General features: G+C 39.2%; 1 protein-coding gene across 1 annotated transcript; it reads left to right on the top strand.

Annotated features, from left to right (window-relative positions):
* Window positions 1–362: 362 nt before the first annotated feature.
* LOC122840476 (plexin-A1-like) lies at window positions 363–124,442 on the top strand. The gene is made up of 30 exons (XM_044136879.1): window positions 363–608; window positions 1,215–1,289; window positions 3,370–3,510; window positions 5,758–5,960; window positions 7,995–8,109; window positions 31,090–31,290; window positions 43,091–43,187; window positions 47,524–47,747; window positions 51,035–51,200; window positions 52,489–52,604; window positions 53,661–53,812; window positions 56,139–56,259; window positions 57,151–57,287; window positions 61,575–61,742; window positions 68,763–68,856; window positions 78,930–79,073; window positions 86,888–87,122; window positions 92,822–92,964; window positions 98,908–99,005; window positions 99,436–99,594; window positions 100,047–100,113; window positions 107,597–107,743; window positions 108,300–108,459; window positions 109,234–109,337; window positions 109,433–109,529; window positions 111,644–111,834; window positions 114,416–114,585; window positions 115,195–115,407; window positions 116,564–116,714; window positions 118,855–124,442. Exons 1-30 carry the CDS (start codon window positions 363–365, stop codon window positions 118,948–118,950), a joined length of 4,431 nt encoding a protein of 1,476 aa, XP_043992814.1. The 3' UTR covers window positions 118,951–124,442.
* The last annotated feature ends 119,351 nt before the right edge of the window (window positions 124,443–243,793 follow it).

The following is a 243,793-nucleotide window of genomic DNA, read 5'->3' as shown; positions in this document are numbered from 1 at the left end:
TCCGGAACGGAGCTCCACGCCGCTCCAGCCAATCGTCATCCAAGGACACCTTCAAGAGTTCAAGCTACCCTGGGGACTTCCTGCTTGTCAGCCGTGCTTCGACTCTACGTATGCGCTTTGCAACCTCTCCCACATTCAGTCAGCTAGTCAGCTGCCTCCCTTCCGCCTGCAAGCCCGGTCCTTCAGTCCCCAATTCGGCTCGCAAGCGCACCTTCCGATCATCTTAGCCCTCTTTCAGAACCAAATACAGGGAATGTCCCTCACCTGCCGGCTGCGCTCCTGTCGACTCCCGGTCATTTTTCACCGATCTATCCACCCCATCAAGCCTGCATTCGGCCTCCATTGATGTCTTTCCCTCATTGATGACGCAGGCGTCCTCTGCCATCCGCCTGGCTCCCCGCTCCGGCTCACCGTTGTCAGCTGCTACGGCTCACTGGTGCTGTCAACCTGCAGCCAAGCGCTGGTTGTCTCCACGATCCGCCGTGGCTCCATTGACGCACGTCGGCTCTTCCTCCTCGTCCCATCATGGACTCGATCCGTTGCCCGATCTTCTCTACCAGTCCACCTCCAGGAGAAAACCGAAATCAGATCACTACGCTCACCTCCGCGTAGCTCAGCTCGCAGCTGGCTCTTCAGCCTCATCAACCGGGAACTTCGTTACGCCCATCGGGCGTCGTCTATAAGACGTACCCACTCCTGATTCGTTCATTTTCATACACATCATGTCACCGTCAGCGCACCAGTACCTTTAATTCAAGTTTATCTCGCCTCCTATTGCTGGTCAGTTGGCATCTTCAGGGTCTAGAGTAGTTCAGTTAGAAGAGCCGGGGTTCTCACGGCCCGCCATTTAATGACGGACGCTCTTTGTCAACCTCATTCCGTTATTTCCCCGCTTAGGCCGCTGTAGCCCTCTCTTTACTCTGTTGCTTAGCTCGCTCCAAATTCTGTCAGAAGTCCAGTTCGTATCTCAGCACATTCTGCCCTCCAGCCCAGCTGCGCTGGTCTCCTAATCACAGCACCATGTTTCTTTAAGCTCTTTTCACTAATAGAGGGGATTCTTTTAAAGCTACACATGAAACGCACCTGAAAACAAACGAGTTTGGTGCAATCTTTTATTTACAAATTCCTCTATTATCGGGGGAGAAAAAAAAACAAACAAAAAAAAAACACGTTGGACCTGCCGCTCTCGTCTAGTTTCACACTCCTTTTATCAGGGTCATAGGAGACGTGCTTGCCCGTCCTTCATCCACGTAGTTCCAGTTGCCTGCGGCAACCTCAACCCTCTTACAGTCAGTTTTCACCTGCACAGCGATCCGAACTTCACGAGCGTCCACTCTCAAGTCATTCACACGTGGCAATACCACCCGCACCGACGGCTTCCTTTCCTCCTCATTCATCGGTTCCGACTCCTTCAAGGAGGCACTCACGCAGCGAATAAGCAGACATGCGCTCTAAAGAGGTCCGTGCCATCTGCACAGTTGCCAGTCCAACACACGCGTCAGCATACAACTAGCCAGCGCTTTGATAAATGCATGATCTCATGTTTGTCACAATTGGCATACCTAATCATTGCTGGAGCTATTCGTAATTAACCACAAAGCGCACTCGCATAAACAAGCGTCGTCCTCGATAGCCTGATGGCTTATCACTAAGTTTAAACGTCGTGTGGAGGCCAAGTTAATGTAGTAAATATTCAGTTACTGAAAAAACTTAATCGTTTAATTAGTAATTTAGTAAGATAATTTGTTGAGGCTTAGGAAGTATTATTATATTGCATGTATCTAAATGCATAATGTTTTAAGTGTTTTATTTTAGTTTGTATGCCTTATAACTTCAGTGGCCACTTAGTAATTTATGCAAAAGAGGCGAGGAGCCTGGTGTTAACGGAAGGGAAGAGAAAGGGGAAAAGGCGAGGTCGCTGCAAGCGAGAATCGACAGAGCCACGGTTTTTCAACCGTAGTTTGTTTTGTGGAGGTTATTTAAGATTTGACTGCTTATGAAAGGATAACACAAGATACAGTGGAATAAATCTTTTTGTTTTACATCTTTACATCGGAGCGCTGTGGAAGTTGTGTTTTTCCTCCTCAAACACACGAGGGAAATCAGCGATATTAACCTTGTGGCAACACACGTCGCCCGCGATAAAGCTTACAAGATCTAACTTCCCTGGCATGTGGCCGTTTACCTAAAACTGTTATCGTTTGTCCCTCCCTGTCGGTTGCAAACGTAACCCAGGCTTTCCCTCTTCAAACCTGCAGCTGGTGGAGACACCCTACGGGCTCTGCGTTGTCATGTTGTATGTGTGAAGGTAGGATGTGTTCCTTGCAGAAGAGTAATCAGGCGCAGGGCTGTTCGTCGTGGGGAGACAACAAAGCTTACGGCCATCAAGTCTCACAGACCGCACACCCCACCACGCGACATTCTCTCGACCGACTCACTTCAGTCTTCACGGACGCCGCCCCGCCCTCTAGTTTTGGGGGCTTTAAAAGCTTCCTGCCTCTGGGGCCGTCTTTGGAGCAGAATGCGTCTATTAGCGCGCTGCGATAATATTGCCATCATCCAAGCATTAATAAAGGCCGCCCATCCGTTAGCTACATTATGCCTTTCAATCGCCGCTGCACATGGCAAGCTGTCAACAACATTCATCATCTCAGCTCAGCACGTGTCCGGTCATACAATGCTATCGCCGACTCTCCGTCCCGTTCTAAATTTCAGGTTTCGCTGTTCATGCCGTGCTACCGACGCTCAACCCGAGCTAACGCCAGCCTTCGAAGTTCTGATGCTTAATAAATGGCATGAAGCTACAGAAACCCAGTTAATCACCTAGCCTCTTCTCGAACTCTGCTGCGAAGCTTCTTTCCAAAGGGATTGCTAGCCATAGCTCCTCTATTCCCGATAAGCGAGACCGATCACTCCCATTACCTAGGCGTCTCATCACTGCGCTCCGTTCGGAGTTTTCTCCTCCTACACCTAAAGCGCTCCTACTTGCGCTTGCACCCTTGCCTTCCATGGATTTCTTGGGCTGAGTGAGTTCACGTCTGCATTGAAAGTATTCAGTTCGTCATGAGATCTATCTATATCTGATCTAAAAATTCTTTGCGGACCACTACAATCCTTTACATCAAACACAACAAAACAAAAGGTTTGCGTACTATTGCTATTGCACGCATGGACGGTCCGTTCTGCTCTTTTCACACCATGCTCAGATTCACATGCAAAGACATCAACTCTGCCACGAATCCAAATCTCTGTTTCTCACACCTGAATGCTTCACCTGGACTGCTAACTGGTTCACTCACCACCTCAGACTCACGTTAACAGCTTGCGGTCTTCCACCTAGTCACTTTTCGGGCCATTCTTTTAGAATAGGCGCCGCAACATCTGCCGCCGTTCAAGGCGTCCCCACAGCTTCCCTCCTTCAGCTCGGTCGCTGGTCCTCCTCAGCCTTCTAGTCTTACATCAGACCTGATCTCTCAACCATACTCGAAGCTCAAAGTTCCATTTCTGCAGGTGAGCATCTCGTCATATATGGTGGTGGAGCGTTTCGCCATTTCTAACATCTCATTCTGCCTAGGAGATCCGGCCGGACCATCGGTCCTCAGCCCTCGGCTCGACAGCAGCCATTCCATCCTCCACAGGTCACCAAGCGGTCGTGCCTAACAAGTCTATCAGACTGCAGGCCCCCGCCAACGCAGTTCGCGCCTAACAAGTCTCGCCAGACTGCAGGCCACGACTGACGCCTATCAGTTCGGCAGACTGCAGGCCCTAACCGACGCCTATCAGTCTTGTCCGACTGCAGGCCCTGACCGACGCCTATCAGTCTTGTCCGGCTGCAGGCCCTGACCGACGCCTATCAGTCTGGCAGATTGCAGGCCCCGACCGACGCCTATCGGTCTCGCCGTGCTGCAGGCCTGACCTACGCCTATCAGTCATTTGATTGCAGGCCCCGACCGACGCCTATCAGTCTCGTCAGACTGCAGGCCCCGACCGACGCCTATCAGTTCGGCAGACTGCAGGCCTGACCGACGCCTATCAATCCTGTCAGACTGCAGGCCTGACCGACGCCTATCAATCCTGTCAGACTGCAGGCCAGACCGACGCCAATCAGTCTCGTCCGACTGCAGGCCCTGACCGACGCCTATCAGTCTGGCAGATTGCAGGCCCCGACCGACGCCTATCAGTCTCGCCGTGCTGCAGGCCTGACCTACGCCTATCAGTCTGGCAGATTGCAGGCCCCGACCGACGCCTATCAGTCTCGCCGTGCTGCAGGCCCCGACCTACGCCTATCAGTCGTCGACTGCAGGCCCCGACCTACGCCTATCAGTCTCGTCAGACTGCAGGCCCCGACCTCGCCTATCAGTCTGCGTCAGACTGCAGGCCCGACCTCGCCTATCAGTCTCGTCAGACTGCAGGCCCGACCTCGCCTATCAGTCTTGTCAGACTGCAGGCCCCGACCTACGCCTATCAGTCTTGTCAGACTGCAGGCCCCGACCTACGCCTATCAGTCTTGTCAGACTGCAGGCCCCGACCTACGCCTATCAGTCTCGCCGTGCTGCAGGCCTGACCTACGCCTATCAGTCTGGCAGATTGCAGGCCCCGACCGACGCCTATCAGTCTCGCCGTGCTGCAGGCCCCGACCTACGCCTATCAGTCTCGTCAGACTGCAGGCCCCGGCCTACGCCTATCAGTCTCGCCGTGCTGCAGGCCCCGACCTACGCCTATCAGTCTCGTCAGACTGCAGGCCCCGACCGACGCCTATCAGTCTCGCCGTGCTGCAGGCCCCGACCTACGCCTATCAGTCGTCGACTGCAGGCCCCGACCTACGCCTATCAGTCTCGTCAGACTGCAGGCCCCGGCCTACGCCTATCAGTCTCGCCGTGCTGCAGGCCCCGACCTACGCCTATCAGTCTCGTCAGATTGCAGGCCCCGACCGACGCCTATCAGTCTCGCCGTGCTGCAGGCCCCGACCTACGCCTATCAGTCGTCGACTGCAGGCCCCGACCTACGCCTATCAGTCTCGTCAGACTGCAGGCCCCGACCTACGCCTATCAGTCTCGTCAGACTGCAGGCCCCGACCTACGCCTATCAGTCTCGTCAGACTGCAGGCCCCGACCTACGCCTATCAGTCTCGTCAGACTGCAGGCCCCGACCTACGCCTATCAGTCTTGTCAGACTGCAGGCCCCGACCTACGCCTATCAGTCTTGTCAGACTGCAGGCCCCGACCTACGCCTATCAGTCTCGCCGTGCTGCAGGCCTGACCTACGCCTATCAGTCTGGCAGATTGCAGGCCCCGACCGACGCCTATCAGTCTCGCCGTGCTGCAGGCCCCGACCTACGCCTATCAGTCTCGTCAGACTGCAGGCCCCGGCCTACGCCTATCAGTCCAGTCAGACTGCAGGTCATCCGGGCCTCGGCCCGGCTCCCTCTTTTGGGGGGAAGACTATCCCGAGTTCGCCGAGCAGACTGCCTGCTCACGGCGATCCTCGGCTCACGGTCTTCTGCCGGGGCCGAGCGCCAAAGAATTGTATCATTAAATCTTTTTAACTGCTATTTTCTTCTCTTTGTGAGTCTCTCCAGATTGAAATGGAGCCTAGGCGAAAATTCAAACTGGGAGACTCGACCAGCTTCACCACATCATCTAATCACCACGCCTGGCCTCAGCCAATCCGGAACGGAGCTCCACGCCGCTCCAGCCAATCGTCATCCAAGGACACCTTCAAGAGTTCAAGCTACCCTGGGGACTTCCTGCTTGTCAGCCGTGCTTCGACCCACCTCCTCCCCATTGCCACCTCCACCATGAGGGAAGTCCTCCAGGATCCCCTGTCGTCTCCCTCTCCAGGCTGCTCCACCACCAGTTTCGGTCCCGGGGGGAAGACTATCCCGAGTTCGCCGAGCAGACTGCCTGCTCACGGCGATCCTCGGCTCACGGTCTTCTGCCGGGGCCGAGCGCCAAAGAATTGTATCATTAAATCTTTTTAACTGCTATTTTCTTCTCTTTGTGAGTCTCTCCAGATTGAAATCTTAATGCAAGAGACCGTAGTTACATTTGTTTTTCCAATGTGATTTATGGAGATTTCACCATAAACATTTGATGCTGTAGAAGTTAGTTCTTTTTTTTTGTGTTGTTTTGTTTTTCTCAGGCTGTCAGAGTTTGATTTAAACCCTAAGACTTCTTGGGTTTTGTTTGTTTCTGCTCCGTTTCTGGATTTCATTGATATGTTTGTTGATTATCGATAATAATTTGGGGCAACAGGGTTTCAGGGCTGAGATGTCTGTTCATTTAGGGAATGTTTCAGAAGTGCCAAGCATTTTCTAGTGTCCTGGCAGCTTGAGCTCTGCTGTAATAGAAATGCTACTCATTTTTATTGGTCCACAACTAATTCAACTTAGTTTTGATTGGTAGTTTAAGTTGCTAAGGCATATAAAAGCCCTTGAGGCAGGTTGGAAAGTCACACCACACCCTAACATGATGTGTCCTTCCTGGGTGTACCTGTACTCACAGGCCCCACATGGTAGATACTGCAGTTATGCTCCAACCAGCATTTGAGAAAGTGTCATAACTTTTCTAAAGAAGTTTTGTAAAGGCATCTCCTGGAAGTTTTAGGGACTTCTTTTAGCATTTTGCAGTCGTTAGCCAGACCTGAACGTGTTTTCAGTCATTTTGATTGTCCTCCATTTGTCAAATAGTTCCACAAATGGTGTTATAAACAAGGTTATTACATTTAACTAAAGCAAACAAAATAACAACTGAAATTAAGAAAACACGTTTGTTAACTAAAATAAATAAAAACCATAATTAATGGGAAAAAATTACACCTTACTGGAACTATATTATCTGTTTATAAACCTAATTAACACAGACTGAAATTATAGATACAATATATTTTGGTTTTGTTTTCATGAATATATTTATTAGCCTTTGAAACTGATGTAAAATTGATTTGTCCCCAACCCTCACAAGCAGTTTATGTCAGCTGTCGGCAAATTATGGCACTCCGTACTCTTCCACTTATGCTAGCCTGCAAAATTCTGATAGCAAAAATTGGGAGAAGTTGTTTGTTCTTTAACATTTTTTTTTTTTAAATGGGGTCTTCTGTTGAGTATTCATTACCTCATTTGTGTACACATGAACAAAATACATTAATCTTTTTGAATTCTTCACCTAAAAATGTGTGAAAGAACTGAAACTACTGCTATAAATAAAAAAAAACCTAAACTGTAACTAATCAATATTTAACCAATAACTTATAAAAAAACTAGCAAACGCAGTATAAACTAATTAAAACTACCTGAATTAGACAAAATGTCAAAACAAAATAAAACTAAACTATAATGAAAAATCCAAAACTATTATATAACCCTTATGACTGGTTTCAAGTTTAAACCCTCTGTAAACCCTTTATAAGCTGCTACACTCTTCTTTGTGAAGGTCTAAGAGAGCTCTTTATATTCAACCATGGTGTTCTGTTTCACTTCAACAGTCAGGAGCACAAAACAAAAGTAAATGGCAGAAGGATGAACCTCCTTCAGAAAAATTATTATCAATATTTAAAAATAACATCATGTGCTCCTGATGTGATATGGCTTGTAGTGATTTCAACCAGTTTAAGTTGGAGTAAATATGGAGGTCCACATGAAAAGTGATTGGTTCCGGCACAAAGCCGGCACACCCAGAAGCTGGCAGGTTAAAGGTAAGGTGAGGATGTCTGACAGTTGCTTAGTAGTTCTACTTAAATGAATAAAGTCCTCGTGGTCCTTCTGCAGCCTCATGAAACCTCATCAGTTTATTTTCCCCTCCTCACACTGTCGGGTTTTTCATTTGTTCTTCCGTTTTCTAAGTAAAAACAGTGATGTACATAATTACCAAAAAAACAAGAAAGTGGTTAAAAACCTGGGGGTTTACCTCTTAATTGCGTTGTTGCTTTAAAAAAAGGTAGCCTCCTCTAACCTCTCCCCCCCCTCCTGTTTGTCTCAAATTCTCTATTGCTTCCAGGTGCCTGTCCTGCGTCAACGCCAACTTCCCCTGCCACTGGTGCAAATACCGCCACATGTGCACACAGAACGCCAGCGACTGCTCCTTCCAGGAGGGCCGGGTCAACACGTCCAAGGTGAGCGTCAGCGTTAGCATACACAGTCAGCCACGTTAAGCAGCACGTGAACACATTTCCAAGAATGAATAGCGTGCGTGCATATCTGCACACATTCATATGCGGGTGTGCATAGCAACCCTAGTGGTGCAGCTGGGAGCTGCGCTGCGCCTGAGTGTGTGGGCGTGTGCGTGCGTGTGTGTGATGGGGTGAATTAGTGCTGCTGTGAGTGGCCCAGCAGCAGCTGTTGCACTCTAAGCAGCGCTAGATTTATTCACTTATAAACAAGTCGGGGTGAATGGGTATGCAAATGGAAGCATGCGCTTGTCGTCCCAAATGTTATATTTGCATGAAAGCCCCTCATCCACTCATGGGGCCCGGGTCTTTGTCAAGTTCTCTGACTCTCCCTGGCTTGTGCGCAAACATGGTAGACGAAGAAAATATCTCAAATATTCTCTGTAAACCTGTCTTTTTTTTTTTTAAATAATGGACCGTCTCATTACTGGATGCTGCATATTTTTTCCCAAAACTTTCTATGGCATTCCCTTCATTTTCTTGTGACTTGTCAGATTTTTTTCCCCCTTCTTCTTCTTTTGTGCTGCATGGATGCCAACACACTCGGCTATTCAATCGCTGCTGCCTCTTTTCTCTTGGTTTTTCACTCACTTCCATCTTTGTTTTTGGAAGAAAACTGAGATGTTGAAAGGGTATAATCAGGAAAAACATGCCGCTCGGTGCACTCAGCGTGGGTGGGTGTGAAGTAGGTGTGTGTGGGTCTGTGTTGTATGTGGCTCTCGGGTTGGAGGCTCTAGGAATTTCCTGTTGTTTTTGTAGTTGGTGTATGGTTTCCTGTGTGCATCACCACTGAGTCTAACTTAAAGCATCTCTAGAAAATATTCCAGTGGCCTTCAGATATACAGACACAGATAAGTGTTGTCACCTCTGGTAATAGATTTATAAAAGCCTGAAAATAACTCCTAACTTTCAAAACAGCAGTAATCTCACTCTGAAACACAGAAACAAACTACAGGTTTTCTAGGAGTTAGGCAACGGGTCTTTCACATTGGCTCTTAAAATGGTTCAGTTTAACCATTTTTAACTTTGGTTAAAAATGAAAAAAAAAAAAAAAAGAATAAAAGAGCAAATATTTATAAGCTCTGGTATAATGGCAAATGCAAGTTTTTAACAGTTTTTCAGTTTGTTCCTTCAGTATTCGCTTTGAATTTCCACAGAGAATGTCTCAAAACGCACCATTGATGTTTTTAGTAGAGATGCAACGATTCAATTTTTTTTTTTTTTTTTTTACTACCAATATCTGAGGTTTAGTATCAGCCAATACTGATCTGTTACAGAAAAACAGCTGAAATGTGTTTCAAACACAGACAGAAACCCACTGAATTACTAATTGATTTGAAAACTCTGCACCAGCAGAGGTGATATGGATGCTGTGCCATGCACTCACACCCTCCCAGAAACCTGAAAAATAACTAATATCGGTTTATTTTAATCCCAATCTTGTATCGTTATCACAATAGTTCCACAAAGTATTGCAATAAAATTCTATGTCCCTATCACCCACTCTTATTTTGTGGGCTACTGTGGGAAGAGTTGCAATCAGAAGGTTGTTGGTGTGATTCCAGCTTCTGTATGTCACTTAACCCCTATTTGCAACTTATTTTAATATGGAATTTTTTTCTCCTCCACTGAATAAATTACTTCAGATTAAAAGGTGGGCACCTTTAAAATGTTCTGTGTAATAAAACAAAAAAATTCCAATAAATTTCTTGCCCATGTATAAGAGCAAAAGTATCTGCAGTTTAAAGTGTTTAGGAGAGTTTAGTCTGAGAGCGGAGGAAGAAACGGTAAACAGGAAGTCGTACTCGTCCCACAGCCACAGACAGATCACTGTTATTGACGCGGCAGACAGCGAGGAGACAGCTCCGGGCTTCCGATGCATTCTCCTGCTCTCTGTCATTGAATAGGTAGTATTTTGAAGCCATGCATGTGCTCACTTTGGCCAACAGCGCTAGTTTTGTCACACATTTATCTCCTCCAGTCTCGATTTTGTTCCAATTTGCCAGTTCGTAGCCTCCGCTGAAGGCAATATTGCCCATCACCGCTGCCTGGAAAAGTTTCCCCCTGTGTCATTAGCAGTCAGTTGCCGGAGTGATTGAATTCACAGTACACTGGTTATATTCCCAAAGGCATTTGTCATATTTCTTGAGGCTGACTTCACTTCATATCTGATAAAACTCATAGCATCTGTGAAAATGCGGCATGGGTAAACTAGCCAAAGATTCCCTTTTCTTCTCCGCATGCATGTAAAAAGATAACTAGTTGTTTGTTTTTTTTTATTGGGGGGAAGGGGGAGGGTGTTTTACCCTTTTTGAGGTAAATATAATTCTCCACTGTCACTTCCTGTATTTGTAAATGTATATAAATCAGCTCTTTTGTGACAGCAGATAAACAGAGAAGCACATTAGAGGCGACCAGGCAGAAAATTGCCAGAGTCGGAGAAACACTTGAGAAGGCCATCAACGGGAAAAGGCGCATAAACACAAACAATGAGAGAAACAAACACCGGCGCAAACAAACAACAGAGGGAAACAGATTTGCCGTGCTCCAGTGAATCCCAGCATTGGGAGCCGGTGGAGCCGATTGGGCTGCGGCCGTAGCTCCTCCTGGGGGCTGGGGGTGGATTCAGATGACTTTATTTAGATTCAAGAAAATAGGAAAAAAAAGGCAATATACATATATATATATATATAAGAAAAACAGCAGAAAACCTAATAGAGAAACTGGTTTGTTTGCATGTTTTATTTTGAGGTTGCAGCCTGCCTGCCTTATTCTGCTGCTGCTGATTGCATTTTGCTCGCCTGTTAATTAAGGCATTCATTCATTTTGTATGTTGTTTTGTCACTCAGGATGTTTGATGTCCCACAAATAAATTAATGCAGAATGTGATTGACAACAGAGATGGAAACTGACTCCCAAATAATCTCCTCTGATTTGAGCTTTACTTTTTTTTCCTGTTTTTTCTTTGTTAGTGTAGCTTCTCACTCATCCAGGACATGATAACCTTGAGATTTTAATGGAAGGCATCTGGGTTTCTCTTGTTATCTTGAAGAACTTTCTCCTCTGTTCCAAGAAGCTACTTAATTTCTGGAACTTCAGGTTGGAAATATCAGACAAATAATGAGGTGAACTCAACAAGCTCATATAAACTCCTGTCCTTAACCCTTATTCAATTCCCAGTTAGTGTCTTGAACACCAACAGTCCTAACAGGACTCCAACGATGCCAACATGTGCATTGTTTCAGTCTCAAGTGATGAGTTTCTGTGTAGCTGACTGGGAGACAAGCCACGGCTGCACTGTAGGTGTTAGAAAGATGAAACCAGAGGCCAACCTCCTCTGTTCCAGGTTGGTTCTTATGCTCAACATAGAGGCTTTCACTGTCTAAAATGTGAACCTTATTGTCTTCAAACTAGTGTCATTTTATCACTTTCCATTAAATCCCACACAAAAAATTAATTTGTCAAGATCAGCACAAAAAGTGGGTATGTGTTGTATGTGATGCCCATGGGCGCCATGCTCGAAGGGGCGCCACATGGAACAATTCTAACTGTTTCAGCATGTGCAAATGATATAATCAGTAACTGATTAGGCGCTTCATATACATATAAAGGTAAAACTCTGTAATGTCAACATTTAGTTTAAGTATCTTCTCTGCTGTTTTAGTGAGAATATCACTACTCTCAGTTAATTTGAAAATATGATTAAATGCAGTTACTATGATAAGTTTAGTGACATAAATCAAACATTTTTTATATGACTGGTGTCTTACAGAAATGGGAATGTTTTTCTACAGCATTATTCGTGTTTGTGGTGCTATGATTGTTGTCATGTAGTCACAGCCACACAGTTCCACAGCAAATAAGTAATTAACACTTTCATTGCTTTCAGAATATCTCTAAATATTTTGAAAAAAATTACAGTCCACGTCGCCCATCCCTACCCCTCTGTCTTGTTGCAAAAGGTGGCTGTTGATTTTGAAGGCACATCACAGCTTACAGAGTCCAGTCTCTCTTTTTTCAGTCCAGCAACAGCAGTGACATTAAATATACAGATTTTTAAACAACGTTTTAGTGAAATTAAATTGTTTTCTGTTCGTTTCTCCTAATCGTGTTTGCAGAAATTCCAGCTCAGAGATGGATGTTTCTCTCGGTGTGATGTATTCATTAAGACAACGCCTGAGTGAAGTCATCCGAATCTGTCAAAGGAAGTGCTCATTACGAGCCAGAGCCGGTTCTGCATCAGCCGCTCCGAAACAGTTTAGTTAACCGTCGAGGCGCTGACCTTTTCAGAATGCGAAAGCGCATCGCGCCCGCTAAGACTCAGCCCACAGTGTGAACCGACTTCCTTGCCGTTTTTCTTCTCCTTTTGTCTTGCTCCATTCCCTTCTTTCTATGCTGATCAGACTTTGCCTTTCTCCTTCTTTTCCTCCCGTTTTTAAATATATTTGCTCTATTTTCTCCAGCCTGGCCTCCTTACACTTAAACGAATACGGTTGACATACTTGCTGCTGCACAGAGGTGTGCACCAGCAGCTTTGTAGTCCTGCCTCATTAATTACCATTAGCATGCTGCTTTAAACTCCAGATGTACACAGAATGAATAAAGATACGCAGATCAGCGATAGCTTTCGCGCCACTAATTAGAGAATGCATCAACTTGACGACTGCGCCGATCAGACGGTCGTACGTTGCTGTCAAGTCAAGTCGCATGGCTGCGGAGGACAGCAGCGCACCAACACACACGAAATGATCAGCTCACGTCATTAAAACCTCTGACAGGTGAAGTTAATAGCACTGATTAATGTTCTACTGGAAGCGGCATGTTACTTCAACACGTCTCTGCTAACTTAATAGGCCGGTCACACACTCCCTAACGGCAGCCGGCAAGTGATACGCCCAGTTACACAGCATGAACGGCTCCGGAACATTTCTCTATGGAACACGCAGAGGAACCCAAGGCACTGAAAAAAAAAATAAAATGCAACAAACCCCCGTTTCATGTGAGCATTCAGAGGGTGTGAGAACAAATCGGACCCCCAAACCAAAGGATTTCCTGCTGATATGACGTGACGTTTATAGAGGTTTATAACCATATCACACCTACCTACAGTGGTTTGCATATTTTTTTTATTTATTTTTTTTTCCTGGATTGCTCTGTGTTTAACTCCAGTTATCTCTGATCAGCACACGTTTCATAGTGGTGAAAATGTGTGTTCAAGATGACTCAAAGTGTTAATTCACATCATTTTGCATCTGGGTCAAAAAGTTTAATTTTGGTCCCACTTTCTTGTGTTTGCTACACAACTTATGAACTACAAACATGATGTCTTATAGCTGTCTTTCAATCATTTTCTTCTTGCCACTCCTCTGTAAAGGTCAGATTTGCAGAGTAGAATTAATTCAATTCAAAAGTATTTTATTTCTTCTTTTCCTTTCGGTTTCTCCCCTTTTCGAGTCTCCACAGCGAGTCATCCGTCTCCATGTAACCCTATCTTCCGCATCTTCTTCTCTCACACCAACTACCTTCATGTCCTCTTCCACTCCATCCATAAAACTCCTCTTTGGTCTCTCCATCCTTCTTTCGATGTATTCTCTGTCTCTCCTCTGTACATGTCCAAACCATCTCAGTCTGGCTTTTCAGACTTTATCTCCTACACATCTGAGAGGAGCTGTTCCGCTGACATATCCATCAAAAATTCTTCATTTACCCCAGCAAAATTAAATGATCTTATAACTCATCATCCAAATATCTTTAAAGAGGCGTTGTGGGTAGTGAAGATCTCTGGTAGCTTTCAGACTTGCAATGACTCTGAAGAGACTGTTGTCTAATGACTGTCAGGAGATGACATTCCACTTTAACGTGTCCTGCATGAAACCATCTGTTCTTAGAAGGAACTGCTGATCCAGCTCCTTTGCTGTTGCTTCTTCATTTTAAATCTCTTTCTGCATATTTTGTTAGAAATCCAGCAGCACATTGGAACTGGGTTTGGTTGGACTGGATTCAATTGGGGGTATCAGAGTAAATAGGGCTGACTTTTACTTAATTATTTACTACTTTGTGTTGGTCTACCAGGCAATGGGAATCCTTCTACACCTGTATGTCAGGTAGGTAAGCGTGATGTTCCAGCAGATCAGTGTTTACAGATAAGCAAATGCTCATACGTAATGCCAGAAGAAAAGCCTTGGATCTCTCCAGCTCATCTTATTTTCCCGTTTGATCCGAAGCCCACTGAGCCCTCTCCTCTTGTTAAACGGCTCCCTCACTCCCTCAACAAGTCAATTAACTGGAGCCAGACACTCTCTCCCTTTGTCTCTCAGCTATGGGTGTCAGAGTTACAGCTGTCTCTTCATTGTTTCAGATTGCCGGGACTCGGGCTGTTGATGCGCAGCTCGGAGCAGCCCCGGCTTTGGAAGCTCTGAAGCTGGAACTGGCACAGATCAGGCTTCCCCTTCTCCCTCTGGGTCTTTCTGGCTGGGGGAAGCTGCTTGCCACTGATAGGCTCAACAGTGTGTCCTTTATTGTGTGTGTGCGTGCATGTGCGTGTGTAAGCATGCTTATACACAATTTAATTATTCATAGTGTATTAAAGCTTAAAGATGCCTCTCTGATCATTGCCCTGTTTAATGGGGAGCGACGGCGGAGATGAGAAGCAAAGGGTTGAGTATCCACATCATGGGAGGACTGTGGTGTTACTCTAGTTGTTAAAGGAGGAGCATTTTAGCTTAAACCACAATATTATATTGTTCACACAGTTTATACTACAACATCCCTGTTCCTATGCGCTATTTAAAATACCTTGTTAGAGAGTATTGATGAACCACTACCCCAGTCTCAAGTCTTTGGAGTTGTTTACAGGTTTCCTGTTTAGTCTGGCAAAAACCAGGCCGTTCTTCTATGCGTTGCTTCATCTGGAGGGTCTGGACCCTCAGCTCTTGAGAAATCATTGCTTCCTGGAAGTTTGAAGCCATTGGATATGATTTTACGTTACTGAATTGTTAATGTTTGGCCGTGTTGTATGTAATGCACAAGCAGAAATGCGTAGGAAGGCAAAAGTTAGTGTGTTTTCACACCTTAATAGTCTGGTAGTTCAATTGGGGCCCAACATTTGTTTGATTTTCAACTGGTGCAGTTCTCTTTCCCACTGTACTTTATCAAACAAACTAAACTCTTTGAGCAACCCATGGCTGCAGTGGCACTGTACCAACAAACACTGAAGTAAACAACATGAAAACCTCTGAAGAAACAGAGTGCAACTTCTTTTTTTTATGAAATGTAAAAAAAAAAAAAAAAACATCAAGTGGTTTTAGATTTTAGCAGTTAGATTTTAGCATCCTACTGATTGTAGGATTTCTCTTTTGTCTTTGGCAAAAGACTGAGACATTTCTTGTGCTATCCTTAGACTTGCTCCTTTGTTTATTTTGTATTTACCCAAAATACCCTGTGCTGCAATCTACTTCCTGCTTTTGGAGAAATCTCCCTTTCACTTGGCATTCACATGTTCACTTGAACCACATCAAAGTTCACTTCAACTGAACTGAGACCTACGTTTGTAGGCAAACACAGTTTGTTGTTTTGTTCCGCAACAGAGTTCCAGTCACATCTCCCCAATTGAGCCAGACCGTCTAAGTAAATAAACTGCATTTCAATTAAAGCGGACTAAACGGGTGATGTGAATGCACCACTAAATCCACTACCACCTTTATTATTGAGAATGGTGAGTATTGTGATGTCCACACCTATATCTTGCCACAAGTTATTGTGTATGCAGACCCAGTTCTGTTTTGGTCTCCTCGGACCCAGGCACCTTCTTGCACATGTCCTCGGTGTCCCTTAACCTCACCCTGAATGAAAGCAAAGTAACTTCTCTGTTCCTTGGCCTTCATGCTGCTGTTTGTTTGTACGAACCTGACTTGATGCCTGATTCATCTGTGTTCTCTGTCCATAAAGATCTACAAAAGACCCAGTTTTATTTGATCCTGTATTAGCTGTATTACCAGCTGTATCATGACAAGAACTCAGACTTGGCAGTACATAAGTTCAAAACATTTTGAGAGTATTTGTCATTGAAACTTAGCTCTAGGTCCGCTGATTTTAGGAAAAACATGCAGGATGAGAGCAGGAGATGAAGGGATAGAAAGGTTTAAAAAGTAATTTGTGAAGGAGGGAAAAGTAGGGGGGGAAGGATGGCCAGTTGGATGAAGATTAATTGAGGACAGCTGTGATGGAAGGGGGGAAATCATTAACACGAAGCGAGAGAAAAGGCGGCACTTGTCGATGAAAGGAGGACTGTAGGAGGATGCGAGAGATGTTTAACCATTCACAAGATGAAAGGATACTTGAGTTTCCTGACTCTAACCGCGCCTTGTGTCTCCATAATATCTACTCGATAATTCCATATCATTATCTAATGTTATCTGCCCAGGCTTTAATCTTGTCTTTAAGCCCGGCTTCTGAAAAGCATTTGATTATGGTATAGATTTACATTGTGGTTTTCAGAACTTGCTTTTGTCTGCAGAACATGAAACACAATCAATGCTAGTAATGAAGTTGCCCTGGATTTTAGGTGTCTTTTCCTTGTTTTTTATTGGTATTCATAGTATTTGTTTTTGCCTTTCCATGGTACCATACCCTATAAAACTTCCCTTATGTTGTTATAAAGTTCTATGTATTTCATTGAGATTTCTCTGCATAAACCAGCACAACCTAGAAAAATAATTTAGTATTATACAACAAAGTAAATCTGGTGCCCTGGTTTGCTCCGTTGTTAGACTAGACACACACCATGTGCAGAAGCTATAGATTGTCCAAGGTTTGATTCCTGTTCTCGGAAAAAGGTTAGTTACATGAGTCTTTCTATTTCTTAAAATCCCAGTAAAATGCTTTAAAATTTGTTGTTGCAACCTTTCTTTAACCAGGAGAAAGCTCCTTGAGATCAGAGATCTATTTTACATGAGTGTCTTGACAACAATACAGTTGAAGTATAGAAAAATGTGAAAAGGTTTTCTTTGCAAGCTACCATATAAGACACATACGGGAATAAATTGTGAACTCAGTCGTATAAACCTTTGCCAATATTTATTGAGTTGACTGACCTTAACTCCTTCCCCCATTGCACTGGCTTAATAATTCTCACCCCAGCACTTTTGTTGTTCCTAATGCACACAAGTAATCACATGTGGAAAATTGGTTTTAAGACGTTTGTTGTTGCTCACCGTCTCATTGGGTAAATTAAATGACCATTAAACAGTTGAGCATTGTGAAGGGGAACATTTAGCTAAAATGTCTTCCCTTCTGTCTAATTTCTTTCCTGTGGTTGTGTTGAGGTCTTTAAATCATAAGTGGAATAAAGCTAAATATAACTGGAAGGGTTTTAGCTCCTTACTATCCAGCCAAATCCACCCAACCAAGATCTTGACTTACTTCTGTTGCTACTTATAAACAATAAGGTTGTATATTCTGCTTGATGGTTTATCAGTTGAAAAATCCTGCCATGTTGCACATAGCCTGCTGCATTAAGGCTACATTTAAGGATTGTGTCCATTTGTACCTTTGTGGCTGAACGGCTGTTGTGGTGAGTTCATAAAATGTGTCTTAAAGAAATTATTGCAATATTTTTTGTGTTCTCTGTGCTGAATGGTCATTACTTAAAGTGAGCATAGGTGACATCACACCTGTGAGAGGGAACAAAATATGGTTTTACTACGATATTAAAATAATAACAAATGGGTCTTATACTAGCAGTCAGCATAATTAGCATGACTAGCTTCTGAAAAGCAGCAGTCTTCCTTTAATCTTAAAGAAATGTGATTCTCAGTTTAACACTTGAGATTTCAAACAGCATGGAAAATGCCAAAATAAAATACAAACTGACATCAACAAAATGACTCTCACAATCCTCATTCAACAGTGTGGTCCTCTAAGAGAACTGTCTTCAGGAACTGCGGTTGACTTTTTTTTTTTTTCAGTCACTTATATTGTCTTCAGGCATGTTCAGATTCCTGACATACATAATGAAGGGATTCCAGATGAACTCAAACAAATCCTGTTTGCCCTTTAATACACATAATTTATTTATTTTTTTTCCAGAGGGAGGGTCCAGAACAGTGATATACATCTTTTCGCATTGAGCAAATTTAAGTTTATAAATGTTTGATCGTTTTTAGTATAATTATGTTTTTCTGGGTACAGTCCAAACACAAACAGCTTTGGATCCAATATTATTTGTTTGGAAATTATTACATCTTTGCCTCTTTCCAAACCAGCATAATGTTCCTACAATACGACAGACACTGAACCAGAGTCCCTCTGTTTTCTGTACATTTTGGACATGCATCAAGTATCTCCCTATTTTACATATTGAGGTCCACTGGTGTTATGTTAACTCACATTAACCATTTGAATTGGATCATTTTAAGAGCTGTGTTTATAGAGCTGGTGTTGGCCAGCTTGCATGCTGTTTGCCAATCTTCCTCAGATAATTCTAGCAGTAAATCTTCCTTTCAAGCCTGAAGTCTGTCATGAGATCCTTCAGATATATGTAACATCTTTGAGTGATAAAACTCTGATATAATACCTTTCTTCAAACTGTCCTTTGTTAAAATTCTTTCTAAAGTTGACTTGGCATGTTTTGTCAGCTCATTATTTTGACTCATATTTTTGTAGTTTCTGTGTTGAAAGAAGTGTTTCTTATCTAGGTGGAATTTATGTCGTAGATCCTGAAAGCTCAGTAGTATGCCTGTGTCTAGTACATAAAGATTTGGAGTCCTTTGTCTTTCCATGCTTTAAACTTTGCATCAGCTCTACCAGGTACAAAAAATAGGTTATCCCACATTGGACTGAACAGAGACAGTTTGGCTCATTTAAAATTTATTTTACGTCTCTCCATGTTCTAATCATAGTTTTAAGAAATTGATTCTTAGTCTGTTTCAGAAGCTTTATTATTGAATTTGAATACAAATACGAAGGGAGAGTCAATTATAAATCCTGAGTCTCCATGTCAGTCCAATGTGGAGAATGATTACTGTAATAAAACATCATAGACCTCACAGCACAGTAATACAAATGGAAATTTGGGCACTTCAAGCCTCCACGGTCATAATGGAGGTACAGTAATGACTGAGGATATGTATCTTTACTCTCAGAATTTGAAGACTCTTGTCTTTTAAAAGCAAATTTATTTCCAGGTTAACTGACATTCCTAATTGTGTGACATTTCGACATGAAGAATGGCAAGATTTTAACTCCAAATTTCCAGCTTTAATACCTTGTTATGCATCAGCAGATGTAAGCCACACTCAAAATTCAGTAGGCATCAAATAATCTGCTATCTCTTTATATTTATTGCCCATTTCTAGACACAATTTCCTTTGCAGTTTCACTTGTTTTTCAAACATGAGGCAGAGGTAATATGTTTCCCCAGTTAAATTATATGAAAATTATGTATTCAGCTTTGCAGTGTTTTTAAAAGTGAATTTTAAAAATTCTTCAGATTAAGCTGTAACGAAGTCAGTCTGTTGTTTTTATTCATGCATCTCCAGTATATAATAGCATAACGCCTTTATCTTTACCACTTCAACTATCTCCATATTCCCCACAGGAAAGGGCTGTAAGTGGGTGGACACTCCAAAAGGCTTCCAGCGCAGTTCAAAGTGCCTTTTATTGAACAGAAGAGTCCCCATTCTGCTGCGATGGGGTTCCTGCCCTCCTTCCACCTGAGACTACGACTAGGAACTCAGTTGAAAAGTTTTCTCATTGAACTGAAGCACAGGGGAAAACAAAAAACAAAGATGAAACGAGCTTTGTAAAGGAGTGCGTTTTTTGGGCCCTATTAAATTTTCTTGCAAGTTAGTGTAGTATGTATAAGTTTTCTTTGTCTGGGGATTTTTAAGCTTTACCAAACCAGATTCAGAACTGATTAAGAAGGTGAAAGTCACAACCTCATGCCCTTTACTGTGAAAGTTTGAGCGTTCATCACTGGCTTTTACACTGACCTTGAAAAGGTTGCCTGACTCCAAGCTGGGTCACAGAAGTCTCTCGTTATTCCCTGGGTCGTGATTTAAAATAGATTGTAGGACTCCTTATGGAGAGTTCCCATGTGGCAATGAGCACTTTGTCATTCTCCAATGCTATAAAACAAAATTCATCAAATTTTGAACCTGCAGGCCAAAAGAAAAAGAGCACAAAACGTCACCTAGACAGGCAGTTCTGGATAACTTCTGATCTGACATGTACTAATACACACACACACACACACACGCACACACGCACACACACACCAACAGGTATTTTAGGAGCAGCTATTGATCGGGTAGCTGATGCTTATCATCTACATCCTCCTTTTTGACCATTCAGACCTGATAGCATCCCAACTGATAGCTCCACAATCACACTTATCCATCAGAGATAACACTCAGGACACAACTATTCTAATGGACTCTTTTGATAAAGGGCTACGTTGTCAATCTAGTAGATATCTCACTAAAAGCAGTGTCTTTTTGCAGTTTTCATAAACTAGGAAACACCAGCCACTGGATCTGGACTCAGTTCACAAACACAAAGAATTAAACTTCTGAGAGCTGACATAGACTCAAGGTGTTGGATTTGACTCAAGCTAAGCCCCTTCTCCATTATCAAGTCTATCTAGCTAATGCTTCGGTTCTAGCCAAGTTGTGTCGTAGTGACATTGTTCTTAAATTAGATTTTTTTTTTGTTTTGCTTGATCAGGTTAAAGAAAAGTTTAAAAAGAGAAAATAATCTGTGGGTAAGAACCGTTGTGTGTAACGTTACATGAATTGTCTCCCCATAGATTGAGTTGTGTGACCTGCTGGGATTTAGTGCATGATCCGCTGTACATCTGGTATGTGAGAGTGTGTTACCTCCTGTTAAATTTATTCTCTAAGGGTATAACTATATTAGTGTGTCCAACTGAGATATTGCTGAACGGATTACTCTCCCTCTTCTACTGGGACGTTTGGTCATCATATCAGCGTCTCTTCTGTGTGAGTGGAGAAGAAAACCTGTCAATGGGGTCTCGCCCCCTTCTTTCTGAAACGCTCCATTGGTCTGTGACTTTAATCCGTTGGGACCATCCACACCGTGTTGACCCCCCTCTCTCACCTCCTGTAATACACACACAGACAAACACACATGGACCTCCTCATCCATCATACTCTGAGGTTGTCTGTGCCTCGGTGAGGTGGCCTGGTCGGTGACAGCCAGCAGCCAATCGGGGAACTCGCCTCATGTGTGACATCGATGTCAGTGTAGCGATGTCATCCTGATGAAAATCAAGAAGAAGAAGAAAAAAACAGGCAAACAAAAGTCAAACAATTGTCATTGTTTTCCACTTCTTTCTTTTTCTGTCTTTGACATGAATTAAGTCGCTTTATTGTTTTCTTTTACAAATAAATTCTCTGCTGCAGCTCCACAAACGTGTTCCTAGTTCTGGGAGAGTAAATGCATGCCTCCCATTATTTTTTTCTTTGGTTCGCACAGCCACAGGAAAAGGATAAGAGAATGTGGCAATAATGGGAAAAAAGAAGTGATTTAGGGCATGAAGACTGAGGAGAAGAGGAAAAGTCAATATGAAAATGCAGCAGGGTGTCCTAGTCAGCTGGAGTTCTTGACTTCAGGCATTGCAGTGGTTAAATAAACCACAGGGCAGGTAGAGACCAGAGGGGGACGAGAGGAGATCAGATGTTAGGAAGATGTGTACACATATCTTTCCAGTTAGATTGGAAAACTGTGTTGTTTTAAAGTAGTGCCTGTGAAACCCTCAGGTGTTCTGTTACATAACCACCCACTGTATCCTGAACTTCCTGTCCAAAATGTACTGAAGAAACTTTGGCTCCTTTAGGTGACACAAGATCTGCAGTGGATCTCAAAAGTCTATACACCTTGATTAAAAAGCCTGTGTTTTCTCATATATACAAAATGAGACTGATTAGTAATTTTGTCATTTCTACCTTGAATTCACCAAAAATCATGTCCAGTTTTAACTGCTGAACTGGTAAATTTGTTGGAGTTAATGCAGTCTTTATTTGGTAGGTGGTCTATCAGAATCCCAAACCTTGACTTTACCTTGCAACAGTTCACCTCTCCTGGAGACCCCAAAGGATTTTTCCTCAGAGTTATTTTGACATTATTTGAAAATGTAAGAGTTCTTATAGTAAAGCATATGTCATTTCTAAAAAAATCTTCATCTCCAGCTTTCTATGCACCTGAAGGTTTTGGGTCAAACTGGATGGTATTTGGGATCACTCACAAATTTCAACCACTTTAAACCAAAACACAGTTCTATGTAAGGAAAAGTGACCACAGAACAGGATGCCAGCATGTTTCACTGTCCACATGGTCTTCTTTTAGTGATGTGTAGATGTATACAGCTTTAAAAATTTTGTCAAAAAGTTCAAGTTAACTTTCAGCATCTAATAAGTGGTTGTAGGAGATTAACTGAAGCAAAGATGTTTTCTTTAGAGAAGGATTTTATCCTGCAACCCTACTCATTATCCTGGAAACATGGAGAATACAGGAAGTCATCACCTTCAGAGCACATTCAGGGCTTGTTGGACATTTATGTAACTCTCACAGTGTTATTAACTTCTAAGCATTCAAGATGCCAATCGGAGATCTTATTGAACATTTATTTACCTTTGTGCAAACTCTAGTTTGAACTAAAGAATGAGAAAATGAAAATAAAACTATAGATGTATGTATGTAAAAGCTCTTCGGTGTAAACTCAAGAAAAGTGAATGTTAAACTGTAATTAAAGAGGTTCTTCCAAAACGTTTTCAGTCAAATTTTACAGAAAATATGTCACACTAAAGGTAGTATTTTACACTTTAATTTACCGTTTTCACATGGATGTGTTTAATTTAAGATCTCAAACCACCTAAATCCCTTGTTCAACCTAACCAGTGAAGTTGTTTGTCTTTTTTTTTTTTTTACTCAAACGTTGCTGGAAACTCTGAATGCCAACCCACACAATGCAGCGTCTACCGCATTGATGTCTGCTTTGCACCGTGGATTGCAGCAAAGCCATCACAGCAACAAATAACACGACAATTGTGATTGATCCACTTGCTATGCGTTTAAAAGGCACTCAGTTTTCCTTTGTGGAACACAAGCGCACACATGTATCGGGCTGTCATCGAATCAGGTTTGCTGACAAGGCTAACACAATAAAACGTGTTGTTTTTCTAGCAACCACTTTCTCAATTTAAAAGCTAAGCCAATCCTCACAATGCAATATGATGCCTGTTTGTATCATCTCTGCTAAATTTTTCCGTCTTTTCTGTGACAGAAGATTTAATAATTGTTGAGTGTTTTTTTGGCTTTCCATAAACTTTTAAGTTATTTTTTTATTGCACCTTTGCAACTTGGAATGCAACGGTCCAAATTTCAAACTGATGCAGAAGCACATTTTTTGACTGACACAAGTCAACAATAAAATGCTCATTCATTCAAAAACTTACACAGCCCTGTCGCAATAAGCAGTGTATAAATTAATCGCAGAATAAATTAAAACGAGCTTGATCATTTACATTTGCATGATTGTTTTTTCTCTTTTCTCTCTCACTTTCCACCGAAGACTGGATGACAAAAGTCTTCGGACTGGTGCATATTTTAAACTAGATACTTTTTTGAAGGACAATTTTGTTTCCAAATACTTCTGTGTCCATTTTATTGGTTGTTTCAAGTGTTTTGTTCATTTATTTTGGATGTTTAAAATGTCTTAAAGTTCCAGTGTTAAATGTTTGTTAGCATTTAAAGTATTTTGATCTTTGAGGGTGTAGTTCCATCATTATCCCATTAGCATTATGTGACTTGAAGATGGTGTCAAAGCAACACTATTATTCATTGCAATAACTTCTGGAACAATTTATCATCCAGGAAAATTTATTGTGACAGACCTACCCTGCCAACATATTCACTGACTGTTGTTTCATGCTCACAAAACCATTTCTACTAGAAGCCATACAGTTGTATATAACTCAAAACCTTAACCTTATGTTTGATATTATAGTTGTTTCTCCGATTTGGAACAAGGAAACTCAGATTTCTGAGCACTTTTACGCTGACAGCTGTCACTATTAAAACAACGTCAAAATTTACCTTTAATAGTTTTGAGACACACACACATATATATATATATATATATATATATATATATATATATACCAGTATATATATACTGGTATATATATATATATATACCAGTATCTGTGTGTTTTTCTGAACAAAAATTGTGGTAAAATAAAAATTAAGTTAATTTCTTTACATCTACATTTAAAAATGTTAGATTATTATTAATATAAGTTTTCTTTTCTGGTTTGTCAGCAAAAACAAATTGATGTTTGTGATAAAAGTGAACATCAATTTGTTAATAATAATAATAGTTCAAATCCGTCCCAACAATTGCTGACATAAGTTCTGGATTCCACTCGTTTTTGTCTGCTGTAGTTTTCCGACTCAATTGCTTCAATATCAATAGATTTTAGGGAATCAAATCTTTTCTGAACCTATAATAACGTAGCATAGTGCAGTGACTATCCAGGCAGACAGTGGTAGAAACTGCTAGAAACCCTAATAGAGATTTAACAGCAGCAGTTCGGAAGAGAGGCTCAGACTAATTTCTTTCTGAAGGCTTACCTTCCTCTCCTTTGATCACAGCATCTGTGTGTTTGGCCCCAAGGCTACTGTAAAACACTCCACAGGCCCCAGCACTAGTTTACAGCTCAACGCCAGAGGGCAAGATTTAGCTCCGGATTGGTGTCAGAATGTGTTTGTGTGTCTGTGTGTGTATCTTTTAGTGTGAGATGTTCAGTTTGTGCGTGTATTACGTGTATTTTTGTTTATTTGTTGCAGGCCAGTTGCAGCATATTTTGTCCATAAAACAGGTTTTTGTAGATAAAGGCAATCATCACGTTAATAATCAAGGATTTCAAGAACTTTCTCGAGATGTTTCTAGAGTGCCTTACAAATGTATTTATATGTCTTTTGAACAGACACTTTTAACAGTGTTGCTGATTTTAACAGATTTCATGAAGTTGACTTATCCTGACTATTTCCTTTCTTTTACAATTCCTCTTGATTCTCATCTTCCTTCAGTGCTTCGTCTGGGATTCCTCTCATAGAGCTCAATTTCTCTGGTAGAATTTCCACTGTGGTAGAATTTTGAATCAGCGATCAGATGAAGCTGTGAACACTGTTTTTTAATGGGAGACTATCTAAGAGTGTAGTTTGCCAATGGCAGCAGAGGAAATGAACAAAGCCGTTAAGTCTGTGTTGGCCACGCTTCCACATTTTGAGCAATTGAAGTCAGAGACAGAGGAATGTTTCTATTGCTGGCAAAGATTTCTTTCTGATCGCTTCCTGTAAACTGCAAAGTTTACAGGATTCCTGCTAAACTTTGTAGCAGAAGTTCAGCTTCCTTCACTATACAACTTATTAATTTATAGTGGAGCAACATTATGTTCAAGTAGTGCCACTCTTATACTACCAACGTCTATCGCTAGATGGCGATAATGTGCTTCCAGCATAACCTACGTTGTTTATTGTATCCGCAGGTAAAACGTATGTTGTTTATTTATATTCAGCTTCCTGATTATGTCTTTTTTAGATAACTGTGTGACTATTCGTGAAGGATAAATCAAAATTCGTTTAAGAATTTTTTTTTTCTTTTTTTGCGATAAACAATGCAATAAATTCCAGGTTTGTAGCGTGCATGACTTTCAAAATCTCCTCTCCATTAATCTCTAAATCCCAATAATATGATTTCAGATTTTAACAAGGCATTTCCTCTAGCTGATCTGCAGTTGTACAGATCGGTATCCAGGCGCAACGAGTGGCAGAATTCTAGGCATGGATCTAAAAAAACGTCCTGGGGAGAAGGAAAAAGAAAGGGAATGCATCTTCCGTTATCCCAGTAGAAAGGATCAAACGGAAGGTGAAAGTAGAGGTAAAAACAGGGATGCTACACAGAATGTAGAAAAGATCAATTGTGAACTGCAGGAAGAGAGAAAAGAGTGGAGAGAGAAAAGAGGCATTAGAGGATTCCCCCAGGTAAAGGAGATTGTTGTGTCTCATTGTGTTGAGCCGCTCCGCTATCTGATGCAGACTCAGCTCTGACACCTGTCACCACTCCTAATGAAACAGCTCCCACAATCCTCTGCTGCTGAATCTTTTGTTCGCTCCCTGCCTCCTTTGTGTGCTGCCCTCTCTTTCTCTTTCAGGGGTTTGTGCAGTGGCGTCTTTTGTGCAATACATGTAAGCCCAATGTGAGGGATGTGTTTGAGTGCAATCACGTTCTTCAAAGCAATGCCACCGTGATTCAGATGCATCTATATTTTATGTGCAGATTCCATAAATTGATCTGGTGGTCAGTTCTTACTGTCTGTTTCAAAGTTGGATCTTTCGTTTGGCAAAGACTCAGACTATTAGAGATACCTCAAACTCTGAAAACTAGTAACAAGCTCTTTTCTTTTGCATTAGCCCATCTTATTGACTTTTTTAAGACACTGATGGAGTAACTAATGTGATTTAAGAAAAACGCATGGATGACTTTTTCTAGATCTTGGATCAAGTTGTTATCGTTTAAATGTTTTTCATGTGATAAAAGGCTGACTTTGTAACTGTATCTCTGAAGGTTCAGGTCACTTTAGTGGTAAACTATGTGACTCATGGTGATTCCAATTCAATTAAAAATGATTTATGTTTGCAAAAGAGATATTAAAAGTTGTAAGTGGTATCTTTCCAGTATCTTTAAAAATACTTTGTGGATGTTGATGTGTGAAGGAAGGGTAGCAGTCAGTTTTGCCATTGAGCTGAAGAAGCCTCTGATTAAAGCTAGCAGCTCGATTTTTGGGAAGCATAGATAATATTGCATAGAAACATGTCCTGACCATCAGTAATTGGCAACCACTGCTGATCCCCATCATTTGCTTTTGCTTCTCCTCATTAAATCTGTTTTTGCCTGTTTGGTCGGAAAGCCGGGCAGAGACATGTTCTTTATGATCGATGGAAGATATGGTTTGAACTTTAGCTTTTGAGATGCTAATCAGCTGCTCCCTGTTGTGAAGACACCTTGTTGCCACGGTTACGCGTCATAACAACCATCAAAAAATCCGTCGAAGCACACAGCATCCAAAAACAGAGGGAGCCATCATCCAAACAATACCTCCAATATTCTGCCTCCATGTTCATTTATTTTGTAAAAACATGCAACGGTTCTCCATCATTATGGGATTCATCCGTGCTTCTCTCTGTACATTTCTTTTTCTTCCATCCCGACTGACGCCTTCAGATAGTCTGTTGTGTTTTTTTTTTTTTTTGTTTTTTTTTTTACCTTCTCTTTATTCCTTATATTTCCTTCAGCTCATCTTTTTTTGTTATTTTTCTAAGATTAGAATCGGCTTGTGAGCCTTCTGACAGCATCTGTGACTGCTTAAAATTTTGACTGTCAGCCTCACTGACTAACAGTCTGCTTCACTGAGCTTCCTGGCATTGATTCGATCTCTTATCAGTTTTCTTTCCTCTTACTTTGTGAGGAAAAAAATATCAGCATTTATGTAGAGGAGTTCACAGGAAGTTATTTTACCTCACATGTTTTTAGTTGTGATAATGACAGCACCTGATCACACAGATAAAAAGCTAACCTGTTTTAATGGTTTTTAAGCTAACAGTTGTCGTTTTAGTATTACTGCTGGGATGTTTTGAGGTAATTTACTATGTAGATTCAGTCACGGAACATTCACAATATTTACAGAAAATAATTGTTCAGAGGAAAAATTCAACCTTGTCTGTGGCTTCTGGAAGGGGAAAGGAATATTCTGGAGAGAGTGGTTGAAAATCATCCAAAATGCTATGAAATGCACAGTTGGAAGAGTGGCTTACTGGTTTTAAGATATGGCGGAGTTGAAAGTATTTGACTTATCCTGGTGTTGAGTACGACGGAAGTGTCTTAAGAGGAGTGTGTTCCAAAGATGGTGGGCCAAGTAGGTGAATCCTAGATCCAGGAGAAGGATGAACTAATTAAACTGTTGCTAAGGTAACTGAACATAAATATCTAAAGCAAGGGTATAGGAAAAACTCTGTAAAAAAAAAAAAAAACACAAGAAGGTTCGAGTGGCTAAATGGTACTGGTGACATTAACTGTTTGGTGAAGAGTCGTCATTGTGCAGAGTCTTCCACAATCTTAACCTCCCATCACTCAAATGATGGTCAGATAACGAGGAGGTGCAGAGGGGTCAGGGATAGTGCTGTCAGATTGTCAGTTCCTGAAACTACACACACACACAAAATCTTGCATAGTCTGAGTAAAAATTTGTGGAGTCCCAATGACTCCATCACTTAAATCCCCAGTGATGTTGATGACGGGATTACTGACAAGTGTGCCATCTAACAGCAGGTCAGAAAAAGGCTATGCACCAGAGATCATCTATACAAGAACAATCCATACTCACCTGAAGAACACACACTGGATCATGATAATTACTGTCTAGATTTTTATAGAATTACCATTTTAAAATGAGAACTATTAAAAGCTCTTACCTTTGGGGTATAAACCCTTACTGGATTCATCCATCCTTCCATCCACCCACCATGGATCTCTCAAATTAAGTATCTGTGATTTTAAACAGAGATTTTTTTATTATTATTATTATTTATTTTATTTTATTTTTTTACATTATTATCCCTATAATAATAACAATATATATCAACAGGTCATTGAAATATTGTTGCAGTTTCTCAATTAGTTGTTACACAGTATGAAGACTTTTGGAAAAGAGTGAAAGAGTTTTTTGGTTGGTGTTATGTCATCCTCTCAGCATTTTCTTTTTCTTTTAGACTCACGTGTTTTTCTGTCACTGTATTAATAAAACTGTTGGTATGGCTCAGCTCTGCTTCCCTGTTGCTTACATAGCATTCTGCTGTCTGAGATTTCTCTTTGATACAAATGTTTGCTATCACAATAGGACAAGTACAGTGTGCTTGATGGTGTTTGAACTGGGATTAGTTGTTGCATTTGCTTTTCAATATTCATACATGATTTACAATATTCAATGATTTACAACATCCTTGTATCACTGTTGAGGTTAATCTGAAGGCTAGAAACTACTTGCTTCTGATTTGTTTATTTATTTATTTATTTACATGTTTAGATTTCAGAGAAAGTAAAACAGTTTAAATCTTGTACCCTGGTATGGTATCTGAAGATTTAAGAGTTCACCTGCGACCCAAAGAAGCTTCTCTAATCTTGACTGGGTTAAATCTTATTTGGTGAAGCATTATAAAAAAAACACCTGTTTTTTTTTCCCTTTATGGTCTTTTATTTTAGCTAAGGCAAAAAAGCGAAATTTCCTTGCCTCTATTAACATAATAAAATATGCTGTCTTGGCCAATTTGCTCTTGGTTGAAAAGCATCAAGTAGGTGGCTGTTTAAAGTGCTGAACTCTCAGTTATCTCACTTTAATCCATTAAACAGTGTTACAGTACAGTATGGTGGGAGATGCTGCCTCAGGCTGCTGGTTTGGTGTGTACAGAAGGAATAAGAATATGCTGTTATGGGTTTCTTTAAGCCAAAACATGCCTAATATCCGTAAAAGCCTCATTAATATGGCAACGGGGCTCTCTTTCCAAATTGGCTTGTACTCTTTTTTTTTTTTTTTTTTAAACCAGTCACTGCTACATTCAATATTCAGTGTTTAATGAAAAAAACAAAAAAAACAAGCTGATCCTCCTGAGAGATAATCATTTGTAAGAAAGGGTTTTAGGCTGGTTGATGTCGGCCGGAGAAGAAAGGAAGCTGGAATGGCGCTGGATTAGCGTCCAGTGTGGTAGAACGCTGTTGGGAAGGGAAAATAAAACGGATTCATCATAATGGACGTGAGGGAATTTATCCAAATTGTGCTGCCAAAGGCAATTTTAGTCACTTTTAAATCTGCATGTTTTTTCTATGGATTGAAGCAATGATGATATATTGTTTTCTTCTTGCTTCGCTTCATGCTAGCATTCAGGTTAAGTAATGATTCACAGACATGAGCCGCATGTTTTTCTTTTTCTAATGACTTTGTATTGCATCTTTAATCTTCTGCTGCCTTCCCAGCAGAGCTCCATTATCTTCTGAGTAGAGCCACCTACTGGTAGGGAAGAGAAATTACATTGTCATTTCAACAATTTAATTTAGCGTGATTGTCTTGATACAATGTAATTTCTTTTATTTTATTTATTTTTTCCATTTTTTTTTTCTCCGAAGAGTTTTTGCGGCGCTAGTGGCTCGTATTTTTGTGACAGTAGGCAGACAGGAAAGCGGGTGAGGAGAGGGGGGAAGACATGCGGCAAAGGTCGTCAGGACCGGGAGTCGAACCCGCGACGTCCACGTCGAGGACTAAGGCCTCCAAACGTGGGGCGTGCTAACCCCCTGCACCACCACAGCACACCCCAATACAATGTCATTTCTGAACTGACATCCTAAGTATGACATGTTGGTCAAACCCAGAGCTGCGTACAGTTTTGTAGTATTTTGATTTGACACGATGTTCTGCCCAGTTTTGTATTTTGGGACTTTTGCACTTTTCTTTTCTGTCCTCCTTGCTTTTTTAAGCAATTTTACTGCCTTAGTCACTATTTAGAAACATTTTATTTTTCACAGCAGGCTATGTGGGTTATTGAAGATGAAGGGAAAAATAATGTGTAATGTGTACTTTGCTCTAGTATACTTCCAGCAAAAAAACTCTAAAGTTTCTAGATAAATTCCACATTTATCTAAGAAAGGGAAACTCGTCCAGGAATAATAAAGTCATGCATTTAAAATACTAAGATGTTCTCTGTAATTGCAAAGTGAGAACTTTGTGAAAAACTGTAAATTTATGAGGTTTTAACGTTTGTCGTTTATTTACGTTTCCTCACTTTGTATTCTTCCTCCAGGACTGCCCTCAGATCCTGCCCTCCACTCAGATCTACATTCCAGCCGGGGTAATGAGGCCGATCACCCTCCTGGCTCAAAACCTGCCCCAGCCTCAGTCTGGACAGCAGAACTACGAGTGCATCTTTCACATCCAGGGCAGCACGCACAGCGTCCCGGCGCTGAGGTTCAACAGCTCCAGCATCCAGTGTCAGAAGACCACGGTAAGATCAGCGTGAAAACTCACACACCTTCCAGGAAGTCATGAGTTTTTGTGTAGGCTATTTTGTGTTGCTGTCACCATTGTAGAAGTCGTCATTTCCTGAGCTCCAGTCAGGACGTGAGGCGTTTTACCAATTCCAGTTTTGAGCTAACGTAGCACACGACCGGTCCAACATGGAACCAAGCAACACAAAAGGGTGGGGTGGGGTGGGGGTGGGGGGCGATGTGTGGCTTTGGCAGCACCGCCAACCTCCTTTCCATCAGCTTGTCCCACACCTGTCAGCTGCTGCGCCTCATTTAGCTGACTTTTGCATTACCACAGGTTCGCGTTGCTGATTTGCGACCTCCTGGCGCTTCCGAACTCTACAAAAGGAAAGATCGAGCATGGGCGCTGTGATCCTTGAATTCTTTCTGCCTCTGATGTTGGACGGTGACTCAAAAATAGTTCATGGGCATATCATTGAAGTTGATTTCCAGATCATAATGATAGCTCCTGCAGTTCTTTTGTGCTTCAGAGAGGTAAATCATGCATATTTAGTCGCTCGCCTTCCTGTAATTGCTTCACGGAAGTGATTGTGCTTTTAGGTTTGACTTTTAGGGTTATTATTACCAGTTTTTTTGGCAGATTTGTCCTTTAATGACATGCCTGCTCTGAAGCCTTTTGAATATTGAATGAGCTGTAAAAACAGTAAGTGCTGTTCATCAAGCTGAATATTTAAATAGCATGGTTCTAAAGGAATTCTGGCCTTTACTCTCATTACTTTGAATGACATTTCTATTCCTTAGGCAAAGTAAGAGACAGACTTTTTGTTAGTTCTGGTGTCCTTCTCAGGCATTAATCAAACACCTTCTAAGAAAAAAAGTGTACAGCGCTGTGAAAAAGTTTCCATTGTGATTACATGTAATAGACAAACACAAAGTAGAGCACGACTCTAAAATTATAATGACACATCGGTTCCAAAGTTTTCAGAAATTAAAATCTAAAACTTTTTGCATGGTTGGGTATTCATTCTCCTTTACTACGACAGTAAAAGTGTAACCAATAGGCTTTGGACAGTGGTGGGCACCACTAACTGAAACATAAAAATTAGTCCCACTAACTCTAAAGTGCTGTAACAATATGGTATATAGCAAAAGCTAATGCTAGTGTGCTAAAGTCAACCATGTTGAAACTTGTTGTTTTGCCTTACACAGTGTCAAATTTGTAACTATACACCTTACTGAATGTTTACGCTTCAGAAAGCGATTCTTTAAAAGACCTTAACCTACGGTTTCAGTTCAGTAGCTGTTGAGGATCGCTAAGTTTACACGTTTATAGAATAAACGTCAACCAAACTTCACACAGTCAATAACCACAATGTCAACACAGATGTAAAACTGTGTTTAACTGATAGTTTACCAAACAGCTAATTTAGCCCTTTAAAATTCACTGTTCAATTGTTAAAAATTTAGTAAATTACACTGCTACCAGCTGCTGCTAAAAGATATGGACCGGTAAAGCTTAGCATGTTTGCGTTTTTGCTAACTCAACAAAAAACCAGCCACACTATTAGCTGGTGAAGATTTTTTGCAGCCCACATTGTGTCTGCTTGGACACAGTGTGAGATTTGTTTCATTTCTCATCCTATCTTACGTAATCTTGTCATTTTCATTGTGCTTCTATACAAAGACAATAAAGGCATTCTGATCCTGACTGTTAGCATCATAATGGGCTAGCAGAAGTGTTCCCACCATTCCCTACAAAGTTAATTATTAGAACCTTCTGCTTTTTAATCTAATCTCAATATAAATGGTTTTCTTCTGTAAAGACCTCAAAGGTTTGTTTGAGAAACTTGGTGACCATAAAGATGCAGTAAACATGTAGAAGAAGTCACTCTGGACAAATGAGGCAAAAATGTAATTTATTTGCAAAAAGTTATAAAATTAGATCATCCTGAATGTAGTTTGATATGGTCTCTCCTCAGCAGGGTCAAGGCAGCTGATCAGAGTTCATTTGAAAATAATTGGAGGTAAATACAAGATAATCATTCAATGGCATGTTAGGGTCGTTAGAGACAGAAAAAGAGAGTCAATTTCTGCCAAAAAAACTGTGAATTTCTGAGTTGAACCTCAGAAATTTTCTAGGAAGTAGCTTGGCAATGTCAGAGTTACAAAAGTCAAAATTAGATATTCCAAACTTTGGACTTTTGAAACTCAGAAATGTAATGGTTTTTTCTCAAATATTTCTGAGCTTAATTTTAGAGATTCTTTTTGCCTGAAATTAACTTTTTCTATCTACAGTAGAATTGTGGATAGAAAAAGTAAATTTCAGGAAAAAAAAAAAAAAAAAAAAACTGACAGAAACGTTTGACTTTGAAAAGTTGTAGATTTGCTAGAAAAAAACTCAAAAAGCTTAAAATATACAATCACAAGAGTATAAGATGGACCAGTCAAAGTAGACATTGACAGTCTTTCACAAGAATTGCTATTAAAATTGGCTCCCCTTTCAAATTGTCTCAAAAACATTTTGCCTCTCTATGCCTTCAACAGTGCAGATTGAAGAAGCTCCTCCCACATCACCACAACCAACGCTGCAGTTAGTTTTGGATCGCGGTGCAGGTTTTCATTCCCAGTCTTATGATGGACTCTGATACATTCATTACTAAACCTCTGCTACTGCTGATGCTGTAGGAAAGAGCCAGAGACCTGCCTCTGCAGAACTCAAGACAAAACCAGATGAATTCATACACAGAAAACACACACACACCAAAACACACTCCTGCATTCAATTCTTCACTCCTCAGTGCACATCAATCTTTTTTAAAATCCCAGCGTTATCTCTGCAAGAGTCAAGGAAAATAGGAAACGCACGGGTCTCAACACAACTTTGCAGCTGTTGATTGAGGTAGATACCAGAGGCTGAGCTAGGTGGAGTGAGTAAGCCCCCGTTGCCCCCCCATCCCCATCCTCGCCTGTCTGCTCGTCAGGTGGGACTGTGATAGGATCCAATTAGAGGGAGCTGTAGATAAAATGATGATGAATTGCGGTGGCGTGGTAGACTGACGGACACAGATACACGTGCACACGAAGGTGAAAAAAGAGGCAAAAGGAAGCAAAATAGACAGAGTCGAGGAGGAGGTGGGGGGATTAGGTGGAAACGACAACAGTGCTGTATAGAAATGGATGGATGCAAAGGAAAGAGTATAAGAAAAATAGACCCAAGTTCAACAAGCAAACAGGGGAAAACAAACAAATGAGGGAGAAACAGATGGAGATGGGAAGTTTTTCCTGGAATAAAATGGATGGGGAAAGAAAAAGTAGGGGGGGGGGGATAGCGTGGTTGGGTAGGAAGTTGTTCAACCGTGCAACACTGCTTTGATAAAACACTCATTTCTTTTGGACTCTCAACAGGCGTGAAATTTATAAGTCACGATGGTGAAAATGTGAAAAAAACCCAAACTAAAATACATTCCCAGTTCAGTGCTGTATCATCTCACACTGTAAGGCATGGTAAAATCAAACATTTAATTTGAGTTCATTTCTTCAGCTGAGGAGAAAGAAAATCCAATTTAAGACATAATAAGATAATTCAGTAGCTGAAAAGTCTTTGGTAAATTTCTCTAAAATAAGTGTAACATTTTTTATGTGTAGTATACTGCGTTAAGTTGATCTGAGTGCCAGATCATTGTTTTTTTATTCTTGGGGTATAAAAAAGACGTTGCACACTGGTGTGTTTCTTCACCACCAGGCAGAAGGAGACTCCATACTTATCTTACCACCAGCCACAGCTTGTTGTGTTCTCCAAGTCTCTACAACCTTAAAACTGAATCTCAAAAATGCCAATAGGTTTTTTTGAGAGTACTGTGAGAAAAAGTGATTTTCTAAACATAAACTGTTTTCAGTTTATGCCATGAAAACATAAACTTCTCCAAAGCTTGGCTGGTACTTTGATTTCAGATGAGACTAACATCAATCAGGCGACTAACATCAATCATGTGAGCTTTAAATAAAACAAAATGGGATGTGGTCAATACAGAGCGTTACACTTTGGTTAATTGTGTTTTTGCTATTAAGCCATAAATGAAGTAGACTTTATTACAGTAGCTGACATTAACTAAGGGATGGTAAAAATTAGCAACATGTAGCATAATTAGGCATAACAACAAGTAAGTATTTTGTTGTATTCTGTGACTCCACCCAGTTAGCAGCAACTAACTGCTTATATACTCTTTCTACCTAGCTAGTAACTTTGCATCTATCATGAATAGATTATGCTAATTTTTGTCATTGGCTCACTTGCTACATCCAATATTTGACTTGATGAAACCCTGTAGTTCCACAAAGGAGAGGTAACAATTCTGAACCAAAACAATATTAATTAAAAGAAAAAAAATCTAAAGTAAAAATAGAGACTTTTCTTTGCAGGTTTGTCTCCATTAAAGCCTCCAACAACATCTGTAATCGTCTAGCAAACTATAATTCTGAAATGATCAGTGCTCCTAGTAAATAGTTTTTTTGTTGTTGTTTTTTTCATCATGCCAGGAGAAAATTTGTTTATGCTCTTTCTTTATTCACTACATTACCCAGATAAAAGACAAAATGTGGTTATAGTCCAAACAGAAGCTGCAGAGGATCAATAGATGGAAATCCATCTGCGATTGTGAAGCGGCACTCCGGCCACCATTGTGTTCGGTATTCTCAGCAGGGCGGAGTGAGTTTATGTTTCACGGCTCGCCTGCGACTCTTGGGTAGCCGGGGGTAATAAATCACAGGGAAAATTAGCCAGCAGTGAATGTACACTCATCCGTTCAATCTTACTGTCTCTTTGTGCATTATTTAGCCCCTCACCAAACAGTGAAACATTGAACTTGCTAAGTCAGATACACCAGGGAGCTGCGGAACGCATCGATGCAGAGACAAGAGAGAGTGTGTTCACGAGACGCACACAAGACGCAGGCGGGCTGCGGGGGATACCTCTGGGTTTTTTTTTTTCCACAAACACACACACACACAATTCCTCCCCAGGGGTTTGGAAGCCCAAAATGAAACAGACATATGGAGATTCTCCACATGATCTTCTTCCTAATCATGTGGAGCAGACAGAGACTGTAGCATCAGCAACGACCAAGAATTTGCTTTACATGATTTATTGCACTGACGCACATAGATAGGCCTTGTGTGTGTGAAAGTATGCGTGTGTGTGTTTGTGTTAACTTCCTGCTGCAAGTCCATGCATCTGGCACACTCTGGCACAGCCAATTTGGGAAGATGAATGCCTCTGTGCGTGTGTGTGTGTTTGTGTGTGAGTGTCTGAAAACGTATCTTTATCTGACTGGTGTCAGGCAAGAATCTGGGATTCACTTTGGGATTCATAATGATTTATTTGAAGGGTCTAATGATGACACATCTTCAATTGTTAAAAAAAAATAAAACAACAAAAAAAGATTATTTTGGATTTTTTTTCTAATCCACAGGTTCAGGCTTGAATTCCTCCCACTGCGGATTCCAAATCAGATTTGGACAAACATCTTTTAGCAAGATGCTTTCTTGGAAAGTCTTTGGTAGTCAGCAGCCAAGTTCAGGCTGAATATTTTACCATTTCCTTCCATGTCAGCCATCTTGTTTTTTTTTTTTTTTTTTCTTTTTTATTGCAGTTAAAAGATTTGGAGGAAGTCCTCTGCCTCCGTTTTTATAGCTAAAACCATTCAAATCCACAGCATGATGCTACCTTCAGCATACTTGAGAGTTCATGTTGTGTTGAAAGTCTCACCTTGACTGGTCCAATAATACTTCACCATTGAGGTCATAAATCTTAATCTGTGTTTGATCTAAACATGAAACATCTGCCATTGGCATTTGGCTTCTTCCTGAGGAAAAATACACTAATTTAGCTTGTAGCAAGTTTGTCTTTTCGTTGGTGTCCAAACAAAAATAATGTTCCAAGACACACAATAAAATTGGAGCTTTTAGAAAGCCTTAGCCTCAAATCTACCAAAAAATATATGTTTAAAAGTTTGGTCTGTGCCATTAAACCAAGCAATTTTACTTTTAAATTAGTAATATCATTACTTTTAAATAATAATATATAGTAATAATATTAAAGTAGATTGCAAATGAGAATAATCCCCAGATTGTGGGGAAAATACAGCTTAAATTAGAGCTCTGAACTCTGCAAAAGTTTTTTATCCTGCCATGAATTTGCAATATTTGTTCATATGTGACAAAAACTAACAATGAGGCAGTTTTACATTGTTTGTTTAGCCAGCCTCTGTTGAACTAAGTAGAGACAGGATGAAATGAGGGACTTGCATGCTGTATATGTGTGCTAGCAGTGTATTTTAACACACAGACACACAAACACACACACACTGTGGTATCCTTCAACATGACTAATTACTCCAGGATGACCCGCACATGGACGCGCAGCTCGACGCGCACAGCTGCTGGTTTTTCTGCCTCCTCTGGCCTCGCCTGCCAGCTGCTCTGTTTTGTTAACATCGGCACTTTTTTAGTCGCTTAGGCATATATGCGTGTACACACACACACACACGCACGCACACACCCCACAACCATATCTATTCATACAGTCCATAGAGACACGCAGTCCGTGGAGACGATTCATGTAGCGGGAGAATAAACGAGTGCAGGAGCAGATAACGAATGAACCTGAGCCAGGCTGCTGTGTTACTGTAATGAGGCCAGGGACGGCTTTGTGCTCACCTTGTACTTTCTGCACCTCCTCCCTTCCCTCTCTTTTTTTACCCTCCTGTCACCTCGCCTCCCTCTCTTGTCCCCTCCCCATCCTCGCTCCATCCCCCATGGTTACACTCCGTCTCCTCCCGCTGTCATTGTGCTTTCTTTTCTTTTTTACTAGTTTTCCTCGTTCTTTTGGCGCCCATCTTTCCCTTTCTGCTAATCCTGACTCTGTTCCTAACACCACTCCTCTCACTTCCTTCTCATCTGCACTGGAGCTATCCTCCATGTTCATCCACACAACTTTCTTGAGGCGTCCTCCTTCCCTTTTTTCTCCTCCTCTCCTCTCGCCTCCCTAGGGGGCCCACACTATGAGTTGTCTCAGGTAGATTAATTACATGCAGTGACATAAAGGAGCTGGCCAGAGGCTTCAGTAATGAGTCTGATTACTCATTTCCAGCAGCTCTGGGGGCTCTGGGGAGGGAAGTCAGGACAGTAGGCCAGTAGAGGGGTGTTTCAGTACGACTTTAACCTACAGGGCTTCAGCAGTACTGGGTTTGACACCACTTTAAGAGCAAAGGTACATTAGAAGTCACTGACTTGCCAAAAACTTTGGAACTTAGTAAGAGAATGAGTCACAATTAGAATCTGCAATTCTTTTGTTATGCATGTAAAGGAGCTACTGTCATTTTACAGCACAATCAAGTACATATATTAACATATGTACTTGATTGTGCTGTAAAAGGCGTTAAATCAGAATTTTACTTCCTGATTTAATGCCTTGAAATTGGGCATCTGTTTCTTAAAAACAAAACTCCTTCTTTGTCCTTCTCTTTCTGAAACTCCGTCTTCAGGAAGTCATCACAGCATGGCTCCTCTATTAACCCTTTCACTGAGAAGTAGCTCCTATAATGAGTTCAGCAGATGTGCAGTTCCACAAGGTTTTTGCTAATTTCTGCTGGCTAGTCTGAAGGAGCTGAGTGGGGGAGGAGCTTCTCTGTGATGCGAAGCTTGGAAACTGCAGCTGTGAGGAGGAGCTGCCCCTCGAAGGTGGAGCTGGGTCCAACCAGGCATTTTATACCGCTGAATGGTTGCCATGGAGATTAAAGTATTTCTCAGAGATGCGTGAAAGAATCAAACAACACTCCAGGTGTGTTTTTGATGAGGGAATAACATTAAAACATGATGTAAAGATCAAAAATGTCAACTTTACATAATACTGCCCCTTAAAGAGAAGCAGCAAAAGCAAATGCAGTGGATTAGCAGTGATGCCCAACAACTGATGATGTCATCCAGAACATGCTGATAAAAATTAAGCTTTCAGGGTGTTATGCAACTGTCACAGCAACAGTCTTCAATCAGAGGCATCTTTTGATTGTTTCAAGACTGACTGCTACTGCAGATCCTTCCTGCCCACATCATGGACCCCTGATTAGTCTAATGTGGTGAGTGTCCGAATTTATTCATCACCACAACTTAAATCTTAACATATTTCTTTTGCACATTTCTTCAGTTGTTGATTGTGATTACTTGAAATTTTAAGTTTGGATTAAATAAAGCATAGTAAAAATGTCAGAAATACAAATACATTTGTAAGGTGTCCTAATCTTCTGACATGTTGCGATCATTGTTTCATAAAAACGAGACATGTTGCTGTTGGATTTTCAACATGACACTGTTAGGGAAGACAATGTCTCAAATTCAAGAAACCTTTATTAGACAAACAAAACAAATAAAAATACCTTTTTCTGGTTTCTCTTTTACTTTGTTCTTCCTTACTTTGCTTCCAATCGTATTTTTGTCCTGTAATAGTCTGGAGTGAGACAAAAAAATAAAATGAAAAACATTATATCAAAACAACGGAACATTTGTTGTCATTTGTCTTTAAATGAGAATTGTATTATCCAGACTTTTTTTTAGAAAAAGTTATCTTTTGATTATGACTCTCAAAACATCAATGACGTGAAGCTCAAATGAATTTATTCCCATACATACATGCTAGTTAGCTTGATTGCACATCATTTATTAATTGGATGTAATTAGTTGAGCTCGTCTCATCATTACGTGAGCCTGAATGAAATCACTGAAGCATTTTTTAATCTTCTTCCAGAAGATAACATGAGATATTCGGTGAACTCCTAAACAGCAGAAGAAAGACTGTTGGACTTTTGGTGTGTAAGCAAATGCGTTGGTGCTGTAAACTGAGCACCCTGCCCAAGCTTTGGAATCCAATTAGAGTCAAATTTTACATTTCAAAAAAATATTAGTAGTTCAGAAAAAAATCAGTTTATTAATGAAAGACTTAAATGAATTCTCCACTGATTGCTTTCCTCAAGTTGATTCATTCATTTATCAGACAAAATCTGACATGAACAGGAAGTGTTTCATTAGGAATATTATCAGTCAGTGGATCCACCACTCTGGCTCACATTGAATTATCTTTGCAAACATGATGGAATTTTTTCAAAATCCAGTGCAGATGGTGATGATCCCTAGAGAGTGAAAAAACCCCTCAAATTTGGTGTTTGATTTGTTATATTAAATATTATGTAAGTTTTAGCTAATTCTCTATAGTCTTTTATGGGAAAACAAAATGACATCAACTTAGAAATGTAAAGTAGCTGTCACATGCAAAACCATCATCAAACTGATATAGAAATTTTAATTTAAATATATATGCATGATCTTTCACCAGCTCAGAACACTTAAAACTAACATTTTTTTTTTTAAAAGTTTAAGTATGACTTGTCATTTTGTACTTTGGTTTTTAGAAATTTATAAAGTCTAAAAGTGTATATATTAATTTGCAACAAATTGCAAATTTTATTTGTGCTTATTTTTTATGCAAATTTTTATATAGCATCCTACATAAAAATAATAATAAAAAGAAAAAAAAAAAAAAAAGGATGAGGGAAGATTTTCTGAGTCAAACCATTCAGCTAGAAAACCAGTGGCTAATAGTTTTATCATGTTTTAGTATTCACCAAAAGAATTGTGATTAGCAAGAAACGCTAATGCTAACAACACCAAAGCTGCTGCTCAGTAAGGGAGTTTATCACGTGGTTTCAACCTTCTAGGCTGCTCTCCACCTTTTCTTATTTCCCCAATTGTGTCTTCCTTTCTCTTCTTGTGTTCCATCATTAACATCAGTGTCCAACTTTTCCTGTGTCTCCCCACGGAAAGTGAGTGAGACAGCGGGTGACGCTCTGTGTCACAGTGCGGTTTGTCCTGGCATTTTAAACCATGTGACAGCATGAATAAAGCATGATGCGGTGGCCAGCATGGTGGGCAGGGACCGACAGGGGGAACAAGCTCAACCAGTGTTTTGGTGATGGCAGACAAGTTGAAACCCTTAAAGTTTAATGGGGGCCGTGCCACAAAGATGGAGGAGTAGAGAAGAAGAAGTAGTGTGAGGGAGGGGGAGTCTTGTGGTTTTGCTAGGCTGCTGTACACACAGCACTTGCCAGTGGGATGCAAAAGTGATGCTAATAATGTCAACAGCCTACCTCGTGTGTGATGGATCACGGTCACAATGTACTAGTGGGAAGGGGACGAGTTTAATCAGCTGCTCCTTTGTGTCTTTGTTAAATCCTTGTCTTAAGAAGCTGTTGACCTCCCAGAATCCTGTGGTTTAATTGGTCTGTGGTCATCTCATCTTCTTCATGTCTCAACAGAGGGCCACACTCCCACAGTGACTCCTCACAATGTCTCTCTTCTCTTTGCCACTTCTCTCTCTTCATCGTGACAGCTTCACCCTAATTTTTCTCTTTACCGCCTATCCTTTTCAGGAATACCAGACTTTAGTTGTTGGACGCACTGGCCTAGAGAAACCAAGATTTTAAAAAATGTAGTGAAGTACACATATTGGTTTGAGATCTGGGGTCTCATCAAGGGATTCATACTAAAAGTGTATGTATGCCCAATTGGCAAAAATAGCTTTCAGCAAAAAAGAAAAAGAAGAAAAAATTCAGACTTAGAGACACCTAATGACAGTTACAAAATTAGTAATCCTCTGAATAGAGGATTACTGTTTCAGCAAGATCTGAGCTAAAGATAAACACATGGAGAAAATTCTCCATGTGTTTATCGCATTGATTACTGCAGCAGTGTCTTCACAGATCTGTCTAACAAATCAATGGTCCAGCAGCAGATGATCCAGAATGCTGCTGCTGGCATTCTGACTAAAACCAGGAAGATGGAGCACATCACCCAGTTCTAAGGTCTACTGAGAGAATAGACTTTAAAATACTGTTAGTAGTTTAGAAATCACTGATTGACTTAGACCACAGTACTTTTTGATCTGCTATTCATTGTATCAACCTTCCAGACTTCTCAGGTGTTCTGGTTCTGCTCTGTATCAGGACCAGAACAAAACACCCTTTGATTAATAGATCAATGTTGAGGGGAACATTGATCAACATATTTGCATAATATAATTAGTGACTGTATGATGTTTATGATGTAAAGCATGTTGAACTGTTTCATTGATGAAATGTTCTGTACAAATAAACTTGAGATGACTATGAACTGCTTTCTAGAAGTTTAAATCGTATCAGGAGTTTGCATGTGTGTGTGAGTGTGTGTCCCACCTGGGACGATCGAGCTCTGTCTACCAAATCCAGTGTGTCAGTGAGCAAATTGGAAATGCCAATTTCACTTTCCTCTGCTCTGCATCTTATCTGTCTTTTTCCCCCTCATCCCACCACTTAGCTTGTGCTTAAACGACTAAAGGACCTTTTCACACACGTCACCGTTGGATTTCTGGCTGCCTCCACACCTCTGCTGTGCCCTCATCCTTCCTCCCCTTCTTCTCCTCGTCAACGTCCCGTCTCGTCTCCCCGCATCCTCCGTTTCAATCCGTTTACGCGTCTCCGAGCCCGTTCGGCCGTAACCCGTATTTTCAGCGTATTTATAGAACATGTCTGTTTGGAAGATTTGGATTTATGCGTGCGCGTGTTCTTGGGGCTATGTCGCAGGCATCTGTGAAGAGCGGCCCTGGCTGAATCACTATGCAAATGAAACAATTTCTCCCAGAGTTTGCCCAATTTGCATTGCATCCCATCATGAATCACCAATTTCTCTCATGCTCTTTGTGTGTTTTTTTTTTCTTTTCTTTTTTTCTGTTTGCAGTATGACTATGAGGGCGGCGGCATCAGCGACCTGCCGGTTGACCTTTCCGTGGTGTGGAACGGGAACTTTGTCATTGACAACCCGTTCAACATTCAAGGTAAGAGAGCAGTTCTTGTTCCTACCTTTCCTCTTTTATTATTTTTCTTTTGTTTTTTCCTCTGTGAAACACACAACCATTTGTTTGCTCACAATAAAGTAACGCCAAGCAACATCGGCACGTAAACACTTCCCCTTTCTTCGGAACTCTGTAATTTCATGTTTGACAGCCATCAGCAAGAAAGGTGAAAATGTGGCGTTTGTTTAGGAAAATCACTATTCTCGTCTCTGGGGATGAGGGAAGAGAGGAGGGAGTGATTGATAACAAAAACCCAACACTGAAATTAATAGGGATAGATGTTAGACAGGAAGATAAACAAATAGGGTAAACTAACAGGATGGAGGAAAAAAAGAGCAGCGACGGGTGTGTGACAGGTTGATGAATGCACTGAGTAATGGCAGGGGGTAGATGTGAATAAAAAGGGATGATAAAGGGAAAAAAAACCGAAGCGACACAGGGGGATGGTATTTATTATTTTAATCACTATTTGTGCAAGAAGTGGAAAACAATTACGAATTGTAAATTCTTCATCAAGTGCAATACATTGGGAGGTGGAGGCTAATGATTTTAGACGTCCCATTACACAAGATAATGCGAGTCTCGCTCTCGACCGTGTCAAACAGTCCCGTTTTCTGAATGCGCGTGGATTAACTAACCGTTTCTAATCTAGTAACTTCTGCTTCTGTTCCCTCCTGAAATGACATATGAGGAGATTTTCATCACTTCCCGTTGCATTACGCTTGAGCTCATTTTGGTACGATGGTAACAGATGAGCAGTTTGGTTACAGAATGCATACTCAGCATTCATGATTCTTTTGCATAATTACAGTGTTTTTATGATTTAGTGTCACGTTTAAGTACAAAAAGGGTGATTTCAAATGGTGTTTTCATTTATTGAGGCTAGCCAAAGCTAGTCATTGTATTAAATCATTGGTTCAGTTCTCCTGTCCAACCCCAGACCTGTAGAATCGTGACCTTTAAAGTTGTTTGACAACATGTAGGCTAAAAAAAATCCTCAACCATCAACACATGAATGTCCCAAGCAAGCGTTGGTCTAGCCCAACTTACCTTAATTAGGGTCAGAGTTCATCATTCACAATTAGAAAGAGACTTGGCAAACAGTGCATCTACAGGAGAGCACCAGGTATAAAACCACTGCTGATCAAAAACAACACAGACTGTCAGACATTTGCTAAAAAAAGAAAAAAGAAACATCCTAATGATCTCAGTTGTGTTGAATTAAAAGCAACTGTTTTAGGTGGGTCTATTTATGAACTGATATTTAGTATTAAGCAATACCAAAGTTTTAAACTTTTACAATTTTTATTAACTTGCACAAATGCTTTATGAGGCTCCCATAGAAGATTTGTGAGGAAGCACTTTCCTTCTTCTGCATGGAGCATAGAGTAAACACCACCAATCAACTGACTAAAAGAAACCTACTTCACTTTTTTTTTCAGCAATACCAAGAAAGATACATTTGAGTCTGTGGGAAATCACCCAGCAGGGAAAAGCAGACCGTTCTGTTGTTGTAAATAAAACAGCACCATTGCTGGCTGTTATTAAAGTAACACACACACGCACACACACACAGACAGACAGACAGACAGACAGACAGACATAGATTAATTAATAGACATGCAGCTAGCTTGATAGATCGATACACTGCTTGTTAGCTTGACAGCTAACTAGATAGCCAGATAGACAGACTGACAGACAGAAAGATAACAATGTAGCTTGACAGATAGCTAACTAGATAGCTATAAAGACAACTAGACAGACAGACAGCTACATTGACAGACAAATAGACAGACACAGATAGATACACAGCTAGCTAGAAAGTCAGCTAGCTCTCCTGATAGGAAAAGAGAGAGACAGATGTTTATGTTTATTTGACTTTCCATTGTGGCTTATACCTACAATTGCATCAGCAGACCTGTAAGTGACTGAACAACTTCTCCAGTCATATCTCAACTATTTGATGGCTTTTTTTCTTTTTGGTCACACTTTTTAACGGCTCTGTGTTGGCCTGGAGGCCCCAGGAAAACTGGAGTTCACAATGGATGGAATAGAATTTTTCCCTTTAAATATTCACTCTTTTCCTTGGAAGGAAGATCCCTTTTCCAAAATTGTCTTAAGACGACTCCACAGATCTTTTGTTGCATTTCATTCTGAACTCTGTAATGTCATCCCAAAATGTTCTTCTCTTATAATGAACCATTTCTATTGTTGTTTTTAGTGGATGTTTGGGTTCACTATTTGATATCCCTCATTTAAGTTAAACCTTTTAGCAAATAACTAAACGTCTGGGTTAAAACCTTCAGAGTGAGCCCAGATCCTGAAGCTCCTACCACCATCATTTTTCTGTGTCCTTTGAGTTATGTGTAGTTGTTTTCTCATGCAAAGCACAACATTAGAAATTGTAGCCCAATTTCAAATGTGTTATGGTCGTTTCCTCAGACCATAGCATATTTTTCCACTGGCTTTTAGAAGATTATAGCAGAGGTTTAATGTCTTCTTTGGAAGGAAATGACTTCTGTCTTCCTTTTGATCTTTGCAGTTGCATAAAACAAAGTATTTATCTAAAGGTCTACACACTTATGCAACCAGGTTATTGAACCTTCTTTTTATCTTTTACATATTTCCTCCATTATGATTCTTCCAAACATAATCCCTCGGCTTTGTTACAACACACAACTGATATTTTTGCAATGAGCTTGGTTCACGCCGGTGAGTTCTGAGGAGTTAAACAGGAGATTAGAAGAGATTATTTCTCTTTCTAAACCTTCACATTTCCCCATTGTGATGATTTAAATTCAATGCAGTAATTAATGTTAAAAGTTTAATAATCTTTGAAAATATGCTTTATGAAATTCGACTCACTCATACAAATCTCATAAAGAGCCTTTCCTCTGTTCTCCTCCTCCTCTGTTAATCCCTCCTCACTCCATCCTCGTCTCTTTTTTTCCTCCCGAATCTGAGCTGCCTTATCCGTTTCGGGGCAGAGCAGCTCAGAGCCAGCCCGGCTTTGCCCCGGTGTAAAGTGGAGATGTTAATGTAAATTAAATCATTCATTTGGTCCAGATTAATTAGTGTCGCACTACTTTTAAGCCGAGCCGTAGCTAATCAGATTAGGGCCAAGCTGAGGGCCAAGGCAGGCAGATGGATACGAGAGAAGCCCACTTTGAAGTCTGACCGCCGTACGTCTGCTGAATGAGGAGGAGGAGGATGTTTAAAACATTTTTTTCATCTTAACCTCAGATCTTTTTATCTGCTGTGAGGCTGAAGGAAAAAAAAAACTCTGCCTGCAGGTGCTGGCAATGTTGCGTTAACTGAGATAATTATGATTCCAATTAGCAGATTATTCATAAATCAGAAATCCTAAGCATCCACTGGTAGTTTTTGCTGCTTGTTTGCACGTATCTCTCTCCACGCTTTGCCCTGTTGACTACTCACTCCTCATCTGAGGTTTCTCTGGCTGGTTTTTCTTCTTACTTTTTCTGGCTCCAACTCCTCTGATTCTCTGGGCCTCGGAGGGAGTCGCATCACATTTGAATTCATAACAATCCTGGTTGCTGTTTTGTTAACAAGTCGAGCTAAAATTTGTCCTCCTCTTCCTGGCTTCCTTTCATCTCCCACTCGGCTCCTAAGGTGCTAGAGGTTTATTTTATTTATTATCTGTTTATTCATTCATTTTGTACTTTTAATGACTTTTCTCCAGTCTGCCGTGTTGGCACAGTTTCTAATTTAATTTAACTTTTTTGAATGTAACTAATCATCAATCCCATTGGCATTAGCAGACATTACCTGTTGAATTAATTTCACTGGTATTCCTCCAGGTGACTCTTCTTTTTTAACGTGACTTTTTTATCAGTAGAAACAGAACTTACTTCTTGTTTTAGCCTCAGAGTGGTAATCATCAACTAAACATGTGTTTACATTTTTTTACAAGTTAGCAAATTAATACGTTTTGAGTTTATCAAAATGTTCACAACATAATTTTATCCTCGTGATAATAGACCTAAAAAGGCTTCATTGGCCCTTTAAATGTTCTACATACATTTATTATGTGCCATTTATTTTCAAAGTTTAGTACACATTGAGACAATTTGCTGTTTTTGAGAGGTGTCTTGAAACAGCAGATAACTTGTGCAAATGAATTCTCTCATTAATGTAAAGTAAGATCACAGCTAGGCTACGTTAGCTCAGAAAATTCCCTAAACTTCTCTAAACCTGTTTCAAACTAACTCCTGTGACGTCTCCTGTTTTAAAGCTTTCATTCTGTACAGATGAAACATTTCAGTCGTTTTTTTCTTTCTCTCTCTCTCTCATGCAGCCCACCTGTACAAGTGTAGGGCGTTACGGGACAGCTGTGGGATGTGCCTGAAGGCTGACCCCAGGTTTGAATGCGGTTGGTGTGTCCAAGATAAGAAGTGCTCCCTGCGGCAGGAGTGTACGGGCGGAGGGAACCCCAACGTGCCGCTGCAGCTGGCCGAAGGTGGGGGGTGGATGCACGCCACATCTGGAAACAGCCGTTGCACTCACCCCAAGATCACTAAGGTAAGGGAGTGTGAGTGTTTGCGTATGTTTCTCATGGCTGCATTCGAGGAAGATGAAGCCACTCACTGTAATTTGACAAGTCTCCATATGTATACGAGCATTCAAGAGGATGGTGGGGGTTGTTTCATTTCTAGGTGTGAATTATTAACAGTAGTATGAGTGACTCCTATTTTAGATGCTTCAGCACAATATGTATTTAGGTAGTCTTTCTAAAATTCCATTCATTCATATTATGTGCTAATTCAATGTTGTGTGGTGTGTATTATTTGCAATATTTGCAAAACACTGCCGCCACCAGCGGTGTTTCTTGATGAACACCTGGGGTGCATTCACACCAGTCCTGTTTATTCTTCCTTAATCAAACTCTAGTTCACTTGCCTAGAATGTTTGGTTCATTTGGGGATATATTAATGCTAACTCTGATTCAGGCCAAAAAAGTGAACTCTGGTTCAGCTAGATCCTAGATCTTGGTTCAGATGAAAAAATTTGCTGTCAAATGAACACTGTTAACAACTCATTTTTTAAAACCTTTCTACCCCTTCATCACCTGTTCTCATTCTGCATTTTGTCCTAAACCTGGTGGGTTCAATAAATCCAAGTTTTAATAACAAAGACTCTGAAATGTTTTGAACCAATGGGCTGCTCACTCAGTCCACTTTAATGAGAGAACGAATACAACTAATCCAGGCTCAACTAAAACTGGATCTTTTGCAGATCTTTATGGACAGAGAAAACACATGAATAAGGCATCAAGTCATCAGGTTCTTACAAACAGACAGCAGCATGAAAGCCAAAGAACAGAGAAGTTAGTTGGCTTAAATGCAGGGTGAGGTTAAGGGACACAGTGGACATGTGCAAGAAGGTGTCTGGGTCAGAGGAGACCAAAACAGAACTGGGTCTGCATACAAAATAACTTGTGGCAAAAACATCACATTACTCACTATTCTCACAGATAAACATGGTAGTGGATCTATGTGTGCATTCACATCACCCTGAATGCACATCTAGTACTTCTTTTGGGTCTGCTTTAATCAAACTCTAGTTCATTTGCCTAGAAAGTCCAGTTAATTTGGGGAATCTGAGTGTAACTGTTCTGGTATAAAAAGGAAGCTCTGCTCCAACTACAAACCTCAGTTTCAATTTGGTTGGGGTGAACTCTGATGTGGTTTCAATGTGTATATAACACAGAGCATTCTGGGTAAATACAACCTAAATAAATATGCAAATACAGGTCTAATGGGTGAAATGGCTCATTATCTTTAGCCAAAGACAAAATAATAAAAAAAAAAAACTGCTAAAATTTGATGTCACTTGATTTCTGTTTACACCTCATGAAGGATGAAGTTAACCCCCACATCTTCTTCAGAGGTCTTCATGCTCAGGTTTGGCTCAGTGCAGTGTGAAGTGAACCACACCAACTGAAAGTGTAATAAATGTTGCCACTTTGGTCCCCCATTGAACAGAGTTGAAACCAGAAGTTTTCATACAATGACAAAAAAAAAAGACATGCACCTTTTTTTTCACCTTCTTCTCTTGTTTTGGGTCAGTTAAAATGACCAAAATTATTTCTATCTGCTAAATGCACCAATAATAAGTGTGAGAATAAGTCAGAGACTTCTTTAATAATGTCTTCAAAATCTGAAGTTGACATACATGTCCTCAGTACTTCAGTAGTTTTTAGCATTGCCTTTGATCTGTACAACTTGGGTCAAGCATTTTGGGTTTCCCTCTTAAAGCTTCTCACAGTAGTTTCCTGGAGTTCTGGCCCATTCTGAGTCGGGTTTGTAGATCTCTTCTCTCACTTCCTGATGCCCTCTGCGACCTTTTCACAAATCCTCTAGACTCTAGAGGATTGACTTCACTGTTATAGTCACTTTGGCTGTACGCTTACCGTCATTGACCATTTGGAAGATCTCTCAAATGCCATCAACCAGCTACTGCTAAAATACACAACCCTGTTCACAATGGCTCCACTTCTGAAAATCTAAAATCCACTGCAAAGAAAAGCTTCCCGTCTGTTTCTGAGCACCACATCTTTGTCTTGTCGGTTCAAGAAGACTGTAATGTCACCTGTGGAGATCCAAGGCCTGGGAATCTTGAAAGGACGTTGCATCAGCTCCCTTTGTTGAAGTCCCTGTGGTCACAAAAACCCTACGTGTCCTGAACCCAGAATGAAAGCTGCCCTATTTTAATGTGCTGCTATTATAACACTCATATTAGTTGGGACCTTGTGCCTGCCCTTGGCACAGATTACACGCGGTTACATCAAACTGCTCCTCTGGAGGCAGCCTCATAAAAAACTTTGTTTGGGTTTGATACCATTTTTTTATTTTTCATTTTAACTGTCTTTCATGCGTGTTTTTTGTGCAACCCTCCTGGAACTCAGGTTTATTGAAGTCTTTTTTTCTTTCTTTTTGTTTGTGGATTGTTTTCCTCCATGTCTTTGTCCCTGTTATGACTTTCAGAATGGATTTATAGAAGAACACAAAAATAAGTCAAAATGAGAAAAACTTTACTGACCATCACACGTCTGTGGGTGATTCCCTCTGTAGTACTCTTCTTCATAACATCAATATCACAACTTTTAACTGTCTAATTTGTATAATCTGTAGTGTATAATAAGTTACCTATTTAATCCATTTTAGCCTGGTCTGGAGTCCAGGCCAAGTTTGATTTGATTAGTCAGTTAATCTGTTTCAGGCCTACGTTGTTTAAGTGAAGTTTTGGTCAAACTACTTCAATGCGATAAGACAAAGAGTTCACTGCAACCACCATAAGTCTTCTTTATCTCGTTGAACTGAAAAACAAAACTGGACTGTAAAAAAGTTTGCAACACTCTTCTTGTTTATTACAACCATGCATAGACTAATGTTAGCCTAGCTATTCTCTATTTTAATTTGACTCAATGAAGTCAGATTATAATTGTGGTACAACAAAACGTAAAGAAAGATTTGTTTTGCAGAACGGTTGGTTTGAATGTCCAACGTTTCAGCTGTTCTCTGTGCAGCTCTCTCTCTCTCTTATAAATATGATTGTGAAGGGAGACAAAATCAGATTTGGATGACCTACAGTAGATAGAGTAAATATGGAACGTAGTATAGCTTCTGTATCTTCCAAACACTCGTGTTCCTCCTCTTTGTGGTCCACTCTCAGATAATGGTGGAAATCCCTTTGAAAGCGTGGTGGTTATTTCTCTTCCTGTGTTGCCTGCCTGTCTGAGGCGCTGCCAGTGTTTATGTGTCCCAGGGCTCGGTGGCTAGCTGATGTTGTGTTTCGTGGTGTCACAGTGTCTCCCTTACAAACCCATCTGGAGCCCCCATTTCCACACCCCGACATCTGTTGTCCATATTTGCACCCTGGAGCTTGATGGCTACTCGCTCTGGTCAGTGTTTACCAGCTATTGTGTTTGTGGAACCAGAGTGCTGAGGCTCTGCTGGCGCCTGAGGTTCCAAAGTGAGTCAGCTTCCAAATACTGGGGCAGAATTTTCCACCGCGATTCTCCTTGCCTGAGCCGTGGTATTTCCGCTTAGTTCCCTCCATTCTATGTGGTTTTTTTTGTTTGTTTTTCATGGACAGAATCCATTTTTTCTACCTTGATCATCATCATCAGTCTTTGCTAGGCGTATTAACATACACCCTTTATCTGTCCATTCTCTACCTCTATTGACTCCTGCATGGGTTTGTAGTGTAATGCTGCCAAAGGTAATGTTGTCTTTTCTTCTCTCCTCAAGAGAGAAGCTTTTACAGCGAGGTTTTTTCAATTCACTCAATAACAGGCTGTTCATATTCATTTTTAAAGGTATGTTTATCCATATGTGGTGTTTCTCTTCTTTTGATGTGATTACAGCCTCATTTGAAAGGAAACTGACGCTATAAGCTATAAGTTCATTGAAACATGAGATTATTATCTCCTTTACGTCAGTAGTTCCCCAGAAAGCCAGTAGCCAGACCAGACAATTAATTATATATATTCATTTACATTTGGATTGAAACATGGTATTCATTTTCACATTAAAACAAATATTTTCTTTAAATAAAGATATTTTTGCAACATTTTTAATTTAAGGTTATTCTACTATATGATTTTTATTTATTGTTTTACACAGCTTCTGCCAATAGATGTGAGGGTGTTTTGTAAAAACAAAACAAAAAACCCCCCAAAAAAACATAAATTTTACCTTTATTTTAGTTATACTGTTGTATGAAAGAGTATTAGGGCCACTTTTTTTTTTTACTTTTCTTTCAGAAATCTGACATTTTTTTCTACAATTGACTTTAAATACAAAATTCTGACTTCAATTTGTTGAGATCAAATCAAAGAAAAATGTCAAAATTAGGACTTGTTTTCTGATTTGAATTTTTTCTGTTGATAAAAAGGTATTTTATTTTTCTTTAGTGGCCCTAATTCTACTCTGTACTTCTGGATATCTGACACAATACATTTAAAATATATAAATATATTATCATGGAAAAGGATTTAAATTGTACCTTAGGTTGAAATCTGATTAAATAATTTCCCTCCCTCTGTAAAGAACTTGCCTTTTGCTTCCAAACAAGACAATTAACCTCCAGCTGCTGCAGATGGTTTGTTGAAGAGCCAACATTGCATGACTCGTTTTTTCTAATTTTGGATCTCAGCTGGCTATTTCTGCTCAAATCTTCACAAGTTTCTCTTTTGGAGAAACACATTCCTAGTGAAACCAGTCCACGGTTCTCCAGCTCTGTGGGTTGGTTTTCTCAGGGTCTAAAAAAGATTCCACGCTGCTCGTTGCAGAGCCTGCTCAGCCAAGTATGGCAGCAGAACAGGGCATTGGGACGATTACACATAATTACCTCATAATGCTCGTTAGGGGCTGGGTTTGTGTACGCAGGTTTTTGCTGAAATTGTGTGTTTGTGCGTGTTCGTGACAAGCGCCGTTCATCAGTCACCATATTTGTTTTGTCACACCACACCTGTCCCCGTTACGCACCATAATCTAGCTAGATAAATCACATTATGGTTTGTCGATGCAACTGAGCGCTGCGCCACCACAGCCTAGTCGATGAAGCCAAGGCGGCGTAATAAGTTTCAATCAAACCGAGATGACTGCAGTTTGATTCTGTGTGTTTTGGTGAACCCTTTTTTTTTTTTTATCTTGCACTTTCTGCGCCGCCTTGTTTTTGTTTTTTCGCTGTCAAAAAGGTGATTTTTCTTCATTAATAGCAGTGTGTACCTACAGTATCTGATGCTCTGCTAGTTTTGTTTGTTTGAGTGGAAAGGAACTGTTCAAAACGTGCACTCAGTTCCTCCATAACTAAAGCTGCACTGATCCAATATTAATATCTGTATCAGTTCCAGTATTGACAAAATTTCTAGATTAGGTATTGGTCATAATATTCCCAATCCATAAGCACATATCTATTCAGTCTAATTCTATACATTTTGCTCAAAGCTGTCATGTTTTATTATGTATGTTATATTACTTTTAGAATTCCTAAATGCTCTTTCTGAAGCATTTGAAAGAAAGTTTGTTTCAGTTTATTTTTTACATGTTTGACTAAGATAGTCAACCTGTTGTTCTTGTCAGTTTGTTATTTCTTTTACATTGGCTGCTAAACCCCTAATTGCACTGACTGTTCAAATTAAAGCTGCTTTTTTCATGTTTGATTAATCTTGTGAAGCCATTGATGTACCTCAGTGTGCTGTAATGGTGCAGAGTTATTTAATAAATTTGTAATTCTGTAGATTTATGTTTGTGTTTAAAAAATAAATGATTCAAATCAGACTGTTTTTCTGCACCAGATTGGTTTTGGCCGACACCAAACCTCAGTTTATATCAGAATGAGAAGTGAAACAATGAATCAGTGCATCCCTTCCATAACCACCTCCTTCATTCTTTCTCGTGTCTCTCTCATACATTCCTGTTGATCTAGTTGTTCCCAGAAACCGGACCTCGTCAAGGGGGCACCAGGTTGACGATCTGGGGGGAAAACCTGGGCCTACAGTTCCGAGACATCCAGATGGGAGTGGTCTTGGGAAAGGTGCCCTGCGTCCCCGTCGAACAGGAGTATGTCAGCGCTGAGAGGCAAGTCAGAGAACCTCAAGTGTGCTTGGATGTCACTGAGTGGGAATTATCAGTCTATATCAGGGGCCCAAAGTGGGACCAGGAGGGCCGGCATCCTGCATGTTTTAGTTCTCTCCCTGGTTTAACGCACCTGGATCAAATGATGGTTCATTAGAAGGCCTAAGAAGAACACTGACATTCTGAAAAGGTTGTTACCACTAGGGAGAGAACTAGAACACTTTGGGCACCCCAGGTCTATACAACAAAATTTACTCTCCTATGCTGATGATACTCAGCTATATTTGTCACACAGTCTTGAGAAATCAAAAGATAAAACTATTTCTTCACCACTTTTTTACAAATACATTAGGATAAACAATATCCAGTAATCTGGTGTCTATTTACAGCCCTTGAAATGATTTTGTGCGTCTCCTGATTGCAGTTAAAGAGAGATATAGATTTGGACTGCCTGGTTTATGCAGTTAGAGACAGTTTAAAATTATAATTAAAATCCTCCTGAAGAGTAAAACTATGTAATTTAGTTAAGTATTTTCTATTACTAATCCTTTTTTTTTTTGCTTCCATGTTTATTTAATAGTGTATACGCTATGTCCCCAACCATTCAATTACTTTTACTCAAAATCAGACTTTGACACATCTGTCCATTAAACTTAATACAGCAGGGAGAAAGAGTGAACTATGACCAGTTCTTGTTGCTAAGCTACAAGGTTGTTTTTTTTTGGTCAAAAGCAAAAAATAACCCCAAAAAATAAGGAATGGTATAACTTTCTTTGCATAAAGCTCTTTTGGGTGCACATTACATATGACTTAGAGATTCCATTTCTCCAACAATCAGATAACTTTGTTCTTTGGATTGAAATATTGCATCTTTATTTCTAAATTTTCTTCTCCTAAAGAAATCTGATTTGTGTGATCCTTGAGTGCTTAGCACTTTAGGCAACTATGGAAAAAGTTTTGGCCACCTCTTGGTGTACATAAAATGGACAGACCAGTGATAATTATGTGCACAGTTTTTAACCTGTGACTATCAATTAATTAAAATGGTATTAACAGTTGTAAAACAAACAAAAACAAAAAACAAAAAAACAGGCAAAACAAGAACATACACTAACTCACAAAATATTTGCACCATTGAATATGTTTTCACCTTATTTCATATTAAAACCACTGACTGGAATGTGCGTTATTTCTATATTATATGATAACATATCATCTGAAAGAAAAGGAACACACATTTTTCAAAATATTTGTTGCGCACAAACAGTATCATGAAGACAAAGGAATACTTCTCTTTTCAGTTCAATTCAGTGTTGATAGAAATTAGTTCAAACAGCCTCAAGGCATTCAGGGGACTCAGCATGTGTCTATATTTAAGCTTTTGATAGATTATGCAAAATTTTTCATATAATGTTGTACATCAAAATGATATGTGGATAAAAACTGGCACCGGACACTGCCTCCATAGTGAGACATGGTGATGGCAGCATCATGCTCTGCGAATGCTTTGAAAAAATAAAAAACAGGAGCCTTCACCTTCCAGCAGGATGATAGCACTAACAATAATGTTGACATCAATGCTTTAGAATAAAGATTCATATTCATATTGTTAGGCTGGTTCCAGGAATACCGAGTAAAAGTGCAGGCCACACTTTTCAGATGTTTATTTGCAAAACATTATTGAAAACTGTGTATCTTTATTTTCTTCCTGTTAAAAGTCATGCTGTACTTCGGTTGAATATTCAAATGAGTTTTTTTTTTGTTTGTTTGTTTTTTTTTTAGAAATGCAAACTGTAGTCACCTCATCAAATTAAACTCCAGAAGCACATAAAAATTTTTCCCATCACACTCGCCGCCTCACTCTGGAACCGTGTTGAAAAGTGACACGGGTTTGTGTTTCTCCCGTTACTCACTGCCTTTGCTCCTTGCTTTTTATTTTTGTCATCCTTCTGTCCTGACATTTACTCCTCTGCAGGGTCCTACACGGCTGAGGAATTGAGTTCACGCAGATCAAACAATCTTCCTGAAGTGCAGTTAGTCGGGAAATGATGCATGTTGAGATAGAGGGCGTCTCAATTCAAATATCTCACACGCATCCGTTATTCTGCGTATTATTCTTGTCGCCTTGGAACTGCTTTCACGTTTGGTTCATGCGTTGCTCTTTTCCATTCTTCCAGCATCGCTTAGATTCAGATTAGGATCCAATCATATGGGGTCCTTGCCGCACTGCAACCCCTGCTGTGGGTGTAACAGTTATTCCTTCAGCTTGAATGTTGTTACTTTGACTTTTCGAAGCAACTATTAAATGTTACCTAACTTTGCCCTGCAGAATCGTTTGTCTTCTGAACGATGCCACTGGCTACCGGGTTCAAGAAGCTCAGGTGGAGGTGTGTGTGAGAGCCTGCGTCAATGACTACAGAGCTCTGTCACCAAGGCCATTCACCTTTGTGGTAAGAAAATTCTTCCACGGCACCTTTGGGATGTTATTTGTTCAGGAATATTTCTGAACTGGATTAAAACTTTCTACTCAGCTCTGCTCATAAAAGTTCAGCTGAAATGGACTTCAAGTTTCTCTTAATGATGGTTTAATGATTCAGTCACATATTGAATCCTCTGTTTGTGTTGTGTGTGTATTAAAATGTTTTTAATGTTTTAAATCCTTGATTAAAACAGAAAAATGTGTTAAGGGCCCATTCCAGTGGTTCAAAATGACCATGTGTTTATGACATAAAATAAATTTGATCAAGTTCTGTATCTTGTTACAACCAAGGTTATTATCGTTAAACAAAAACCAATGAAAGAACGAAAACTACAAGAAAACTAAACATTTCTGTTACTTGGAATAAAAATAAAAACGACTTGAGAGACACAGAGAAACTAACTAAAACTGTCTTGAGCATTTACAAAACTAACGAAAATGAACCAAATCATTCATTTGCCTTAAATTGTAACATTTTCTGTTATTGGTTCCTGGGATGTTGATACATACAACACACACACGCACGCGCACACACACACACGCACACACCCACACATATATATATATATATGTATATATATATATATATATATATATATATGACATATATATTCCATGAAAAGACTCAAATTACAAGCTAAGCTTTTTCAAAAACCCTGGCCCTAAGCTAAAATATAACTTAAAAAATTCTAAAGTCATAACTAATGAAAATGAAAACAATTCCGAAACTGCAAAATTATGAAAATCTTGGTTATGATGAGATACAAAACATTGCTAAAGCGAGAAACTGTCTGAATGAATTTCTGAAATACTTTCATACTGACCGACCATGCATCGGCTTTCTGGTTTTCCTTTCATCCAGACTCCATACTTCACCCGTGTCCAGCCGTCTCAGGGACCCATTTCGGGCGGGACCCGGGTCACCATTGAGGGAAGCTATCTCAACGCAGGCAGCTCCGTTTCTGTCAGCATCGGACCACAACCCTGCCATTTTAAGAGGTAAGACGCATGTTTGTCTTTTTTTTTTTTTTTTTACTTAATGTTTTCTTTAATTCAAATTCATTTAAAAAAAATATATTATTCCTATATTATTTTAAAAATGACCTAAAGTAATTTCCATCTGATTCACTAAAACTGGATGAACTGTAGATGATACAGAGAATACACCAAGCACCATATTTGCATAATGTTTCACCGTTTGAAGATTTGTCCATGTGTACCTCTAACATGTTATTATCATAAAAACGTTACAAAGACATGTAAGCATGTAATCAGTGTGTGAAGTTAGGCTGCTTTTTTGTTTTTTTTTATGCGTGTGTGAGATGATATTTTTTCCACTGAGTGTGTGCGTGTGTGTGTGTGTGTGTGTGTGTGTGCTTGTTGCTCTCTTGACACCCTGCATCTCTTTGTACAAACTCACACAAGCTTTCCCCTTAATCTACTGGATGGAGGAAGAAGAGCAAAAAAAAAAAAAGAAATCCAAACTATAACCACAGTTGCTTGCATGTCAAATTCATGGATTAGCCTCCCGTAGCTAATCTCTATTGAAGCCAGCGTATGCTCGCTTTGATGTCACAGCAGCCACTTCTGTGCGGCAGCCTCCTCACAGTAATCCCACAGACTCTCCTTCACAACAACTGTTCCCTCACCTCAACTCTGTCTTTATCTGTCACACCCTAACCACGGCACTGTGTTTGTGGCGTCTTGTGAAGATTGCTGGGACAATTTTTTATTTATTTTTTTTTCATCTTATACTTTCCCTCTGGTTTTTTCTTCTGAATGGAGTTGCTATGGTTACAGACCGATGTTGAAGACTCTCCATCCTGTTTTTTTTTTTTTTTTTTTTTTTTTTTTTGATTTCTCATACACATTCGTCTTCCCTCTCCAGCCGCCATAGAGTACAGAGACGTGGTAATGTCTGCAGCACTACATCAAAGTGCGCGTATACACTTTAAGGCATCCTTATAGATTACACACATACTGCTCCCGTGAAATCATGACCCAGAAAAGCAGCCACTACTCAACTGTGCTAAATACATATTAGATCATGTAGCTTCTGAAGACTGTATTTAAGACTGCAATTCAAAATGTTATTTTGCCTATGGGACAAAAATGGATTGAGATGTACTTAAGATCGCATATAAGATAACTCTGTTAATGCCTTGGAAAGAGCAGAAAAATAACAGGTACAGTCATCAGTTAACAAAACTTTGACGTCTTTACATCTTTCCATTGGTGGCCTGAATATGTTAACAGAACCACAAACATCTGTTGTGTTCCTCTTGTCCAAGATCGAGTCACATCCTGGTAAAAAGGAGCCACTTGTTCTATGTTTTACTTCACATCTGGACCCTAGGCTATTGAGAAGCCATTGCTTGGAGGTGTGGACTTTGTGAAAGTTATAAAAGATTGCTTCTGATTTTACCCAATTGCTAACATTTGGCCATGATTTATGTAATATGCTATCTATGCTACGAAGCTTACTGGAAGTTGTGTGGGCTGTTAACAACCCCGTAGGGCAGGGGCCTCGAGGGCCGGTCTCCTGCAACTTTTAGGTGTATCTCTACTTCAATACACCTGAGTCAAATAATGAGGTCATTAGCAGGACTCTGGAGAACCTGACTGCACTTGGACCAGGGAGAGATCTAAGGGTTGCAGGACACAGGCTCTCCAGGACCAGGATTGCCCACCTCTGCCGTAGGGAGCAGGGTCACGACATCTTTGCTGTAATAAAATGTCTGAAACATTCCACTTCATCCAACTTTAACGTGTTTAAGTTGCTTTTTTTGCTGATAAATTGTTTAAATAGGTTGTTCTGGGTTCTATATTTACATTTCTGTATAATTATTGACATCTTTGTATAAATTTGTTTAGTTCTACATAAGAACTAAACAAATTTGCTTAAAGCAGTATGGCTGTAGGTCAGTAAGCCTCGTGTTCGGGTTGAAAAGCATCTCACTCAGTCACATGATGTCGCTCTGTGGCGACTCTGGAGTTGGTTTAGAAAGTGTAGCACTGAAGGGAGATGACAGTCAACTGGAATTGTGTAGGAAGGCAATGAACAAGGTACAGGGCAACAGGTCCAGGAGGACAACTCGGACATCACCCTCCTCAGAAACTCTTCAGTTCATTTAGGAGGACTGGAATGTGTTTTCTGACTAAAAGCAATATTTTTATCCTTGAGACTTCCTCATCAGAAGCCTCAACCACCTCAAATGACTTCTTATGACACATTCAGTCTGTCAGGCTGTCAGTCAGCCTTCTCTAATGGCAGAACACAGGAGGACTGTGGTTGATTTTCAGACCTCAGTGGATAAAATTTGCTTAACATAAAAGGTTTGGCCGATTGAAAATCTCCTAAAATTAGAAAAATCTGGACCGATCTATTGGTCAGCGGATATATCGGTACACTCCCATTGCTGATGGATAGACCTGTCACGATAATAAATCTTGCTGGGCCATTAATGGTGTGCACACAAATAAAAAATAAAAAATAAAATAAAAATATGATATAAGGGCACTAGGGGCATCAAGGATAAAAGGGGGAAGCCTCCTCCGCCACGCCCCACACTGAACCGCTCCACAGGTTCAGTGGTTCACCACCGTCATTCGGTTTGAATCCAAAGTGCTATCAGACAGCAGCTGTCCAGTTAAACCAGCGTTTTCCTGGCTCCCTCCTCCACATGGGGCGTTCATGCTACGCTCTGTGGTAGGAGACCACAAACTTAACAGGTAACTGTCTCCAGTCACTGACACGGTGACGGAAGCGTTGCTCCCTCTCTATTCATTTCTGTGGAGCTTTCACAGTGAGGCGACAGTCACTCATCCTCATCCAGTTGAGCAAACAGCGTAATTCCTGCTTGTGAAATTTCGGTCAAATCTGGAAAGTTCATAATTGTTCGTTTGTTGCTATCTTGTCCCATGGAGGAAATCTGACGTTTTTAGCTGTGTGTTGAGCCGTTACTAAGGAAACGAGAGGGGAGAAGTAACTCGAAGCACCAGAGGGAAGCTTTTTGGTAGAAGGAGAGAGAACACAGCCAAAACAAACAAATGAATGTTATCTCCCTAATTTTCTTATCTAGCTCATTTTAATGTATTGTGTGATTAATTGATTTATTGTTTATTGTTTATTGTTTATTGCGACAGGCCTGCTGCTAAATTGATGGATGATTACATTTTTATTTTAAACCACATCTTCCAGTAGTAACATATTCTAAAAATCTTATCCTGGATTAGGAGAACTGCCTTCTAATATTGCATGTAAATCTGTGGGGTTTCTGGCTCCTGTGTGGATCTGATCGTAACCGGTCGTAAAGTGCAGCCTGCACCAAGGAAGAAAAACAACTACACTCAACCATTAGGACGAAAAGTTGGAACACAATAATATTGAGCGTGAAAATAGTTCTGTTTACAATCCCACTGGCTCCAGTCATTTAAAAACATAGAGAACTGATCAGACTGCAGACAGAAATTAAGTAAACAAACTGTCAACATAAACATAAACGTCAAGGGAAAATTCAGACATCTGTGAGACAGATGTTAAAATCAAGATACGGACTAAGAAGGGTTTCTTAAAGCACATTAGTGGCTCCACATACAGTATGATGCCCCCTAAGTTGTCACTTCTGTCTTTAACGTATCTTTTCTGTCTTTGTTTCAATCATTGCAAACCAGGAACCATCAAACCGAAATGACAGCTCAACTTTTAAAAGTCTCAATACACATGATCACCACTCTGAGTTTTTCCTTTGGCCCTACACTGGAAACTTAGTATACTATTTTACTGTTTAAAGTACTCTACACCAAACCAATGTAAGAGTGGCTGTTAGGGATGCTGGTATTTGATCAAGGTGTGCAGAGTTTTTCTAGGTTTCCAGTAAAACTGTCATGGTGATAAAATACGGTAACTCCACTGGTCATAAAGTTGAATGCTGTCAATGAGCAGTTTGTGGAGGGATGACATAGGCGTTGTTTTCAATGTGACAACAAGTGAGCGATAATTTATAATTTCAAAGTGTTTTGTTTTTTTTTTTCAGTTTTTTTGCTGGTGGAAGTTCTTATAGATGTAATAATCTGCTTCTGGGCCATGACACAAATACGACAGAACAATCCAAACTATTATTCAGACTTACCACTACGCCTCATTTATATTTTTTAATAAATTACAACTCTTATTGGTTTCGTGTCTGTTTTGACATGAGTTTAAGACAGCCCCCTTGATTATTTTAAACTGCTAACAGTTTAAAATAACTTTCCTTACTGGTTTGTTTTATCTTCCCGATTCAGGAGAAATGCACGAGAGATTGTGTGCGTTACCCCAGCTGTACTTTCACCAAGCAGTTCTTCAGTCCTGGTGGACATCGATGACGCCGAGCTCCGGAACCCAGAGGTCAGATTTAACTACACCGAAGACCCCACAGTTCTGAAAATCGAGCCCGACTGGAGCATCGCCAGGTAAACCACGATACTGCGACATCACGTCACTGAGCTCAACCACAAACTTTTAGTTAGTTCTTATTATGAGCCCATTCAGTTTGCTAATAGATCAGCTTAAGTAACAATTTTGAGAAGCAATAATTTGATTTTCTGTAGCGATAAATCTTCCTTTGAGAATCAATGCCAGCATGTAAATTGTGCCCAAATGCAGTGACATCAATGTTCTCTTTTTACCTGGATTTTGGGTCCAGAAGGATCCCTGGAGGAGTACAAGCTCAGGAAAGTTGTTGGCTGTTTTTATGCTGTGTGTGTGGGCGTGTGTGTATGTGTCAGAAGAAGTTTGTTGAAAACATTTTGGAAGCCATCTGAGTCGGGTTAAGTGCTGCATGAGAACACTGGCAGCATGTTTAGATGGAGGTAAACCAATAGTGGCTTTGGAGATTTCTTTTTTTTTTTCTTTTTTCTTAAAGAAATGTTTTAAGAAAACAGTTGAGCAAGAGTGGTTGTGGAAGCAATTAGTTCTTTGTTAATTACAAAATCCTTCAAAAACTTTTTTGATATAAATACCTCTTAGACAGCTCATTTCCTTCTCGCTACTTTTAGAAAAGTTGAAAACCTTTTATCATCCCTATTGTTACTTATCAGCACATTCTAGCAGAGCTTGTTAGGGAAAAGTGTTGAAGCCTTCTCTATTAGCCCAGTAGAACTGGCCAAGGATCAGATGAGGCTCAGTTTTTTTTTTTTTTTTTTTTTTCCCTGACCGCCCACTGTGAGCCTGTGTGGGTTTGTTTGTGTGTGTCAGCTCAAAAACAAGGTTCTACTTCAAGAGGCTCCAGAATGACGACTTCTATAAAAATAGCCGATTTGTATGGAAGTAGCCACCCAAGCCCTTTACTAATGTTCATCATATTATTGCGCAGATCTGAATTACGGATTTTAATCTGCTTAATGGAATCACAATCACAATTTCCAAAAAACTCACATTTTCCGCTAAAAAGTTTTGCCTTAGAATGAGCTCTTTTATATGTAAGATATTAATTTACAAAGCATTATTTGTCTTATTTCACGTAGGCATAAGCAAAATTATGGGAAAACAATTTCTATCTATAAAATGTATCGGCTCAAAGGTTGGCAAATAACGAGAACAAAAATAGGGAGCGAGTGCAGAGATAAAAAGCAGAGGGAAAAGGAGGAACTCTAACAGCATTAGAGCTTCACAGGCTATCTCTGGGAGTTTATTCTGATTGTCTTGTTGTCTGTTCCCTGAAGCATGTACCTAAGCTAAAGAGACTCACTTAGACAAAGAGGAAAGCAACTGGGACAGAGGGACTCTGCACAAATATCCATCAAGCTGAGGAGGAAAAAGGAAGAGTGGGAAGGATCTAGAGGACAGCTCGGCATTTAAGACATGCAGCCTGCCAGCTCCTCTGATGCATTTGTTGCAGTAAAGTAAACATCTAGTCTAAAAATCTGTTCATCTAAATAAATCCTTGGCTTTCTTGTTAATTACTTTCCTTATGCACTGTTTTTTCTTTTAGGTTTTCATGCTTTTTTTTTTTTTAAGTTAAGATTATTCTGATGCATCACAGTGTTTCTGTAAGCTATGATACAATTATTTGGTTCATCCCTGAGAAAATTAAATAGACTTAAAAGATAAATGTATGTATATTATTACACAATAATTATTCATGTTAATTATCAATATACAAAAACTCTATTTTGTTACTTTCTATTTTTTATTCTATTTATTCGATTAGGAAATGTTTGACCCAGAGGTTCATTTGTGAAGTCAGACATTGACATTCATGGTCAAGGTCATCTATGAAGTTGAGGTCAGGATTCTGCAGGACAATCGCGTTCTTCAACACCAAACTCAATAATTTATGTCTTTTTGTACGTTTTATGTAGCAGTGCAGAGTCATGTTGGAACTGAAAGTGGACAAAACTTTTCCCAGAACAATAGAACTTGAACTTGAAGAGTTTCTGTCCTGGATTTCTTTATTTTGATCGATTAAAATAATAGAACTGCAGCGGAAGGAGTAGGTAGATTTAAAGCAGGGGTGTCAAAGTCAAATGGACGGAGGGCCAAATAAAAAATTTAGCTACAAGCCGAGGGCCGGACTGATCGAATGTTCATTGAGATTTTTTTAAATGACGCATTTGGTCTAGTGCAGCGGACCGGCCCAAGCCTTCGTAAATTTCCTGCGGACCGGGAGCGCAGAGGATCGAACGGGGTGCGTTGTGAGGATCGAACGGGTGGTGCGCGTTGTGAGGATCAAGCAGAGGATCGAACGCGTTGTGAGGATCGAACGGGTGAGGGGGGTGAGGATCGAACGGGTGAGGATCGAACGGGTGAGGGGGTGCGTTGTGAGGATCGAACGGGTGACAGAGGATCGAACGGGGGGGGGTGCATCTCGCATTTTTTCAGATGGGGTGCCGGCTTGCTGCGGGCCAGTTCTAATAATAAATCAAGATCATCCCAGGGGCCGTAGAAAATCTTCCCGCGGGCCGGATGTGGCCCGCGGGCCTTGACTCTGACATATGTGATTTAAAGTATAATTTCACTTTGGGTCTTACATGACCTTCCTCTTCAGCTCAGTCATCTGTGCTGTTTGGACATTTAAGTGGCTTCAAACGTTGTGTTACGTGGACCAAAAGTAGTTGCGGGCAAAAAAAAATCAAGCAAATAAAGTTGTCCAATTTTATGTCTTGTAGGAAATGTTTTTTGGATTTAATTGAACAAATTTATGCTCAGAATAAGAACAGGATTTAGGTCATTTACTTGCTATATGTAGCCAAGTTTTAAAAATCTGATAGAAGCTGATTTGGGTGCATTATACCAGTTTATCTGAATTAATATGGTTCTACTTATAAAAATTTGGTTATAAAAAGACAAATACATAGTGTTGTACTTAGTAATTTCCATTATAAGAAAATTATGTGTGTAATAATTTTACCTTGACTACAAATAAAAAGCATCAATCTGCATCAGCCTCCTGTGCTGGACTGGTTCGATTTGCAGCGATTTTTAATTCCACTTGGGGGCCACACAAAATCAGTCCAAGGGCCACTAAAGGGCCTCACTTTGACCACCTGTTTTCGTGTAGCCTTTTTCTGACTTACTTAGACTCATCCAACTCTACTTTATTCGAATGGAAACTTTTCTTGTTTCCGTCTTTGAAAAGTAGTTGCGTTGACCTCAGTATCACTTAATGCACATTACCCCAATGAGGTAGTTTCATTTTTAATAGTAATTTCTTGACAGGTCAACAACCAGGTATCAATAACTTTATCAATAACTTAAGCGTAGGATTTTTTACAATCCTTGACACAAAAATGACACAATTGTGCTTTCCCAGAATTAACTGTGAACAACCTTCACAAAAAAACTCCACTCATCGGTAAAGACTGGCTGAAACCTAAAACCAATAAGAGTGTTGAAATTTCAGCAGTCATGTCTTAAAAAAACAGAGAATAAATGCTGTTCTCGTTGGCAAAGAATAACAGAGGGTATGCCAGCAGAGAAACACTCTGAGAAGCTCAGAAGAATAGTCAGGCTAGAGTCTAATATCTAGCTACAATGTGAGAGACAGTGTACCTACCTTTATCACTTACTCCTGTCAGACCCTTGCATTACAGTTTGCAGCTATTCTAAGCCTGGTTGGATTAGAGCGAGAGATGAATGTCTTGTGTAAGCCTGCCAGACTCCCAGTCCAAGATATTAAGAGCTTCTGTCTCTGCTTCCTCTCAAATCATTTCCTCTGCCGTTAGTGCCTCTGCACCAAGTCATTTGGGATAAGTGTCAGATTAATGCTGAGTAAGAAAAGAGACCTGCATATTGAAGAAGTCAGTGGTAATGCATGGGAAGGTGATGTACTCTTCAGTCCTTGTACTGTGGAAGAGTGACTAAGGTTTGCTTCTGTGATTGGCATCGCTCCACCGCAGAATTGAAATGTCTGTTGCAATCGTCTTGATAATGACTCCTTCGGGGAGTTCTGGTATTCCCATCATGTAGCAGCCATTCAGATAATCACTTGTAAAACACATAGAGCTATGTGTGCAGGATTACATAATGATTTTGCTTGGGGGAGGAATATGTTGGATTGGCATAACTTGGTCATTTAGAATTTTCATCAGGGCTGGTAACTTTATTGGCATTGGTGGTAGCATTGCTGTTGATGTGCAGAGTCAGGAGGAGAGTCACCACGCCGTGGAAAATACAAGGTTAAAACTGTTTGGAGAGTAGTAGGAGCAATAGTGTCATGGTTCTCTTCACAGCAGAAAAGGTTTTCCAGATTTTATGCCATTCTGTCACTTTTAAAAAGCCTTGGAGATCACACTGAGTGTGACACGGTGGTCATTGAAAAGTACAACTGAAAAATGGTGTGTTTATGTGTGGGACTCACTGCTGTTGCAGCAAAAGGTTCTGGGGGATATTAGATGGCTCTGTTGGTAGAGTGTGCCCCACGTTCAAAGGCTGTAATCCTCAACTTGGTTGTCCTGGGTTTTGATTCCCAGTCTTGGGCCATTTGCGGCATGTCTTCCTCCTGTCTCTCCACGCTATTCCCTGTCCCTCTACTCTTCAGTAAAGGCCAGTAGTTCCAAAAAACAAGAAGAAGAAAACAGAAAGCCTGGGTTGGAATCTTTGCTGGAATCTTTTTGCAGTTTGCATGTTCTCCTTGTAAGCATGCATGTTTTTCTCTAGGCACTCTGGCTTTCCTCCACCATTCAAAACCCTATATGTTAGATTAATTAAGGAGGTGTGAGTATGCTTAGACTGTCTGTCCTCTGTTGCCCTTTAATGGGGAGACAGTCAAGGTTTACTTTGCCTCTTACCCACTGACTGCTAAAGAAAGGCACCTGCAACCCTGGAAAAATACACAGGGTTGCAGGTTAGATGGGTAGATGGGTGTAACAACATTTGCATCCCACATACTTGAAGCAGTGCTTCTGTTGTAAAAGTCTTTTTTGATGGAAGATATTATCACCAGACACTTAATTTAGTATACTTTACAAGTACCTGGTTGAACCCCAGTGTGTTACCAGAAGTACCCTAACTCTTAGTACTGTAGATTCAACAATCTGAAACATTCCCCAGAGACTGACAAGAAACTATCACTCACTTGCTTCTGGTTTAAGATCTGGCGACTTTGGAGGAGATTTAGGTAAAATGAACTCACTCTAAATTAAGAAACCAGTTTTTGATGGTTTGAGCTTTTTGACATGGTGGATTACCCTGTAGGAACTAAACATCAGAGGACAGATACAGTGTGGTTATGAAGGAATGGTCATGAACAATACTCAGTTAAACTGGTGTTAAAATAATTCTCAACTGAGATTCAAGAGACCCAAAATGGGTCAAGAAACCCTCTACAATACCAATTACACCACCACTGTTCACCACCACTGTGAACAGCGTGGATCACTGTGTTCCTGTTGCCTAGTCCAAATTCTGGCCTTAACGTCTGAATGTTGGAGCATTCAGCATGTTGGAGATGCTTCAAATTCAGAGATGGTACTCTGGTTTTTTGATATGTTGCCTTTGTACCATCTTAAACCGGGGTAACTATTCCTGTACCAACTCGTCATTGCCGATGCTGGTACCTCACTGGACCATTTATTAGACCGTTCTTGAGAGGTGATTGTACATGAAAACACAAGTAAATTAGTTGTTTCTAATGTATATCCTAAACGACTAACTAGCATGCCTTTTTCAAAGTTCCATCAATATCTATTATGATGCACATTTTATGTTGAGATGCTCATATCTATTGAGTTGCTACCATGTTATTGGCTGATTCACTACAGTTGTTAACCAATTGACAAGGAACACATAATGAAGTGGGAATTGAGTGCAATGTCATCTTCCACTTTATCAAAGTTTGTTGAGGACGGTAATCCTGAATGGCATCATTATCGCTTCAATGTTTTCAAAAGCCGTCCTTTGTTTATCATCTCTTCAAGATTTTATTTCAGGCTTTTATGTGATAGAGACTAAAGCTTATTTCCCAGAAGGGAGTGAGAAACCTGCAGAAAGACTCATGATAGGAAATCTTCTTAGCTATATTTCACTGTGGCACAAATAGCCCAGCAGCAGAGAAAAGTAGTGATCCTTCCGCAGAAAACTGACTCAGAGGCTAGAACCGACACTGTAAAACAAAGACTGTGTCAAGAGGTTGAGACGTCTTTAAAGAACACATCATAAATCTAATTTAAGTTTAGTAAAAAGACTCCCTTTGAGTTGCTGAGTCTCCTGTGATAAAGTCTTTACTTTTCCTATGAACCTTGTGATCTTGCCTCTGAGTCTATTAATCATTTTTGGATGCACCAACATGCCATCTGAGTGAATGGAGCTATTTTTCAGTGAGAAAGTAAAAATCCTCACTAGTTTGACACACACAAAGAATCTTTTAACAAATAAAACATTCGTTTAAAATTATCAGGCACTGTTGCCATCAAAGGAGAAACCCAGAACTGATGCTGTGTGTACAAGAGTCGACATCACACAGTCCTACAGCCTTCACTTTCTTCAAGAACATCGTCTTTCTCTACCGATTTCATTTTTCCTTAACTTTTCTCATATGCTAAGCACAATATTCTGGATATCACGATCTACTTTGAGCCCAAACTTTTTTTATATCAGCAAAGAATGCACAGTGTTCTGTTTTTTTTTTTAGATTTATGCTTAGGTACACAGTAAAGTTAGAAGGCATATAAAGCTACTTGGTAGTTTGAGTTTTGCTTGAAAACTCTCCTGTTTACAAAAATGGTTTTACTATACAAGTAATAAAACTGTTTTATTTCATTTTTGCCAAATAAATACACATACCACTGTTTCTACTTGGAAATTGTATTTGTCACAATTTCAAAATGTACTTTAACCATATTAATGAACAATTAGCAACAAAACAATCTCCTGTATCGTGAAATGAAAGTAGTTATAGTTCAGCAAATTGAAGCAAGATGCAAAGAAAATGTTCCCTGTAACTGTAGGCCAAGGTTTATTTGTCATTTTCTGTTGTTTTTCTCCTTCCACAGTGGTGGAACCCCACTAACAGTGAGTGGGACCAACTTAGCAACCATCCGAGAACCGAAGATCAGGGCCAAATATGGGCAGGCCGAGTCTTTTCACGTGAGTCTCGCATCAGCGACACAAATGTTTTTCTAAGCCGACCTTGAATGAACAAACTCATAATTTAGCTCATAACAAGCTCATAATTTAGTTACGCAAGTAAATTAATGTACTTACATCTAGATTACAAACTGACCAAAGTATGCTGCAATTGCATCATAGAATCCATTTTTCTAGATAAGCGCTTATGTAAAATAACGAAGACAAGTTTGAAAAACAGGCTGGAGCAAAAAAACATCTTCAATGTCATGCTCTGCTTATGTCACGTCTTCTTTATTAACCAGCTACAGACATGCACTGTAACACTACCTCAGGCCGTAGGGGTTTGCAAATGTCACTTTGCCGCACAAGTGTGTCGTACAAGCCTGAGAGATGTGTGAAGGAGAATAAGAAGGTTTGTACACAGTGATGGACCAGGAACAAAGTAATGCATGAAAAATGGTGTGTTAGAAAATAAAAGCGTGACGGCAACGGTTGTTATCACCTCCCCTATTGAACTTTGTTCATCCAGTGTTTTGCTCTGAAAGTCATATAGGGTATAATCACTACCACTATGCAAACATAAATTAAAAATGCCAGTTCTTCTTTAGGCGGTACACATGAAATAATAATAATAAAAGAATTCAGCAGCTTTTAAAAGTGTTGGCAACTAACTAATGTGAAGAGGCAAGTTAATCCACAGCAATAGTGTGATCACCTCTATTATTCTTCAATCTGAACCTCAACTCAGGTAAAAAAAAAAAAATACTGAGTTAATTACAGGGTCTGTAATTAATTGTGTTTTTATTAATATAAATAAATTATACATTGTCAAAATAACCAGCATTTTAAATTCAAAAGCTCTTTTTGCTGCTAAGTTATTGAATAAATAGACATATAAGTTCAACAATAAAGATATTGATTGATGCAAAGTGCATTAATATTTATTCAGCGTTCAAAAGTTTTAAAACCTCTGATCATTCATGGACGTTTTTTGAGTTTCTGTTTAGAAATGTAGACTATGAACGCTGACATTAGCAACGAGGACGTCTGTGCTGCTGCTACATGCTTTGCATTTTGATGCTATTTTAGCGTTGAGTAGCTCTGGTGATATGATAACTTCTTTTAGCATAACTTGAACACAACAATAGTCTTTTCCAGCATCCCATCAGATTGCTTTTTAAGCAAAGATTAACTCCCAGTGGGCTGAGAGAAGCTGCTTTTTCACTTTGCATTAGATTCAACCAGAAACAGGTGAATACAAAGGTTCCAGTCAGAAGCTATATATGACAAAAAATTTATAAAAATGCAATTAAATGCATTAACATTTTTACTGTTAAAATCTATGTAATTAATTCATCAATTAATTAGTGTGTTGAATTTCTGTCCTACTAAAAATATGTGCTTTTAAAATGCAAACTCCTTCTGCTCAAATGAAAGTACAGGAAATCTTGTAAATTCTTGGGGCAGGTCAAAATTTAGTTTTGAACATGTAAATGGGCTGCTTTTCCATTAAACATAGAATTGTACAAATTTAAATTACAAAAGTAATTTTACTTAATGGAAACACTGCAATTTCAAAAACAGTCATGTTTCTTGATAAAAGTTTTGTCTCAAGATGAGATGTTTTTTTCAGCTATGTCAAAATAGATGTATTTTGCAGAACTGCAATGGAGACAGAATTTTTTCAAATCACACGAGTGAAAACCACAAAGAAGTTGACAGAAAGTGGCAGGAGGATAATGATTCATATTTCTGTAAATTTGTCAACTATAATTTGGAACTGCTTAAATCTGTCACTGCCACAATTTTTAGTGACTTATTGCATCAACTAGCTTGTTCATGTGTGATTTCATTTCCATTGCAATTGCAAAATTGTGGTTTTTTTTTACATAAGCAGAACAAAGATTTGTATTGGAAATGCATCCAAAGTCTCCATATTCCCAGCCACAAGTAGGGCCTGCCAACTGCTCATTGCACACGCATGGGAGGAATAAAATCTTTTCAAAACCCAATTGATTGATAAGTGTATGTTTATCTGGTGCCTGCAACATCTCTCCATCCCACCCTCCACTTGTTCTGGTGCCTCCCTGGGCATCTGCCCATATGCACCATCACTGTTGCAAACCAAAGAGAATTTACGTAAAACGTGAGAGTGGAAGAATACAACTCAAAGCCTCTAAATTCCAATGCAACAAAGGAAAGTTTCACATCTTAATGTCAGCAAAATGTGAAAAAGTTCAACGAGTGTGAAAACTTTTAAAAAGCACCATAGAGATAATCTATAGAGAACCTTCACAAAAACTTTGATGATTATGTCTAACAGTCATCAAGGCTGAGAAATGAACTTTAAACAACTCCGAAGCACTTCAACCTGCAGCTGAAGATGGGACTTATTGATGCCGACAGCCTCCACAATGCTTCCCACACAGCCTTTCTGTTAAACTGCTACTTTGCACTTAAAGGACAATACTGATGCTATTCAATGTTGAATGTCATTTACAACTAATCACACTTACATTTCTCAGCATCTGTCAAACAGCTGCGGCCCTTTTTGCCACGTTCCATGACAATACACTGTAAAATGTAAAAGTAAAGTGTACTCAAAAAGAAAAGTGACCTGAACTCATTCCAGCTTACTCTGTTGACTATACTAACTTAAACTTAGCAAAGACAACTTTCTACTGAGGCAAGTAATCAAACTCATCAGCAGCAAGTAACCCGAACTTGGAGTTATGAGTGAGCAAAACGCATCTGCATAACCAGCAAAAAACTCGGCATCATTCGGCAGCTCTCGTTGAACGCACATGCGCATTGGATACTGACGAGTGACGTCGTGTTTGAAAGAAGCTCCGAACTGTCAACAATACGGCGGTTGCTGCAGCTAAGTTTGGTCACGGTAAGTCCCACTGTTTTTTAGTAAACTTATATTCGTTATCTCGGCCGTATAATTCATCCGTAAGTCCAGGTTTTGAGGTTAACTTTATGTGTAATGATTTAGCGATGCCTGGCACTAACGTTAGTCGAAAATATCACGTTTATGTAGTGGCAACAAGATGGAGCGGCAGTGCAAAAAGCTGTCCGGGGCGCAAAAGAAAAAAAGGAAAAGGGATAAGATAAAGATGTTGGCGGGTTAAAAAAGCCGCTGTACTGTTATAGAAGGCTTATGATGAGTAGACTGCCATAGGTGGGACAGCTGTAAACTGTAGGAGAAGCAGCCGTGATGAAGAAGTGTAGGGTCACCAGATTTGGGTTTCTGAAAAGGAGGAAAGAAATGGTAGCACATGTGTGTACATAAAGCACCGATTTCTTTGCCATACAAAGAAACCTGAATGGAGTAGTGGAACGGAGTGGCAATGTAATCACAATGCACTGTAAGCTATGTAATGTGTTTTGAGGCAGTTGACCAAAATCCCTAACGATTTTAAATTCCCCCCGGACATTTTTTTAGGTCTGAAAAGTAGGACATGTCCGGGAAAAAGAGGACGTCTGGTCACCCTAAAGAAGTGTGATGTTGATATGTAATTGTGGTGTTTATTGTTTTTAGGACTGCGAAGACCTCGACGTGTCTCACACCCCATTGGGATCCTGACCATCATTCCTGAGGACAGGCAGGCCTCCACTGACTCACTGCACCTCCAGTCTTCAAGTACTGCCATCATTTTGGAAGGAAGTCTTGTCATGAATGATCTTGGAAATCTTCCACATGCCATGTGTTTGCTCTTTGGACTTATTTATGCTCTGAATTTGGAGTACCCTCAACAACTGAAGTACACCTTTGACTTCATCCAAAGGGTGCTTCTGTCACTTGGACATCAATCACTCAAAATCTTCTGATGCAATGAGTGAATGTGATGTGACATTATGGATCAACGTTGATACCTTTACCCTTATTGGAAAAGTTATTTTTATTTCTTGTTTGATTCTTTTTTGTTGGAGAGAGCATCATTGCACTTGCAGACTACTAAATGGTTTTATGTTAACGAGGAGAAACATTACTTCACTTCACTACTTCACTATTTACTTTATCAATGTTATGATAAATGTTGGGCTCTAGTATTGAGAATTGAGTTTTTGTTTCACACCAGTCAACAAAGACATTTAAGCAGGGATTCTCAAAGTTTTAAAGACTGAGGGCCATTTGTAGGATTCAATATTAGATTGAAGGCTACCCTAGAAAAAAAGTCGTGTCATTTTTTTCCCTAAAAAGTCTATGGAAAACTTTGTTTGTGTATGTAACCACACTTGAGAACCTTGTATTTAAGGTAAACTTGTTTAATTATTAAACATTTTTTTTCCATTCAAACTGTTGTCTGTTGGCTCTTCGTTCCAATAACTTAACACTTTTGGTTCATCTTACTTGAACATATCAAGGCAATCGGTTTCCTGATATTTTGCAAGTAATGTGAACTCTTAAACGTGTACGCATAACATCTTTTACTGAGAACTGCTTACTTGACATAACTCACAATTTGAAGTAGTCATAATTGACATTTTATAGTCAACTTTACTAATGATTTTGAGTTAACGGCACTCAAGTTTACTGCCATTGCATGAGTTGTCTGAATGAATATTTTACAGTTAACCCAATTAATGATTTTGAGTTAACAGTACTCAGGTTTACTGCCTTTATCTGAGTGGTCTAAACATAGTTATTTTTAGCTACTTTACTTGAAGATTTAAAAAAAAACAATGTAAGTGTTTGGTGAAATTTGTAAACAACACACAAGCACCAGGAGCACCGCCCTCAAAGCAGAATTGTATATTGACGTGAGGCTGGTATTACTAGATACTTGAGATTTTATCCAAAGATATACATTGAACTGTAAGGTTAGGTACAAACAAGGGAGCAGAGCTCATTGTCCGTTATTAACAGTTGATCATAAATTTGCAACCAATTTCCATTTCCATTTGGGTCCAACAGCGCCGTAGTTTCACAGGGCATTGCCTTACAAAAAGGATTGGTTATTATACCCAACAGATTCATTTTAGCAAAAAAATTACAGCCTGCATGTTGATTCCAAGTCTGTGTTTTTTAAAGAGCCAAGGACTGCTTGTTTTATATTGTCATGAAAGGAGACAAAATAGACAGAAGAATTGAATATTACATATAAATAGTTTCAGTTTCCAATTGAATCTTATTTTTGCTCAGAACTGCACCGTGTACAACATATATATATATATATATATATATATATATATATATATATATATATATATATATATATATATATATATATATATATGAGATCGTACATAGATACAAAGTTGAACTTGCTAAAATGTGGTGGTAAACATCTTTATATATATTTTATAACTGAGTCCGGGATGAGTGGTGGAGCTCAAACTGGTTGCCTATAAATACTGAAGGTCAGAAATGCACCAAAAATCACTTCCATGGATCTTTATTACTAGATACTTGAGATTTTATCCACAGATTTCACATTGAACTGTCAAGGTTAAAGGTTTTTCCAAAAAAGATTTGAACAATACAGTTCAAACTCCTAAAATAATTTTATTAATTCCAAAGAGTAATGAAATGCCACTGTCTGTATATCTCATGATATATATATATATATATATACACCGTTATATATATATATATATATATATATATAGACACCGATATATATATATATATATATATATATATATATATATATATATAGAGAAACCGATATATATATATATATATATATATATATATGTGTGTAGGAGACAACATTTTAGAAGAATTTATGTCTTACATGTGTACTCTGGTAGCCAAGCAATGACATTTCGTTTACAATTTCACTGTCGTGTTTTTGTCCAATGACAACAAAGTGAGTCTAAGTAATTTTCCAAAGCAGCTCTGAAGATGAAGTCATTCACTGGGACTTTTCTTGTCCCAATCCAGGAACAGCATTATTTTTTCTTGGAGCTGATTGGTTGTCTCTCCAAGACTGGAAATATGGAAGAAGCTAACTTCCATGTTAGCTTCTATAGGAGAGCCAAGACAGTTTCCACTAGGCCAATTAAAGGGCCTTCAAGGGCCTATTAAAGGGACAGTATTATATAAAATCAACTTTTTTGAGCTTTACATCATGTCTTAATGTTATTCGCTTCTCAAAAACATAAAAGGAGTGTTGTTTTGATTCTTCCATGTACTCCAGATCAACAGTATTTCCTTGACTAAAACTTATTTTTTGCTGTTTTTGCTTTTAATAGGATTCTGATACATAAAAAAAAAACCCTGCCTCTTCATACGGCTGCTGTCGATGGATGTTTTTTTTAAAACATAATCTTTCTTTTAAAAATCCCACATATATTGAACATTTTCTGTAATACAAACTGCGAAACTGACGTTGACTAACAAACAGAAACACACACTCATGTTTTTATTTTCTTTCTTTACAAGATGGAGGGGAAGAGAAGCTCTTAAGTGTGTTTACAAGGTCCCTTAGGGGAGAGAAAAGAAAAAGTCTTTTTAATTCATAAATGGAAGCTGAAAGCAAATGCCCACACCTTCCAAGGCCAGCTTGTGTCCTTCAGCCACTTCCCTGAATACAGTTCTCCTCTGCAGCCTGTAGGCCTCTTAAACAGCAGCCTTTTCAATTTGTGTAATTAATTTGTAGCGCTACAAGGGCAGCGTGGAAGCATGCAGGTCTGCGTTCTGGGAGAGTTGGATTATATTGGTTTTCAGTTTCATTAACAGAAAATGAACATGAGTAAGAAAAATTAATTGGTAATTTTTGAGCAGCGTGTGGGTCTGTGTATTATCTCTCCAAGTTCACCTGAAACGTTGGGTCAAGGCGGGATTAAAGCAGATAGATGGATGTGTTGGAGGATTTATGCACATTAATCCACAAAAGCATTTTTATTCCTCAAACTTTTCTACTTTCTGGTAAATTACACACTTTTTTTGTATTTTATTAGACTGACCAACATACACAAAGGTGAAAGCTGCAAAACCTTTTGCTATTCCAGGTTTCTGTCTGGCAATTGACATTTTCAACCTCTGACTCTAGCCACAGATGCTTAACTGGAATTAGTTTGAGACTTTGACTGAGCCATTTTAATGTATAAATATACCTGAACAATTCTGTTCTTTCTCTGGACAAAATGTACAAAGAATTTTTTTTTTTTTATAACAATTTGGAACAGTTTAATATAATGTACTCATAATTACTTCAATGTTAATGAGCAGCCAAATACCTGCATCAGGGGCAGAGGAGGCCCACCCTCTGTTTCTCCCCCTGCAGTACAGCTTTGTCTCTCCCCAAATTTTTTGCTGAAAAAAAACAAATCACTTATTTGTCCAGAAGCCTTCAAATTAAATAGTAATTCACCAACAATATATAATTGCAAATATTAATTTAGGTCCCTGAAAAACTTAGTCATAGTCCTGCATCAAACACCCGTTGGCTCCCACTCTGCAGCCACACACACTACAGATGGTAAGATTAACCAGAAGTTGAACTTCAGGCTAGTGATACTTCTTCATGTTATTATTCAAGTAAAAGTAAAACTACTCTTAAATGTATATATTTTTCTAATGTTTTACTCCACTAACCCACCTCTACAAACAACATGTGAATCCCATGATGGCATAGAGTACGTCCAAAAGTAGAGTTGTTAAAAAATGCATCTGTGTGCAGAATGAAGGGAGATTTTCATTTAAAGAACAAGTTATTTAGAAGTAGCTTTGTCTATTGTCTTACTCTTGGCCCATGATGACACAGAAACTTCACAAAGCATGGCCAACTCAGACCTGATGCCTGAAGTCCCAGGAATGTAACATGCAGCAGAAAAAGCATTAAGAATGAGGTTCTGGGATGTTCAGTCTGAAATGGGAGAGGACACTTTCAAAGAGTTCAAGAAGGTGAACAGTTTTTTTTAATTATTTTGACAGATGAGATGAAGGACATTTATACTTATTTTTTTCTTAGAACAGATACTGATAGTAAATAGTTTTTAAGTGTTTTTGTTTGACTATGTTTACATTCTGGAGATTTCACATACTGCCACTACTTTGCCCTTCCATGTAAACTTTTCTAGATGACCCAAATAACTGACAAAAACGACAAGTGAGCACATGAATAATTGAACTTCTAGAGCACCAAAAAATTCTGTACACAGACATTTATTATAGTATAGAACAATTTAAAATGCGTTTATTTCTGAAGCCATTTCACAGTCGTCCAGTGCGATGCATTTACGTTGAATTCCCCTCTTTAATCCGTTTATCTTCTCGATAGATAAATAATTATGAAGATAAAACAGGACAGATAAAGAGTGTGTTACGCAGCTTATTTCCACGAAGAGACTGAAAGCAGCGTAACCGTTGTAATTTATTTCTTAAAAGATCATTTATTTGCAAAGAGCTTCCCGGTAATTGCCAAATCTCCTGCTTGGCTTGTTGGAGGAACTGCTTACCCAGTGGAAGCGCTGATGAGATGGACAAAAATGCAATTTGGAGAGACGGGATGTGGCGGTAGTTGGTGAGGAGAGGGGGGGGGGTTGCCTGCCACGCAATTAATTTCTCATTTTTTATTAATTTATTTATTTATTATGTTTTTTTGAGGGTTTGGGGAGCGAACACATCCATTTGATCCTGTTGTTTCTTGAGCGTTTCCTGTGTCCCCGTGTGTGTTTTGGAGAGTTTGTGTGCGGCAGCAGCTCAGTGTGTGGCAATAACTCAGTGGCTTGTGTGGTTTTGTAGATGCGTGCAGGGTGGTTGTGTGCGTGTGTGTGTGTGATTGTGAGATGGAATGGGATGCATGTTTACAGGGTTGCGGAGCAGGGCTGGGTGGCAGCAGCCTGCAGAGACGATGGGATTGGAAAAAGGAGTCTGCCTCTGCGTCCCACTGCTAAGTCAGCGGGAGACATGGCAGCTATCTCCTCACTCTGCGTCTCCATCTAACTCACTAACTCCGATTCCATGCTCGCTACCTTTCTTCTTTACTCAGAGCAAAGCCTGTTCCTCTCCCATTCCTCTCCTGTTCATCTTTTTTTTCTCTAGCCTATCCAATCATCTGTTCCTCCTGATGGTTCCTTCCAACATTTCCAAATGGTTTTCTTCTCTTTGCAGTCATCTCTCCCTCTTACTGATTTTGTTTTTTCTGTTTTTGGCTTGACAAAACTAACTGTAAATTCTCAAATGCTGTCAATGTTTGGGTAAAGTCACATTTACGTTTTTTTGGAAATATACTCCATCAATCAAGAAAGACACTAGTCCAGTTACTGGTACTGGTCCAGACAGATAAACAGAAACTTTATCAACCCCAGTGGGATTTCCTTCAGGGAAACTGTCATTCCCATCTCCCATACAGCTCTCTCAGATATACATCTTACTCTTAGGTGATTCATACCACACAATAAATCTCAGATACATTCAGACTGCCTGGTCATTCATTTTCTTCCAGAAAAGACAGGCTTTATAAACTCTCTTTTTACAGACAGGAAGTCATTGTATTGGTTTAAAGGACACAAATTATTTGCTCAATTATCCTGGTGTAAGTTAGATCTCTGGTAACAGCATGTTAAATCCTGGTTAAAACCTATTAATGTTTAAAATGTACCTCTGTGTTATTTTTTTGTTATAATTGTTCCTTATTTCAGCTTCCACATTTATTCTTGTTCGACTGCAATAAATACTCACTTCGTTCTCCATGAACTTCATCATTGTTTCAGTTAAAAACTAGCCCTTTGCTTTTTGAAATAAATCCTATATATTTGACCAGTTTTTAGTTTTTATCATTGGAATTTATTAACAGAAGAATATAGAGAATCCTGTTCTGGAAATGAGATTTAAAAGAGCTGTTATGCTGTCAGTGATTTGTTTTATTGAGTGGAACAAGACAGAGAATTATATCATTAACAGAAAAATACTAGTCATTATAAAGTCTTATTGTTCTCCAGAAACCAGGCTAACAGGTGAAAGTGAGTTCAGAAAGAACCTCGGGTCCAAACTGAGTATTTTCTCTCAGTTTGTAGCTCAGTAAAAGACTTAATAACCTTAAATATGTTCGCCTTTCACAAATGTCCCAGTTAAAGTATGGCTTTGACAAACGGGCTGCGTTCTGCTCCTGATTCTCTCCTTGTTGTGTGTTTAGGGTCGTAACCTGATCCCAGCGGCGCCGGGTAACAGCCGCCTGAACTACACGGTGCTGATTGGAGAGACTCCCTGCGTTCTGACCCTGTCTGAGAGCCAGCTGCTGTGCGAATGGCCCAACCTCACCGGACAGCACAAAGTCACGGTCAGTTCACAACTCTCTGTCACCGTCAACAACACTCTTTTTGGCTGTTCTTTTTTTTTGTTTTTCCCCACTTTTTTCTGTCCCAAACTGTGTAACTAAATGTTAGTACTGTCAATTTAAAAAAATGTAATCATGATTAATCAGTATGCTTAACTTTCTTAGCATAACCAAAACTGCAAGATCCACAACTACTTGCAGTTGTGGTTCTTGCAGGCCTGGCTTGTTCCTTTCTGATGCCGCCCTGGGAAACTGCCTAAATAGGCTATATCATAACCAACTCTGTACTCACCTTTTCAATAAATGTTTTAATGTCTCAAAGCAAACATGTCTGAACATTCTCAGTTTTCCAGGTTTTTATATGCAGGAAGGTTTAAAGGAAGTCATTATGTTTCAAACATTCAGTCAGAAATGTCTCTCTCCATTCGTTCCTATGGAATTCGGCACAAAAATATGAGAACTGTCCAGCTTTTGCTGCTGTCTGCTGTTGTGGAAAACTCTTTCTGATGTCTCATCGTCACATTATGGACTGAGTGTAAAGTCCATATTGTGCTGCTGGGAAAGAGGTAACCCTCCACAGGAAAGAGGCTTTTAAGTCAAAATAGTAGCTCAATTAATCTGCATTTATGTAATACTGACACTTTAAAATTTTCAGATTAATCACATGTGTTAACACATTAACGTTGACAGCACTTCTAAATATCCTTTGCAACTCATAAAATGCTCAATATCCTCAACTTTCCACACATTTTTTTCAGTTAAATGAACCTCCATTATCTTTTAAGCTGATCATTTACCCTCTTTACTTCACATGATTCCACTTCCTGATGAACCTGGAATTGTTCCGCTCAGTCTCACCTCACCATGTTTTATCATTGAGGTATATAAATAATCCCATGTGTCTTTTTGAAACAATTCCTTCTGACAGATTCAGGATATGCTCCGCTGCGCTCGCGCTGCGAGGCTGCTGTTAAATATGCTGCGCTTAATTAACACATTGATCCTCATTGGCTTCCAGGCAACCTGTTGCTGAAAATAAGTTCACTTTAGTCACAGGAGATAAAAACCTGATAAATGCTTCTTCTTTTTTTTTCTTTTTTTTTTTTTGCATTGAACGTTTAAAGTTTAGGATCTGCAGGAAGTTTAGTACTGAGTTTGATCAGTTAAGTGGATAAGGAACTCAATTAACCGTTCTTGTAATAATCTCTACTCTGAACCTGTGGAGACATGTTCAGAGCCATGCTTCTTTTTTTATCCACTTGGGCATCTCGTCTTCAACAGCAGTGCAGCCATCAGCAGTTCTCTGCTGTGGATGCTGCTGGTTTTTACATTGGAGGTTTCCTTAATGCCCCTTTTCTCTGCTTTTTTTATGAGCTTCAGTATGAGGATGGGGACATTTACTTATACATGGAATATAATGTGACTAACGTTCAATAAATCTCCAGCCAGGCACTTCTCCACCCACCCTCCACTCTAATAAGACTGTCATCCACTTCTCATCTGGACCAGCACTTAAAGTGATAGTTCACGTTTTCTGACTGAGATTTTATTTAAAGTGTCTTAAACAATGGGTTGCACCTAAAGACAGAGTTCTATGTGCTATACCAAGCAAACCTGTTCATTTTCTTTAAGTTCCTCCCTTTCACTTTGTCGCCACAAACTTCAGTGGTTTTTACCTGATAGACCAATAAAAAGTAGATCAGATTGATGTACTGATCAGTGTTCAGGTTTTGCAATAGATTATTGATTACCTTTCAGTTTTAGCACATGAACAGATTGTGACCTAAATAAGTCTGAGGTGCAACTTGCTTTGGGACATTTGGCCCTGTTTAATCCGATTTAATCAAACTGTAGTAGCTTGTTTGTGTAGAAAGTTTGGTTCATTTCACATTCTGATGTGGATAAAAACCTAAAAACCTAGATCTCAGGTCAGTTGACATGAACTCCAGTGCGGTTTGAATGCATATGTGACCAGAGATCTGGTTCAAAAGCAGGAAGTGGGCTGCAGCGCTGGGTATTCTGGGTAAATACAGCCAAGACAAACATGCATGTCTTGTGAGAAAGAAATGGTTTGTGGTCTTTTACCAATGACAAAAGTGAAATCCTGCAACCGCTAAAATATGGCAGCACTCCATTAGTTTACATTTTATAAAGAAGGACTCGGTGTCTTCAGAGGATTTTGTGTTGTTTCACTCAGTGGTTCTTGGTATAGCGCCCCCACAGCTGAGGGTGGTGAACAGGTTTTTTTGAAAGGTTTAGTTTGTTTGAGAAAGTGCAGTTTGAAGATGAACCGTACCAGTTCATAATGTAATAAATTTTGCAATTTTAGTTTCCAGTTGAACCGAGTCTACTGAACTCTCATATCTGCAAATATCCTTAGATGTGTGTTACTGCAGTTCTAAGTATGTATATGTATTGTTATTTATAGTTGTGTGAATTAGGGGGATCTATGACTAAAACTTAACCTATTTGTTGTCTTTCAATAGTTATTGTTTGTAAAAATCATTCAGTCCCAAAATAACAATTCAGATGAATCAATAAAAGGTATTCATACCAACTTGTAAGTGTTTGCAACTGTATGAATTGGCATTTTGACATTCCCTTAATGTCTGAAATTTGCAATGTTGTGGAAATAGCCTTGTGGAAATGTCAGGCTTAAAAGTACCGTTCAGCTTTGCTTGTCTCAAGCTGTCTGCAGTACTGCGACTAAACTCCCTGATTCACTCTGACTGAAGCAGACCTTGGAAATCACAGAGTTCCCCTTAGGAGCGTCTGCGCCACTGAAGGTCAAACCTCGTCCTGGCGAAATGGTTCTCAGCATGAATACATTTGGATTTCTCTTTTTAAATATCCCAAAAGTACACTCAGTCAGCTCCCAGTTCTCCATCCACAGCTTTTAAACTTATTACCAGTGTCCTCTCACAGTCATCTCACTATATCTTTATGACATTTACTCCATGCTAGCTACAGTCAATAAACCTAGAAAGCTACTGACAGCGCATCTGTGTAATTCAATATGATAGCTCTCAATGGAACCAGCCAGCTCCAAGGTGGATCTCTCAAAGTTTTTCACCCCCCCACTTTCCTGTTTTTTGAACGAAATGTCATGTTAAATATCGGAGTGATGCGATATGTCAGAGGGGGTGGTGGAGTTTTTTCGTGTGACAATAGCCGTGGAAAAAAATAGAGCTGTCTGTTCCTATTTGCTTTTCTGTGCTTGTGTGTGTGTGTGTGTGGGTGCAACTACATACCCTGTGTTTATGGCTTTTCTTTGGTGCGTGCGTGTGTGTGTGAGCACTCTGGTCTTTGTGGTGTATGTTCTGCAGGACACAGCTGTAGCAAAACATTATTCCCTGTACACAATGACCTACATACAGGGGACCCCAATGGGCATCAATACATACTGGCCCCAGGTTTGTGTTGTTGTGTGTGTGTGCCTGTGTGTCGGTGCACTGTAAGAAATGTTGCATGTGTATCAGCGTGTCTTTGTGCATCCCCTCAGATGTTCAGCTGTGTGTTGGCAGCTGTGTGCCTCCCTTGAGTTTTTGAAGAAACTTGTTTGTTGTTTTGGCCTTCAGCTTTTTAAGTTCCTCTGCCAGTCCTTCAGTCTGTCAGTCGAATAAAAATAGACAAGCTACGAAAATATATCATCGCCTCCATGTTACTTAACCTCTTCTGAATACATGTCGTTTGATGTGTCACCTAATTGGTTTCCTCAACCATACCAGTGCCCCCATTTCAGGTTGTTAGCTTACACTCTTACGTTAGGGGAAAGGTGAGGATCCTCCCCTCAATCCAACCGTTTTCCTATCGATGAATGCACAGTATATTTGTCCTACAAGGTCACCTCTACAAATGACCTTTGAGTTGTCATGAAAGTCTGCAGCTGATTTAGGCTTCAAGAGGGGAAAGAAGACTTTCTGCTGATAACTGGAAGTCTGAATAGATTCTCAGTCTTGGTAACTCTGAACCAACTTTCCAGCATGTTTTAGGTATTTCTCTGGTGCTTCACGCTCGACTTAAACGATTTAATCATTAACAGGGTTCTGCAGCACTTGGTGATATTTTGAGAAGGTAATATAATCATTTTTAATCATCAGGTGTTTTGTATTCAATACACTTCTAAAACATTGGTTTGAGGTCCTGGATTATAAACCAGTTTTTCACAGCTTTAGACTTACATTCTCTAACTGTGCAGAGGTAGTAGAAACGTGACCTCCATGGGTTTGACATGGTTTTACAAAAGAAAGAAGTAGCCTGGGAAAGGACAAGACTATTCTACAAAGCACTGTCCCAGAGGTTCAGGTTGAAGTGCTTAATCACAATCCAACTGTTTTCTTGTGGAACTGGTTTGGCCCTGATTTGTAGGGAACAGAGTTCTGCCCCAAGTGAAGGGGTTTAAATGTTTTACTGTCTTTTTCCCTTATTGTTTATCAGTGAGGGAAAATGGAGTGGTATTGATAGGTGGATTGATGGATTATCCACAATGATGCGAGTGCTGTGCCAGAGACCTCGATTTACTGGTTGATTTACTTTCCCACCCTGATCTATGGTCACCTGTTCTGGGTAGTTACCAAAAGAACAGGTGTCACTCTCATGGCGTCTGGGCTCTCTCTTAGAAATAGGGTGACTTGAACTTCTGGCTGGGATGGCTTCTGGACGCTTCCCTGGTGAGGTGTTTCAGGTACGTCCCACCAGGAGGAAACCCAGCGGAAGATCCAGGACATGCTGGACTGTTTCTCAACTGGCCTGGGAACGCATTGGGATTCCCTCAGAAGAGCTGGTCTCTAGAGAGGAAAGTACAGGTTTCTCAGCACAGATTAGTTACCAGATCCCAGATTAGCCAAAAGATAATGGATAAATGAAATGGATGGTGGTGAAAAATGTGCAACCAATTGGACCTTTTTTCCAAAGTTGCACTTTGTAGAACACAGAAGGCAAATTTCAGACTTTCTGAGCCTTGATGGGAACTCAGTCTGTTAGTTTCTCTCAGGACATAATTCCTATCAACACAGACTATTACTTGCCTAGTCCTAAAAGGCCGTTCTAATTGCCTTTGCTCCTGCAAATTTAATTTGTATCTATTGATTATATTGATATTGATGTAACGGCTTCTTACTTTCTGTCTTTTATATTCAGACTTTGTTAATGTCAACTTGAAAGTGCTCTTACAAGAACTTCAAAGCTTATAATCACACTTCATTTGAATCGGTTATCAACCCCCTTGGGGGATATCTTGATTTGATGGATTCCAGTGACACACTGTGCATATATAAATGTAGTTAGTCAGAGAAAAAAAAAACATCAGATGTGTTTGACTTTCCATAATTACCACGACTCCTTGGGGAGAGATTTAAATGCTGGTGATTACTTTGTTTGATTACTTATGCTCTGTGTGAATATATGCGTAGTCTATATGTGTGTGTGTGTGTGTATGCCCTGAATGGGTAATCTTTTATGACGTTATTATGACATTAATGTCTGTTTCGTCCTGTACCACACTGATTTATCCTTGTCCATATGCCCATCATTCACATTCTGACCTAAATCAGTTAAAGTTGACAGTGATGGACGAGAACATTAACAAGAAAACATCTAACCCAAACCCTGTGCCGTCACAGACAGCTACATAGGAGAGCACTGGGCAAGTTTTGAAATCTTCATTATCAAAACCCTCTGAAGTTGCTCCTCTGCTCCCCCGGAGGCAGGAATCGAAAAGCATTCCTACAAGAAACGTTCACAACGATGGAGGTGATGTAAGCCTTCGCAGCGCAAGCCTGTCAGAGATATCTCTTTAGCGTGACTACACAACAGATAAAAATTTAATGACCTTTGCTTTAGACATCAGATCGGCCAGTTTCTCTTTCATCAGATCAACAACTTTTGATCCTTTCAGACAACTTTGTCTGATCTCAAACAGGTGCTGTTGCAGAAATGAACCTTGTTTTTTTCTTTCTCGTTCTTTCTCTCTCCGTGGATGGCGCTTGTAAAAAATCAAAGTGGGTGGTGGAACATGTCTTCACAGAAATATCCTAGCCCTTAATGACTGTAGGTGAGCTGCCTTTGAGAAATGCCATAAATTCTTTGGTCAACCAGTTCAGTTAGCAAAAGCAGAGGAACTACAATCGATCATAGTGGTGCAGGTGAATGTTTAATGTTGAAATGAATATAAAGGTGGGTCCACATAAGAGTTGGAAATTTAGGGCCTTTTCACATCTGATAGTCCTGAAGACTTGGTTTGATTGGGGGCCAAAATTTCAACATCTTACATTTTCAGACGGTATGTTTCTCTTTCACACTGCCCTGTGTCAAAAGATCCAAGCTAATTGAAAAAGGTTTTTGTCTCCTGGTCTGTGGTGGCACTGAAGGAAATGACATGATAACCTCTGAAGAAGACCAGTTCAACTTCCTTCTTCAAAATGTAAACAATTGGATTGGTGTCAGACTTCAGCAGTCTTTACATTTGTCATTGGTAAAAGACTACAAACCATTTCTCCCTCTATCGCAAGACATGCATGTTTGTTTTGGTTATATTTACCCAGAATACCGTGTGTTATAATCTACTTCCTGTTTGTGGAGTGGTCTCCGAGCCAGACTTCACTTCAACCAATCTGAGACCTATGTTTTTTGTTCAAACAAGAGTTTGCTTTTTTGATCCACGTCAGTTTGATTGCCATCCAAATGTCCGCAAACAAACCAGTTTGATTAAAGTGGTCTTAACAGGGCTGGTGTGAATTCACCATAACTCTAATAGGGGTTTTCAAGCACACAATAGTTCTCACCATCAATGCACTCCTGGCATAATTCTGAACCACTCTGTGTGGCGGCATTTCATTTAAATTAGCTCAAATTTGACTTAGTCCGTCAGGGAACTTTCACAACATTTATCTGTTCAAAAATCACCCTTAATATTTGTTTTAATGTTGAAAAACATAACTGTGTCCAACTTTTCTGTTTTTAGTTGTTTGTTTTAAGTGAAATGTAAAACATTTGGTGTTTATTCTCTTTTTTTATATCCTTGCATGTTTTGCTTTGTGTCAGTATTAACAGAATGATGCCACCACCGTGCTAGACAATTGGTTCAGTTCTTTTGGGTTGGAATGCATAACTTCAAGGATTACTGTGGTTGCTGTGATCAAATGGCTTAATGTTAGTCTTGTCTGACCATAGATGCGTCCTTCACATGACATGTTGGCTGCCAATTACAGTAGGTTAAAGTGGGTCAAAGGAGTCAATTTTGGAGCACGTCTTTTTTCTTCTGACGGAGTGAGATGGTATATAACAAAACACTGGTGTGCCAACAGTTTTTAGTTTAGAACTAGAATAGAATCTGGTGGTTCCTTCACTTGCTCACCAATTTCTTTCCTCCAGAAGGTTGAGATTTTGGGTCTGATGGTAAAATTTTATATTTTGACAAGATAAAAATCCTCAACATCAGAAGTGGTTTTAACATGGACAAAATACTGTAAAGAAAAATTCTGGACTGCATTTCAAATTTAGGACCCCCCTGTAGAAAGCAACCAGTTTACAAAAACCAATTCACTGGAACCTTTTGATTACTACAAGAAGTCAGTGGACAAGGTGCACCTCTCCAAAGACATCTGATTGAATATCAGCTGGGGTGAATGTACAGTTGAAGCCAGAAGTTTACATACTTTGAATAAAGATACATACAACTTTATTTCCCACTGTTTGAAGTTAAGTCCGATCTTACACATCTTGTTTTTGGTCAGTTAGAATTACCAAAATAATTTCTGTATGCATCTCTGTGAATCCTGAAGGATCTTAATCTCGCCCTACCCTGATTTTGTGTTTAGATCCGTGCTGGTGGATTCGAATACTCCCCAGGAACTCTTCACATCTACTCTGACAGTCTCCTCACCCTGCCTGCCATCATTGGGATTGGAGGGGGCGGTGGCCTGCTCCTCTTGGTGATCATCGCTGTTCTGATAGCCTACAAGAGGAAGTCGAGGGACGCGGACCGCACCCTGAAGCGCCTCCAGCTCCAGATGGACAACCTGGAGTCACGAGTGGCCCTGGAGTGTAAAGAAGGTGGGTGCTCTTCGAGCAAAGCAAATTCATTGGCAGTATTTAAATCAGCAGTGATGCTGATTTAAGTATTTAAGGCTTGTAGTAGATAGAATAGAACAATTCTATCTACTACAAACAGATAGAATTGTTTCTTTAAACATGACTTTCATAGGGTTGATTTACAGCTAAGCACAGCATTGAGTAGACAGAGACAGTGATAAAAGTGAATGAATCTGGAGAGAGATGGAGATGCAATAAATTACTGTTGGATCCTATTATCATCACTACCTGTGTCTTTAGGGTATGCATGCTGAGTTAAAAGCATAAACTGTCAGTGTTGAGTTGTGGTGAATAAACCATTTCACTTGTGATTTTTTATAACATTTATACAGCAGAACTTTAAAGTCACTTGAATTTTAGACTAGCGGTGTGATTTGTTTAAGTTTTTAATCAAACTAATTGCAGGGTTTGTAATTAATTAATCAAAATGAATCACATTTAATAAAAATGAGCAACATTTTTCAATCAAAAACCCTTTTTGCAGATAAATTATTCTAAATTATTAAATGAATACACATATGAGCTCAACAACAAAGATATTTATTGTTTTTAATCTGTTACTCAACAAGCATATTGGTGTAAAGTGACATTACACCCATTTAGCTTTCCAGTGTTTTAGGAACCTCTGATCACTCTTGAATTACTTTGAAAAAAGTCATTCTTTAGAAATATGGAATGTGGACGCTGACGTTAGCATTGGGGACGTCTGTGCTCCTGCTACATGTTTACCATTAAAATCCTTTTTTAGCCTGGAATAGCTTTGGTGATAGACTAACTTGCACACAACAGTAGTCTTCTCTAACATCACAACAAATCCTTTAGGAAGCATAAATTAACTCACAATGGGCCAAGAGAACAGTTTTGTCATCCATCGCTGTTGTGTGTGGCTGTCGCTTGTGCGTCAGATTTATGGGTGTACCAGAATCACTCAAACATGAAAGTTCCAGCTCAGGTACATTTTTTTAGCTTTGTTATGTTAAAACATTTTTTTTTATTAAGTCTATTAAAATCTTTAAGATATTAAAAATCCATGTAATTAATTAAAAAATAATACATTAAATTCCCGGCTCTTTAGACATATTACAATAATGTAGAAAAAATAATAACAAGCAGATGAAGTGGATTCCCTTTGGGTTTTACATTCTGGTGAAACTGAAACTCATACCTGGTAAATACTGACATGTTGCTCTATTAGAGATCCAAATACCTTTTTTTTTTTATCGTCATAAAAATTTGGCAATTGAAACATCATTAATAACATTGGAACAGGAGGAAATGTACTTTTTGGATGTTTCTTGAGAGATTTACGTAGCAGTCTGGTCGTGAGACTCAGACTTTTCCTTCAGAAGACCTGCAGTTGTAAAATTATTATTAGTTTTGGAATTACCATGTCAGCTGTGATCAACCCACTTTTCTTACGATTTCCACAGCACTCTGAGAGCTTTAACATCTCTGACGCTAAAGTCTAAATAAGGTTTGGGCATCAGGGGATGTGAAAATCATTGCAGCAAACGGTCAGATTATTTGTGAATTTTGTCTCACAGATCTCCACTTTAAAGGAACTTCTTACATCAGGAATGCATCAAAAATGTCACACATACTTCAAAGACATCACAGGAATTGATGTTCCACAAAATCTCCTTCAGTTCCTCATGTTGAGACCCACAGAAGATGCTTTTTATAAACACCGGCCTTCCTGGAAAGACGGGAGAAAAGTCACAGCAGCTTTTTGATTACATGTAAATGTTTTAGATCATCAAACTAATGTTTATATAAAAGATAACCATAGTGGATTCACAAGGCAGCTTTCAAATGACATTTTATTTATAAATGGAGAAAGCCATCCAACCCAACCTGAACCTGTATGCAAAAGTAATTGCCCCCTGAACCTACTCATTACGTCCTTCATGCTGCCACCAGGAGATTTTCTTAACTGGCAGTGAGTCTTGTATATTGCTCTGAATATATTTTGACCATATGTTCTTTGAACATTTGCTTTTTTTCATTCAGAATGGAAACTTTTTAAGCTTGAACGACCCAGTTAAATTCAGCCAAAAGTAGACCACTGAAAACTTGCATTTTATTTTTGCTTTTTTTAAACATTCATAATGCTTTAGATCATTGTCCTGCTGCTTAACTGTAGTGAGGTTGAGCTTATAAGACAGATTTTCTTCATCAGAATTTACTGGTTGAAAGAATTTCTGGTTCCATTGAGAGAAACAAATCATCCGGGTTCTAAAGCAACCTAGTTGCTCCATACCATTGCTGTAAACAGCACAGAGTTTTTGTTAGTATAAACTTCTTTTTCTGAAAGGTTGTATTTTATTTGCATCAGATGTAACAGGAATCACACATTCCAAAAATAATATCTACCCAAAAAAAGGTCTTCTGGGACTTCAAGATCTTTGTCACTTTGTAGATGGGCCTTCATTTCATTTTCATTTTAGTGAAAAAAATGAAAATGGTTTGAACGCATCCAAAGTTGAGTCATGAACTTTGGATGCGTTCACACCAAACTCCCTTAGTCCCTGAAGGAAAAGATATCAGCCGTTCTGTAGATGTTGTTCTAGCTTCATGTGTGGCCTTCTGCTTGAGTCCTTGATGTAACTTTGGAGTAGTTCTGCATTACAGAACCTGTGAGGGTTCATCTCTCTTCTATGTTTTTTTTTCATTTGTAGTTAAAAGCTCTGATTAGGGTTGACTGGAGGTCTAGAAGATGAGAAAGCTTTGTAAACCATTAGTTCTTGAAGCTTCATTAGATTGGTGTGTGATGGGTTGCTACGTGGTTAATTTTTGAGGGTTAAGGGCATGGCCTTTAGAGAGGCCTTTTAGGTGTGAGTGACTGACTATAAGGCATGCTGCTGTAGGTGTTTACCGGTTAATGCCACAAGCACACAAAGCCACGGCACAAAGTTCTAACATGATCACACCTCAGTCTTGACACAGAGTCATAACTCTTAATAGCAGCCAGATGTGTCAAACAAAAGCTGTCAGAGGTTTTGAGTCAAAGCCCTTTATTTGTCAGAGCAACACTTCCACATATCCTGACAGAGGTGACATTTGCCCAAACGTGTCCTGACCTCGTTGGAGTGCCTCAATTCAAGATGTCACTCGTGAAAAACATGCAGTGTATGAATCAACAGCCAGTTTTTTCAGGAGATGAAGCATGGCCCTATTCCCACCCATCCCAAAGCACTCCGCCCCGCCTGCTGCACGCCCATCTGGCCCGCAGAGAGGAAGAGGCGCGTGTGGGTGGAGTAGCAGATGAAGTGGGCGGTCCACCATGCGTGTGATAGCTAATGGTGAGGTGTGTGTGTGGGTGTGTGTGTGTGTGTGCGTGTGCGTGGGTGTGGGTGTTTGGTTGTGCTCTAAAAAATCTGCAGAGAGAAGAAGTGGGATGCTTGGTTCAGTCATCCATGTAAAGCAGACATCACAGCAAATACCTTTATTTATAGTCTGCTGTTAATGGATACTTACACACTAGAAGTCATGGTGAAGTGATACTTGTGAAACAGCTTATGGTAAAGAAGAAAACTAAATCAAAAGGATTTTTTAAAACACTTTTAGGATTAGAGCCTTGTGTGGCTAGTTTGTGGATACCTAGGCTGTTACCTTTTCACCTAAATTGACTTTAATTTTTATGAATGAATTAAAACATTTTAATGCAATCCATCACTATTTTCCTGACAGAACCTTTTGTACTTGTGTGTTTCTGGTACACCTGTAAATATGACGCACCAGGAGTGTTTTGGCTAAAAACAAAGCTTCGATTTATGGAAAGTTTGGTCTTCAAAAAAACAAGAACAGTATAGCAAGCCAAGTTTAGTTCCTGCCACAATATTTATTAGTTTATATTTATACAGTAAGTCAGATTGGCTATGTTCTTAGAGACATGTTTAGCAGTTTTTTTTTTCTTTCTTTTCTACATAATCTGTCTGTGGGTTAAACAGAGGAAATATTAATTTAGACCTTCATGTTTTTTGCTTCCATGCTTTTCCTTTTCCATGTATTCACTTCTTATTCATTGGACAGGTTTTGCTGTTGCTCCCTCTTTCATTATATATTTCTCTAGCAGTAGTTCTCTTTTTAAAAAACAAAAAAAAAAAAACGTCTGTTCCTCTCAGTAACATTCCATCTTCAGACTTTTTTCTGTGTTTGCCTCTCTCATGTCTGTAAAATCCTAATCTCACTTTCCTATTTTCTTTTCTGCTTTTTTTTTTTTTAACTTAACTCCTCCTTTATCATCTTGGCTTCCTCTCATTTCTTTCGTCTCTCTGGTGGACCAAACAGTCCAATAACAGCTGGAGGAAATTATGCATGAAAACTCATCCGTTGCTCTCTTTAATAATTATCCAGTCATGCAGTTAATTGACTTTCCTTTTCAGGAACTTGGTTTTTCTGTCTCTTTCTTTTGCCTCTTCTCTCCACCTGAGCCATCATTTCTTGTTCATTTCAGAGATTTTCGTTTCCCACTTCCATTTTTTTCTTACCTTTTTTTGTAGACCTTTGCTGAGATTGCTGTTATTGAAAAATATTTCCTTTGGTAGATGTAACTTCAACATTTCTGCATGCTTTTCTGGAAAACTGAAGTTAATACAAATATGTATTGAGAGTAAATAGCTTGCATTATTTACATGTGAGAATTAAATTTAACAATTTACAGTGTTGTAGACCTCTAGAAGCCAAAAGATGTGCATACTTTTTCCACATCTTGCAGTCACAGATATATTCCTTTGTTAAATACATGAAATTCTTTCTTACTCGAACATGTGATATTAACAATTTTTTTATGATCCGTCCACTCATTCTTTAATGTTTCTATCTCATTAAGTGTCCATCTGAACCTAGTTCTTCATCTTTGCTGACATTCGTTTCTTTATTTGTTGTCCCCATTTCAATTCTTTTGCTGCCTTTTTACTGTTGACTAATGGCTACAAGTGCCTTTAAAAATATTCTGAGGAAGAGCCAGGTTGGATTGAAATGTCAGTAAATGAGTCATTCTGACTCAAAATCTCTTTGTAAGCATTTAGAAGAAATAAGAACAGAAGAAATTCCAACAGGCCAATCTTGTATATAACATTAAGTGATAGCTGCAGTAAAAAATAAACTGTTTAAAATTGTTCTGATGATCCGTGTCTTGTGAAATCACTAATACTCAGAGCCACATAAGTTCATTGTATTGATTTAATGTACAGACTGCAGAGAGATAAGTTATTAGCTTGCATTGCTAATTGTAGTTAGCATGAATGCTAAGTATGTGACTGGTCACAATCAAACCAGGAACAAGCCTTCACAGGAGCGCTTTAAGGTCGTTACAGATTTTGAAAGTGTGGATTTTAAGATTTCTAATGATGTCAAACGCATAAAAATAAAAAAACTAAAATAAAAGGAGCAATTCATCACGGTACATCTACTGATGAAGGAAAACTCACTATGCTAGAGCAACTCATCTTTTCAGCTGTTGGTGTTGAGCAGCTCTACATCACAATTAGAGCTACTTTATTGTCTTGTAGATGGTGAGTTTCTCCCCAGTAGTACTGAAGGCAGTGCAGGTACCACTGGTGGTACCTTACCAGAGTTTAAGAACAAATACAGTTACAATGTTAAAACTGAACCTCCAGCACTCCATCTTTATCCATCAGCCATTTTTTGTTGTGCAGCTTTCGCTGAGCTCCAGACGGACATCCATGAACTGACCCAGGAACTGGACGGCGCAGGGATTCCCTTCTTGGACTATCGCACATATGCAATGAGAGTCCTGTTCCCTGGAATTGAGGATCACCCTGTGCTTAAGGAGATGGAGGTACGGGTCAGTACACCATCAGCCAAATTTCATACTGAAACAAACTAACAATCAACTTAACAGAACCTAAAGCTAGCAGCCAATACTAATCCTCTAACACTGCCTCTAAGTGTTTCTGAAGTTGTTTTTTAATACTCTTAAAGTGTCCCTCTGGCTTTTCCGCTTAATTCCTCTTTTGCCATCATCCCATGATGGGCTTCATCAAAGGCAGGTTTTTGTAAAAAGTCTGACACTAAAAAGAGCCCAAGATGTCGTTTACCTCAAAGCAATCACATAACCTATATTTTACCTACTTTGCCTTTTATGTGTTTATCCCTATCACATTCAATGCAAATAACTTTTCAAGAGCCCTGGTGTCATCTTTAGTCGAGTCTCAGGGGGAAATTTTCTTCAGGTTTTTTTTAAATTTACATGGAGTTCTAAACTTGTGATTCATTTCAATAAAATCTTCTAAATAATCACGAGCAAAAAAAAAATTGCTTAGGAAATAGAAATAGGCAGGTAGTAGAGAAGGAAATGAAGAGGTTACTAGGACTGCTGCCTGCATTATACATCACTGCTGAGTTTCTAATTGAATTTTTGCATCCACCTTCTGAGCACAGCTGAATGACGACGGTGAACTGATATCTACAGACTTTCCACCACCCAGACCAGCGGAAGTAGAATTAATAGTAGGTCTCCAAAAACCGCTCTCCCTCAGAGCTAAAAAAAAACCAAAGCCAAGTTTGTAATCAGCAGAATCATTAAGATGTAGAATCCGGTCCTCCTCTGTTGGCTTTGATTGGAGCGCCAACTTTTTGGAGTAAAGGAATAATTTGTTTGACCTTTAACAGCTTCATTTAATCACTCTAATCCAGACAGTAGATTTTCTTTGGGAAGGGAAGCTCTCTGGGTGGTCTTTGAACTGTCATTTTTTTTACCTTTTCTTTTCATTCATTGTGATTCAGCTGTAGCTGTATTTAAACAAAAATACTCCCACTGCCCTGTGAGTTTCACTGGTTTTCAGTTTAAAACTTTAAACTTTTAAACAAATATGTCAGAGTAAGACAGAGGAATTTTGACAATTTTTTGACACCGAATGCAGATGAAATGAGATTAAAGAAGAAATACTGGAATAAACTTGAACATCACATCACACTCACTTAATGACTCATTGTTTTCCGGCATATCTAGAAAATGCAGCTAATTTTGTCTGACCTTAAGTAGAATCATAATGAAGTTGATCCAATTTGGTGTATTTAACACGAGAAAATGTATTGTTACTCAAAAAAATTAAACTTCCCAATTAAAGGGCGGGGTCAAGGTCACATTAGTCTGTCTCCTGATAATTTAACAATTTGATCACATGCTAAGCAAATGCTACATTAGACATATTGTTTAAGCAAGTTACAAAATTACCATTTTCACTGGACAAGCCCCCATTTGTTTTGTTTGATTCTGCTGTTGCTTCACTGGGCTTTCAACTTGAACTTCATATGTTTCTGTATAATTCACTTGGTCAATATTGCTATCAATATGGTAAGATCACAACTGGATTTTTTTAAATGGTCGCAAAGTGCTGTTACCATAATACTTGGTATGTGTAGAATACTCCTCAACAGGCACCTCAGCTGCACACACACCTAAAGCAGTTTGACAGGATTTTGTGGTTGTGGTCTATATAGTTGTAGAAATGTTCTCTTACTGGTGACTTCACTGTCGTCTCCGAAAAGTTTGAATACGAAGCAGCCAAACGTACTAAATAATGAATTGCTAAAAAGGCAAGAATGTCTTACTGCCCTTTTCTTACCTGTACTCTTCACTGTAGGTGGGTGCTTTTTCAGTCTGGTGAGCTATAAAGTCTCATATTATTTATTCACATGAGCCACTCAAACACACCTCTCAAATGCTTCAATTCTTTACTCCTTATGAGTGTTATTAGTCAAGAGTAAAATAAACTGTACAAAATCAAATTACAGCATTCGAAACAGATCAAGATGCCATCCACAGACATGATTGGCCATTAACCAAAGTCCCTAAAGCATGAGTGCACCTTTTAATTTAAAGGTCAGGTAGGCATTGAGCAAAAAGGTCCTCCCTTGTTTTATTGCTGCGTCTAGACTTTATTCTTTGTCCCTCTGTATTTCCCCCCAGGCTTGACCGTATAATCCAATGGCCTGGGTAAACCAGTGCTCTTCTCTTTATTGCTCTGTATCTTAAGTTGAGCGGACAAGCCGCACACATTGACAGGAGACCCAGATGTCCTCACATGTGGGCATAAAGCTGAAATCAGCCTTAAAATCAGGTGAAAACTCAGTGCAGTTTGTACACGCATCCCTCTTCTATCTTTGCCTTATCTCAGTCTTCTTTGGGGTTTTTTCTTTACTCTCAGACCCATCACTCTCAGCTTCCCCCCCGGAGGCCCTGGGAATCTCATTTAGCACTTTACAGAGAGGTCCAAACACTTTATTATGGCATGTCTGAAGAGAGGAGGAACAGAAAGCACAAGTGGGGGGAAAAATAAATGAAAAGGGAATAAGTGTTAGGGCGTGTCAAAGTTAAAAAGATATTCACCAATGAAGGTTTGGATCAATTCAATATGAGAGTAGAAGGATGTATAAAACAATAATAGTGAGAGTGAGAGGAAGAATTAGAGCAGTGAAGGAGGGCATCTTCATGGGGTTTAGTGTGTTGTTGATAAGTAGTGACAGGTGCCAGCCAGGGGAACAAGCAGGGTGCACCTCTCTCACCAACTCTGACACACATATAATCCTGCCATGCCCTGATGTGCCTTCCTGTTTACACTGCTCTCAATTTCCTGCTTCTCTCTGAGTTTGACAGAAATGCTTCTCAGGTGGAGACTAGGCCAGATAGACACTTAGAGATAGTTCAGCGGTTTTTTTTTAAATGAGGTTTGTCTTCAGGGCTGTAGATTGTACCTATGCTTCCAATAGTCATGCAAATGTTGAGCCTACGTTTCAAAATGTCAAAAAAAAAATAGGTGCAAGTTAGGCTTGATTTCCTTGACTAGTTTGGAGCGAATGACCCTGGCTACGCAAAGCATGTCACTTAATTACGTAAATGTCATTATGTCAAATGTTGACGCTGTATGTAACTGTAATAAAACAAGACGTAGAGGTTACCTAGAACACAAATCTCAGAAAAATGGAAAGCGACTTCTGACTGGAAGGTTTGGACTTGTACATGTTTCAGTTTCTGGTAAGGCATTGACCCACCAGTAGATGAGAGCATTCTACCATTTCCGTCCCAGTCAAGAGCGCCTCTTGCTGGCCACCCCAGGCACAGCGCCCTGCCCTCCGTTCTGGAGGTTTGGACTGTGGCCAGTTTGCTACATGAGAACTTAAACCACCTGAAGCAGGCATAAAAACGTTTTTCCGAAATTGAAGTCATTTTGAATTTTCTTATTTCCTTCAACATTTTCTAATGCGATGATTCAAAATACGCTTTTTAAAGAAATGTTAATGGAAATTCACCTGCTGTAAATCTGGAGGGCATCTGTTGAGCATCCAAAACAATCTGACCATCCGCTCCAGTTGCGTCTGGTCAGTGGATGACTTTCCGAGTCAGATGTGGTCTGTTCAGGCGTTCAGATGCAGCAGCTTGGAAGAGACTTATGCTGTCATTGTCCTTTCTGTCAGCCCATGGCTGTCATGACCTCACATGCTCTTTATTTATTGCACTTGAGTTGCTGTTCTATGAAACCTCACCTCTGTGCCCAGACCCATGTTTAATGCCACCTAACCTGAAGTACCCCCAAACCTCAGACCTTCATCCGACAAATACCTTGAGAAGTTTTAGTAGCCCTGCTAACCGAGTTTAATGGATTCATTTTAGGGAATTGTACCTTTTAGTTGCATAATTAATTGCTTATTAAATTGGATATTACTGTTATGAATCAGACATGTTTGATGTTGAAATGAGAGCTTAGATTGAGCCAACCTATTGTAGGGCTGCCACTGATCTTGACTAACATATGGAGAAAGGAACCCTGAAGAACCCTAAAGAACCCTTTCCATCTTGCTCACTGTCTGTTCAACTTCAAATCTATTAGAAGTTGTACCAAAAGATTTATGAACAGTTTTTACTGCAGAAATCTCACTTAAAAAATAATGTGTAACAATTATTTTGCACAATACAAATGAGGACTATAAACATATGTTGACACTAACTTTTAACTAAATTAATGGTGTTTCAATTAGCAGAATAAACAGTTTAGCGTTTCCTCTTTCATACATTGACAAATCTGAATATGCATTCATCCACTGATGAAACTCTCCGTGGTTTACATCCTGTAATATGTTGAAGCCCACTTCAACACAAAGCTTCTTTTGCTAAAGGGGTTGATTACCAGCTGGTAAAACAAATCTCACTTCTCTTGGTTTGTCTTCCCGTTTAGCTGAAGCTAACGCCTGGTTCCAGACAGAAGACTGTCATCCTAAAACTTTAGCTTCCAAAATGTCTTACTGGTCTATGCAACAGCTTTATCAGCTGTTTAGACCTTCATTATGTTAACATGCTTATTAAACCGAAAATTATGGGTATTTTCAGAAACTATAGATAGAAGGGGTTATATCACTACTGACCTTTCTGTGTGTAAAATGATTTTGAAATGTATCTGATAAGAAGGTAAAAAGCCTTTTTTCCTTATTTTCACATTGCCTCTGTTTTAAACAATCAATGTTGTTGAACCATATTCTGACTTTGTTTACTGTACACATAATTATCAGATTCAGTGTAAAAAAAAACTGCCCTATAAAAATCCAATGGCAGTTTGATGATTCATAAAAAAGATGTTTGCATAAACTGATGACTGCAACTTATTCAAAATGGTACAAATTCACTTTGGTGTGGGCTAACTGCTAATTATGATTTATGTTAATTGTAAATGTGGATGTTAAAAGAGTATTTTGTTAAAGCAAGATGCTTTCAATCTTTTTCAGAACTCTGCTTCAAAAGTCGTAACCTTTCCCTTCAAGGCTTTAAGGCTTTAAACTTTTTATTAAAGGGCCTCCAACTGAGGCAAAATTAAAGTTGATCTGATCAAATTTAAAATGAAATCCTTTCAGTATGTTACAGACAGACACGCAGACAGGCCAGATGGTTTAAATGCACGTGGCTCTCTGGCAAAGGCGACAATTAAAAATTCTTGTTTCATTGATTTTTCAACTGGAGGAAGGTCCAAGGCTTTCGCCCTCCTGATGTCAAGCAGACAATCGTGTTAGATTGTCTGCTAAAATTGTTTGACATCAAACGCGTCACACAGCAGCACAGCAGGAGGAGGAGTAGCCAATCAGCCTCACATTGGTGTTTAACTAGACAGTATTGGGTCTTGGCACAAGCTAAAGAGACGCCTGCCTTCTGATGTGTTTGTTTGCATGTGTTAGTCTTTCTCCAGTCATTTTTGAAAAGCTCTTTTCAAAAATGACTGGAGACCAATGTAAAATAGTTGCTGCCTGTTTTCACAAATGCTTGATGGAAGTTTTGCCACTATGGATGTCAGAACCAGTCATAAGGTTTAAGGTCAATATCATTTTCATATCAGCTCAGGTTGGTTAGGATCAATTTGTTTCCCCTTAATAAATTAATTCATCATTTTAAGATTTCCACTTTAACTCCAGTTATCCAGGTTATCAAAACGTACGTGATGTGTGAAAAATTAAATTATGACAAAAAAAAAGGCAACAAAAGCCAAAGATTTTGGAAAGAGTGCAAACACTTTTTTTATGGTATTATACCAACAGGTTAGAAATAGACTCTCACCCTGAGAGTGATTCAAAAGGAGCTCAGACATGAAATGGACCAGCAGGTTTGAATCTTTAAAGGCCTGGGCCGACTAATCGGCCTAATAAAAGAACGGGAACAAGTTTATAGGTGGAAAATGTCATTTTACTTCCATTAGACGCTGTTGTCATGCTGTCCATCTGTCACTGTGCTTTTATTCAGGTCCAAGCCAATGTTGAGAAGGCACTCACGCTGTTTGGCCAGCTGTTGACCAAGAAGCACTTCCTGCTGACATTCATACGGACACTTGAGGCTCAAAGGTCTTTTTTCATTGGTTCATATAAATAATTTGTTGTGAATTTTTATGTATTTAAATGAATTTAACAGATTCTTTTCAGGGAATTAAAGCTTGTAGTTGCATATTTAATTGCTTGTTACACTGGATATCACTGTTATAAAAAAAAAAAGCCCTACAACATTATAAACAGTAATGGTTGTGTTTGGTCATAAATTAGACCACAAAAGACTAAATTTATGATGAAAAAAGTTGCAGACATTAACAATTAAGCAGTGCTAATTTAGCTGGAAAAGCTTTCTTTGTGCACCGTTTAATTAAGATTAAATAGGCATTAATATTTAAAACAAAACCTTTGGATTAATTGTGCACTTTTGAATTTATAAGAAGAAAGCTTCCAGTGGGAGAAAACAAAAGGCCGTTAAAGCATGTGGGCTGTTCTGATGCGTTGCCAGGTCGTTTTCGATGCGGGATCGAGGCAACGTGGCATCTCTGATCATGACGGCCCTGCAGGGGGAGATGGAGTACGCCACAGGGGTCCTGAAACAACTGCTGTCTGATCTGATAGACAGAAACCTGGAGAGCAAAAATCACCCCAAACTGCTGCTAAGGAGGTGAGAAAGGAGATGGCTTAAACTACACTGGTTTTCTTTCCTTCTGTCCAAGTTTTAATGGCAAACTTTACATAGGATGTCAGTTTGATCGGATTTCATTAAAAGTATTGTTAGAATCATCTGTTCAGTTTAAATTAGTATGTCTTTAATTTCAAAGTATTTTTAGAGACATTTTAGCAAATAACAAAAATAATACTTTCTGTGTCCTGGCATATCATGATGAATTTGCAGGTAATTTCTTAGATCACATTTTACCTTTCCAACGTTACATTGCCTTTTGGATTGTGTAGTTATTTGCTGTGATTTTCTTTTACTTAAAATAATTATTTTATAAAAACCATTCAGAATACGTTTCATTATCATATCTGGAAACTCACCGAAACTGTAGTTTATGTCCAGAAACAAAACCTTGGTCTTATCATTTCTTGTTTTGCTCTTGTCTGTCATGTTAGAACGGAGTCTGTTGCTGAAAAGATGCTAACCAACTGGTTTACTTTCCTCCTGTACAAGTTCCTCAAGGTGAGACATTATTTTTTTTAGCATAATTCAGTATATTCATTTAACCATATCATCTAATCTTATTTATATAGTTTATTGTTCAGACAGCCTAATGTTAGCTTGGACACCTTGACTTAATGCTCAGTTTGCAGATAGAATGGCAGAAATAAAATGTTTTTCATAAGCAGTTGAAGGCTTTGTTTACCCTGTATACTTCATAAACAGTGAAAAAGCTGTTAAAGAAATGCATTTTTGGCTGCTTCCTTTATGTCTGTGTCATGTGACCCGCTCAGCCAGGGCACAGTTTCCCCTCAGGCTGATAGCTGTGTGGGAGAAACCTTGAGCTCTGCACGCAGCCATAACACTAGAGTTTAAAAAGTAGGATATTCAAAACAAAGCACCAAGTTTCTGAAACAGGTAAACAACTTTTCTCCCAAGTTTTATCCTCTCGTATGATTCACTGGAACAAGCAAGTAAACATTTGACAAGCGGTATCATCAAAGAGTCGTATCAAAACACAGAAGAGGCAATCTAGTGTTAGCATGCTACTGCAGAAAACTTCACACACAAATATCATCAGAAGTGAAATGTAGATCTACTGAATAGTTTGTAGCTATACTGGATGGAAACAACAAACCCAGGAGAATTGACTTTAGTTGACTTTAGTTTACTTTTGTCAGAACATTTGAGTATCTTGCTGAAACCAAGTTAGCATTCATGTTCAAGCAGAAAAAACTGCTGCAAAAACTATGTGGACAAAACACTGGCAGACCAAAGAACTAGCAATAAAATGTATGAAATTGAAGTTTGTATCTGAGGATATTTTAACTCTATAAATAGCTACCATTCACTCTTAAATCCATGTGTTGTTATTCTTTATCTGTATAAAAACTACTTTGAAAAAACACAAAATGTCTATTAGATTTTAAGAGATTAGCAAAAGCATGAATTAGCATAAATATATTTTTCTTCATTTCTGTGTTGGTGCAATAGCTAGCACTGTTGCCATGCAGCAAAAGGCCTGGGGACGTTTGACATAGAGTTTACATGTTCTCCATGAGACTTTAGACTTAAAACCATGAGTTAAATCATGGTTTTAAGTCCAAAACCATGTCTTAAAGGAATAGTATGTAACTTTTAAAAATATTTTATTTGTACATGTTTAAGAGTAAAGGATCAATCTGCCATATGAAGAAGTGCACCGCTCTGGTCAAAAACAACCAATCAGAACCAGGAGGAGGGTCTTAGCGCTGTCATCACCCTTCATGCTGCTAAATGAGCCGAAGGCGGAGAAACAATTTACAGTTTCAGGAAAACTGTTTTTCCGCCATCATTGGTGTCCATGCTAATTGGAGTTGACATTCATGGCAAACTCTGTTTGCTGATAAAAAAAAAAAAAAAAACAGCTGGAAATGGGGAGCATTACATACATGAGGATGATTGACAGTGCTAAGACCGTCCTCCTGCCTCTGATTGGTTGTTTCTGACTCAGCAGTGTATTTCATCAGATGAGAGCAGGCCCACATAGGGAAGGCAGAGGAGCCCAATCAGGCTGGTGTGTGTGTTCGCGTGGGTGTGTGGGCGTGTGTTTGCAGGAACAGATGAATATTTTATCCTTTAACTGCTATGAGGATGCTGATATCCTCATGGACCCATTGACTTGCATGTAAGTTTTTTTGGGGCAACAGTTAAAGGGTTAACTGAATTTGTACAAATTTCCTGTTTAACTATTCAGTTAGACAGTTTTTTAGATGAGAGGATGCCAGATTTTGTAATACCTGGAATTCAGAAAAAATGGGATACAATACAATAAACAGTATTCCACTTTAGGCAAAATGTTTTGTTTTTGCCAAGAGACAATCCCTTCTTTCCTAACTTTGCCCCCTTGTCTCACACGTCCTCTTCACTGATCTTTGTTTTTTTTATTTTTTTTTAGCTCACATCTTCTCCTCCTCTGATCTCTCTTTCATCTCTGTCTTTCTTTTGTCATTATTGAGCTGTCAGTCTCGTCTCTCCCTTAAGGTCATTTGCCTCTCCAGAGGGTGTGGGATGTGGCGCACTGCTGTCCTCCTGCCTTCATCTTTGTCTTCTCTCTTTCCATGTGCCTTGATTGACAAAAACCTCAATAGAAACACATCCAGGATAAGGATTTTTTTTTTTTTATTTCAGATATTTTCCAAATCTGAAGAGAACATTGAATTTCATACATTCTTGTAAAGATTTGTTTTGAAAAGATTGAAACATTTACATGAAGATAATTCAGTGTTTTAAAACACATGATAATTGGAACCTAAATGTCTCCACATATTTTTGAGTCTTCTAAATAACAAATAATCAAACTTCTGGCATATTTTAATTCAACACTAACATTCCAAATAAGTTAATCTTAACGTAAAAATCTCCACTCCATAAGAACATTTGCTGTTACCATAAATATTTATCACCGACTTGTTTAAGGAAGCTTGATTTAAGCCAGGCGGTGTGCAGGCCAAAGCGACGTGTTGTGGAGGAGCTTCCAGCGAATGCAGAAGCGTAACACCCCAGTGTTTTCAGCAGCTGCCTGCTTAATTGGCCCTGATGCTAACGAGCTCCTTGAAGCTCAAGTAGATGGAACGAGGAAGGAAGGAGGCTGAGGACAAGAAAAGGTTGAAGGTGGGCACCGCTGCTGGTGGTTAGAGGAAAGATGAATTTGAGAGGCCATCGTCATCATGTGTTAGGAAAACAGGAAAAGTGAATTGAGGAAGGAGAGAAAGGCAGCAGATCTGACCGGACTGGACTTAGAAAATGAGTGTTTGATCATTAAAGTTTGTTTTTGAAATAATTCTCATTCATAAGTAAATGATTTATGAAAGTTTTCTCTCTAGAAGAATTCTCAACCCTTTTTTTTACATTTTGTGAAATTAGTACATTTTTGAATGCATTTTATAGGGATTTTATGTAACAGACCAACAGAGAGTAACATAAAACTGAGATAATAAATGTTTTCCAACATTTTTCTAAATCTGGAAAGTGTGGCACGCATTTACATTTAGCTATCTTTAACCTGATACCCCTAAATAAAATCCAGTGCCACCTCAGCTTGTCACAATAAGCAACAAACTCATTAATCACATGACAAATTAAAACAAGCTAGATCATTTCTATTTGGCTAATTGCTTTTTAAAATTTTGTTTACAGAGACTTCTCTGTTCCCAGTGTTCATTTTATTTGTTGTTTCAGTTTTTTTTGTTTGTTTGTTTATTTATTTTGGAAATATAAAATCTCTTCCAGCTCCAGTGTCAAATGTTTGTTAGGAATTAAAGTGTACTGATCTTTGAGAAGGTGTAGTTGCATTATTATGTGTCTGATTTAACTCGCAAAGTTCTCTCTCTAACCGCTGATCAGCCAGATATTGAGTGTTTAGTTGTGCATGTTGGAGCCAACGATCTGGCGAAGCAGAAATCTGAGATTCTGAAGAAGGACTTTAATATTCTTTTGAACACTATGGGAAAATTAAAAATGAAGTTATTTCTCAGTGGTCCAATTCCATCACCTCAATGGGGAGACGAAAAACACTCCAGGCTGGGCATGATAAACAAATGGCTGATTAAAGCATGCTCTACCAGCTCAGTGACCTTCATCGATAACCTCTGGATCTATTGGCAGCGCTTTCACCTTTTTGGAAGAGGCGGACGCAATCTTAATAAACATGGAATAAATATACTCAATGCAAACCTTTTTTATTTTATCAACAAGGACAGCAATGTCATCATCGCTTCAGAAGAACAGACTCGAGGACGTCTGATTAGGATGGATCCCTCTGCATATCAGGAACAACCCGTTCCAAAACAAGCTGATACAACATCGACTGGAGACGGAGCGACTGGTTCCCTTCCTCCTCCGCCCCCTCCTGGCTCATCCACTCATTCACAGGATTCACAAGACACCTTTGGAGAAATGTCTTCTGGACCAGAGTTTCTCAATTTTACAGAAGGAATGAATCAACAGGTTCTACTTGGGACGTCTCTCCTTAGCACTCATGCTACAGACCTCACTACATTTAAGCCACCTGCCTCCGATTTCCCAGAGGATCCATCACTCTGCGTTTCTGAGGTCTGAGGCCGGGGTCCAGATATAATTTTTACACCCGTCTTCCCCCAGAATGTGTCTGGCCCCCCGGCACTGCAAAATAGGACGTTACCTGTCCGGATCACTACGAGAAAAGCTACAAAAAACAGAAACATAAAATACAGTGGACCTAATTCACAAATCCTCCTATCACGTTACCACCTGAATTTCAGTCTATTGCTGCCTGCAACCAGTTTTCCAGTTTCTTTTCAGAGAAAATTCAAAAAATCAGAGGATTAATCTGCACATCCACTATAAAGTCAGAACCAACACTGAACCCAAACAAAACAAATACAGAAAAAATGACCCAATTTCAACTACTTAATTATAAAACCCTAGAGGAAATTATAAGTCAACTCAGCTCCAGTTCTTGCTGTCTGGATGTTCTACCCACACATTTCTTTAAGAAAGTTCTGCCTGTTGTTGCTACTGATCTGATCCAAATAGTAAACTCATCACTCTCATCAGGCGTTTTCCCCCAGGCTTTGAAAACGGCAGTAATCAAACCACTGATAAAAAAGAACAATCTAGACAAATCACTACTGCAGAATTACAGGCCGATCTCCAACTTCCCATTCATCAGCAAAGTTATTGAAAAAGTTGTGTGTAAACAGTTAAATAGCTTCCTAACGATAACCAACTGCTTTGACTTCTTCCAATCTGGTTTCCGGTCTCACCACAGCACAGAAACTGCCCTCGTAAAAGTGTTCAATGACATCCATATAAATACGGACTGTGGGAGAACCACAGTGCTGGTTCTGTTGGACCTCAGTGCAGCTTTTGACACTGTTGACCATGACATCTTACTGAATCGACTGGAGACTTGGTCGGATTCTCCAGTCCAGTGCTTAACTGGTTTGAATCTTACATAAAGAACAGGGATTTCTTTGTTTCAATTGGAAACTTCTCATCAAAGAGGTCAAAGGTCACATGTGGGGTACCCCAAGGTTCAATCCTAGGACCCCTCTTATTCAATATCTATATGCTTCCACTAGCTCAGGTTATAACAGGAAATAATATTAGCTACCATAACTATGCAGATGACACACAGCTCTACATTACGATGTCACCAGGTGACTCAGAACCCATCCAATCACTGAACAGATGCTTAGAACAGATAAATGTGTGGATGTGCCAAAACTTCCTCCAGCTGAACAAAAACAAAACTGAAGTTATTATTTTTGGACCTAAAGAGGAACGATCTAGAGTCAGTGCACAGCTTCAGTTATTACAACTAAAAACCAGTGATCAGGCCCGAAACCTGGGAGTAGTGATGGACTCTGACCTGAACATTCAGAGCCACGTAAAGACAGTCACAAAGACGGCCTTCTATCACCTGAAGAACATTTCCAGGATTAAAGGACTAATGTCTCAGCCAGATCTAGAGAAACTCATCCATGCGTTTATCTTCAGTCGTATTGATTATTGTAACGGCGTCTTCACAGGTCTGTCCAACAAATCAATCAAACAGCTGCAGCTGATCCAGAATGCTGCTGCTCGTGTTCTCACTAAAACCAGGAAGATAGAGCACATAACACCAGTTTTAAAGTCTCTCCACTGGCTCCCTGTAGCTCAAAGAATAGACTTTAAAATACTGATGTTAGTTTATAAATCACTGAATGGTTTAACACAACAATACATTAAAGATCTGCTGCTGTTGTATCAACCTTCCAGAACTCTCAGGTCTTCTGGTTCTGGTTCTGCTCTGCATCCCCAGAACCCGAACCAAACGAGGAGAAGTGGCATTTAGCATCTATGCACCAAAAATCTGGAACAAACTTCCAGAAAACTGTAAAACAGCTGAAACACTGACTTCCTTTAAATCTCAACTAAAAACCCACTTGTTTAGAGTTGTATTCGAAACGTAATCAATTGCAAATTTATTGATGTTGTGTTTTTATTGTTGATTCTATGTTGCATTGTATTTTGTGTTTGATTTGATGTAAAGCACTTTGAAATGCCTTGCTGCTGAAATGTGCTATACAAATAAAGTTTGATTGATTGATTGATTGATTATGCCATTACCAAAATATTACTTGAAAATGGTCTCAAAGCAACATTATTGTTTAGCACAATAACTTTTTTTTATTTCGAACAGACAAAAAGTAAAAACAAGAAAAAATTAAAACAAATCATCACACCATATTGACATGTAATTTTACATTAAATGTTTGAAAAGCAGCAGGTAGAAAATACAAGATCTTATGATTTCCTCGCTCAAGTCAGCATAGAGTTATAAAAACATTTGCAACTGCAGTAGAGTTACATTTTCCTTCCATTTTTAAAAGTAAAGAGTGAATACAAGAGATGAAGAAGTGGATGACAAAAATGGATCGACAATAGGACATTGTGGACTGATGTTAAATGGGGGAAAGTGGAATTGTGCGTGTTGGAGAAAAGAAATGAATTATCGAGGATGCTTGAAGGTGAGACGGAGAAATTTGTACTTTCCCTCCTTGTTCTCATCCGAAGCAAAACACACACACATGCAGCCAATCTGAAGTATCTCCCCGAGCAGCGCACAGTCGGTCATTAAACTCTTGTCAGGATGAGTATCGGCTGTGATGTGTCCTCCTTCTTCCATCTAAACTGCTGCTCCATCAGCTGGGGGACTTTTCCTCAGGCCCAAGTGATGACTAACGACACTATTGATTGGCAAGTGTCTCTGATGGAGGGAGGGAGGGTACGAATCATACTTACAGTGTAACATCTGTGTCTGCTAGCAAACGCTCAACAGCTTTTAGTGGAGTCCAGAGGGAACAAAGTTTATGTAACACAACTTTATCATTCACATCTCAAGACAAAGTCAAATGCAAAGCCTTTTCAAGGAGCTGTGGATGATTTTGGACAGGAAAAACAAATATTCAAGATTCCCTTTGAACAACAGCAGTCTCTTATGTCTCATCTCTTATGGTTGCACCACAGGTTTTCTATTAGATTTAGGTCTGGAGTTTGAGATTGTAGTAGAACAGGGAACAGTTCAGGCATCCTGAACTCTTAATATGTCTTATATTCATTAGGATAAATGTAAGTTGGCCTTAAATACATTAATCAGGTCTTACATTTTGTCGTGCCAGGACTATTTAATCTCCTATATTTTATGCAATTAATTTTTCTCATGGATTATTAGTTAGATATTCCTAAAACAGCAATTACCTCTTGACTTCATGATTCAAAGACAGACGGACAAAATTAAAAACAGTTTTGCTCCTTTTATTCCAAGAAATTCCAAGTACTCCAGCAAACTGTTTACCTCAAGTACTTTTTTCCCTGTCATCCTAAATTATGGATTTTATTTCCCTTCTCTAGAAAGTCTAGAAATGATTGCAGCTTGAGGAAAATCCCGCTCTGCCGGAGCTGCAGATAACTCTTGTCCTTGTGCCTCCCCCCTCACCAGGAGTGTGCCGGCGAGCCTCTGTTCATGCTGTACTGTGCCATCAAGCAGCAGATGGAGAAGGGACCCATTGACGCCATCACAGGAGAAGCCCGCTACTCCCTCAGCGAGGACAAACTCATCAGGCAACAGATTGACTACAAAACATTGGTCAGTAAACTTCCTTCGTCTTGGGGCCTGTTCGGTCTCAGTCACTTGACAGGTTACTGAGCTTTAGTCACACTAATCAGCTGTCTGACTGCAGAAGACTGCTTCCCTGATTAGTGAGGAGTATGCTCAGCTTCCCTCCATGGTAAACGTGGCACTTCAGCACCAGTGCTGTTTGGTGTGGGGATGTGATCTGGCTATGAAGTGACTCATCTTCTGCCCAGTGCTAACTATGTTGTCTATCAAAACAAAGCACTCATAGTTTGGACTGGAAACACAATGAGGCACATGAGGTTCCTCTATAGTTGTTTTGGTCGACACTCAAGTGTGAATGTTGAGTTATTTTGGATCCGGTCGGTCGACGCAGACCGGGAGTTCAACCAAGGTTTGAAGTGGCTGCTGCATAGGTGTAAAAATGCTGTCAGGTACCTTCACATCCACCTGAACAACCACACAGACAATCTCAACAGCTGGCTGTTAGCGTGAAGCACTCCTGATTAGGCCCAGTACCATGGGTTTGAAACATATGCTTTCTGCCCTGTTGTTTTTTTTCTGCCAGACGCTGCACTGCGTTAACCCGGAGAATGAAAACGCCTCAGAAGTGACGGTCAAGTGTCTGAACTGTGACACCATCACTCAGGTCAAGGAGAAGTTGCTTGATGCCGTGTACAAAGGCAGCCCTTACTCACAAAGGCCAAAGGCGTCTGATATGGACCTTGGTAAGCCATGCAGTTCTATCAGCAATAAGAATAAAGTTGTATTAATGTATCTTAACTCTCCCTGTTCACATATTCAATAATGATTTGAGACTTAATGAACTATTGATGGCATTTTGTGACATGTGGAAGAAAATGTCCATTGTTGCACTTATTTTGTTCAACTCATGTAAAGAACAGTTCCACTCAACAGCCACTATATTAGGTACACCCTGACAGTACCAGTTTGGACTAATTTGCTTTCAGAGTTGCTTTAGTTCTTTGTAGCAGAAATTCAATTAGAAACGTTCCTCAGAGCTTTGGGTCCATGCTGATATGTTTTCATTGAATACTTGCTGCAAATCCATTGTGAAAGTCTCCTGTTGTACCCTATAACAGAGACTGAGATGTAGTGACTGGACAGGGCAGCAGGGTACAGTGAACCCAATGTCATATTCAGGGAGCTTGGCTAGTCCCTGTGGAAGTAGCCATCAGAAGATGCTTTACTTTGAACTTGAAGAGACGGAAATAGTCAGCAATAATACTGAGGTAGTACTGATATTTAAAAGGAGTTCAGTTGATACTAAGTGGCCCAAGGCTGGCTGAGCCACACCTTAACAACACCATAACCAGCGTGGAGGCAATGTTACGGCACCTGGTCATTTGTGTCTGATATTTTTTAACTCGCACTCCACTGTTTACTCAAACTTGTTGATTTGGAAGGTGCCAGTTTCCCTGCACTGGCATCTATATGAACCCTCTTCTCTTTGCTTCCAACTTCTCTTCCCTCTTTAAAAGAATGGCGTCAGGGTCGGATGGCCAGAATCATTCTGCAGGACGAAGACGTCACAACCAAGATCGACAATGACTGGAAAAGACTCAACACTCTAGCTCACTATCAGGTAAGCAAACACACAACAAGCTCACATAAATACAACCCACGGAAAGAGTTTCACGAGGCCGGTGTGTGTGTGCGTGTGATTTTTTTGCTGTGCAGGTAACAGATGGCTCAGTGATCGCCCTGGTGCCAAAGCAGAACTCTGCGTACAACATCTCCAACTCCTCCACCTTCACAAAGAGCCTCAGTAGATACGGTGCGGCTCGCTTTTTTTCTCAGTTCCATTCCATTTAAATCATTCCATTAATGATTTCTCTCTCTGCCTCTGAGCTCTCTTTCATTCACTCTTTGTTTGTCAGGGTCGTGATTGGGACCCATTTTTTTCTTACCTCCCCACCTGCCTGAGTGAATGGCAATCCTTTATATCCATTGCCATCAGCTCAGGCCAAGGCTATTCCACGGCTATTGCCAAAGCAGTCCATAAATGACGGGCATTAAAGCAGACACCTCGCTCTCTGGCTGACAGAGTGAAAAAGAGAAAGGACACCTGGAAGTCACAGAGATAGAGGCCCAAGCATTGTAAGCTTTAGTGGAAAATCAAATTATTTACAGAATAAATTACCCTGTGGAAACAAACCAAGAAAAAACCCTTATCTGGTGCAGAGTGGGTTTTGTTAACCCTTGCACCAACCACCTTTACCAAAATTTTAACATTTAGCCTGGAAGCTAGAATTACAAACAGGACACTTCCTTCTTTTTTGTCCATCAGATCTTCTGGTGTCTAAAGAAATTACCAGTGAGTCATTTCAGGTTTTTTGCTAATGGCTGTCTTCTTTTTTTTTTTTTTTTTTACACAATATTGTCCAAAGGTAACTGAAATCTAAGCAACTAGAAAAACGTAAAACAGTAAAATAGTAACCAGAGCTACGGGTGACTGTGTATTAACAGCCTCCGCCCAAATATTCTATCCAAAATGTTTACTCACTTCAGAAATGTCCACCTCCAAATAAGGAGTTGGGTCAGTGGGTGACATCACCCAAAGCTTAATTTGATTAAGTTGAATGAAACCTTTTGAATGTGACCTACAACAAAAAATAAACAAGAGATGTGTTAAGTAGAATTTGATACCATCTCTCTCGCACTTTTACAGCCAAATAGGTTTCAGACATGTGACAGGGAATAAATTTACTTTTACACAGTTTCTCACATTTCCATGCTTCCTCTGAATTCACATTAATGACAGTAAAACCAGCGAACCTTGAACTTTCATTGTGTAACATTGAACACAACCACCAAATGGAGTCTTTGGTGTGTTGACTGATTGGAAAGTGATCTTACTTCTCCAGCTGAAAGTCGTATGACTCAGATAGCCTGTTACGGTTTTGGTGCGGCTCTGAAAAATGACATGGATGGCAGAATTTTCTATCACAAACAAGTGTAGTCAAAGTACGAGACTTCATCTCTCACCAGACAGAGACAAGATGTTTTAGTACGGTAGATTGTTAGTGATGATGCATATATCTATATGTGATTCCCAGACAGCAAGAAGATCAATATAAATACTGGTTGTTGATATTGTCCCAGTTTTATTTAGCGGATCAATTCTATTATGTTAAAAAGTGACTAATATCAGCCGAAACCGATGTTAGTGCCACTATATGATGCACATCTACTATATTTTATAGTTATATTGTAATTGATTAAGGCTCTGTTTTTGTTTGAATGTGACAATCTGGGTGTGCTGGTGGAAGGAGCTGTACATGTGAGGAGAAAATAATCGGCCAGCCATGGTCATGATGAGTTTACAGTTAAATCCTGCTGACAAAAGCAGGTACACCACCCAGTCTTTCACTTTTCTGTTCCATGTTGTTCTATTACTCCCTTCTCTCCTGACCTTTTAGTTTCTCTTTCCATTTAGCCGGCCACCCACCTTTCCCTGTCAGCTCCTCCACCGTTTCAGCTCTTCTTCTCACGCACTTTTCCTTTCTCAAGCAACAAACGTGATTGTGGCACGTATCGGCTTCTGCCTCCTGCTTTCTGGCCCCGGGAGCAACAACTACTGAGCAGATAATCATAATCGTGTTCCTCTGTTCACCCCACCTCTGCAGCAGCACCCCACACACACACTTTTCTATCGTAAAAGAAACTGTTGCAGATATCTCACTGCTTCACTCTAATCAGCTTTGACACTCACACTATAAAAAATGAAACAGACACAGAGGCTAGAGGGAAAAAAATTTGTGATAAATATTGAAGGAAACTAGCAACTAGCTGTTGAAACTAGCAATATATATTTTTTAGCATAACATTGTTCAAAGAAGAACTAACACATTCCTGGTAGGTCATCTTCTCTGGTGATTGTCTGTTCAGAGAGCATGCTGAGGACGGCCAGCAGTCCGGACAGCCTGCGGTCCAGAACGCCAATGATCACACCAGACCTGGAGAGCGGCACCAAACTGTGGCATTTGGTGAAGAACCATGACCACTCAGACCAGAGAGAAGGGGACAGAGGGAGCAAAATGGTCTCTGAGATTTACCTGACCAGGCTGCTGGCCACGAAGGTACGATGCAGATGAGTCGATGGGCAGGAACCATAACCTGAGACCGTTAAACTACTCTAAACTATAACTGATTTCATTAATATCGGTTTTAGGAGAGCATGATGCACCTCACCTGCTTTCTAACATCTGCCATGTTACAGTTGGTCTGGTCTTCGATTTAAAACCAGAAGGAAAGTTTGTTGCATGGTACCAGAGTAGATCATCTACGCTGTGGAAATGTGAGCAAAACTTTGTCAGCATTCAACTGATGTCCAAGAAAACACAATTTTGCAATTGCAGTGTTTCCCTTAAATAAGAAATCCACTTAAAAATCACCTGATATTAAGTTTATTTATGCCTTAAGTTGTAAGAAAAAACACATCATGCCATCATTTAAAAACAACAGTGATATCAACAAAAAGCAGAAAGAGAGAGATTTAAAACCTCTGCATCTTGAAAAACATTTTTTACTGTAAAAGTTAAGGAGAACTGTTAAATAATTAAGTGCCAAATCATTTAAAATTTTAAAAGCAAGTAAAAGAATCTTACTTTTCAAGTGAAAAGGATCACAAAACTGAAAACTGACCATAACAGCTGCTCAATTTCTTCAACAATACTGTTTTTGTGAAAATTTAGATGAATTCCCCAGATACATCATTTAAGTTTTAAATTTCTTCTCTCTGTGGGAATCTTTCAGCATGTCTCTCCATCTGTCCCTCGCCGCCTCCCAGTTCTCCATCTCTTATTTAATTGTAGACCGGGGAAGGTAAATAGAGCAATGGGCAGCAGTTACAACAGAGCCAGCCTTTCAATTTCCACTGGCAATAAGAGAAACAGATTAATAAAGGCTGGGCTTGGGGTGCAGGGAGGTTGATACTGGGGATGTCAGGAGACAGGCAATTTGTTAGGGAATTGAAGATCTGGTCATGCATGATGAAAATAAAAAAACAGATTGGTAAATTCAATTGAAAAGCAAATCTCTTCCCTGTCCTCTCAACATCACCGTCTTTCTGTGGCAAGCAGCCTGGACATATTGTCTCTGCAGATCCCAGCACTTTTATCCTTGTTTGAGAAAGAATTTTTTTTTTTTTGTAGTTACTAACGCTACTCAACTTTTACTGATGCCTTCTCCAAATGGCAAAAACTTTTTTAAGCTTAATTATTTAAGCTAAATTTTACTTTTGTATGCTGGGAGTCCTATTAAATATGAAATATTAAATATTTGTCAGTCTGTCAGAACTAACGTCCATCACAATTTGAACTAAACTTGCTGTCACATTGCATCATATTAATAAACATGCTGACATACATAAAAATTTGTGTCTGGGTTTAAATGAAAAGAATGGAAGCATTTCTAAAACAAATCCCTTCACATCTATGAAATGTGTGTGTGATTGTAGTTGGCCGTCAGTACACACACAGCATGTGAATTTGAGATAAAATATGTAATTTTCACTGTGTTCTGTTGCTTTATTACTTTAACCATTATGTGAACTCCTGGGGTTAAAAGTTCAATATCCTGTTGACGGTCTAGGACCGCCCTCAACAGCTGCTATAATTAGAGCTGGTTAATTATTGAAAAGGTTGTTCTGCTGTTTTCCTCACTGAGATGAGTGAATCTTCATCAGCACAGACAGAGAATCTGCATAATGCAGCATGAGATCAAGGAACATTATTATTGCTTATTGTGGCAGATGCATACAGATTCAATGCTGATACATGAGTGTGCATATTCCATGGAATCTGATGGATGCAAAGTAATCTGAAATGGTTGTAAGATTCCACACATTACTGAGCCAGTCAGGTTGGAAATGGAACCTTATTATTGATAAGATCTTTAGTTTTCCTTTCTTTTTCAAAATGTTCTCTGAGCTAAAGGTGGATTTGATACATTAAATATTAAACCTGATCAGAAGACAAATAACAGAAATGTTTTAAAAAAAAAAAAAAACCTTTCCAATAAAACAAAGGTCAGAAGGATTAACAAGGCGACACCGTCTGTTTTAAAATGTCACAGAGCTTGTCAGACATGAGCCCCCAGTTTCTGCTCTTTAGCTCGTCATTTCAAACGCTAATGCCAAACACCTCTGAGCCATTTAGGCCACTAATCTGTGTGTGAAACACAGTTACTCAGTGCTCAAGGTTCAAACGGCAAATTAACTCAACTGGGGCTGAAAAAAATACAACCACCGGCAAAACAGTGGGAAATTCTGATTGTTGAAGGATGACTGGTTTTATGGATGATGTATAATGCACATTGTAGCTCAAAAATGTAATTAATAGCAGTAGTAGTGGGGAAAAGGCTTAAAATCAATAAATGAGGAGAAGAAAGGAATTAATGGTGTATAAATGTAATTGTTAATTTCAGAGCGTTGAAAACTGTTGACTCTGGCTGATTGACAGGAAATGTGGAGCCAACAAGAGAGCTGTCAGGTCAAACAATGGAAAGGATTATGAAACCCTGAGAGTTTTAAGAACTGAAACATTCTGCAAAAAAAAAAAATTATTTGTAGTTCATGATTAAATCTCTTTAGAGATAATCCAAGTTTCTACATAAATTTCTCTTTGTTTAACTCTATATGTGTGTTTTTTTTTCTTCCAGGGTACATTACAGAAGTTTGTGGATGACTTGTTTGAGACCATCTTCAGCACGGCTCACAGAGGCAGCGCTCTGCCGCTGGCCATCAAGTACATGTTCGACTTTCTGGATGAGCAAGCCGACAAGCACTCCATCACAGACTACGACGTCCGGCACACCTGGAAGAGCAACTGGTGAGAAACGGCGCTGGTTGTTTCTTTAGACTGGAAGACATAAAAAAAAAAAAAAAAAAAGGGTCAGTGCTAAAAATGCCCTCTAGTTGGGTTAAGTTTCTTAAAATAAATTCCAGAGTAAAAAAAAGCTGTCTGTAAGAGGTATAGAATATAATGCTGTAGACATTCTTTGGCCGACCCACTAAAGTAAAACACCTCCGACACCATCGGGTAATCTTTTCTCCAAACTACTGGAACTACTCCAATCTCATCTTTGGTCAGATGAGATTAATTTCTTTTGCTCATATTACTCACTGCAACCACAATCAGATCTCTATGGGAAAAGTTTACGACCTCAAAACGACGCCTCGCAAAGAAGAACGTAAACGTCAAACAGCAGGAAACCGTTTACAGAAGGAATAATGGACGCCATGTCAATGGAGCAATTTAAAGTTATTCAGCAATGGTAGCCGTCAGCATTATCTCAAGGTTGTAACAGGAAGAAGGAAGCTAATAATAAATATTTTCAAATATTTTTTTACCGAATGACTCGGTTTGTCTTGGGTTTATGTTTTGCCTAAACCTGGAACTTGAATGTTATGTCGGTGTGTTCTGCTCTGCTGCCTCCAGTCTTCCTCTGCGGTTCTGGGTGAATGTGATCAAGAATCCTCAGTTTGTATTCGACATCCATAAAAACAGCATCACGGACGCCTGCCTGTCCGTCGTGGCTCAGACTTTCATGGACTCGTGTTCGACGTCTGAGCACAAACTGGGGAAAGACTCGCCTTCAAATAAGCTCCTCTACGCTAAAGACATCCCCAACTACAAGAGCTGGGTGGAGAGGTACGTCCAAGGTGAACCTGAACAAACCCAGCCTCAAACTTGCTAAATCTGACCAGAGGTGAGCAACAAATCTACAGCCTTGAAGTCAAAGTGGGAAATATATCCGTTTTGCTGCTGCAAGGTAGGAAAATGAGGCTGAGCTATAAGATCAAAGTTAATTACACTATTAAGCAGCTGTAAGATTAGAACAACATTATAGGTTGAACTCTAGCTGCTGCAGGCATTTAAAGCATAAATACATAGTTGAATTAAATTAGGGCAAAGGAATTACGTGCTGTAATTACTGCTGCCTTACTCCTGGCTTATTAATATAGATTACAGCATTTTCAGGGAGCCTAAAGTATCAGTAAAAGCTGCGCTGCTTGAATTCTGCTCTGTAAGCAACAAGTAAGGACAAAAGCATCTAAATCTCTTCACTTCTGTGGCCTACTTATCTTTAATTCAGCTACAGGATGAGCAAAGGCTACTTTTCAGGAATCAAGTTGGATTTAAGCATCGTTAAATCATGTGCTCATATTGGAAGAGATGGAGTTTTTAGTTTTTGTTGTTTTTTTTCCACAAATTTCAGATTTTCATCTCCAGATGGTAAATATTAAACTTGCCTGATCTATTTCTTTCTTTCCAACATGTTGGACGGGCTGCATCTTGTCCACCAGGTTTACATGTTCAAACACCAAATCCAGCCATGCTGGGAAAATGAACACGTCTCTTCTAGTGTTCTACTGAATGATTCTCAGGAGCAATGTTTATGTTTGATATGATTGCTGTGCCATGCAGTCTCAGCCATACAGTTAGCTAAAAACAAACTAGTGCACAGTTCTTATTGTCACTTTTATTGTTATCACAATATTACCACAAAGTTTGGTGGTAAAACTTCCCAAATTTGATATCGCTCACCCCTGTTTTTACTTCTATTTTACACTAAAGTTTAGCTCAGTGGTCTCGGTTTCCTTAGAGATCCACCCATCTTTTCAAGTAGAGTCATCTCGAAGCAGGTTTTATGTTTGAAGTTTTCTGTCTAGCTTGACTTTTGCACAACCACGTGTTGCTTCTCTTCCTTATGTTTCACTTTTGAAGAAGTGACTGCAGACACGGAGTCACAGAGAGCCGAGCTCCGGATGACGGCAAACATAACTCTGCTTGACCTCTCTTCCAGATATTACTCGGATATTTCCCGTATGCCAGCAATCAGCGATCAGGACATGAGTGCCTACTTAGCGGAGCAGTCGCGCCTGCACCTCGACCAGTTCAACAGCATGTCTGCTCTGCATGAGATCTACACCTACATCATCAAATACAAAGACGAGGTGAGCGCCCTCTGAATACGGAGAGCCGAGTCGAACGGAAAGGAGAGTGAGGCGTAATGAGCCGCTGGATGGATGGACTGTGCCTTCACTTGTCTTGAGTAACACCATGAGGTCATTTTAATTCAATTACACTGATAAGCAATCTGCATGGATGCAGGCTGGAAGGTATTAGCGCCATTAGGATGCACATTAAGGCGTGAGCTCAAGACATTATGAACCTAATGAAGCTTTACAGAATTTATCTTTTTTATTTTTTGTTCAAAATTTGTAGAAAATAACACCTGCTACCAGAGGACAAAAACTAAATTAAAAACCTGATTTTTATCTTATTTATTTTTTTATAAATGTACTTTGCAGCATATGCTAAGATGACACCATTATGTGCTGCGTTACCGTAACACTCCGAGGCAGAGGGAGGAAATGAAGACTAGGCAGTGTGAGCGTAATTAGAGAAACACTGTTTTTGACTAATTAAATGTGACGGATGTGTCATGAGAGTAAAGATCTGTTTAAAGACCGTAATTTGAACTGGCAGATTCCAAATATATTTTTCTTTGATATTATCATAAAAAAAGCTTTACTGTTTACTAGAGTCTGTCAGATTTATCCGACGTTTGTTTATATCGATAAATATTTTATTCTGCTAATGATGTCTCCTTATTCAAATATAATTTATTTTTTGCAGTGAAGATATTTATATTATCCCAGCTAACGTATCTTAAAACAGCTCTATACTACTCTCTATGTTTTGAACATTTTAATGATAGTATTAATTATTCCAGGTCAAAAGATACAACTTGCTGCTCGATTCGTTTTGGCCAATTTTATTTCCTTTACCGCTTTACTTTAATGAAACCTTTTATTTCCAAAATGACTGAGTTTATTCCCAGATTCACAAGACAGGATTTACAAAATGTCAACAAAAAAAAAATCTATATTTGTGATAAAAACAACTCTGTCTCTAAGGGAGATGTTAAAGGCAGAAGAAGCAGGGCCAGCGGTTTGGGTGGGCATTGGGGGGCATTGCCCATAGTCAGCCATACTCGCCCTGAACTTGAAGCTGTTAATCTTTTTATGTTTCATTTTTGTTTTCTATATTTTGTGGTTAAAGCAAAAACAAGCTTTATGTTTTCACTTTGCCCTTTTCTCACCCTGTTAGTGTTTATTAGAGGAAATCGATACATCTTACCTGCCAAGTTTATCGTAATCAAAACTCTTCTTCTTTGGTGACTTTAGTCATTTCCAGTATTGTTATAGTTTTTTAAAAGAAAAAAAAACCACACAAAAAAACACTGTTCATGCTTAATTTTTCCATTTTTACATTTTCACATTGAGGTTTTAAAAACACTAAAACTAAAAAACCCAACATTGTTATTTTCTTTTTGCAAACAAGCCTCACATGAATTAAACACATTGTTGTTGTTGTTGTTGTTTTCAGGTTATTAACCTCCACCAATCACAAAATCAACAGTTACTAAATGTTTTATCCAGATAAAACAAACTAAATCTACACCCCAACTACCACTACATTTGCATGGGAGTGTGTGTGCGTGTGTGTGTGTTTGAGAAGCATGCTGCTCCCTCCTCTCTGTTGGTTTGTAGCAGCAGTATTACAGTAGTTACTCTGCCTGGTTGCAGCTGGCTGCATTCAAACCAACTGCTCCCTGTCATTACAGCCTATTATCCAGATGTAGGCAGCTGCACGGTGCCGTCGCCTCCAACACGTGCCCTGACCTTACAGCCACACAAACACACACGCACACACATCAACGTGTAAAGATGTGCTGAAAACGCTCGCATGCACTCGCTAATGCGCTTCCACACATCATTAGGAAATCGTAGACATTCGCAGCAGCTCCTCCTCTTCCTGGGAAAACGACTCGTTGGATAGATCAACACTCTGCCGTACGCACGCAATTATGGCAATTAATATGCAATTACACAGGTTCTGTAGGTTCTGTGGGTCCTCGCCTCTGAACCCGCCGACCCTGCCAGCGTTGTCATCAACGATGTAATTGCAACTGAAAACGTGCAAATGGAACCAAGCGTCATCTGCAGTACGCAGACGTCACGCAGCTTGTTGTAGGTTTGTAATCAGCGGCTGTGCTCATGGTAACGCTCTGCCCTGTTTTGCCTCCAGATCCTGTCGGCGCTCCAGAAGGACGAGCAGTCCCGCAGGCAGCGGCTACGCGGCAAGCTAGAGCAGGTCATCGACACAATGGCCCTGGCCAGCTGAGGGCCGGCCAATCAGACACCTCAACTAGTGCAGAACTTGGCTTAACCCACACGCCTTCCCCTCTCCACGTCTGACATCCATTTCCATTCACAGCGTTTTGAAATCTGTTGTTGCCACGCTCACAGACCCCCCCCCCCGTCCCCCCACAGCGATGGGAATGAGGCTGGAGGGAGACGGGTGACGCAGTGGCACGCCGGAGGGACAGCAGAATGTTTGGTCACCACATTTAGTTTTACTTTCTTCTCTGAGCCGCAATTCTTACTCTGATCAGCCAAATCAACTGCAACTCCTAGCCACAGCTAATGTGGACCTGAGCTTAAACAGGTGAGCAGGAAATAAACTGGTTTAGCTGGAGCTGGAACCCCTGCGGGGAAAGTACAGGCCACCACTTGGTATCTTTCCACTGCCACGGCAACGGTTCAGACTGTGAGTTGTTGAAAATCCAGGAGATTTCATCGCTCTACTCGATCCCCTTTCTGCTGCTGTCCTCCGTACGGAGCAGGGGAGACAAAACATCAGGGACTCTGTAGAACGGCGGCGGGAAGTCCTGGCAGAGATTTACTTAGACGTTTCAAGAAGCCACAGAAACGATGGGGATGGAGGACCCACCCGAGAACGTCCCACCCATTCCGGTTTGGACTCTCAATGTCTCTATCGCCACAAAAAAAAAACAGCAGCAAAAAACAAACAAAACCCGCCTCTGAAGTCCAACGAAAAAGTTCCCGTTACGCTGAGTTTAATTTGTCATTGCATCTGATTCTTTTCTCTCCCCAGTGCTGTGCCACTTGTGTTACTGCTGAATTTGCACAACAAAAGCTAAATCAAAAGAGAGAAGAGGATATATGATGAAATATATATATATAGATATATAGATATATAAATACAACCCTTTGTTTTTAAAACGAATCAAAAAGTCGAATTTTTTTTCCTCCATTTCAATGTACAAAAGATGTTTCAGAAAATTTGATATTTCCTAGATAAAAAACAAAAAAAAGAGATTATGAAAACACAAGGAAAAAGTCGTCTTGTGCCATGTTTTACTTTGAATGTCGTTTAGTGCAAAGAGACTTCTTTTTGTTAGATAAAATGTGCTAATTTGATCATGTTGTCATGCTTAGTGACTGAGAGTTTTAAAAACAGGTAAACAGCAGAAATATAAGAATATATTACAGACACTCTCTCTGTTACCCGAGTTCTTGGCGCCCGTTGTGTGCTGTGGCTCCGAGGATTGTAAAAAGACAAACGATGTCTGGAAGCCACCGATGAGCCAAACCAACCTACAGAGCTTTGTGTTTGCTTTTTTTGTTTAGTTTTTTTAGAGAAACCAAATAGATCAGGGTCAGCCGTTTTAGACGAGTGGTTGGTGTTGAAGGTCACCTCATGCCGTGCCGTTGACCTGGAGGCAGATCCCTGGCACGCTGTGCTGTGTAACTTCTAGGTCTTGTTTTCTAGACCCCCCCTCTAGTCTGAAGCGATTTATGGGCCCGCTCCACTGAAGGATAGTTTCGCTGTGCAGAGAAAAGTGAATCAGTCTTGTCAAAGTCTGCAGTAAAGCCTGTAAAGCTTAAAAGGCCCTTTTTTTTTTACAACTGTGAATGTGGTTTTTCAAGAAAAAAAAAAAAAAAGAAATGTAGCTTGAAATATGTGAGTGTTTTTGTACAAGTTGAAGGCCTTTTTTCTTTATGTTTTCTGTAGTTTTATAGAGGTAAAAAAAATAACTTTTAAAAAAAAAACCCACCCTGATATTTTTTCTTGCACAGTTTGCTGGAGCACATTAACTTTCAGTGCTTTGAAAGTCATTTTGTTGGTTTGCATCTTGTTCTGCTTCAGGTGCGGTTTCCTCAGAGGGATGGAAAACGGAGGGAAAGGGTTGAAACTGTTCACAAAGTTCAAACATAACACACTCAGCATCAACATGTTGTGTTATACAAATCACAAAATGAAATCCCACAAATACGTTCATTTTACTGGACTCTACAGTTGTTAGCGCCTCTGGTGAAAATGTGTAAAAGGCTTTAAAAGAAATTCATCTTTTATTGCAGTAATGTGGTCTCACATTCATTGTTGGGGGTGGGGGGAGTCTATTTACGTTTCCGGCATGTTATGTTATGTGTTGGGAACAACAAATAATTCCCAACAGTTATTAATTGGTAATGTTTTAACTCTCCACATGGGATTCTCGTGGGAGAAATCTTCACTCCGAGTCCCGTTAAAAACAAACCAGAAAGATTATCTACACAATTAAATTCAACAATTAAACACTTTCCCAACTTAGCAAAATAAAAAAAAAGACATTGCTGTGTGGACGTGAACTGAGAAGGGTCATCTTGGGGTCATCAACCAATAAACTGAGATCTTCTTGCCACTCGGTGATTTGGAACGTATTCTATGATGTTCACTTTACCGTCCAAACCCACCGAGAAATGTTGGAACTGGCAAGAAGCTAAACATGTCACATGACCAAGGAATCAAAGCAGGTGCTTAAATAATTGTGGCACCCATAAATTTGATATAATGTTTTTATTTTTTTTTTTATTTATCTCATTAAATAAATTTACTCAAATTGAATTAAAAAAAAAAAGAAACATCTGAGATCATTCTACTGCAATAAAAATGGATCTTTTGAAAGGGTTTTTACTAATCTTTATCAGTAATAGTGGAGGACACTATAAACGATCCTGTGGGGTAAATAAAGCTCAATTCTTCTGCTGAGCAGTACTTCTTCAAAGGAAACCGTTATTAATACCTCAAAAACAAATGTTTTCTTCCGCTTCTGCAGTGCTTCCTGCATATTTATTCCCCTTGAAAAGACATTTTATCCAAGTCCTCAGGGGGGATAAGGCAGAAACTTGTGTTTGCTTTTAGCAACATCCAACCAGAACTAAGACTTTCTCAAGAATCAACGTTGTACAATCCTGTCTCCCACCAGTTGTGGGTCTGGTCACCTGGAAAAGCACACGCGTGCATTTTATGTTTTGTAATGATCACATCGATATGCAGCAGCTGGAAAATCTAAAAATCTACAAACGGATATTGACAAGCCAAGGTTTAAAACCACGTCGCAAATTTTATTAGGTTTTATCTGCATGTTTGCGCCAATTCAAAGTGATAAAACGAGTTTGCTTGTTCCGTTGCTGCGAATGCAGAAGATACAGACTGAAAAGTGTGACCATAAAAAAAATCTCCAGATGCTTGTCAGACACTTCCTGTGTGATAATTGTTCGGTCACAGCTGCTTTAAAGCAGGAAGCCAACATGTGTTCATTTGACACAAGTAGTGATTTCCCCCTTGGGAAAGTTTGTGGTCACCTGCTTGTATGTTTGAGCAAGACGAAGGCAAAAGATGAAATTTAAATCTAAATGTGTCTGAGTTCAACAGTGTGTCGTGTACAGACAGCTGCTGATGACGGCTCTTTAGTATCAAAATGTCACAATATGCTTGGTTCGATCTGCATAAATCCACATGCATTTGATTTCTATGATGTACGTTTTAGAAAATCAGCAAACGCTCATACACATTCCAGCAAGATTGGTTTTTACCTTTACTTTTTTTTTTTTTCTTTTTTTTTTACTCGTACATCCATTCCACAAAACTGGATTGATACAGCTGCTTTCAGCTACATAACATAGTTCATCTACATTGTCTCAGCTATTCTCTATATTTTCTGAAACCCTTTAAAGACCTAGTGTTCATCTTCTGCTGAGCCTGCCATGAACCTGACGGACTCTGTTTTTATCTGATAACCTGGATGTGTGTCCGGACACATGGAATCATTCTGTATGTGCTTTGATACTTGAACCACTGACTTACAGGGTAAAAAAACGAAACATGCAGAGCGAGCCGACCAAAGCTTACAGTCATCCACACCAGGAAAGCAACCATGAGAGGAAGTTATCGTCACAATGTCTGATTTTCAGTTCTTCCACAAAGCAATTTTCAGTGTTTTGGATTTTTGAATTATTTAAAATGCTTAATGTTTCTTCCTTTTTCTAGGAGTTTGGTCAAACGTAAGCATTATTACTTCCATGTACAGATATTCATTGAGTAATGAAGCCATCTCGGAATGTGAATCACATCATTGATATTCACTTGTTCTGTAGATGAAAAATGCTATAAATTGTTTTCACAATCTTAAAACACTACTTAGGTTTAACCCTGATCTCTTTTGTGGGCAGTAAAAAAAAGTGATGTTTTTGTTTACCTATTTTGCGTCTTGTTCTCTGCTTCACATCGAGTTTAGGTAAAAGATTTTTTTTTTTAAAAAAACCTCATCTGAGCCACAGGAAGTTGCTTTGAAAACCATAGTACCTTTTCATTTTTGATTTCTTCACCTGTTTGGGTCATTCTTCTTTTTTGAGAAAAAGACACTGAAAAAACAACTGAGGGAGTTGGTCTCTTGATAGCAACACCCTTCAATGTGCCTTGTTTGCTTGGTACAATGTTGCTTCAAACAGCATAAAGGAAATAGTTTCTTTTTTTATCTGTCAGAAAAAGAAAAGAGGAAACAGACAAATAATTTTAATGTGTGAAATCACCAACACAGTTCTCAAATGTATAGTTTTTAACATAAAGAAGTAATTTTCTTATTTAAAAAGACAAAGGTACAGAAAGGTGAAAGTGAACAATGACCAATACCTAATTTAAAGCTCAACTAAATATATATGTGAGCCAAAAATACTCCTAAAACTAGTAACGTTATCTTTTTTTTCCCGTTTTTTTTTTTCTTTTAGCTGAATAATTTTAATTTTTTTTGTTTGTTTATTTTTACTATCACTATTATTATTATTATTATTATTATTATTAGAAACAATGAACTCTTTTCCTGCTCACAGGGCTAGCTACTTGGCTAACTAATTTTCTTTGAAGAGATAAAGCTAAGATAGTGCTTTAAAAATCCACTTGGCTCTAAATCCCAAATGTCAAAGATGATTATTTGTAGTAGCGAAATGTATTGACTAATCTTTCTACTGTAAATATACAGTACTTATACTTACTCCAACATGGGTTGGAGTTTTTCTGATTCTAAGCCATTAAAGCTATTTCTCTGTTTCTGACAACGGATACATTTTTTTGCACATTTTGAAAGCCATTTTGAAAGTGCATTAAAAAGCAGCTGTTCAATGGATTTTAAGATTTGGTTGAGCCCTCTGGTGTCACCCTCCTGACCCCTAAAAATACTCGCAGGTTTCTCATTCCTTCACTTCCAGTGTTCCTGCTCCCTCGCCAATGCTTCAGAGACACAGCAGAGAATGTTAAACACCTCTCACAGATTAAAGACAAGCGACGCAGAAAGGATAAAAAAAAATACCTTAGAGTTTTAATACTTTATGAATTATGATATCTTTTTAAGAGCTTCAGATATGAAGCTGCTGTGACAGGTTTTGGCTGTTTCACACCTGTGTAAATATCCTGCTCTTTCCTATTTTGCAGATTTATTACTTGTGTATAGACACGCATCAAGGAGAGATTAAACATGTTTTTTGCTAAATCTGGATCGTCTAATGTTTTTCTTATTCCCATTCCTTATCCCTGAAATGCCCTTAGAGTTGTGGGTTTTAAAGTTTGAACAACTTTTAGGTTTATCTGGTGTGCTTGTCACAAGAAAACTTGTGAAGGAAAGATCAAAAGCAGCACACATGGGACTTAATACCACATTATTAAAGTGTATAGACCATGTTTTTTACACAAGTAATGCTAAGGAAGACATTAAGAATGATGAGAAGAAACGTCAAGCTAGCCTGCTGTAAGCCTCTACCAACATCATAGTAAAAACCTGTTAATAGGTTGAGGAAAGAAACTGTAAAGCTTCTAGAGTTTCTCTAGTTTCTAGAGGATTTGCATCTATTCAGAGCCTTTTTACATGGTATGAAAAGCCACACATCTTTCAGGTTAGCTAGGATAACAAAAACTATATTTCCCAAATGTCAAAAAGATGTGGCATTTTTAGATTTTTTTAAAATGACTGTACATTTAGAAAGTCACATAAACATCCTTAGTGTCTGGTAAACTTTTAACTGTTTAACCCTGGTTTAACTGGTTTATGGTTGGATGTTTTGGCTATCCTTCCACAAGCATCATGTAACAGTTTGCTTGGATTTGGCTCATTACCCCAGACCCCACAGTGATAGGGTCATTACTGTAGGCCAAGTTGCTCACACAGTGTTTGAGCTCAACCATAAAAATTTTCTATGGGATAAAGACTGAGGCTCTGTGATGGTCATTCTAAGTCATCAACTTTGTGGTCCAATGAGGGTCTTTGTCCATATAAAAGTCCCATTTGTTCTTAAACTCTTAATTTTCTAGCTTATACTTTGAGATATTAAATGTTCTTTGCTCATGATGTCATCTATTTTGTTCACCAGCCTACACCTACATAGCAGTATGCTAGCATCAGCGTACTTCACAGTGTAGATGGTGCCAATTTCCCCCTTCCCTCCAAATGTAACAATGGTCATTATGTCCAAATACTTTGAGTAGCTACACAGGACCACATGACAGGTCTCCAAAAAATAGGGTCTTTTTTCACTGAGTGCATTTGCAAACTCTATTCTGGCTCTAATGTTGCCTCTGCAGCTACATCCTCCTTCTGTATGAATGACCTTCAAGTCAGAGCTGCTAGAGGATTTTTTTACACTAACTTCAGCCGGTGACTTCAGAAGGTCTTTTACTTTTGTTCTGCAGTTTAAAGGAACATGACTCATCATAATAGCTTTATCATAAAGACAAAGAACCCATCCCTTTTCCTGAGATATTCTAATGCTCTCTATTCTTATTTCAATGCTTGAACAGACAAAAGTGTCGCCTTCTGGAAATTGGAGGTCCACAGTTCTCTTACGCATATGCTAGCTGGTTTCATTGTATGTTTGTGGTGTTAGCCTAACAAACAACATGTGACTTTCACTGCAAAATCCAGGATTAAGCATTAAGTACAGACAGTAGTCATTATCTGTTCCTTCACATGCAGGCAGAGAGAGGTTTCACAAAGATGTGGATCGATGAGCATACCCACCAACTCCTGCTGGGTGCCTCTCAGCGGGGCAACTCCAGAGGAAGAGTCTCCAGCCCCTCCCAAAGATGCTGGCTCCAGAATTGAGGTGAGAATAGAGGTGAGTTCAACAATATCTAGTCAGAACATTGTAGCCTCACACACCAGCTCCGACTCCATCCTTCTGGAGAGGTCTTCCAGCATCCGACCTGGGATGCCGGAAGAACAGACAGCCAATGTTGCTGCCTTCGTCCACCACCCATCTCACCTGGCACACAACCCAGAAGTAGCTGAGTCTTTGGGAAAGAGGACCAGACTTTCTTCTTGAGGCTGAGACATTCGGGCGGTATTGGGAAAAGAATGGCCACTATGCATTCGCCAATGTGCCTCACCTCCAAGCCCATCTCCAGAGCCCAGCCCAGTTGACTCATCTGGTACAGGGAACAAAGTATCCATGATTATTTCTTATCATAAGGGGTATTTGGGGGGGCATTTTGTCTGATCACTTACCTAGGAGCTGTTTGTCATGGGTGACTCTACCAGGGCTGTAAAGTCGATAACAGTTTAGCTCATGGTACACTTGAACTTCTCCACCACAATAAAGAGGCCACCTACATACAGGGTTGCACATAGGAGTTTCAACAGTTTCCAGTTCAGCCCAGGCTTTAATTTTCCCAGGTTCTTGAACATTGTAGTCTTTCATGTTAGGGTCAGACCTTTGATACTTGGCCACACTTGGATGTTCAGCTGGACAAAGATCAGAAATCAAAACTAGTTTTAGACCAGAGAATAGAGACTGATACTAAAGCCTTGGCCTCATCCTTGACTTTGTGTCATCTAGACTTAAACTGGTAATTTACAGTGAAATGTAAAATGCTAATACAGAAATTGCAACCATTTTCTGTTGTACCACCGTATCAGAAAGAGAGACCTGTAGTGTTTGACTACATAACTGAAATAAAACAATGGCCACTTTTCTAATGTAGGGTTTAGGTTTTCTGGAGCACTTCTGTCTTCTCGACAGCTTTGAGTTTCCAAGGAAATATATTTAGTTAAATTGTCATTAGAGAATTTTCATTTGTTTCATCTTTCATAAAAACTGGAGATTGTCAGGGTTTAGTTACACATATAGAACGAGTTTTACCATTTTTTCTTCTTATAATTCTACATTTAACCACTAACTCTTCAGCTGACTTGTCACAAAATCTTCATAAATTTGGAGGATAATTTATCCAGTGAAATATTTAAAGTTCTCACTCTTCTTTGTGTTCTTGTCTCTTCCATTTCAGAGCAATTGATACAAAAACAAATCAAGTTGGGTTCTCTCCACATGTCAGAGATTGTCCGGTACTCTGTTGAGGAATGTCATATTTAAGCTGATTAGACCTTCCCTCGGGCAGACGAGGATTTGGCAGGTAACCCATCAATTCAATTAAAAAGTCCATTATGGAAACATAAAGCGGCGAGAGACTCAGACGTCCAGGGAGAATCTGACTGGGACAGACATCTCAGTCGTCTTTGTTCGGAATGAGACTGACCTCTCTTGACCGTCCTTAGCACTTTCCTTCAATTAATTTGTTTCTTTGAGTCGAGGAGCATCTTTTGACTCCAGTCTTTTATTTATTCACCCTGTGAGGAGAGATTTCAAGCCATCACATCCTAGCTTTTCTAATTATTTATCTACTTTTGTTCAGTTTTTTTCCCGTCTTCTCTCTTCAGAGGGACTGAGAGTTTCGATCAAAGTGGCACTCAAGAGTTTATATTACACTTTCTTTTCCTCTTCACCTCTTCCCCCCTTTCTTTCCTTTAACATGCCTTTTGCATAATATTTGGATTCCCTGCTGCAGGACTTGTCACAGTAGGCAGAGCACAGCAGCGTTCAGATAAAGCTACTGGTCCCACAAACTCATGAACACAGCAGACACCACCTCCTGCTGACTGTCTGGCTATGCGTTCAAATACCTCAGAGCATCAGATTACCGTGTTTGAACTGTGCTCCATGTGAAAAATCACTGTTCCCTTTATTTTATTTCCATCTTTCCCTCTGTCTCCTCTCTCTTTTGCCCTGAGGCTATTCTGGCTATTCAATCACCCTGACCGCTCTCAACACAAACACTCAGCTCTCCTCCAAGATGCACCCGGCACACTATAAACGACAAAGTCACATTGGCTTGAGTCCCGCGCCGGTCGCTCTCAGCTGGAGAGTAACCGAGAGAAGGCTCCTCTCTTTTCATCAAGAGAGGAGGAGAGAGTTAAAAAGGGGAAGGACGGATCAAATGGAAAACAAGAGGAGAGAGAAATATAGAAATGGAAAGCTCAAGTGTGAGTTGACTTTGGTTGGTCTCAGAGGGAGGTTTGTGCTGGGATGGATGGGGGGAGAGACAGTTAATACTGTCTGGCTGAGCTTTCGCTCATTGTTTTATCATTCTCATTCTCAGTCTTCATGAAGCTCCAATAAGTGACGACCAGCAGGGGAAATAAGATGATGGAGTGGAACCAGAGCCACAGTCACATCTGCCCCAGCGACTTCCTCTCTGTCAGAGCCAAGCTGAATGCAGGGCTAAACTGTGACTGAGTTGGGTCTGTGACAGGACGCCAACTTATATATGTAGTGAAGTGTACACATACATAGACTGCTAGGCACCAGGCTTTTCACTTAAGAACTAAACGAAAAGGTCTAATGTTGTTAGTAACAGGATAATTTTAGATGCTAGGAATAGGTATGATCGAAAACATGTTCTATAGAAATGTCCATGTAGATGTGCTTGGTGTCTTTGATATCTGGGAGTTTATTTGTGATATTAGAAGACAGATTTGTCTGCAAGTATACAACAAATCATGTTTTTAAAGACAAACGTTTTGAACAGCAGATCTCTACCTTCCAGGTTCATGATTCCACATTACATTTCATAAATACATTTAAGTTATTTAAATCAATACTATGTTTATTATGAGTTGATTGCACTTATCAACACTGATGGTGATCAATCAAAATGGCCATGATGGTGAGTAGTCCTAAAACTAAAATAGATCATCCTAGTTTAAAGACAACTGGGACACACTTTAGTAATTAGCTTACATCTCTATCAATGTTACTCAAATAGTCAAAGCTATTTTAAGCTCATTTCATCAGTAATATTACTGAATCAATGACACTGTAAAGATCTCAGTCCCCCATACTTTTCCTTTTCATAAAAGTGAAAAACATTTAGTTTTATACAGACTTTTTGCAGGTCACTTTTACTGTTGCTGATATGAACTTCATAAGACATGTTTCAGTGTGGCTCCAGTTGTTCTGTTCAGAAACGTAGCACTGAGTTTTTATCATGGTAAAATTTGACTGTGTATGTTTCACCTGCAATTTCCACAGTCCAGGTCACATGATGAGGAGAGGGATCTGCTGCAGCTGCTCTCCCTCTCTGAACATCAGCTGAAAGGATTCGGGTTTAGATTCTATGCAGAGATCCAAGGTTAGATTAATGTTAGCTTTAACACATCTTTTGTTAGGCGTGCTAATGCTAATAGGCTGTGATTGTTTAAGCTGGTAGAAAATGGTGCCTCTATTTTTATTTTTTTTATACCCCGTCCAGGGGGTCTTTTGTGGGCTCTAGTGTCCCTTATATGAAAGTAGGCTGACAGGAAAGGGGGAAGGTGAAAGGGAAAGACATGCGGCAAACATCGCGGGTCTGGGAGTCGAACACGCGACAGCCACGTCGAGGACTCAAGGCCTCCAAACATCCCCTACACCACCACGGCACGCCCATGGTGTTTCTATTTTTTTGTCAGCAACAATAAACCAAGACTAAGGGAACAAGAGTTTAGTTTTGTCTTCCAATATGATTCAATACATGTTATAAAACTGGGACACACAGAGAGAGTTAGCTATTTATAATCAGTGAAGAGTTTGAGGGAAAGTTTTATTTTATGCAGTCATTTTTCTTTATGGAGTTATTTGCTTAACAATGCTCTTAAGCAATCTCTGTTGACATCATTTCCAACAGTGTGAGGATTCCCAGAAGGTTAGCCTGGTAAGAACCAGCCGCTTGTGCTACACTTCACCTCCTTCAGAGGGTCTGAATGATGAGGTTTTAAATTTTACCCAATCGCTAACGTTTTTCCTGTGTCATATGTAATGTGGCAGTTCAACGCTAGACAACAACCATCCTTCACTGCCATGACAGAAGTGCCAGGCCTAACAAGATGACTGTGGTTCAGCTTGGTGCTATTTGGAAGCGTGGCCACCATGGACTGAAAGAGTTGGTTCACTTCCTCTGAGCCATTGCTAAAACTACAGACAGACTACAACTCTTAAACAGAGCAGAAAATTCAACATCATCGTTCACAACTTCTTCTTCTGTTCACTGGTTGGCCCAGTTGATATTCTACCAGAGAAATTAAGCTCAATGGGAGAAAGGCCAGGCAGAAAACTGAAGGGAGCTGAGAATCAAGCTGAATCGTATAAGAAGGCAATGGCCAGGCTAGCAAAAAATCTAATACATATGCACATTTCACCCTCAGATTGAGTGGCCGTAACGTTAACATTTACAACTTTTATACTATTGAATAAGCAAAGACTTGATTCTTTTTACATATTTCATGTTGCACTAATGTCAGATTTCCATAGAGAGAAGTAGACATGGACACGTGCATAAAAAATAGATTTTGCTCATAGACTCTCCGGCAGTTACTGCCAAGAAAGAAAAAAGCTATTTTCTAAGACTGAACACATTAAAAATTGACTCTCATTCCAACAGGCCAGATCAATGAAATCCAGAATAGCACCCACAAGGAAGTTCCTGTAATACTCGAGGTCTGATTGTAAGTGCTTTGCTGGCAGGCGACGAATGGTAGCCCACTGAGACCAATGAAAATCAAATGTGGTGTTAGGAATTCAGCTTGTAACTGAGCTCAAGCTATTTCCAACCAGCCTGAACCCCCTGCCTGCTCTGCTCCTCGCCAGCCCTGCAGGAGCTCTCTTCACCTGTCCTCTTACTGGTCACCGAGCCGCACTCGCACTTTCATCTGTTTCAGTCGCAGCGGGGCGGACGGATGCTGTTGGAAAGGTGACAGAAAGGAACAAACGTGACTGGACAAACCAGTCATCTTACCCCCCTCAATGCTACCTAAACTCACTTACCTCTTCCTATCCGGCTGTCGCTCTTCCACCTTTTATCTCCTTCAACTTCTTATCCGGTCCCTTCCTTTCTTAAGGCCTTTCTCCTCACCAGGCTCTCTCTTACCCCATGTCATGTATTATTTGGCCACAGGCTGCGCTGCAGAGAGCTTGAGGACTCATCTGGTACTGAGCTAGGCTAAGACCAGCTTCTGAAAAAAGCCTGTGTTGTAGAAGGTTTTCCAACAAATATCAGATGAAAAGATGGAAAAGCTAAAAGATAAAAACTGAAAACAGCTGAAAGATAAAAACTTGATGGGATTGAAATAATGAAGATTGACTTGAAGCAGAGAGAGGGAGACTGAACTGATCCACAATATTAAAAGATCCAAACAAAATCAAAATCCAACATCATTTTATTGATATGTGTCTGATAGGGTTAGATGTTTTGATGTAAACTTTGGCCAATGCCAATGTTATTTGTTAGCCATTGTATGGCCAATGGGGTAGTTTAGGTTTATGGAAAGTGCCATTTTATAGCATAATCAAGAAAAGGCTTACAGCTGATCACTGATGTATGGATTACAATTACCTTAAATAAAATGATACAAACAAAAAATAAGTTTCTTATTGAAATTATATGAATTAATAGTTATTCTAAATCACTTTACTGTCAACTTTCAAGTAAGAAATCATATGAAGAACAACTGTACAGAGTATCTTAGAACTTCTCTGCATCTCTTTTCTGGAGGTAAGAGAACATTTGATGAAAACAACGAAAACCTCAAAAATCTGAACTATTCCCTTAATTGAGAAAAAAAAAAACTGTTAGAATGCAAATTATTCAACACTATAGCTGTGAAAATGTAATGTTCAGAAGTAATAGACACAACAGTTTACTTGATATTTCTGCATCCTGTCTCACAGCTCTCTATGCTGAATGTGATTCACCAAGGTGGACCTATAAACTGGCTACAAGGTGTTAATTAATTTATCCTGGACTGGGTTAGACTGCTGAGTAGTTTGAACTATTTGCACTCTCTCTATCAAACATTCATGCAACATGCTTAAAGTGAAGGGCTGACTCAAATTAACTTTTAATTTAAATTTGGAGTCGAGAGACGGATAGTGTGGAATCCAAACAAGGAGGAAGTTTGAGTCTTGACTATGTTTGAACTCTGCTTCTCTAGTCCCAAATGTTCACATGAATATTAAACAGATGCTGAGACTAATGTTGCATCAAAAGTTCCTCAGTAACTAACAATAAAATCCTAAATAATCTGTCATCCAGAAAAACAGACTCAGCTGTTTTAGTTTAGTTTTAATGATGTTGCCAAAGACATAGCATTAAGAATACTGGGTCTTAATTGATAAGTTAGGAAAACTTGCAGAAAAAAACCCCAAAAGTTGATGTTGGATTTTGTACTGGCCAGTTATTGCCCCCCTGGTACAGATGCATTGGAAACATTAAAAATGTCACTGCTTTATGCAGTAGCATAGTTTCACATAAAAATAATGAGCAAAACCAAACTTTTAATTGGAAAACTTATTGTGTTTAGGATGCTGACCTAAGGTTTATTATCTTACCACATGTTAGCATGTCTGAACACATCTCAATGCTCACTTGGGGTTAAATATAAAGAAACAAAGCACCTTTAGTGGAACATCATGTTCTATCTGTGACTTAATGTTGCTTACAGGGCTGGACTTAAAATGAAGTGTGTTTTGGTGCCTTCATTCAGTGTCCCATATAACTATGAATTGATGCATGCTAGGTTTAATAACGTGTCCTCTGGACCTTAGCGTCATACTGTTCCCAAAAAAGTATCCTAACATCATAATCTTCAAATATGAGTATTGTTTATCAATCAATGAAGTTTATTTGTATTGTACAATACAGCAACAAGGCAAAGTACTTTACATAACCCAAACATTAAAAAAACATCATATACACATACAGTCAATTGTGAAAACCAGTAACAGCCATTCATTTTGGCAAGTGCCATTGTTAAAATCTCAATCATGTTCATCCACATCCTAAACTATTAATACAACTCACCTGACATCAACATTTTGTCATGTTGGGATCCAGTTTCTTCACCCACATGCAGAACAACCACAGGAGAACAGAAGTCAGTTAAATTATGTTTAAACAATATGACAAGATTGGGAGAATTTGATCCCTGGGACAGGCACATGGAGCCGTCGGCACACTAAGGGACAGCAAAGGGCGATGGTGAGTTTGAGGTAGTCGGAAAAGGGAACTGTGAGATGAATTAAACTGATCTCACTTGTAGAGATGATAATCTCCATCAGGCAGAGGGTTGACTGCAGGTTCAGGGCTTTGGTCACTTTGTGTGAGTCTTTGAGGAGATCCAGGTTCCAGAAGGGAGGCTCGGTTGAGCAGGTTCCGGGTGAAGATGTGGAGGCTGCAGCGGAGCGCGAACAGGTAAGTTCAGGCATGGAGGGAAACAGAGGAGCGATCCGACTGCCAGCCGGAGAATCCAGTAGCTGCTTGTGATCAAACTGAAGAGGTGAAGGTGGAACTCGGGCAACCAGGGGGTAACGATCCACGAGGGGAGAGAATCCAGAAAGCCAGAACTAGGTCTTCACAAGGAGTATCCTTGAAGACCAAGGAGGAAGGTTGCCTCCTTGGAGAGGAAGGTTGCCTTCCCCTCTTCACCTGAGAGAGGAAAGCAACCAGAGAAATTACTCAGAGCCACTTCTCAGGAGAATCACAGAGAGTAACTCAGGGGGGCTCAGAGTACCATTACTGACAAACACACAGGCGACAAAGTGCTGACAGTCTGCTGCTCTTAAGCTCCAGGAAAAACGGGATGTTGAAGCACAGGTGCGGTGAACCGAGGGCACGCCCTTCCAGGAAGGCAGCCTTTGATGCCATCTGGTGGATGAAGGGTGAAGCAGCAACCGAACAGGAAAAATCTAAAAGGACCCACAAAGAAGACCAAAACCCCGGTTCCCAACACCTATGAGTTTTATATAAAGTCCAATATTTGCAAAACACGCATTTATTAAAAATAAATAAATGCATTAAAAAAAGACAAGAGAATTTTTTTGGGCCACCCCCAGAAATTGGGACCCCAGGCTATTGCCATTGTAAGTTGAACAGTCTGTTCCAGGTTGTTTGAGATGCAGCCATTTTAAACAACCTGAATTACAGAATACATTGCCTTTTCTCTATTCTTTTCTTCTTTACATATGAAGTTGGTCAGTGTGTCTGATGTAGGCTCCAACCATTTTATGAGTAGAGGTGAATGAATCTTTGTCAGTGCAGACAGAATGTGTGCATAGCCTAGCATGAGATTTGGTCATGTCATCAGGCCATATTTTGAGGAGCAGTTGCATCCGTTCTGCAGCGATGGCTTATATGTGTGGCAAACATGGCATCTCAGACTTGTAGAGCTTATACCATTGAATCTTTTAACATGCTGCATAAACCTGGAATGAGTGTGGTGAGAAAATTAAAATTCACAAAGTTGGAGCTCACACTGCGAGGGTTCTTTGACTATTCCTGTCTCCATTCTGAATTACCCCAAGAAAAGACAAACAGTGAGTTAGGACACAGAAGCGCTGTATGTATGCGCTGATTACAATAGTTCCAGTCCGAGTCCATCTCTGTTACCAAAGGAGTTCAGCTGATGTTGTATCTCGGCTTTATAAATTTAACACAGGTTCACCTTACTGTACAACTTCTCCAAGAAAGTAGAATTCCCTCTCTTTCCATTTTTTATGTTCTATCCATCTTCATTAGATTCATAGTCAGTCACTGTCGATTCCTTCTCTGTGGTTGCTGTACATGTACAAGCTTTCATCGCGCGCATAGAGAAAGCACAAGAAGGTCCCAGAACAAAGACATAACTGCAATCGTGTTTTCCTTTGATTGAGGTGGTCCTGATTGACATGGGGATTTTTTTATCCATCAGTGCCACTGCACTGTTCCAACATCATCAAGGTTTCGTCAGTAAAAAGGCAGCTGTATGTAGCCGAGGGCAACAGAGAGGCTGGGAAGTAACTTCCTCTGCATACAGACATGATTTGGTTTGCTCTGATAAGGTCAACGCATTCAGACTGTTTTTATGTCTCTGTGATTGCAAAGCAAACACTTCAGAGTCTTATCCAAGAGGGACTAATACACTGTTTTCTGAAAAACAGGTGGTGGAATAAAGTAAATGATGGATGCAGATGTCAGAGTCTCTGAAGCAAAACAATAGTTTTGTTTTTTGTACCATTTGAAGGAATATTAATGTTCCCTCTTTGATGGATTTTATCATTTCATGTGGTTTCCAGAAGTGCAGATCCTCCTTGAACCTTTTCATAAGTTTTATTTGAATTTTATTAATAGACCAACACAAGGCAGCAAAACCAATATCTTGTTCTACTCTTTACTTCGTCCAGAGGGTCTGGACCCTCGGCTGTTGAGGAGTGAGTGCTTGCTGGTGGCGTGGACTCTGTTCAAGTTTGAAACAACTGGATCTGATTTTACCCAATCACTAAAGTTTGGCCATGATGTCTGTGAAATTTGCTGAAAATGCAAATTTCATGCTCCACTGCGAAGAGAAAAGTGACGAGTCAAATGAACATCTTCGCCAGAAATTGAATGTCTTAAACATTCCTATTGCTCCAACTTGCTGAATATCTGTAGCTGACACAAACTGAATGCCTTTATTCAACATTTAGCTCCAACAGTCCAACATTTAGGTTAATCGGTTTCCAGTAATGAATGTGGATATGAATTGTTAGTTCTTTGTTTCTCTCTGTTGATTGATTAGTGGTCTGTATGGGATGGATTCTGTGCCGTAAAAAAATCCAACAAGTATAATCGGTCAGGGTCACTGGATGGTTGACACTTCTTGAACTTGCTAAGGTACTACTAACCCAATAACAGGAGTACATTGCTCCATTAGAGGTTTCATGTGTGCACTGGAGTCTGTATCATTTTGATCGCCTTCAGAAGATAGACAATACATTTGAGATTGCACACACAATGCTGGTCTTCAAACAACACTTCAAATACATAATTGGAAACTCAGAATCAAGATGATCTTCACACAGTGAATGTTTGCTTCGTTTATCTAGCAATGCTGTGAGCAGAGTTCCAACAGTTACAGCCTGCAGATCAGCACAGACCGAAGGAGAATGTTGTTAGACATGCCTTCATTGCACCAGACAAGGTCAGAGCACCAAGGGTCTGTATATGTCGCATTGATTATCAGACAGTCGGTGTAAGAGCAAGCAAACCAGCCTAACAGAGTCATGGACTGCAAACTACACAAATAGAGACAGACAGCAGAGACACTGCTTGGTACTTAGCAGACAGGTGTGGCTGTCAAATACTGTGGCTAAAGACAGTAAGTCTGATGGACATGATGCCAGCCAGGCACAGAAAACATCGAGGAGGCATTTCTTTCTTACCTTGCAGTTGCTGCAAACATGGAGGTAGACAGACCATGTTGAAAGGTTTGAGTGATATCACAAGCATTCATAAAGGCCTAAAAACGTAAAACTACAGTTTGAAGTGTTTGTGAAAAAAATTTGAGTTTTTGCAGAAGTTTTCATGGAATTTCATGAAATAAAACTTAAGTTTTTTTAATGTGAAAAATTGTTGCTTCACCTTGTCTGAATAACCTATTGAGCCTTGTATTGTTTTTCTTAAATAATGGGAGAGCAATGGAAAGTCACATTCCTACAACTCAGTCTTTGCATAAAATAAAAATCTTCACTGCAGAATTTACATCTGAAGGAATGACAGAACTTGGTAAAGTCAAAACTGAAGAAGTCTCCACCTCATTTGGCTAACCTGTGAGACCTTGTCTATCAAAGGCGGTTTCACGGCTGTTAAGTCTGTACTGCATCTATAGCTAAAAATATAACTTACTTATAATACTCAAAGTGGAACTTGTTAATTCTATCCTGAACATAGATAATTAAAACAGTTTCTTACCTATGAAATCAATAATCTATTTGAGAAATCAAGAGCAAACAACATTTTCGATGCTTTTGCAGCATTATGACCATCTTATTATGATATTAGCATTGAACACAAATTGAAGAAAAACCAGGATATCATTATTTCACACTTATTGCAGATGCTGAAGTCACACACCCCCTTGCTGTATTTGTGTACAAAAAGCTTTACTAAAACACTTTTGGTCAAGCGTATCATCTTGTCTCATAAGCTGGAAGCTGGATGTGTTGTTGCAAGCCTGCATAAATGTAAACGATCCTCGTTATTTTATTTAGCACCCTGCAAACCTTCAAAAACTGTGCAAGTAATAATGCAGCCGATAAATATAAGAAAAAAATTCTACCTTTTTTCCTGGAGACTTCCTTTCCTTACCTTAAATCAGGGTTCACCACTTACATAAGGGATTGCTGTAAAAATACAACATCAGTATCAATTTATTATTGTCCCCGTCTGGGAATTTACAGGTCATAAGCAGTACAGTCATCCTGACTGTCATGTGCTGATTAGCATTTTGAGCATGTATACAGAAAAGCTAAACCCACACTACAGTTTGAAGTATTGCCTAAAAATAATGGTGCCTCAGCTCCAAAATACAGGATATGCATATGTATAAAGAGTTTCTGTGTGAGCGGCGCTGTGCGTGTGGAAAGACACTGACTCACTGCCGCGTTGCTCTCTTTAGCCTGGAGCCAAATAGTCTGTGCTGGCAGCATCAAGTATACCAAAACAGAGTGAAAATCAAACAAATATATGAAGGCAGTGATGCATATGGTGCAGTGTTACTGCTTAGTCAGGTCAAACCCATGACAGACAGACAGTAGATGAAGAAGTAGCTGACTGCCACTGCTACCTGTTTGGCGCAGAGCGTCTTCATGCCGGATTGTTGTGCAGCAGAGATTTTAGCTCTGGTGCTCAGAATGCAGGAACTTACTGAATCTGAAAAAAAAAAAAAGGCTGAATAATGAAGACAAACAGCATATTCAACAGCAGCGCATTTAATTATTCATTGTGTGGCACCATACACTGATGATGTTTTACACACAAAGTCCATTAGGCTGAGCCATCTCAACATGCATTTAAAAGGAATCTTAATGTATATTTAGTTGACAGAAACACAAATAACGTGTTTTTTTTTGTTGTTTTTTTTTCCTCAGCTTTTCTTCCTGGAGGAGGGACTCAGCAGGTGACTGCAGTTTGGACTGGAGAGTTATCCCATCGCAGTGTTCGTAAAAACACAAATAGTTGAACATGTTCACATATCTCAATATTGTCCAATGAAAATCATAAAATTTACCTTGACCGACGTCTAATATATGAATATATTTCATATATTGCCGTTTTCAAAAAGCCATGAAAACTGTCATAGCTGAACAATAACAAATATATTGCATTTGTGTTGAAAAAAACTTTCTGCAGCTGCTGTAATTTATTGGATCTATAAAATTCTAAAGTACTGGGTTTCCCAGAATTTATTAAGGGGGGCGTGACATGAGGAAAAACATAAACCATAACAAGTAACTGCAAACTTTTGGCTAAGTCTAAACTATTCTTTTTCCTCCACATTGGTCCTAATAAATAAACTGTTGTGCGAAAATTAGATATTTAAAAAAAAACAACTAAGAAGTGTGGTTTGCTGCAAGTGCTGTGTTGGGGTTTCTGTTCCCACCATCTCTGCACATTTAGAGACTGAAAAGTTTTTGCATTCTTCTTTGAGAAATAGCTTCTTCAGACTGAATGGAGAACACGTCGTTACCTTCCTAAAATTGTAGTACTTTTTTTTTTTTTTTTTTGCCTAAATCATCTTTTGGGAAAAAAGGTGGTGACTTTTCTCTTTTTTTGCCAAAATTACTTTGGCAAAAAATGTCTTATTTAATATTCCATTATCTCAGGAAGGTGATGAAATGTGAACAGCAAATTTCTTTTCCTGCCATCGATAGAGATTGGTCCATTTCAAGACATTTCGACGTTTGGATCTAAACCATTTGCTGCAGTTCTGTTTGCAGGGTTTTAGTTGCTGCTGTTAGAATCTCAGGTCTTTTGCAGCCTCGAACAGGTCTTCTTCCAGGTTTGCGGTGTATTTAGCTTCATCTATCTTCCTGTCAACTGCGAGCAGCTTTCCTCTCTCTGGTGAAGAAAAGCATCCCCACAGCAGTTTTATTCTCATTTTATCTAACTAGAGCACCTTTCTCCACGTTTGCTGTGTCTCCTGTATTATGGCAAACTACAAGCAGGACTTTTTATGACTTTCTTCTTGGCACCCATTCATAAAGTCCAGATTTATGGAGTCCATGACTAAGTTGTTCTGTAGACAGATTCTCCAGCTGTGCTGTTGGATCTCTGAAGCTCCTCCAAAGACGCTAAAAACTCAAATTTAGCAGCCGTTATGTGGGATAAACTTTTTTTTTTTTCATATTCATATCTTAAATGGGAAATGTTAGCTAAATACTCAATGTATTTTACACAGGTATGAGCGCTTTTATTTAATTTAATAATGTGTAATTAATAATTAACTGGCTGATAAGTAAATGCAGGAGCAGTAATTTCTTATAATAACAAGATGACTTTGTTTACAGTGTAAAGGATTCCGTCTTTTTCCTGTTTCTTCTAGATGACAAATATCCTGCAAGGTGTTGCTGTTGTACTTCTATGTAAAACTTATATATGTTGATAAAAAACAGCAAGTAACTGTTTCTTTATACCAAAGTCATGGTACAGCATAAAGATGGTAAGAAATAATGGCTGACGTGGAAAATTATCATTTTAAACAATTCATACAAAATATAACATTCTTATTTTTACACAACCTTCCTTACAATTTCTGGAAAAGTACAGCTAACTTTTTTCTTGGCACTTTACTGCCGTTTCTTGATCTTCTGGTTTCCTCCCAGTTTTCATTTTGCCTACAGAGAAAGCAAATTGTAGCTTTTGTTTTAAAAAACAAGAGAAACTGTGAACCAAACTTTTAAGTCTTGTTTAACTTAAAATGTCAGTAAGAGACCAAAATCTAGAACAACTTGTGTAAGTATAAAAGCATGCATGTCAGCTGACATACAAGCCTGACAAACATATACTTTTTACCTTATTGCAGTTATTGCATGACTTTTTTTTTCTTAACCTGATGAACGATGTGTTCTGATGTGTGCGGCATGTCCAAACCGTTCTGAAGCTGGATCTTAATAATAATAAGAGCTGTTTCTATACGTTAGCTTCAAAGCAAAGGTGTGTGAATGGAGAGGCTAAAAACAAAGAAATCATGTCAAATAACAGAATGTATTTGCAATCAGTGAAACCTGCAGACAGCATCTGCGTAGAGTCCACACACATACACACACACCCCAACAGGCCTAATGAAGTGAGCTGCAGGGTATAAGAGGCAGAGGGAGGCTGGATGGTTGAGCGCGAGTCCAGACAGCGAAAGCTGCAGAGTTCAGAAAACCCCGTCTCTGCTCTTTCTCTGCAGCCTTCGCTCCAGCAAACTGACACCACAACCTCCATGCATTTTTCATGACCTGTGTTGGCTGACGAGCTCTCTCAGCCTCCCTCTCCTCGATCCTCTTCGCACAAACAGAATCTCGCACGCACCGCCACACATTCTTTCACTCTCAAACTGAGCTATCTCCTGAAAGCCTCAAAAACCATCAGTCTCACCAATTCGCTCCCTAATTCAGAATGGCGTTTCATCCAGAGCGACAGCGAGGGCAGAGGAGATACTGAAGTGGATGAAAGAGAGGAGAAAATGAGAGTGAATGAAGCAAAAAAGGAGCTCAGCAAAGCATGACGTTCTGCATTTAGTTTATCGATAATAGCTGTTACGCCGCTATTTTCCGAAACAGTAGCATTATGCATGTAAAGGTATTGTGGGATAAGAGACCCTATCCTGTTAGACCTGATTGTAAAATATTTTCATCTGTTATATTTGGCCCCATGTAAGATATCTAAGAACTTAAAATATAGATTTTTCTATGAAAGAGTAACATGTTACAAAGTGATATAAGGGTCTGTCAAAAGGGTGTGTGTATGTTCTTAAAAAGTCTTAAATTCATATTAAATCAATTCATGGCCTTAAATATGCAAACTTTTATTGTGGCAAGATTATTTAATCTCATATATTCTATGTAGTTTTTTTTCTCGATGAACTTTTCTGCCAGGCAAAGGTGTAAGTCACACGCAAACATCTTTATGTTGTGACTCGACATCTTGAGACTATCATTAACTAGCTACTTGTGTGCTAGCTAGCTTGTCAGACCCTTTTAGCTATGCCGTAACTTGCTAGGGTATAACTAATACACCCTCACAATGTAGGGTATATTAGATAGTAGGGTATATTACCCTATAATAGGGTATATTACCCTATAATAGGATGGCTAGCTAACTAGCTAGGCTAGTGTATGATAGGGTATGTTGGCGTTCATATATAAATTTGAATGGCACCAGAGGTTATGTCCACCAAACCAAGACATAGGTTTTTAGGCGGACCAGATTTCACATTCACACCTTTACAAACTAACCGGACTTTCTTGACAAATGGACTACACTTCAGTTAAAGCAGAAAAGAAGAATGCTCAGATTTTTGTCTCTAGATGTGCCAAGCTGTCAGAGAAATATCCTAAACTCACCTACAACAAGACATAGATGTTCTGTAAAGCATTGAACACAAATGAACACCACATTTTTTAGATGTTTTATTTGTGAAAACATTTGACAACCATATTTAATTTTCCTCCCCTTCATACATGCAGTCAAGTGTTGGTTCGTTGCATAAAACCCCATTGCAACGCATTGAATACTTTAGCATGATGCTGTAAAATAGTTTAAAAGTAAATGTTGGAGTATAAACTATTTTTGAATTCTGCAAAACTTCTAATCTGTGAATCAAATCACACAAACAGGACACTAATAACAAGCAGACATGGATTCTACTCCTGATTACATCAATTATCATTCCTACGCCTGAAGTGATTGTAATCAACAGCATTGGTCATCAAGGACAAACAGAGCGACTTCAGAGGCAACATGTTAAGGTCAAGGACAGGATAATTAGTTTGCCATGCGGAGAGTGTTTACCATTTGACCCACAATGCACTGCTGCATCCACATTAACATGGACGTTATTGGTTTCTTCTTCTGCTTATCTGCATGAATGAGCTCATATAGAAGCATAGTTCAAATTTTTTCATCAGTATCATTCGATATGCAGAACAGCTTCCAAAAATATGTTTTGGGTAGTTTGTTTAAATAATCCAAACTACCCCTTTAGTAGTGAACATACAAAACTTTTTTTCTAAATTTATCCTAAAATGGATGAACTACTGCACTGTCAGCTTGAATAAATTCTCTCAACCATATTTTGCTGTTAAAAAGAACTTTCCAATCCTTCATATACATTGGCTATTAGTTAGAATAATGGAGATTGTCTGTGTTGTTAATCCCATAAAAATCTGTCATGTCAGCAATTTGCAAAGTAAAAATGTCCTTGCATATTACTGACTAAAGTTTGCTGAACTTCGAGGTCCTGTGATAATCCAATGTGAACACGCATCTATACAGAAATGGGTGGTATGCAAAATGTAACTAGTTTTTTTATGTTTGTTTTTGTTTTATTGGATGTGTTTTTATTTGATTTTGGCTCAGAATGAAGTGCATTAAAATCCCTTTGAGGCCAGGCCAGCAAAACCCTATGGACCCGTAATGTATGGCACCAAAACAAAATTTCTGAAGAAAAGTCACATAAATCAGATGCAAATGGTGACTAAAGTCATGCATTACAATGTTCGATAAGAATAATTGTTTTTCTACTTGAATCTTTCTGCTCCAGCACCGAGCTGTAGCCTGAAAATCAGTCTTCAACTCTCACCATTCCTATAGTAGACAATGAAGCATTAACGTCATCTCCAGGAGATGTCAGAGAATCTCAGGCTTCGGTTACATAAAAAACAGACTAGCAGTAATTTATTTATTACATGGAGTAGACCAGATAATAAACTCAACATCCATTTCAAACATAAAGAAACAAATAGAAGTTTAGAAAATGACTCTCTTAGACTCCTCTTCTAAACTTTAATCTCCACCAGCTCATTCTGAGCACACCCTGTGCTCTTCCTCTTCATACGTCCAGACCCTCTACTTTCCCTGCTCTCGCCTGATCAAGGGTCAGCTTGCAGTGTCTCCATTAGTCACGTCTCATTTCTTCTCTGCCACCCTGCTGTGATTCAGGGTCAGGGACTGCCCAGCAGCCATTTCCCCTCCTCGTTGGAGCCTGGATGTTCTGGCTGACCCGGCCTCTTATCTCAGTTAAAGCAGACACTCGCTGGTGGTGGTCCTCTCATCGTCTATCAGCCTCTCCACTCTACCTGCTGCGAACAGCTCACACACACACACACACACACGCATGCAGGTGAGCTTATCTACCCATACACACACATGCATATTTCTGTGTGGAGCAAAACTTTCTACCCTGTATAGGATGCAAAAGTGAAGCCTGGATTCTAGTCATTGTAATTTCTGTTCACTTCAGCTAATCACAAATACCTCCATATAAGCAGAGACACACACACACACACAGTTGGTACAGGTTTCAATGACTGAGAGGGTCAAGTAACAAAACGCACACTGCAGAACGCGATACGCGAAGCTCCACAGACTCAGATGGCTGGGTTTTTTGTGCTCACTTCAGCTTGTATTATAAATTAAACTGCATTGTTCCTGCTTCGCCGGCTTGTTAAAGCTGCATGTGAGAGTTCACTGAGGACACAGCAAATCCATACTGTGGCACATGCCCCAGTAAAAAATGGTTAGGTGACACAAGTACTACAGGCAATGAATTTTGCTGTCAGACTTTTCTTTATCCTGAAAAGAAAAGCTAAAGCTTTTTGCCACTGGTCAGCAGTTTGCTCTTGACATAAGCTCATTATTCTATGATTCAAAGTTGTCTGATTATCAGCTTGTTCCTCTTTGTTTTTTCATTCCAAGAATGGTTTGGAAAAAAAAAGTGAACCGCAGACTCTTTGACAACAGCAGATTACTAGTGATGGGACACAATTAAAAGCAATTATCTGCTTAATTAGTGCTTTTGTAGGTATTAATCACAATAAGCTTTTATGACTAATAAACTATGGGTAGTGACTTAATCAATAAATAGACACATAAATTGTGAATTAGGATGCAATTTCTAGCTTTAGTGCAAAAAAGAATGAGTGGCTTTGCTTTCATGCTATGGTTCATCCAAGCAAACAGATTCAGTTGTAGTTTAAATCAAAATATTTGAGTGTAAGTAGATCAGCAACTTCACTGGGACCAAAACTGCAACATTTCTGACATTTTCAGATGGTCAGTTCGCTTTCACTCTGCACTGTCAAACAAACCAAATCCTTTGAAGAACCTGTTCCCTCCCTCACCAGTAGTGGCGCTGCACCAGAAACCACTGAAGGAAATTACATAGAAACCTCTGAAGAAGACTTTACAAATGTGCTCAAATCTTTGTTTATATTTTGCTCATGTCGAAAAAACAATTGCAGTGTTTCCATTAAATAAGAAGAAAACATGACGGCGATGGACGAAAACAGTTACACGATATATATACTAATAATTCAGCCATGATGCTAGTGCTCATCATGTGTCAGCGAAAACAATCCATCATTATCCTACAAATTTCCTTTCATCTTCTTTGTGGTTTGTCAATTTGTAACATCTTTCTGTTGATGACTTGCATGATGCGAAAAAGTGTTTTCATTGCAGTTTATGTGAAATACGCTAATTTTGATACAGCCAAAAAATCTTATGCTTTTATTTTGGTTGTATTTACCCAGAATACCCTGCACTTTAGTCTTTAGTTTTGGGTCGCACCAAAGTTTGATTATGCATTCACACCTCCACAAACGAACCAGACTTTCTAGGGAAACACAGTAATAGAGTTTGATTAAATCGGACTAACATGGGCTGGTGTAAATGCAGCTTTATGCCTTTTTAACTCCAGCAACTATTTGAGGGGGAAAAGTACATCTGTTTTACAGAAAATGGTTTCTGTCATTTCTATATTCGATAGTGTTCAACCCATCTCTGTTACACTTTACATTCACTGCATTTTAGTAGAAACGTTCCACTATGTTAATTAATCTTTCTGTAGGCCTCAACCTATGTTATTGCTGCACCATTAAACAAAGGCAATAGACTAAGAACAAAACTGTCTTGGTCTCGGAGTAGGTGGTCTTGACTACAAAACTGCTCAGAGTTTATTATTGATATTGTTATCAGTTTCCCGAGACATTCATAAAACCAGGACTAGGCTCAGTGTTAGCGGCCCTTTTGCTTCAGTAGACTGCAGAGTCAGAGAACAAAAATCACAATAACAAAAAACAAGCATTAATCAAGAACTAATTTTATTTGGAAAGAAAATAAAGAGCACACATTGAATAACTGTGTCCTGGAAAGGGACAGACGTAATGGACTAAAAGTATCTGCACTATAAAGAAAAGACACAGAGGTTGAGAGAGATAGCAAAAATTAATCCAAGCAATACTAGCATAAATTCCTGAAAATCAATGTTTGTTAAGTGGTAGAAATTGGCTTGTTCCACTCTGTTGAAAAGTTCTATAATATGCAGAAAAATTGATAATGGAACATTTATTAAAAAATATTGTCTGATGCTTTGGAATGGAAAAAAAAATCTGTTAAGTCCTTTATAGACACAAGACATAACCTTGACTACCTTCTGTAAATTGTTTAAACTCTAACCCATAATCACAAGATCACAACAATAATGACAGGAACACAGTGAACATTTTGTGTAGATGTATTTAAGCCTTAGGTAGTAAAGGCTACATTTAGGCCATCACTTTAAGAGTCTAAAAAGTAAAATTCTATACGACTGCTAAGAAAAACAGCCAACATCTGATGCTATTTTCAGTTTTGCAGAGGTACATAGTGAAGGGTTCCTTTAAATAAAAATTTGACAAAAATAACCAATTACAGTATGACAATATTGTTAGTGTCTAAATTAAAGAAATACATGAAAGGGACGTCAGTACTTGTTGAGAAGCAAATAATTTAATGGATTAGTCTTCTTTTTTTTCTTTGAAAGCAGCATCAAATTGCATTTAGGGCTATCAAAAGACTGTTTTGATGTGTCCTGTCTGGCAATGTGACACTCTTGTGTGAGTGTCAAGATGAAGGCCAACAGATTTACTTTCACAAGCAGAGCATTGCAGCTTCCACTTGATATGCAAAACTTCACTGGGCTTCAGTTTAATCTAGAATTTTAGATTACAAAGTAGAGATAAATAAATGAAGATATGACTGCTTCAAAATTAGTGTAAAAGGCTTTTTAATTAGCGGTTTCTCCTAAAATGAATGCTAGCTTTAGCATTACTAGCACTTAGCTCGTTGTGGTATTTCTCTGCTGACAAATAAACATTTATATATAGTGTGACTTTGTAGTAATTTTTCTGTCACCAGAAAATGGAGTCATGAACAATTTTAAATTCATCCTTTTCTCACTTAATTTATGAAGTGTGTGTGATCTTGAGCTACCTTGTTACCTTCTTTTTATATTGGTAGTTTTGCAGCCACGCAGTCTTCTCTGTCTTATTTCGTATCCTGTAACTTTTAGTTATACTGTTCTTAAATATTAAAAGAAGAATTTTGAAAGAAGAAGAAGAAGAAAAAAACCCTCAGTCAGTTGCCTACAGAGCGTGCAGCCTATGGGGCAGAACCAAGCTAAATCCATAAACACATCTTAAGCCAACGCCAAGTGCTTTTAGGTTTGACTGTTTTAATCAATAGCTCAACCTTGGTTAAATTTAACCTTTCACACTTTAATCTTGAATGTAATAGTGGCTTCAGGGCAATTTGGGGCTGAGCACCTTGTGTATAAATGATGGCCATTGGCCGCAGAAAGACAGGGAATCAATATGGAGAACATATTTGAAATTCAAAAGGGTATTTATTTTTATCACTCATGATTAAGGTGAGTGCAAAGTTGAAATTTAACTCCAGTGGTAAAAAAATTTTAAGCCTCATCCATTTACTACAAGGAATAACCTACTAATATTTTCATCCACAATTTCCTTCCTAACTTGAGTTTTGTGCAGGACCTTCACAATACGGGCTGCGTAGAAGAAACAAGCTGTCCTGACAACCGTATGGGAGGGCGAGGCAGAGTGCAGCCTTGAAATAATCCTCCATCTATTCTCACATCAGCTAAACTCAGCTGTAATATAGAGTGCATGTGTTGGAGAAACATGGAAGACCTTCTATGTATTATTGAACAAAGCTGGCTGATTCTGAATTTAATGAGCAGATCAAGTGTGTGTAAGTCTACATATGTGGAGTTGCTTCCTATAAGCCATTTTCCTGCATTCTGCTTTGTCTCCTGTCAGGATGTGAGATTTACTTTTCAGAAGGTAAATAAAAAAGGGTTAGGAAAAATAACTTTTTCAAAACACCATCTCATCAACAATCCTTCACATCTCCTTCAAGTAATTAGCCATTGGAAAGCTTTAAGCTGGGAACGCACTACACCCAGTTGGCACAGAATGTGTTAACAATCAAGGTTTTCACACTAACAGACTGGGTTTTGTTTCACAACTGAAAAAAAAAATGAGAACCACACAGAGTTTCAGCTAAGGAGCACAGATTTCAGGATCACCCAACCCAGTGGTGGCTGATCCGGGGTAAGAATAAGAACCCAACTTAGTTCTTAGTTGAACTAAGTCCAACTAAGAACTGAATTCTTAGTTGGCCAGATGTGTTGATGAATTTCCTGTCATTTGTTGATTTCCAGGTGTTTCCAAGTATCTTCAGTATGATATCTGCTACAGATACATTACTTGCCTGTAGAAGACTGTCTAAAAATCTTTGAAATTATTTTACACAATTTGATCTAAACTGTAAACATTGTAAGCTAAGAAGTCACTACAGCTTAGCCAACAATGCAGACTGCAGCGCGACAGAAATGAGGGAGGATATTACTAACGTGCAAATCTATGTTCTGTGCATCAGGATTCCAACATTACAGCATTCAGCTGCAAAATAATACAAGCTAATTTGGTTCCGAAATTGTCACTCGGATCCGACGGATAAATGGTTCAGGTAACAATTGTTCTAATACAGGTCAAAATAAAACTGAGACAAATACATTCTCAGAGCTATAAAGACACATTTTATTTGCCTTGCAGCACATAAAAGGGGGGAATTAGATGTGCGACGGAGACATCTAGGACAGTGCAAAGCACCAATTTTCACAGGCCGACATGAGATGGCGAACAATTACAGAGATGTTTATCACTTATCGTTTATCACTATGAAATTTCTGGCACTTCCATAATCACAACAAGTCAGGGCCATTCTGTATTCACTCCTTCAAAAAGCAGCTATGGTTCCAGGCAGATTGAAATTATGGTGTGCTGTTATTGAAAAGGCCAGGACTGGAGAAACTTCTGCAATCAAACTGTCAGCACTCCCATTTCTGTCTCCGGGTGTGTAATAGTGTGGACACTTGCTATTACATTTGATATTCAGCACGTAAGGTTAGTCAGAGCATGCTCAAATTCCATCAGCAAACACCATGGATGTGGGCTTTTTTCAGTGGGAAAATGATGGAGAGTCAGAGAGCCAAAGTGCAAGTTATTTATTTTGCTTTAAAATAAAATCAACATTAGATCATTATAACTTATAGCAGAAGTGTTGTGAATGAAGTGTTTAAAAAAGCTTTGTCAATTAAAATTAATAAGTGGTGTTAAATACTTATTTTCACCCTGCCATTGAAGGGGTCTTGTAATCTGGCGCCTTGACCCACCTGGTGAGCATCAGGACCTAAACTGGGCCAGCAGGCAGCTGGAGCGCCACATTTTGAAACCACTATGTTTATTTATCGGTAAGCTATCTTTCGGAAACCTTATTTTAAGCACTGCTATTATGATTGGCGAAAACAAACAAAATCATTAAAACTTTAATTGAGAAAACATTTTTGTTTTCTGAACTAGAAAAACTGTAATCAATGAGGGAAGTGTCCAATAACTAATTGGAAATATATCATGGATTTATAAAATGTGCACTATTCTGACTCATTTAAAGACAATTACAAAGTATTAAAGGAAACCCAACATCCAATTCAAAAATACTTTATACAAGGAAATTAAATGTTCAGTTCATGTTTCATAGTTTATTTTTATTTCTCTCTGTATGGATTATGTTAGTGTAGGTCAACAGGCCTGGATGCTATCATTAGTTGTTTTTTTTTAGCTAGTGTAGCTAAAAAGCTACGCTAGCTTGACATATAGATGTGCTCATTGTCCTGTGGAATTGGGTGTGTTTTGGTTCACAAAATAAATAAATGTCCCACACACTCTGATAGATCACTAGTAGAGCAGGTGTTTAAATTAATCAACTACTGCTGTGTTCAGAAAATCACTTGTTAATAATGGCAAAATAAACATCAAGACTGAAAACATAATGCTGTAATGCTGTCTGTTGTAAGGATCGAAAGACAAATGCCGTTGTTTTTTACGAGGGGTGTTGCGCGTGTTGTAATGATTGAGACCGATGCAGTTGTTTCTTACTCATTCTGCTGCGTGAAAGACGTAACTGACAGCATCTGGTTTAGGATTTTCAAAATAAAAGCTCATCCAGATTCAATACATAGAACAGACATATTTCATTATTTCCTGGTGCGACCTGGTTCCAATTGGTCCATGGACCGGTGCCGGTCCGCAGCCCGGTGGTTGGGGACCACTGCTGTAATGGACTGAATGTTCTGTTTTTAGTGTGAGAAATGTCTGAATCCTAGTACATTAGTGGTGAATTGTCAGTCAGTTGCTATGGCTATTTGCCCCCCAGCGTTGTGTGCACGCACCAAATTTGTTGATGTAAACAATAACATGCAATGTGTCTGTACATAAACACTAATTTGAAGCGTGTTTCTCCAATACTGTTCATTGCCATAAAAATTAAACACATTTGATGCTTTGTAATGTCGCATATCTGAATCCAAGGCAGGCAAATGTCCAAATTTTCTTTTTACCAACTCATGTCACATGCTAAGCAACATTAGAAAATGCAGCATACGTAAGAAACATTTGGGTTTCAACAGGACTATGATAGCTAGAAATAATGACTTAAACCCTATGTTCAGTAATCCTCATTCTTTCTTTGTTCCTCTTCCTCCTACTCCCGCCTCTCCATCTCATTTTTCATTTGCATGGTTACTGTCATCCCCAATTCAGAGTACATTGGGCTGCTTTTAATTACAGCATCTGTGTTGACAGGAAAGAAAAAGGGATGTTATTAATGTCTGGTCTAAAGTGGGAGAGGTCCCAGAGCACAAATATTTCCAGTGTGCTTTTTGTTTTAATTAATTAACAGAAACCAGGCAGGAAGACAATTGGACTGTGTGAAAAGTGAGTGGATTAAGATGATTAGGATCCAAAGCTAAGTTCATGTGTGTGTGTTGGTGCAGGTTTCTCCACTTAATTACATTTTTGAGTTGAAAAAATATCATTCACTAACACAATGTGAATGTGAATGTGAAAATCTAAAATCCCAAAATTTCTTGTTATATCACCATACACAATATTTATCACAATATTTTTTAAATAATCTCCAATACTATTTTAAACTATGTAGCATGTAACATGTCACAGGTGTACTCCATTGAAACAGACCATTCATGTTTTTCTTAATTTGTTCACAAAATCAGAACAAATTTAAATATTTTATTGTAGCCATAAGTTGCTCAAAGATGTTTTTCAATATTGAAAATACTACCACTGCGTCTTTCTGTGGTCAGCACTAGACCTTTAATAAACAAGACTATAGTAGCACAACAAATAGAAACTCACCAAGCAAGAATCCACAAGGAAACAGCTGAAAACTAAAACACGTCTCTTTATGGTTTTAACATAAAAATGACAAAATAAAAAATAAAAAATCCTGAATGAGTCCAGATTAAAGAAACAAAAGTTTAAATCACTATACAATTGTCAGACTCACAAGTCACCAGGAGGTCATCATTAAATTAAGCCAGTTTTGTCAAAAATAAAGCTTTGTTGACTAATTTCCTGTTTCGACTTGTTATCTAGAAAAACCCTGAGACAGTCGGACCAGTCATAGGTTGATGCACAGGTTCTAGTCCTCTTGACAAGTTTAAAATGTTTTGTTGTGATAAGCTCCTAATAAATTCAATTTAAAGTGATATTTAATGGTTACAGCACAATAGTAAGGTCTTGTTAAAGTTGCTACAGCTATATACATTTTTAAAGTCAAGAATAGAACAGAGCATAAAAGATGGACAGATGGAAGGACATCTTGGCAGAGAAGCAAAACATTTTAAATTGATGTTGTGACATATTCCTCTTGCTGTTTGTTCCGCTTCTAACTGAAACAAGACAACTTCTTGCTCTAACATATGCGTCTCTAGACCACTGCGCTCTATGCTGATCTGCAGCTGAGCTGAATCTGCTGTGCTGCTTGCAAGAAAGTTTTAGAGATTACTGAAACTGCTGAATCCCCACAGTGGGCAGTATGGGACGACTTGTACATTGTGCAAGGCCTAATTTATTACTCATGAATCCAATAAGTAGTAAACTTTAGTTTGCCCTAACAACTAGAGATTCCAAAGGTGAACTTTTGGTACGTGTGGCTGACCGTGGCTTGATCACCAGTTGGGTGAAAACATGTACAGTCACGGTTGATAAAGCACACCCTCTGTTCATTTTGATGGTTTAGCATTTCAGGACCTTATGAAATGTTAATATATATTTATGAAAAAGTTATTGTCTTTACCGGATTCTAGAACTGTTTAAAGTTAATCTCATGTTGAGTTATTCTTTTTTTTCTTCTTTTGCAGCAATATGTTGTAGCCTATTTTGAATGCTATAACCAGTTGTTGCTTCTGAGACCTAAATGACATGCTGCAGAAAAAAGCAGAGTCCTTACATCTCAGTGGACATGCTTTGGAAAATGTTATCAGCTAAATCAGATGTTGATTTTGAATGTATCTTGAGATAGTTAAATCACCAGATTCAAAACTTTAAATATACGCTTCACAGGTAGATTTAAAGAAATGTTCCCATCACATCAAACTAAATTGAAAATCTTATTTTCACTGCAAATCAGTTATAATTACAAGGCAAAAATTGCTCTGCTGTACTTGAATGGAAAGAAACTGAATGGGTGAAGAAACCTTTTTTTTTCTTTCCTTTTTTGCACAATTTCCTTTCTCAGTGTTGTCTTCGCCCTGCTTCTGTTGGCGCTTGTTTGGACTTTGTTATTGTTTCTTTATGTAACGCCACTGAGCCAGAAAAAAGAACGACCCGGCCGAACAGCACAACAATACGGTGATGGATGAGGCCGGCCGCCATAATTATGTGAGGACCAACAGGTAAACGGAGCGCGCAGGCGGAGCGCAGCGGCCTGCCTGGGGTTGATAGCGCAGATCCCACTCTGTTTTTGTTTCTTTGAGTTGTGCTGCGAGGCTGGCAGAATCTCACCGGGACACACACACGCACACAGCATCCAAAGCATTTCCTCAAATGCAGCACTCAGACACAAAGATGTCTTATAAATGCTAAAACATACTTCACATGCCGTTTCCGCCGCTGTTCCTTATTTTTGAACGCTACTCGGGCAATTTTGCCTGTGATAAACAGCTCAGAACGCAGTGAGTCAACCCGGAGCAGAGGAAAGATGCCACAACAAGCTCCCCCCCACCACCACTCCTCACTTGAGAGTATTACAGAATTATTGTCGCAGACGAAAGCTAACAGAGACAGACAGATTGAGGTCGTTACACAAGAGAAGCAGATGAGAGAGAAGGAAGATGAAAAGGCTTTGGGGGAGCATTCCTGCTGGTTCCATGTAGTGTTGCGGAAGAAAGAGATAGGCGGAGGTGATTGAAGGAGGAGGGACAAGAGGAGAGTGAGGTTTTCTTAATTTTTTATTTTTTATTTTTTTAAAAAGACAAAATGCTGTAAACTGTTTGAGACCAAAACATGGTGGTTTGAAGGGAAATGTGGGGTGAAGAAAAAGGAAGAAATGGGTCATCAATTTCCAACTCAAGGCTGTACCATCAATGGCCTCTGTTTCAAACTTACAAAACCTTCTTGTGTCTCGATGGAAAATCAGAGTTAATCATGGTGACAGTGCTTTAATTCAATGCTGTGTAAAAATATTCATATTGCTTCATATTAAATTTGGATGACCATGTGTTTGAAATTCAGAAAACCACCAGTTTGTCTTGTCCCAAATGTTGCTAATGCTAGTAATATCGGCCATAAACACGAATACTTAGACGTTTTATTGAATGCTGAGTCCTACGTTACGTTGCCGCCATCATGAATGTGACAGTAGAGCACATCCAGAGATCCATAATTTATGTGCTGCGTGGATTTGTTTCAATCATTTTGCTGTACAAATTGGCATTACCTTTCACAGGTAAAAATGACAGAAAATAACTTAATTTTATAAGCAGAATTTCTTGACTTTGCAGCCAGAGACTACAACCAAGAAATACTTCCGATGTAACTAAATTGGCCTGAAGATTGTTATTTTCTTGGCTTAGCTAACTTTTTTCCTACTGTGGGTTTTCTAATGATTGAGAGCTAATGACAAACTGCTGTTAGAAAGGAAGGACCTTAAAAACCAGAGGATTTTCTCAGGATAGAGAAAATAATTCAAATTATGGCCATTATTTGGTCAATGGAAATGCAGCTATTGGGGTGAAGGTGAGATGCCCAACGAATATCACAGTGCACTGACACCAAGGAATCAGTAATCTAAGACTTATAGTCCCATAATGTTGACATAGTTGGTGACAATCCAACTGAGTGACCGGCAACACACAGACATGCACACACTGGCTTGGTAGTGCAACACAATCTTGAAAGGTTTTCAACTTTTGTCGCTGTCGCTTGGCACTTCGACCAATCAGCAGGGGTCCAGGGTTTTTTTGTGAGCATATGCAAAATGTATAAATCTTGTGTGTATGTGTTGCCTGGATTTTTCCAACACCTTTCATATGACGCATGCAACATGTTTCCACACTATCAATTTTCAAAGCGGTGGTGGACTTCCTCTGTGATTTTGTAGTTGAATGTTTGAGATGTTTTAGTGGTCTGTCTGTTTCAGTAAATATAACTTTTCCATGTTTGCATGAAGTGTGTGTGTGGGCTCACAAGTCTCACAAATGTCCCAATTGCTCTCCCAATTAGTATCTTTATCACTTTGTGATTTGTTTTTTATTTTGACATGATAATGTGAGGAACACGGAAGCCCGACTCAGAGGATCACCTACCAAGTCAAAAATGGAGCATGACTAATTGTGAACATTATTTAAGAGTGAAAATATTTAAAAACTAATCAAGTAAACTGTTAGAAATTCCAGATTTGACCCATATATTATGTGAGTGCTTTTAAATGTATTATTTTACATTTTTTGTGTGTAATTTTACATTTCATGTATGTGGTGCGATTACTTAGGGTGTTAGTGGTTGGTATCATGTTAGATTACAGTAAACTCTGTCAAAAGATCACATGTCAATGCATCTAATGTATGACATATACAGATATTGTATGCCAACCATTTTGGTTGATAAAATTTTCTTTAAAGAACAGAGTAACACGTAAATCAGCCAATCAAAAGATAACGCTAGCCTATACTTGCTAATGGTCAGCAGAGGAAGAAGGCGGTCAAATGGGTGACCAGTCTTGGCATGGTAGTTGCTGGCCTGTCCAAAGCTAACTCTAATAAATCCAATACCGATGCTGGTCTATCCATGCTAATGGACAGCAGTGGGACCAGCCTACTCAAAAGGATCTCCATAGTGAAAGCAGGAGATCAGTCTTCTTCTCCTTTACTAGCACTGATCGCTCATTTAGAAGTACCGACCAATCAGTAATAAGATCAGGTGGCTTTGGAATGGATATAGAGTCCTGAGATGAGGAAGAAACAATTGCTGGGTGCACAATAGTCTTATGTTGGCTCTGAAACAATGCCATACAGGCCATCTTTTTTGAATCACAGTAACCATAGGGCCTACTATTTACTGTATTTGATTATTCACTCACTTTTCACTTTCAAGACTCAGCGACTGCAGCATAACTTGAAGTAAAGCAGAACAAAAACACACAGTTTTTTTCTTTGCTGATGTAAAAGTGTGACACCCTCTTCCCGTAAAAGTACCAACTGCTCAGTGAAGATATTTTAAAACCTAAGAAACCAAACAGGAATTGCTTTGATTCTGTGTTTTAGTGGTGCTTATATTTCTGACTTCAGAAGTACGAATCTATTCTCTAAGGCACAAAGAGGGAAAGCCTTTTCTGAATGAAGCCCCTTGAACACTTGAGGTAAAAGGATAAAAGTAAAAAACAAAAGGACCCTGGATGACCTCGATTTCCCAGCCTCACTCTCCACCCAAGCTTCCTTTGACCCCAACGTCATTGAACTTTAGTACACTATCATTTTTTTACGCCATTCTTCTCTTTTTGTGCGACTTTGCGGTCCTGCAGGACAAGGTTGTTGCATGGTGCAGTGCAGTTCATCATCATGCATATGTTCATACACTAATCTAACTGTGCCATAACAAATGAGCTGATTATCTACACCTTGTCTCTGCGTGGGGGTGAAGGGGCCGCGAGTGGATTTGCGTCATTGTGTGCGAGACAGAGACAGAATAGGTGAAGTGAACAGGTGCAGAACGGGGTACAGGAACCCCATACATCAAACTGTAGCAGAAATATGCATCGTCCCCATACCTTACCTCCACAACACCACCTCTCAGTGGACAACCGTCTATACCCAGCAACCTCCCTGTGCCCCCAAATGCCTCGAAATACATGCTTCACACAAATCTATAGACACGCACACACTCGCAAAGACTGCAACCCCTAGAGCTCGACCTACATTGTATGTCCTCCTACCTCACATCTGACTATTCATCACCACATGACACCCGTCCCCCACGGGGAGCAGGAGGATGGGGGGGCTTGTTTTTTTGGGGAGACACAGGGGACAGAGCTGGGTATGCTACATACTGCAGGACAGGGTGTCCTTTCCTCCTCTTGTAAGATCAGACCCTTCAGCATCAGCACCGCTATGCAAAGGTCTTGGTAGAGAAACACACAGCCATGAAGTTGCGTCATAAATGATTTCCACAAGAACCTGCAGGTGCATAGCAGGGAAACTCAAGACCATAGACGGCCCTGTCGCCATTTCACTATGTCTTAATAAACAAGAACATTTCTTACTGACAGTTCTAATGTGAGATAACAAGGGTGTTGCAGACTTTATATTTAGACAGTACTCCAATCATTCTAATTGTGTTCACGCTGAATGTGACTTGAGGGTCAGGGAAATCCGGTTTCCATGCAGAGTATATGGTGGACATGTGTCTAGGGGCGTCAAAATCTCACACTGCGTGCTGTCAGATTGACCGTTCGATGCCTATAGAAAACGTCCAAATTGGCAGATGTTACAGCAGGAGAATCTGAACTTTTACATTTAAAAAATATACTTACAAACTCACTATATATTACATAAAATTTTGCATTTGTAATTCCACAATGGAAAATGGTTGAACAGGAATAAATACTTATGGAAGGCACTGTGGATTACTGCTACAATTCAGTAATAAAACAACCTCAAAGTCTCAGAGATTACCTTTAGAGGTTCACAAGTTTTCTCTCTGTGCTTTTTTATTTCATCAGTTATTGTCTGAAGAAATTAAATATATTGCAGATGAGGTTTCACTTTAATTTCAATGTTACATAATCAACTTTATGTTCTGTCTATGGAGATTTAATGGACACTGGCAAAGTTTAACAGTGTGCTCTCCTCGATCTTTATAAAATAAAATCAAAGTATTATATTTTAAGCCCTTCATTACTTCATAAAAAAAGGCAGACAATGTGAAAATCAGGTTTTTTTGTTTTTTAGATATAGCATATCTCTGGCATACTAAACCAATCATTTTGGCGGTATTTGCTGGGTTCTGTGATTGCACTGGACTTGACTGATTGCACTGATTGGATAGTCTGAAGATGATCACACATAATCATTCTTTATGACGGGAGCTGAAATTCTTGATGTAAGAAAATAAAAAAGTTCTTTATTTGGGAATTCTAAATAAAGTAAAGAAATTAGAAATATGTTATTGAGATTATGAAGGTTAAACTTTAGTGGCTAAAGTTTAAATAAGAATAAGATGCTTTGATGTTCCTTTGTACTTTGATCTAAGATATGAATAAACAATGGACACTTGGGCAGATGTAGCTCAGTTACAGAGTGGTCATCTGTGGTTTGAAGACCAGGAATTTAATCCTTAGTTCAGCTACCTAAGTTTGAATTAAGTCGGTTTAGACCATGATGGTAGCTGTTTCAAAGCCAGTTGAAGACATGTTTCTTGGTCTCTTTCTTTGGCCGTGAAGCAGCAGATACTTTGCAATCACTTGCCATTCAAACCAAACATAACCAACTAATTTCTACTAATCAAATTAATTATTCCTTTAGTTTTACAGTACTCTTCTGAGACAATTATTTCATCCCTCACGCTGTCACTTTGCAATGTGCTACTAATTTATGTGTTCCTTTGAATTTCTAAGTTGTAGTTGGAGTCTAAATGTATCTGAGTGACACTTAATGCTGCTGGTAACCTCAGGTCAGGACTAATCTGTCTTGAAGTGTTTTAACACCTGATAGTCCAGAAGACTCAGTTTGATTGGGGACACAAATTGCAACATTTGTTCCATTTTCAGGTGGAAATGAAACAAATGTTGCACCAAGAACCACTAAAGGAGCAAAACAAAATCCTCTGAAGAAAACACTGAGTGCAACTCCTTCACAACATGTAAAATAAAAATAAAAAATGGAGCGCCGCCAGATTTTAGCTGTTGAAGGATTTTTCTTTTGTCTTTGGTAAAAGACCATAAACCACATCTCTTGCTGGCAGCAGAGTTCCATGTTTGTTTTGCTTGGATTTACCCAGAATGCCCTGCAATGTAGCCTGTTTCCTGCTTTTTCGTGGTCCCCAGTCTGCTTGGTATTAACATATGCTTTCTAACTGCAGAAGAGTTCACTTCAAACGAACTGAGTCCTAGCTTTGTAAGGCAGAACAGAGTTTGCTTTTTTGGTCTGCATCAAATTTTGATTATGCATTCACACTTCTAACTGGACTTTCTAGGCAAACTTACTAGATTTCAATTAATTGGACTAAACAGGGCTGGTGTGAATGCAATATTAAAGTTGGCTCGGTTGGATTTCAAGTTAACATCAAAACCTTAGCTCTTGTTCCCACACAAGGTCACATGGGACTTGGTCCAGGACTTGGGCTGGACCCTTAGTGACCAGCAGGCTAGAAAACCAATGTCAGTCCCTGAGCTGGTTTTCCTGGCTGATGGAAAACAGCCAGGAAAACTGGAAAACATAAAAACCGTTGGCTTTTTTGGGGCTCCTCCAAGCCCCCCATTTATTCAGCCTTCAAAATAGATTTCTCTGGCTAAAAGAAGATGGACTTTTTTCAGATACCTTTTTCAATCCATGCCTCTCATTTTACCCTCTAGATGTAGGGAGAAAAGAGCAGCAGAGAATATTTTAATTGCTTTGCCCCCATCGTATTCATCAGCACGCCTTCCCCCACAACAAGAGGAGGCTGGAGAGACTATTTCATAATTCTGGGAGGACTGGGGATTCTCTCTTGGGATGGGACACATCTGGGATGGACTTTAGAAAGATGAAATCTGACAGAGATTGGTGTTTGTACAAGAACGGATTGAAAGGATTGTTCTTCAGACCTTCGTTGTACTGACTATGAGGGAGAATGGAAAGGATTCAAATCCACAGGGAGCTGGTGAATCTGAGGGAATTATGATATTGGGACTTGGCCAATTGAAAAAAGTAGGTGAAACAAAAAAAAAAGGAACATGTGGGAGGCAATGCCAAAAAGAAAGCAATATAAATGCTTCCCATGCTTGTTTTATTTTATTTTATTTTTTTCTAGTACTGGTAAATTTAACCTTTCATACAGAAAACAAAAACCATTTATTTCTTTTAAAAAAAAGGTGTTAATTACAAACTTTGAATTGATTCAATTAATAGGTTATCAGTTCCTACTTTTGGTGAGCCCAGCTACTGCACACATTAACCGGTGAATTTAATTGGTTTTCTGACTGATGAGTATGAGAGTGATTTCATGTCTGGCATGATAACAAATCTTTCTGAGTCTCAATTGTTTCAAAAATTATTACGATAAACAATAATATTGTTTGAAGACCATTTTAAACTGATGTAATGGTAATGACATAATAATGCAAGCACATCCTGCCAAAAGTAAATGCACTTTATTTCCAAAAAAAAACACTTAACACTGTAACTGATAAACAAAGTAAAGAAAACAACCAAAAGCAACAATAAAACGGATTTTCAGTCTTTGTTAACAAAAAATGCACTTGAATAAAAATTAAACACAACACTGTTTAGCTTTTGACATTGCAGGTCCACAAAAGTGGAAATAAAAACTATATTGAACCAAAAGAATACAGATTATATTTAAAGTAAAATGAGGTTGATCATTTTCATTTGTCATGCGATTAGTTGATTTATTATTTATCGCAGCAGGCCTAGATGAGACCCTCCTCCTGGCTCTGATTGGCTTTTTATCCTGTTTGTACTGGGAGCACTGGGAGAAGGCAGATTAACCTGTCTTCTACTGTCTCAACAAAAATAATTTTAACAAAAACATGTTACAAAACATTTGAAAATAAAAAGTGTTTTTAAAATCTAACTTGTAAATTTTATAAAACAAGAACTTTAATTGTCATATTTATATTATAACTTTTTTTTTTTTTTTTGGAAAATAAACTACTTTAAATAATTATGTTTGCTTGAAATTCCCACCACTTGGAAATAAGCAAGAAGTGTCCCAAGGTTTTAAATGCTGATTTCATTTTGTTTTATTTGAAATTTTAGTTGTGCCATTTTCTTTTTTACCATTTCATGAAAATAAGGGTGAAGAAAAAAAAAAAACGGGTTGGAGGAGGATATAATTGAGCAAGGGTGGGGAAATGACAGTAAAGTGGGGTGGAGGGAATGAGACGTGGAGAAGGTTTGGGGACTCCCAGAGGTGGCGTCCCAAATGCAGGGAAGCCTCAGAGGACGCTCTGGTGATTGCCTGACCTTCCCACTTTCTCCATACCATTCAAGGGCAGAATGTGTGTTAGTGTGTGTTGGTGTCTGATTGTGTGTGTGTGTTTCATGCTGACATCCATGTGGTATTTGTACGGTCTCTGTCTGTCCAATTAGCACCAGCTGGAACAGTCTGAACATTTTTTAGCGGATGTGTGTGTGCGTGTGTATGTGTGTGTGCTACATCAGCCTATATGTGCTAATAATTCACATCTGCAAAATTTTGGAGACAAACCTTTTTCAGTCACACACTCTAACAGATCCTGTTTATTTTAGCAAACCGACATCTCATGAATATTTCAGTGGCTTGCACCTTGAGGCAGATGACTCCACCAGCGAGGAGGGGGAGAAAGTAAAACAAATTAAAACATGGGATATGACAGAGGAGCAGCAGATTACCCCTCATTATGCAGCATTAATCGTCTGTAATCTGCTTTTAATCCAATATCTTTACCTTACTCAATTAATGAGCCATACGTCAAGACTGGATTAGAGTGCAAACACTGGCTGCTAGAGATCGCAGCAGAGAGGAAGTCAAAGTAAGAGACGGCAAGAAGAGCAGAAGGAGATTATCATCCTCTCCGCCGCATTGCTCTAAAGCAGTTGAAGTCAAGAGACAGCTGCAAGTCGAGACACTTCTGGAGAATATTGTTCTGTGGCAGTTTAACATTTAACACCAGATTTAAACAGTTAAACAGTATGAGAAATAACCGACCATGGAGATGTCACGAAGAGACTCAAAAGAATTCATGTTTAGATATAAGTACGCGAGGCTGCCTTGAAAGACTAAAAAAGCAACTTGCAAGCTTCAAAAATGTGGCAAAGAAAGAATTGTTTGAAAATCAGACACAGATTTTCAGTTAGCATAACATATATGCCATTTTTCTGTAAAAAAACAAAAAAAACAAAAACATGCTGCATAATGTTTTTGGTTTGTTAATATTGACAGGTCAGAAAACAATATGACAGTAGCTTTACACACGGAGACATTGATTTATATGTCTATTTTAAAAACTTTTAAAAAGTGCTAATAGTTATGTCATATCTGCAGAATTGTGAATTATTGGGGAGTATCTGATTGGGAACGAGAACCTGTAAACCACTTGTAAACCACTGTTGAGAAGGAATGGAGCAAACACTCAGAAGATGTGTGTTTGGTGCACCAGGACAAGGATTTACTGAAAAGTTTCTGCCTGTCCTTCCTGTTTGTCTGATATCTTCTTGTTTTGTCTTCATGCTCTGCCTGTGGTCCGGCCCACACAGCCTGTTTTGCAGCAGGTGAAGTGATTCACAGGCTAGATGAGATATAGCTCGAGTGTTGACAGGTGAACTGGCAGGGAAGCCGAATGAGGGAAGATGGTGAGATGAATATTTCCAAGAGTTATACATTTCTGTTTAATCAGAAACTGAAAAAACCTTGTCTCCTTTTTAAATGTTTCAAAACGTAGCATTTTACTTTACTAGGCTAGTATATGTTTTGTTCAAATTGTCTCTAAAGAAGGCCACATTTTTACCATTCTTATAGTTTTGAAGGTATGTTCATTGAGAAGCAAGAGCAGATCCTTGGCAGACAGAGAACTGACTGAACCATTTCTTCCTCCTCTTTGATCCGACTCTTCCTCTCCTGCCTGTTTACTTCCCTGAACTTCGTTATCTCTGTTTCTGCCGACGAACCATGAATGTATGAAACAGAGCAGGAGCAGCCAGGTGAGCGTGCCACGACTCTGTTACTATGGAGACACAGGTAGCAACTCTCGCGGTGAGGCTTTTATTTAGCATTTTTCCACACACACACAAACACACAGCCGATGCGCACATCTGGCCCCCCGATTTTTCTCAGACTAACTCAGAATAGGTAATCAAATCTGGAGCGTTGTCTTATTGGAAGGAAGAGCAGTAACCTTCTAATACCCACTCACAAGTTATCACTTCAGCAATAAAAGCCAGGCTACTGTGGGATACATTTCTATGGTCAATTTTACATGATAATTGGTAGAAAAAGGTTAACAAATAACAACAATTTCTATTTTCTTTTGACATTAATAAAGAGTTATATCTAGAGGATAAGATCTTTATTGACACTTATGTTCTGTGAGTACCAGGAGCGTAACGCTACTTCCAGGATTATAAATGATTTGGATTTTTCATTATAGTTTTTTTTTTTTCATAGTGACTTTTTGTTTGTCTAATTCAGTTAGTTTAATTGGATCTTAGAGTGGGTTGGCTACTTTTTATTAGTTAAATATTTAGTTTCTGTTTAGTTATAGTTTTACTTTTTTCATGAATAGTTAACATAACATATATGCCATTTTCCAAAAATGTCATAATTTTGTTGCTGTTGAGAAGGAATGGAGCGACTCAGATCGACAGTGATGAACACACTTTTTTAATCTCACAACTCTGATCACAATCAGACAAAGAGTCATGTACTAGTAGCACAGGAAAAAACTAAAATTTCCAGGAGGGCCTCACACGAATAACTGACAGTAACTGGCAAAGAACCAGCAACCACAGGACACAAAAATACATAATTGGAGAACAAGACACAGCTGGGTACAATACAGGGGAACTGATAAACATCTAAGTGGGGAAAAAACTGGACACAACACAACCTATACAAAATCCTTAATCCCCACAAATGTGTTTAATTATTGTTAAACAACCAACTGGCTTTGGTATATTCTACCAACTGTGTCCATTTTGCGAACCAGGAAGATTATGGAGTGCCGTAACTGCTGACAGCTGACGTAAACTTCTTGTGTAAAAAAATAAAATAAAATCAACTCCACATTAGTTCGAAAGGCTAATGGATACATTTATAAACACAAAAACAAAGAGTATTAGATCTCTAATTATATGATTTAGTTGGTTTCATAAACTCTATAGTTTCAGTAAGTTAAACTTTTTTTTCCCATTAAGGACTGTTCTTTATTTCAGTTAATGAAAAGTTTTTCTCAGTTTCAGTTGTCATTATTTAGTTAGTTTTAGGGAACTATAACTAACAAACTTGGCTGCATCCATACGTCCACACAGGAATGCTTTTTTTTTTTACAACAATTTGACAGTTTTAAAAACACCTGCATCCATACCAGACTTATACCAGAAATGTTTTCAGCCACACAGAACCCAAAATGCTTTTTTAACTCCCCTAGACCTGCAGATGGTACGAGTACAAAGAATAAATCCTGGCATCCAAAATTAACTTTCTTTTCATAACTGGCCAATGTGTTTTATAATCCCAGCAAATTTCTACCATTTTTTGTGCGTTTCTCTCCACACAGGCATCTTCACACACAGCTTAGGAGTTATTTTATGTTCATCAGAAGTTGCATTTAATATGTTACATTTATATGCCTGCATATGCTGTTTGTGCTGAGGAAGGTTTCACTTTCTATGCAAACACAGAAGTTTTAAAGGTGTCACTTTAGGTCTAGCAATAAGACTCTAATCTCATGCCCTAACTTCTTTTTTTCCAATCTTTCCCTCTGCATACATCTCTCTGCTCTTATTTGGTCTACGGCAGGCAATGGTAACCAGCGGAGCAGAGAAATTGCCTGTTATCAAGAAGGTCGATTCTTCATGGAGCTCCATAAATTGCTTTGTATTGATACCCTGTCAGACCCAGGATTCTTACGTTAACACTCAGACCTGCCCTGGATGAACCGACCATCCCAAACACCAGCCAAGCACCTGTCCCGTTTTCGGTCTTCAATAAGTCACAGACAAGTCAATGGCATCATTGGTGACCAGTCATTGAATCGTGTTTGTTGCAAAGCATAAATTTAAGCATAAATATAAATTTAAGTTCTGCAAACAAAACGTTAAAGAATTAAATAAAGGAGGCAGTAGATTATTTAGATGGACGTCCATAGTGTGACCCTTGACAGCTCCAGTACCTAAAACCTTGTGGGAGGCATTTCATCAAAATCCATCATATTAGGCTGACACCTCTGGTGGGAGCCAGGCCTCACACTACCCACAAGAGGTGTGATGGATGAGCTTGTGAAACACCCACGAAGTGATAGAAAGGAGATGATTCTGGTCAGTTTTGTTACTGTATGCCATCTTTGATGGATCTTGCATGTCAAGAGATTGTTCTCAGCAAAAACAAAGTGGACGAGAATGGATGCTGTTCAAAAGCTGACTGCATTAATGTTACCTTTATTGTTGTAGAAGCTGTAGCAAGTAGAGTTCAACTGAATAAAGTTTGATGTGTATCAGGTGATCTTGCTCATTGTTTGTGAATTTCGGACACTACACCATAAAGCAGCCTTCCATTCTCCACCTGCCCTGACGCAAAGTTCTATCATCTTACATACAGCTTGGTTAAGTTAGAAATATTTTTCTATTTGTTGGAACTACAAATATGCAGGTAAAATACTCATTGCAGAAAACACTTTCTCTAGATGTGCATTGCTCACCTTTCAATCAGGCAGCACCTCCATTGAGTTCTGAGTCTGAGTCTCAAGTGAAAAAATGCCTGAAAGACCTCCAACATGGAGGCATCCTGGAGTAATGCCTAAAGTTAAAAATAAAGCCTGAAATGTTTTTGTGGTGGTGAAAGCTATAAAAATCATGACATATTATTGGACATTTGTTAAAAAAATTGTCTTTTAAAAAGTGCAAGCAGCTGCTTTTCAAAGTACCACAAACAAGCAAACGTCAAGTAACAATGAGGATCATTAATATTTATCCAATATGCAAAAGTAAACAACATACCAGAGAATGTATGTGCACATTATATTGTTTTAAAAATGAAAAGCAGCATGCAATGAAGAGAGTAACCTTGTTAAAAAGTTGAGACACTCTCTGTACTTACAGATTTTCATCTTGTCCACTGTCACAATCTTGAAGTGGAAATAGATGTCAAAGAAACACGTTTTGTGAATTATACTGTTTATACATACACACAACAGTGCTTATAGAAACACTATATATCCATATAAAATGAAGAACTTTTCATTAAAAAGAATAAAATGCAGAGCATTTGAACAGTGCCATCTAATTCAGCAAACTGTTTTACTAATACTAATAACTGATGTAACACCTGCAGACTGTAACTATACAAGATAAAGTAACACAAAGGATGCAGTCACATCAGACCTGTTTGTTCTGCTTTGATCAAACTCTAATCTGTTTGCCTATAAACTCTGATTTGTTTGGGGAGGTATGAACCAAAAAAGCAAATTCTAGGTCTTGGTTTAGTTGTATTGAACTCTGGTGCAGTTTTTATGCTGGTGCAAGCGAGCTGGAGACCTCTCCAAAAGTAGGAAGTGAACAATAGTGTAGGACTTTCTGGATAAATACAACCAAAACAGTCTAGTCTAGCGCTAGCAGGAGCAATGACTCGTCTTTTGCCAACGACATACGAAAAGTCCTGCAACCGCTAAAATCAGAAGCCCTTCCAGTTTTTTCTATATATATTTTGTGAAAAAAGAAGTTGTGCTCATGTCTTCTTCAGGGGTTGTTATGTCGGTTCCTTCAGTTCTTTTTTGCAGCGCCACCACAGGCGACAGGTTTGGTTCGTTTGACGCAGCGCAGTGTGAAAACAAACCGCATCAACTGAAAATATAACAAATGTTGCAAATTTGGTTGCCAATGTAATTATGAGTCTACTGCATTATGAGGTGTGAAAAAACCCTTAAGAGTTGGACACAAAGTCTACTTGGAGCAAATCACATTTTAACAATCTGCGCTCCTTTTCTCATTAGCCTCAGGTCATCCTCTTTGTTTTCTGTGGACTGTCTATACATTTACTTTTCTATGACGGTGATAAATCCAAAGCCTTCCTGCCCAGCTGATGATGGGAATGCCGAACATGTGGAGTGGTTTGATGAGTGGCTCTCTGCATCATTCTTCCACTGCTTTCCCCCCCAATGAACAATGGACGGCATCCAAACATCTCTCTGCTCTCCAACCGCTTATGCAGCTCAGCAGCGGACTGCACTTTGTGTGTATGTGTCTGTTTTTGTGCCATTTGATAATGCATTTTGTGAGTGCGCGAGCATTTAGAAGTCAGCGTCTGAATTAGAAAGATGGATTTAAAGAGGGGTAGCTGAATGGACTAAAAGAACGGAGAGTGTTTTGAAAGGAGACCCATTGGGAAACGACACAAAGAGGTTTACGTGTCTCGTAAGTTGCGGGCACACACACACCAGCTGGCCCATTCCTCCCACTTTCTGCAGCGCTGTGAGTGTGTGTTGTCTGTCTTCTGTGAAGTGGAGTGAGCCCAGGTGGTTCAGTCAGATCCAAAGGACACCCTGGAGAGGTGCCCACTATCTCCTGCTCCTCTTCCTCCTCCTTGTGAGAGATCCAAGGACCTGCTGCTGAAATTATGGAGAGGAAGGAAGCCTGGAATAAAGATGTGGAAAAATAGGAAAAAAAGCTGTTTTGATGCTGGAATAAATGAATGAGGGTGAAAATGTGTTTGTCCCATGTGAAGAGTGTAATGGGAAAGGGTTGAAAACGGTAAAGGAAGGAAAAGCGAGCGTCTCTTTGATGTTCTCAATTTATCTCCTTTTCTCTTACCTGCACTCTCACCCTCCTGCTTCCAAACTCCACATTACCATGACAAAAAAAATAAAAAGCAATATGGAGCACACGGCTAAAATCAGAGCTTTTGTAGAGGAAGACAGAAAGAAAGCCAAAATATACCATGAAAAAATTGTTGCTTTTTCTTTAATATTATTTATGCAGGAAATCTGGAACTTCATTTTCTTTTCCTCCTTGTATTTACGTACCCTGGCCTTTGCCTTCCTGTTTAATGCCGCTCTGAAGAATCATCTCACTTCCAGCACAGTCTGGATTTTCTCTCCTTGACTCGGATTCTCTCTGGTAGATTTTCTATCTGGCTAATCAGCAAACAGACGGAAACATTGTGAATGATGACACTGATTTCTTAGAATTGTAGTTTGCCTGTAGGTTTAGCGATGACAGCAGAGGAAGCAACACATTCTCACACCCGACTCGTCATATATTGACGACTTGGGCAGGTTCCTTCACCGTAAAATTTTGACGATTTTGACGATTTTGGAAGGTCGCATGTTTTACATGGATTATTTACGCGAATGGTCCTCGCAAACACTGCCGACACTTCAAAACCCAAAAATTGGTTAGGTTTAGGGCAAAAATTACGGTAAGGCATTAGGTAAAACCCTTAGCGTCACATATTGACGCGAAAGGGGTACCCCTCGCGTCAATATGTGACGAGGACGGAAGTCCCATGCGTCAATATATGACGAGTTGGGAGTGAGAGTGGGTTGAATCAACAGCCGCCTCGGCAATTCTCCCTTTGCGGTGGAGAAGGATTATTTACAGCGCAGGTGATTTCAGTGAACCTCAAACAGTGTCGAACTGTCATATTACATACTTCATGGGCAAACGTTAGAGATTGGGTGAAGGAGTCCACAATGGCTTCTCAACAGTGGAGAGCCCAGACGCTCTGAACAAAGTGAAGCATAGAACAGGGGGCCGGTTCTTACCAGGCTAATTTCTATGTAAAATGAGGGGTTTATTATTATTTCACATGAAACACATTTGTTCTAATTTTGCAGAACAATTAATTTTCCCAGTAATTATAGCTATCATATAAATATTACTTTATATTATCATTTTGATATTGGTAATGACGTAACAATGTAAGTTCGCCATCTTAATAAACTTGAATCCTGAACACTTAACACTGGAACTGGAAGACATTCTCAAATTCAGAAATAAAACAATCAAACACAAAAGAAAATAAAAACAAATTTCAGTTTTCTTAGTGTGGTCTCAATGCTCTGTTGTAGTAAACATCTTTGAAAATTATAGTTTAAATTGTATTTAATGGTATCAGAGTAAATGGGGTTGGATACAAATATATGCTACACTTTCTAGATTTTTATGTGTAAAAGCCACGGCTTGTTGTTTTGCTTCTATGAGATTGAATCCCATCGAAGTTTGTGATTGTAATGTAACAAAATGAGATAAAAGCTCAAAGGATATGAACGCCTTTGCAAGGCTCTTCAATATGGCCTCACTATATGCATTTTTCTTCTGTAGCTGTACCTCTGGGACATCAGCAGCGCCTCTTCGTTGTTCCGAAGCGACTTTGGCATCAGGCAGCTGTTGAGTTGCATATGCCGCAGAAAGGCCTCTCATGAATTTCAAGCATGACTTGAGTGTTTTTCATCATTCTGTGATTATGTTGTGAAAAGTTTGAGTCTGTGTAATCAAACTCTCTAAGCCAATTTCCACTCCTCTTCAGAAAAACTCCCGGAAAACGGCGGGATGATGAGAAAAATAAAAGCATGCGAGCCCATTTAGCGTGCCTCCTGTGCTATTTGTGGCATAAATGCGTCTTTTCCATATGGTGATACGCAGATAGTGAGCTGCAGCCTGAGCTGTGGTCCGCCTCTATTTGTAAAGGTCAACATCTTTACTTTAAAGAAATGCCCTTCAGCTTTGAGCTGCCAAGGAATCGAGAGAGGCAGAGGAAAGGAGGGTGGGGAGAGTGGAGGGCAGAAAAAACACATTTCCCTCAATACAAAGCGCTGCTATTATTCATGTGGAGTGTTGAAATATACTCCTTGAAGGTGTGTGCTGTGTACTCTCATGGGGACCCAGCTGGAGTCAACTCCATCTTCAGTCCCGTTGAAGAGAGTGGCGTCTCGCTGAGGTAGAGAGCGGCCGAGAGGCTGCGAGGCGGCGCCTGCACACAGGTGTTAAATGCTAAACTGGTAATACCTGCCAAACATGCATGCAGGTGAAAACACGCTGCATAAAAGAACGAGTGCACTTGCATTTGTAAAACCGTACTCAGGGAGAACACGTATACAAACTAAGCATGCAAAAGTCACATAAACCAGACCATCCATGACTCATATCAGATGTATATATATATATATATATATATATATATATATATATATATATATATATATATATATATATATATATATATATATATATATATATATAATCTTATGAAAGTTACTTTAAGGAGAATATCAAAGTTGTTTCTTTTATAGTTATAATTAAAACCAAATTTATTCAATTTGTCCACCATGTTACATCAAAGTTATCGAATTAATCTTAAATGTAAATGTCCCAGGTGTATAAATAATTTTACCCTTAAATGTCCAACCTATATTTAGTCTACTTAAAAAGTGAAAAGGAAGTTAAAAAGTACACACATGCTGCTTTTTCTGTAGCTTCAAATCATTCTCATATTGTAATTCTTCATGTTCAAGTGAAACCATTCTAAAATATCTATTTCTAATCCCCTATAATCAGGAGGTTATAACCATTCACTACCCACACTCAGTGAAGCGCACATTAACAGCTCCCATCACTCCTGTCCTCCACACAGCTCTCCCGCTGGGCGCTGTCAATGTGAAAGCAGGACGAACCAGACATGAGGAAGACGGAGATGTGCGAAAGGGCCGCTCAGTCGTACCTGCTGTTCAGCTGTGCGCGCGTTCATGTGTTTCTCGATTTGTGTGTTTGCGCCTCTTAGCCCTGCCTGCTTGGCCAGAATTGTCGGCCATCTTGTTTGTCTGCATGTTTGTGTGCATGCATTTTGACAGAATCTTCATATTGCCAGGAAAATGTCTCTCCAGAGACCAGCAGCATGTCTTCACTCTTCTCTGAATGTGTCAGAATGTTGCTTCCTCCAAGCAAAGTGATGACATCCTGTCAGTGATTCAGACTGCCTGTTAGTGGCGGATGGTGGTTGAAGCCTAGTATGAAGGATAAAATTATGAACAAACAAGAATACCGAGGCATCCGTGGGTCATGCTGATCCAAAATAAATCCTTCAGAGATCCCCAGATAGGGGATTCATGGGAAATTGTGTTTAAACAAAACATGATTATAATATACTTTTATGGTAATTATTTTGTGTATATAGGCACTGTATGTATGTATGTATATATAGTTTGACTTGAATTAATTTAAAGGCAGAAGAGACTATAAATATAGAGACTGTTGGGAGATCCTGCTGTTTTACAGAACTGTGAAATTTCTGGGGTCTGTTTGTGGCTCAGTGGACTGTATGCCTCTCTATAGTCTTATGTCCCATAGTGCCATGCTAGCTTAAAAGTTTTATTGCACAAGATTCACATCACCTTGTATGGGTTGGCAACAAAAGTAAAGAAAAAAAGAAAAGCTAGCTAGCGAAGGTAGGCTATATTTGATATTGATATTATAGATAAAGATATTGTGGTTTTAAGCTATGATGATGTTCAAAACTAAATGTAACATTCAATGTTTTTTATTTTACAGAATAATGATTATTTCCACTACCCACTATAAATTATATATAACCATCATGTGATCTTCTTGCAATGTGATGGTCAGACAGTGTGGAGATGGGGGTGTTATCCTGTCAGACCATCAGTTCCCTAAACTACCCAAAACAAGGTGTCAATGCCACCCTGTCGAACTGCACACAGAGTAAGAAGGTTGGGGTTAAAATGATCCCGTCTCCATGGGAGCAATAAGATTTAATAACATCACCTTAAGACCTCGTACACACAGTGCACAGCTGTGTATTGATGAAAACAAATATTTCCCTCAAATCTTTTAAAAAATATATTGTACACACAGGATCATTTAAAAAAAAACAAACATTTCTATCCACACAAACCAACACAAATACGCCACTAGTTGTTTTAAATGTGCAAAACCCACAGGGGTCAGCGTAGCGCAACGTTAAAACCCATGTCAGCCAATCAGAATCCTTCAAAACCACTTCCTGTTTGGCATTAAATACTAACGTGTACAGTAATTATTCATTTTTGTCATGAAATGTATAAAACCAGCTGCCTAACATTAGTTCACCAATACACTGTAAGTAGTTCTACTGCTGTTTCTTGTGTTATCTTATCTAATTAATTAATGTGGGAGTGCCAACTCGATTGAGTTTTCATTTTGAGCACCAGACTTCTAATATCACAAATCCCCCAGTAAATAATAGACAGCAAAGCATTTGGTTGGTTCTCATGGTTTGTGGATCATCTCTCACATAGGATGTTCTCTCATTTCAATTATTGATAAAAGCCCCGCACCGAGAAACACTTCCATGCTGCTGCTGCTGCTGCATACGAAATTAAGGCTGCGTTGCAAGCTTCATAGGAAATGAAGTTGTACTAGATAAGTGCGGTGAAAATGAAGAAGCTGACACAAAGTGAAATACCACTGTAATTACTGAAGTCAGGCTTTTTCTGCAGAGGGTGATGTTAGAACCCAGATGGAGAAAACAGACACAGATTTCAAACTGAAAAGATCAGTAATGAAACAAATGTAGAAAGCCTTTTGCAGAGGAGCTGACAAACAAAATATGTTCTTTTTTCCACTATGCGTAATGGAGTTTTCCTAAGTTGTCTAAAAGTGAATAGCCCCACTCATAAAAAACACAGATTCTTGCAGCGAATAATAAGGTTTTCAATATGATCTCAACATTTCACAATTCCCCTTTGACTGCTCCATCTGTCATTGCAGGCAGGCAGCTTGTTCTTCCTAAAAGGAAATTTTTTGTCTGTTGTTGACTTGCGTTCTTCAGCAACACAAGTTTACTAGTGAAGTGTATAAAATATATATGAAATATTCTTTCTGTGCTGCAGGAGGTTTGGAAGTCTAGCCTATTTTTTATTTTATTTTTTTTTGTATTGTAATCTTAAAATATTTCTGACATTTGTTCATTTGTTAGTAAAAGACTCATTCTACGTTAAGCAGGAAATCCTTCTGTGTTCGTCCAAATTTAAACCTCGTGGGTTTTGTTTGCGGTCGTACAATCTATTGTTGCTTTTGTTTAACTGCGTCATATAGAGTCAGAATTAACGGATTTGTGGTTCTGTGATGGATTTTTTTTTTCTATTCTATTGCTTTAGTTCTACTGTTCATGTGCTACATGTTTATGAAGGTACTCTTCTTTGAGCACATACACTCTAGCTCCTTTCTGTTCATCTTATATTTAGGCAATTTGAGCAGTAGCAAAACCAGGCTAAATGTGTTTTATGACAATTCTGTTGAATCATTGTCAGAACTTTAAGGTGCCACCAACAGTTAAAGATCTCAACTCAAATCACTTATTAATAAACGCAAAATAAACATCAAGCCTGAAAACATAAAACTGGAACAAACTGAATGTTCTGTTTGTGTGCAAAACTGTTTGCTTGATTCTTTTGGGGGTTTAATTGTGATACAGTAGTGGAGTTGTTGTCAGTCAGTTGCTACGGCAACAGGTCTGTGTGTACCGTAGCCGACAGAGAGGGTTTTTAAAATATTCTTCAATGTTTTTTCTGCATTATTTTCCCTTTGTGCTAAATTAATAAAGCATCTCCAGGTTTGATTTTGTTTACAGAATCTTTCCATGCAGCCATGGACGGCATGTGAAAGAATAGTTCTTTTGTCCTCCAGTTTTGAGTGCATGCGCAATGTTTACGGCTGTAAACAATAACATCTATCTATCCACCAATGTTACGTAATGTTAAGTGAGTATTTCTCAAATATCGATTACACAGCTTAAGGTCAGGAAATGTTATGCATGTTCTCTGTCTGCCCTGATGAAAATGTACTCACATTGGCATCCTTGAGTCTTGAAGTGCATTCCACAGATAAAAGTCTGACTGATTTTCTGATCAATTTTTTTTTTTTTTTATACTTTATTTTTGGTAAAGTTTTTATACATAGCAAAACAACACATACACACAAAAATCAAATAAAATGAAATAAAATAAAAAAATAAAAAAAAAACACAAGTACAGTGAACAGCAATCTGAACAGAGAGGTCACCAAGGGGGGGTGAAGACAGCAATACATCACAAAAAAATTAACTTAAAACAGAGATTTTAGGTGTACAGATTACAGTGCTTGTAGAGTTCCATGAAGAGTCAAACAGGTGAGAGTTTATTTGCGGACTTACCAAGTCCTTACAGTACCCAGAATAATGAAGTTAACAATAACTCAATTTACTTTCGAATTCCTATACATTAACCATTTCGACCAACATTTTTGGAATTTGTTTTCCTGGAGTCTAATAGAGAAGGTAAGCATTTCCATTTCACGTATTTCTTCAACAATGGCTGACCAGTCATACAACGTCGGTGGGATCCCACTGAGCCACCTTCTTGTTATTGATTTCTTTCCTGCTATCAGTATTATTTTCAGAAGGTACTTATCTTGAGTGTTGAGTTCATTTGGTAAATTACTTAGGTATATAGTTTTAAATTCGCACTCAATTTCGAAACCAAGAATTGCTCTTATCTCTTTGGCTACCTTCAGCCAGAAGGAATGAATCAATGGGCAGCCCCAGAAAATATGAAAGTGGTCAGCCATTACACTGTTACATTGTCTCCAACAATGCCCAGATTCAGATCTGCCAGTCTGAGAAAATGTCCTTTTGGGGGTTATAAAAAACCTAACAATATTCTTCCACGAGAATTCCCTCAGTGACCTGAGTTAGTGGTGGTTGAGTTTGTTTGGCATATGTTGAGCCACTCATCCTCCGTCAGCGTTATTTTAGCCTCTCTTTCCCATGTATTTTTAATATATAATGTAGATGTTTTTTTATTATTTTCTAAGCGCACATATAGTCTGGACAGCCTCTTCTTATAAGATTTACCTTTATAAGCATCGATAAAGATATTAATGAGGTCCTGATCATTTTTTTCCAACCATTTAATGTTCTTATTAAAGTGATGCCTGAGCTGCAAGTATCTGAAAAAGTCTCGTTTGTCAAGGTCAAATTTTTCCTGCAGTTGTTGGAAACTTTCCAGATCAGTACCAGAAGAAATCATGCAGTATGAAGTCAAGCCTTTTCTGGTTAGTTGATTGAATTTTGAGTCAAGTTGTGCTGGTACAAAGTCCCTATCGTGCTCGATCCATCTTAATATCCTAGTTTTTCCTTCCAAAGTGGGTTTTGGAACTCTCTAAACCAAATACTGAGAGGGACTTTTGTGGCAACACACAACTCATCTGCATATTTAGTCTTGAGGTGTTTATCCCCCAGCAGGGCCTGCAGGGGGATGTCAATTTGACTTAATTCTAGTTCTTTCCATTTTGCTTCATACCCCTCTTCACACCAGTAAACTGCAAATTGAAGTTGTGCTGCTCTGTAATAATTTTCCAAACATGGGAGTGACATTCCTCCTTTATCTCTTGGTAACTGTAACGTTTTATAGCGTACCCTTGGTTTCTTATTCTGCCATATAAACCTGGAAATGATCCGGTTCCACTCGTTAAACTGCTTGGGGGGAATTTCTATTGGTAAAGATTGAAAAAGGAACAACAGTTGAGGTAAAATTATCATTTTTATGGTTTCTATTCGGTTGTACAAATCGAGCATCAGGGGAGCCCATTTGTCCAGATTATTTTTAACTTTATTAGTCATAGCACCATAATTAGCTTTGTATATTTTGTTTATGTTTCTAGTAATATTTACACCTAAATATTTCATGGTTCTTGTTTTCCAATTAAATTTGAACTGGTTACTTATTTCCTCTCGGGGTGAGTAGTTAAAGCACAGGGTCTGAGTTTTTCCAATATTTAATTTATAACCTGAATGAAGTCCAAACTGGTGGAGGCAGGACATGAGGTTGGATAGACTGGCATCTGGATCTGATAAGGTCACCAGGACATCATCAGCATATAGACATAATTTGTATTCTCTTCCCTTAAATATGATTCCCTTAATTTCTGGGTCTTCCCTAATCTTTTGAGCAAGTGGTTCTATAAAAAGTGCAAAGAGGATTGGGCTCAGAGGACATCCTTGCCTGCAGCCTCGTTCCAGAGGAATTGTACCTGAAAGGCCTCCATTTATTTTGATCCGGGCTTCTGGTGAACTATATAGTGATTTTAAACAATTTATAATTGTATTATTAAAACCAAATCGCTGCAGAACCAAATATAAGTAATCCCATCGTACAGAATCAAAGGCTTTTTCAGCATCAAAACTGATTGCTAAAGATTTCAAATTATTTCTGCTCATAAAGTCGAACAGGTGTAACGCTCGCCTCACATTATCCTGAGTACGTCTATTTTTGATAAAACCTGTCTGGTCTGTATCAATCAGTTCGGGAATAATATTTTCTAGTCTACTGACAATTATTGAAGTGAATATTTTGTAATCAATGTTCAAGATCGAAATGGGGCGGTATGAGCTACACTCACTTTTATCCTTTCCTGGTTTTGGTATAATGGATATTATTGCTTGTTTCCAGGATGGTGGAGTTTCCCCTCCTTTAAGCACATGATTAAAACACTTTAACAGCAGAGGTTTTATAGATCTCCTAAATATTTTATACCATTCAGCTGGTAATCCGTCTCCTCCAGGTGACTTACTTGCTTTCAATTTTGAGATGGCTTTATCAACTTCTTCTGGCGTGATATCTGCTGAAATCCACTTATTTTGCTCAATGCCAATTGAGGGGAGATCCAAGGAGTCTAGAAACTGTTTTACTGAGGAAAGCTCAGTTAATTCAGGTTGACTATATAAGTTCCTGTAGTATATTTCAAATGAATTATGTATTTCGTCCGGGGAGAAACACATCTGGTTGGAAGTAGGGTTTTTAATTTTAAAGATGGATCTGTCTAATTGTTGTTGTTTTAGTCGCCAGGCTAATATTTTTTTCGCTCGAGGTCCATTTTCGTAATACGTTTGTTTAATATATTTGAGATTAAGTGTCACTTTGTCATTGAGCTTCTGATTTAGGTCGACTTTTAATGCAGCTATTTGCTGTAGTAGAGCAGGGTCTTTGGTTTCAATATGTTTCTGCTCTAAAATGTTTAGTTGTTTAGTCAGGTCACTGAATTGCTCAGATTTTTCTTTCTTCTTCCTTGATGCCCACATTATTATTTTTCCACGCAGTACTGCTTTTGCCGCATCCCATAATATACTTGGAGACAATTCTTCGCTGTTATTGAATTCTACATATTCTGTAAATTCTTTGTTAACGAATTCCTCAAATTTGTTATCATTCAACAGAGCTGTATTAAGTCTCCATATTGTTGTTTTAGGGTGAGTATCTAAATATAGTTTCAAATATACACCAGAGTGATCTGACACATCCCTAGTACCAATAGTACAGTCTAGGACCCTATATCTGTCTGCTCTAAATAGGAAAAAGTAATCAATTCTTGAGTAAACGCCATGAGGTGGGAGAAAAAGGTGAACTTCTTAGCCAACGGGTGGCATTCCCTCCAGACATCCAATAAGCCAATCCTTTTAATCATTTTGTTTATATACAGGGATTCTGAGTTGATTTTCTTTGAAGGGTTTGAGGAATCCAGGGAAGGATGCAGTTGTGCATTCCAGTCCCCTCCACATATCAAAACGCCAGATGTTTCAGTCAATATAAGATCAAATATTTTATCAATAAATGTTTTGTCATGTCCTGGAGGTCTATATCGTTAAGTAAAGTTACTTCATTTGAGTCTAATGTTCCCTCACCAAAATAAAACGGCCTTCTTTGTCTGTAATTTGTTTGGAAACCTGGAAGTCCACATTATTTGCAATTAATATTGCCACGCCCCTGGTGTTTCCACTTGAGTGGGAGGAATAAAATGTCTTTCTAAACCCCATTTTTTTAAACTTTTCGTGATCTGCTTTTGTTAAATGGGTTTCTTGCCAGAAGATAATTTGTTGTTGTTCTCTCTTCATCTTAGCTATGAGTTTTCCTCTTTTAATTGGATTCTGTAACCCGTGAACATTAATAGTTATAAATTTATATTGCTGTTGGAGCATAAATCATAAAGTGGATAAAACCCTCTAACTTGCACATCCAAGGTGACCTCAACAATGAAACATTTGTAAAAATCATAAACAAAGAACCTGGAACTTGAAGGCATACTAAAGGAACGACTTCCAAAACAAAATGACTCATTACAGAGTCCCGGGTGAAGAGAAAAATCCCCATGAGACTCTGTCCATGGGGGGTCTCTCCAGTGCAAACTGGCATCGCTCGGTATGAGTTTAAGCTCAGTGCACAATCAGAGCCCTTGAACCGGCTCCCATAACTACGGTCATGTGTTGTCTATTATTTAATCTGTAACGTATTTCTCTTTAACATTAGCGAAGGTTGGATAAAGAGTTATTATAATTATGTCTGACAGTGTCTCTAGACAAAGATATTCAATTCTTAGTCCGCACGCTGGATTTTTTCAGTGTGATTGCATTATCTTACTGCATGATTTTTAACGAACGGCGCTTAACTTGGAGAAGCGGCATCAACTCCCGATTCATGACGAAATCCGCTGAGTTTTTTCCGTGCCCTCTCTCCGTGTGCATCGGGGTTCCGTCTTTTGGCCTCCGCCATCACCCAGGACAGTCTGTCCATTATCTCCATCGGCGCCGCCGGGGGGGAACCATCGTTGCTATTGCAGTCGGGAGCGAAACCTCTCTTCTGTAGGTCTCTCAAGGCGTCCGCCGCGCTGTTATATGTGACCGGGCCACCGTCAAAAAACACACGAAGCTTCGCTGGTTGCGGGGTTTGGAAGCGGAGACCTTTTTCTTTCAGAAGTTTTCTGATAGGGGCATAAGCTTTCCTCTTCTTTTGGGTCTCTGTCGGATAGTCCTGGTCAAAATAAACCCGCTGCTGGTTGAGGTGTATCTCTCTTTTCTTCCACGCGGCGCGAAGCACCAAATCCCTGGTTCTGAATGCCAGAAAGGAGACCACCACGGAGCGGGGGTTCGCATTCGGCGGTGGTTTGGGACCCAGAGCCCGGTGGCAGCGTTGTATAGCTAGGTCAATATCCTGGAGTGACAGCTCAGCCTTAATGAAACCGACCATAAACTCCAGTAAATTGTCTCCCTCTGTGTCCTCCGGAATCCCATACACACGGATGTTGTTTCTACGTGAGCGTGCTTCTAAATCAGTCAGTTTGGCTTGAATTTTATCTTGATTGCTTATGGTTTGAGACAGCACCTCTTTCACCGCTGCGGTCCACTCCTCCATTTCTGCCACACGTTTTAACGACTCCTCCGTTCTCTCTTGGTTCTCTTTTATGTCCGACACGATTTCATTTAGTCTTCCATTAATCTCCTCTTGAAAACGTCTAAAATCTCTCTTCATGTCAGCAGAGAAGTCGTCACGAAAGCAGCGAAGCTCTTCTTTCACGTCTGCACGGATAGCTACGATCTCTTTGTGGATAGCTCCGATGCTAGCTTGAAGCCCTTCCATAGCCATGTGCTCGTCACTTACGCCTTCGTCGAATAGTGTTTTAAAAGTTCTCTCGTCCGTTTCTTGTATTTGTTTTGATTTACCGTTACCTTTTGATGGCTTTCCCCTTTTCATCATAAAATATCCGTTTTTAGAGGGTTAATTCAGCTCTGGCAAAGGGGAATTGGACGACCGAGTTGGGAGCTCTGGTTCAACGCGTCCGCTCACCTCAGCGCCATAACCGGAAGTCAGCCGTTGTTTTTCTTCTGATCAATTTTACAGGGCAGTTGTATAGACCATATATAAATCACTTTCATCTGCAGATGGTCAGACAATCATTAAATATGTTAACACAAGATGGCGACTTCATAACTCTCATCTCACTCTGTCTTATTGTGGTTTTAGTTTTTACTCTCCATCTTCATACAAACAAAGACACATTATAAATGATAAACATGCAGACATACCATTCACACACATAGTGTGGGAGGAATTTAACCCACATGAGAGACATTTCTAGGCCTCACATGGTGAGATTCTGATGTAGCATCAATAATATTATGTATGTCAGAAAAGAGAGCACAACCAAACAACATGAACAAACAACACCATGAAGCTAAACAGATGAGCACAAGGTAAGTCCTGCCAGAGTGAGATAAATGTGATGTTCAGAAATTACTCCCCCTTAAGGTCCAAAGCAATATCAAAAATGGGATCTAGACAAGTTGGAAGAAGTAACAAATGTATTGTTTTATTTGAACTGGTTTTATATGCCAGTAGATATGATTTGTTTAAGCGATCTCATCTGTGGCTTGGGGACACAAAGAACTTTTCACTTACGACAATGGAAAAATGTCTTGTTAAAAGTGAAAAAATATGTTGGTGGAAGTAGTCTTTTAAAAATGACTTAAAACAAGCTTCTATATCTTGCTGAAAAGTAACCTGTTAGTGTTACACTATTTCAAGGATCCTAGAAACATTCTGTCTTGATTAAGCTTCAAAATGAATATGAAAATATTAACAATTGCGGGCCAAACTGTGTAGGAGCTAAAATTATTTTTGAGACAATATTTAGCCCAGGACATTTATAAAACACAGACACTATTGTCACTTCTTATTTCACAGGTATGACAGCTTTTTACTAGACTAAGACGATTTACATTTTTGTGGTAGATAATCTGGAGCATGAGACTTAAAACTTAAACTTAAAATCACACACATAAAGTCCTTACATGTAAAATCTTGCTGAGTTAATTTCCACCTGACTCAGGTCCTATTTAAAGCCTTGTAATTTACAGATAGGAATATATTCCTTGCCTATAACATTTGAGACAAAAAGATACGACCCTTTGCATATCAAAGTAACAACAAAAGACAAGTGAAGATAAGTTTGTCTCCATTGTTTGGAATTAGAGCATTATTGATTTCTGTCCAAACTCATCAACATTTCTGTCAGTGATGCAGACATCTTCATGTGTTCTATGAAGTCGGACTCTTCCCATTTAATCTCCTTCTCTTCTCCTTCTCCTTCTGAAACGTTGGCTGTGTGTCATTTGTAATGATGAAGTCAGTAAGTTGTACAGTGTGGTATGTAATGCAGAGTTCATCCTTCTTGTCCTGTTAAGTCACCCTGAGACCAATAGCAGCTGCTATCACAGACAAACCATATCTCAGTCAGCCTGTTGTAGATTTTTCATCCAAGATTTTAAACATATTTACTTTATTTAGAAAAAAGATGAGGATTTCTGACAACAACTGTGAAAAAAAAGACATAATATGACAGATGCTGCTGTGAAATAAATGATGTTCTGCTGTGATGGGCAGCTTTGACCCTTTGATTTTGAAAGTTATTTTCCAAATGACAAAATAACTTTTTCCCTCCCGATTGTGTTCTCTGTAATGCCGTTTTTACCCTCAATCTTGATCACGCTCCTCTCACCGCTCACAGAGACGGGTTGGGTTGGCAGCCGTCAGGAGCGAAATCTGAGTGGGCAGAGAAGAGGGAAGGGGCAGAGGCCAAAACAACACCAATCTGATCCAAGAGCTGCCGCTGCCAAGGTGAGTAGTCAGTCAGGAAGATAGGGAGCAATAGATGTAAATATAGAAAGGGATTTGACACATCCTCACAAAATGTCACAGTCTTGAGCGTTAGCTTTCCTGGTCCGCTGTGAGGTGAGCATCGCTCACTAGAAGAAAATAAAAAGTATGATTCAAAAAATTAAAAAAATGATATGACAAGATAAATCTGAGCATGAATTTTTAATGGCCGAAGAACTTCTAATGTGACATCCCTTCTTTGGTTAAAATTATGAGGGGCCGTTTAGGACAAAAACTTTGTTTTGTCTCTCACACGCTACTAAAGACACACACACAAAATATTAAAATTGCACATACATACTGTGAAAATGTTACACACATGTGTGAGAGATACAATTTTTCTGTCACATCCATACACAAAATACTAAAATCGCACATATTTCTCCTGCCCCCCCTCCAGCACTCGGAGGTTCACTTAGGCTCTAAGTAAGTGAACCTCAGAGCGCTTGAGGAGGAAACAGTAGAGAACGACTGGCTGAAATTAGCGTTCATGAATCGGATCAACCTTGAGCTAAACACCTCTTACACCGTGGAGCGCCAATATCCAACTTGAAGCTAACTTCACTGTGGTATCAATGCATGCTTGATCTGATCTCCATATTATGCCCCGCCTCTTCCATGACAACTCTCACACAGACAAAAAATGAATTCACACAGACAAATTCAAGTCTCATCCCCATTCATTCATTCATTCATTCATTCATTCATTCATTCATTCAGCCTAATGTAAGTTCACACACACACATACATTTCCAACCTATCATTCAGAATTGTATCTCTGTATGCTTTGTGTGAATGTGTGTGATATTTCAGTAGTGTATATGCACATTTTTAGTATTTTGTGTAAGCATGTGAGAGAAAAATTGTAAATGTGTTTGAGATTTTAATAGTATATATGTGCAATTGTAATATGTGTGTAACATCTTCACTAGTGTGTGAGAGACAAGACATAGTTTTTGTCCTAAAGGGCCCCTCATATAAACAGCATTTTAACCAAAAGAACATTTTGATCCTTCTTACTGACAAGCAATGGAATTCAGCAAAGGAATATGATGTTTTTGAAGATCAATTCAGATCTTGATTCGTGTGCAAATGGAGAATCAATTTTACACCAAGTCACAATAAAAACAACACACCAACAATTATTGATTAGCTTGAGCGCGTGGCAGTAAATTCCAGTGCTTTAAAATGGACATTGTTGCACTTACTGCTTCGGCAAATAGCCCAAACACTTAAAAAAAAAAAACATGCAGATGTTTGTTGGCAATGCCTTCATGTTTTTTGTTGTCTGGAAAATGACCTGTTACAAAAACCTCCAGTATGTAATGTCACTAGGCAGCAGGATCCGCCCATCACCTAGCAACCCCAAGCTGAGCTCCAGTACATTTGGTCAGCTGGTTTTGCTGCTGTATGCTTTATAATGTCTGCCAGAAAAGACAAGCGATTTGTTGTTCACCTGCCACCCGGAAACCACTTACTGCATTCTTGTTGGATGTACAGTTATATAATTGTAGACGTTGCTAGACGCTGTGGCCAGCAGCAGCTTATTTAGACTAAACTAACACTGCAAATCCTCTGATATTATATATGGTGGTGGCAGCATAATGCAGTGATGATACTTTTTGTTAGTGGTAGACAAAGAATTTGGTTGTAAAGTTGGTCAGATTAAATACAGGGTGATCCTGGAAGAAAACCTTTTAGAGGCTGTAAAAAGGCTGTCAAAGATCTTAATGTATTAGAATGTCTGTACTCAACTCTAAATACGAATCTATGTCCAGAAAAATGCTGTTCATAAACAATGTCCTTCCAGTCTGACTGAGCTCCATCAATTTTAAAAGTAAAATGTTTTCACAGTTACGGCCCTTCTTCATGTTAGTCCAAAAAAATGAAATTGCAAAACTGAAGTTTTGATTGTGCTGTGACAAAATGTGAAAAAGGTTCATGAGGAATTGAAACTGTTGTGAAGACGCTATGACTCTTAGTATTCATCACAATATCAATTTTCACACTGAGCCAACGTAAAACAGGAAATTTAAAAAAGCAGGAAGACATAATGAGGAAAAGAAACATGTAATATGAACTTATGTACCGTAGTTGTAAAAAAATGAAAATCTCCACAAACAGAAACCAAGCCCCAGGAGAGATTCCATCTACATGGATCTTCAGATCTAGCGTGTAATTAACAGAAAGCTTTAGCACAATTACCTGCCTAGTTGGACTGCATTGATGCTAATGGTGTTACTTCTCTTACAATGCTACAGCAGAAAAATATAAAACTCATTTTAATATAAGGTACATGAGATACATTTCCCCACCCACACACTATATTACTTATTAGTTTTATTTTTTTTTTCTTCCAAGTAAAAATATTAACTTATGCAACACACTCTGGAGTCTGTTATACTTATGAGTTATAAGTGAACAAAGTTCGAGGGCTATTTATACTCTGTTCAATATCTAGATAGCAGAAACCAATATAGATGCTTATTTTTTTCTCTCAACATTAACTTTTTAAAACTTTTTTTTGCCAACTTCTTTTATGAAGTGCGACAGCTTCGATCGCCTGGAGAATTTCTGTGTGCTCAGAGTATCAAGGTTATCTGTCTGGTACAAACAAAACTCTGGAGGCGTCCACCCACTGCTACCATCCTCTGGAAAGGAAAGCGAGTTCCAACTATTGTTGAGCTTAAATTGGCCGAGTGGAAAAACTTTTCAAATCTCACCCCTCGGAACTCTTACACCTTTCACAGCGCCAGAGTTATTGTTATTAGCATTATATTTTAATCAATGTGGCAGGACCTTCAAAGCTTTTAAAAAGTGCAGCTTACAGATGGGTGAAATGTGGCCACATGTTTAACGTGCAATTCAGAACAGCAGGAAGTCTTAAAATGTGGATGTCCAAACTTTATATCTAGTACATTAATATTTTTTTTTTCAAACATTAATGCACTTCTCTGCCTCTTTAATGAAAAAAACTTTCTCTGGCCCATATGGTTTTTATTTGTCTTACCATATGACATGAGACATCGTTATAGCTTGTGCTTCAGTCAATTATTAAAATAAATTTCACTTCAAACAACATAAACTATATTTTATATGTACATCTGAAAACTAATACTTAGAAATAGTGAAGGACAGCATTATTCAAACCTTTAGAATGTGTAAACTTAAATTTAAGTTAATTTCAAAAATGTAGTTTCTCTTATTAGAAATAACAAAAAGTTTTGTTTTTTGTTGTTATTTATGTTTTGCTGCTAACTGAAAAGACAGTTGCCCTAACCCTAAAGCACTAATCTTATTAGTTAACACAAAAGCACGGCACCAACACTGTATTTAGCAGAAGCTAATGCTAAAGCATTAAAGCAATGACTTCAGTACAAATGATGGATAAAATTTACATGTTATGTAATAATAATTAAATATTTATGTATGTTTATATCTTGTTCTCTATTGTTTTATTTTGTTCCTGTATGTTTCTTGTTTAAAAACATTTTGGGGCAAAAATGCGAGAACCTGAGGGAGGAAACGAGTCTTCACCCACTAAGAGCAGGAATAAAAACTTTTTGGACGTTTTTATTCCTGTTGGATAACCCTTTGGTGTCTACAGTTGATAACCAAAACTGCAACACGGATGTTAAAATTAGTGTTTATAATTCAGCCTGAAAAGTAAATTTAGATGAAGCTAAGTGCGCTAAATGTTTTAATTGCTCTGCTATTAGCACTTTAGCGGACGTGCGCCCACTACTGCATGTTGAAAATTATTTACACCCATCTTAGTTCTTAGCTACAATTTCTATAAGATGGAGGGTCCCACAGTCACTGGCCGAAAGCATTATATACAGGCACAAACTGTAGTTTTAAAAAGGGAAGGAGACTGATTCTGTGTCCCAGAGAAAACATGCAGCATAAATCTCAGAAAGAAACCACACAACCTTGTGAAAATGCTGGCTGAACCTGGCGAGAGTATCATTATCCACAGAGAAACAAGTCTTATATTATCATGAAGGAAAAAGCCCTTATTTCTAAAGCATAAAAAAAGCCAGATTATTGTTTGCATATGCACACAGGAATAAAGAGCATTAGTGAGCCACATCCTGTGGTCTGATTAGAGGAACAATGGGTGAGTGGCTACAGTGCTCACTGTTCCGTTTGGAAGAAAAAGGATCATAAAGTTTTCTTTAATCTGTTAGGTGGGTGCAGACTCTCAGTAAAGCACAATCATGTTCTCTTGCTCCAAACATATTGTTGTCTTGTGACGGCTCGATGGCATGGGCCGTCAGCGCTGGATGGGACGTGAAGGAGATTCACACGTTACATTCAGGGACCGAAAATGGCCTCAGAATTGTGTGAATGTGTGTTTTAACTTTTAGAGAGTGAGAGCCAAAAAAAAAAAAAAGAAAAACACTTGTCCAATAAAACGTGTTGAATTTCATTTTCAGTTTTAACTGGCTTCAGGACATGCCTGTTTATGTGAAATAAAAAAATGTGTAGCCAAAAAAATAGCAAAAAAAAAAACAACAACAAAAAAAAACTGTTAAAACAGTGTAATCTATTGTTAAGACAATGGTGCCGGATGGACCGTGGTTTCGGTGTGTGCGATGGGCAGATGGACCCTCGGACGAAGGCAGGTGGGGCGCCAGACAGACATTCTGGAGGGAGCGGCGGCGCTTCGCAGCCTCGAACTCCTCGTCACAGACCCTCATGGGACGCGATGCCACCTCCTTCCTGCCCTCCACTCCCCATGATTCACCCACGTGTAAACAGACCCACACTCATACAAACATTTGTGGGCTCGTGGTTTGGGTGCCGAACTGTGGAAAGGCAATCGCTGCCATCTGTTGTGTAGACTTAAGAATTTCCCTGCTGGAGCACAGTAGAAGTTCCCAAGAGGGAAACAATAAAAAAAGAGATGAGGGGGAAACTTATTTTGCTCTTTTCTTTACTTAACTTTTCTTTTCTTTGTTTGTATGAGAAAAGCACCAGAGCTGACATTTTTATTCTTGTGTTGAAAATACCTGACATGAAACAAAATGATTTTATCATGCTACCCTACAAAACGTCATGAAAAGCAGAAACGTGATAGCAGGAGGTGCATGAAAAGTCCCGAAGGGAGAGAACGTAAACCGAAGGACACTTTTAAACATCAGGCATGACAGGTTTTATTTTACAGCAATTTTTTTCTCATATTATATGTTCCTACTGCAAGCAATGTTTCACACTGTTTGCTTGTCCATTCTGACAGTGAGCTCTAAATGTCAGAATGTGAGGTGTGAGGGCTGGATGAACGAATCAGAAAATCTTGCACAAAATAAAAGTATCCACTTCTCTTTGTGTGCAAAGTCAAGGGTCAAGACGATGGGTAGGAATTTGGTCAAAAGTACCACAAAGTTGAGGTTAAGGTAGGGAAAAGAGAGCCGGGGTTCTTTTGGAATGAAAAGGCAAGTCTTCATGTTCCTAACTTTGTAAGGAGAGTTTGGGGATGGCTAGTTCCTGTTCCAACATGACTGCACATGTGAATAAAGCAAAGTCAACGAAGACAAGGATGACCCAGTTTGGTGTGGAAAGACCTAACTGGTATGCACAAAATCCTGCCTTTAACTTTTATAATGAATTGGAACAGAAACTGAGCCAGACTTTCTCATCCAACATCAGTGTCTGACCTCACAAACGCTCTCCTGGACAAGTGTTAAAAAACTCATAATTAAACTCCGAAGCCTTGTGGAAAGTCATCCCAAATGAGTTGAAAGTTTTTATTGATGTAACAACATAATCCAGGGGTTTTCAAAGTATGAAAGGGTGAGCCCCCCTTCAAGGAGCTTAAGGCCTGCTGCGCCTAAAAACTCTAAAAAGTTCTAAAAACTCCACCTTCAGCCCTGCTCTGGCCAAAACCAGTGATGTCATAGTTACTTTGAAAAAGTAACTTTAATCGGACTACTGATTACTCCTTGAAAAAGTAACTTAGTTATATTACTGACTACTTGACTTGGAAAGTAACTAAGTTACTTTCCAAGTCAAGTAGTAACTAACTGCAGGAAAGTAACTAACTGCAGGATTAAGTAACTTTTTAGTTACTTTCAGCAGCTGCTAACAACAACGCTCTGCCTCCTGTGAAAATCACATTGAGCTTTGCCAATACTTAATTGTAAGTTATTTTATAATGGTAACATCAACAATGTGTCTCCACTGATAAGGTTGAACTGAAGAGGAGATTGTACAAAAAATAAAAAACATGAGTAATTTGTGTGGTCCACTGTTGTCTGGAAAACTCTAAGAAGAATTTTAAAGCCCCCCTACCCCCAGCCTCCAGATTCTGCGTTACGCCCCTGAGTTTGATGTCGCAGCGCACAGAGCTCCTCCTGCAGCTCAACAGCTCCGATGGCTGCGACACTTACCGTAATATTAATAATTATAACGGTGCTAACTTGCCATTATAACTATTGGCAACTACGGACACGTTTATTCGTGGCTGTTTTTACGTTTATTGCGCTGTTTATATTGGTCTCGATGTTTGCAGTTTTCTGGAGCGCAACGCGAAGCTCGACGTCATTCAGAGGTAATATATTAACTTGACATTAACTAAGACACAGCGGGACGGATCATCCTGGAAATGATGAACAGGGAGAGACGGAGTAAAACTACCTTAATGACGAACAAATTCTGGGATTTATTATGAGTCTCTGCTTATTTCCAAGCCCAAATGAGCAACTTCACGTTCAAAAACGAGCCCAAAAAGGCGCAACCCGCCGCTCATTAAATCTGCAAGCGACTTTAAAAAAATGAAGCCCAAAGCCGCTTATAATAATCGGACTTGGCGACAGAAACTCAAAATAGTTCCAGTTTTTCCACCAACAAAACGCGCATCTCCCTCCATTGTTTACATTTCTGTCGCATAGAGACGTCGGTCACTCGACAAGACGAGTAGAGGAAATACGATTAAATAACAAAAGAAGATAGTAACGCACAGTAACGCAAAAATGATTTTGATAAGTAACTGTAGTCTGACTACTGGATTTGAAATAGCAACGCGTTAGATTACTGGTTACAGAAAAAAGTGGTCTGACGTCAGTAACGTTACTGACATCACTGGCCAAAACATCCTCTAAGGTGGGAAACATTTCCACTGATCCCCGCTCCACACGCGCACCCCACAGTACCAACTTTTTCCTAAATCCACAGAGTTGATCGTGTGCGTAAAAGACGTTTCTCTCACATCAGTAGACAGCAAGCAGATAGCTTTTCCGGTTTATTTTTTCCCTCGCACCGCGCCTCCCCTAAAGTGCTCTGGCGCCCCCTAGGGGAGGCGCGCCTCACACTTTGAAAACCGCCGACATAATCAATCCATTCTTTTAAATATGTGTAATGGTGAGTCATCCAATACTTTTTTTTGTAATATAGAATATAACTGTTAGGGTTTCTGAGCAGCCCTTCACTTCACTGCTGTTCTCACCAGCTATAGCTATTGTAGGTGATTCATTATCTATAAAGTTCACTTCTTTAAACCCACACAGAACAAACTTCTCAGTTATTCATGAAAATAAAAGTTCGAAACTCCTCTACCAGCTGTGTGAATAATAATTCACATGAGAACAAGAGATCAAGGTGCAGTAATTAAAGAACCCCAAAAATGTTTCCATATTTGTTGCAAACTTTGTTCAGCATTAGAGAAACAGTACATACTGTATGTTCCTATTTTTACAAACATTTTTAAGAGAAACCAGAGGAACCAGCTAATGCAAACATGGCGACAGTTTAAAAACTTATATGTGCATAAAATGATGTGACATTTTGAGATTGGAGAGGTTTCAGTATGATAAAAGTCCAGTTTGTTTCTGATCTTTGAATCTGGAACCACAGGGATTGTCTATAGCAAGGAGAATTATTAGTTACATGTGAGATTTTAGTACAAACAAAAATCTCTGTCAAACCTTATAGAGTAAATCCATGAGATTCCAAATGTTTTTAACCCGATTTACAAAAAAATGAACCTAAATGAAGACTTGCATTTAAAAACAATCAATTAGATTTTCATTGATGAGGCTACAAATTATCAATAAAGATTTATAATTTAAATTTACAGTTTGTTCCTTTTAGGTTATAAATTAAAGTTTCTGGAGCGCCGGTATCCGTGAGGAAATTAACAGCAATGTTTTTTTTCAAGCTTTCAGTGATTTCCTCCTGGTTGTTGTTCTCACTCTGCCCCCCAAAAAACCCAGATACAAATAGTTTCAAACATTGGAAACACAAGAGTGTACTAAGCAAAAGAAGGAAAAATGTTTAAACCAGCACTGACATACACACTGCTGTTCAGCTGGATGCAGGATGAGAGTTTCCCAGCAGCCTCACTAAAGTTCCAGCACAACTTCTTTGTTCCACTGTCAGCACATTTCTTTACAGCAGAAGACAGGAGAGCTAGAGGGCTGTCAGCTGCTTCATTAGGGATCTCAGCACATCCAATTACACAGTTACAACTGTTTGGTAAAGGGACAGAGAGGCTTGAGAGGAAGAAAATGAGTAAAAGAAAATGACAGAAGAGTAGAATGCTCCAATAGCAATAAATACGAAAAGTAAGAAGAAAATTCCTCCTTTTATATATGAAAAAACATCAGATTTTGTCATTTGGTACGTGGAGAATAAGCGTCCTTGATTCATTGATTCGTCTTAAACATTGTTGATATTTCAAGATAATCAAATGCATAGTGTTTGTACAATAAGTTATATCACTTGTATGATATGCTTCAGTTCAAACTTCATCCCATCTTACTTTAGAGTTATCACTTCTTTCTGCTGCAGTATGACCTTTAACAGAAAAACATTATCAAAGAATAACTGTACATTTTCTGTACAAGGCTTCAAATACTTTTTAAGAGAAAATTATTTTGGAGAAACTTCTACATATCCCAGCAAGTAATAAAAGCTTTCTATAGTGATCTATATTATAGAAACAGGACCTATTAATTTATATAAGTATTTATGGATTAGAGATATGTTCTGAGAGACAAACAGTGGCTGCATTTCTATTATAAATGTGTGCGAATCTTTGTCAGTAGTTCCCTGATGTAGAAAAAACACACTTTTGCAATTGTGGTTATTTCCATTACATAAGAAACACAATTTGTCAGGTTCCAGGTTTATCTGTGTATTTATTTCTAGTTTTCTTGTGTGTCTGAGTCTCTGTGTTGTCCTGTCTCCCCGTGATTAGTTCCCAGGTGTGTCTCGTTCCCTGATTACCTCATGTGTATTTAGTGTCACCTGTGTCTCCGTGTCTTTGTTGGGTCCTCGTCTCATTTTGGCTTCAGTTCTGCACGTGTCAGTTTGTCCATTCGTTTATCCTGTTTTTGCTACCAGTATTGAGCCTTTGGATTCCGCTCAGCTGTGCCGCCAGGAGTTTTGGACTTATTGTGTTTTTTTTTTTTTGTCTGGATTAAATTCATTATTCTACATATTTTCTGGGTCTGCCGCGTCTACCTCACCTCACACCACACCAATTCATGACACAATTCAGATCACATGTGGACAAGTTTGTTCACACGAAAAGTCTTCAAAACCAACTCTGCTCCATTGTCCTTCAACTACCGGTACTTGTTTATCTTTTTAACCAGTAGTAACATCCGGTTGTCGATCATGTGACTTGTGTGATGCAAAAAATGTTTCTATTGCACCTCAGCCTAAAGTCCAAACTATTGATTGAAAAACATGTTGGTTTTTTTGTTTGGTTTTTCTCAAAAATCAGGGTTTTCCCTTGAGAAAATTTATTTTCACAATTCCACTGAAAACAATATTAAGGTCCAGTTAGTGTCTGGTAAATTAGTAAAGATTGCAAATTCTTTAGGTAAATATTATAAAGAGAAAAATCTGAAAATACTTTATTAATCCCCCACAGGATGAGTTCAGGTCTCCGGTAGCAACATATTCATACATAGATAAGTAAAAGATTAAAAAGACACTATACATGGTGTCAAGTCATAGATGTACTAATGCAGCATCTGCTTGACAGCAAGTACAGTAATCATTTATCTTTTTGCATAATTGGAAGTAAATTTAGGCAGAAAGCAACCTGAATCAAATCTGTGTCTGTCACAGAAGTTATAGTTTTTGATTTTTTTTCTTTTTAATAGACCAACTAAAAATTATGTCTACCGACTGCATGTAAGAATGCCTGCTTTTATGTTGTTGGAAAAAAAAAAAATCCTAGTGTGATTATAAAAGAACACGAGTTGTTTGATTTTTTTCCCGCAAGGTAATGGCTGCCCTTGAGCTCTGATGCTTTCTTCATAAGAGCTTGGTTTTTTAATCCAACCGTTTTCTTTTTCATGAGTCATTTTCTTCTCCAACAGACTGGCGGCCTGTCCAGAGAGAACCCCGCCTCTCGCCCGGAACGTTAGCTGGAGATAGACACCAGCTCCCCTTCTGACCCCACTAGGGACACGGGTGTTAGAAAATGGATGGATGGATGAAAGGATTTTCTTCTCCATTTTTTTTTTTTTTTTTTACCTCTGGTTTGACAATAAACCCTCAGCTCAGAGTATGTCAGTGTCACATTCTTCAACACTACTAGAAGTTTTTGGAGTTTATTTCATTAGCAGATCTATCTGGTTGTGGTGCAGAAAATGTCTCACAGCAAACAACTGTAAAAATGTACAGTGAAGATGAGGCTTGTGCACATTCACCTTATTCCTGTGACACATGACGTTTTGTGGGAATTATGTTTGGGGCAAATATTCTTACATATCAACAAATATTCTCACAGAACAATTGCTATTTTAGACATTGTATCAACTTTTTTGCTTTAACTGCATTTTTTATGCCTGTACAAAAATAAATTAGATTTTTGATGGCAAACAATGATCCTTGGCATGTATTTTTAAGATGCACCAAAAAGCACCACATATGCCACCATATCTCTGGGCTCATTTGAGGCAAATATGCAACAAAAGTCTCCAAAGGTTTAAATTGGACAGATTGAATCTGGCAGAGTGTGTTCTTACATACACTACCAGCATAATATGTAACGGTAAAATATGAAACGGAGATAAAATGACAATTTTACTCTGATTTTGGCTTGCATCGTTCCTTTGTACCTTGAGGTTAGAGCACTAAACACATCATCCTTATTGTGTAACGACCTGTCTCATTTTAACATTTACAAAGTACTGACAAAGCATATTTAAGTTTGATCTGTCAAGTTGTTAAATGGAAAGCTAGTCTATGTTTCATCAAAGTAAACTGAGTTGCCAGCTTTTGGTTAGATATTTTCTGGTCATAATCTCTCAACAGCCACAGTTTCAATGGTTACTGGGTTTTTGTTTTTCCATCTGGTCCAATTACATCAAATCATTTTAGAAAGACGTCGATCCAGAAACAATAATCCGTCTTAATATAATCAAGATTATCACATGGATTTCACTCTTTCTTGACTTTGTGAACATTTATCGTCCTTACACGGACTCTCGTTGACGGCAGTATCCACAGGTCAGCGCTGCGATTGGGCCGGTGAAACAATACCACAATGTGTTTCCAGTCCAGGTTGGCACCTGCTGCTGGCAGAGTGCCTCACCTGGCCGGGACAACAGAGCCAGGCAGCCCAAATACTCCAACAACCCACAGTTGTTCTGTCTCGCATTTCCAGCCAGCTGATTAGCATAGACGCTTTGATATGAAGAAGAACACGCTCTGTGGAACCTCAGTCCCGGCCTCTCAGCTGTCTGCTGCAGCCCGGTTCAAATCCTTTTATTTGCCACAATGGAGGGAGACTCAACATGGCACAGACCAAAAAGTATTTTGGAGGTATTTGTTATTTATGAGTCAGGTATTTTGTTTTATGCTGTGTAATTATGACTCTAACAAATGTATAATTTAACACTATTATTCAAATTTGATCGTGAATGCAGCCAATGTTTGAGCTCACGTTTACATTTTGCAGAAAAAAAAGGCCAAAAGTTTCAAAAGGTCACGAAGTTGTTGTTTTTTTTTTTCACTTGAAATTGGTTCTCACACAGCGCTGCTGTTCATGATACTCTGCTAATAGAAATTCACACAGTTTTTTGCATAATTCTACTTTTTATGAGAATGCTGCTGTTGTAATATTCCGTCACATTCAGTATTAATAATGACATGAGGAGCCGTGTCTCCTATTCTCAGTGTGGCATAAAGGAAGAGTGTTGGAGCTTATAAACTCTGCATAACGCTGCAGCTTCTGAGCGCTCTTCCCCAGCCCTCCTGTTCTTAAGCAGAAAAATCACATTTATAGCAAAGAATTCAAGGGATTCTCTGATCAAGTTATCTGATTTTAATATCTGCCAGCACCGATGTTTTCTAAGGCAGAACATTTTTACTGGTTGAGCTGTGTTTTTCCTCCAAGATTTGCATCTGTTTTAGCTTCATACATTGCAACATTCACCATCTAAAAAAGAAACACAGAGGTTGCGTCAACTAACTCAATAGAGTTCAGGCTCAATAGAGTTTTTACCAAACTTTGACAAAAGTGAATTCTTCTGGACTGTTTTTAGCGTTTCTACGAGAAATGATCCTGGTTTGAGCATTTCAAATCTGGAGCTTATTTTCCAGATTTGTAATGCTCCTACCTCATTTGACAATCTGCTGCTAACGTTTCTAAATGTAGCAATCAAATTTAAATGTCAGAAGAAAACAAAGTTACACTCTTTCTTCCAGTTAGCCTCATTTTACATAAAATATCCACAGATATACCAACACATCTTACATTTCTTGTTTCCTTACTCTAAGGCCAATGTATTATCAATATGAGACATTCTGCACCACTGAATAATTAAGTAATTAGAACTAAAAATCAACATTTTTGGAGAGTCAATGATTGGATTATTATTTATGTGCTTCTCGCTTTTTAAAGTTTAAAGCTGCTACAGACTCAACGCGTCTTTTTTATTTGCTACCATAACTTTTTACATCTAGGCTGTTGAACAAAGTACTTTTCTCGTTTTAATCAACCTCTCTTTAACTTTTATGTCGTAGATCTGGATTTATCACTAAGTGTGCTTCCATTGACTGTCTATCTGTTCAAACTGGAATTGGTGTTTAGAAACACTCACAGCTTTAAATAAAAGGGTTTTTCGCTAACATGGCAGATTTTTGCACATTTCGAAATTAGTGTATTTTGCAAAACTGCAGGGGAGTAACAGAGTATTTTTGATTCCCTTTTCAAAATGTTTACCCCAAAGAAATTGCAATAGTACTGTAATAGTATGTGTATATCAGAAAATATTTAATTTTCTCTAATTTGCAATTATGACATTCAAATGAGACAGCAGTGAGTTGTAGGAGGATGATGGAGTGGCATGATATTTTATAACTTATAACCTGAACAAATTTGTTCACATGTGATTTTTAATTGTGTTTCTTATTTAATGGAAACACTACCACTCATACTAGCGGAATATCAACAAAGTTTCGCCCACATCTGTAACGGAAAGGTATCTACTGTTGCTTATAATTTATTGCAACGTTGACCTGCAGCTGGGCTGCAGTGGTTAAGTGAAATCAGACCGAAGTGAAGAAAGCCAGCGTTTTAAAATCACTTAGAAAGAAGAGGCTGTTTCATTAGCAGACATCACACCGTAGGAGAGCTTCTTTCAGGTTTCCTGTTGATTCACCTCCCATGTAAGGCAATAAAACCTTGTTTATCATGAAAGTGCTTCCTGTCCTTTTCTATGATTCTGGATGTGATTAAATCTACATGAATGACAGAATAAACAACACAACCGCCGGCATCATTACAGCAATCTCTGCCTGTGTTCCCATCCTTAAATCTGAACTCCAGCAGAGACTGTCGTCTCCTTAATTATTTGGCAAACAAACAACTTGCTTGTCATTCTGTCGTTGTCGATCTCTTCATCTCCCTTTTTTAACATTCCTGGCCTCGCTGGCAGATTGCTGAATGAGACAATGTTGCAGACAATTTGGACCGTGTGCGGGCGTGTGTGTGTGTGTGTGAAGACTGGGAGTGGGCTGTAGGTTTGGTTGTCATGCCAACATTTACATCAAGTGTCTGAAGTGTGTGTGTGTGTGTGTGTGTGTGTGTGTGAAAATTTGTCTCCTGGAGGTAACAATTTATGGCATTAATAATAATATTTCTATATAATATTTTAACTTTCATTATTGGTAGTATTTCATTAGTTAGAATTTTTGGAGATCTATTACATTTCTTGGTACTTTCATTCTGAAGAGACAATAACACAGCTGTATTAGTTAGCCATGGTTAGCTCAAGAAAACCAAAAACATGGCCATACATTTTCATTTCTCACTCAGCAGTTGTATAAATGTCAAATTGACATGTTTTACTTTTAGAATAACGTTTTCCATTGGTAGTGAATCAGATCACAACGTTTAAAGCTCCGTTTCTGCATTTAATCATCTAAAAGGAGTTTAAAACATGAAGAAGTGTCGACAATAAGCAGTGACTGAGCCATTTGTATTGCTCTGTGGGTATCAACAGATGTCTGAGTCTGATTCAGCTAGTGTAGGTCAGAACCCTGGAGTAAAGCAACACTGTGCCTCCAGATGGGATTGTAAGTCGCTGCAGCCTCTTGTTTTCCAATCCAACATACAAGAAAAGGAAGAGGTTAAATTCACCCCAAAAGGCTATCTTTCCTCTCATCCTGCTCTAGTCTTGCCAGTCATGTGAAAAAAAAATACAGTTTCCATTAATTCAACAGTAAATAGGAGAAAGGATAAAGCTCTTGGCACAAAACCTTTTGGAGAACAGGACGGTTGTGGGAAAAGCTGTCCAGATGGAGTTTATTTTTAATTGAAGAACAGATTGCTACTCTGTTTTTCCACTTTAACATCTTCACACATGGTGTAAATCCGAATGCCCACTTCCACACCCCACGGCATCAAGCAGGTGCCTGGGACATTTGTAGAAACTAGAATATGAATAGAGGATCTTTATTTGTTCTGTATTTGATCTGTACTTGTCCCTCCTGGGTAGAAGGGACACAAAAAACAATTATAGTGCAAATATATATATAAAAAAAATGAACAAACAACAACAACAACAACAAAAAAAAAAACGTGTGTAAAATCTTATGCAATTTTTGGGCAAGAAAATCAGAATTATTGGGAGCTAAACAAAAGTAATGGTTGGTTATTTCACACTTTGATCCCATATTTCCATATAGTAAATGTTTTTAACTTGTTTAATTAGATAATATGTGATATTTAACAGTAACCAGTGAAACAAACATCGAAACCAAAGTAGGTGAAATTACAATGGACTATTATGGACATGTTAAAAAAAATAAAAATAATGAAATTACAAGAATAAAGTCATTTAAAATGTCATAATAATATGACTAATTCCATAATATGTTCTTATTCTCATGTTACTACAATTATTCTCATTATTTCAAATTTATTCTCCTACGACTTTATTCTTGTACAACATAATTCTTGTAATATTTTTTCTTAATTCTCATCATTTTCTTTAATTCTTTTGTTACTATAGCCCTAATACTATATTGTATAAATTATGGTGCCATATAAAGCTTTCAGATAATAAAGCTTTATGTTCTTTATTATAGATCAAGAATGAATCATAGATCAATTTATATATCAAATCTGAGCATTTTTACAACTTTCTACCTTCCTATTCTATGAAAATAAGACATAAATCAGTCTCTGTCAGTTTTGTGTGTCTTAGAGTTGTGATATTCAGAAATTAACCAAATCTATTGACAATTTCTTTAATAATTATAGTGAGCTAGCAATGTGCTAGCATTGTGCTACCAAGTAATTTTTCTCTTCTATTTTTGTTTTATTTGCTTAACACAGTTATACAGACTTGGACAGACACACCTTTGCTACTAAATTCTTTTCACTCAAAGTTGAAAATGAAATGATGAAAACTGGTAGAGATTCTGGTGGCGGTTTATCCATCATCTGAGCTCCACCTGCTGATGTGTGATTTGATTTCAGAATTAACAAAACGCACAACACAAACAACCTCTTGATTTTCAACATGTCATCAGAAACTACACATATGTCATCTGTTGCATATCTTTCCTTACCTAATTTATCACTATATCTTGTAGTTAGTGTAAAGTGAAGCAAGTTGTGTTTGTGCCAATTTTGCATTGCTGGATCTTCAGGAAGTATCACTAATTGCACTATAATAAATAAATGCATCCACAGCGGTGGCAGCTCTTTGGTGTTGAACCGTTTTGTTCTCTGTGTGGGATATGCAGATCCTCCACCACAGAGCCTTCTTAAATGACCAGGAGCCAAAACACATGCATAATTTTTTGAGTATGTAAATGACTGCTGACATGCAAAGTAATCTCTCCATGACTGCCAGTCATTCACGGTTTGATTTCATCATGGTGGTCAAGGATGATGTTTCACTTTAGTGGTGGGAGAACTTGGAAAGTCATTCATATATGATTTTAAGCAGCTTGTTCTCAGAAGAGTGACAATCTTCTTTATATACATAAAGAATTTCTTTTATAGACATGTATGGGAAAGTTAGTTTATATACCAGCTTTCTTTACACATCTACTAGCAAGAGAATAAGTCGTTCTTGCTTTATTGATACAATCGTAATAGACCAGCGCCTCCATCAGGATTTTTGTCACATGACAGCCAATGCCTGTCCATGTCGCCGTGCCTTTCTCTCAGGTGGAAACTCAGAAACTGCAGTTCAGAGGAGGAGCTATGCCTTGAAGGCGGGACTAGGTCCAACCCAGGCAATTTCCACAGTTGAATGGTTCCCATGGAGATTAAAGAATTTCTCAAACGTGCCTGAATGATTCAAAGTAATGCTCCAGGTTGTTTTTGATGACAGAATAACTTTATGTTATGATGAAAAGCTCAACAAAGTCAATTTTACATAATGTTGCCCCATTAATTAAACCATGTTCATCACTGCTCCAGTAACTCTGCTATTTGGACTTTTGTCCTCTGTTAAAATCACCAAATCATGACAGTTAACATCCCCATGTACTAAGGTGAACTTCTCTTTGCAGAGGTTCACATGGACTCCATGTGGGATGTTGGCGCAAAAGTAGATTTTTACGACCACATACTCGCTGTCACACATGTAACAGCTCGGCTGGAAACTGTTCACATCGGACTGCTTTATATGCAACACTGAGCCGAAACTGCTGAGTTGGCGCAAATAGCTGCAAGGATGCGCATCAGCCAGACTGCCACTCTACGCCGCACTAAGAGGTGTGCAGTGGCTGGCCTGGTAGCCCATCAAACTTGCAACCATCTATTCAGACTGTGGGAAATTAAAGAGACACGTATGCAGTCAGTACGCTTGACTGTGACATCTCAACAGTCCGTGGGCGCAGAGTCCTCACAGCTAACAAAATACACACAGTATGTGGGAGCCTTTAGGCTGAGAAATAACATCTGACGCTTTGAAAATTGGAAAGAATTTGGTACTCATATAACAACTAACAGGCCAGGTAATTAGAGAATCAATCAGGCAGCCAACAGACTCATGGTAACTCTGGAGGAGCTCCAGGGATCCACTGCTCATGTGGAATAAACTATTGACAGTGCAACTAGAAGGAACATACTGTGGTGATTCTTTCCATGAGATAGGAGTCACATGGACTCCTATTACAAAACAGAAGTTACAGGTTGGAAAATGACAAAATGTCTCAATGTCCAAGTAGTAAACAGGCATTTCCAAGTCATTGTGTGAAACCAGTCTTCCATCACTCAGGTAATCATTTTCTGTTTCTAAATATACAAAAAAACATATATGAAAAGTACAATATATTACAAGGATGAGTTAAATGTCTTTTTGGCAAAACCCTATAAATGTGAGTAGCAGTAGCCTATTTTAGTTTATCCCTGGGCCATCCAAAAAGCGGAGCCCATAGACGCTTCTGCTGTTTACTACTTAGGAGTCAAGGCGGCATTTCAGCCGCTCCCCCACGTGGTGTTGATTATTCATATCAACTCTGTGGAACAAGGGAAGAAAAAAGTCAAGGAAAACGGCGCTGTGATGAAAGAGGGCGAAATATTGAGATTAGAGGAGGGAAATATTGGAACGGAATGAAACTAATATACAGTGAGAGTAAATGTGTGGAGTGTGACAGAAAGAAAAACACAGCTGTAGGATTAGAAGAGAGAAAATTTACAAAGGAAGTGGAGGAGAAATGTACCTGCCAGCTCTGTGCCGCCCATCCTCAGGCCATCTGCTTCCCTACATCAAGGGCTTTGCATTGATTAGCATGCCATTACACCCTTCAGATGGGGTGTGTCTTGTGTGTTCATTTATACAAGCCTTGGTGTTTAAGTGTGTGCTGTCATACATTTTGTGCGGGTGTGATGCATTGGTGTTTGTGCAGCCATCGGTCTGTGTGTGTGTGTGTGTGTGTGCCTGTTGGTGTCCGACCGTGCCAGTTCTGTGTGATCTTGTGGGACTTGTTTGGCCATAATTACACCGGTGCATTGAGGGTTTCCTGATGAATGCCAGAGGGAGGGCAGGTTGAGGGTCTGAGAGGAATAACCAGGGTTACAGATCAAGAAGGTTTCCCCCTGAGACTTGACCCTGATTATGGTTTGACATGTGAAAGAATGGCACAGTGGGGCTGCTCAGGACAGATTTTAATGACTGCGAAAACTAAGAGATCGCCTTTCATGCTGAATATGGTAAAGGTAAAGGAAACAAGGGAAATTTTCTAAATGAAATACTTTTGCAAAAAGCTGGCACAAATCCTGAGTGGTCAGGCTTTTCCACATGGAGTTTTGACCCTTTGCAATTACAGCGCTTTGTTACACAACACGTCATGACAGATGTTGGGAGTCAATTGTTTTCCCAAATTGTTTTTGTTTGGACAACCATGGTGTCTTCTTGTTCTAGTAGACATCATTTGTCTATGGAAGTAGCATGCCTAGTCCGGCCCATAGCCAGAACAAATGTAAATATGACTACATGCACAAGCTGTACATGTAGCTTTAATGGCGCTGATTTAATTTTTAGAGCAAGTGTGCTGTCCTTTGTCAGTCGATGCACAGGAGAGAAGGCTGTAAAAACTTACATAGAACTGGTAAAGCGCTTTAAATATGGTTTGGTTTATAGTCAGAGCTATTTTTAGCACACAGAACCTGCCGTTTATGTTTATTTGTATTACAAGTCTACTGAAATTTAGAATTAATCTGATACTGCTTTTTTATTTACATTTTTTTTCGTTTGAGATCTTTGGTTTGGATGGTGCAGTCAGACTTTCATTATGATGCATATGGGCTCTAGCAGAAATGGCTCATGGTATTTTATAAGACAAAAAAGAAATCCTACAACCACTACAATCTGGAACTGCCATTTGTTCATATTGTGTGAAGCAGAAAGATGTGCTTGTGTCTTCTTCTGAGGTTTTTATGTTGTTTCCTTGACCCACTGAAGGAAGAAAAGGCACACAATTGGTCTGGATCGTTTGACCCAGTCCAGTGTGAAAGTGAACTGCACCAACTAAAAATGTCAAATGTTTCAGTTCTGGTCCCCAATCAAACCGAGTCTACCAGACTATCAGGTGTGCAAACAACCTTAAAGCAGTGCAGGCCTCTTTAATTGTTTTGCTAACCTGAACATCCATATAAAATAACAAAAGCAACAGTTGACAGCACTGCACAACTTCCTAGTAAATGTTGTTTTAGAGACTTCTATATTCCATTGCTTTGAATATTTAATAATGCCGACGACAGAAATACAGTCAAGTAGCCACTTGCGAATACATAACAAGGCCTTTTGTGTGATTTTTGTGGTGGGATGGGAAGTCGAGATCTGTTGCAGCTATAATCACACCAGATACACACACGCGATTGGCAGAAGGACACAGCACCAGATGCAGTTGATCCGTCTCAAGCCAACAGGATCTGAGCAGCAGGCCTGTGATCTCTTTCATGTGAGAACACACACACACACACACACACACACACACACACACACACACACACACACACCCTGAGTGGTTGTGTGGGATACCTTTACAAGCTAAGCTATCAGGTCGTCCCGTATTCCATGCATGTGAAGCCTGGCCAGGGGAGGAAGAGACGCAGGCGTCAGGGTGGTGCATTTTTTGACCTCCCACACTTTATTTGTAAATAGTAAGCATTTGGATATGTGGGCCATATTGATTTCTTATTTGTCTTTACAGCCAGAGGGAAGCACAAAATACTGTATTAGGAGAAAATAGATGCAAAAAGGATAAAAGTGAAACAGAAAAACATTGGTGAGCTTTGTTTGACCTGATTAAATGTATGCTGTAAATCCTAAAGTTGTTTCTTAGTGAGAGGGCCTGAGCATTAAATTCATGTCTGGATGCTAACAGGGTGAAGGCTACAGGTCACAAACAGATCCACGATTCAGAGTCATATTAAAGTCACTTTGAATACAACTACGGTACATTCAAAGTGTTTTGACGGCACCGGCTAAACCTGGAACTTTTCCACAATCAGCATCCGAAAATACCAGCAGTTTCCAGACAGCAGAGACTGGCTGTATTTAATAATTAAACCTATTTGTAAACTATGTGTAGCTGTTCTGTTTCTATCCTCTTAGGTTTATTAAGAAACAGAAGAAACAGCTGACAAGTCAGGGAGAAAGTAGTAAAAAACTCTTGAAACAGGATTAGATTAGAAAATATTCTGAGTCTTGAATGTCTCAGTTCAGTCCATTCTCGGACAACGTAGAGAGCGGCACAACTATATTACCTGACAAGACCTAAACTGACAGCATGGACAAGCAGAGCATAAATCAGAAAGGGGCAAACCGGTTCAGGTGGCAGCGATTGTAAAGAGGACAGCTGTTCCTCATGTACTACACAAATCTGACCTTCATAGGAGAGCGGCAAGAAATCATTATTGAACAAAATCCAAAAATCACAGCTGAACCTTTTTGTCTTCTGTGTGAGTATGAGGGGGAAAAACACAGTATCCTGAAGACATCAAACACATTAAAACATATTCATACAGCAGAACGGCACAGCCAATTTTATTGAGATTAACATTTATTTGAGTGACGAAATATTAGCAGATTTGTTTTTGTGGAAAAAAGCTTTCATATAATTGTCAGATACCAATGAACTATATTCATGTGTGTGGTTGTAGAAAAAAAACATTCAAGGAGAATTACTATTTCAAGGTGCTGTAGAGTAAATTTAAGTGAAATTTAATACATTTTCTGATGCTGACTTTCAGTCACTCGAAGTCACAGCCTCAATTCAAACAAATATCAGAGATTAATGAGCTGAACATAGAGAAAAAGGCCAAACTAGACTGGGTGACATTTGGCAAAGAACCGACTCCTTTAATGACATCAGTATGGGCACTGACACAGATCAACAGGCTTTGATGTTGGCGATTTAGTTGTAAAAATCACATATTTAAAATGACCTCACTGGGTTCGAAAGGGAGTCAAAATCATTAAAGATCACACACACACACACAGGCGCGCACACACATTGTGTGACCTCAGCCAGCTGATGCCTCAGACTTTATCTGAAGCCTCGAGGATTCTTCGTCTTTTGATATTCACACCCCACGCTTCACGTTTAATGATCGCAAATGCGGCTTAACCAGAAGGTACGATCAGACGAGAAGACCTGCAAACATAATGATGAGCTGCACCAGGCGCCGAACGGCCCACAGGCTAATAAAAACGCCTTGTACTAAACAGTTATTATTGATTAAGTCTTAGCCTTTAAATTAATTGTTGTTATAAGATCAATCTTAATTTTATCTGGAGACGTCGGCCCCTGCACCTTCATCAGTGCTCCGTATGGTAATTTTCTTTGTTTGAATTAAAGCAAAGAATATTAAAGAAAATGTTAGGAATTTACACAATGTAGTCTCTAGAAATTGTTCAGTTTGCTGGTAAGAGGAATTTCACTGTGTTAAACTGGGTGTAAATACACTTAAAGCTGTATGGTACACCTCCTTAATCAGTTAACAGGGATGGCAATTCAGCCAGTCTCATGGCACTGATGCATTGTGTTAACCAGATGTAATGAGGATTTCTTGCTGACGTTCATATTGAACATCACAAAGGAGAAGAAAGAGAATTTAGGTGACTTTGAATGGTTCAGTTCTCCAATACCTTAAACTCACAAATATTTGAGACCTCCCTTTAAAAACTTTGCATCTCCAGAACCAAACACAGAGAAGCAGCATTCAGCTTCTATGCACCACAAATCTGGAGCAAATGTCTAAAAAAACTGCAAAACCGCTGAAACACTGAGTTCCTTTAAAACCTGGCTAAAATCCCCAGCTGTTTAGAGTTGGCTTTGACTCCTGATAACTGGAACATTGATCAATATATTTGATGTGTATTTGCTTGATGATTTTGATAATATCATTTGACAAAATGTAACATTAATTTCTTATGTCATAATAGGTTACTGTATTATGTTTTTATGTTGTAAATTACTTTGAACTGCCTTGTTGTTGAAATTGCTATGCAGATCAACATGACTTGGCTTGGGGTTGCAGCCAATCAGAGACTATTAAAATGAGTTACTCTCCTGGATTGGCTGCTTTGCAAACATCAGCCGGGAGCCTGATGTTTGCAAAGCATTTTGATATTTCAGTTTACATTTAATATTTTAGATATGCTTGCCTGAAAAATCTCCCCAAATACTCTGAATAATTTGAAACTACGCTCCACAAATTAATCCATGTATATTTTTGTGTATTGTATTACATATTCAAATAGTCTGGCCAAACATTGCCATAAACAGTATGAAACCATGTAGTTTATGAACATAGTGTTATAATGCTGTGAGGGTTATATTCTTTGCACACTTTGTTCCCCGTAGCGTTTGAATGCAGCACCTTACCCAAGTATAGTTGAACATTTTAAAGAGTACCCATGTTTGGCAAGAGGTGGCTACTTTCTGCAGGATAATGCACCATGAAGCAAAAGTCATCTCAAACTTATTTTATGAACATGACAATGACTTTTCTGTATTCATGTGATTTCCACAGTCCACCATGATGGCAACTGTGGGTTCATGTCTGTATGTACCTACATTTCTGATAGATGTTTTAAATGGCATCAAACCAAGGGCACAAAACCTTAAGGCACTTCTGAAGGTAAATAGAGACCAATGAAGTTATAGGAAGCTGTACCTAATAAAATGGCTGGCAGAGACAGACAACTACATCAATAAAGCTCATAATGGCATTGGCTGCGATTTTCAAAAGCACTCAAACAATAAGTACTGTGGAAACTAAAATATGTCACCATAAAGTAGGAGCAGTGCCATTTTGTTAGGCAGGTCCAGTGAAGTCTCTAATCTTACTGCATAAAAAAAAAAACAAAAAAAAAAACATTTGAAAACAAAATTTTATTGAAGTTGTCAAACCATTTGCAAAGTTTTGTTGCACTGCTGTTTTCCAATGTCTGTTATCATGTTGGTCCTTTAAGAGCTTCTTTTCCCTGTTGGGGTTCAGTGGTGAGAGAGGACCGTATTACATGTTTCAGGTTGTAAAACTAATTTTAATATCATACAAAAATAACCAAATAAAAATAAATGGAGTTTGTAATGGATGATTTTATATATTAAAAGAAAAACACTGTCCAACCCAATCTGACCTTAAGCAAAAAAGTATTTTTTCTCTACATCTAATAAATAGCAAAAGTGCTTGAATTCTTTTCATTTTTTATATGTGTTGCTTTAAGAGATTGTTTAGCCTTCACATTGTTAGGTAAGTCCTGTTAAATTCATTTCCCAGTTGCTCAGGTCTGACAGCCATCGCCCCTGGTTGAATCTACAGAATTTAGCATGGTAGTTATTGTTTTTTCACATAAAAGTCACCATTAGTGAAGTTCTTTTTCTCCTACTTTTCCTATTTACATCGTTGTGACACACTGCTCTAAATGATACCTACAGCTCCAGGTTTCACTACCAAAGATATTTGACTTTTTCCTGAATTTTATGTCTTTGTTTGAAACCCCAAAGAAGCAATGACACCAACCATGTTCATGGGTGGCTCCTTACTTTGCATTGACTTCACACGCAGAAACAGAGACAGTTCGAATGTTCTCGCTCCTTTCAGTCTCTGTTGTTTTATTGTTTGTTTGTTTTTGTAACTAGAAAGGGAGTTTCTAGTTACAACTTTGCATTCACTTCCAATATGCAGTGTGCTTATCGCCAATGGATGCATTCCTGTTCATGTTGCTCATTTAATGTGCTCATTAAATGTCCCCAGACTGCATCGAAATGTGACCCGAGATGTCCAGGCCTCAACATGTTGCATCTTTAGTTGTATTCTTGTTATCAAATGTCTTAGGAAACATGGCAGCACTGACCAGGAATGGTCACTAAAGGGATTATCATGTAACACAATGTTGACAAGACTACATTTCATAACAGTATATCTAAGAATAAATTGTAGGACTGTTTTCGTGATGATCAAGTTGTGATTTGTTTAGTCTGGGTGGGATTAATGATTAGCCTGTTTGTGACCTTTTAATGGATAAAGTATTAAGTGGACAAAGAATGCAGATCACTCTCCTGGAAAGGTGACAAATTTTATTTACAAAAAGAATGCATAAGATATTTGTGAGCTTTTTCAGACTTGGCTTTGAGATCAGACTCTAACAAGTGAGTAACTGGGAGGCAAACAGGAAACAATGTGGAAACATTGTGAAGTGAAGGATTTGCCAACAGAGGTGATTTTCAAGGAGATTCTGTTTGGAAAGTATCTCCCTGAAAATGATCTTTCAGAAAACTATATTGTTTAAGAATCGTAACTGTTCAGCTTACGGGGGATTGTTTCTCCCGCAGGACAATAGGAGAAAACCTTATGCACTGGAAAATGGAAATGATGATGTAACAAAACTGACAGTGAGGGAAGTAGATGTATACACAAATCCTTCTGACAGAATGAGCTGCGGAGCAATCAGGCTGAACACCTGATAAACAAAGTTGGCAGAGGTCTGACACAAAGTCAAAACCATGTGCAGAAACCTTTCACAGTGCTGCTCTATTTGGTCCTTCACACAAAATTAAACTTTGCATATCTATGGGTGAAAATAAGCATTATGAACTCAGCTAGAATTTCATTTGACAGTGTATGTGGAGAAAGTTTAATAGCCACATGACAGAAATATACATGCATACAATGAAAGTTAAGTTTTAAACCTATTGTGGTCATGACTATGGACTGAACACTCAGGTCTTTGGAGTCAAAAATGGTGTGGGGGAGGAGGTTGTCCTCAGTGAGTACTGCATGTCACAGGGGTTAAATACCACCTTAAGGAACAATAGAATTGAAAGTGAAGGCAATTAGCAAATCAATAGCTGTTCAGAGCCAGTGGTTTCTTGGGAGGTTAAACATCATCATTGTAGTAAAGGGGCTGGGATCGGCGTCTTTTTTTTCCTCTTTCTCTTTCTACCACTTGTCATTGTTTTTTTTTTCTTTCCTGTTGCTAGCACTAATTAGCAATAAAATGCAGCTCTCCAAAAGCACTTCACTGGAAAATGGAACATTGATTTTATTTATGTTTGTATCAAGTAGGTTTATAAAATATTAAGTTGGTTAAAAAATACTGCCAATTGATCGGGCTGACGAAGAAGAAAGAGGTTTGACAATCTAAATTATAAAGTGGAGGTTGTTCCTCCTAAAACTTTTACATAAAGGCTTTTAATCTATCACTCTGAACGCTCTGAAGCTGAGATTTCTTTAAAGAGCACATTGATTTCTCAAAGTAATTGCACACATTCCAAGTCTTGCAAAAGAGAAAGCACACAAAGCGGGCTCTCAGAATGTTCAGATGTGGCAAAGCTTGACAAAAGGAGGCGTTCAACTTTCAATAAAGATGTCTACAAAAGGTACTAAGAGTAAAGAAAAAACACACGTGTTCTTTTAGAAGTGAGCACTGCCATCAAACCAACAATAAGAGATTCAAATATTCAAGTTCAGAAAAAGCTCACCTTTTAGGTTCAAATATTGTTCATATACAACCACGATGGTGATTTACATCCTGTCCAATGCTTGTCAGATTATGATCTGAGAACAATGCTTTGTACCTGAAAGCAAAGGGAGAGCAGTGTGTACCTGTCACTTGCCTCGGTCGTACCTGACAGACCACTGGGATGGTGGGCTGATGGTGCGACTCTTTGAGGATGCCGCCGGGTGGACGTTTTGGTCGACACCTCATCCATCTCTGCCTCACCCAGCCACCTGAGCCTGGCCTTAACAAGCAGATGGGGGGGAATCAGGAAATGGGAGTGGGACACGAGGGGACTGGTGACAGAACGGAAGAGGACAGGTGTACAAAAAAATGATAAAGAATGAGGGGAAGTGCAAAACAAAAAGATTCCATTGGTAATTGGTGAAACAGAAACACAAAAGGAGGAGAGAAATACTGCAAATCTGGGGGAAAAGTGAAAAAGACTAAAAGCAAAGTTGTGGTCAGCATGCCTGATTCAAGAGCTGTCATTATATTGTACTTCCCACAGGAATTTCACATTCAAAGGAGCGAAGGTGACCCGTGGTGGTCAGGCAGTGGAACGTACCAACTGTCAATTAGCGTGTGCTCACTGGAGCTGTGGCAAGTTCAGTTAATGGGACCACCATGGTTTGGATGATGTGAAAGCTCCCCTTGGACTTCAAGTTATAGGATTTTAAGGTTAAATGTTGGGTTTCACCCACAGATATATGCTACGTCACAATAGTATGAGAGTTTTATCATTAAAAAAACAGAGCTGTAACTAAAACTATGTTTCTGAATGCATACACTGTTTATAAAGCCTTACACAGTGACTATAGTATGGCATGTATTGTTTTCACAGGTAAAAGATTCAACAGATGTAGTCGACAAGTTATACAGAAAACCAAGATAAGGCTTATAAATGTTACATATTTATATTTACATATACATATATATATATATATATATATATATATATATATATATATATATATATATATATATATATATATATATATATATATATATATATATATATATATATATATATATATATATATATAAAAGTAAACAAGTGGTGTGAAAAAGACACATAGGACACATCCTCCTTCAGCTGAATATATACTTAATACCAAGTTTCCAGGCAACAAGAGATCTATGGGAATCACCAGTCCAGTCCACCAATCAAACTGTTACATTTGGTCTTTTTATGTTCATAGATCCAATGAAGACAAGGGGAACAAAAAGAAGAGTGTAACACTCAAGTAGCTTAAAAATGGCTAAGATCTCTGATTGCAGAAAACTCTTAGTTCAGTTTTTAGATTTATTGGAAGCAGAGTGCTCAACAAAATCAAGAAAGCCAGTCTAAAGATTCACATATAAAAAGAATCACAACTCCTCAAGAGCAGTTTCAAAAATAAGAAGGCAGTATGGCTCAATGGAAATATAATGGAAAGAAATGAGGCACTGTCATGAACATGAAAGCAAAAAAAATAAATAAACAAGAACCAGAACTACAGTCAGTCAATACCAATTCAAATGAGCTCTGCAACACCACTAGACAAAGAAATACTGGAAAATGACAACCTAAAAAATACAAAATACTAAAATTGAAAAACAAGCTGTTTGAAAACATAACATTATTACAATGGAACTGAAGAAAGTAAAAAAAAACAAAAATATCACAAATCACAGTAAATGAATACAGTAATAAGAGATGTCTAGCCAAATCCATGTAATCACTGTTGTGTTCATTGAAGAGCTCTGATACTAATGGAGGTGATACCAGCATGATGAAAGGTTCCTTTTAACAGACGGTAGCCTGTTAGCCTGCACATAAAAGCTCTAACCCAGTAAGGAATTGGTGCATTCCTAATGCTAGCTGCATTTTCAGTCTCCAAGTGTTTGGTATTCATCATCTGAATCTCAACAAGCCCTTTGAAAGTCTTACTATGTTAAGTTTCCAAAGTTGCAAGGCTGCATTCATCATCTCACCAGTGCATCCATCAATATTTCCCACTAATGTCTAGAGCCCTGCAGAAAACAGCTCTGCTCACTCTTTTTGAACTTCTCAACTTATGGAGTAGTAACTCACCACTGTGCAATGAAAATCAATGCTTCTATAAAGTTGCACCTATAGAAACTTGCTGAACTACCATATGAATCATTGAGAATATTTTCAGACTTCATGGTTTGCTTTATTTATGACTGATGTGCTGAGGACTCCAGGTCAGTCACTATTTCCAAGGACATTGCCTCCTTCTTTAAAGTATTGTCCCCAAAACCCAGGTCCTTAAAAAGCCATGCCTCTGTCATTAATGAATACCAAGTTGATTAGTTTCCCCACACTTGCTGCTCCACATACTAAGAAAACAGCAGAGAAGCAGTGGGGCAGTGCTGAGGTGTGGTCGATAAAGCTCATTGTGAAGAAGTGAGTCCAGTGGTGCGTGGGGAAGATTGAGACCCTCAGTCTCTCAAACTGTGAGAGACTGTTAGGATAACCTAACTGGATCAGGTTGTCCTTGATCCAGGTGATGGTTGAGGCCTCTACCTGCGTCTGCTGGAGTTTTCAACAAAGCAAATCAGGCTACATTGTGCTTAAGGCACTGGGAGACATTGAAGAGCAGTGTTGCCTGCTTTGCAGAGACAACCTTGTTTGCAACAGGTGCTGCAAAAGCTGCTTTGCACAGGCCTTCAGGACTGTTAGACTGATTCCATCTGGACCTGTAGCTGCTTTGGCTGGAAAGCTGAGAGATGTTGGGGTCTGGGATATAATCTTTCTGTCACGATTTGCAGCACAAATATTTATTAATGCACTGCCTGTACTTTGACTGACTCCTTGTTAGCGTTTAAAGTTCATCCAGTTTGCTTGCCAAAGAGTTCTGGGTATCCATTTCAATCAATGGGTGAGCTGGTTTCTCCTCTCTCTCCTCTTTGGTCCTGCTAATCCACCTTTTCAACTCATTTGGGAATTTGGGCAGTAGTCAAAGGATTACTTGAGCTTTTGATTTGCTAATCAGCTCCTCTCTATCATAGAATAACCACAATTTGTCAATTTGGTTACATATCAGAACAACTGTTCAAAAGTAAAAAAGTAAACAAATCCTTCCAGCTTCCACCAATCCAAATCAAAATAAATAACCATCCAAAAAAGTAATGCCTCAGTCATAAAAAGGTGGAATATTTTTTATTTTGAAAAATTATTGCTTTAGCCTTAGACGTCGCCTATTGATGCCATTTTTACCTCGTCTTTTGTTGTTCTTGAATTTTGGGAGTTGCAGATCCTTAAAAATGTTCTGGGTTCTTTTGTTGACTTTCTGGACACGTCGTCAACCTACTGTTGGGGTAATTTTGGTCAGCAGCCACTGCTAGGAAAGTTCACCACATTTTTCACATTTGTTCAGTGGTTTTCATTGTGGTTGACTGGAGCCCCATAGCTTTGAAAAATAGTTTTCTAACCCTGCACAGACTTAGAAATGTCAGAGTTTTCTCTTTTTTATTGACTTTGTACAATCAGTGTTTTGCTTTGTGAGATGTTTAAACCTACTTCATGTTGTCAGACATCACTTAATAGTGATAGCTTAAAATCTAACTGAGCTTTTGTGGTTATTCACAGTTAATTCATGATTTAAAGAGAGGGGATGGTTATTTTTTTATGTAATGCCTGCGTAGAATTGTCCTTTTTTCCATTTTATGTAAAATTATCACTCCTTCTAACTGCTTTTTGCATTTGGTTAGGGTAAATTTTTCTGATTCAAAACATAATTTGATCATAAAGTGTTTAAAACAAAAGCAAAAAAGCAGAAGAAATGTGTGAGGCAGCCAGTTTCTTTTATAGCATAGAGACGTGCTACTGCACAACATTCCAGCACTAATGGTGCAATGCAAGCGTATCAACAAAAGTATACATAATAATTCACATTTAACTTTTCCTCACTGTGAGTCGGAACGGTGCAGAAACGCCTCCTCTTTGTTTATACCATTTTTTTTGGTTTGTTTTGTTGGTTTCAGGAAGAGCTTATCACAAAGCTTCACAAAGTCGGGATTACATTGCAGGTGTTGCTTTTATTGTGTTTTAAGCTTTTAGGTGTGCCTTCACTGTAAGCTCTATACCATACATCCCTGTGCTTCTTCGTGAATAATGGACACAAATGTGGTTCTTTCTGTTACAGAACTGTTAAAAAAAAAAAAAGCAAGAATGAGTGAAAGAAATGACTGAAAAGGAGGGAGAGCGACATGATGGTAAACACACAGCCTGGAGCTCATTAAAAGAGTCTCTGTCTCAGTGGGCTCAGTAGCAGCAGCAGAGTTGGATTCAGGGTAGCCCTTGTCCTCCTGGCTCTGTACTAAACAGCCTAATTAGACTTAGATTCTCTTCTGCTTCCTAATGATAGTTCTTCACAAACACAAGAAAAAAAAATACAAACAGCATGTTGGGAACCTTGGTTTAATGCACATGCATTGCTTTCCTCTCTCTCTCACATCAATAATGACAGTTTATGCACTTGATTCTCCGGCTGCGGTGTATTTGTAATTGTGTGGGGATTTGGCAGTTCATCTGGTAGAGCTTGTTATTTTCTGTCGCTGTAATAGACAGCAAATTGAAAAATGCTGCTTTCGAAAAAAAACCTGCTGTATTTGTTTGACCGTGTTGGCATTATAAATAACGTGCAGCACACAAGAATGAAGAAAAAAAAAAAAAAAGAAAAGTTTTAAAGTGAAGGCTTGGTGGTTTCAGCCTTGTGTGGTTTATGTGAACAGAAACCATCAAAAAAATTGGATCAACAGCAGTAATAATGCAGTAAATCCCTGATCATCTGAGTAGATGTAGTTGTGCCAATTCACAACTACATCTTAGAGACATTAGAGACAAAATATTTATACACAGAAATGCATTATGTCATCAAATAAATCCAGTAAATCAAGGCTAGTTTGATCCTATTTATTATACATTATAATCAAAATCAGTTTAATATGTCAACCTGTAAACTGCTGGTTTGTTAAACTAGAGATAGAGATCATGTGATTTCAGAAATGATCTTATAAATTTTACTTGAGACTTTACTTGGGTCTCAGTGATTACCATGAAGATGTTCAAACAAATGCATGTGAAACAGCAGGCCTCATCAGCATGTATGAGATTTCAAAGTATTTGATATTTCTCTCATGCAAGATAGATACAATATATGTGGATATAAACTTTCTAGTGACCTTGTATTAACTCATCAGAAATCATCAGAAATGTGGAAAAGATCAGGTTTTATGAAAACCTTTAGCAGACAGGTATCTATACAAATATTTGACTGAATTTTATTCACATAACAGCCATCTTAATGCCATAACCATGTTTTTTTTAACCATTCTGAGGTACTGTGTTAATGTTTCCTTGGGATCCATCTGGTGTCCCCATTTCTGTTTCTTTATCGCTCCCTTTACACTGTGGACCAAGAGGCAAACATAAAAACACTAGAATAATCAGGTTTATAAACTGGATCCATTTAATTTTATGGGCGTCCATTAAAAAGAGCACATTTCCATTCAGATTCCTTGCATTTGCATTTCAAAGCATTATAACAAAATCCAACTCTTCTGGAATTTTAGATGACATGGCAGATTTACTGAAATAACAGACAGCACCGCTTTTTACGCCAAGCGGTCAAACATCAGACAAGTTGCCAGTGAGTCGACCATAACCTACCGTCCTTCAGTCCTCCTTCACATCTGAGGATCACTCTAGGACAGAGCTAGTCGTTGAATAAATAGTTTCTGAATGTTCAGCTCAGAGTCTGGTTTAAAGTGTGTGGTGATGGAAAGCCTGATATTTCCAACTGTAGTAACTGAAGCTGTGTGCTGATCATTCCTCTGTAGGTCCAGTACCAGACAGATGTAGAAAACAAGTTGGCCTGTAAGAAAACATTTTGTACGCAAATTGTGGGCAGTCAGGAGCCATACTGTGAGGGCTAATCCGACCCATTGCCAGGGCAGCAGACCTGGTGTTGTTCTGGTTCTCATCCACTTTTATCGCGCAAAAAGAAGTTTAAGTGAAGGGATTTAACGTTTGTGTTGACTAATGCAGCAGCCATAAGATTAAACTCCCAAACTTAGGGACACATACACACACGCACTGGTATGTGTGTGTTTCAGTGCCACCTGTGGGAGGGCTTGTTACCATGGTAACCAAGTTAATGTTTAAGAAGTAATTGCTGTCTTCCACACCAGTAATATGTAATTTTGATCCATTATGTGCTATGAGGGCCATTAAAGAGGCTGGGGAAATTTCACGTATTTGTTTGAGAGCAAAGGTTTCTACCTCCTCGTTATCTACAGGTGTAAGGAATTTTACAGAGTGCTATACATTTACTAATTAAAAGAATTTAATGTGTATTTATGTATTTAATTCTTATATTCCCTGTTTATGTCAATATATGTAATGTTTTTTTATGTTCTTGTATTAAGGGATGGGATCATTAAATTAGAGTTTACACGATCTGATTGATGAATCATCCTTTTCACTGAGTTCAAATGTAAAAAAAAATAATAACAATGAAATTATTAGATGTCGTTAAATGTTTTTCTTAAGAAAAGAACAAGCAATTAAGTCAAGACATGTTAAGTTTAAGAGGATCCTCCTCACTTACACTTCAAAATAGATCAAAATACATCAGTCACAGTTTCTAAATGTGACTGATGTGTGTCTTACTTCTGGAAAAAAATACTTACTCTCTCTATAAAACCTACCAAAAATATTAATTAACTAATATTAATTTATTTGTTTACAAGTATTCTCATAGGTAAAATCTTAGATTTTTACACGTACGTATGAGTTGAAAAACAGGATAAATACAAAACTTACATTTATGCACATTAATCAACTTAAATTCACAAATCTAGATGTAAACACATGCATTTTTTAATTGAGGGTAGTCTTATCTCATATATAACTCCTTGTGTTGCCATAGCAACTAAAACAAACAAAAACCTGACAGGTTGTTTGACATCATCATGTCATCAATGTTCTCATCGATGATGTCATAAAGGTTCAAATGATTATTACTATCATTCCAAATACAAGAATTCTCAGTTTGCTTTACAACTTGGTTGGAGGTACAACACTTTGAGAGAGAGTCGATTTCAAACAGGGATTTTAGAAACCATTTCAACTGCCGTCAACATGATTTTTTCTATCGGTTGGAGCATTGGATATATTGTCACCAAAGGAATAGAGAAGTTGCTGGGACATCAGATTAAAGATGAAGACATTTCACCAAAGCCCTCACTTGACAAAAATTCAAAATATTTTGATTCTGACATTTTCACAGAAGATGAAAAACACAGTGGCTTTTCAGCGAAGAGCTCAGATGATCTCAAATTTAAGTATTTTGGATTTGACGAATTCGTCGAAGACTGTATAAAACAAAAGGAGGTTTCAGCAGAGACCTCACCTGCCAAAAGATCAAAACCCCTTGATTTTGACATCGTCACCGAAGACGACGTAAAACACAGTACCAATTCAGAAGAAAGCTCAGCTGAAGACGAACAATTTAAATACTTTGGATTTGACGTTTTTGTTGACAGTTGTGTAAAACACAAGAATGTTTCAGGAGAGAAATCATCTGAGGAACAGTCCAAATACTTTGGTTTTAACATTGTGGCCGAAGATGATGCAAAAGACAATGGAATTTCAGGAGAATTGGAAGAGGATTCTCCTGAAATTAAAGTTGAGGAAGTTACCGTCAATACCAATTTGATAGTTAAGACGTCTGGAGACACTGCTGCTTTGGAAAGCGTCTGTCTGCCTGCTAATGAAATGGAGCTGGAATTTGAAGCCAACTCTGGGGATGATTTTGTTGATGTTCCTTATGAACAAATGGATCCAGCAGTGAAAGAAAGTTGTGAAAGCCAGGAAAATCTGATGACTTTTGTAGAAGACTTTGAAAATTCATCAACAGAGGAAGCCTCTTCCGTTGAAATTCAAAACCACACAGACCATTTTGATAATGTGGACACTAAAGAGATGGATGCTTCATTTAAGGAAGTTGACTCTGGAAACAGAAATGCAGCAAATGTTGTGTCACATTTTGATGACGTCTCTGAGTATTCTTCATTAGAAGAATGGTCTTCAGAAGAAGAAACCTCAAACGATTCTGAAATTGATCCTGACCATTTCAACAGCATTTATGCTAAAGACATTCATGCTTCCTCTGAGGATGAAGTTTGTTCTGGAAGCCCAAATGCTGCGAATATGTGGACGCAATTCGGAGAAGTGTATGAGTATTCTTCGTCAGAGGACTCATCTTGTGAAGAAGAAATCTCAGAATATGGAAATCAGAATGTCACTGATCATTTAGACTGCATGGATGTAAATACTTTCCCAGCCATGTACTTCTGCAAATTCTCCAACTCCTTTTTTAACGGTTGGATGAATGCCACAACACAAAGTATTATGAACTTGTCTGTTGTCAGAAGGTTGGTGGCTCAGTTTCCGGAGGAGATTTCTGATATTTTTGCAGAGACACCATTATTTGCGCAGTGTTTCTCTAGAGCAATGTACCATCCAGGCAGAGATTTTCCACCACATGAAGTCTTTGCTGTTCAGAATGAACTGGTTGACACTCTAAAGATTAGGGACGTAAAACATCAAGACAAGCCAGGAGTCCTTTTGTTTTACATGTCACACTGTCTGGCCCAGTGTGGCATCGACACAGTCTCTAAACTGTATACAGCGGACTACTGTCAACAATGTCAGACGTGTTCACAAATTATTCATACCCTTGGTCCTGTCATTCCTCTACCAAAGGAACAACAAAATGACACAACATCAACTCTTTTGGAGTGTTATTGGAGTAGAATTTCGGAAAGTTGCGACACCTGCAAGTCCAACAAAAAGAGGGATTGCTTTTTCAATAATACTGATGTGATGACCCTGATACTGCCATGGCCAGACAGTCCGGACGATGTAAGACATCCTGTGATACCTGACAGAGTCCTAGAAGTACCTGTAAAATGCGGAACTCAGACATATCATCTCTCCTCCGTCATTTGCTGGAGACAGGAAACTACTTCTGACACCGGCAGTCTTTACACTTATCTGATGTGCGGAGAACTGGTGTTTAAGGCAGAGGATGAGCGGGTGTCACTGTCAAATATCGACTGTGGAGCTGACATTTGCAGCAATGGGTACATCTATATCTATGAAAAAACCACAGAAGGACAGGACGAATACAGTGTAGGGCGCAAAGTGACAACTGATCATCAACAAAGATAGTGCTTCAGACACATTTTGGAGGAAGTGTGTGGAACATGGCCCACACATGGACATGTGTCCCTAGCTCCATTGTCAAGGAGTTGTGGCCACAAAATCTTCAGTTAATTTTTTTATGGGGAACTCTAGAATCAACTCGAGGGCACCAGAAGGGAGGGAAGCTGTCCGCGGCCTGAAAGCAGGAACAACGGAGGAGGTCCGGCGGGCAACGTCCACGGCACTGAAGGCGGAACCGACGGGAAAGGTCCGGAGGACGTCGCAGGGGCCAGGCGCCTGAAGGCGGGTCCAGCGGAAGTCATTAGCGCCAAGGGTGACGACAAGGAGTCTCGGGAGGAGCACTAGAAGGCTGGGACTCGGGAGGAGCACTAGGGGGCGGAGAATCAGAAGAACCACTAGGGAGTGACGACGGAACAGTGGGGACGCCAGGAAGGAGGCTCAGAGGGGACGCCAGGAGGCTCAGAAGAGATGCCAGGAAGCTCAGAGGAGACGCCAGGAAGCTCAGAAGGGGCCGAGAACCCACTAACTGGGGCCGAAGGCACACTTACGGGGACTGTGGCTGGAGCAGAGGCAGACGGAGCTGGGGTGATCTCCGGTGTGGGGGTTGCACCAAGCTCTGGACACGGAGAGGCTGCAGTGACGGCAAGAGGTGTGTCTGGTCTTGTAGAAGCTGGAGCACTGGCTGGAGCGCTGGCTGGAGCGCCGGCTGGAGCGCCGGCTGGCTGGCTGGCTGGCTGGAGCCTGGCTGGTGCGCCGCTGGCTGGAGCGCCGGCTGGCTGGCTGGCTGGAGCGCTGGCCAGCTAGCTGGAACGCCCACTGGCTGGCTGGCTGGAGCCCCGGCTCCAGCTGGCTGGAGCGCCGGCTGGCTGGCTGGAGCGCCGGCTGACTGCCTGGCTGGCTGGCTGGCTGGCTGGAGCGCTGGCTGGTCCCGGAGATGCGCCGGCTGGCGGAAAGATAGCCCGGATTGGGAGGCAGAGAGTTACCTTTCAGCACGGCAATGGCCGTCAGCTACTGGTACACTCTGCCTCCTGTTGCAACTCTGCCGGCCGCAGATGCCGCGTCGAGGACTGAAGGCCTCCAAATGTGGGTCGCGCTATCCCCCGCAGAACGCCCCAGAAATGATGGTTTTAATAATGAAAGAACACAATCCAAAGTCCAAAATCCTGGCAGCACAGCAGCTCAGTACTGGTAGCTAGTGATGGGCTATCTGAAGCCAGGCTTCGAAACTGTTAGGGTATGTCATAAGCAGTGATGTCAGTAACGCGTTAATTTGTAACGCGTTACTGACGTCGGACCACTTTTTTCAGTAACGAGTAATCTAACTATTTCAAATCGAGTAGTCAGACTACAGTTACTTATCAAAATCACTGTGCGTTACTATCTTCTTTTGTTATTTAATCGTATTTCCTCTACACGTCTTGTCGAGTGACCGATGTCTCTATGCGACAGAAATGTAAACAATGGAGGGAGATGCGCATTTTGTTGGTGGAAAAACTGGAACTATTTTGAGTTTCTGTCGCCAAGTCCGATTATTATAAACGGCTTTGGGCTTCATTTTTTTTTTAAAAGTTGCTTGCAGATTTAATGAGTGGTGGGTTGCGCCCTTTTTGGCTCGTTTATGAACGTGAAGTTGCTCATTTGGGTTTGGAAATAAGCAGAGACTCATAATAAATCCCAGAATTTGTCCGTCATCAAGGTAGTTTTACTCAGTCTCTCCTTGTCCATCATTTCCGGATGATCCGTCCCGCTGTGTTTTTGTTAATGTCAACTTAATTTATTACCTCTGAATGACGTCGAGCTTCGCGTTGCGCTCCAGAAAACTGCAAACATCGAGACTAATATGAACAGCACAATAAACGTGAAAACAGCCACGAATGAACGTGTCCGTAGTTGGCAATGATTATAATGGCAATTTAACGCTATTCTAATTATTAATATTAAGATAAGTGTCACAAATCTGTGCAGCCATCTGAGCTGTGGAGCTGCAGGAGGAGCGCTCTGCTGTGACACCAAACGCAGGGCCGTAACGCAGAACCTGAAGGTGGGGGGTGGGTGGCTTTAAAATCCTTCTTAGAGTTTTCCAGACAACAGTGGACCACACAAATTACTCAGGTTTTTTATTTTTTTGTACTGTTTTTTCTACAATCTCCTCTTCAGTTCAACCTTATCAGTGGAAACATATTATTCATTATAAAATAGCTTACAATTAAGTTTTGGCAAAGCTCAATGTAATTTTCACAGGAGGCGGAGCGTTGTTGTTAGCAGCTGCTGAAAGTAACTAAAAAGTTACTTTTAGTGTAACTTAGTTACTTTCCAAATCAAGTAGTCAGTAATCTAACTAAGTTACTTTTTCAAGGAGTAATCAGTAGTCCGATTAAAGTTACTTTTTCAAAGTAACTATGCCATCACTGGTCGTAAACATGTAATAATTTATTTTAATTTATGAACGCTTCAATACAGCAAGGTTAACAATGTTGAAATAAAAACCTATAGTGTTTAAATATGCCAAATTGTTTTTTTTGTTTGTTTTTTTATTGAACTTTATTTTATTTCACATATCCCCTTTCCTGTTGTGCCTGCAAATGTATAAAATTCACTTATCAATAACTCTGATCGATATTTTCTTGATCAGAATCAACTTTGATTCGCCAAGTTTGTGCACACAATTTGATCTGCTACACCAGGGATGGCCAACCCGCGGCTCCTTGACCGTTTCCATGCTGCTCTTACGTACATAGTTGAATTCTGCCAGACGTGCAATAATGACGAAAAGTAGTCAAATGAACTGTCAATTATTGACAACAGCAGCACGCCATTACTGTTGGCCGTAACCACGCAAAAACAACACAACAGCCTTTAGGCTACTCTTTCTAGTCGTTCGCCATCTACTCTCACACAAACCTGCGCTCACCCCTCACTCGCACTCCCCCCCAGCCCCTCGCTCTCTCATCCATCCTGATGCATTCGCGGACAATGGGAAATCATATACTCTAATTTTAATCTCTAAACAGCGTAACATCCAGTAATATTTAGCACATGCTGTAGGGTCGCTATAATATCCAAGTTTCGCTTCGCTTGAGTGCAATACGGTATTTTCGTCAAATGCGCATGTGCGTAGTTTTTCAGTAAGAGTAAAATCATTTGAGTAAACCTTTCGCGCTCAAAATGACAGGGGAAAAAGTCCCATTAAATAACATATAATGCACATAATTAAAGAAAAAATGTATTGTAAATTTTTCTATTATTGTTTGTTTATTTGGTTAAACAGAGTTTGTTTGCACAGTGTTTATTGTTGAAAATGTCTGGCCTGTGGTCTTTGTAGTGTTAAAATAGTGTGTGAAATTTACAATAAATCTGGCTGAGCAAAAGTATGAGTATGAGGAAGGGATGGGTTGATGTTCATGTGTGCCCATGCATATGATGTGGCTCTTTGCGGTAACTTGGTAAAAAATGTGGCTCTTGGTCTTTGTCTGGTTGGCCACCCCTGTTCTAGTTAGTCATATATTTTAGATAAACCACTCATCCTGCCCGCCACAAACATAATATTTTTGTAGAGAGCAATATGAAATAAACACTCATGAACACGCAGGCTGACAAAAAATCAGTGAGTCACTGAAGTCTTTTCAGTTCCAAAGCTAAAATTTTCCAAGAAAGGCCGTGGGTGGCAACAGGTGGTTTGTTTCTTCAACACACTTTTTGAATCGCGTTTGGACATTTAAGTTAAAAAATCATTTTACCAAACATCCCGTCACACCAGACATTTGACAGACAGAAGACCTCCACCACGCCCCCCGGCTTTTCTTAATCTCTTAAATTAAAGGGAGGATCTAAAAGTTACCAAAGTAATTTAAACCATTACAGATAAAAAAAAGTATTACGAATTTTGGTTCTAAACTAACTAAAGTATATTGTACTTTAGTTAGTAATTGCCCAAGGACTAACTAAATAGATAGAATGTATGATTTACAAAATTCAACATAATTCTTCACAACACAAGGAGTTCAGTTGGAAACAGAGAAGGTTTTCTAATATTTGCTCTTTATCCTAGTTTGACTCTCTGTATTTTGTCTTTTTTAATCGTGTAGTGGAAAATTTAAGATTACCATATGATTACGAGTAAAACAATGCATAACAGTATCATGATTCCTGTGCAATGCATGTGCTCATGAAAATGTATCTGTAGCTACTTCTTGGGCCTTGGTAATACAATAAAGCCGATTAAGAGTATATTCTTTCTCTGGTTCTTTGGGTCATGAAACAGTTTTCCTCACAATTTGTTAAAGAAAATTTTCCACAACAAGCGTCACTGAGGCAAAGATCTCAAACACAAGATCAGAAAGATAAGAACAATCAACGGTTTGTTGAAACAGAGCTAGTTGGGGACAACGTGGGTGGTGAGAGGGATTATTAGGGGGGAACGGAGGGGCCATAAACAGACCATAAACACTGCATCCCCACAGAGGAAACAGGAAAAACAAGTGCCGCTACTCCAACTGCATGCAGCGTCTCGTGGCTGCGAAAAGATACGCCAACCCCCAACAACTCCTGCCACACGTGTTAACACGTATCGGCGCCTCCTGGAGAAGCAGATCCCAGGATGCATCACTCCGCCGTGCCGTCTCTCGCTGACATGCAGGATTAGTGATCTGCTGTGATTAAGTTGCGACCAGAGAAGTTCAAGCAGGGTTTTGTGATAGTTTAATTCATGGGTGAAGAGACGGGTTTAAAAAAGATTGTAGAGTGTGGTCGATTGAGCTTATTAGGCGTTTTGAAGAGGGCAGCCTCTCTCGCATCTCTTCCCCCCTTTTCTTTCTGCAATCAGATCCGGAATGAAAATGGGAATTAATTAGGAAGAAAAGTCTCCCACCGTCCAGGGCTCAGACTCTGGAGTTTGGCTCTTTCAGACCTGATGGTGAGCAAAGAACAGTACATCATTCAGCAAATTTACTCATTAAAGAAACTGTTCAGTTTGCATTTGCATAAAAAAAGTATTCTGTTAATGCAGCTAAAATATGCTACAAAAGACAATTAGGTGCATTCATCACACCTTTCACACATATGGCAAAATGTTCTTACGGTCTATCTTCTTCCCTTAAAGATAGCATGTAATTAGAGATAGCATTAGTGTTGTAGCTCGTTAGTTGGCCAAAAATGAGCAGAATATTTTGCCAAGGCCTAAAAATTTTAAAAATCAATCAATCAAGTTCATTTGTAGAGCAAATGTCAGCAACAAGGCAGTTCAAATTGCCTTGCATTGTAAAGACAAAATAAAAATTCACCAACTGAGATTACATTATTTTGTTGAGTGCCATCATCAAAACCATCAATGCCCATCCAAATATTAGTTAGTCCTTCATTTATTATGATTCAAAATGCATCAAGTGGGTTTATAGCCCTTATTTAAAGGAACTCAGTGTTTCGACTGTTGTTCAGTTTTCTGGAAGTTTGTTCCAGATTTTAGAACCTGAATGCTGCTTCTGCTCTGCATCCCCAGAACCAGAAGACCTGAAGTCTGGAAGGTCGATGCAACAGCAGCAGATCTTTAAGCCTTTCAGTCATTTACAAACTAACAGTATTTTAAATTCTATCTCTGAGGCTTAAAAAATGAACTGATTAAACATGTTTACATGTTTACCAGGCCACGATGTCTTGAAATGTCAGCGAAAGGAGTCGGGCTGTGACAAAATTTAATGTCTTATAGGTTCTGTCACATGGTTTCCCCATCTCTCTTTTTTGATATTGCTAATGTCTTTTTTCTAATTGGACATAATATAACCATTTTTAGGTGGCCTGATCAGCAACGTAGCTTTAATACGCAAAAAATTGAAGGCAGCTAAACATCTTGATGGCTAGATGATGTCAAAGCTCAGACTGGATGCAAAGGGAAACATTGTCTCATGGCATCCATTTCTTGGCAAAATATTATCTCCTCAAAACCGTTACTATTTCATTAGCAAGTGCTTTTACTAAATTATAAAGGCTCAATATAACTTAGTTATATTCTGGTATCACAACATCAATCATAATTGTGTGATAATTTTACGTTTTTCAGGCTTTTCATGACATTAATCAGTCAGTGAGTCTGTTCTTATTAGAGTCCAATCAATTGGTTGGACTAGTCAATTAGCACTATTATATTATTCTTGTGGATTTAGCTATTCTAAAACATCCCTTTTTCCTAAGTAAAAAATGAGTTTGATTCTCTCATTTTTACACAATACTTTTTTTAAAATTGATGTTGGACTCTTTTGCACATCCTCCTGTAAAATCAGTTAAACAACATCAAGGCTTCAGGTGAAGCCAGAGCATTCAGGGATCAGTGCTGCCCTGTTCTGGTATTAACATCCCAAACCATCTGAGAATTCTGCAGATGAAGGACAATAATATTCACTGTTGTCAATTATTTAACATGAAGGATATGAAGGATAGTTCATAATTTATTATAATCTTTTTTTTGTTTTTCAGAAGCATCTGAACATTTCCCACAGATTTAAAACCTTTACAACAACAACACCAGTTTTTAGGGTATTGTTTTGTTTTGGGGTCATCAAAGGTTTCAAATGGAGCTCTTTAAAACATGATTCCTTATTTGATCCAGAAAGAAATATTTTAGACTTTTTTCCAACTTAGACTAATATGTATGGCTTATTGTATTGTACAAGTTTTGTAATCTGTCACACAGACCCCAAGTGTGCTTTTACAAGCTTTTTATTGTGTGGTTTTGGGAACTGACGGTCTGACAGGACAACCCCAGCCGGTTTCCCTGCTATCCGGCCATCATTTACCGCTCTGAGAGCACATCTTACCAGTACCAGGTTGCACCATGTTTTACCTTCAGAACCGCGTTAATTCAAAGAAACATTCTACTGAGATTCTCAAACTTCTGATTTCAACATAAAATGTTTGTCCACACCACTAACACTCAGCTCAGTCTCTTTGTAAACCTGAGATCTCCTTTCTTCTGATGCTTGTTAAGTTCTCTTCACCATGGCCAGATGCCTAAATGCATTAAACTGCTGTTGTGTGATTGGCCTATTTGCAATTTGTGTTTAAAATCTTCAATAAATTTTCCAGTAGGTGTATTTTCCTCAAAGTGGATTAGGATATCAGAGTGTATTTTGTGTTTTAATGCTATTTTGAATTGAACAACAAACGTACAGAAAGACACAGTGTTTGGGATTCGGTCCTGGCATTCCACAGTCTCAACTATAGGGCCACAATCAATTTACGACTTAATTTACGTCCCTCGTTAAAAGTAATTACACTCTCATCTTCAAGATAAAGCCTCACATTTGAAATGGATGCGTGAACATCTTGTGTTTACTGTAGTGCGTTACTCCACCAGCTGTGGAAAGCCGAGGCAGCTTTAAAGCAGCATTACTTTCATGTCAACAAGTTATTAGAGCATCTTATCACTGATAAAGAAAGACAATTATCTTTAATGTTGTAGTTATTAACCAACAGGAGTAATTGGCTTCGATACCTCAGCAGATGCTCAAAGCTCCGCAGTCAAACAAAAGCTTGTTCTTGTTCTGTTTTTCATGTCGAGCTCTTCCGTTTTTGTCTTGTTATTCCACTTTTTGTTGACTCCACCCTCAGTGCTGCTGAGCCAAATGTTTGGCATTGGGAAGAATTCATCTGCACACAACTGGATTTTGATATTACCATCTCCCTGGCTACATCCAGGAGTATTAAAAAGGTCCACTTAGGCTTTCCAGGTGGACGGGATCTGGACAACCCATGGCACCTTAGTGTCCTGCAAGGCTTAAAGGCCAAAAAACTAAACCGTTGGTTTCCAAATATCAACATTAAAAATATCTGATATTCATCTCGCCACTATTGAGCAAAGTGAACACACTCCAGTGCTCCATTTTTTTTTTTTTAAAGAAAATTAACAGTAACTCATCAGAAGAGCAGCTGTAAGCCTCAGTGGTCATTACTTATGAACGCTGATGTTTGTGATATATTATTTATTCAGCAAACACATTTCAAATGCAGAGCTGTTTGCAGAATTTCTCTGCAAGCTGTTGAGAAGTATAAAGACATGCTTTGGGGAAAAAATGCCTTTAATCACAAAATGTGTTTTTTGTTATTGATGTTTCTTTCCCCTGATGCATTAGGAGGAAAAAAAAAATAAAAAGGTGCAAGAATTGAATTTATATGTCACACTGATGGACACTGTTTTTGTTTGTGGTGAGGAACCAGTGGAGGGTTTAGATTTTGGTAAAAATGTATATTGCCTTAACGGCCCTATGTCCTTCTCTGACATGAAATTGTATGTTTTAGTTTGTTTTTTTGACTTTATTCCTGGCTGTGGGTTAACTCTGCTTGAAACCTGCAGTAGAGAACAGTGCAGTGAAGCTCTTTGCTTTGATAGCAAACTGAATGCCGTTTCAATAATCACTCATGGACACGTCTGATCTCCAGAGACGTCCTGTCAGGATTATGTGCTGCACTGTTCACCAGGGGCTTCAGCAGCACCGAGTTAAACATGCACTCCAAGTGAAACAGAATTCTTCCAGATTACTGGATTATCTCCCATCAGTTGCAAACAGACAGGGAATCAAGACGAAGGTCTTCAATGCAATTCTGCAGTTCTGCTGCAGGCAAAAAAAAATAAAAAATAGAAAAAATATGATCAATAATAATTCATCTGTATTTTCTTTCCTTCCCTGCCTGCTTTTTCATTACAAATAGAAGTGTTAGAGACGACAGCATATTAGGGACATACAAATAAATGATGAAAAAAGCAATATATAAACAAAATCACAAAAATTGTTATTAAATAATTATAAAATTATTAGAATGACGTGATCTTACGTGAATAAGGTCATACAGAAATAAAGTTGTAAAGATATGAAAATCATGAGATTGTTATGAGAATAAAGTTATAAAATTACAAGAATGAAGTTGAAATAATGCAGGAATAAAGCTGTAATAATATGAGAGTTGTCATACGTAGGGTCATAATATTATGACTTTATCGTCATACTACGACTTTGTTGCAAAACTATAACTTTATTCTTGTACGGCTTTATTTTCATAACTCTATTCTCATAATAATATGACTTTAAAATAACTTCATTCTCGTAATTTTATTTTTCTGCCGCGGGTCTGATGCTATGTCATAGTAAGAAAATAGGTAAATGTTGGAAGAAGCATTTTTATTTGGTGCAATTTTTTCAGGTAAGTGAGAATTATGTATTATAAGTGATATTCCCAAACCATCAGTTAGAAACTGCTTGTTTACATAATAATGCTGAAAAACCAGTTGATGGAAACATAAAGGAGGTAAATGTTCTTCCTTTTTGTTGTTAAAATGCTATTGCTGTTATTCTAATTACAATTAACCAAATATCTTACCGATAGAAGCAATGCAAAAACTTTAAAGCTATTTAATTTCCTTCACATATGCTGATAGCTAATCCTGTATGACAGCAAACCTTTTGTTTCACATTGATTAGTGAACTAATGAAACACCAAGCAATGCTTCAAATTGCTCCTCATGTAAATCAGTAGACATTACACAGTATTTCATCTGCTGTTGTGTTTACTGTCAGGTCATGAACAGTTTTGTTCTACTGTACTGAATTAGTCATCAGCACAGACAACAGGCTTTTCTCTGCGTTTACAGAGAAACTTTATGAAATACTTTATTCTTCCAGCTTCTCAGTTCCACAGGCAAAGATGGTGCAGGAAAAGAAAGAAATGTTGATTGTTTACATCTAGGAGTTTATTTCTACGTTTTCTGATTTAAAAAAAGAGATGTCATCATACATTCAGACAAGGTGATGCATGGTTTAGGGAATGATGATATTTAAGCAGATAATATCACTTTTGTGTTTACTTTAATATTTAAAAAAAAGTTTCTACAAACTCCAAACTGTGATTTAATGACATTTGCAATCAGTGTCTATCATTGATTTTCCCAAATATTGAACTTTCTATCCTTGTCTACTTCTAAAGTGTTTATTCTGGACAATTAAAGTTTAAAGTAAGACTGCTGTGGCAGCTAAGTTTAATGAAACTGTTCAATACAGAAGTGCAATTATAGAATGACTTTTCTACACTTTTTAAGTTTAGTTACACTCAAAAAGTGTAACTAAACTTAAATCATTTAAAGACTTTGTATTCTTTAAAGAAGAACACATGATCAATTACATTTAAAGCTACAGATTGTAACTTTTACAAAACCCTGAGCGATACGAAACACAAGCCAGAGGACGGAGAGCGGACCGTCTTCTCCTGCGTCCCAGTCAGCCACAGCAGTGCCAGTGGAGGATACAGTCACATTGTAATTACCTCTAATTACCTCGTCTAAAGAACGACACATATCACACATCCGCGTGCACACAGACACTCACACTCCACAACATGTAATCATGCAGCAAACACCATAATAGTTTTTTTTTTGGTATGAAAATCCCATAATGATAGAGAAAATTCTAACAATTATTTTTATTTTCCCTCCCTGTGTTCTCCTCTCACTCCCCTCCTTCCCCCCAGGTCCTTTTGTAGCATTTTCAGAAAAATGTGATTTCATATTGAGGTGGGTACAAAGCAAAATGATTGTCTCAGTCGTGATGGAGGTGTCTCAGAATATGAGTATGTAAAATACGACCAAACAAGAGACCTTTGTATGTCTGCAATCTTCTCTTTGTGCAGATTCTCTATTCTTATTCTTATCAGCTGCGCAAACACGTTCAAGTGAAAAGGGGAAAACCAGGGAAGACTGAAGCACACGCTGCGCATATGCTCATGTTTACTCAAATTATCACACACTCGGACAATTTATATTTATAAATGCTTGCACTTTCATACGAGAACCGCTTTTTGAGCATCAAACTCCTATTCAGTGTTTTGTTTACAATGAAGATTGTATGTAATTATGTCGAAATGTTATTTCTATTAGAGTCAGAAACCTATTTAAAAGCAAAGAGGGCAAAATGACTTCCCACCACAACACACGTCTAAAAGCAAAGACCCAAAAGCACAAACAGGCATAGACTAGGAAGACATATTCATTGACACTCACACACACTTGCGCACGCCTGCAGACACACACACCTTTTAAACCAAAATCTAACCAGAGTTTTGAAGAAGATCTTAACCTGTTGCCTTGGTAACCTTTTCTTCAGGAATACAAATTCCCAGAGAGAACCCAGGACTAAAAAATGAAAAAGAAAGACAAAAGGAATCTCTAAAACTGAATTAAAATAAGAATATAACAGAAATCTTACTTCTTTAACTCCATCTAAATTATTTCTGCGACCAGTTTTTTTCTGGTAACAACTGACCAAACTTCATTGAACCTCATTCAGACACTAAAGACTAAGGTGGTTATGGTACTAATATGAATAATTACAATAACGTTTGTACAGTGTTTTATTTATTTTATTTTATACTGGAGAACAGGTTTGCTACATGCTAAGAGGCCAGATGTGTTCATCATTCACACTTTCACAAGACAAATTGGCCTTGAAGTTAATGATGACATGAATTTAGTTTGTTAAAAATATATTTAGTTCCAAAGCAAATGTTTATTTTCCAAACTGTATGGTTACGATAATTTGGAGCTAAACATTTAGACTAAAAAATTATTTTGGAATTAAACGACATTTATAAATGTATAAACAGCATGCCTAATGTATGACTGACTTTAACTGGCTAAATAAACCTGAATATTGTGGTAATTGTTTTCCTGTGTGACTTTACATATGGCGCCCTATACATGACAGACTATCCAGCTGTTTGTTTTTTTAAAGGTTTTTCTTCCTCTGGCCTCAAAAGTGCATTTCTTTCCATGTTTCTTTCTTTTCTTGGTTTCTTAGCTGTCTGACGTCTCCTTATCCTTCACACATTTACCCAATGACAAATCCCTCCATGTGTTCATGAAGAGCCATTCTGTCAATGAGTAGAAATCCAAACACTAATCCCAAGTGCACTATCAAGGGTCTAAGTGTTTTGTTCCATCGTGGCGGTTTGCCTGCACAGACCTTGTGATGTTTGTGTGAGTGCTTTCAGTGAAGCATCCCAGCAGATTCCTCACCACACCCTAAAACCTTAGTTTGACATGTTTGATAGTTTGTGGGTTTTTTTTTCTGTACCAAGAAATAAAAATAAAAAAAGAGCTTTCGATTATGTGACAGAAGAACACCTCAATAAGCTTGCAATAAGAAGCACAGCTGTTAAATAAAATCAGAAGCTTTTCACCTTTACGTTAAATATATTCTTCAATAAATTGTTTCTAGGGTTGTAGCCTCTGTACATGGTGCAGGTTCTGCACCCAGAGACCTGGGTGGATCAGTATACATATCTACATGTATTTTGTAATAGTTTTGTCACATTTAGACCTTATTACAAGCACTCCTCTATAATACCCTAAAGTATTTATTATTAAATATAATCTAACGACCTTCTATGACTGTGCCAAAAGTTGTAGCATGGCTATATTTGATGGTCAATATAGTTTACAAGCATCTCAGACAGCAAACATCAGCATTTCTGTAAATGTTTCACAAAAAACAGCTTAAATAGTTTGTCCACTCCGCTCACCAGATGTCACACCCCCACACCAAGAATAGGTAAAGGTTGTTTACCTCTGGTTTAGAGATACAGACAGAAAGGTAATCACAAAAACTAAGGTGTATGTTCCAAAAATGTGTTCATACATAAACTGTTCACACAGATTACAGTCAGGTCAGTCTCTTGTTTAGCTCTTCTTTTAGTATGGAATATCACATTTTTTCCTCTTTGAAACCAATTCAATATACCATGAAAACTGCAGACTTAGTTTTTACACCAAGAGGTGTCAGGTGTCAAAAAACTATTTTCAACAGTTAGACTGAATATTTTCTCTCCACCAGAGCCTGAGATATTGTAGCTCTTCTGGTCATGGTGACAAATCTGATAAACATAGTAAACAATAAATCAGGGACGTATTCACAGCACTTGACTTATACTATATAATTTATACTATAAAATGTAAATTAAAGTGACTTATTGCAATGCTATTTTCCATGCTTGTCTTTTGGATTGATAGTCATATTTATCAAGCTGCTACGCTCCTAAAACCAGGTAGCATTCTCAAGATGGAAAAATTTCTGTCAAGAAAAAGACAGAAGGAATGGTCTGAGAGCTGCTGCTAAAAATCCTAAGAACTTGAGGTCACCTAAAAATCTAAAGGTATGAGGCAGCTATGCTAAACAAATGTAAAAATTATTATATAATTAATAAAAGTGAGAAAAACATTCTAAACAGTAATTTTTCTTTAGGTATTTTGCTGTTTGGGGGGTGATGGCACGATGAGGTTTAGGAAACCCTGGGCTGGACAATGAATCTTGAACAATGACTGTGTCAAGATAAGTGCATGATCACAACTGGGTGTTTGGTGATTTATCATTTACAGAACCTGAGCGATGATGCTCTTACTGTTATCCTCCAGGGATGATGACTCTCAAAGCGTTAGGACTTGTCTAACCGCATTAGTTCCTGTTTTCCACTTCCTGTTCACCATCGCTTTCCTTTTGTCTCCTCTCCTCTTTAGTCTTCCCAAAATGAGATGGAGCGATGGTCTCCTCCATTACAAGATTGCTATCAAGGGAGTGGCTAATGAGAACAGATAAGGCTCCATCAGTTAGCCAAACCATTATCATTTCTTATTGTGACAAAATCTCATTTGACTGTGTTTTAATTAAACTCCGCTGGCTTTGAGAAAAAGGCCACTTCACATTCAGCAGGGCTGAACCCGGGGCAGCGCGGCGTTTCATTCGGCTCAGGTAACTTTTAATCATTCTGCCAGTGCAGCACAAACCCCAACCTCCACTGTGATATGTAGGCAGCTTATTAGAGTCCACTCTTTTTCTCGCTGCCCTGACTTGATCTTCTTTAAAGAAAATGTGGAAAAAAAAGCTCATCTGTTTCAAGGCCTGCTGCACCATGTGGTATGAAGATAAAAAAAAGTAAGAGCGAATAAAAATGTGTGGAAGATGGAGAAAGAGAAATAAAGAGTGATTCAGTGGAGCATACAAGTAGAAGTAGCTTTAATCATCCCTCCCCCTTTCCAAACCTATACACACTCACACTTAAGTTTTATAACAAACACTCCCACCTCCGCTGTTCTGGAACTGTCAGGCTGCAAAGAAAGTCCTTGGAAGACAAAAAGTACTCCTGGTAAGAAGAGAAAAAGAAGAACATTGATTTTATGATAAAAAATTAAAAGAGAAAGGCCTGAAAGAGAAAAAAGGGTAAATATTGAGGAGATAAAATTCAAAACGTAGCAGAGATTGCAAAACTTGAGGATGTAAGGACATGGAAGCTCACTCCCCATCTCCAGAGCAGTGTGGGTGTGCTGGCACAGTGGTTGGGATGTACAGTACCCAGCACAGGGAGGGACAGTGAAGCTCCCTCAATGACACCAAAGTTGGAGAGCTTTGATTGAGGATGAAGCAGCTTCCATCACACAACCTCCTGCTGGTAGAAATCAAGAGCTGCACAAAGTGAGAAAAACAGCTTTGATCTGGCCACCCTTCCCCACATCCTTCTCCCTCTTCTCTTTCATGACTCTTCATCCTTCTGCCTCTCTCATGCTCCCTTTATCTTCAACCTTTTCTTGCTAAAAAAAAAAAACTTCGTCCAACTCTGATTGACATGTATGCTCTCAATGTTTGGGAAAGATTTATGTCTCTAAATCTGTTGTCGCTGCAACAAATGCTCATGTCTGGAAACACTTTTTACTTGGGAACAAATATGACTAAATGGAGAATGATTGGGAAACTTTAAGTCTTTGGCAAGAGTTTGGTTAAAGGACCCCGTGAAAATTATATAACCAAATGAAACTGCTAGCAGTTTGTGATAACTAGGAAATATTTACAGTCTTTGCGTTCTGATGATCAACACCTTACTGTTGGACAGGGATCAGGCAGAGGAGTTTAAGGCCCAAAACACCCCGGATCTGTTTTGACATCCTACACAATAGAAATTAGGTGGGACAATGTACGCAGCAATTAGAACATAGTAAAGTAAATGGGGTCTCGCAGACCGCTAGCGATTCCATGTGACTACTTCACTGACTGTTTGACCAAGACGTCTATCTTGGTTGGAGTTTCACAGCAAACTGACAGGAATATCATGATTGAGACAGTGTGTGATAACTAGGAAATATTTACAGTCTTTGCGTTCTGATGAACGGTACATTTCCGGTACATAGTTTTGTGAGTCCGGTGGTCCAAAGAGGGAATGTTGTGTCAGAAATAGAAATCTGATTGGGTTGTGAAAAATTGGACTCCAGCGGTGTGGATTGGGCCTCAGTCTTTGCAGGATGGACAGACAGATAGAAGCCCTTTGCAGTAATGTAAGACTTGGTCTAGTTTTATGTGGCCCAGTGTTAGGGGTGAATCCAGCTGGTCTTTAGGGTGTGTCAAGTGAAGGTATTGATTATGGGAATTTAGTGGGATTATGAATGACTCAACAGTGGCTGAAAAATCAGACAAGAGGTAACCATGATATTAGGGATTATTATGTGAATCAGTGTGAGAGATTTGATATGCAACTGAGCCTAAGAGGGCTTTTGAAAACCCACAACATTCAAACAGAGCTGAGGACTGAGCATGGTCATCTTGTTGTGTTGCCTACCTGCATTTTGTTTTAATGGCTTTGGAAGACATTATGCTATAGGAAGAAAAACATTCTTTAACTGCTTTTCACTGTAGCATTCACTTTGATTGGCCAACAAATTTCTTGTCCCAACGCCCCTGAGAAATGCAACAAAGTGCCTGAGGTAGCCCATGTGTCATTTTAAATTGGACATGGCATTGTTGTACCTGTACAGTCAAGGACTGCCAACATCTGACAGTTTGCCATTGACTGACATCACAGATTACCCACATCACTGAGCTGTAATGCCACAACAGTGCTCGACAAATTGAGCTCTGTGATTTTGACGCAACACAACAAGCTATAATTGATAATTCAGCTGATACTTCCTGAAACTCAATGTTTTCAGGAAGCTGGAAATGTTAAGAGTTCAAACTGAACTTAACAGTGCGCTCAAAGGGCTGTTGGCTCTCGTTGGAAAGATCAAACGTGTTAAATAACTCATTCTGCTACTGCTGTCAATGGGTTTATTAGCCCGGTGCCACTGAGATGTCTCCTTCATTAGCCTCAGTAAAATGTCAATCACTGGGTGTGAGTGTGAATCAGCATCCCTACTAAGCAGACACATAAGAAGCCTCTGAAGCCCAGGGACTGATCATTCGCAGAGCATCAGACGTCAGGTGGGCATTAATGATGGAGAAGGAGAGGAGGGGCCCTTTAAGCATGCATTACTGAGCGGGCATGAAAGTGTGGTTGGATTTTCTTTGCTTGTGCCACAGAGGCAGACTGAGGGATAGCAGGAGTTGTTAGTATGTTTGTGTTGATCACTGTTTGCATCAGATTTTGCTACACATTTTAACTTTAATAATCCAATTCAATGATTTTTATATTATTGTCAAACCAAAGCATGCATTCCTGTCTTTGCAGCATTTGTATAATGATACATATCATATGCTTTACATACTCCAGAGCTTCATTTGTTGTATACTCAGCTTTGGTGCTACCGAGTAGCACAAAAACTTCAGGGTTTTTTGTCAAAATTGGCCTTTCCATTAGGCAAATTTATTATCGCAATTCCAAATTGCACAATTATATGGTCAATGGAAACATAGCTGTTGACTTTACCGGCTGAGACAGAGTGCAAATTCAGAGATGACTGTCCACATTTACAGTCCAGCAACATGCAAGATTGATTTCTAGAAAACTTGTGAATGGAACTAGTCTGGCCATCTCCTTCCTGGGCAATTCTGCCTGAAAAAATATCTCACTTCTAGCATAGTCTGGTCTTCCTCCCCATGACTTGGATTCTCTCACGTCAATTTACGACCGGGCCAATCAGCAAACAGAAATACACGTTGTGAATGGCAACGTTGAATTTCTGCACCCTTTTTGAATTGTAGTCTCAAATTTAAAACCTCAGTAGAGCCCACGCCCCCAGGAAGGAATTGTTTCTCAGGGCCCGGTTTTCACCAGGCTAATGAAACTTGTCTCAGACAACTTATATATATATATATATATATATATATATATATATATATATATATATATATATATATATATATATATATATATATATATATATATATATATATATATATATATATACACATTGAGAAAACCACGACAATAAAACAAAGAATATAATGAAGAATATGTGGAAAAAGACAAAAATAAATACAAAGGACCAGGCCTTAAAGCGAGTGATCGTTAGACCTAAGGGATCAAGAGGGCCCATAAGATTGCTGGAGAAGCCAGGAGCCTGTTTGTTTGACACCTTATAGCTCATCAACAAAACTTTCTAGTCAATTGTAAAGCAACCAGGGAGGCAGTGAAGGGGGGGGGAGAATATGCCTAGACCTTCTAGTTAGCATACAAGGCAGGCCTCATCAACACCAACATATAAAAATCACAATAATCCAGTTTGGATGTAATAAAAACATGAATCATCTGAAGTAGTCTGGCATATAATTTCCCTTTAGATAAATGTCCCCAACTGGCCTTCACCTACCAGCATCCCGCCATCTAACGCCTCACGGCGTACCCAGCTGGCCTTCGTCCACCAGCTTCACATCACTTTCCCCTATCACAGTGACGTCACCTTTTACAGACTCTTTAAATCCCAGCCCAAAATCTTTGAGTTAGCATAGCTTCTCCTTCCTTTTCTCACTTTCCCTGCTCCAGCCTCAGCTCTCACTTTTGGGGAATCACATTCCTAATCCTCTACAGTATGATGTGCCATCATAATTATCAGCCTCAATGTGCTAAATGCAATACTAAAGAGGTGTCTGTTTTATAAGCATGGTTTTAGTGTGACTGTTCTATGCCATTGTAAAAAACAATTAAAGCTGCAAGCAGCCTCGTGCGGCCCTCGCAGCAAGCGCTGCTCCGGCTCGCCGGCCACCGCGGAGTTACAGCAGCCGCGGAAGCTCTCGCACCGTTTCCAGAGCCGGCGCCCGCCGCGCAGCAGGAGCTGTTATAACCTTCCCGCCTCGATCGCCCGCCTCACGACACACGCGAATGTGTTCGGCAGCGCTTCCCGATGACTCACGAAAAATCTGGCGCAGATCGGTCCATTTACGGCGGACATATAGCGGATGGATTGACCTAGGGGGCGCAGTGGAGTCAAATTACATTTCAAAACATTTGAGCTCTTTAAAGGTTACCACAGGTCTTACATTTCAAGTTTGGTGCCAATCGGATCATCCATGTGTGATTTAAAGACAATCGTATGAATATGGTCTGATATTCGCCATCTGGCCACGCCCACACTGTTCAGCCAGCATATACAGATGTCATCACCTTATCATTTTACGTGGGTTTATTTAACTAATTTTATATTTAAAAAATATACTGTATATAAGAAAATTTTCATAAAATGTATTACCTCACATGATCATCACATTTGTTAGCTGTAATGTTCAATTACATAAAATTGGAGGACAGAATCTATTTCATCACATGCTCACTTCTTACATGAAACATGTTAAATACAACAAATATTTACTTTAAGTGTGACAGTTGTGACAGTTTAACCTTAGTGATGTCATCATTTGACCACATGACGATTAATCACTGAAAGTTTGGTTACTCTGAGCTCCGTCTACTGTGAAAATCACATTGAGCTTTGCCAATTCTTAATTGTAAGCTATTGTTGGTAACATCAACAATGTTTCTCCACTGGTAAGGTTGAACTGAAGAGGAGATTGTCCAAAAAAAAAAAACGTGAGTAATTTGTGTGGTCCACTGCTGTGTGGAAAACTCTAAGAATTACTTTAAAGCCCCCCACCCCACCCACCGCCTCCAGGTTCTGCGTTATGGCCCTGCGTTTAATATCAAAGCTCAGCGATCCTCCTGCAGTTCCACAGCTCAGATTGCTGCACAGATTTGTGACACTTATCTCAATATTAATTATTATAGTGGCGTTAAGTTGCCATTATAATTCTTGGCAACTACGGACACGTTCATTCGTGGCTGTTTTCACGTTTTTTGGACCAGTTTATTTTATTGTCTAATAAATAAAATTCACTTCCTGTCAACACTTTTGAGGTAATATCGTTTAATAGGTTTGCCAGGCAAACTTTTAACTGTAAGGATATTTTGAAAGTACTAAACTCCACAGCTTTGAGTGTGCAGCCCATGTACGGTTCAAACAAAATAATGTGGCTTCCATTAAATGAGCAAGAAATTGTTTAGCATATCAGACTCACCAGAATCCACATCTCTGCAGCAAACACGTTGATAAGTTGGAATGCAACAACAGGACATCTCACCGCTAATACCCATGACATCTGTCTCCTATTCGTTAGGTCCGACAGCTTAGCTACGTTAGCTTGACTGTCAACCGTCATATTCACCCCTTCGGGGGGGAGCGGGGGGCGGGGGGGGAGGGGGTGCGCGTGCGTGCGTGCGTTATAAAGATCGAACTGCACACATATCATGACGGCTTGATTGATCGTGAATGTTATCCGTGGAGGCTATTTTTATCCCAACGAGCCAGACATTGCTACGTATATGTGGGCGGAGGGGAGGAGGGTGGGGGCGCAAGAAACCGAACTGAGAAATAAGATTTAAGCTTTGGCATGCGCTACGTACAAGATGTTTTGAAACAATGTTTCCATAATTTTCTTAATTATAAAGAGGGTTCAATAATAAAGATATCAGAAATTCTTCTTTTCTTTTTTTACTTCAGGGGAAATTAATAAGGTACAGCTGCAGGCGAAATTCTGCAGGCTTCTGCGCAGTTCTCTAGTGCTAATAAGTGATATAAAAGCAAATATCAGACATGGAAATGTATACTTACATAATAAAACAGGTTTCATAAACACGGGATTAATCGTGGATGTTATCCGTGGAGGCTATTTTTATCTCAACGAGCCAGCCGAAAACAACGTAAATGTGGAACTACAAAATGCACAGATGCATCTTTGGGAATTTTACTGGTAAAAATGTATACATAGTCATGTGTGGAGTAATAGTGACCCCACTGGCGAATATGGCCATTACATAACTCTTTTCTAATACTGAGGAATTGTCCCGAGTCATGCGTGGAGTAACAGTGACACCAAGAGGCCGATATGGGAATTACATATATTTTTTTCTAAAAAATCTAAAATTACAGAAAATCCGTTGGATTTAGAATATGGCTGCAAGAGACTTTTTTGTTCGTCCTGAAAAGATACACATATGTACCAAGTTTCGTCATTGTAGCTTAAAGCATGGCTTAGGGCTGATCATTTAAAATTTTCTAGGTGGCGCCATAAATACATTAAGCCACGCCCACCAAATTTTATTATGGATTTCTTTCAGGGGGTGGATAAGGATCCATCCTAGTGAGTTTGGAACAGCTCGGCCCAAAACTGTGGAAATCAGAGCCAAACGTATGACAGCGGCGTTAGAGGTCACTTCGCCACGCCCACCTGCTCCATCAAAGCCGGTCGGGGCTGGAATCCCTTATAGAGCCACATGTTTCCTGTCTGTTAACACAGTTTCATGTTGATTAGTTCAAAGGTGTAATATAGGGACCGTTCCCAGTAAAACATGACACTTCCTGTTCTCAGGGGGCGTGGCCTTAGTGATGTCATCATTTGACCCCAGGGTATTTTAGGTCAACCCATGATGCTCAATCACTGAAAGTTTGGTTCCTCTGAGAGTTTTAGTGTAGGAGTTATAACTGTTTAGAGTTTGTGGCGAGTTGGTGAACTTTGACCCCTACTGGCCCCCCTTCAGCATACTCAAAAGTCACCGTTTGATAACTTTTAATCGGCCATGCCTTATGATCAGACTGACCGAGTTTGAAGCCGATCAATCGAAATTCCTAGGAGGAGTTCGATCAAATAAGTGTAAACGGCAAAAATCGGGTCAAAATGTGACCTTCGATCCAAAATGGCCGACTTCCTGTGATACTTGGACTATGACAATAATTGTAAATTCTGAGCGTCTTGGGGAGTTCTACAACTGTACCAAATTTCAAGTCTCTACGACAAAGTAAGTGAATAGCAAAGGGTCTTTTGAAAATTGCTAGTTGTCGATGTTGAGCCATTTTTTGTGCGATTTTTGCGACGACCTTAAAATTCAAAATTTTTCACCAGTCTCTATGCTTCCGCCAAGTTTGGTGAGTTTTTGAATATGATAAATCCCCCAAAAAGGCCCCTCTTTTGGGGGGCAGAATAATAAGAAGAAGAATTAAAGCTGCAAGCAGCCTCGTGCGGCCCTCGCAGCAAGCGCTGCTCCGGCTCACTGACCACCGCGGAGTTCCAGCCACCGCGGAAGCTCTCGCACCGTTTCCAGAGCCGGCAACCGCTCGCCACAGCGGGAGCCGTCGCGAACCTTCCCCGCCCGATCGCCCGGCAGACGACACACTTGGATGCGTTCGGCAGTGCTCCCCGACGACTCACAAAAAATCTGGTGCAGATCGGTCCATTTACGGCAGAGATATAGCTGATGGATTAACCTAGGGGGCGCAGTGGAGTCAAATTACATTTTAAAACATTTGAGCCCTTTAAAGGTTACCACATTCATGTGTGGAGTAACAGTGACACCAAGAGGCCTTAAAGGGAATTACACATATTTATTTCTGAACAGTGAACTTAAATCCAAACTTACAGAAAACCTGTTGAATTTAGAACATGGCTCCAAGAGACTTTTTTGTTCGTCCTGAAAAGTTACACATATGTACCAAGTTTCGTAATTCTAGGTTAAAGCATGGCTTGGGGCTGATCATTTAAAATTTTCTATGGGGCGCCATAAATACAGTAGGCCACGCCCACCAAATTTTATTATGGATTTCTTTCAGGGGGTGGATAAAGATCCATCCTAGTGAGTTTGGAACAGCTCGGCCCAAAACTGTGGAAATCAGAGCCAAACGAATGATAGCGGCGTTAGAGGTCACTTCGGAACGCCGCCACGCCCACCTGTTCCATCCAAGCCGGTCGGGGCTGGAATCTTCAATACAGCAACATGTTTTCTGTCTATGGAAAACGTTTCAAGTTGATTAGTTCAAAGGTGTAAGATAGCGACCGTTCCCAGTAAAACATGACACTTCCTGTTCTCAGGGGGCGTGGCCTTAGTAATGTCATCATTTGACCACAGGGTATTTTAGGTGAACCCATGATGATCAATCACTGAAAGTTTGCTTCCTCTGACAGTTTTAGTGTAGGAGTTATAACTGTTTTGAGTTTCACGGCGAATAGTCAAAGTTTGACACATAGCCACGCCCACATACTTTGAAGTACGAGAATTCCTTTGATAACTTTTCACCTTTGATGCCTCAAGTGTGTGCTGAGTGATTTTGAAGTCTGTATCTGAAAAACTGTAGGAGGAGTTCGATCAAATACAAAGGCTGTAAACATCAAAAATGGGGTCAATTTTGGAACTTCATTCCAAAATGGCCGACTTCCTGTTGGGTTGAGACCATGGCTCCAAGAGACTTTTTTGTACATCAGGAGAATATACAGATGTGTAAGAAGTTTGGTAATTCTAGGTTAAAGCATGGCTTGGGGCTGATAATTTAAAATTTTCTAGGGGGCGCCATAAAGACATTCGGCCACGCCCACCAAATTTTATCATGGATTCCTGTCTTGGGGTGGATAAAGATCCATCCTAGTGAGTTTGGAAAAGTTTGGCCCAAAACTGTGGAATTCAGAGCCAAACGAATTAGAGGTCACTTCGCCACGCCGCCACGCCCACCTGCGCCATCGAAGCCGGTCGGGGCTGGAATCCAAAATACACCCACATGTCTTCTTTCTCTGGAAAAAGTTTCCAGTTGATTAGTTCAAAGGTGTAAGATAGCGACCGATCAGAGTAAAACATGACACTTCCTGTTCTCAGGGGGCGTGGCCTTAGTAATGTCATCATTTCACCACAGGGTCTTTTAGGTCAACCCACGATGATCAATCACTGAAAGTTTGGTTCCTCTGAGAGTTTTAGTGTAGGAGTTATAACTGTTTTGAGTTTCGTGGCGAGTCGGTGAACTTTGACCCCTGCTATCCCCCCTTCAGCATGCTCAAAAACTCACCATTTTGATAACTTTGATTCGCCCATGAGTTCTGATAAGTCTCAACTTGTTTGTAGCCGATAATTCAAAATCCCTAGGATGAGTTCGATCAAATACCAATGCTGTAAATGGCCAAAATGGGGTCAAAACGTGACCTTCAATCAAAAATGGCCGACTTCCTGTGATACTTGCAGTATGACATTAATTGTAAACTCTGAGCATCTTGGGGAGCTCTACAACTGTACCAAATTTCAAGTCTCTACGACAAAGTAAGTGAATAGCAAAGGGTCCTTTGAAAATTGCTAGTTGGCGCTGTTGAGACATTTTTTTTTAGATTTTTGCGTCGACCTTAAAATACGTAAATTTTAAACAGTCTCTATGTGTCTGCCAAATTTGGTGAGTTTTTGAATATGATAAAGCCTCCAAAAAGGCAATTCATTTGGAGGGAAAATAATAATAATAAACAGTACAAAAACAATAGGCCTTCGCAGCGCTTTGCTGCTCGGGCCTAATAATAAACAGTACAAAAACAATAGGCCTTCGCAGCGCTTTGCTGCTCGGGCCTAAAAAAGTGTTCTAGAAAACAGAAGGATAAGAAGTCGTCCTCTGACATCTTTATTGTCACAGAACCAGATCTCCGTTGCAAACCGAGAATGCAAACCGTTTAGTCAGGTTTTGTCATATTTTGTCATATTTTGAAGTAGATCCTGAACATTTCCAGGAGAACTGATTAAAGTGATGTCTGTCCTGGCGGTTGGTGTCAAACATTCTGATCAAGCTTAAAAAGGTTATCAGATATTGACCGTCCCGAGAGCTGACATTTCCCGCTCAAAGCCCAGCAGTGCATCAACGTGTGAGAGAACAGCGGCATATTTATCAGCCATCCTCCATACTCAAAGCGAGCCGCGACCACGTTTCAGTCGTTCAGGCTACTTTCTTGTGTCTTAACATTCATACTTTTCTGTTCTTCTTGTTGTTTGCTTTGTCTTTGCTTCTGTTTTATTCCACATCATTTAACAAGGCACAATTTACAGGGCTCAGGTTGAAGACCTTGATTTTGAAAAAGCTTTCCACAGGTAGATGTGCTCAAACTGTCCCTTCGCTGTTGCTAGGAAACAAGTCATAGAAGACATAATGCAATTAGCTAATCTAAGGAGAAAATAGACAAACGTAGCATCTATTTCAGCTGTAGAGTGACACTTATTTTCTCACCTTGCATATATGTGCTGAAGTATCAGTCGCTTGAACAACTGCAGGAAACTTTTTTTTTTGTACAATCAAAGTTGTTTTTGAACAAAGTGAAACATGGTCCTTTTTTTTTTTTTTTTTTTTTTTTACCTCAGAGCCCCACCAAAGCCAGGTCATTTTTTTGCCTAAGAGTGCAGGTGCTTCCTCAATAAAAGCGGAGCCACATAAGTGGATAAATGAGGTGCCAGGAGCACAAAAGCAGAATGCAAAGTGCTTCAAACTCATTCAAAACAACTACAAAACACTCCCTCCCCTCCCGATTCCCCCTACCGGTGATAGAAATGCATCATGTGTGATTACAGCCTGGAGGCACAACATGCCAAATCAAACCTAATTGTGGCAAAGAGGACATTCATGTCATAGCTCTAGCAATATCGCAACCCTTGATTTCAGAAAATGCATGCCATCAAAGCGCCTTTGGCTCTGCGAAAGTAAAATCGGCATGTTTAATTTAGTGAAAATGGTAAAAACGGTGAAATAATGGGCTTAGGGTGGTATCTATTTCTAAAGAGCTGGGTATCTGAGCATTTTCAGCACCAGGAAAATGAAGTCATCCCTCTTTTTGATCCTGAGGAGTTTTTGCTAAGAGGTGCTTGTTTTGTAAAGCAGCCTTTTTTTCATCCATTTATCAAGAAAAGCAGCAGAAGTCTGTAAAAGTTTTGAGCGTTTTCCCCAGTGCTTGTCAGGCTTCGTTGAGCTCAATGCAGGAAAAAAATATCTCACTACTATAATTATATTCTGCATATCCATAAGATGCTGCCTGTCTCTTCTCTTCCATTCACTCTCATTGCTCCTATTAGCAACATCCACAGAGTGAAAGTTGCTTCATAAATTTTTTTTTCAAAATCCCATTTTATTTTTCCTAATTGTAAAACAGTAAGCAGTTCCCAGCATGCTAGAAAAGGTTGCTCTTATGTGAACATGTACAATGACTCTAAATCATTGCATCTCTTTGTCTGCTTGTTGTATCAATATGTCTGTTCTGTGTTGACTGTCGGGTCTGTGCCTTACCAGAGGCACAACACTCCAAACCTCCATCTTGGAGGGGAGTACACTTTCCATTTTTCTGAATATGTGCCAGCTTGTAACTTCTATTTCCATTTTATTGCAGCCATGTGTAGCGTCAACATCTGACAAAATTATGCTATGCATGACCTGGTAAATTCGATCCAAACCTATAGATGGAAATGGAAATGCTAATGTGCATTTTCCTTTTAGTGACATTTCAAAAGTTTCCTTAAAATTCAGATGACAGCTGGATGGAAACATAGCTCCTGAAATGAGATGGTAGTCTGTAGGCTTGGTAACTATGCCTCTCCTTCCACGTCAGCTTGCATTTATCTGTCACATAAACTCCAAGTGAAAGACAATGAAGTGAATTCTTTCAGTTACAAATGGACAAAAAAACTGAACAGACATTCTTCCTTTTCCTAGAATACATTTATAGTATGGCTTGTATGTTGTTTTTTTGTTTTAATAGTCAACATTACTGCTGTTTAACTGAGAATGTTATCCTAGTTACCTTTCACCTTTTTAACTAAATTCAAACACAATCCTCTCATGAATTACCTTTAGAACACTGGTCATAACATTTTTTTTTGTCTTGTTCTTAGTGACATCTACAACAATAATTACATCTTTGCTGGAAAATGAGAGCAATCGGTCAGGTCCCCACGTCTATCTAATCTTTCACCTGACATTTTCCTGTCACCCCGTAAAACGAGCAGAGCATGAGGATGTGGCGCAATAGCTTTTCCAGACTGCGAGCCCTGACATTTTCCCGGTTTGCTCAAGCAGTTTTTAATACAAATCTGCCTATTCTGGCCTCAGGGGGCCGTTTGATTCAGATTTGATGTGATCTCAACATCCCTCAGCAGCGTGTGAACTCTACCTGAGATGGACCATAAAGAGTCGGAGAGTGGAGACGATTTGCCTTGCGTTCCCTTCTTTCTTTTTTTCTTCCTTCAGCTGGAAAAAAACATATCTGTAAAGGATAAGACACCGATTAGTTAAGGGTTGAGAGAGCGTCAAAGGAGAGAAATGGCGCAGAGAGAGAAAGTGGCAACGATGGACTTCGAGAAGACATGAACAAGGAGGGACAAAAACAGCAAAACGACAGACGGGCGGGGATAAGTTTTGGTGGAAACAGAGATGAAAACTCAAGGATGAAGGCTTTCAAGAAGAGCAGCGTGGGTGGAGGTGGAGATCTGAGGCGGCGTATCAAAGTAGGGGTGAAGTGCAGGTATGATTAAGAAAGGGAGGATGAATTGAAAGCGGCAATTAAGAGTGTAAGAGATGGAGGTGCATGAGGCGAAGCAGCTGCGCTACTTGTCTGCTGTGCTAAAACACCGCAGAAGCTTGTACCTTTTAAAATGTACATTATAGTTCCTAACCTTTATTTAGCCTCTCCGTACATCTACAGGCTTCAGATGTTAGTCACCGTCTCCGGAAACGCTGAGTGCCTCGCTTAGAGCGCTCTCACTGTAGTCAGTTCAATCATCCTCTAGAGTACAAGGTCGCCTGCATTAAAATAAATAAATAATAATCTTAATAATTCCATCCAATTTTATATATCCACATTTTTTTTATCCATTATGACTATCCATACAAAAAGGGTGTGAATTCCTGTGAGCGATGCCCCGACGTGACAAAGGCAAGTTTAACACTGTCATAATAAAGAGCCTTTCATACCGGTGGATGAAAATTCACTCTCAGGATTTGTTTTTGAACTTGTTTTGTCAGAAATCATAAAAGGAACATTATTAACTTTTTGAATCTAACAGAAAGAATAGCAGCTTTTTAGATTTCAATGCTATATTACTGTGAATAGCTTGTGGGAAAAGAATACCTGAATGACTGCAGGGTCACATCAAATATTACAATTTTCCATCCATTAGCGCTGGAGTTAGAGGCGTGTGAAAGCTAAACTCAAAACTAAACTTTGCTCAAACATTTGGAAACATTTTGTGTTTGAAAAAGTCTTCATGTTAATGCAGAAGCTGACATTAGCGCTGCATCAGCCCTACATGCATCATTCTTACATGTTTGCATGCAAGAACTCTTTCTGGAGTCTGTCACATGGTTTTATCATACAAGAATCCTGACTGTGTGAAACATTATACTTCTGAGTAGATTTATCCTACTTTGCCTGACAATCCACACATATGTAGAAAAAAAGAGCAAATAGTTCTGATTGAGAACCACAAAATATATATTTTTTGTTTTTGTAACAGTAAAGAATTTCTCCACTTGTCATTTTGTTTGGAAGATCTGTAATTGGACCAGAAACTTGCAAAGCTGTTTCCTAGATGCAGTGTTATAGAATCGTCACTAGAGCAAGGGGAGACTTCTGTAGCTTGACAAACAGTTTGTCTTCAAAAGCCGTTTGAATGAAAGACACGTTCAGCCGGTAGTGATGGTTGTTTTTTTGTCCTCCGTTAGCCTGCACTTTGAAGATTGGGAGTTTTTCCACTGTGCACTGGTAGCATTATATTTAAAACTGCTGAGATGCAAACAATTCAGATTGTGGACCCAAGACTAACCAGGGTCAAATATGGAACAATTCAGGCCTGGGTTGGTCTAAAGCTGACATGTTCGGCTCTAATCTTCTGACCCACATGCAGACTCAACAAGTCCAAGTCTAGATAAAGGGATTTATTAACAAAAGATTGAACAACAATGACTGGTCCACGTAGCGTCTCTGGATAATGGCAGTGATACACGAACGGCGGCACCTGGAACAGAGCTGTGTTATTGGTGGTCAGAGGTGAGTTGATCTGGATGCAATAGAAACCGCTTACTTGTATGACGGTTCTGGTGAACTGTGGGGGAAGGTTGTCCTGG

The sequence above is a fragment of the Gambusia affinis genome, linkage group LG01, assembly GCF_019740435.1.
Source record: "Gambusia affinis linkage group LG01, SWU_Gaff_1.0, whole genome shotgun sequence".
Classification (NCBI taxonomy): domain Eukaryota; kingdom Metazoa; phylum Chordata; class Actinopteri; order Cyprinodontiformes; family Poeciliidae; genus Gambusia; species Gambusia affinis.
This window is presented reverse-complemented; position numbering and strand designations above follow the sequence as displayed.

Excerpts from the sequence above, each read along its gene's own strand:
- LOC122840476 (XM_044136879.1), top strand. The coding sequence starts at position 363 with ATGACGCAGGCGTCCTCTGCCATCCGCCTGGCTCCCCGCTCCGGCTCA. Across the intron at positions 8,110-31,089 it reads GCCGGGTCAACACGTCCAAG|GACTGCCCTCAGATCCTGCC; the intron begins GTGAGCGTCAGC and ends TTCTTCCTCCAG. Across the intron at positions 109,338-109,432 it reads ACACTCTAGCTCACTATCAG|GTAACAGATGGCTCAGTGAT; the intron begins GTAAGCAAACAC and ends TTTGCTGTGCAG.